Raw genomic sequence first — 288,358 nt, forward strand, 5'->3', positions numbered from 1 at the left:
GGTCATCTCAAGCTCAAAGCAGGCCTTCCGGGGTCCACGCGGATGGAAAGCCTCTTTCCTGGTCGGCTCCGAGGCTGAAGCTGACTGCAGCCAGCCCCCTGGGCATAGTAACAGCCCTGTCAGCCACGGCCGATCTGCCCGCCTCAGAGTCCCAAATTAGCACCTGGCCCTTGATAGGGCCACCTTTGGTTGAGAGTTTAAGTGAAACCTTGACAGTCCCAGGGACTTGAGGGGACGCCCCGGGCGGCGCTCACAGGATGCTCTTTCTTCAGAGGAATGCGATGGTGTGTACAGTGTGGTGTCTGCAGTCAAATCCTGCAACTGCAATTAGGGCCTTTCAATGGAGGTGTCAGCCACATTCAGAGTCTGAACGGGCTCACCCATGAAATTCATAATGGGATAAAAGTTCCATTCCGGGACTGACAACTTCAAATGGAACTGGGTGTAATCTTTTATTTATTTACAGGGTTGTGGGAGTGGGGGTTGTAAAAATCTCACCTCACACTGCACTCCCACTGTCCCCCCCCCCTCACCCCCCCCCCCCCCCCAGCTTCCAAGGATAAAAAAACGAGGCTTGGGATTACATTCGGAGGGAAGCAAGGCTATATTTAAAGATGCTTTGGAAAGTGTGGCTCCACGTCTGAGGCAGGCAGTTCTGAGCGACAGCTTCATGCCGCCTGGCCGGGGACATTCCAGAGAATCTTATGGGGAGACCTGTGCTAATGGGTTGCAATTGATCAGTTCCAATTTCTCACATACCGGGGCCAGGTCAGAATGCCCGTGGCTCTCAGAGAGAAGCAGTGCCCTGGATGGACTCCAGCAGGCAGAGAAACCTTCCACACTCAGCCTGGTTTTCACCCAGGAGGAGGGCTGTTTAATTCATTCTCCAGCGCCCCTTCTTTTTCATCTAAGTTTAAGCAAGTCAGGATTCCATCAGCTGCCTCTTGGTAGATCTTTCAGTAAGTTCAGTTCATCTTATTTACACAAAAGCCTCTGCCTACCCCCCCCCCCCCCCCCCCCCCACACACCGCGGTATGAAGGGAGCCAGGAGAGCCAGGGGTGGCGGTGGGAGCGGGGACGGATTTATTTGTAATTACAGTAGTGTTCTCACTCCCAACCCGTCCCACCGTTCTATCCATTCACAGGCTCCGGCCAGGGCTGGCGCCAAGATCTCCAAGTTGCCCTGTGTTTATGTCATTGAGACGAGGACAATATTTCAGTGTGGAGCCAAGCCACAGGGATCCACTCTATAAAACCCTCACTAAAAATAGACGCTCCAACCCCTGCCCAGCCCCCTCCCCGCCTCCGCGACTCCCCCACGCCTGCCCCCAGCGCTCCAGCACCCAGCTTCAATTCGCAGGGAGACAGGCGTGCCAAATCGGCCAAATCTCGCAGCTCTGGGGGCCTGGCGAGCTCCTTTCTTCCCCCGGAGTTTTAAAGTAGAATAAAAGGCGTCAATTAGCAGCCTTTAGAGCTGACAGGGCAATTAAAGCTAAATTGCAAGACAGAGGGAGAGCTAGATAAAGGAGAGAGAGAGAGAGAGAGAGAGAGAGAGAGAGAGAGAGAGAGAGAGAGAGAAGAAAGAGATTTCGAATGTATTTTTGGTGACAGCTGCATTTTTGAGGAGGGTGAACCCCTCTAGCTACAACTGGCCGTTTGGATATACTTTCACTTGTGACATGATAGTTGCAGTGAACGCTGATATGCTCAGTTTATTGCACTTTTCATGTTAGATCTGAGTTGCTTGGGAAAATTCAGACAAATACAAAACCAAAAAGATCATGTCTTTGCAAACTCTCTCACTGGCCTGGGTCCCAACACACCCGTTTTTTTTTTTTTTGCAAGGTGCTCTTAAGTTGCAACAGGAAATTGTGAGGGTGGATGCATGGGGGATGGGTGGGTGGGTGGGGCCACTGCAGCAGTCAAGGATGCATCCCCTCTGGGGGCCGCCTCCCAGAGCTTAGAGCTGGTGACTTGGTCATAACACCTTTGCATACTTTCTGTTGTCAGCCCAGGAGTCCAAAGTTATAAAACTTTGGGGAAGGAGTCTTTTTTTTTTTTTTTTCCTACTCCCCAGAGACCTTCCTTCACAGTCAAGCTTTTTTTGGGATCTGGGAAGGCCTGAAGCTGTCTTATGCGGATGGGACTTGTGACAAGGCCAGCATTGATTTTGATTCACTGTTGCAACACACCAGTTAGGGGAATAGATTCAAGAGGTGCTGTGCACCCGGGATGGGCACAAGAGAGAACTACAACACAATCAGAGAAGTCAGCCTGGGGAAGCTAAGAGCTTCACTGACACCTTCTCAGGCATCTCCCCCACCCACTCCCCCAACCCATGGAGGAAATAGTAAATACAGTTCCTGAGAGAATGCCTTGCCTTGCTGAACCTCAAATTTCAGTCTCCCATCCTATCACTATCATCCTTTTCTCTGTCTCCACCCTTACTCATTAAAGAGAGCAACTGTTTCTACAACACTGGGTTCCTGGCATTGTGTTAAGGTGTTAAGGACTTCCCACGCACCCAGTGTGAGGCAGGTGCTGTCACTGTGCCCATTTCATGTAAGAGGAAACCGAGGCCGAGAGAACTTCAGTAACTTGTTCAAGGTCATCCAGTTGTTGAGTGGCGAAGCTGGGATTGGAACCTGTTCTGAGTCTAAAGACAAAGCTCTTAATCCTTAAGATACAGAACTTCTGTGCAGGGCTCCCATGAATCTTTGGGAAAACTTGTTAACTTGGGATCAGGGCTCATTTGAATGGGGCTAAGCTTTGAAGCCCAGAGTAATGGGGACTTGTTCTTAGGGGACTGGTGATACTGTCAGGACCAAGTTCAACATGCTTGGATTAGCAGTTTTCAGCCGAAGTGAACTGAGAGTGGCATTTAGTGGGGGGTATCTCAAGCTGGGGACTCCTGGATTTGTGAGAGACTGTTCTCAGGAGCATATCAACATTATGTATTTGAGACAGAATCTAGCTCAAGTCAAGCCCCACCATTTATATTGAGCAAGGTGAGAGGCCAGGGAGGGTCACACAATTAGTTACAGCAGGTGAAGTGAGACCAGAATTACATCTCTGCCCAGGACTGTTTCTGCTAACCAGTAGCCTTTTCTAACTGGATTTATAGGTCCACTTGCACGGCTTGATTGAAGCCCCTTAGGGCAAGGTCTGATTCCTAGGGGCTTTATTAAATATTTGATGAGTGAAGATGTAAAACCAATTAAGGAGTGGTTACAGGTAAATAAACCCTTGATATGCTAATTACAGACCAGTGTTACCTTCACTCAGGAGTATTAATATTTGGCCACAGTTCAGTCTCCTAATCTCAATTGCTTAAATCAAATAAAATTGCCTTTCTGTGAGTATCCCGAGTTCTTCTCTATTCATTCCACATTCAGTAATTTTTTTTATAGTGTATGGGCTAGGCACAGTTCCAGATTGGAAACAAAACAGACCCATTCCCCATTCCCCACCCTATGAACCTGCTCTGTTTGGATGCTACATTGCTCTGTAATTGGGATTTGGTTTGGGGACATTTGGATGATGAGAGGCCCAGTTTAGTTTCTCCAATTTGGAGGCAATTACTGCATCTAATTTTTTTGGTCTTTTTCTTATTTTTTTCTATTAAGCCTAAAGAAATGTTTGCACCTTAACATTTTTTAAATTTAAAATTTGTAAGATAATACATTGTAAGAAATAAAATAATGCAGAAGTATAGAAAGTAAAAGCATGAAAGTCTCCCCATCTATCTCCAGTGTTAATGATTTGATGGTTTATATTCTTCCCCCGTGGTGAGGATTTGTTCTTCTTAGGAATATATCTATCATCTATCTATCTATATGATAGTCATATAATATGTAAATATACTCATATACACACTTGGAGGATACAGGGCTGGGGCAATTCAGTCAGGGGGCACGATAACCATGTAATTTTGTGATCTGCACAGTCATCATCTTTTATGGGCCCTGTCAGATGTCATTATGTATAAATATTTCAAAATAGAATTTTAATAACCTTCAGAAAAGAAGAGTCAAGGGTAGCACCTCTCAGCCCTCTCTCCTTGCCTCTCACCTCCCCTGAACTCTCAGGCCCAGAACAGCCTTGGCCTCTATTTGAAGACTTCCATTGGAGTTCTTTTTTTTCCCTTCTATTCTTTTCCTTTTTCTGTTTTTCTTTCTTTCTTTTTTTTTTTTAAACAAAAGTGTTTGACCCTATTATTCATGTTATTTTGCAACTTTATTTAACAACATGGATTATGTGTCCATGGCAGTGCAAATGGAACAGCTTATTCTTTTTAATGGCTGCATGCTGTTTCATAGCATGAAGATATCATGGTGTTTTTTTTGTTGTTGTTTTTTTTAACAGTTTTACTAATGAGGAGCATTTTGTTTTTCTCCACTTTTTTATTATTATAGACAGAGCTGCAATGGAACAGCTTTGATACATGCCATCTGCTCACTCATGTGGATACTTCTTTAAGAGAGATTCCTAGAAATGAATTGTTGGATCTAAGGGTTTGTTCACTTATAACTGTGATGCTGCCAATTTCCCTGGAAAAGTATTCCAATTTGCACACCAACTGGAAGGGTGCTGTTTGCCTATGTTACAGCGGACATGTGTGGCAGGAATTAACCAGTGCAATAGGATCAATGACAGAACCATTAGTCAAGTAGGAAAGACAAAGCAAGACATCCTAAGGATTCAGCCTCTATTAGGCCTCCCTGAACAATCATTCCCAGCAAAAGTAGAGCTGAGCTCATAATGTTACACATGGTGGTTTATCAACCTCTATGGAGATGCTCCAAAGAAGGTGTCCGTGGCCCTTGACAGGTAGCCTACTTCAGGAGAAAGGGCACTGGGCTGAGAAGGAGGGACCAGAGGACTAGATCCCACCTGGTCTTGCTACTTACCGGCTGTATCACCTGGAGCAGGTCACTACCTAGAAGTTCACGAACCCCCGTTCCCTAAACTGCCACGCAGCATCACATCACATACACTTCAAACCTCACAGAGTTGCTGTGAAGATCACATGCCACCGCCATCCCCCCGCCCCCAATGTAATATGGGAAAGTGTTTTGTAAAAGGTGTGACGTTTTGATAATTGAAGACTCAATGGATCTCTGTAGGGAAGACCACTGATTCCATACAGAGGCAGAGAGCAGCTTGGATAGTATTTAACTCTATGCATGGATATGAAATGGTAATAGAAAGAGACTCTGCTTTGGAAGAGACGGTCTTGGGTTGAATATCTAAATCATGCTTCTTCAGGCTTCAGAGAAACTTTTGAGGACTGTGATGAGTAGTGAGGAGCTTCTGGGGCTGCTTTGTAAAAGGGCGAGGCGGGTGGGACAGGATGACAGAATGGTGTGTAATCACCCAAGACTATTAGCTTTTCTATCTGCTGGGCTTGGTACATAGTAGGAGCTTTATACACACGGAGTGAACGCATGAATAGTGCTCACACTTACAACCCAACAGCTTGAGTGTCCTCTTTGACACATGGCAGCCCCTTACATATTGCTCTCTGATTTAATGGCATGATGCATGCTAATACCTACCACTGAGTGCCTGACTTATGGTTGGGTGCCGTTAATGCTTCCATTTGGCTCCATCCACCCTCTGTGTCCTGACCTTCCCTTTGTGACACAGTTCATCTCCCATCTTCCCCCCTACCTTAAAAAAATGTTTGCGTAAGGGAGGATTATGTATCATCTTTGCAGCCAGGCACAATTATGTCCTGATTGCAATTTCGCCATGTACTCGTTGTATGATATTGGGCAAAGTCCTTAACCTAGCTCAGCCTCAGTTTCCCCATCTGCAGAACAGAGATGCTAGTAACAGTCTAGAACTCCTGTGAGGCTTAGATGAAAGGATGCAGAGTGCTATTCCAGTGTTCATGGCCCAACAGAAAGAGGCGCTTTAGATCCGTAGCCTTTACATTATGTTAGTTGAGCATCAATGACAATAACAAGTAATGTTCTGGTGCCTTGTTGCTTCCAAACTCCTGTAACTTCTTCCTCAAATTCCATTCTTACAAGGTGTCATGAAACTCTCAGAGAGGGGAGGTAGCTTCTCCAACATCCCACCCTGGGAGTAGTGGACCTACACCAGGCTGCATCCCTCAGGCTAATTCCATCCTGCTTCTCTGGCTTGGCTTCTGTTCCGGCTGCAGAGGCCCACGGGCATTTGTCAGGTTCTGAAGTAAATGGTACCCCCTCACCTGGGTTAGTACAAGAAGACCTGTCCTCCTTGCTGGCCCTATTCCTGCTGAGTTCTGCCTGGATTCTCTCCTTGGAGCCCCTGGGAAAACCGGGGAGTGGGAAGGGTGTGAAGCCCTTAAGTTAATAAAGAGGAGTGAGCCTACTTTTTTGAAGTCTGTGCTGGGAGATGATCTCATGGGGGACAGGTCCCTGGGGAAGAGTGAGGTTAAAGAAAGCCAGACTTGGAGTGACCTCCGGACACTGGCCTCTCCCTTCTGGCCTCCATCCATCACAGCTCCTCTCTCCCAGCGTCTCCAGTCTCCTGGGGGATGGCTGTCTCCTTCTTTCTTTTTTTCTTAGCATCAGAGAAGATGACTCAAACACTGCCTTAGGGCACCAAGGCGTCCACAAATTGGTCCCAACCCCAGCTAATGAGGAAGGCAAGAGAGGAGACTGGCAGGCTGTGTCCTGTGGCTTTGGGCTGTGAGAGGGTGGGAGAAGGCGGCAGCTGGGCCCTCCTCTGACCCCACACAGCTCTGAGGCCCAAGGCCTCCTGCCCTGGGCTTGTGGATCGGCTTTCTAAAATCTCTTCTGTTCCAAGCCAGTAAATAAACAGCGCTCTCTCCAACCTCCCTCCCTCTTTTCCATACACACACTTTCCCACATTAGATCAAGCAGTGTAGTGGAGAGGTTAGGAGCACGGACTCCAGGGCCTCAAAGATATTAGTTTCCATCCCAGCTTGTCCACATAGAGCTGTGGGACCTGGGACAAACCACTGGATGACTCTAAGCTTCAGTTTTCCCATCTGTGAAATGGACAAACTTCCGCTCATTTTGGAGAGCTGTGACCAGGAGGTGAGTGAGTTCAGACATGTGAATTGCCTGGAACCCAATCCTTTAGGAAGTAGAGTCTTTTATTATTTTTAAAACCTTCTTCTCCTGACTCCCTTCCCCCCACAACCTCCCACCCTCGACACATACACAGCACGGATGTAAACCCAAGACCCTTTCTTTTAAAATTGATCCTTATATGACTTCTCGCAGTGTGGGAGTCCTGCCCAAATTGCAACATTAGCATCTCTCACTGATTAAATGCTTACTGTCAGATTGGCTCAACCATTCCCGCCAATTACATGAGTGTGGGGGAGGGGAAATAGAAGCCAAATAATGGCCAAGAGCCTTGTGAAGCCTTCTAAGTTAACCCTTTTCCCCATCGCCACACAATCTCTTCTAATTTAAGGTGGTTTCCTCGGTTGATAAACTCAGCTGACTTCCTTGTTTTTCACGCCCGGCTTGAAGTCGGAAATTATATTGGTAAGACTCGTGATGGTGGATGTTATTAATGTGCTTAATGGGCACTCAAGGCAGTTTAAAGATCCTAGCCTTTGCACTGCGCCTTTATCCCACCCTGGGGGTAAATAATGGAGATGCTAACACAGTCTGTAAAGGGGAGAGAGCAGAGGTGGCCCTCCTGCTTCACAGGCTGGGATGCTTTGATGGCCTGTCTGCAGGCAGGGTGATGAAATCAGCTTTCCTCGTTTTTACACCCCTTTCAAAAGGCCAATTCTCCCAACACAATGCACATTTCCAAGTCATTTTTAATTTGGCATGAAAATGTCTCCTTTACCCTAGACCACAGCCAGCAGAGTTAATGGGAAACACACATCTGGGCAGCTGTGCTCTCCCAAGTGGGGAGGTGAGCAGTGGGGGCAGGCGTGTGGAGGAGATTAAAGATAGCGCCTCTCAGCCCCCAGCAGCCCATGGGGATTTAACCCATCACACTAGAATTGTACATTTTCACCCCTATCTGTGGCTGCTATGAGTGGCCATAGGGTTCCCTTCTTTTCCCCTCTGGGGTAGTGGGGGTGTCAGTTCACCTTTCGGTAGTTCTTAGTTTCTGGTCCTAGGTGAGCAGGGGGCGGGGTGGCAGGGACATTCGCTTTGTGTTCTTTACTAAGTGAGTCTAAACTATTTCTGGCTGGTCCCTCTTCTGCTGCAGACATTCTTCATGCCTGACCCTCTCTGCATGAGTGCAGAGGACGGGGCATTTGGCGGAGGATAATGGCATAGGCTTTGAGCACATTGATGCCAAGCTTTCAGGATTCTTTGTGGCTTGTTCCCTCTCCTGTCCAGATTCTTGGTGTGTGAATTCAATTAGAATGAATCTGTACCTAAGACCAGGACACAAAGGTCCTGCTATATGTCAACAGTGACTTTGTCTATGAATGTCTAGAGTCCCAGAGAAGGGTTCCCTTACTTCAGCTCATCCCATCTTTACTTTGGCCTCAAGTTTTAGGCACATATTCATATGTTTTTTACCATATTGTAGTTTGCATATTCTTCTTCTTCGTTACTCTTTCAGGGATTATGTGTAACCTGAGGAGCCACGAAGTCTGTGAATTCCTTGAGATTTTCTGCAAAAAAATGTGTATGCTCATGGCTTTCATCTGATTCTCAAAGGGGACGGTCTCCAACACTAAAATTAGGGTGATTATATAGCCTAATTTTCCTGGGACAGTTCCAGCTCATACCAGTTGTCCTGGTGTAATTGTTAAAAGCAACTCTTTTCACTCATAAAAGTGTCTTGGTGTGGCTGCTAAAATATAGTGCATCCTCATTAAATGGAGATTCTATATTTGCAGTTCACCTACTTACTAACATTTCTTTGTAACACCCAAAGCAATACACACGTTACTTTTGCAGTCATTCGTGGCCATGCAGAGAGTGGGAAAAGATCGAGTCGCCTGGTGTGCCCATTTTAGCTGAGGTCCCAGAAGGTAATACTTGGCCTTTTTGTGTCAGCTCTCATATTGTGTTCTTTCTGGCATCTATTTAGGGCTAACCTTTTTGCATCTGCACCTTTCGTTGGAGATTTTACTGTTTAAAATGGCCCCTGAGCCCATTGCTGAGCTGCTGTCTAGTGCTCCTAAGTGCCAGAAGGCTGTGCTGTGCCTTACAGAAAAATCACATGTACTAGCTACGCCTCCTCCAGGTATGCGTTATATACAGAGTGCTGCTGGGTGTGAGTTCAATGTTACTGAGTCAACAACATATATTGAATAAGATGTCTTAAGCAGAAACACACACAAAACTGGGTTGTGGATTGATTGGTTGACAGAAAACAGGCTCACAGGAACCTACCCCTGTCTGTGTTTCCCCGAGGAGCAATGGTTCTGTCTTTGATAATTCAGGTTTCTTTACAAACCATAACTGCCGTGAATAATGAGAATCAATTGCACGTGGTCACCCTTGCTAAAATTCATTGTTTTATGATGATAACCAGACAAGCAGTGGGCAAGACTTGGTTCCAAAACCTTCCCGTGCTTCTTACCAGCTATGACACCTTGAGTAGTCACTGCCCCCCCCCCCCCCCCCCCCCCCCCGCCCCCCCCCCCGCCCCCCCCCCCCCCCCCCCCCCGCGCGGCAGGCATCAGTAGTTTCCTCTCAGTAGGATGAGAATGGCCACTTGGGGTGCCCTTCCCCCTTTGCCTTAAGTTGAGGAGCCTGTCACTTCCTTAGAGAAGCAGCCCTCTGTGGAAGGCAGTTCCAGATGACAGTGGCAGGTCCCTTCCTGTGTCTGAGACAGAGTCATCTCTCTGTTGAGACCCTTGTGACAATAACTGGAGGGAACCTCTCCTGGGGCCTCTTTGTTGGGGAAGGAGGTGGTCATTGCACACCACAGTGGAATCCATCCCCTTCTTCATGGCCGCCTCCTTGCAAGGACGATCCACCAATTTGAAGATGTTCTCAGTTGCAAGGAGCCAATAGTCCTTCTATCCTGGGAACATCCTGGTCTATGTTACAGGTACACGACCAAGCCAAGTGAGGAGCACCTAAATGAGCCAATAAAAACCAGGGGGACAAAGGGGTGGGAACTATTATGTGCTGAGAGCCCACAAAGAGTTGGCCATGGTACTGTATGCTTCAACCAAGGACCTATTTCCTATGACAATGTTCCTGGTTAGATATTATTATGTCTATTTGAAAACAGATGTGGAAACTGAAGCTAAGAGAGAGAAGGCATCTGCCCAAGGACCTCAGTAAGTCAGTGGCAGTGTGAGCAATTCAAACTCCAGTCTTTTAAACCTCATCATTTTCACGTCTCCACCATATTTTCCAGTAAAGCCTGTTCTTGGAGGGTAGGGACTAGCTTTCAAAATGGCAGGACCTCATTCTCCCAGGGAGCTTTCAGAAAGAAAGCAGATCATATTGTATAATGGAAATTCCAACAGTTGACCCTTGAACAACATGGTTTGAACTGCACTGTCCACTTACACATGGCCTTTTCAATGAATACTGTGACTCAATTTTCACTTCCTCATGATTTTCTTAATAACATCTTCTCTCTAGCTTAATTTACTGTAAGAAATAATACATATACATATAACAGACAAAGTATGTGTTAATTGACTTTATGTTATTGGTCAAGAGTAGGCTATTACTAGTTAAGTTGGGGGGAGTCAGAAGTTATACATGAATTTTTAAAAAAATATTTTTATTGATTTCAGAGAGAAAGGGAGAGGGAGAGAAAGATAGAAACATCAATGTGAGAGAGAATTATTGATCAACTGCCTCCTGCATGCCCCACACTGGAGATTGAGCCCACAGCCAGGGCATGTGCCCTTGACCAGAACTGAACCTGGGACCCTTCAATCTGTGGGCCGATGCTCTATCCACTGAGCCAAACCAGCCAGGGCAATTACACATGGATTCTTGATGTTATGGAGAGTTGCTGCCTGTAACTCCTGTGTTGTTCAAGAGTGAACTGCAATTTCTCAGGAACCCTGGTTTCCAGCTGCCCCTTTACAAACCCTCCTGAAGGAGCAATAGCGAACCTCCAAATTCGTCGTTTCCCTGCCTGGCACTAGGACCTGCTGTCTGCTGTCTGGTGAAGGTCATCCTCTTAGCCCTGCTTGCTTTTTTGCTGCTTTCGAGCACCCTTTTTCAGAACAGGAGTTCAGTTGCAACTCTCTCTTTTGCTTGGCCCCAGGACAACTTTTCCACTGTCACCACCCTGTAGCCTCAGCTGGCGCAGAAATTCCAAAATAAATGAACGTGTTGTAAATGGGGAGAAAATATTGTGTCCTTGCGGTGTTGATGTTGATTGCAGCTCGGCGGCTCAGGCAGTGATGACCGCAGCTCAAGCTGCATATTTCTTTACCCAAACACGCAGAGGGCCTGCCGAAGCCAGGAGCTCTGCAGACGACTCCATTCAGTATGCACTTTAGCTTCTAGAAGGTGTGCCTGTCGGGGCTGACAAAGTGCCATTGATCCGCAGCCCCCAGCCAGGCCAGCGACCCGGCCCGTCAAAGTCAGGCTGAGATCAGCCTTCCAGCCATGAAGCCTGATGATAACACTTTGGCAGGAGTCGGCCCCCTGGAGCAGTGTGGTGCTGGCCTTCAGAACGGTCCTCGAGCCTGGGTGTGATTGGGGCTGGCACAGCACAGGCTGTAGCTTACCGAAGCCCTGTGGTGAGAGGCTTCTTGGACCACGGGTGGGGCCTGAGCTTGCTTGTTCGGGTCTGGCTGCAGACTCCCAGGGGGGCTTGCAAGTTTGACCACCCAGTGTCAATTTGGTAAGGACACGAATAAGAGAAAAACAAAATCTCCTTTGAAGGGGACTATGGGTAGACAGAGGGAGAAAGTGATTTGTTACAAGGATTTAGTTTTTCCTCTTTGTCCAAAGATTGGGCTTGAATTTTCCAGGAAACTATGGAGATTTCTTGTGCAGGTCACATTCCAGAGAGTTTTGAAGAAGACATCTGTTCATTTTTTCTGTCTGTCCAGCACCCCCCACCCCCGTCCTTTAAGACATTGCTTCTGATTCCTAATCATGTGATTTGGTGGTCCAGCCAATCACAGTTTCTCCTGTCCCTGGATGTAGGGGCAGGACATAGTCTTGATCTGCCAATCACAGAACTCCATTTCCCCCAAAGGAATGGACTTTCAACCCAAGCTGGATCCATCAGAATCTTCTAGGACTTTTTCCTTTCTTTATCCCTAGGTCTTTGGATTTGGAGGAGAAACTAAAAGGATATGAATTGAGGCTGGCTGGTGGGCATCTTCTTTACAATTTGGGAACACCCATTTGTAGACTAGGAGAGAATGAGACAATACACAGGAAGTCAGTACCAAGTAGTGGGGAGGAGAGAGAGAGGGTCCTGAGGGTCATGTTTGAATTCCTGGATCTAGGTATGCTTGAAGCTTCTTAGATTTCTGGTTAAATGGGTCAATTTAGTCCTTCTTTTTAATCCCAAACTAGGACAAATAAAAATCCTTCTGCCGAACCGGTTTGGCTCAGTGGATAGAGTGTTGGCCTGCGCACTGAAGGGTCCCGGGTTCGATTCTGGTCAAGGGCATGTACCTTGGTTGCGGGCACATCCCCAGTGGGGGGCGTGCAGGAGGCAGCTGATCAATCTCTCTCATCGATGTTTCTAACTCTCTGTCCCTCTCCCTTCTTCTCTGTAAAAAATCAATAATATATATTATATATATATTAAATCCTTCTGAGGGGGCCTAGATGGGAACCAGGAAAGACATGATGAACAATCATTTTATGAAAATCATGCATGGCAATGGTCTACAGTCCTCTATGCCTTCCCATTGATTTGTTCAACATGCATTTATTGAATGGCCTCTATGTGCCAGTCTTGTGCAAGACTGAGACTATTAAAATGAACAAAGTAAAATCTCTTCCCTCAAGGAGCTTGCAGTCTAGTTGGAAAAACAATGATGGTACAATGTGAAATAATACAGTGCAAAGATTACAATACAATGCTAGGGTGGAAGATTGGTGCTCTGGGAATATAAAGGAAGCCAATTCACCCAGTAGGAAAGGGAGATCAGGACAGATTTCCCAGGAGAGTCAGCACCTAAGCTGCAATAGATGCGGGTGGGAGACAGATGAGCAGTAGCTAATCCTTGGCCTGGAGCTCTTATTCTGGGGTTGGGGCTGGAGGCACTGGGGATGAGACCAGCACAGACATTATAACAACACATGACTAGGTCATGAGGCCATGGGGGCCCTAATTGATTACTAATCGGGAGCTATAGACATTCATAGGAGGTTCAGATATTCTTATCAGGAGAATAATGATGAGCTTTTCAGGCTCATCATAGTTAATCTGCTTGCTTCTCAGTCCTCCACTACATTCTCTCCATTTCTTTTGGCCACTAAATTTGTTAAAATATTTAAAATATTTTAAATCATGTCCCTTATCAGTCAAATATTTTTGATGAGGTGCTCACAATATTTGTAAATAACCATAAATTATATATATAGCTGCTATGCAAATTATTAATCAATTATACTAGTAAAATATATTCAGGAATAGGAAATCTAAAAGAATAAACATCAAATGAACAGTGTATTAAATGTCTTGTTAACAGTACTAGCTAAATACACATTAGCCACTAAGCCTTTGGGGTGAGGGCGATGGTAAATGAAGGTGAATTTATAGACACCCATTTTGCAAATAGTCTTGTTAATTTGATTTTTAGATAATTTTCTTTTCATATTTGGTGGTGTAGCTGATGGAGAGCTCTGACTAGAAGTAGGAAAAGGGGAAATGTCATTACCCATGTTCTCATTGGTTGCTTTACTTGCTCCATCAGTGTTGTCCTTCACTAACACTTTCTTTGCAAGAATTATTTTAAGCCATTTGTCTATTTTGTGAAGATGAGTTTGGCTAAAATTAGGGAATTGTCTTAGTCCTTTTGGTCTGCTGTAACAAAATACCATGGGTGGCTTATATAAACAATAGAATTTCATTCTTTCTTTTTTAAAAATATTTTTTTTATTGATTTCAGAGAGGAAGGTAGAGGGAGAGAGAGATAGAAACACCAAAGATGAGAGAGAATCATCGATTGGCTGCCTCCTGAACGCCCCAAACTGGGGATTGAGCCCGAAACCTGGGCATGTGCCCTGACTGGGAATTGAATCATCCCCTCTTGGCTCATAGGTCAGTGCTCAAGCACTGAGCCATGCTGGCCGGGCAGAATATATTTCTAATAGTTCTGGAAGCTGGAAGTCTGAGATCAGAGTGCTAACATGGTCAGGTTCTGGGAAAGGCTCTCTTCCAGGTTGCAGACTGCTGACTTCCGGCTGCATTCTCACATGGTGCAAGGGAAGAGAGAGCTCTCTGAGGTCCCTTAACAAGGGCACTAATCCCATCTTCATGACCCCATCACCTCCCAAAGGTTCCACCTCCAAATGCCATCAAGCAGGTTGTTCTAACTTTAGCTGTACCACTGGGACCAAACTGAAAAATCTAACACATAATTCCAAATTCAAACATTTTGGTGAGCTATTTCGAAACTTAGCCACCATGTTCAGCATCCTGATCCGCCTCTCTCATTTCCTCCCTCCCTGTATTTGTTAGGTTCTCTGAGATGCAGATGCTAAGAAGGCTTAGATCAGCCATTTTTAACCTTTTTCACCTCATGGCACACATAAACTCATTACTAAAATATTGTGGCACACACACACAAAATATATTTTGCCTATCTGACCAAAAAATTGGTATAATTTTGATTCATTCACACTAGACAGCTATTGTTATGTTGGCTGTTGCCATTTTTAAAATTTGACAATTTAACGGAAAAGAGGTCAATGCCCCTGACTAAATAGTTAGGTTTTGCATGTTTTAAAAATTCTTGTGGCACGTTTGTTGAAAATTGCTGGTTTACATTTATGGGGAGAAATAGCCATGAAGAAAAAAGAAAGGTTGGAAGAGCTGTTAGACCATGAGGCAGTCTGACAACACCTGTGAAGAGGAAGGGAGGTTGGATAGGTAGAGTTTCAGACTGTGGTTTTAGTTCTAACAATGTTTAGGCTAGCTCAATGGGCAGTCCTTGAGCCAAAGTCCGCATCACAGAAGTCCTATGTTTTACAGGAACTATCTGCTTTGGTACCCCAGCCATGTGTACTCTTTGGCTGAGAACCCCTGTGGGATGCATGGCCTCAGTGCACACACAGGGATGCATTCAGAACTCAGCAGCTGGAGCCATCAGTCAATTATGCCCTGAGTAACAAAAGATCTGAGAGGCACGCTTCACGGTTTCTACCCTTCTTCCCTTCTTCTCTTTCTCCCTTCCTTTCTTCTTTTCTTCTTTCAGATACTATTTTTGGAGAGCTGTTCAGGTTCCAGGCTACGTGCCAGGTACTGGCGATATACAATGAATAAGACAGACGGTATCTCTACTCTTACGGCGCTTCATTAGTCATTCTTCTTTATGATTATTTGTATGGTTCTGTCGAGAATGAACTCAACTGAAAGCTCTTTTGAGTGGAGGGAGGGAGACTAATCTAGCTCTCCACCCTCTAACCCACAGAGCTTAGTCAATTGCCTGGCACATCATAAGATAACTATGTATTTCCTAAGCCCCAAACCAAGCCATTATTATTTGTGAATTTATTTACAAAGAAAGTCATAAAAACAACCTGCGAAAATTAAATCACATTTGCCCAGCTGGCATGGCTCAGTGGTTGAGCATCGACCTGTGAACCAAGAGGTCACAGTTCGATCCGGTCAGGGACACGTGCCTGGGTTGCAGGCTCAATCCCCAGCAGGGGGTGTACAGGAGGCAGCCAATCAATGCTTTTCATCATTGATGTTTCTATCTCTCTCCCTCTCCCTTCCTTTCTGAAATCAATAAAAACATATATATTTTTTTAAAAATCACATTTCTTTGTATTTTAATCAATCCCCTTTCAAGAACAAGGGAAAATTCATAAAGTTAGATGATCCCAGGAAAGCCAGGACATATGTTAAATATAGCAGGCAGGTTGAGTTAATCAGATTTGTTTGGGTGCAAAAACAAAGATTTATTCAAGTTATTCCTAGGTTTGTCATAAAATTACCTGTGTATGGGAACTCAGGAAAAGCTATTCAGTTGGCCTTGGGAAGGTCAAGAACTCCAGCAGAATTTGGGCCACACAGAGACTGAGAGTAGAATTGTAAGGTCATTTGGAATCCTGGGAGGTTCCAGGAATGTTGGACTCAGCAGAGCATGGATCATGACTCTGATGTTCCATCGTTTTCATGACTCATCTCTTCTTCATGGCATGTTCTCCTCTTCCTACAGACAGATTTCCTCAACCTCTGTCTTTTATATTGTCTTGACTTCCTAGTTTCTGGACTCTCATAACTTCATCTTGTTCATGCATTATGGTCCCTCTGGCTTATTTCTGTCTCATGATTTGTCTTCTGCTGCTAAAGACTCCACTCTCTTGCCATTTCTCAGTTCAGGTTCTAGAGAGAAAAATCTGGTTGGCCCAGGTCTTGTTTTATGACAGTGTGAGGTCATCAGTACTGAACTGGGGACCCTTGTTCAGAAGTCCACTTGTGGTCCAATCAATTGGGAAGGTTGGGTTGGGTTTCATGTGACTCCACATATGCTGCCCAAGGCTTTCTCTTCTCCCAGGGAATTGGCATTCCAGTTTCCCTTGGAAAAGAGCCATGACTTCATTGTAGAAGATATACCATTTTCAAAGTCTTGTATTGGTCTGCATGTAGTCACGATGAATGAAATAATGTTATTATATACTTGCCATATCCCAGTCCTTTTCATATAAACTAATCCACTCTTCCTATTTCCCAGACTGATGGAAGAGGGGTGGATGTAAGATTGATCAAGTCCACACCATATGCCTAACATTCATTATTTCTTTTTTTTTTAAAAATATATTTTATTGATTTTTTACAGAGAGGAAGGGAGAGAGATAGAGAGTTAGAAACATCGATCAGCTGCCTCCTGCACATCTCCTACTGGGGATATGCCCGCAACCCAGGTACATGCCCTTGACCGGAATCGAACCTGGGACCTTTCAGTCCGCAAGCCGACGCTCTATCCACTGAGCCAAACCGATTTCGGCCATTATTTCTTTTGATGATGACAATAACCCTAATAAGGTAAGTCTATCCACATTTTACAGGTGGCAAAACAGACTCAGAGAGTTTAAATAACTTGCCAGAATTAGCAAGTAGCTGGCCCAGGATTCAAACCCAAGAGTTGAATTCTATGTCTGTACTATTCTTTTTCAACAACCTACTTTCATGTCCTCCCATAGTTCAACTATGTCCAGCTTAGACAGCACTCAAAACACTACCTTTTCTGCCTTGGTTGGCCTGGAAACATGGGGTCCAAGAGCATGGGTGTGTGTGTACCCCTCTTTGTCCTTTACCTAGCTCAGAATCCCAGTGACTATTTTTCATGAAGATGGTGACTATATGCTACCTGCTCCCCTCTTCATGTTGTGTTGGCCTCTACTATACACCTCCCTCTGGGTGGTAGAAATAATTTTGGATCAGAGGCTGTCAGAGACCTGAGTTTAAGCCTTGGCTCTGCTACTAATGAGGTGGTTGATTTGGGGCCAGGTTTTTTTCAGGTGACAAGTAAGAAGGACAATTTTTTAAAATATATTTTTTATTGATTTTTTAAAAATTAAAATATATTTTATTGATTTTTCACAGAGAGGAAGGGAGAGAGATAGAGAGTTAGAAACATCAATGAGAGAGAAACATGAGAGAGAACCACCGATCAGCTGCCTCCTGCACATCTCCCACTGGGGATGTGCCCGCAACCCAGGTACATGCCCTTGACCAGAATCGAACCTGGGACCCCTCAGTCCACAGGCCGATGCTCTATCCACTGAGCCAAACCGGTTTCGGCTTTTTTATTGATTTTTTACAGAGAGGAAGGGAGAGGGATAGAGAGTTAGAAACATCGATGAGAGAGAAACATTGATCAGCTGCCTCCTGTACACTCCCCACTGGGGATGTGCCTGCAACCAAGGCATATGCCCTTGACCGGAATCGAACCTGGGACCCTTGAGTCCGCAGGCTGATGCTCTATCCACTGAGCCAAACCGGTTATGGCAAGAAGGACATTTAAGCTTCTTTCATTGTTGATAGTCCATGACCCAAAGGACATCTTCCAACTTCTGTCCACTTCTGAAAGCTCATTGACTTTGGCTCATGGACCTTCTGAAGACTCAGTCCTATAAGGTGGATCAAAGCTCTCTCCCTGCCTCTTGATGGTATGAACCCACCATATATGGTATTTGGAAACCTGGAGGATGCTGGCCTGGAGCTAAAAAGGACTTGAATTTTGAGTAAATGTTACTTTCCATCTGATTCAGGTCCTTTCAACGTGGGAGGAATGTGAAATATAACCGAGTGGGAGAGAATAATTCTCCATAGTCCGAATTCATTTTCTCCAGCTGTTTTCCAGGACCATGCTTTTGATTCACCAAAGCCCCACAGTTTCACGAATATCCTCTTAGCCTCATTTACATACCCCTAGTCCTGGGACACAGAAGTCTACTCAGTGGGGGAGTCCATCAACCATTGCTTTCATTCATTAAACATTGAGTGCCATATAGTTCTGGATGCTAGGTCTATAACAGTGAACAAAACAGATGTGGCTCCTTCTTGCCTATTGCTTGGTATCTGGAAGGAAAGATAATCAATAAACAAGTGGTACATAGATGATTCTAACTTCTCAGGCAGTTTGTCTTTAGAAATCTCATAGGGAGTAAATTACACGGTGGCAGTACCTTTTTAAAGAACTGCCTTTTAGTGCTACGCATTACAAATAAGATCTCATTGTGGAGAATTCCTGCACATATCCCAATGGATTTGTCACAGTCAAATTCGGTTACAGTGAGATCTAAAATATCTGGCATATAGTATGTGTTCATTAAATATCAATCCTTTCACTAAGGGTGAATAAATAAGTGACAATTTGGATCTTGAATGACACAATGGAAGAAGGAAAATGTTATCTAGACAGTTTTGAAATAAGCCTGTTGCTCCATTCAATTATTAGATTATTTTTGCATTATTCCAATTATTCATTAAATACTTAATTAAAGACTTACTATGTGCCAGGGCTGCTGGGTATGCTAGGTTATAAGGGTATATGGTAATCAGGAAAAACATAGTCCTTGCCCCTGTGGAGCTGTTTTTAAAATTTTTTTGTTCTTCCTTCCCTCCCTCCCTCCCTCCCTCCCTCCTTCCTTTCTCTCTCTCTCTCTCTCTCTCTCTCTCTCTCTCTCTCTCTCTCTCTCTCTTTCCCTCCCTCCCTCCCTCCCTCCCTCCCTCCCACCCTCCTTCCTTTCTCTCTCTCTCTCTCTCTCTCTCTCTCTCTCTCTCTCTCTCTCTCTCTCCCCCTCTCTCCACCAGTGGACTTTCCATGTGGAGTCATGCTTTATTAAGCATGATTACAATGATGTTTGCAATGGTGTGGGAAATAATAAACAGAGACAGAGAAAATCATGGCAAAATTAATGGAAGGGGGAGGGCTCAGTTTTCCTTTTCTTTCCCCCTTCCCCTTGTGTGATGAAGAGCCCATAATTCAAATACTATTGTTATAGTGACTCTTACATAGAAAGGATGGAGAGAGAGAGTACTTGTTGTATTGGAGCATTAATTACAGCCACGTCCTGTCATGGAAATAATTCTGTTATTTACGTAGCTCTTTGCAGCAGTGGATGTGCCATCCTGGACGCTGATCTGCTCTCCCTTGTGCAGGGATGGTGGCCAGGGACTATTTACAAGTCTCTATATCCTATGGCTGCTCTAAACAACTGGTAACCAAGGCGATGAAGGGGCCAGGGCTTTGCATAAATAGAAAAGCAAATGTATATTTGTCGGTATTGCTCTCCTCTCCTTTGTTTTATCCTCTTTCCAAAAATAAAGCGCATTGTTCCCAGGGAGTGGAATTTGAAGTGGCAGCTGTCTGCCTGGCTGACTCCTTCCCAAAGAGCCGAGCTCAAGGAAGTAACCAGGGTTAACTTGAGTTTGTTCTGTCCTCTACCGACACAGGGATCCAAGCTGCCAAAATAGCTGCATTCACAGGGTGTGTTGTGCACGGAGCCAAGCATGCCCATCGCTCACACACTTACAAGTGACGCACAAGCTGTGCGGGTACCTGTGTCCTTGGGCTCCACACAAGGGTTGTTCATTGGAAAGCTTCCCCCCGAATAGTACCATTTGTAAGGAATGGTCTAGCACACAGCTTCCGTCCGCCGCTCTCTCAGCATGGGCTGGAAATCACTTCACTGGGTCTGGGTCCACAACAGTTCCAATGAGGTTTGACTTTGATTTTGCTATTTGGGTGCCCGTGAACTTGGGGGAGAGGGGCATGCACACTGTGCTATGCTGGAGGGCTGGCTTTAAGCATAACTTACAATTCACTGGCTGACAGCTCATGGGTACTGATCTAAAGCTGTTTGTCCAGGAGAGGGGATATGTTATTCAGGGGAATTCTGTGGGCAAAATTCAGGTGCATAATCAAGGTTTCTGGTATTGAGTTAAATTGATATGACCCAATTCAACAAACGCTGAGTAAACCCTTTGGTATCGTTAGCATACCAAGAGATCTTTGTAAAATAATCTATCTTTTGTTCAAATGGCTGGTTCAGTGTTTTATATGAGCAGGGATGTGTTTGAGGGATAGTATGTCTGCAATCCAAGGAGCATCAGTCTTTGGTGGGGGGAGAAATATCCCCTAGAGATGGCATTACAGCGTGGGAGAAACCATTCCCAGCACACTCTGTAACAGGCACTGCCTAATGTGCTAGGGGTTGCGGATGTTGGGGTAAAATGGCAATGAGATATGTTTCTACCATAAAAAGGCACTTACTGGGTTGAATGGCAACCTCCCAAAAGAGATATATATATATCTCCTAATCCCAAGAACTGGTGAACATGACCTCATTTGGAGAAAGTGTCTTTGCCTATGTAGTTAAGGATCTCGCGATGAGATCATTCTGCATTATCTGAGTGGGCCCCAAATCCAATGACAGGTGTCCTTAGACGAGACACACAAGGGGGAGACACACAGAGAGGAGAAAAAGGCATATGAAGACAGAGGCAGAGGTTAGACCTATGCAGCCACAAACCAAGGAATGCCCAGAGCCAGCAGAAGCTGGAAGAGGCAAGGAGAAAGTCTCTTCTAGGGCCTTTGAAGGGAATGTGGCCCTGCCAACCCATTGATTTTAGACTCTGGGCCTCCAGAAGGGGGAAGGAATACATTTCTGTAGATCGAAGCCACCCAGTTTGTAATAATTTGTTAACACTAGTCTTAGAAAACTACTGCAGGGAATAAGCGAATAGCTTATTCTGGAAATGTGTACTTGGAAGCTAGTTCTTTCTGAAGGGTCAGAGGCCTAAGTCATTCATTCATTCCCTCCACTAACACACAGCTCAGGGCTACTAGATGCTGGGCTCTGTTCTTGGTGCTGAGTAAACAAAGACAAGTGAGGCTTAGCTTGGTCTTGCAGGGAGCTCAGGGAAGCCAGCAAGGACCCAACAGAGAGAAAGGCTCTCAGAGGTGTGCATGGTGGGAGCACAAAACAAGGTGGGTCTCCTCTGTGCTTTTGCTGGGAGATAGGTCATTTGCACAACAATGGCATGTGCCTAAGGTCTGGATGTGCTCAAAACCAGGGGAAATCTGCTCCAACAGAAAGCACTTCTGCAGCATGAGCTAAGATTTCTTTACACTATCCTTAGACTCAGTTAAAAAAAAAAAAAAAAAGGAAAGACAGTGGCTCATAATTTATGGGGCCCATGGGGAAGAAAACAAAAGGGTCCTTTTTTTGAGTAGACTGATGTGTGTGGAGTTTATGTACAAAGTTCCCGCTGAGGTTGCCAGCCTCGGTTTGGAGCCCTTTGAGCTGGAGATGGGAAGTGGTGGTGGTGGATGAGTGAGGAGCCGAGGGATGGTGAGTTCTGCTGGAGGAAAGACATCCCCATCAAGGACTGGGCCTGGGTTAGAGTGAAATTCCCCGCACATGCTGTTTGGTTTCTCAGACTTGCTTTGAATACAGTCACTCATCTATTCATTCATGGAACACCAATTTACTCTTGTGAGATTAACAAGGTAGTTCTGTGCGAGGGGTCAAGATGGGATGGTACTTACCTGGAAGGCAAGAAAATTCTGTCAGGAGCTGATTAGTCATATGGGGACAGAGACACAGACCTTGACACTGAGGACCAATGCAAGGCCAGGATTAGCCCCAAATGTAAACTGGGTAGACAGACATAGTAATGCTATAGACAGTAAAGGGAGGTTATTAAGGGGCAGCCTGACCAGGAAAGGCTTTCTGGAGAATGAGTGGCTCAAGGTGGGTGTTGAAATATGGGTAGGATTTAGCCAGAAGGGAGCAGGTGGGGTTGGACACATCTTCCTTTCTCCCTCATCCTCTCCCGTCCTTCTTCCTTCTCTCCCTCAAGCCCGGGGTAGGAAGAGGATAGCATACCCAAATGTCTATCATCACAAAGGATTGTCATCTGGTGTGAGGGCAAAACTTGTGCTAGTTGGGATATCAAATTCTGGTTATAATAAATCTTGGGAAACAAAAATTTTATATAATTTTATTAAAAGTAGAAGATGTAATTTGTGGCCAGATAGTAGAAGCCTGCTAAGGTGTGTGTGATCCTAAAAGCAGTTGAGTCATTGTTGTTGATTTTTTTCCTTTTTCAGGAGATAAAAATCTGTTTCCATCCTAAACGTAATAACGCTCATTACCGGAAGTAGAAAAATTATGGAAAAGAAGAGAAATAAATCACCAGTAATCCTCCCTTAAAGAAATAATTACTGTCAGTATTTTTCCTGCATGTAATTTTTAAAATAGTTGTGGAAATCACATATAGATTTTTTTTTTAATATCCTGCTTTTTAATCTCACCATTACAACCCAAGCATTTCCGGATGTTATTTTAGTTCTTCAAGAACACGGTTCTTAATGCCCGCATCCAGAAGATGTACGTTAATTTACTTAATCTTTCCCCTATGGTTGAATATTTGATTTACTAGCATTTTTTCATTATTGTAAATCATACTGGGATGAGCTTCTTTGTGTAATAATCTCCTCCCATATTTATGATTATTTCCTTTGGCTGGAGCCCTGGATGGGGAATCACGGAATCAAAGGGCACGAACATCTTTCAGGTTCTTTGAACATTCTGCCAAATTGCTTCCTTGGGGGCTGTTGAGCTTTGGAAGTACATGATGAAAGATGAGTCTCATAGCGGAGGACAGGCAGGGCCAGGCCAGAGAGAAAGAGCATTCCAAACATTCTCGCAGGAAGAGACATTCCGGAGTCACCCAAGCCGCAGCCCTGGTGATATGCTGCCCTGATATGAAAGCATTGCTGGTGGCCCTGCCATTTTTAGAAAGCCACTTTTCAGTTCTTCCCTACAAGGGCAGTTGTGCTTAGGACACAGGGGCCTTTCTTCTGTTCCTAGAGCATGCCCAACTCACGTCCACCACAGGGCTCTTGCATTCGCTGTGCTCCTCCCCGGGAAAGCTCTTCCCTCAGAACTTGTCATGACGGGTCCCTTCTGGTCCTTTATGTCGCAGTTCCAAGGTTGAATGCTCGGAGAGGCCACCTCTGATGACCTGCTCGAAAGAAGCAACATCCTCTGCCTCTAGTCACTTCTATTGAGTGGACTTCATTCATAGCATTTACTCTCCCGCCCTGTGTCAATCAATGTTCAATAGCTATTTGTAGAATGACTGGATCAAGGTCATTCACTTATTCATTTCATCTACAGATATTTTCTGAGGGCCACTTTAAAGTATTCCCATTAGCCCAGCCAGGGTGGCTCAGTCGTTGAGTATTGACCTATGAACCAGGAGGTCACGGATAGATTCCCGGTGTGGGCACATGATTGGGTTGCGGGCTCCATCCCCAGGAGGGGGCGTGCAGGAGGCAGCTGATCAATGATTCTCATCGTTGATGTTTCTATCTCTCTCTCCATCTCCCTTCCTCTCTGAAATCAATGCAAATATATTTAAAAAAATGTTTGTGTTAAGCCATTGAGTTTTGGAGTTGTTACACAGAAATGGACAACTGAACTGCACGTATGGCATTGTATACCTTGGAGCATGTCTTCCCCTCCTTCACTGTCCTCATCACAGCTGAGATTGTTTCTCACTTGGTTATTTATTAATGATTCTCCTTCTTAGTTGTCTGTAAGCTTTATGAGGATTAAGGCCACATTGGCCATGTCTTTTCTGTTCGTCTTTTTGACTCACCATGTATAGTGGACAGTTGCCACTTCAGGGCCATCAAAAAATGTTTGGGGAGCCTGCCAGGGTGTGAGTTTCAGAAGGGGTAGGGTTTTGCCTCCCAGCAAGTGGAAAGTCAGATACTCCCTGTTTGCTCTCTGACAGCCAGGGTATAGTACATGCCCTTGGCCCAGCCGATTGGATGCTCCTGCTGGGTCTTTGGATCTAGTGACTCAGACAGAGAAGCAGGAGGGGGTAGGATTCATTCTAGTGGTTCTGATAGTAGCATCTAGTGTCCAGTGGCAGAAGCCTTGAGACCCTAACCGCTTCTGAGTTAGAATTGACTGTGTTTGGGCTGCCTGGCTTCCCTTAGTCCCCGCCCAATCATTTTACAAGTTGGTTCTCTAAACTTTCTGGTGATCTCCTAGGCTACTTGCTAGACCTCCAGAAATGTCATTTCTGGGTGAGCTAGAGTTGCTTTTTGTTGTGCGCTTGGAGGATGCTGAGTGGTTACTTAGTACTCAGCATTGTAATGAAGGTACGAAAGGTATTTAATATATATTGTTAAAGGAATGAATGGGTATGTGTCAGGGACCCAGGTGGACATCAGGGATTTCAGGATAAATAAAGCTCTCATTCAGAGAAGCTTACATTTTACTAAGTTATACCTAAGCAAAAACAGTAATTGCAGGTATGTGCTGCAAGAGTGATAGGCACAAAATTATGAGAACAAACTGTATCTAGAATGGGGAGGGGTAGGGGACTCTCCATGACTTATATCAGTGACTATGATTAAAATGAACAGGACATGTTTATTTATTGATGAATGGATGAATAAATAAATGTAATATTGAAGTAATGTGTATGAAAAAGCGTTGCCAATTATAAAGTGCTACATACATGGAAATTGCTATTCTTAGACTAATGCTTAATATCTGTATTAATTAGGACTATTTATATTGCAAATGTCAGAAATCTCAACTCAAACTGTCTTAAGTAAAAAGACAATTGATTGGCCCATATAACAGAAAAGGCCAGGGAGTATGATAACTTCAGGGGTTTAAGTGCTGTTATTAAGACCTCTTGCGCCTCTTTGATCTTACCTGCATTGGCTTCATTCTTAGGTTCTCCCTACCTGGTGGTTCCTAGACATTTAAGGCCTCCCTATCTCAGGTTCATGGTCAGAAGAAACAAACAAACAAGAAACAATTTCTGGTTGTTTAAGCATAACTCCTTGGATTGGCATTGATTGAACAAGATTGGCCTACCTTAACTGATAGGCCCCTTTCTAAATCGATCACTATGGAGAGGGATATATAAAATGCGTGCATTGGCCAGACCCAGTTCATGAGTTCATGTTCCTATTCCTGGAATTGGGGTGGAGGTCAACCCTGCTGCCGCCTCTAGTGGTTAAGACCATGGCATTGGACCCAAACGACTTGATTTTGTAAATTTTGCTTCTACCACTTCAGAGCAAAGTACGTATTTGCTTCTATTTTGGCTGACACATTTTTTTTTTTAAATGGAGATAATAATACTACTGACATCACAGAGTTGGTATAAGGAGTAAATGAGTTAACATATGCAAGATGCCTAGACCAGTGCCTGGCACATAGTGAGAGCTTACTGCACGTTAGTCACCATTCCTAGCAATTACTGCATGGGCCAAGAATAGGGAAGGAATGGCTCTCAAAGGAAATTCATGGAACCGTTACCAGAAGAGAGTATGAATGAATGCTCGAAAGGCAAAAACAACAAACGTCTACTACGCTTCATCCCCAAGTTCTAACCGACAAGCCACTGGAGGTGAGCAGCCAGTTAGCTCTTGGTGCCTGTCCTGTCCCCACCAGGAGAAGTTACAAAGCACAGCCTTGCTACCTGATCAGCACCCCCGCAGCGCTGAGTGTCTCCCTGGCAACAGTCCTTGTTTTCTCCCACAGGCTTTACCTTTGGGGCCGTTGTAGAAAATCCATGCCCAGGCCAGCCCAAGTGCATATTAAACCATTTCAAAATGTTGGAAGAGGAAGTCTGCTTGCTTAATGTGTAATTTAGCTGAAAGAACTGGAACAACTTGCATTTTGGTATGTTCCTCATTTTGCAAATGAATGTTATTTTCGTAATGGACCATAATGGCTCCCTCAGAGTTATTCTGGTCTATCATATTAATGTGGATGGCGGTGCTCTAATAAGAGTTGACTTTTGACTCTTTGGGCATGCAGGATGGTTGCTTGGCTCCTCATATGCCAAAGCATCAGCCATTCTCCTTCTTGTGAGTTGATGTTTCTTATTTCACTACTTTCATGGGATGAGCAAGAACATGAATAACACAAGCCCAGAGCTATGTCCATGGCTTGAAGTGACGAAGAAATTGTTTTTAAGTCCTTACAAAATTCCAGTTGAGGGAGCATAGTGTCCATCTTGTCTAATTTTGTGTGAGGTCTCTATGTCTCCATCATTCTTCACGTCTCTCTGGAGACAGACAGGAGGGATGGTCCAATTTCCCCAATTCAATTGGTTTCAAGATGGAGGTGTTCACACCATGAGATAACTGGGTAAGAAGGACATTCACAGGCAAGAATTCCTGGAGAGCACTTTTGGCAGAGAAGTGGTTTTGAGCTAGGTTCTTGGAAAGAAAACATAAATCCTTTTCAAAAATTTCTTATAGGAGTGCTAGAAAATCTATAGACCTGTCTGTGCTCAGAGTCCAATACCTCTGCTTGGGGACACCTGGGTGGTGGTTGTGATAATCTATAGCTAGAAACCTCCTGTGTCACAGCCTTGCTTCTGCCCAGAACATAGCAAGACTCAAGGCTTCCTTTGATCTCTGTGTGCTGAGTTCCATGAGTTCTAGGCTCACTTCTGGAGGGTAACCCTAGTTCCCTGGTCTCCCAGTGCCCAGTCCTTTTCTCTCACAGTGGGTCATACTTCCCCAATAGTGCTCATCTCTTGCCTGTGCTGTACCGCCTACCTCAGCCTTACTCTCCTATAGGATAACCACTTGTTGTGCAGATTTCTAAGGAAGACCCCATGTAAGATGTTACATGGCTGTGTTATAATATGTATTAAGCTCCGTATTTGTTCTTGGTTTGGAACATATGGTCACATCATCCTCCCCTCATTAACCTTGCTATTGAACAGGCCTCCCGTGCTGCTCCATGTTTCCCATCTAAGCTCGACAATCGCACTAGCTGTGCGTTTTGAGGCAGGTTACTGTACCTCTCTGAGCCTCGTTGTTTCCGTCTGTAAAGTGGGCACAAACATATGTACTCTAGAGGACTTTTTAAGAAAATTAAATGAGATTGTGTCAGTGACACACCTAGCGCAGTGTTTGGCTCAGCACTCTCAATAAATGGTTGTCCTAGTTATGGTAGAGAGCATTCCGTGGAGGACACTGTTGCCCATTCTCTTCTCCTTTTCTAAGCTCCCTTGGTCCCTTCTCCTCCCCCCACACTCCCCTTTCTTTTTTCTTAGCCTCTGGTTCTCCTCCACATTTTTCAATCCCACCCACAACTCTGAGAGGATGGAAGAGGATAGAATTGTTTATTTTGAGACTAAATTCAACATTGACCCTCAGAAAAAACAACCCCTGCAATACGCTCTATTACCACATAAGCGCTACATTTAAACAAAGCCTTTGGGCCTGAACTGAAAATTACCGTCCCGCTGGGAGGCATAAACCAGAGGGGCTGCCGGCGTGAAAGAGGGACTCGCAGCAGCTGGCGGGGGCGGGCTGGGCTGCAGGAAGAAGCCCAGCTCCTGGCTGTATGCATTGATTTCACATGGAAAATTGGGCCCCCTTCTCCTTGCACAGACAGGGAAAACAATAGCAATCTGTGAAAGTGTGGGAGGGCAGGAAAGCAATGACTGTTATAGATTGAAATCAATAAGAGCTCCATTCAGCGACCGGCTAGAGACTTCTACTGGGGCGCACTCAGATGAGATAGCCTGAAAATGGCGTGTGGCTATGACTGCAACCATTAAAACCAACCAAACAAGTCCTTCGGTTGATCTCTTACCCCCTCAGCCACTGCCTTCCCTCCTAAGTTGTACAGTCTGTTCAATGCTTCTATGTCTCTAGCTCTATTTTTGTTCATCAGTTTAGTAGTATGTACTTGCGGGAGAGGGTGGCAGGGGAGAGGTTAATGCGGGGGGGGGGGGGGGTGGGATGGGGTGGGGGAAGGAGACTCATGTAATACTTTAAACAATAAAGAATTTAAAAAACCCCAACCAAACAAAAAACCAACCAACAGTGAGCTTAGGACTCTCCCTTTGACTGGGTAATGATAATCTGAGTACCAAGAAAAGCAGACATTTATCGAGCACTTATTACCTACTAGGCACAGAGCTCAGTGGGAGCTTTCCATATATGAATTCGTTTAATCCTCATGACCGGCCTATGTGGTAGGTACTGTATTGACTTATTTGTGACTTTTTAAAGGAGTAGTTTTAGGTTCACAGAAAAATTAAGAGGAAAGTACTGTACAGAGATATCCTATATACCCCCTGCTCCCATACATGCACAGCCTCTCCCATTAGGAATGCCCTCCACTAGAGTGGGCAGGTACTATTTTTACCTTTATTTTTACAGATGAGAAAATTGAGGCACCGAGAGGTTCAGTAACTTCTCTAAAGTCACACAGTTTGTGGATTGAACCCTGGGATTCTGGCTCCCAAGTCCACATGCCTAATCCCCATGTTGATTTGCCTGGTTCTGTGTAAGATGCACTTAGCTGATGGCATTGAACAAACAGAGGTGAAACGGGGTGGCTCTTTCCAACGGACCAGCCACTATGTTGCCTCGGATCCGTTAGAGTTATTGGCACGCCTGTCTTGTCATCCCCTGAGGAACTGTAGGATCCTTCAGGATCTTTTCATTTCAGTTTCCCCTTTGGGCCTGCACATTGTGCCTGGCACATAGAAGGGGCTCAGTAAATGCTTGCTGTGCTCTGAGCAGGTAGATGTTAAATGAGGTGATACTAACGGTAAGTGTGAACTAGACATTCAGTAAAGATGGAGATCAGAGAGGGATGGAGAGACCGGAGAAAGGTCCACGGAAGAGAAAGGTAATGAGATAGGGCTTGAAAATTTGAATAGAGCAATGGTTGGAGAAAGGGAGCTCAAGGTAGGGAGACCACACGGGCAAAGTGCACAAGTGGGAAGGAGGATGGCATGGCAGATGCTAATAGGGAGATCTGGTCAGCCAGAGTGGGCACTTGAACTTGGTACAGTTGGCCATCACCTGAGTTGGCAGAGGTTTTGAGTTGGGGGGAGCATGAACAAGGCAGTGCTTTCAGAACCATGGGGGCCAGTATTGCCCAGTGGTTAAGCACTTGGAGTCTTGAGGTCAAAGCCAAACTCAGCCTTTGCTCAGTTGTGGGACCTTGTGCATGTCTCCAGGCATATATACCTCTCAGGGTGCTGAGATTTAAAGACATAATGTGTGGACAGTGTCTAATGTTGTCCCATAGTCAATGTTGTCAACTGCCATTATCTATCAGAAGTCTCAAGACAGAGGATGAACTGGAGAGAGACTGAGCAAGGTGAGGGTTCAAAGGCCATTGCTGTCACAATAAACACAGTAATAAATTCTGATACTTATGGAACTTTACACTCACATAATAACCCAGGGAGGTGAGTAATGACCATGTGATTGCATAGGCATGATCACTTGATTTGGGTTCACATGCATTCCGGGCCGATGGACTACCCATCACCATCTCCCATCGATTTCAATCAAGATGTGAAGGAGAGGATTTTACTGGCAGAAACATCCTTGGGCTGCAAATTGGCAGCATCAGGGAAGTGCCCTGAGTTTCTGGAGGCCTCACGTAATTCCTTCTGCCTTTTGAGAAACACACATGCCTCTCTCAGCCCCCACCTCCAGGAGAGTCTGCCAAGGTCACCCACCCTTTTGTCTTCCTAGAACAGAGTGGGAATGTCCGACCCAATGGCCGTATAAGCCCCTGAAATCATTTGGTCTGGCCCTGCCAAGGCATTCGGCGTGAGTTGATTAAATGTTTGACCAAATATAGCTGGCTAATTTTCAAGTTGATCATTTTGTATGGCCCACGAATGATGTTATAAATATCCAAATGGCCCTTGGCAGAAAAAAGATTTCCCACCCCTGCTCTAGAATCACATCTTTACCTCCATTAACTGAGAAGCATTGTGTCAGGTTAACTTTCTGTAGCTTGTTTTATATTTCACTGCCATTTCCAAGTGGATTTATAGCATGGAGTGTTTCTTAATCTCTAAGACTAGACATTAAGCTCCATGAGGCTAGGGGCTTTGTCTTGTTTACCATTTATCCTCTTTACCTAGAATAGTGCCTGGCACATAGTAGGGGCTCAAGGAACATTTGTTGAATGAATGGATACACTTCTTCAAACTACACATGTCCCCGGGCATTCTGTCTCCCTGGCACACAGCCAGAACCTGGGAGCTAGTGTTGTTATCGCAGTGAGCTTGCTTGTTTTCTCAACCCCACTTCCCAAAGTCTCCATTCCACCGCGAGCCTGTCCATCCTTTACACGCAGTGTCCTGGGCTCTTTAGGCACCTTTATGTCTCCTTTCTGAGTTTGTAAGGAGCGTTGCTTGGAGTAGGTGTTCATCAATGCTGAGAGATTGATTTGTGGGTGTGGCGTGCGTGTGTTTGTGTGTCTGTGTATGTAGGTGGACACAGGCGTGGTTTCCGTGCCAGCCCTCCTACCATGGAACTGGAGGATGTTTGCTGAAGTTAGTCAGAGTGGCTGGGACTTGGGACTCTTGGGTTCTCTTCCTATGATTCATGGGCATTCTGGGGAAGTCTGCGAAGCCCTTACGCTGCGGTGAAAACTGGTACTTAAAAAAGAGGATGACTTGGTTCCTCGTTCCCTTTTGTACATTTTTCCACTAGCACACAGGCTCCTCCAGGAAATTTTGGATTTTTAACCATCTTTAGAGCAAGTCATTATTAGTATTTATTTTGCCTATTTTTTTTTTTTGCATAAGCCGACTACTAACTAGGCATTTGTTCATATCATTTCATTCATTCATTCATTCATTCATTCATTCATTCATTGTTTTAACTGTTACTTACTCTGTCCCTACTATGTGCCAGACACTGGCTGGCACTACAGAGATGAGACACATCTGTGTCTTTGAGTAGCTCCTTGGGCGAGGAGATAGACAAGTGCCTGAGAGCAGAGATGTGGTGGAGAGGTGTGTGAGGTTGGGGGAGGGAGAAGGTCAGGGGTTCACGGAAGATTTCCAGAGGCGGGAGCATTTTCTGAAAGGGGGCCTACAGGGTGCCAAGAATCATGCTAAACATGTTGCAGACATTATTTCATTCATCCCTCACTGATCTATGAGGTAAGTGCTGCTATTCCTGTTTTCCTGTGATCTTGGGTAAATTACTTAATGTCTCTAAGTCTCAGTTTCCTCATCTGTACAATGGAATCTGTAAAGCCTCAGAGAGTTGTGGTGAGGAATACGTATTTACAAACATATATAAGGTACTTGGCAACATGCTAAGTTGGAGTTACTCGGTGGACTCATAGGTGTTGCCATAATAACAAAGAGGAGATGAGGCCTGGAGGGGATGAATGACTTGCCCAAGTTCCCAGAGAGAGTATTAGAAGTAGAATTTGGATCCTGTGCTCTTAAGGACAGGCCATACTGCCTTGCATGTCTGCTTGGGCGTCCGCAATAGGTTTAGAGAGTTTTTCCTGGATGGAAAGCTATATTATTGAAAGGTTTTCAGCAGGGGTGGGGGGCACAACATATTTCTACTTTGTAATCCCATTCATAGTAAATATGCCAGTTATCTGGTCAACCTCTGAAACAGACATGGTCACCACCTTCCTTTGTTTCCAAACATTCTAGCTCTTGCTGTAAAGTCTCCCCTTTCTTTTGAATTACCAGGGAATTACCTAGAGTGGAAACCATGAAGCCAGTAGAGGACCAAGGATTCTCACTGCAGAGCTCCTGGGTGGCAAAAAACAAAGAAGTCATTCCTAGGGGAGGAGTAGGGGAGGGAAAGAAAAGAGGAGAAAAGAAAAATAAAAAGCAGGCCATTTCTGGCTCTGATGTTGTTCACTGAAATAATTTTTTATCCTCTGTACGGAGTCACCACCCAGCTCTTCTTGGAGCCACCTCCCGGGGCAGTTGTAAGAAGCCCTGATAAAGATTTATGTGGTTTGTTTTCTTTCCCCAAGCCTTTGAAGATCAACAGAGGAGGCAATGTTTATGGTTGGTTGGTTAACCCTATGGCTCTCTAGGGTCTCCTTCTGCGACCCCCAGGCTGACTCTCAAGGCAGGAGGCGGCAGGCCATGGCTGCCCCATCTGGGGAGCTGGCTGTCTACAGGCCAGGGTTGGAGAGAATTTCAGACCCAGTAGTCCTGGAGGCTTTGCTCACCACAACGGGCGTCATCACAGCAGAACGCCCCCACTGTCTTCGGAATAGAACCAATTCATCCCACAGGGGAGTGAATTCGAGAAAATCAGCGTCAACAGGAAAAAAAAAAAGAGGTTGAGGGTGACGCTCATAAGGTTGGGTGAAGTGAGACATGAATAGATTTGGCTCTGAAATTGTTAACCCTGGTCAGGTGAAGGCAGAATTGTCCAGGGTTCTCTGGTGTGAGGGATGTTATAGGCAGATATGTAGATATTTAAAAAAAAATAAATGGATCTCTGCTTTGTTTTTTCAAACTCTAATATTTTCCTGGCACTGCTGGTTAGAATTACTTGCTGGGTGTCTTGAACTCCATTTCTGAGACACAGCTGAAAACCGTGGACAGCTGGCGGCAAGTAGACACCTTGGAGATTCGAAATATTTGGTATGCCTTTCCGACCTTATTAAAAAATGAATCCATTTGTTTTTCTTCACATGTTCCTCCACATCCTAGGATAGCTACTGGAGGAACATTGGAAAAACATGTCTTGTTGGAGTTATGTTGGTCAACAGTTCAGGGGAGGAGAGGGCTTTGGTTCTTTGTCTCAGGCAGGAGACTCTGTGGATTTTGGCTCCAAATCTGCCATTCTTGTTCAGGAACCAAGGAACGAGCAGTGGACTCTTAGATTCCTCTGAGTAACAGTGGGACTTATTTGAGAAATTAAGCTGGAAAGAGATGTTGATCCATATATCGATTCATTGGTTTCCTTTCGGTCAACAAACTGGCCACAAGTTACTCAATAAATTTGAAAGTCATCACTAAAATCTCAGCTGTCTATATTAAGGGTGTTCATCTCCCACTTTTTATGGCTGAGAAAACTGAGGCATGGTGAGCTTGAATAATTGGACCACACAGCATTTCTGAGTCTTTTCGCTTCTCTAGGTTGCTTTCCCCAGAATTGTTGATTGAATAATCTGAAAAGTGGGAGCCCAAAAGTCCTGAGTTCAAATCCTGTGTCTTCTACTTTTTTCAGGAAAGGCCTTGGACAAGTTACTTAATTTCATGGAGCCTCAGTTTGTTCATCTGTATAATGGAGATAAAAAAAAAACAATAACAACTTCACCAGGGTTGTAGCAAGAGTAAAAACAGACAAGGTATTCAGAGCCCTGTATGAATAGGTTCTCCATATGTAGCATGGATTTTGGCATTATTAGGTTAAAGCCGTGATCCTTTACTCTGGTCCTAGGGTCTGAAAGGAGTGCTTCAAGTTCACCAAGGAGCCTAATTGGCCTTTCAAAGGTTAAGATCCTGCCTTGGGTGCCGTGCTCTCTGTGCTGGGCAGAGGTGGTCTTGAGAGCAGTCAGCTTTGGTTTCTCTACCAGGAGGTAGAAATATTTAACATAACAAGGTGACCTCATCAGGGGCATACCAGATGCTATCATCCATAAACAGCCATTTATTCAAGCCGAGCAGGCCCCACATGCCACAGGTAAGCTGGGGAAAGAGAGATTGAATTGTTCAGTTCTGCAGGAGTGGAGGTCGAACAGAAAAGCAACACAAACCTTACTCATAACTTCCAAATGCTGCAAGTGTTTTTTTTTTTTTTTTTTTTTTTTTTTTTTTTTAAAGCAGGTTAAACAGGTTTTCCATGGAAAGGTGCTGAACAGACCCAAAGCAGGACAATGACAAAATTTTCTTTTGCATAGAACCCTCCTCCTCCTTTCTGTCCCCAAACTCTCTCCTCATCTCAATCCACCCTGCCCCCTACCCCACATTTCAGCAACTGTCATTGCTCTTGCTTCCCATCCCTGAAAAAAAAAAATGAAACGTGTAAGGCACAAATTAGGCAGACTCAACCGCATAAAGGCACACTCTTCCCAAATGAGCAAAAATATTCCCACTTAAAAATGTATATAAAATGTTTATGAAATGAGGGAGATTTAGAAGTTATTGTAGGGGCTGCCAAACGTATGTTGGAGCACCTCTGATGGTTTCCTTTGCGATTGCCATTTAAAATATGGAGACATGTTCTTGCTCCCTCCCTGGAAGGCCCCCCACTCCCCACCCCAGGCCCAGCTGCACACGCACACAAGAACCCACATATATATGCACGCACGCTCTGACCAAGGAATCCAGCAAAACACGGGCTGTTCTTTATAGGCTGGGGAGCTTGTTGTTTTAGTCTGTTGTTTTCATTTCGTTGCACCTGCACCCCTTGCCTAAGCCCCCGCCACACTGCCCCTGCCTCGGCCAACAACACGGGGATGTGTGTTTCTGAATAAGCCATACATTATTCAATTTGGTTTCCTCAGGAATTTGGTAGGAAAACTCTGGATCCCAGTGAATTGAGCTTAATTGGATCCTTCAGGTCCTGAGCATGTTCCACCTGCCTTGGGTTTGTTCTCTGGGACTACCCAGTCCCCATCAGTCCCTTCCTCCCCACGCCCCACCCAGGAGCTGTGTGCGTCTCTACTCTTAGCAGGAGCAGGTCAATGAGCTGGGTATGTGGGTGGTAAGAACAGTCTGGGCTGCCCGACATTCTGGTGGCTAAAAAGTGGGCGGAGAGGGTGGGTTCCAAGCTCCAGATTGATGAAGACCTACTCCATGTTTTTGATGTCCAGCCACTACAGAATCCTATTTGCAAATGCCAAGTGACCTTGTCAATATGGTACAAATTATCAGTAGCAGCAGGGGGAATGTTGACTACTGCAATTTGGGCTTTGAAGGGATTACTGTGCTCTTGGTGCAATCCAGGGCCATTGGTGTCTTAAATTCAGTTTCCATTTGGTGGGTCTCTGAGTCATGGCAGAGAGAGCATTGCAAAAACAAAACAATGGCTTCTTCCTGGTGGGGGGACAAGCCACTCGAGAGTCAAAAGATTCAGGAGAAAATCATCCATGGTTGTCTTGCCTTAGTATGAAGGTAACTTTCCTTTCTTAGCCAGAGAACAGAGTGAAGGTCAAGCGATCAACATGGCTGGTTGAGCACGGAGGACTCACTGCTTTAGCTTCAGGTGGCATCATTCATTCCATTATTAGATAACTGTAATGATCTGAAATATTTTCTGTTATGATTATATTGGATTCCTTGCCAGACCCATTTTTTTGGTAATTATATTAGTTATTTGTGCATAACATATTATTCAAAAATTTAGTAGCTTAAATACAGCAAACATTTATAATCCCAAGGAGTTCCTGAGGGTCAGGAATTCAGGAGCAGCTCAGCTGGTTGGTTCTGGCTCAGAGTATTTCATGAAGTTATAGTCAAGACTGTAGTTAGGGCTGCATCCTCTAAGTTTTTTTATTTTTTAAAAATGTGTTTATTGATTTCAGAGAGAGTAAAGAAGAGAGAGAGAGAGAGAGAGAGAGAAAGAGAAAGAGAGAGAGAGAGAGAGAATATCATAGATCGACTGCCTCTTGCAGCCTCCTACTGGGAATTGAGCCCAAAACCTGGGCATGTGCACTGACTGGGAATAGAATTGTGACCTCCTGGTTCATGGGTCAATGCTCAACCACTGAGCCACACCAGATGGACACATCTGAGTTTTGACCAAGTGTTGGGAGGTCTGCATGCAAGATGGATCAGCCATGTGGTTGTTGGGAGAAGGCTTCAGTTCATCATTGGTTGTTGGCAGGAGTCCTCAGTTCCTTACCAGGCAGACCTCTCCATAGGACTGCTTGAGTGTTCTCATGGCATGGCAGCTGGCTTCCTCCAGAGCAAGTGATCCAAGAGAGAGGGCAAGGTGGCATCCATAGTGCCTTTTATGACTCAGTCTTGGAAGTCACACATTGTCACTTCTGCCACAGTCTCTTACTAAGAGACTAAGTCCAGCCAACATTCAAGGTGAGAGAAAATAGCCTCAACCTTTTGAAGGGAAGATTATAGAAGATTTTGTAGATGTATTTTAAAACTTCTACAGACATAATTCTCCTAAATGATACTACAGAAAATAAATATTTAATTATTGCAGTCATCCTCCAGATATTTGATTGCAGCTATCATATCTAACACCTCTGGCTAAATATCCTCAATTCCTTTGACTATTCCATGCATGACTTGGTATATATCCATTTACCATCCTTGTACAGTGTGCCAATGAAGCTAAAATAATGTACCTTGGATTGAGCATAAGAGTCAAAATATGAATGCAAAAGACTATGTAATTTTTAGAGCTTATTAACCCATGCTTAGTACAGTGCCTGGAGCATAGTAGGTATTCCATTAATCATTGCTATTGACAGAATGAACAAATGAATGATTAGATAGATAGACTTATTTCTAGTAAAATACCTGGAGACTGCATTAGTTTACTATTTCCATCTTTTTTTTTTTTTAGCAGCTTTTTACACCTTTGCTTAATTGTAGTTTATTAAATTAAATGCCTAAATCAACTTTATTTATTTATGTTTTTACAATCCTTTGCTCAGCTAAGATTCCCCCATTTTGTTCTTGGATTTTTTTAACCTAAATATGGAACTTCAATCTCTACCAAATGACATCTGCTGTTCGAGATCATCCTGCATCCTGAGTTATCATCTAAACTCTCTCTTCTACATTAACATTGTCCAAAAATCTAATCTAGGAGTTGTACATAGTAATTGATTAACTATTGCTTCTTCAGACTACCTATTTATTTCATCTGTATATATTTTTTCTCTGCCACCAGGGCTCCTGACTTCCTGTCTCTCCCTCTCACTGGGCTCTGCATGCAATCAGCTCTCCCTGAAACAGCAAACCGCCCATAACTAGCTTTTCCTAACTGCACTTAAATCTAAGCCATCCTCCACAGATGTGGCTCTCGCTCCTGGTAAAGACCTTTAGAAAGGGAGATTCCACTCCCTCCCACAGGCACCCATTTCCAGAGTCCACCCTCGGGAGGGCAGGGAGAAGAGTGGGAGAATGATGTATTGGCAGAATAACTGGGGTGGAAAGGATTTATTCTAGGCCTTTTTAGCGGGGACCAAAGTCTTTTTTGGGGATGAGTGGGTGGAGGGAGAAGTGGGAATGGGGAGGATGAGTCTCAACTAAAGTCTTACCATCCAGCAGAGAGGGCCATTTTGAAAACCAATGTGGAGAGTGGAGTTTTCTCACAGATGTCAGTGTCTGGGGCGAATTAAGATTGAGTGCATTTGGTTGAACTCAAAGACATAATGGGAGGAATCTGAGTTTTCTGTGCTCAAGTCAGACTTGGTAAAATTCTGGTCTCAGTTTATTTTTATCTTGGTCTACTTTATTATTGTTTAGAAAGATAATATGTGCTTTTTTTGACATTGATCATCTTCTCCTAGTCCAAACTCTGAAGTTATAGCTTATGTTTCTTTCCATATTTATTTCTATGTGTGTATACACAACATACTTATACATTCACATACATTTTTTAAAAATACATTTTGTATTGATTTCAGAGAGGAAGGGAGAGGAAGAGAGGGAATAGAAACATCAATGATGAGAGAGAATCATTGATTGGTTGCCTCCTGCAGGCCCCACACTGGGGATTGAGCCCATAACCAATACATGTGCCCTGACCAGGAATAGAACCATGACCTTCTGGTTCATAGGTCGACACTCAATCACCAAGCCATGTGGCTGGGCCATTCACAGAATTTTTAAAAATTACTTATAGCAGGCTGGATCATAAAATACATTTTACTGTCTCACTCTCCTTCCCCTTCTTTCCCTCCTTCTTCTTTTCTTCTCAACCCACATGGATCTTTCCAGGTCAATATAAATGGCCTTTATTCTTTTTTTATTTTTTATTGATTTCAGAGAGGAAGGGAGAGGGAGAGAGAGAGATAGAAACATCAATGATGAGAGAGAATCATTGATCGGCTGACTCCTGCTTGTCCCGTATTGGGGATCGACCCCACAACCCCGACATGTGCCCTGACCGGAAATCAAAAACAGGACCTTTCAGTCTGCAGGCCAACGCTCTATCCACTGAGCAAAACCAGCCAGGTGCTCTTATTCTATAATTGTACTGAGGTGCAGGATAATTTGTCCAACTCTTCCACTATTTATGGACACTCAGCTTGTTTCCAGTTAGTTTTACCACAACCAGCAAAGCTGCAATAAGCTTCTTGAACAAATCTTCTTATCTACTGGGGCTTTTCTCTCTATTGGATAAATTTCCCAAAGTGGGAAATCTTTGGTTTTACCTGGTAGCATGTTTTACATTATTTTATGCTGGTTAAATGTGTAATAAACAATGTACTGCCCTCTCTTGCTTAAACCAACTCTCTAAGCTATTATTCTATTTGGTTCAGGCAGTAGCTGATTTTCCATAGTGGCCATGTGGCTGAAGTAAAACCCAGGAAAATGCATCTATTCACTGTTTGGGTGGGGGTGTAAAGTAGGCTGATTTCTATGGGCCGAGTTTGAATATTAGTCTATATGTGTTGGTGAGTATGTGTGTGTGTGTGTCTATATGTTTTTTAAATGACTGAGCTTACATGCAGGAGTAACCATGTCTCAATATCACTCCATGTTAAATAAAATAAATGAATGGCAATACTAGGTGTGATTTAGTAGAGATAGCATGGGATTGAAAGTCAGAAGACCTGGGTCTGAAGGATTTAGTTCTCTACCTACTAGCTATATTCTCTAAGAGTTGAAACCTTCAGAAGAGAAATGGGCACCATCGCTATGCCAACTTTACAGGTTGTGAGAATGAAGAGAGAGGACACATTGTAAGCCCTGCAACTCTCTCTATGTGGCTTAAATGTACTTAGTGCAAGCAAAACATTCCAGGGAAGATGTTGTTCATTTTAACAAACTAATAAACAGATAAAGTCTCCAGAGGCCACCAGGACCTTATGCTAGAGGGTCGACCAGAAACACAGGAGGCCAGATCCTAACGATACCCAAAGACTAGAGAAGGGCTGGCTGGGTTGAGTGGAAGATAACAGAGTCTTGTACTCAAGAGTGTATTTTAAAACAGCCACACACACAAAGCTGCTCAATCATTGTCTGCACTAGAGGACCCAGATGCCACCTGTCTGACCAGGAGTACTTTCTTCCGGAGAGCTGGTTTTGGTATTGGGTGTAAAGGTTCTTTTTGATGGACCGAAGCTGTTGGCTGCAGGTCTTTGCTGAGGAACCCATGGATGCTTCTCAAGTATTTTCTTCTTTCACGAAGGCCATCAGCTCAACGGTGTGCCTGGGACTGTCCTGGTTTAAAATGGAAAGTCCATGTCCCCAATCTTGGGCTCACTGGATGGCCTGCTCTCTCTCTTGGATGACTTGCTCTGCGGGAAGCCATCTGCCATACCGTGAGGACACTCAGCAGCCCTATGGAGCTATATGCCTGGTGAGGGACTGAGGCCTCCTATGTCTCGATCTTTATCCCTGGATGGCTACAACAGTTTAAAAAAAAACATAGGTCATGGTCATGAATGTTGCCCTCCATCCCTCACTCCCTGGGGCTGATTCTTGATTCTTTAAGGCTGCACTTCTCAAACTTTGGTTTTATGGAATAAAACCATATTCTGTGAACTGAAAGGAGGGTATTTTTTTCTAGTGAAATTGAATTGAAAACCGAATAAAATTTTTCCCATTGGCAGAAAAGAAGAAATTAAGATGGCAGTAGAATTATATATCAATTTCCAGTCCTTCATCAAAATATGACTTCTCACTTACCTCTTGTCACATAAAAAAAATCCTTACCCAAGGATATGTTTATTGATTTTAGAGGGAAAGGAAGGGAGAAAGAGAGAGAAACATTGATGTGAGAAACATTGATCAGTTGCCTCCCATATGCGCCCCAACTGGGGATCAAACCCACAACTTGGGTATGTGCCCTAATGAGGAATCCAACCCAGAACCTTTGTGGTGTACAGGATGGTGCTCCCACCAACTGAGCCACCTGACCGGGGCATGATTTTTAAGTATATAATAAAATGATATTTTAATTAAAAATTTATGCATGAATATCTTGGTATATCATAAAAAGCTGTGACTTCCAATGGGCTTCATGGTGTAGAGTAAACCTTAGGGACATTGTAAAAAGGATGCTCTTGATGGCATGTTAGATAGGGACCCTTCAGAAAGTTATAGAAAGGGGGACTCATGTGTCTCAGTTTCCGAGGGACCCTGGTAAGCCAGTGTCCCAGGGTCTGTCCAGTGAGTGCCCACTCTTACTATCAAAAGTCTTTTAGTTTGAATGATAAATTATATTTTCATTATGGTTATGGGGAATCTGGTAAGAGAGATTTTTTTTTTTTTTTTGCTAAAATTTGCTAGATCGTGCGAGGCATTGATTTGACCAATTTTCTCCTTTAACCTTATGACCATCAGTAGTTGCTATTAGAGATAAAGAACCCAAGTCCCAGAAAGATTCAATAAAATTTCCCACATTCCGAAAGCTACTAAGTGGCAGAGTCAGGATTAGAACCTGTGTCTGGCAAACGCCAGAGTCCGTGCGCTTGGCCGACACGTAACTCGTCTTCATCCTTCTGTGTTAGCAAGTGGTCTGAGAGGTTGAACTTGAGTCCCAGCTGCCTAAAATCCTCAAGAATTCCAAGGAAGCAGACGTAGCCTCAAGTGGCCAGCAGGGCTTCCTTCTGGGGAAGCTGTGTTGCTTGGTAGGAAAAATGAGGTGTCTGTACTCATCTGAGTATTTCAGGTAACCCCAAGGGAGGCCCTGTCTGTCCCTCATTAGTAGAGCTGCCTGTTTACAGGCTTGCTGAGATTTCTTTCCAATTAAAGTATAACGAATTCACTAAGCCTTCGTCCCACATCACCCTGCCAGTTGGGTGTTTGGGGGTAGATAGACTGAAGTGTGAGTCCAGCAGCCTGCCCTGGGGTGAGAAGAGAAAAGAGCAGATCTGTGTGCGTCCTAGCAGCCGGCAGCTCTCCCTCTGCTGTGGCCTGTTCTGGGACTGTGGGCCAAAGGAGCCTTGGAATTGCTTAGACCTGCCTCTGTGCCTCTAGCTGTCCGGGTAAAAACATCACCTCTCTGGAGGCCTGTGCTGGAGCACAAACCCACGTATTGTCTGGCCCCTGGCAGGCTGGTCTGTGGAGGGGACACTCTAAGAGCTCTATTTTAATCTTTTGGAGCTGGGCCAGGGTAGGAATTCAGCTGCCAGCACCAGGCTCCCCACCCCCATGCTTTCACCCCAGCTCCCGTACCGCTACCCCCCCTCCTGGCTTCATTCGCTCTGACCTCCCATCATGAGAGGTGCTGGTGTTCTTTTTTTCTCCCTTTCTCTTTTTTAAACTACCAGGGCTCTTTCATTGATTTGACCTCCCAAAGTGAGGCAGACCAGGGCTCCTCAGTGGGCTACTTGGGGCTCAGAGCTGGCATGAGGCCAACCCTTGAATCCCTGAGTTTTACCTCCAGATGTGTGTGCCTCTGTGCTTGTGTGGATGGGTGTGTTTGTGGTGTGTGTGTGTGTGTGTGTGTGTGTGTGTGTGTGTGTGTGTGGTGGGGGGAGAACTGAGCGTTGGTGCATGTATGTGTGTTTTTTGTATCTCTATGACTTTCCTCTCCCATGTGAAGAAAATGATAGGGTCGGAAAATTGAAGGGATAGAAGCGAAAGGAAAGGGTGGCTGGAGTCCACACACTTCCTCTGTTCCCTCTGCCAACAATACTCTCCAGCCCCAGTCAGATCATTTCTGTTGTCTCCCCTAATGGGTCTTCCTATGCGTGCCCTGAGTCACGGGTTTGTTTCTCTGGGTAAGGATGAGTCTTATGGAAGGACCACATGGTAGAGTGGGCGTGGGACTCCTTGAATTCCAATCCTAGCTCTGCCACTAGCTGTATGATATTGGACATGTGATTTCCCTTCCTTTGAGCCTCAGTTTCCCAGCTTGCAAAAGGTGGATGATAATGCTACCAACTTGCACAGAAAGTAGAAAGTAGAAGATTAAATGGCACTCAAAAATGACTCACAATGTTACCTCCTTTCCCGCTTACCTATCCTTTCCTGGGAACAAGCCCCAAGGCAGCTGGCGGGCTTGGTCCCTGAAGAAGAAGCCCCCACTGGGAAGGAGGGGTCATGTTCTTCCTGAAGGAGGGGGGAGGGGACAGAGGGCGTGGAGCTCTGTCTCCCACCCGGAACCTCCCATCTTCTCTCACCCCCATCCTCCTGGCCTCTGCCAATGATGTGCATTTTCCTCTCTGCACCAGCCTCCCAAACTGACTCATTACCTCGACAGGGTAGCAACTTCCAAAACAAAACTTTTTCAACCAAGGAAAATATAACTATGGGGAGGAAAACATTTCAATATCAGGCCTCCTGGGACCCGAGGAAATGTGCTGAATGTTTGTCAGAGAATGATGCTGTCCTGACTTCAGGGACTTCGCTGAGGGCAGAAGGAGAACAATGACTGGCTCTTGGCTCCAGCCAAGCCAAAATGGCCCAAGTGAGGTCCAAGCTGGTGCTCAAGTTGCCCCAGACTTGGAAGAATCAAAGTGTGTCCAACATTGTGCTTCAAAGTAGGTCCCCCATACATAGGGGAGGGGTGTGCTCTGTCCCATGCCAACCTCTCATCTTCTCTTCCACAACAGAGGAGATGCCCATTGCAGGCTTGCTGTCTGGCAAAGAGCCTGCTTGCTTCCCTCCTGGGTTCTTGGAAATGGACAATGCAGCACATTCCACACTTAATTATAGTGCCCCCCAGAGTTGTGCAGTGCTTTGACCTTTTGCAGGACAGTCCAGGGAAGGGATCTTAAGGTAGTAATTGGGCAGGATCTAAGAGCACAGCTGGTGGGTGCCTGTTCTGTCAATCATTGCACTAAGTTATAGGCCACTGGTATTAGATACAGGCTAGAGGAAGTCAGGCACCAGGTGTACACTCAGCTAGATCAGATGTTCTGAATCAAAAGCAACTGCCTATTTTCCCCTCCATCATCTTCCCAATATATTTCACAACTCCTGGCACAAATACTTGTTAAGTAGTGCCCCCTAGAGTTGTGCAATGCTTCGACCCTTTCCAGGACACTCCAGGGAGGGGATCTTAGGATAGTGATTGGGCAGGATCTAAGAGAACAGCTGGTGGGAGATGCCAATAGCAAGTCAGGAAAGGTCCAAGGGATAGTTCAGATCTCATTCATTCACTGTGATTCCACCATGGCCTGGATACCCATGGACTAGGGAACTGAAATAAATGGAACTGTTTTCTGAGAGAAACTGGTGGAGGATGAAGCAGAAGGAGGGATTTTTTTTGGGGGGGAGGGGGGGTACAGAATATTGGGAAGGGATGCTGAACATGGATTGGTCAGTTACTTTTCTTCTCCATTCTCCTGTAGCTGCTATGGGCTCAATGTCATCTCCTACTTATCTTCCACCACCTACCTTCTCCAATGAGAGCAATGACAGCACAAAACATCTCCATAACACAGAAACGCTTAGAAGAATCCTGCCTCCTCCAATAGGTACTCAGTGTCTGAGTATTTTAGATTCGTGGAATTTCAAAGCTGAAAAAGATCCTACACATTTGATGAAGTGTCTTTATCTGGAAGCTCAGAGAGGAAAAATGTCTCTTTTGCAGATTTAGAGTGCCTGTCCCTACGCTAGAACACCGGCCTCATGGGAAAGTGTCCATGTGCTTTGTTGTCTTGTTTGGCTTCATTTATGGGCATTAGCTGTGGGGTATAAATGTCCCTTCATGTCTGTCTATGCAGGTGTCTGTTCCAGAGAAAGAGCTGTCAGTGGCCAATTCAGGCAATGCTTTTTCGCTCTCATAGGACCTAAGTCAATGGCACAAGACACCCTGGAAAGTCAGGAGTCCTGGGCCCTAGAACTCACTTTCCTAAGCCTCTAACTCCTTATTTTTAAAACAGAGATAGAACTTCTTGTTCTGAGAAAAGTGCTGTTCATCAAGTTTAAATAGGGTGGTGCTTGTGAAAGGGTTTTATAAACATACTAGTAGCCCGGTGCACGAATCTGTGCACGAGTAGCTAGCTGCCGCTTGCCTCAGCTGGCCACCCCGCCCACCCCCGCTGGTAGCTCTCTGCCACTCATAGCTTGCTGCCCCGCCTTCCTGTAGCTCTCTGCCACTTTTAGATCAGCTGTGACATTATGGCGTCCTGGCTAATTTGCATATTCCTCTATTATTATATTAGATAGGAAATTGCAGTTACCAAAAGCATGGTGAACATGATGTATACAAAAGTGGCCTTCTTGGGCATTGGGGCCAGATGTTGGTAGGTTCCATACTCAGAGGATGTAGCAGGGATAGATGATCTGCATATCAATCTCCATGGTGCCCAACCAGGGGGTATGGTTTTAGGACTCTCAGATAACTGTTGGCTGTCTGGAAGTGCATCCTGCACCATAAGAAACAGCAGATTTCTCCATAGGCCCTTTGCTTCCTTCTGGGGGTGGATCTTAATCAACACATTCTGGAGATGGTGTGTGGGGTGGGTGGGGGAACTTTTCAGGAAGTCCTAAAAGAAGTACTTCCAGGCACATAGAAGGGACAAACTGAGCTCCATCTGAGCTATTTAGAGACCCTTGTGCTGGCAGGCGTTTGGAAAGGCCTTTGAGTCCATTTCTTTATGGAGAAGGTAAGCAATTTATGGGAGTTAATCTGACTTTAAGTGATCTCTTCATCAGTTTATCACTCACTTAACAGTTATCTGTGCCAGGAGCTATGGAATGTGTTGGGAAGATGATGGCCAAATAAACCTAGGGGGTTGCTTTTGACTTAGAGCAGCAGTTCTCAACCTGTGGGTCGCGACCCCTTTGGGAGTCGAACACCCCTTTCACAGGGGTCGCCTAAGACCATCGGAAAATACATATATAATTACATATTGTTTTTGTGATTAATCACTATGCTTTAATTAGGTTCAATTTGTAACAATGAAAATACATCCTGCATATCAGATATTTACATTATGACTCATAACAGTAGCAAAATTACAGTTATGAAGTAGCAACGAAAATAATTTTATGGTTGGGGGTTCACCACAACATGAGGAACTGTATTAAAGGGTCGCGGCATTAGGAAGGTTGAGAATCACTGACTTAGAGCATCTGATCTAGTTTAGTGCACACCTGACTTCCTAGCCCCTGGTGGGCAAACTGCGGCTCGCGAGCCACATTCGGCTCTTTGGTCCACAAAATACCACGTGTGGGCGTGCACGTACAGTGCGATTGAAACTTTGTGGCCCATGCGCAGAAGTCGGTATTTTGTGGAAGAGCCGGTATTTTGTGGAAGAGCCACACTGAAGGAGCCAAAGGGCCGCATGTGGCTCGCAAGCCGCGGTTTGCTGACCACTGCTCTAGCCTGATATCTAATACTAGTCCCTTCTGTGGCCTATAGCTTAATACAATGATTGACAAAATGGGCATTATGACAGAACAAGCATTATTATTATTGACAGGACAAGGCACATTATGCAGATTTGAGAATACCACATGCTACCTGGAGAGAAAATATGTATTCACATTCAAGAAATCATTGCAAAGATCTAACTTACTTGGTGGATAATATTGGGCAAGAGAATTTCTTTGAGATTTTTTTCCCCCCTGCCTGATACCATAAATTGGTAAGAAATTCCTGGTTTAAACTTGCTTAATTCCCTAACATCATCATCATCATTATTATTATTATAAAGAAGAAATTAGTTTTCATTGGCATATTGAAATACTGGGTATTTGCTCAGCATAACTTGTCAAGGGCCAAGCATTCAATACAGGCATACTTTTTATTTAGCAGTTTGAATTTGAAAGGCCTCCTCTTGCTCTATACCCCACTCTGTCCCTCCCCCAAAACCTCCCCAGGAGTTTTCATAGAGGAAAGGGGATATTAAAGAGCAATGCCATCTGTTTGGTTTGAAAAAGAAGGTAAACTTTTATTTGAAGACAGAGTTAGGAAAAGAAAGTAATGGTTTACTTAGAAAGATGACAATTTACGTAAGGAAAACAGCACATTGGGCCAGGACAACAAAACAGCCCTCAGAGGCTGTCAGGAAAACTGACCACAAACATGCCAATACAGAGTTGGATTGTGTACGTGTGTGTATTTAAAAGAATTCTGTAAAACAGCATAAGACAAATACATGGTCTAGAGCAGCATATTTCCTGTCCTTGGGAATTCAGGAGAACCTTTGTGCAGGTTCTTGGGATTGAAGTCATTGCTTTGTAGTGGTCTCAAACACAGAAGAAATCTCAGTTCTCAGCCAGAGGGAGCAAGGGTCAGGGGGAGCTTTGTGGGTGTGGAGATAAAGGGATAAATAGAGATAGGACGGCACATGCAGAAATGCACTGAAGACATTTAAACATGCACGCAGTGGAGGAAGGAGCAAGGTGGAGAGGGCCAAGCTCCCTCTGAGTGCAACTTGGTGAGAGTGTTTGCCATTGCAGCCTGCTGCTATATTTTCAATACTTGGTAATAACCAATTATGCAAGAGAAATAACCCAAATGCTGTTGACCAATCAAGGGCCAACCAGACAGACTTTTCCGATAGTTGTTAAAACAATGCCCCAAATAATAACTCTTCCAAAGTATCAGTGAGAAGATTTTAAAAGCTTAGGCTAAAAAAATGTTTGTCTTATTGAGACTTGGAAAAACAATCAGTTAAGCCAAGTACTGACAATTCTATTAGTTTATTATTTAATTGACATTTCTCCACACTGAAGACAAAGGGCTTGGAAATTGTCCTTTAAGCAGCAAAAGATTCTATGAAGAATCAAAATATTTTTGACTTCTTCACCCTTGAATTAGATTTCAACAACATCAGGTTAGACGTAAAGTACATTAGTATTACTTAATGCTTAGGAAACAAAGTCATCCCCTCTTAATAGCTAAGATTTCTTCTGCTGACAATTTTTCTTTCAAATACAATTAGGCAGGTAAGAAATTATCAAAAATACTTGCCATTAGAAAAATTATCTTAATTCTTGTTAACCTCTGACCTCTTGTTATAAATTGGTATGTTGGAGAGGCATGCATTTTTCCAGTATTGTTTTTCATTGAGGTTACTGGCCATTTACAATATCCTTTTAAAATTTCCAAATAGTTTGTAAAAGTACATACTATAAAATATTATTGTTTCAAGATCAAAAGTCACATTTAACACATAGTACATCATGATTCATCTGTACATTTACAGAGGTTTAAAGCACACAAAATTGTGCAGATAACATACTGAAGTCTAAACTTTTACATACACTTCGTTGCATTCATAGCAACAAGATACAATAGATTCTGAATACCAATAATCAGCCAAATTACTATGTACACATTAGGCAGGAAGCAATTAAACACTGCCTAATAGAATGCCACTTAAATTACTTTTTCTATGAAACACCCCTTCCCCACTACACACACACACACACACACACACACACACACACACACACACACATACACACACACAGACTTCTTTAATTCTTTTTCCATCACAAACATTACACTGATGCTTGTGACCACATACAGAGGAAACCCTCAAACATCTGGTTTGTTACAGGGCAAGAAGTAACACAGCAACTCAGAGTGACTTAACACAATAATTTTCCAAACTTGGTTTTTCTAAATCAGCTGCTGGATGGTGGTTGCTGTGGAAGCATATTTAGACTTTCATGTCATGGACTGAAGGAAGAGGAGCAAAGAGCATTAACTAATAGCTTTATAACATTTGTCACTAAGTTAAATATTGGCTTTTGCTAAAATGAAAAAATGTATATATCTGGAGGGGGAAAACCCTAAGGTAATATTTAAAACAACAACAAGCCTCCTACTTCCTTTATCAAAACAGCATATTTTCACAGTCTACTTTATATGACTGTTAAATAAAACCAACTATCCTTTTGATTAACCATTTTAAAAATTCATTATTAATGGAAATAAAAGAAATAATTGAAAAAACTCCCAAATATAACTACTGTGTGCAGATGTAGTGGAAAAACCAGAGACCTGAAATATGGCAAAATCAGTGCTTCATAAACAGTCAATGGATTTTTCTAAAAATACTTTTTGCTAATGGCAAAGTTCAACACCTCAGAAAAACTCTGAATTAAGATCTCAGAATAAGTTTCCAAACTGTACAACATAGTTTCAAATACACTACCCTTGTTGTTTGTAAGGCCGCACTGAAGTTTAGCTTAACAGTCATGAGCCATGTGTTTGAACATCTTAGGAGAGGTGACCCACAAAGAAACAAGTTTTTTCCTTGTTCACCCTGCTACCTGCGAAGAGGTATCACTGCTTTCTGGATAGCTCCCTTAAAGGTATCACCAGGAAAAATAATTCAGATTTGCTTTATTGAATCATCTGAAAAAATATCTAGATTTTATAAAGTGAAAAGGTTGCATTTTCAATTCTCTGAGAGTGTTCTCTTGTTAATCTATAACTACCCTCTCTAATGAGTATATTATCCTGTATAATAAAAGATTAATATGCAAAATGACTGAAGGGTGGAACGACTGCTCGCTATGACACACACTGACCACAGGAGCTGCCCCCTGCTGGTCAGTGTGCTCCCACAGGGGGAGCGCTGCTCAGCCAGAAGCCAGGCTCATGGCTGGCGAGTGCAGCGGCGGTGGCAGGAGCCTCTCCCACCTCCATGGCAGTCGGACATCCCCCAAGGGCTCCCAGACTGTGAGAGGGTGCAGGCTAGGCTGAGGAAGCCCCCCTGAGTGCACAAATTTCGTGCACTGGGCCTCTAGTATTTCAATAAACAAATATACCAAGAGATGCATACTCCCTGTTGTAGCTCTGCTATATAAAGTTGAGAGAGCTGTAGAATCATAGCATCATCTTTCTAACAAGTGTCAATTTTAAGAAGCCAGTGAATGCTGTATGTTGTTGACATAACTAGGGAAATTAAATGCACTACAGATCTTGAGTTGATAGTTATCCAAGAGAAAGTGAGTATATCTTGGGTGGAGTATGAAGAACAAGAGGAGGCCAAGGAATAGGGATTTTCCGGTATGCCTCTTTGTCTAAAACTGTCTTCAAATGAAGAGTTCAACCCTTACCGGGGCGCACATTCATGAGGCAGGATAACAATGAATGAGAGGCCAGTCCTCTTTCCACTTGCCTGGCATGATCTCCTGGCAAGGATGGGGTAGGTGTTTGCCAGGTGGCTCCCAGACAAGGTCTTTTTAGGGGAGTACAACAAGGCTTCAGTCATTGCTTTCCATAAAGTGCTTTGGGATCCTTTAGGAATGGGGGCTGGAGGAATATTATTACTAATTGGCTTCAACTTTCAAACCAACTGGAGCCATTTTCTCCAGAGTAATTATGGCTTTGAGCATCAGTGAATGTTCTTAAAACGAAATGGGTCTCTTCTTTAAGTACCCACTTCTTAAAATACTCATTCCCTAGAGTGAACATTTTAAATTACTGTCTCCCAGATATCCTCACCAATTAAGAGGATGTGATAGCCTTTTAAATGGTTGCAAACATACTTTCATTTTCCAGGCTGTTATCCTTATGATTAGACAGTGAGAGTGGAATCAAAGATGTCTGGCCCAACATGTGCTATTTCAGCGAGGCTGAGGGGACAGGTTCTTGCCTTTTCTAAGATATTGGTGAGATGTTTGGTGATGATGGCTACACTCATATCAGACTGTGAGCTCCTTGTAGCCTGGGAATGCATTTTATACTTGATTCTTTTGTTCTCGGTAGGACTTAGAATAGAGAGCGATGTGTGGGAGGGGCTCGGTCAGTGATTTTTGAGGATTTTCACAAATGATGAGAGCTGACTAATACTGGTGAGAATTAAGCAAGTTAGAAAAACCATGGAAAAAGAAGACCTGGGAAAGGAAAGTTTCCTCCATAGGCTCCCAGGTTGGACTTAAAAAGAATGAACATCCATCATATCCCAAATCAAATCAAACCAAAACAAACCAAAACAAACAAGCAAACAAAAAATCCTCATACATTGTAAAGTTTCCATAATAAGACTGGCCAAGTGAATAAAGGACTGTGAATTAGAGAACACAATTTTCACTCACAAGAATGAATTAAGTTAAACTAAGCTCACAAGGTACGGGTGGAGGGAAGCTATTGGAACAAATAGCTAATTACTGAGGATACACAACCCACTTTTACATAGGAATAGTGCTAGAAAAATGCATTTTCAAGTTGATTAAGCAAGCCCATTTAAACCTAATGTGCATTATTCATTTCACGGGTGTGCATTTATTTTTCTCATAGAAGTTGAAGAAATAACCCCGTGTCCTCACTATAAATTAGTGCATTTGGATTTAATGCAATTTCACTTCATGAGTCATGATTTGTTCCAGTATGCCAGAGCTTGCTGACCAATAGAGGGGCCCACGGAGGGGTCAGTCTCTGCTCTTGCTGCCTGTCAAATGCCTTCCTTCTAATTCACAGTCACAAACTTCATTCCATGCCACCAGACAGGTCATGATCAGAGAATCATTTGGTTTCTTAGTTCTTGACAATTCCAGCATCTCATCTCACCCTTGTTGAACATATATAATCTATCTTATAATTAGGAATAAATAATGATGCAGGTGACTGTCATTTTTTGTTATTAAATAGGAATCAAATGGTATGTAATTTTAAATGATATTTCTCCTAAATTTGCATTTTAATTAATTAGCTTAGATGTTTATTATATGAAATTTGAATTTCCTGGCGACAAGGAGCTCTGTGATATTGAAAATCTATTAGATAACAGGTTGAGAAAAAACATTGAATTTGGAATTAGAAGTAGATAGATATTTGGAAAACCAGATAAATAGCCTATAGACAAGAGTTGGCCTGTGCCAATTCCCAATGGGAGAGCCTGCTATAAAGAGGATGGTTCTGGGTTCTGAACCTAACTCTGAGGCTAAACTAGCTCTTCGACTTTGAATAAGTCACTTAACCACTCTGGGCCTTAATTGCATCATCTGTAAATGCAAGGACTTAAGACTAATTTTATGATTCCTTTTAGCTTTAACACTCCATACACATAGAATTCACTCACAAAGAAGAAAACTGCCCTTTAAAATTCTCCCAGGCATGGAAAAGGAGTTGCAATGATTCCGATCAGATTCTTTGGGAGGGTGATTGAGTATACAATCTCTTAAAAAAAATAAAGACTGAGCTCTGGGCTTTAGTTTTCTAATGACCATAGGCCATGGGCCAAATCTGTACCTTTGCACCAGGGTAATTATTTATGTTTAAATCAAATGTTTCAAAAATGGAAGGGACCGGAATAACATTGTGAACAGGGGACTTTGTATGACTTCCCATGAGGACAGATGGTAGAACTGTGAGGAGTAGGGCCATAAAGAGCAATATTCAACCAAAATGCCTATGAACCTGAAAAGGACCATTTAGAATACCAGTGAACTGAATGGGTCTTGACTCCAGGACATGAGGGAAGGCTCCTCATGCCTTTTTGAACATGCAGTGTGATTCCTTTTTGATTTGGGCTTCTCATTCGTGAGAAACGCAGGTGGGAGGCAATGAGACCAAACCAGGATTTTCAGGCGTCTTTGAGCACAGCCTTGGAGCCACTGGCGGGGTCTTCCAAGGAAAGCTTTTCCCTGAGGCCAATGGACCAGCTGATGTCAGGGTAAAACTGACTTTGGAAAGGGTGGATTAAAAAGAGGAGGCAGCAACCCAAGCCCTGGACAATCTGTCCTGTGACTTGTGACGTGGGGGTGAGTAGATGTGTCTGTGTGACTGTAAGGACTGCATCATTGCCTGGCTATAAATGCAGGGCACTTTCTCGTTCTATGACAATTCCATCACCTAAGAAATCTGGAGCAGATCCATGATCATTTTCAGGAACACAGCCCCCATGGACATAATTTTTTTAGGTTTGTAAAGAAAATACATTTTGCTCATGTCTTTCTCCCGTCTCTTATCTTGACTATAATCCAGGCTTTCACTTAACTCAGCCTTCTTCTTGTCCCCGGGAATAATATGCAGCTCCTTTTCATGCTTGAATGGGAGCTGAGTGTGCAGGAAGGGCTTCTTTCTGTCTTACTCCATCTTTGCAAGACAAAGCTAGAAGAGAACCATCCTCTACTTTTGTTTCTGGTGGTTTCCACACAGCACTAAGTGAAGAAAAGGCCTGTCCAAGGCTTCCCTACGCAGATCAGTGCTGACAGGGAACCCAGGACAAGTCCACTTGACCCTGTGCCCTAGAGGTACCACCTGGGCTCCTTTCCCCCAAACTCTTTTAAAGGTTTGGAATGGAGAAAAAAACAATGCCCATCTTATTTTCATCTACAGAACTCCTCCTACCAATCACAAATTCGGGAAAGAGCCCTAAACCCGGCAGTCAGATGACAAAGCCAGCTGCAGAACTGGGGGTGGCTCCTTGGGCTGCCCTACCTTAGTCGCACGTGCCACCAAAAAGCAGGCATGTTTGAACTGTTACATCCAGGACTCTATCTTCACACAAAAGCTCCTCTATGCCTTTTGTAGGCTGCACTGGGAATGACACTGGCAACTCTTGCCTTTACCCCAACTCTTACTCTTAAATAAAAAAAAAGGGGGGGAGGGCTTGAACCTGTAACCTTTGGATTTTTTTTTTTTTTAACATTCGAACCGTTTGAAAATGGGTGGGGACATGGTGGGGGCAGGCTGGGCCGTGGTAAATGCAGGGACTTGCTGTGGAATGATGCACAGCCGATGGCGGCCTCCCTAAAGCATGCTGCTGAGTATTTCTGACACCTGGGAGGTGGTCGGAGCCTCGGGGCTCCTCTGTGGGCGGGTGGGGCTGGGCAGGCGGGAGTGGCCCCCAGGAGGTGGCCTCAAGCTGGCCCAGGACTTTGCGTCCATGTCCACCAGGGCCTCGGGGTAGGGCTCCACGTAGATGCGGTGCAGGGAAGGCCCCGAGTCCTGGAGGAGGCTCTGCCGCCCCTCAGGGAGGCTCGCGGCGTGGGTCAGAGCCAGGCCCCGCGGCCCATCGGCGGTCGGTCCGAGCCGCTCAGCCTCCCCGGACTGCTGGGCCAGGTCGCAGGCCCGGGACAGGTGCGGCGTGTACACGCCCTCCGAGAGCGAGAGCGACTGCGTCTCACTGCGCATGCGCAGCCAGCGGTGGTGCCGGCTGAAGCCGCCGTAGTTCTGGTGCTTGGCCGGCTTCCGCTTTCCCAGAAAGCCCAGCGGCGGCGGTCGCACGCCGGCCGCCATCTTGGCGTGGTTCTTGGGCCCGAAGCCCGTGAGGGTCAGGCCGTGGAGGAACTCGGCACACGCGTGGTCGGGGTCCGGGCCCGGACCCTGGACCTGGGGGTCCTGGCCCGACCCCGTTGAAGACTTCACGTCGTGCACCTGCAGGACGTCGGGGGCACTGCCGCTCAGGCCGCTGAGCGCCTGCTGCGCGATGTCGTGCGAGGACAGGTACACCAGGTCCAGGTCTCGGGGGCTCAGGGCGTCGCTGGAGTCGTAGTCACTGTCGGTGGGGAGGAAGACTTCCGAGCAGCCTTCTTCGTCCGAGCAGGGCTGGGAATCTGCTGAGGTTAGGAGAGAGAACAGTTCTTGGCGTGGGGTGCTTCGGGGCATGGCGTACATGGACAGCAGCTGACAACACCCCTCCCCTCACCCTCCTCTCCCCAATTCTCTCCCCTCTCCCTCCCGTGCCTAGAAGGGCCGGCCCTGTGCTTCCTTTAATGGTTTGCTCTCACCTCTTGAAACTATTAAGCAATTTTCATTTGGCGGCGGGCTCTCTGTAAGAGGTGTAGTGGGTCCTGTACTTAGCGCGCAGCGGTTCTCAACCTGTGGGTCGCGACCCCTTTGGCGGTGGAACGACCCTTTCACAGGGGTCGCCTAAGACCATCCTGCATATCAGGTATTTACATTACGATTCATAACAGTAGCAACATTACAGTTATGAAGTAGCAACGAAAATAATTTTATGGTTGGGTCACAACATGAGGAACTGTATTTAAAGGGCCAGAAGCTTAAAAACCACTGGGCCTCAAGGGGAAGGAAGGGGAGGAATTCCAACAGGTTCACCTGGACCGCGTCAGGGGGAGAACGCGTCCTCATTCCCCACAGACGATTTTATTACTCCTTGAGCCCTTGGGCATGTGTAGAGAGGAGGACACAGATGGATGTTACTCCTTTGTCATTACCTATCTTTCAGATATAAGGTGGTTTTTTTTGTTGTTGTTGTTTTTTCCCCAAGAGCTTAAAAGGGGGAAAGGAAGACAAAGGAGGCAGTACAGTGGCTGAAGTCCGGAAAACCTGGTTTCAAATCCTAGCCTTCCTCCTCCACCTGTGATCTTGGGGCAGTTACTTAGCTTCTTTGAGCGTCAGTTTTCTTATCTATAACATGGGGATGATAATAGAACTTACTAAGGGTGACTGTAAAAAGTAAATTGATTATGTGTGTTAACACCACGTTGTAAGGTGTTTGAAAGGGGGAAAAAAGTAAGGCCAAAACAAAACAAAAAACAAGTGAAATCAGAGACAAAAACAAACCTTGAAGTGCATGCTATGATGACCATAAGGGAGCCACAAGTTTAATTCTATAGGCAATTGTCATTGAATGCACCAGTTATTTATATGCTTTCCCCCAATCAGATTGTATATTTCTGTAGGGCAAGGACTGTCTTAACATCCTTTGAATTTCCCACAGAACTCAGCCCATAATAGGTACTTGATAAATATATGCTAATTTTGAAAACATGCAAGTGCTCTTAAAAGGAAGAACTCTCTAATCTACAAATCTGAGACAATCCCATAAGATTTAAAAATGGACTTTAGTAAATTTTTAAAAAATATTTTTTTTATTGATTTCAGAGAGGAAGGGAGAGAGAGATAGAATCATCAATGATAAGAATCATTGATCTGCTGCCTCTGATCCAGGCAATCCATGCAAATAAGATCCATGCAAAGAACTGGTAATTGACTTTAGTTGAACGTCTCTATTTATCTGATCACTGTGTCTGTTCAGCTGTCCCCAGGTATTCTTTTGTGTCTATAACAGTAATAACAAGAACTGTGAGCCAGTCATTACGCTAACTGTTCTAGGCACTTTATCTTACTTAATGCTTACAACTATTCCTATTTCACAGGTAAGAATACTAAGCCTTAGGCTTATTAAATTTTCTAATTCATATAGTTGATTAAATGACAGAATAGGAACCACATACAGATTTGTCTCCCTCCAAAGAGCTGCTATACTGCCATTTGCCTTAGCATTTGCAGGGCTTTCCATGGAAGCTTCCTGAGGACTTGGATTTAGCTCATCTAACCCACTTTGTTCAGTTATATTAAGTTCGTAGTAAATGCGTCTTGACACTGCTGCTGCTAATGAATCATTAGGTCTTGTATTAGTTTCCTGTGGCTGCTGTAACAAATAATCACACACCAGGTGGCTTAAGACCATAGAAATTTATTCCCCCACAGCTCTGGAAGCCAGAAGGCTGAAATCACGGGCCCGCAGCGCTATACCTTGGAAGCTGTAGGGGAGAACTTTCTTGCCTCCTCCAGGTTCTGGTGGCATTCCTTGTGGCTGCATCACTCCAATCTCTGCATCTATCTTCCTGTAGACTCTCTTCTTTTTCTTATGAGGACACTCATCATTGGATTTAGGGTCTACCTGGATAATCCAGGTTGATCTCATTTTAAGATTCTTAATTACACCTTCAAAGACTGTTTTTCCAAATAAGGTCACATTCTCAGGTTCTGAGGGTTAGGACAGGAACATAGCTTTTGGGGGCCTACCATTCAACCCACTAGAAGTCTGTTAAGAAAAATGACTATAACTAGGAGCAAATGCTGAGGAGTTTGTGACACATTTTTCCTATTTCCAGCCCACACTCAGGTTAAACACTCTGAAAGGAGTTTGCACTTTGACCCCTCAACCTACAAATAGTGAACATTATTGTTTGCAGGAGACTAAGGAGTATATGAAGGTGTGCTTTAAAGGGCTGACATTCTAATATTGCAACAGATCATCATGTTTTAAGACTTAGTCTCTCAGGAAGATCCTGTGCTGATTTCTCCAGGTGGAGTTGATTGCTCATTTCTCTTGGCTTTTATAGCATTTTATTTATATCTCTGTTACTGCATTTATCAAGGTTTATTATAAATTATTCATTAGCGTATTTATCTACCTCAGTGAATTATGAACTCTAGAGAGCATGCCTGTGTCTTATTCATCTCTGCTTAGCAAATGTTAAAGAAGTCAGTCAGTGAAGGAATAGACTAAAGAAGGAGTCAAGCCAAGGGAAATGTAGGATCTTCTGTATTTCCCAGATCAGTGGTCGGCAAACTGCGGCTCGCAAGCCACATGCATCTCTTTGGCCCCTTGAGTGTGGCTCTTCCACAAAATACCGACTTCTGCGCATGGGCCACAAAGTTTCAATCGCACTGTACATGCGTGCTCGCACGTGGTATTTTGTGGAAGAGCCACACTCAAGGGGCCAAAGAGCTGCATGTGGCTCGCGAGCCACAGTTTTCCGACCACAGTCCCAGATCATCTAATCTGAACTTGGACATGTGAGCAGGCTGTGAGGACCTCTTAAAACTAGACGGACTGAATCATCATTGTATTATTAGCTTCTTGTGCTGTACTTGGTACATTCAAAGCTCTCAGTAAAATATGTTGTGTTGAATTGAAACTGAAACCAATATTGAAATCTGGGAGCATAAAGAGTGGTAAAATTTGACTGCCTCTTAAAAAAAATACTGTAAGCGGCCAAAAAGACCTAAGTTACTTAATTTGCCATAGAAATTCCTGAAAACAGTCACCCAAATCATTTTGTTTTATATTTGACTTGGTGAGTCAGCCCAGTTATAGCAGAAAGAACAATTGTCTTAAAATTAGATAAACCTGGGCCAAAGTCCTGTCTTACACTTTGCTGTGTATATAATCTTGAGCAAATCACTTAGCCCCTCTGAACCTTTCTTCATCTGTAGCCTGTAGGTAATTATGTTGCCTACCTTCCATAGGTGCTATGAGGATTAAATTAGTTTGTTAAAAATACTTTAAGTGCTTTACAAACAGAAGGTATCAATATTATTGAGATCCTTTCCAACCTTAAATAGAGAAAACTAGAAAATATATCAAGAGGTGGCTCATTAAAATACGAATCAGTAATCTGATAAACTTCAAGATTTTGCTGTGAGAATGCTATCCTATATAATAAAAGGGTAATATGCAAATTGACCCTAACAGCAGAACAACTGGGAAAGACTGGTCACTATGACACACACTGACCACCAGGGGGCAGATGCTCAATGCAGGAGCTGTCCCCTGGTGATCAGTGCACTTCCACAGGGGGAGGTCTGCTCAGCCATAAGTCAGGCTGATGGCTGCCAGTACAGCGGTGGTGGCGGGAGCCTCTCCCGCCTCCTCAGCAGCGCTAAGGATGTCCGACTGCAGCTTAGGTCTGCTCCCTGCTGGTAAGTGGACATCCCCTGAGGGCTGCTGGGCTTCCAGAGGGATGTCTGACTGCCAGCTTGGGCCCAACCCCCCAGGGAGTGGGCCTAAGCCAGCAGGTGGGCATCCTCTGAGAGGTCCCAGACTGCAAGAGGGCATAGGCTGGGCTGAGGGACCCCCCCGAGTGCACAAATGTTTGTGCACCAGGCCTCTACTTAATAATAAAAGAGAACAATCTCTTGTATGGTGTTTTGTGTTGGCGATGACCTAGTCTGGTACTGTATTTCTCAACCTAGATTTGGCAGTGCCTTAGTAAATGATGTAACTTCTTTACTGTAGCTTCGAGGAGCAAGGGAGATAGGAATAAATCAAGAGAAGAGCTAGTTGTAACTGTAGTAACCCAGGAAGGAGATGAAAAAGGGCCTGGGTATGGAGTGGTAAATATTATCTTACACGTTCATGGACCCACATTTGGGAAACACTGCTCCAGTGGGAATCTAAATATTTGACTTCCATGGTGGTTGTATTGTTTATTATAAGACTTAGTGGAACCTATTGCTTAGAGTGGATACCCCTCCCAAAACAATCTCCAGGATGCCAGCCAGGGCACTGAGGAGTTTCCAAGGACTTACGCCACTGCACTCCCTCCCTTCCTGGAAAAGAATGCAAAGTGCAGCTTCCATTCCCAGATCCAGCCATATGCTCCATTAAGCATTGGAGGTGCCTTGCCCACTTGTTATTTTAATAAAACTGGTTGTGCTCCTCAATTTCCTTTAGAGGGCCCACTGGGCAGGCTAGCACTGGTAGAACCTTGGTTTCCCTCGGGTTGACCCAGGAGCTGTTTGATGAAAGTTCTGCCCATAGTATTAGTGCTGGCATAGGAAGCTTAGCTTTCTTGCCATTGTAATGGGTGTTGCAACTCCTGGGCTCTGTGGATCAGGCCAACAACAGCAGGGTAGAGTTGGTGTGGATTTTGAGGGCGTTATGGAGAGATGACATTTCAGGAAAGAATAATTGATTTAAAAGCTATTGCTTTTCTCTTAAAAGCAGGGGGCATGGCAAGACAAAAAGAAAGGAACAATAAGCAGCATTTGTTCTAAAAATATATCTTCACATTTTTAATGTATCTCTGTCCAAATTTTTATTTCTTTTGTGCTTCATTGAATCTATTTCCACTGTATTTAAGTAGAATTTAAACAATTTGTACGTAAAGAATTTTAATAAATCTCTCAACAGGCCTTGGGTAGAATCTCCAGGGTTTGTTCACCTTGTAATTTTCCAAGAGAAATAGCATCTTCAGATTTCTGTTGAATTTTTAAGCTGTTTAGTTTATGCCATAGTATTTTTAACGTCATCTGGGAAAAGGCTACCAGGAAGCTCAGGATAATCTTCAAATGCATCGGAAGGAAACAACGCTCCACTCCCCTCTGTTGCCTCACCCATGCGTCAGTAGGAGAAATAGCAGTATCGGAAAAAAAAATTACTGCTGCCTGTGACCACTATACCCACAGAAAAGGAGTGGAAGAGAAAATACCCATGTGATGGACCAAATCATTCCAACCCCTGCCTTGCACTGCCTTTTCTAGGAGCCAACTTTCCCCCTTGGGTCCTTGGGAGATGCTTAATTTTAATAGACTCAGAGGAGTTCTACTTCATGTTTGAAAACCACACAGAAAAGAGAAGTAAGTTAAAGAGTTCCACTACCATTCCCCCCTCCATCCCCCAATTAGCCACTACAGATATACACAGACAAATCCAAGGTATTCAACAGCCTTAAAACAGAATCTTGGCCTGGCACCAGAGGCCAGGCTTGTGATAAGCTCTGTAATTCCAGCAGGTTCCTCAGAAGTTAAGTGAACCCTACCCATACAGAATGGAATTGTGTTGCAAACGTTACCCTGTAAGCAAACCAGTGGGGATGCTCTTCTAAATTGGACTTTTTTTCTTCCTAAATGGTTTCCAAACAAAAGTCATCACCTTAGTGGAGATGATAGAGTGTGCAGGAATAGATTTCATTGCTCAGAAATGCTTTTGATTTTGTGAGAGGATAGGATACTAAATATTTCTCTCAGCTCTCAACAGTTTCCCTGTCACTGGGTTCCATTTTTCATTTGCTGCCTTCCATATCTTTGTATTTCACAGCCCATGGAATCTTGGCTTCAGAGAAATAAATGGGCCCAAGAGAGAGTTATATTTTAAGAAACAGAATGATGATCGCTCACATTTTAAGCTAATAATAAAATCTGAATGTAATTGGCCAGATCCTCCCAGCAAGGAGTGTGTGTAACCCATCATCTGGCCAACGTGAAAGTTTGGCACTCCTGTGGCATAGGATAGGCCACCCTCATACAGCCAGGGGGGAACCACTTAAGACCCTGGGGCCAAGAGAAGATTAAACATTGGGAAAATTCTGTGAGCAGATGGCAGACAAGGAAAGGTGGAAGGAGAATTGAAGAGTTATTTGTAGAACTATGTGAATTGTGGAATGGCAGAGGGCATATCTAGCCTGCCTTTAAAAAATGCCCTTTCAACCCAATACCTCTCTAGCTACTGCCCTTTCTTCCTCTTTTTCATAGCCAAGATTTTGAAGAGTGTACCCTTACTGGTCCCCCTTCTTCACCTTCCACTTGCTCCCGATCTACTTCTTTTTCATTTCCAGCTCCTTCCCTTCATAAACTGCTATCATCAAGATTACTGATGACTTTCTTGTTCAAAACAAAACAATAGAAACTTTTCAGTTTTATTTAACCTTTAACCATCATTTGACATGCTTTAATTTCTGTGACACTTCTCTCTCTCTCGTCAGTCCTTCTTGGTCCAAGATGTCTTGCTGTTCCTTCTATAGTCTCCTCTTCTTACTACATCTACTCTCTGTAGGGAATCCCAAGTATTTTTGTAGCTACATTATTCATATATTAATAATTCTTAAATATACATTAGTCCAGTTCTCCTTCCTGAACTCCAGACTCCGTACGTCCCGTTTTCTCCTGAATGTTTCCTGTTATGTGGAATGTCCCAAAACTCTCAAATTCAGTGTGCCCAGTCACTCAAGCTTGCTTCTTCTCCTGTCTAACTCCCCCCATTTTTTTTTTGCAAATGGCATCATGATATCCTTAGGCAGTCAAGCCAGAAAACTTGGTATTTCCTCTGTTAATAGCTTCCTTATTGACCTCCATGTTTCCAGTATTGTTCTTCTATACAAATAACAGCCAACTTTGGTTTTAAAGAGTAATTCAGATTATATCAATCCTTGCTTAAAAGTTTTCAATGGCTTTTCATGGCAAGTAAAATCCAAACCTCTTCCCATGGCCCTTCCTGATTTGGCTCCTGCCTTTCTCTCATTGCTACCCTTTTGTTAACTCTTCCCCAGTGACTTTGGCCTTCTTTCCATCCCTCACCCATTTCAGAGCCTTTTGTTGTTTTGTTTCTTAGAATATTCCAATTCCAGATTTTTGCCTTACTGGTTCCTTTTTCTGTGGTTGGTTTGAATGTAACTTTTCACAGACAAGTCTCTGCTGATCATCCCAGGGAATTCAGTGCTCTCCCTGCCCACCTGGATTGCTGTTTTGTATTATACATTGGAATTTTCACTATCTGAAATTATCTTGTTCGTTTATGTTTTCATTGTTTGTCACTCTGCTTAGAACAGAAACTTTGCTTTGTTTATTACTATATCTCTGTTACTTCAGAGAGTGCCTGGAACATGGTGAGTAACCAAAAAATATTTTTTAAGTGAAAAAAAAAAAAAAGAACAGTATACTTGGATCCTGACTGCTTACAGTTCTCTGAACTACAACATAGTTGCCCATTCTGCTTTCTCTACTTCTTTGCTCTCCTCTTTTCCCTTTTTCTTGGTTCAACTCCTGCTATCCTTCAGTACGTGACTTTGTTACCTCCTCCAGGAAGCTCTCTTTGATCTTATGAGTTAACACCTCCAGTAGATTCTATAGCACCCTATACATTATCCTTTTCAGAGTACATATGCACTTATCAGAAAAATTTTTGTTAGTCCATTAGACTTCTGCTAGGGATGGTGTTTTAGCTCTGTGGGAACCTGTTAAAATACACTTGAGAAACTGTACTTAAAGAATTCTTTTGTGGAATTATTTGCTAAATCATAGAACCCTTTGGTAATGTAAATTAGCAGTCTCTCAAGTTCTTCCACTTGCCCAGTGTTGATTTTTAGACAGTGCGTTTTTTTTTAAAGCATAGGAGCATACACAAACTTACTTATAGAAAAAACTCATATCCTCACTAAAGTTTTCTATAAGAATACTAATAACATTAAATATGGTACCTACCATTTATTGTCTATTATATACCATGCATCTCTGACATAGATTGTCTTATTCACAAGTAGCTATATTATTCTCATTTTACATCTGCGGAAAGTGAGACTCATGTAGTAATCTGTAGCTAGTAAAATAAAGCTGGGATTTGAATCCAGGTCTCTGATTTCTAAGTCCAAGCTCTTTCTACTACACCATGCTGCCCCCTATGGGACAAGCCCACGTTTCAGTGCTGTTTATTAAAAATATCAATTATTATGGTAAGGCTTACAAAATGGGAACTCTTATAAGCTATAGCAGCGATTTTCAACCAGTAATAGTCAGGTATTGAATGTTTTACAAATTCTTGTGATACACTGGTTGAAATTGCTGAACTATAAAATTAAGAAAGATGCTTTGAGTGCCGTTATTTTAATTGACTAAAAAAAAAAGGTACTAATTTCAACATGTCACTAGGCAAAAACATTATATTGCTTTTGACTAGTATGCTTTCTCTCTGTTTATAAGCATAAAGGTTGTTTTTGTAGAGATTTGTGGTTAGCATTTGCCATGTAAATTGAAACTTGATTCCCAAGAGTAGAGGTGACTTGTTAGATATCTCTTCCCGCTTGTTTTAAGTTGTCTCCTGCTTGCTGTATTCATGGTGGTGCCAATCTACTTATTTGGTCTTAGTCTCTGGATTCTAGTTTATCCAGGGTTTCTCTATTTTCCACCTTCCACCCCAGGACACTGGTGCCATGTGGATAAGAAGTTTACCATGAACTCTTAGTCAGATGGACCTGCTTCCTATCTCATTCTTGTCAGACCTATTTCCTAGAGCAGTGGTTCTCAACCTTCTGGCCCTTTAAATACAGTTCCTCATGTTGTGACCCAACCATAAAATTATTTTCGTTGCTACCTCATAACTGTAATGTTGCTACTGTTATGAATCGTCATGTAAATGTGTGATATGCAGGATGGTCTTAGGCGACCCCTGTGAAAGGGTTGTTCGACCGCCAAAGGGGTCGCGATGCACAGGTTGAGAACTGCTGTCCTAGAGACTGGGCCTGTTCTCCTTCCTTACCTGGTTTTGATCAGATTCCCTCACTGACTTGGCCTGCACATGGTACTGCAGCCCTCTCCATTCCACACTTCTGAGGCCTCATCCCTGCTCTGTGTCCTTTTGTATCTCAGAAACTTGGGATAGAACTGGGCTGAATCTTTTCTACTCTAAATGGTGTTGACCTCAGGTTACTGCCTTGGTTTCCTATCCCTCTGTTGCTCCAATTTTGTTCCCTCTATGCTTTTAGACTCTTAAACTGAGCAGTGTTTTCTAGTGCTTGATGGGACCAATGCCTCAGCACAAAAGAACGTGATCAGTGGAGATAGGATTGAGAATATGCTGGACTGAAATAGGTAACTTTAGATCATATTACTTACCACTCACTGCCTTTCTTCTGTGCATCTCTGGGGATGGGGATGGTGATGGAAGACAGTCTATATGTGATGATGTAGAGCTCATCTTCTTTAGATTCTGCTCATCTGAGGGGTCTATAAGCTTAGTAATGGACAAACCCGACATTGATTGTTTGTATCTTGCATACTGTAGAGCATCCATGATCCATCTCATTTCACGCCAAACTTCATCTATTTGCTTTGAAGTAAAATGGTAAAGGACATTGTTATCAAACCAGTATGAAAAAGAAGTAAGTTTCCCCGAGGGTCCAGGATGATACATTTTGCACTGTATTGGTTTTGATCAAGAGTAAAATATTTTTAACATAGGTTTGCTAAGTTAAAAAAATACTTCTTTATAATCATGTCTTGCATACTTATCTGAGATGCTATATCATTTAGTTCAGTGATGGCGAACCTATGACACACGTGTCAGAGGTGACACGTGATCTCATTTTTTTGGTTGATTTTTCTTTGTTAAATGGCATTTAAATATACAAAATAAATGTCAGAAATATAAGTCTTTGCTTTACTATGGTTGCAAATATCAAAAAATTTCTATATGTGTCATGGCACCAGAGTTAAGTTAGGGTTTTTCAAAATGCTGACACGCCGAGCTCAAAAGGTTCGCCATCACTGATTTAGTTCAGATAGCAAAAGACCTGGATTCCAGCTGGGATCCACCACTTATTAGCTCTCTAACAATCTTTGCTAAGTCACTTCACCTCTTTGAGCCTTCGTTGCCTTATTTGTGAAATGTGATAAAACATCTCCCCTTTTATACCTCACAATTGCTAAGATGATTGGGTGAAATGATGAATCTGAAAGTGCTTTGTAAAAACTACATATGAAGTGTTATTAATTTTCAGCATATAATGAAATATTCCTTATAGAGCCTTCATCTATACTTAAAGAATATCCTTTAAAGAATATCCCTAAACCTGGTGCTCCCAACAGAGTAGAGTCTGAAACTGTGACAGTCAGCCATGCTCAGAGTGACTAGTTGTGAACTAGTGAATGGCACTGTGTGGTTGATAGCCATTTCCCCTTGCTTTCTAGTTCTCTTCTGCCCTAGAGTGACGGGACTTGGCAGAGTATTCAGGGCTGGTACTGAGAGCATAAGTTTGAGCTTCAGGCTTTGTTACACAGTGAGTTGGGCAGGAGGTTCAGCAGTGGGCAGGCCCATGAGGAGGCACTAAGCATTAAAAAGGGGAAGTCTGAATGAAGTCCAGCCAGAGTGGGAATCCCAGACAAGACTCAGACCAATTTTCTTGATGGAATTGTTGCTCTCTCATCTGGCTCTAATTGCTCCTACCTTATGTAACATACTCTTGTCTCAGTGTTGTTTTAAAGGCACTACGTGACTGTGGACAGTTTTAGAGTGCCAGCTAAGGCAGGGACTGTGCTTCTGTATCTGTTACTCTTGGCTGTGCAGAATAAAATAGGTGGGTACTCAATAAATGATTGCTCAGGGAATGAATAAGTGAATGAATGAATGAATGAATGAATGAATTAGTGGTTACCTAAAGATCTCTACCATCAAACAGAGTTATTATGAGGATTAAGTAAGATGATGTGGATGAGTGCACTTTATAAACTGTACATTATAAAATTATCAGTTGTTGCAATGATAATTGTAATTATTGTAATGGGCTGAATTTGGCCTCTCAAGTGATATGTCCATGTTCTAATCCCTGGAATTTGTGAATATGACATACTAGAAGCCCGATGCACGAATTCGTGCACGGGTTGGGTCCCCAGGCTTGGCCGGTGATCAGTGCCAATCAGGGCCATCTCATCCAGTCCTGATCAGGGCTGGGCTGATCGGGGCCTGCCGGCCAGGGGGAGGGATGGGGAGAGGGACCGCGGGAGGTTGGCCTGGCCTGCTGGGGGCAGGAGGGGCCGTGTGAGGTTGTCCAGCCAGCCCTGATCAAGGTCAGTCAGGGCTGGCTGGCCGGGGGGAGGAACTGGCTGGAGGTAGGGACTGGGGGAGGTTGGCCAGCCATGGGAGGTTGGCTGTGGGAGCACACTGACCACCAAGGGACAGCTCCTGTGTTGAACGTCTGCCCCTGGTGGTCAGTGCACATCATAGTGACTGGTCAATTGGTCATTCTGGTTGTTCGGTTATAATGGTTGCTTAGGCTTTTTTATATATATATAAGGCCCGGTGCATGAAAATTCATGCACTGAAGGGGGGGGGGTGTCCCTCAGCCTTGCCTGCTCCCTCTCACAGTCCAGGAGCCCTCAGGGGCGGTAGGCAACCTGGTGATCAGGGCAAGGCGACGCCGCATCACACCTCTGCTGCTGCCACTGCCAGCAATGCAAGCCTCAGCCAGCCCTGGTTACCTGAGCCTCGGGCGGCCCTGGGTGGGTGGGCAGTTGCCATCCAAGGCTTGCCTGTGCCTTGGGCCAGCCCTGGGCGGTTGGGGGGCTAAGGTGACTGGGGGACTCTGGAGGCAGGTGTGTGGCAAGGCCGGGCCCGCCTCCAGGCAGGCCCGGCCTTGCCGTGTGCCTGCCGCCCTGGTGGGGCTGAGGGGACTGGGTGCTACCATCTTGTGGCTGTGGGCACCGCCATCTTTGAGAGTGTGGCAGTCAATAGCATATTCCCTCCTTATTGGCTGTGGGCACCACCATCTTTGAGGGCAGGCCAGTCAATTAGCAATTCCCTCCTTATTGGCTGTGGGCGCTGCCATCTTTGATGATGTGAGGGTCAATTAGCATATTCCCTCTTTATTAGATAGGCTATAGACTAGAGACCTGGTGCATGAAATTCGTGTACTCAGGGGAGTCCCTCAGCCTGGCCTGTACCCTCTCACAGTCCAGGAGCCCTCGGGGGATGTCCGACTGATGGCTTAGGCCCATTCCTCATGGGGAGTGGGCCTAAGCTTTCAGTCAGACATCCTCCTGCCACTGCTGCTGCACTAGCCAGCCATGTGCCCGGCTTCTGGCTGAGCGGTGCTCCCCTGTGGGAGTGCAGTGATCACCAGGGGGCAGCTCCTGCACTGAGCGTCTGCCCCCTAGTGGTCAGTGTGCATCATAGCGGACAGTTGTTCTGCTGTTCGGTCAATTTGCGTATTAGCCTTTTATTATATAGGATGCTAATAGAGTAAAAATTACCTTATATGGCAAAAGATGTGATTGATTCAGTTAAGGATTTTGAGAGGAGGAGTTTATCCTGGGTTATCTGGGTGGGACCTAATTCCAATGATAAACGTCCTCATAAAGACATTCCTATATAAGTGAGGCAGAGGGAGATTTGGCAGACAGAAGAGGAGGAGGCAATGTGGCTGCGCAAGCAGAGATTGAAGTGATGTGGCCACAAGTCAAGAAGCTGGGAGAAGCAGAGAGCAGATTGTCCTGTAGAGCCTACCTAGGACGTGTGGCCCTATCAACACCTTAATTTCAGATTTCTGGCCTCCAGAATGGTGACAATAAGTTTCTCTCATTTTAAGCCACCCTGTTTTTGGGAATTTGTTACAGCAGCCACAGGGAACTAATTACAATTATTAATAGTAACTACTTGTTTTCTTTGGATAAAATTGTTTTTGCCTATTGCTGAGGATGGATAGTGAGATTTAGTGTAGAAAAAATTTTAAAATTATGTGTAGAAACAATGTTTATTTTTTAAATTTTCTCAGTGATGAAGTGAAGAGGTATTAACTGAAGAAAAATTAAAAGCATAGGTACAGAGAAACCTGTGGACTGAATTTTACAGACTTAGCTAAGTAGCTTTAAAAGAAGTACAATTTTCACCCATTTTACCTTATACTGTTGATCTAAAAATAACTGACAACATAATCCCCCTGATTTTAAGGTCCAAATTCAGCTTCTAAAGACTTGCTGACATGTTTTTAAAAAGAAAGACCATGAACTCCCTAGGTCTATTGGTTAAAAGTTCTGCATCCATTTCTCACCCTGCCTTTTAAAAATTTTGGTTTTCATCCCATGAATTACACCCCTTTCTCTGTACTCAGGCAAGATAATATTTTTATTAAAATGTAAAGGTGATTGGTTTTCTCAGAGCACAGTTACAAGGTGCTTGAGGGGATGATAGATTGGCTATATTTAATGAGCTGTGTTTCTATTACAGCTTAGGAGCATTTGAAGCATTACAGTATATAAATTATAGCCTAATTGCCCTTTAGGCTTTAGCAGCTCAAACTATGCTGAACTCCAAGTCTCTGCACTTTGACATTTCTGCTGCATGTGCTGTCTATAAAGCCTGTCTACCTTATCTATGATTTTCTGCACCTCCCTGGTCTAGCCCTCCCCCTTTCTGGCCACAATCCTTGGCTTCTTTTCCTCACTGTATTTACATAGACTCCCTTGCTCTTTACAATGTTTGGTTTGTGTAGTAACTTCAACACTGTCTTAGATCTGGAATCATACAAATGCTCTTGTGGCTGGCGGTTGCCTCTGCAAGTTATCGTGTGTGGTGGGCTGAGCTGTTAATGCCAATGGGTGAGTGGCTACAGCTGGTTTTCATTCTGAGCAAGAGACTGAGAAGCCCCAAATAGATAAGGGGATAGGTAATATCACATTGTCTTCCGCCAGTTAAGGTATCCATGCTATATGGAACAAGGCATCGCATGGAAGGCTAAGGGTACAGAGAGGTGGTCTGGTTTTATCCTGGCCAAGAAGTGGTTTTTTGAACCCTTTGGAAATTGACTTTTATCCACGTCTATGTGTACCTGGCTGGGTGGAAGGAGTATGTAGAGGGGCTCTCAGGTTACCTGCTTTGGGAGACCAGAGCAGGCTAGAACTTTGAAGAATTCCTGGCCTGGCCTGCCTTTATCCATCCCACTTAATGGTGCAGTGAAAGGGAAGGAGAAAAAGGCAGTGGAGCCCAAATCTGGGTGACAAAGAAAGGAGCAAGCGTGGTAGCATCAGGGAGTGAGACTGTGGTGGGGAACTCCTGGAGGGGTTTGAGAATGTGACAGCCTGGAAAAATTCAGCCTTCTTGTTGGATGAACTGACTGAATTCAGGGAGGCTTAACGTGGAATAAAGCAGAAACCGAACCTAAGGCATGGTTAAAATATGCTTCTCTAAAAATATCTATGGTGGTTAAAGAAGCTATGAAATGTTAGAGCCAACCAGGCTCTTAGTAGTCATCTAGTCCAGCAGTTGCCAACCTTTTTGACCTCACGACCACCAGTGGTCTGCGGACCACGGGTAGGCGACTGCTGATCTGGTCCAATCCTTTCATTTTACATGTGAGGAAATTGAAGACCCTGGAGATCAAATGAATTGTTCCATACTCCAAGGTTTATCAGAAGATTCCAGACTAAAAATGTATGTTGATTGACTTCTGGTCATTATTCTTACTCTGTTCTACTGTCTCTTATATTAGGTTCAAAAAATAAGCCAGTCTTTCATATTGTCCTTATGCTTCATTCTTCCTTTTCTCCCTCACCCTCACCCCCACTCCTGTCGGTGTTCCACTTTTACTGGAAAAAATAAATATGTAAATGTTTTGATTTTTTAAATGGTACATTCCCAGGTCAAGAGAACAAGTAACTTCCTAAAAGGTTGATTTCTTTAGTTTGAGAGGTCACCTGAGATATCTCATTTACAGGATGAGAGAACTTGGATAGGATTTGCCTGCTTACCACTTTGCAAGTATATTACAATATCTTCTTCCTGAGTACTTAATAAATTCCAGGTCTTGCATATTCATATTTCAAAGCATTTTCCCTTCTTATTAATGAATGAAAAATGAATATATAAGTTATTACATACTTATGTGCAGGCATTTTGCTGAGTGCTTTACATGATTATCTTGTTGAATTCTCTCAGTAACATTATGAGCTAGTGTTGTTATTATCATCCCTGTTTTACAGATGAGGTTGGGAGTTAGAAAAATTTATTTGCTCCGTTCATAGTATTTTCTCATCTTAGGTAGCCATTATTTCTCGCTGGATGGTTCTAATAGCTTTGTATGTGGTTTTCCTGCACTTAGTCTTCTCCTTAAATCCAGGAATGATATGCAAATTATGTAGTGTGCATGGCTTTTGAGAATGGGTGCTTACTATAAACAGCCAGTATGGCCACACCCCTGCGCACAGGAGGACTATCCTGCCCTGCTTAAATCTATACTAAACATCTATGAGAACCTATAATTTACCTTCTCCAAAACTTTGGCCAGGTCCCTACTGTCTGCAGAATAAAGTGCAAATTTCTTACCCTGGCTTTTATTAAAACCCTTGTAATCTGATCTCATTGCTACTTTTATTCTTTCCCAGTTTCTTACTACCACCCTTCACTCAATTTATGCCCCAACTTATCTTGACTACTCATCATTCCCAAGTACTATTTTTTCTATACTTTCTGCCTTGTTTGTTTGTAATTTTTCTTTGGATTCCCCCATCCGCCAAAGTCTGTTTCTCCTCATGATAGTTTAGCCTATCTCCCTAGGCCCAGTTCAGATCTCAGATATCAGTTACATGCTCTATGGTAACCTCTCTTATACCCACAAGAGTAAGTTCATTTTTACCTTTTTGTGTTGATACAGTTTTTAAAAAATTTCTCTTTTGGCACCTAATTCATTTTATAATTGTATTTATACACATTTCTTGTCTCCCCTAATGAATTTTAAACTCTCAAAGGTTAGGGACCATGCCTAATTCAACTTTATATATGCTTACAGTGCCTGACAACTGGATGCTCAATAAATATTTATCATAGTGATATTTATCACAGAGCTATTGCTATTGTACTCATTTTGTGTATTGGGTAACTAAAGGGAGAAAGATCATAAGATTTGTCCAAGGGATTTAGAGGCAATGTCAGACCAGATTCACATTTTCTTGATGACTAGTTAGTACCTCTACCACAAGACCCTGAGGTGGTTACTGTAAGGCCTTCCCAGACAAGACCATGGACAGGGAATACATTTTTCTAACCTCTGTAGCTACACATTAAAGTGTCAAAGAAAGTGTCAAAATGCTGTGAGAAAGAAGTTCAAAGCACAAGGAATCTTAAGTCCAATGTGATTTGGGTTAACATAAACTAGCGGATCATTTTCTTCCCTTTTTCTGTGGGGTAAGTCAATTAATACAATGTTTCGGTTGGATTTGTCAGTGGGCTACTAGATAAGAATAATATTCTGATCACTACTTCTTGTGGCAGTGATTTTTCTCTCTCTATGGGAAACCACTGCTACCCGCCACAGTGGCTGATACAGCTCTTAGTAACACTGTGATTTAACTCTAGGGTTTTTTTTAAGCCTTTGTTTAAAAATGCACATTTTCTATGAATAACTCTACTCCAACACACTACACAACCTGGAGGAAATGGACATATTCCTAGAAAAATACAACCTTCCAAAACTTAATCAGGAAGAATCTAAAAATCTCAACAGGCCAATAACTATGGAGGAAATCGAAGCAGTAATCAGAAAGCTTCCAGCAAACAAAAGCCCGGGGCCAGATGGCTTCACAGGGGAGTTTTACCAAACATTCAAGGAAGACCTAAAACCTATCCTCCTCAGACTATGTCAAAAGATCCAAGAGGAAGGAATACTTCCCAGCTCATTCTATGAAGCCAACATCACCCTAATCCCAAAACCAGATAAAGACAATACAATGAAAGAGAATTATAGGCCAATATCCCTCATGAACATAGATGTCAAAATCCTCAACAAAATCCTAGCAAATCGGATCCAGCAGTACATCAAAAAGATCATACACCATGACCAAGTAGGATTTATCCCAGGGATGCAAGGATGGTACAATATCCGCAAATCAATAAATGTGATACATCACATAAACAAATTGAGAGAAAAAAACCACATAGTCATATCAATTGATGCAGAAAAAGCATTTGACAAAATCCAACACCCTTTCTTGATAAAAACTCTCAGCAAGATAGGAATTGAGGGATCATACCTCAACATAATAAAAGCCATATATGACAAACCCACAGCCAACATCATAATCAGTGGGCAAAAACTAAAACCATTCCCCCTAAAAACAGGAACAAGACAGGGATGCCCCCTCTCACCACTCTTGTTCAACATAGTACTGGAAGTACTAGCCGTTGCGATCAGACAAGAAGAAGAAATAAAAGGCATCCAGATTGGAAAAGTAGAAGTAAAACTGTCCTTATTTGCAGATGACATGATACTGTACATAGAGAACCCTAAAGACTCCATCAAAAAATTATTAGACTTAATAAATGAATTCGGCAATGTAGCAGGATACAAAATTAATGCTAAGAAATCCATGGCATTTCTTTACACCAATAGTGAACTTACAGAAAGTGAAACTACAGAAGCAATCCCATTTACCATTGCACCAAAAAAATTAAAATACCTAGGAATAAACTTAACTAAGGAGGTAAAAGACTTATATGCCAAAAACTACAGGACACTGAAAAAAGAGATAGAGGAAGACATAAACAGATGGAAGAACATGCCGTGTTCATGGATTGGTAGAATCAACATCATCAAAATGTCCATACTACCCAAAGCAATCTATAGATTCAATGCAATCCCCATTAAATTACCAACGGCATATTTCACAAATCTAGAACAAACGTTCCAAAAATTCATCTGGAATAAAAAAAGACCCCAAATAGCTGCAGCAATCCTGAGAATGAAGAACAAAGTAGGTGGGATCTCAATACCAGATATCAAACTGTATTACAAAGCCACTGTTCTTAAAACAGCTTGGTACTGGCACAAGAACAGACATATAGATCAATGGAATAGAATAGAGACCCCAGAAATCGACCCAAACCACTATGCCCAATTAATATTCGACAAAGGAGGCAAGAGCATACAATGGAGTCAAGACAGTCTCTTCAATAAATGGTGTTGGGAAAATTGGACAGATACATGCAAAAAGATGAAACTAGACCACCAACTCACACCATACACAAAAATAAACTCAAAATGGATAAAAGACTTAAACGTAAGACGGGAAACCATAAAAATACTAGAGGAATCCACAGGCAGCGAAATTGCAAACATATGCCGAAGGAATTTCTTCTCTGATAATGCTCCTAGGGCAATGGAAACTAAAGAGAAAATAAACAAATGGGACTACATCAAAATAAAAAGCTTTTGCACAGCAAAGGAAACCATCAACAAAACAACAAGAAGACCCACTACATGGGAGAACATATTTGCCAATGATACCACCGATAAGGGTTTAATTTTCAACATTTACAGGGATCTCATGAAACGTAACAAAAGGAAGATAAACAATCCAATAAAAAAAACGGGCAACGGACCTAGATAGACACTTTTCAAAAGAGGACATACAGAAGGCCGAAAGACATACGAAAACATGCTCAAAGTCACTAATTATACGAGAAATGCAAATCAAAACGACAATGCATTATCATCTCACACCTGTCAGAATGGCTATCATCAACAAATCAACAAACAACAAGTGTTGGGGAGGATGTGGAGAAAAAGGAACCCTTCTGCACTGCTGGTGGGAATGCAGACTGGTGCAGCCACTGTGGAGAACAGTATGGAGCTACCTCAGAAGACTAAAAATGGAACTCCCATTTGACCCAGTGATCCCACTACTAGGAATATATCCCAAGAAACCAGAAACGCCAATCAGAAAGGATATATGCACCCCTATGTTCATAGCAGCACAATTCACCATAGCTAAGATTTGGAAACAGCCTAAGTGCCCATCAGCAGATGAGTGGATTAGAAAACTGTGGTACATCTACACAATGGAATACTATGCTGCAGTAAAAAAAAAAGGAACTCTTGCCTTTTGCAACAGCGTGGATGGAAATGGAGAGCATTATGCTAAGTGAAATAAGCCAGTCAGAGGAAGATAAATACCACATGATCTCACTCATTTGTGGATTATAGAGAACAACATAGACTGATGAAAAGGGACAGATCCAAAGACTGAGAAACAGCGATCAGGATATCAATCCCCAGAAGGAAAGTAGGGGAGGGCCGGGGTAAGGGGAAGAGATCAACCGAAGGACTTGTATACATGTATATAAGCCAAACCAATGGACATGGACAACAGGGGGATGGGATCGTGAGTGTGCGGGGCGGGGGGTGGGGGGAGGTTGGGGGCTAATGGGGGGGATGAAGACACATTTGTAATACCTTAACTAATAAAAAAATAAATAAATAAAAAAAATGCACATTTTCCTGAGTTCTGGATTTTCACCAAATCAACAGGCTCCTTGCACACTGTGGTCTTTAAATTAGCCCAGCTGGCTGTTCTTTCTCATGAGTGTTTCTCATCCCCTCCACCCTGCCTTTTCTTCCTTTCTTTCACCTCAGAAGAAACAAACTATTACCTGAATGAAATCTAAAACTTGCTGGTGTCTTTGTTTGGCAGCTGCAACCTCGCTGTCTGAGATCGCTTCCCTCAGGGACTGTTGGGTATTCAGAGAATCCAGTTCCACAACAGCAGAAAGGCGGCAATACAGACTAATAAATTTCTCTCTGTAGCTGCAAAAATGAACTGGAAAATGGACAAGCAAAATAAAACATGTTAAGATCTGGTATCAAAATAGAGAAATTCATACCTCAGAGAAAATAAGTTGAATGAAAACATGATTTATTAATCCTATCAGTGGAAAATATTAAGCCATAAATAAATTATAAATGTGCTCTTAAGGAGCCAGTTGTCTGGTTTTAGTCAGACAGTATTCCTTTTTAAGGTTTACCAAGTCCTGGAAAGGTATGGGGAAATGGGGTTGGCTCAAGCTGCAGTTTATGATGTTCAGCCCCTAAAGTTGGGGCTGAAATATATACACATATATATGTATATATCATATATAAATTATTTATATATTGGGGAAATGAGTTTGCTTATCACTTTAAAGAAAAAAGCCAGATAACAATTGGAAATTTAGTTTTGAATCCCATGTCTGATTTCCAGTATGTATTTTGTACTGGTATGCTTCTTTCCAAGGCCAGAAGTCCCAGAAGATAGGAGAAATGTTTATCTCAGGGTATCTTTTGCCTGGCTGGTAAAGTTCCCTAAGGATCTAGTATGATAAATTTAATCCTCTTCTTGCCCCTCTGCTCCTCAGCTCCTCTGGAAGGATGATAAGAGTGGATGCCTTAACAGACCATATTTTTGTTTTCAGCAGATTTGGCCTTCCTCCCTCAAAAGACAGCGGGCCAGAGGCCAGGGTCAACAGTCTAACTTTCATCTCCATCATGGAGGAGGGAGACAGGAGTGTGGGACTCAGCCTGGTGCAGACGGCCTGAGATGGTCAGATTCTCCATACTTCTCTGACTGGCTATGATCACGTAACCATTTTAGATGGCAGTGGGATGAGGAACGCATCCTGATTCAGATAGTGTAGTACCAGTGTCTTCCTGACCATTGTTGAATTTGGAGACTCACTCTCTAGAAACCTCACTCTGTACTTCTGACCTATATCAATATGTTCCATGCTTTGGAAATAGGGTTGTTACAATGCAACAAGTAGGTGGAAACATTTTCATTCTGGCTTTCGGTGAGGAAGTTTAGGAGGAAGATCTAATTACTTCCTTTGGGCCTCTTCACTGTTGATTCACGAGACCTAGTAAGGAAGCTAAAAATCACAGGACCTTAAAATGGGGCATCTGGTCATCTCTGCACCTCACTGAGGAAGCCCTACTTCTCTGCTTGTTGAGAAATCTCTAGGACCTTACATTTCCCTTCTTACAGTTGCCTGCTTCCTTGCTTGATTTCCTCATAGAGTGAATCTCAGGTAGGTGTGAGGGTAGCCTGCTCTGTTTGTATTTCCTCTGGGGGAAGTGGAGGAGAATGGGGTGAGGGCTTCAGTGGCCCATTTTAACTCCAGCTGTGCACATTTCAAGGAGGTATTTCTTACTCAGGTAGTCTCAGTTTTGGGGGGTTGATTTTTTTCTCTAGTGTCAGATCCTTCCTTCCTACTTCCTTGCCTTACACACAGAAGAACTGATTTCATATAGCCTCTTAGTAAATAACCAACTATTGAGCTCTTCCCAAATGATCTACTTTTCCCAGCTTAATGGCCATAGAGCTCTCTCTTGACTTCAGGATCAAATCTAAACATCTAATTGCCATAAGGAAAGTTCCTTTCGATCTAGGATTTGAATTTATCTTCAACCTTTCATTTTGCACCACTCTCCATCTTCCACTTCCACTCATATTGACCCAAGCTGAACTTATGTAAGTCCTTTTGTACTTATATGGTTTTAAACATGCCTTTTCCTTGTCCTCAAATACCCTACTTTAAGTACCTTCGGGTCAGCTTTTCATCTGATACTTGAATGTCTTCTCAGTGAAATCTTCACTGACACCTCTTCCCCTCCAAACACAATTAGTTTTTCTCTTTTGTGCTCCTAGGGCACTAGTTTCCAAATGTATCAGGACACTTATCCTGCTTTATTGTAATTCTGTGTTTACTTGACTGCCTTGGTATTAAATTGCTTTGAGGGCAAGAACCATGCCTCCTATTAATTTTTATTTCCTCAAAACCTGGAACATTATAGCTTCTCAATTAATGATTATTGACTGAACAATAACAAAAAATGTACTGATCTGAAGAGGGCAGACCTTTCCTCTTTCCCTCTGTTCTCTTTTCTCACTGTGCTCTTGATTTTCCTGTTTTTAAAGATGTATTCCAGGAGTCACCGTTATTTTGTAGCTTACTCTTGACACTTGTAGCTCCCTGAATGTCTCTTCATACCTTTCAAGGAGGGATTACATCTTGTTAGTACTTGACAGATGCCCTCTCATTGGCTGCAGAGTGAAGAAAGTGAGGTGTCTCACAGGCTGCCTTTTCAAACCAAGTTGTTAAAAAAAAATCTCTTTTCCCTTCTTTCTAAAATGTGACTTGGAAGATAGGGTGAGGGACTGAAGAATTACTTTAAAAGAAGCACTATCAGTTTCATCTAAATTCTAAAACACTAGGGTGTCCACAATTTTCTCTTGTGTCTCCTTGTGGTAGGAGTCTTGGATCAATGGGTGGTCTCAGAGTGCCCACACCACCCGTGCCACTCACCACAGTGACCTATGAGGACATTTCAACTACAACGCTGCACTTTCCTGCTCTAGTGGTTTTTATCCAGAGCCTTTAATGTTACTTTAACAAATATTACTTTAACATAGTCTTTTGTGGTTTAGCAATGATACATTTGGTAGCCATCACTGAGGAGGGGAAGATAGACTGGAAGCTTCTAATTCTTTTCTAATGTGAATCACATGCATTTTACAGACAAAATGGTATAAGGGTAAATAATGCATTATCTGGGCCACATTACTAATTTGTTAGTAATTTACAAAGTAAGACTCATTTTCTGTAGTGTTGTCTTTGTCTTTTCTCGATATAAGATAGTGACAGACTATAAAATGCAGTTGGCACCAATACTGGAAGCCAGATTGGAGTATAGTAGAGTGGAAAGTACTCAAGCTTAGGTATCAGACAGAACTGGGTTTGAATCATTGTTCTGCCACTTACTACCTGCATGATCATGGGCAGGTAACTTCTGGGAGCCTCTGTTTTCTCATATCTAAGTCAGGGATAATAATGCCTCCCTAGGATTAAATATATATATAGTGCCCAGCACAACATGTGGCACATATAAGATACGAAATAAATGTTTATTCACACCCCTATCCCATCCTTCCAGGAAGAATGAGACATTGAGTAGTCAGAGTATTAGAACAGGATTGAGATGAGAATATTCTCCCTAAAGATCTCTAACTCAGTAAAGTTCTAATCAGTCTGGGTCATACAGCCTAGTTTGGAGGCTAAGGAATCAGCAAGATTACCTCCTGGGGTCACTTTTAGTTCCATGATTCTTTGCCAAGATGTCAGAAAGAACTTGGGCACAAAATGACCCTCTAACGATTCCTGGTAGTAAATGAGTTGACAGTTGAAATTCAGGAATGGTATCCTAAATCATGAAAAATGGGCATCAGGAATGAGGGTTGAGGCTGTGCCATTTCTTGTAAGCCTGTGGCCTGGATTCCATTAGGCTCAATGCCTGGATATCCCACAGGCACCTCAAAACTCATCATTTGTCAAATTGAACTCATCATCTTTCCCTTCCCCCAAACCTGTTCCTCCCCTCATAATTCCTATTTTGGTAGATGGCAACATTATCCATCTCAGCACCCTATTCAGACTCTCTGGCTCCTCCATCTTGCTCTTCAACCACATTAAATCAATCACAAAGTCCTATTGATTTTAACTCCTAAAATCCTCTTGCCTCTGCTTTCTCTTCTACACCCCTATTGGTGGCAACCTTGGTGTGGGTTCTTATTGTCCACATGGACAACTCCACTCTCTTAACTGTCTCATTGCCTCTAGTCTCAGCTCTTTGTGTGTGTATGTTTTGGTTCTTTTGCAATCCATCCTTCACAGAACTGCTAAAAACCAATAAAATCATATTATTCCTTTTGTTAAATCTTTTAATGACTTCCCATTGCCTATTGGATAAAGTCTAACATCTTTAGGATGGCATAAGTAGCTCTTGGTGATTTGGACCTTTTAAATTTTTAGTTTCATCTCCTGTCACTCTTCAGATGCCTTAAGCATCTGTCACAATGAGCTACTAAAATATACTTATTTGGGCTCCATTTTCCCAGGTCTCCAAGCCTTTGTGCATGCTGTTCCTTCTGCTTTAAGTGACTTTCTTTTTCTGCTCTGCCTTTTATTTCATTTTCTGGATATTTGTTTATCTTTCAAGGCCTAGTTCATATGTTACCTCTCTAAGAAAAGGATTAGGTGTCTTTCCTCTGAAATTCAACAGCCTATCTGTTACAACAGTGCTTTTGTTGTATTGGGACTGTTGGTATAGATGTCTGTAGCCTCTACTGGACTCTAGGCTTCTGATAGGCAGATTGGTCCTACTAATGTCCTTACGTCCAGCCCTGGCATAGGACTTGGCATAGTGGAAACGCAGTAAATATTTATTGAATGAAGGAAGTAGCCAAGCACTGAAGTACAAAATACATACCAGGCTTCAAATTAAAAAAAAGAAATCCCCCAGTTTTTTAATCTTGTTGGTCCAATCAGTATGAATCATAGACCCAAGGAAATCAATAAAAATTAGCTTTCCTCATCATAGGGCTGCTGTCAATGTTGACTGCTCACAGGGTCAAGGCAGGGCAACCTCCTTAGTGCAGGCAAGGCAAATTCTCAAGAGGCCACATCCCTGGACAGAGTTTCTAAGGGCTCATGATACTCCTTTTCCTTTTGTTTCTGGAACAGTATAAATAGTGACCTTTGTCAGCCCCCAGCACATGCTTTATTACTGCAGAGGAGTGCTATCCTGCTTTTATCCAAAGGATGGGGGAGTGTCAGCCCTCAGGCTGTGGAGGGGGAGTAGGTCTGAACTGTGTACTTGGTTGCCTCAGCTCAGCCCTGCTCACAGAGATCTCACAACATCCTATGTAACAGTCTCTTTCCCCCACAATTAACTGTGGAGAAACACCTTATGGGTCTGCCCTAGCCTAGTCTTTACTCCAGGACGCAGAGGGCTAAGCTCTTTATTGTTTTGTCCTTGCTAGATCTATTTAGTGCAGAGGGCTAAGCTCTTTATTGTTTTGTCCTTGCTAGATCTATTTAGTGCTGGAATAGGCCCAGATGCAGTTTTCCATAGCTGGTTAGCAAGTTATTTATGATTCACTAAGGCCACTGGCAGAAACATGGTCAGTCTGCCAAATCTCAAATACTTCCATCGGGGCAGGGATGGCTTACACTAGTCAAACTGAGATATAGTGTAATGCTTTATTCTGTTATAATTTACATATGCCTATAATTTTCACCTTTTCAGGCTTTGTTTGAATTTCCCATGTTGTCAATACAGTTTTCTGAGTTCTGGTTGAATTTCCAACAACCTTCTCTTTCTCAGAAATTCTTAGTGTATGTGTTGACCTTTTACTTTGGACCTATCTAGGGAAGAAAGGAGTTCCTACTTCTAAGAAACAAGTAAAAATTGCTTAGCATTTTTTTTAGCAGGGCTTAGGCCCACTATAGCAAGTTCTTAGCAGTTGCTATAGAAGATGATATTAATGCTTAGTGGGCTAAGGTAATCTATCTCTGGGGAAGCTCTGATTACTTGGGGATAAGATTCTTACTAAGGCCCAGCAATATTTTAAAAATTGTTGCTGGTGGTGCTGAAGTACAGTAAACATTGTACTAGGGTGCATTAATTTCCTGCGACTGCCAACATTTCCTCCTGATCCGTAGAAAAGACTAATAGAATAGTGTATGCCAATGGAACCAAGCCCGACCAAGTGGTCTTTCCTGGAAGCTTACGTGGTGCTCATTAATCAGCTGGATCACCAATGATATGATAATAAAGGAGGACCAGGAGGGCAAGAAGGTACGTTTTACTATAGGAAGAAACATATTAAAGTTAGGAACTATTGAGACTCAGGCTTTGATTGGGGACCTGGTTTTCATAGGTGAAAAATAGTATTTGATGGTCTTACATTGCTTTTACTATTAAGTAAGACAGGTCAAAGAGATAAGAACTGTTGGATTCTGTTACTATGCTAACCACATCCCTAGTTCTGTAAATTCCTAAAATGTCTTTCCCTCTGTGTTCTAGGCAGCAGTACTTCAAGTGTGGTGCATGGACTGGCAGCATCAGTGTCAGCTGAGAGCTTGTTAGAAATGCACATTGTCCCGTCCCTTTCCCAGACCTTCCGACTCAGCATCTCTGGAGTGGGGCTCCAGGAATCTGTTTTATTAGCAGGCTCTCCAAGTGAGTCTCATGCACATTAAAGTTTGAAAAGCATTGTTCTAGAGTATCATATCCTAAAGTATGTTTTCTGTGGGTTTTTAGTAAGTGCCATGCCCCAAATAGTCCCAGTCATTGTCAAATGAATTTGGAAAATGCAGAGTTAAACAAAGTTAAGCTTTTAAATTTTATTTTTGTGTGTGTGGGGGGGTGGACTACCAGATTTTGCAGAGCTTTTTAATATGTTACTCTACTGTTCACAATTCTCCATTGGGTTCTCAGCACACATAAAGTGAAATCTAACATTCTCATCATGGACTGTGATGTACTGCATGGTCTGGCCCCTATTGACTCTAATCTCATTTTCTATCTCTGTTGCTTTTGCTCACTACACTCCGCCTACAATGCTCTCCTAGCCAGACACACTCTTACTTTAAGGCCTTTGCACTTGCTGTTCTCATTGCATGAAAATCTCAGATCTCTGTTCAAATGTATCTTTTGCAAAGAGGCCTTCCCAGGTCATCCTGTACAAAATTGTATCTCCTGTCACTTCACTCCAGTCCCGCACCCTGATTTATTTTTCTCTATAGCCCTCCCTACTGTCTGACATTTACAATATTATTTTTTTATTGATTGATTTACTATTTGTCTACTTCACTAGAAGGTAAACTCCCTGAAGAGTTTGTTCATTGCTGATTCTTCACTACCTAGAATAGTGCTTGGCACATAGCAAGTTACTTAAGTATTTATTAATGAACAAATGAATGAAGAGAGTGAATCATAGCATAGAGAGAAACAATAGTGAGACAAAATGTGGCTGCCCTACAGCAGTGCATGCACCTCCCAGAAAGCAGAATAGAGAGGAAAACTTCCAGGGCTTGGTCATGCAGTGTCTTGGGAGTCATATGCCATTATGATTGATACCAAATCATTGATTGTTCCCACCAAAGCCATTGAGGCATGGGGAAATGAATTTCATGTATTTTTCCCCTGTAATTATGGAACAATAATGATCATTCCACACAGAATGGACTCCTGGTTATCTCTCTAATGAAGTATTTTTCTTAGTTCATTTCCCTGTTAATTATTCATTATCTATCCCTGGGAAATCATTCACTTTCATGGCTTCAGATGCTATCAATAGATATTGGTTAATTTCTGTGGTTAGTACCCAACTTCCTCTCCTGTGTTGCTACTGCCAACTGGACATGTCCATTCAGATATTGAGCTGAAAACATCACTTTTTTTCTTCTCTGACTTCCATACTTCCTGTAATGGCAGCAATAATCTTGCAGTCTTTGAGGCTAAAACCATGAGGATACTCTAGAAGTCTCTAGAGTTCACCTTTTCTCATTCAAATAGTTGCCCAGTCTTCCTGATTACTCCCAGTGTTATATCCTATATAATAAAAGACTAATATTGCAAATTGACCAAATGGCAGAACAACTGGTTGCTATGATGTGCATTGACCACCAGGGGATAGACGCTCAATACAGGAGCTGCCTCCCCCCCCCCCCCCCCGGTGGTCAGTGCGCTCCCACAGTGGGGGCACCACTCAACCAGAAGCTGGGCTCACAGCTGGCGAGTGCAGCAGCCATGGTGGGAGCTTCTCCTGCCTCCGTGGCAGTTGGACATCCCCTGAGGGCTCCCAGATTATGAGAGGGCATAGGCCGGGCTGAGGGACCCCCCTAAATGCACACATTTTGTGCACCGGGCCTCGTGTGTGTGTATGTATATGTATGTGTATATATATGGTTTTGTTTCTACCCTAACACTGGACTATTATAGTAATGACTGAACTATTTCCCCTCAACCCTGCTTTCAGTCTATCTTAAACAGATTCTTTAGCCTGACTCTTAAGATACTGGCCTGTATAATATCCATATAGCTTTATGTCCATGATTTCCTCACATCTCTTTTCTGATCTAGCCAAACTAGACCACTTGATCTTTTCCTGACTCTTTCTGAGTTCTTATATTCTCATGTATTTGCTCATTCTGCTCCACCTAATAAGAAAGCTTTTTCTTATTATCCATGTTTATTGACATCCTGTCCATTCTTTAACACCCACATCAAATATCCTCTCCAAGAAAGCTTTCTGATATATTCTTTGAGAAAATGTGCATTCTTTTCTTATTTTAATATCATTTAATGCTGGTGATTTTGGCACATTTTACCTCATTCAATAATAATTTGTATTCTTATTTTATTCCTGCCACCGTATTAAAAGCCCAGTGAGGGCAGAGCTTTTGTCTTACTAATCTCTGCATCTCCACATTAGGCCCCAGTATATATACTCAGTAACTTGAATTAAAATACCTTGATTCAAATTATATTTCATAACAGCAATACAGTTATATCATGGTCTGATGTTCTTTGGGTGGGGAATTTACTAAATAGTTATATTTACATCCAGGTCTCTTGGGAGTGACATAGCCAATCATTTGACACAGAAAGGTACAGAAAGGTTAAGTGATTGTCTCTGCCATACCTCAGATGACCCAGGACTCTCAAGCCCCAGTTTGCAAGTCTGATTTAGGCTTCTCTTAAAAACTTTTCCTCTTCTGGAAAAATAACAATTGCTTTCATCAGCTTTTGAGCCTTTGAACTACTTGGATCAAGGGAAATTGAGAGGCTTAATCCACTCATCCTCAAAGGATAAATTCAGATTCAGATGCCCAAGTCTCAGAACGAGGCATCGGGCAGTTGCCTGGTCTGCTTCTAAATCTGGTGGCTGGGGAGCAATCCAAAAAGAGTCTGCCTCCATTCTACCCACTAGTCACTCACTCTTCCATAAATCTTACAATTTGAACCCACAAAACTCTTGCTAATTGCCTCTTATTGGCCTGTTACAAGATGCAGCATAGGGAAGAGACAAAGCCTCCCTATTCACATTCTCAGTGGGCAGCAGGGGTCTCTGCAAAAATAAGGAAACTGGGGCCCAAGCTGTTCATTTCTGAAAGTCAGGACAAGATCTTCCACTATTCAGAATCTCACATAATTACAATATTGCCTCCTGGGAGACCCTGTCAGTTTATCAAATGGTCTATTAGAATTTTAGAGTGTATTTAATATTAGAGTCTGTTTAATAAATCAGCACTATTTAAAGTTATAGACTTTTTTCTTCAAAGTGATAGACACTCTACATTTTAATTTCAGTATTTTTTCCCAGTTGGAGGGAGGGAGGGAGAAAGGGAAGGAGAGAGAGAGAAGTGCTTTTCATGAAAACATCAGTTCTTGTATTTATGTTTTAAGAAAGCAAAGGGGAGGCAAGAACTGCAGCCTGATAACTGAACTTTCTGTTTAGAATTCCCTCCTTTCCATTGGGCCTTAGCTGGGTTTCAATAATTATTGCTCAGGCACATAGTCTTGGAGCTTTGCTTTCTCTCAGACTTGTACACAGTTCTAGGAAGGGTTGTTGCCAAAGCCATCATGTGATTTATTGACCCTCCACTGGGACAAGGGGGAACAGATATAACTTTGTGATTTTATTATAAGGAGGTTGGGTTAATATTTCTAGGTGAAACAAGCTACTATACCAAGTTCAAACATCTGAAGAGGGAGGTTAAGAAATCCTGAGTGTGGGGTGTAAGGATTATTCTGTCCTGGGGCTGTACAGACGTCGTCTGAGGCAGGGAGCAGGAGAAGAAAGGACACATTGTGACCCATTTCCAACACCTCCTGTGTGTAGAGGCGGAAGTTCCTTGCCTGCAGAGGGACACGCGCGGAGGAAAAATAGGAGAGTTACAACATGGCACTTACATAAACAACACCAAACTGGCATAAAACATCTAACAAAATTACACGACTTCAAGCTTGGAATTTTTATACAACATAAATATTAGGGTTCAGCCCATTTAATAATGCTATATAAAATCAAGATTTAAGGCAGTAATGTTCCACATAAACTCTGAAAACAACATTTATGCTTCTTATAAAAGTAGAAAATGATTGCATTCTGTGGGCTTTTCAAAATGATGAATATAATTACATGAAGCAACAAAAATGGATTGAATTAAAAATCCACTAGTTTCAATTTAAGTTGGTTAAGGGGGAAAAATGTAGTTTCTGGCCAAGGACTGAGGAAATTTTACAAGAATCAAAAAAAAATTGTTGTATGCACTCTTAGGCAGTTAAGCAGCCTTCTCCCAACATGTATATGTAGCCCAACAGTCACCAATGAAATATGAGCTGCTTCAAACCTGCTAAGCCTAAGAAACCCTTTAATAGTATCTACTGTCACAAGTAGACCTGGCAGTTTTTTTTCTCCACGAGAGTACATGGCCACCCCTAGAATATTCTTTTGCTCCCGTAGAGTTTTTATGGCATCTTGTGCAATTTATTCTTTGTCAGTGTTGGCTGTTAGGACTAGCCTTGCAGTATTAACTTAGAATCGGAGTAATAACCCAATGTAAGAACACTCTTGGAGTTTGTACTCTATACTCGCCTCTATGGTTCAGAGGCCAATACATGGTTGTCTCTCTGTTATTTAAAAAGAGACAGTTACTGCTGTAATAGTCTTCCTGATTACAGGGTAAACTTTGTTCATTGTGTGTGTGTGTGTGTGTTTTGGGTGGGAGTAGAAGGTGAAGGTAGGCCAAAAAGTCCTATCTAATAAAGTGGTAATATGCAAATTGACCATCACTCTAACACATAAGATGGCTGCCCCCATGTGGACACAAGATGGCCACCACAAGATGGCTGTCAGGGGAGGGCAGTTGTGGGCAATCAGGCCAGCAGGGAGGGCAGTTGGGAGGGACTAAGCCTGAAAGGGGGGGCAGTTTGGGGGGACCAGGCCTACAGTGGAGGGCAGTTAGGGGCAACCAGGCCTGCAGGGGAGGGCTGTTGGGAGCGACCAGGCCTGCAGGGGAGGGCAGTTGGGAGGGACAAGGCCTGCAGGGGAGGGCAGTTGGGGGGGGACCAGGCTTGCAGGGGAGGGCATTTGGGGGGGACCAGGCCTGCAGGGGAGGGCATTTGGGAGGAACCAGGCCTGCAGGGGAGGGCAGTTGGGGGGAACCAGGCCTGCAGGGGAGGGCAGTTAGGGGTGACCAGGCCGGCAAGGGAGGGCAGTTAGGGGTGACCGGGCCAGCAGGGGAGGGCAGTTGAGAGCGACCAGGCCTGCAGGGGAGGGCAGTTGGGAGGACACTTAGGGGTGACCAGGCTGGCAAGGAGGGAAGTTAGGGCGACCAGGCCTGCAGAGGAGGATATGGGCGACCAATCCTGCAGGGGAGGGCAGTTAGGGGTGACCAGGGCAGCAGGAGAGGACAGTTGGGGCAATTGGACAGTTAGGGGAGCAGTTAGGCATCGATCAGGCTGGCAGGGTAGTGGTTAGGGGGTGATCAAGCTGGTAGGCAGAAGCGGTTAGGGGATCAGGCCTAAAAGGGCAGTCAGACATCCCTCTAGGGGTCCCAGATTGGAGAGGGTGCAGGGTGGGCTGAGGGACAACCCCTCCTCCCTCCCCCCATGCACGAATTTCATGCACCAGGCCTCTAGTAAATAAATAAATAAAAGAATAATTCAGTGCTATATCTTGTTAACTTATTGGACAGAGCTAATTAAACTTTTACTGTTCTCTTCTATGCCAACAGCTTTTATTGAAATTGCTTGTTAGCAGAGGTTAGAATTAAAGACAATAATTTTGACAGTAAATTCTCTGTGGAAAGTTAACAGCATAACCTTGGCCATTGCTATAAATTGTACTACCACGTGTCTTCTTAGATACATCATTTGTACATCTAACTATAGATTTATTTATGTATTTCTTTTCCTTGCTTTATGCTATCCTGAAGTTGAGACTTGGTGCCCTTCAAGGTGGGCTAGCCAACGATTTTTCCTTGCTTGACCAGACCCTGTAAAATGGGGTCTAGGAACCTTGGAAGAAATCAACATGGAGAAGCTAGAGAAAAGGGGCAGAAGTACAGTCTGTGTCTACTTGTAGGCATCAAGTTCAAAGAGCTTATATGTGCAAAGTGGTGTTAAACCCAATGAAAAATGAAATACATACATACATATATATATCCTAATATATAAAAACCCGGGTTCGTCACGACCAAGCTCGACCAACCAGAAGCCAGTCCTGCAGTCAGTGCTGGGTTGCCGTGGTGACCCAGCACTGACTGCTGCAGCTGCAGGTGCGGTGACCCAGCACTGACTGCTGAGGTGGCTGCGAATCAGGCCCAGAGAGAGGCTTGAAGAGAGAAGCAGGGTCTGATCCGTAGCCTGTGTGGCAGCTATTGATCAGCACTTGCCTCTCTCTTTCTCTCCCTGCCAGGCCAGCAGCCGCACCTCCATTTCTCTCCAGGCCTCCACCCGGGCTGCTGATCAGCCCTGCTTTTCTGATCAGGCCATGTTGATAGGCCCAGAGATGTTGACTGGCATAGAAACCGATTAGTCAGAAGCAAATTGGGTGAAGCGTGAGGAGCCAATGGCTGTCTAGGAGGCGGAGCTTTTGATGCTGACTGGCATAGAAACTGACCAATCAGAACCAAATCTGGGTCCACTGTGAGGAGCCAATGGCTGCCTAGGAGGCGGAGCTTTTGATGCTGACTGGCATAGAAACTGACCAATCAGAACCAAATCTGGGTCCACTGTGAGGAGCCAATGGCTGCCTAGGAGGTGGATTTTTTGACGCTGACTGGCATAGAAACCAACCAATCAGAATGAAATCTGGGTGAACTGTGAGGAGCCAATGGCTGCCTAGGAGGAGGAAGTTTTGATGCTGACTGGCATAGAAACCGACCAATCAGAACCAAATGGGCCGGCAGAGGAGGGGAGTTGGGGGCGACCAGGCCTGCAGGGGAGGGCAGTCAGGGGTGACCAGGCTGGCAGGGGAGGGCAGTTGGGGGCGATCGGGTCAGCAGGGGAATAGTTAGGCATCGATCAGTTGGCAGGGGAGTGGTTAGGGGGTGGTCAGGCAGGCAGGCAGAAGCGGTTAGGGGCAATCAGGCAGGCAGGCAGGTGAGCGGTTGGGAGCCAGCAGTCCTGGATTGTGAGAGGGATGTCCGACTGCCAATTTAGGCTCGATTCCACAGGGGTCCCAAATTGGAGAGGGTTCAGGCTGGGCTGAGGGGCATCCTCCCCCCCGCCCCCGTGCACAAATTTCGTGCACTGGGCCGAGAGAGAGAGAGAGAGAGAGAGAGAGAGAGAGAGAGAGAGAGAGAGAGAATATAAAACCTCCTCTTGTGTTTTATGCCACAGTGCAGTTTCCATTTGCCACAAAAAGAAGATAGAATGGTAAAGACTAGTACCTGGTGTAGAGGTATATTGATCTGCTTAAGGAGAGCTTTCACTGCCATCTGGAGCTCGTAGAAGAACAATTGCATAGGGCAGTCAGAAGTATGATCCACACTTTCCATAGATTCAGAGCCAGAAAGCTTTTGGACCCATTCCCACTCCTCTCTGTATGTTGAGTCAAGTTAAAATTAGAAATATAACAAAAGTTCAGAACACAGCTCAGAACATTTTTAGTGTGTATGTCCAGAACCTGGGTAACCAATTTTTGGTGGTTAAAACTCAATGCAATTTATGCTATTTGAACTTTTAGACACCCAAATGTAGTTTAAAATGAGCTTTTTCTAATTTCAGCTTAGTTCACCTACCAAACCACGTCTACCTCAGGACAGCAGGTCTAATTTGTATCAGTTTTTAATTTTTGAGATTGGAGCTTTTAGATATTTTGTCTTTATTTTCCTTCCCCTGAAAATCCTATGTAAATTCTAAGACCTGCATTTTGCCACAGGGCCATCTGCAGGTTAATTCAGCAATTGAGTAACCACAGGACTCTGGTCCAACTCAGGCAACAAACCATGTGGCACATTTCAAACCTGGCCTGTGGTAATCGTGGGGATATTTTGGTTTCTTTCCCCTTCCCAAAAGCTGGAGGAGAATCACAAACAGGAACACCAGACAATTCTAATAAAAGGAACCAGGGGACACACATCACTGCTTCCATCCCCCTTTCAAACAGTCATATGTGTCTTTATTCTGCATGCTCTAGAATCCTTCCTAATGAACTTTCCCAAATGTCATGCAGAAGGGAAGAGAAAGAATGGTGGTGGGAGGAAAGCACATCTGGTTTATTCCCCAAAGGCTCCTCTTCAAAAGGAGCTTGAAAAGATCAAGGTAAATGCCTCTTGGGTAACATTGTTTCCACAGGTATTTTAGTACAAGTCTCTAAACATATTCAGTTGGCTGGGTTTCTTCTTCTAACTCTTCAGGGAACAGTAATATGCTCTCAGGAGCAGGCTAGAGAGGAAAGGAAAGCCCTCCTCTCTGGGGATGGAAAGAGAGGAGGTGCTAACATATGTTCCCACTCTCATGAAACTCTCTGAGGGCTCTCCCCAATGGATTATACCAGCCTGGGCTCCAATCTGTGGGTCAGAAAATGAAATTGATTGTGACATAAGCTTTTCATCAGAAAACACTCTCTTTCAACCAACTACCCTCTTAGAAAAGTTTCTGTTTTTAAGATATCTGTTTCCTTTCAATTCCCACACTGGAAAAGACTATGGAAAATTTACCCTTTGTCCCAATAAAAGAAAAAAACTCAAAATTAAATCCCACTTCAGTCTGGGCATACTGTTGGCTTCATAAATAATTGAAATCTCTGAGAACCTGTTTGGGAACTGTTTCTTTCTCTCATAGCTGATATTGAAAACTAACTGAGGGGGTCTGACTAGCACAAGTATACACAAAACCTGAAGGAGAACATTGCTAAAATATCACCTGTAATCAAATTAGAAAATAAATTACTGTTAGGAATACCATAAAATATCTAACTGTTAATCAGCTTAATTGCTAAGGACGAGGGAGATGGAACTGGCAGAGTGAAGGATACTGGAATCTCCCATAAAAACGAAACTTGGAGTCTTGGCAAGGGGAAAGTAGATGGTATAACCACTAAAAGATAGAGTCTAAACCTTTAAGACACAAATCTAGAAAATGGATGAGAGTATTTGTTGCTGAGTCAACCTACAAATGAATGTTATAACCTCTTGGGAAAGGCTGAGATCACTAATGCTGATTGTAGAAGTGACCACCAGATGGCAGACTTAAAGTCTCGGTGTAGTTGATAAGTGAAAGAGAATATGGCAGCTACTGAGTTCTTTGAAGAGACCATCATCATCATCTTCATTGTGACCAAGTAGTATTTAATAAACATTGTGAGACACTAGAGTTAATCAACTTGCCAAAACTTTAAACGACCACATTAGAGTCACCTTTGGTTAAATAAATCCATAGGTATAACTAGAGTTTGGGTATCTAACTTGTACTCTGAAGTCTGAAAATCTCTGGAGAGTTCTTTTTCTTATTTGTTCGTTCCTTTCCCTTTAAACAATTTTTTTTTCATGTTAAGCACAATTCAGTAGACTTTCAGAGACCTGCTGGAGGGCTAGTTGTAAAGCTGAGCCAGATTACCAAGATTGGGCAACCTTCCCAAAACGAACAGGGCAGTTCACCCTGATGCCAAACCATAGAGGAGTTTCCAGAAGCTCAGGCCTTGTTACATCTTTTCTACCCTAGAGAATCATAAAGAGTATAGAAAACTTACAAAGTCCCCAGGCTAGAGGGTTAGGGGTGGGGAGAATGATGGTGGAGGGGCAGCCCTTTATGATTGGGGAAATCAGTGGTTTACTAGAACCCATTTCCATAGTCATATTAAAAAAATAATGACTTATTAGGGTGTGAAGAAAAGATATTGGAAATAGCAATGTTGAAAGTAAAGGACACCTACACATTAACCAGTTGTGCATCAGTGGCTGTACCATGAATAATATAGAGAGAAAAGTGAAAGGATAGTGCCCCTTAGATGGGCTCACTTCTTTCACCAACACCACCAGCCCTCCTATCCTGATGTTAATATGCAGCTTGGTGTCTGCCCCCGTGTACTGGCTCCTGAGGATATCTCACTATAGAAACAGTACTGGGAAGTTCAACACTTCATTTTCCTTCTGACACATCACACCATCACTCAAGCCATTGTTTCACCAGGAGGAAAATCCAATGCCTCATAACTTACTTGGAAATGTTATGGTTTTCACGGATCTTAACATGGCAGAGAATGTTGGGCAACTTTTGAGTAACAAGAACTTTGATCTGGTCCACAGAGCTACACAGCTTTAGATAACCCAGATATAATCCAGGAGAGAGACGTTGATGACTCCTTTTGTGATAGGAGAGAATATCCTGTAAGGTGAAAAAAACAAGCAGAAACAAAAAACTCCTTGAAAGGCGATCTCAAAACCTTTTTCTTTCTTAGGTGCAACATGTCATGAATTAAAGGTGCTGGAGCTAAGAAATTAGGCGAAACACCTCAGATAACACCATGAAGGTTGGGGACAGACCATCTTACCTTCAGGAGACTTGTCCTCCAAGTCAGGTAACCAGTTATTAATATATTCTACATGCTTATTTTCCTCAGATTTCTGAACAGGGGGAGGTGTGTCGGCTGTGATTAGCTATGGACAGATGGTAGTGGAGGCAAGTACTAAAGAAAACTAGAATTTATAATCTCTGTCCTTGGAGGGCTTATTGTATAGCTGGGGAAACAGAAATTTACAAGTGTAAATGCTGATAAAGCTGTACAGGAAGCCTCATTATTTCAGGATAATTGGTATCAGGAAAAGTCTATTTTAAATGACACCACTTAAAATAGGATAAAAATTTTATAGTAGTAGTAGAAAAGATTTAATTGATTCTTTATCTTGAGAAATGAAACAATGTAACACAATAGATTTATTTATCTTATTAAAATTTAAATTGTAGTTATATGTATTGACTAATTCTGAAAATGAAGAGAGAATCAAGTATTGGTTCTTTTTTTGGCATAACTTTTTTTAGACTAAATTGTATAATATGCTGTTTGAAATTGTATGAAATGCTGTTTCTTACATTGACTTTCACAATGAAGAGGATAGTTTTTTCAAGAGTTTGTGAAAGTTTCATATTTTTTTCCTCTGGCATTTAAAAAATATTTGATATTTATGTCATTCTCTTATAAAATACTTGTTCCTTTTATGTTCTTCAGTTGTTAATTGGTCTATTGCTGAATTGTAACTGGCTTTGCATGTGATTTGGTTAGTTTTCCACATCATCTTCATCAGCTTCACAAAATTCTGTATTTTTACAAAATTTAAAATTTACCTTATAATAGATTTGCATTGTATTGTCACAACACAATATTCCACAGGCAGCAGAGACTGAATGAAGTTGTTGGTTTAACAGGAAGTGCCAGCCTGTTATAGCACAGAGGGACGTTTGAGTCAAGTCTTGTTTTATATGTTGTACGTTCTCTAGTGAACTATTTAGGGTGTGACTTTAACTTCCCTATATTACTGCAATAACTCAGATAACGAATAATTGGAAATACAGATTCCCCCTCCCCCATTTCAGTAGGTATGACTCTTTAAACATTTGGGCAGCATGGGAGTTAAACAGTGTTAACAGTGATGAGTCAGGTAACTGATTATGAAGATTCCTATAGGCCAGAGTTTAGTCTGATTTTCAAAGTGAGTAAAAAAAGAGGGAATCATCGCTACCACTAAATGTAGGGAAGGTGAAAAGGAAAAGGAAAACAAACATTATACTTGCACAAAATTTTATATGGAACAGAGAGGTATTGAAGTCTCTCTTGGCCACTAAGAAGGAGTAATCTCTCCTCTGTAGAATTAATGATTTGCAACACCTAATACATGCTATTGTGTATTGTCTCCTTTGTTCCATCCTCTACCAAACATACTGAATTCCAGGCTCTACAGGAAACATTGGGGTTTCAGGTAACTTGCTATGAGCACTACTTTTGAAGAGGTCAAGAAGATGAGTAAACAAATTATCACTATATACTGAAATCAATTTTATAATAGAGACAGTGTTGGTATACAGATGAAGGAGTACTTAGCTTATATTTTTCTTCTTTTATGCTCTTTTTTTGAACTAGACTATGAAATTAATGGTGTTGCTGTGTTTTTTATTGCTTTGTTTCCTTGGTACCCAATGCTAATTCTATATATAATAGATACTCAACATGTGGAAATCAGGACAGTTTCCTAAAACAGAACAGAGAATAGCAGAAGAGGAACAAAATAAGAATGGCCACAGCTGGGGTCATAAATGGTCACATAACTAGCGAGTACAGAAAAGGAAAAAGCTAAGTAATTTTTAAGATATTTGATGAAAAAGACTAGAAAGAAATTTGATTTCATGATCAAGAAGGAAGGCATTCTTATTAATATTAGGAGTTCCATACAGCTTGACTTTTTAATGTCTTTTATCCTGTCTCAGAACAGATCACAGGTGAGTAGTTGACTAGAGGAGCTTCAGTCAAGGTGAAATTTTAAGAAATGAATAGGTAATCAAAGAGAGAAATGGTTAATGAGAGGAGGAAGAATGGAAGTGTTCAGATGGACAGAATTTGATGATATGCACCCTAGGGGAGTACTTGCTGAACAAGCAGATGTGGCCACAAACTCACAGGTCAATATTTTTGAGAAGTGATGGACAACTAGAAAGTCCCTCAAGACTAGAAAAGGGCAAATATGCCTATCTTTGAAACAGGAAGGGGAGAAGCACAGGATGACCCTAGTAATTAAAGACTGCCAACTTATTGATCTTTGGGAGAAATTAAAAAGAACCATCTAACAATCAATTTGCAGCCAGTCAGGAAATCCTGAGACACTGGATCAGGGAGAAGTCTCCAGTGGAATCTGTTTCACTAGATAATCTGTGAAAAGAAGAGTCTTTACTGTATTACTTTAATAAGCTAAATGTCTGAGGTGAAGATTTGTGAATGATAGAAATGGTGTGGGAATAGTAGACATTTTGAGTGATGGACCAATAAAGACTGGCCCTGAGGGCCACTCTTCCCAGCTTATTTATTGACATTCCAGATAAAGAAATAAAAAATGTGTATCAAATTTGTGGGTCCCAAGTTTAGTGTGGTTTGGATTTTCTGGAAAATAGTAATAAAGTTCTGAATGACCCTGTGCATTGGAAAAATAAGCTTATCATAATTAGGGTTTAAACTTAATAAGAAAATGTGCTTGTAGAGACCCAAACCCCAGTACAAGTATAGGATGGGTATGAGTATAAGAGAAAAAACATGTGGGGGTCAGACCACAGATAGAATGTGAGCTGGGAACATACTGTGGTTATGTAAAAGCCAACACCATTCTGGGATGGAGTAATTTACTCTTTCATTCCATTTTTTTTAAAAGACTGTTATTGAGCATCTACTATGTGTATTCCTGTCTTTACATTGTCATTTTATCCTTCATTAGAATGTTTTGGGCCTAAGAAATGCATAGGAAGAGAAAGAAGCTATCCCATTCACATAATGTGAGGTACACTAGAAAGACCCCCTAAACCAAATCAAATGCCTTTGGGTTTACACATTGCTTCATTTGACCACTAAACCACATTTCTAGCCTCTACTTCCACTACAGCCCTTTTTCATCTCTTATCTCCAGCCAAGATGGATCCCTTTTTCATTCCCCGTGCATGCCCTAATCTCTTTTTTGATTTTTTTTCTTGTTGGTTCATGAATTCACTCATTCTACCAACTTGTATTGAGCACTTACTACATATAAGGCATTGTGCTAGGGCAGTGGTCGACAAACTGCGGCTCAGCAAACCGTGGCTCGCGAGCCACATGCGACTCTTTGGCCCTTGAATATGGCTCTTCCACAAAATACCGGCTCTTCCACAAAATACCGACTTCTGTGCATGAGCCACGAAGTTTCAATTGCACTGTATGTGCGCACCCACACGTGGCATTTTGTGGAAGAGCCACACTCAAGGGGCCAAAGAGCCGCATGTGGCTCGCAAGCTGTGGTTTGCCGACCACAGTTAGGGTATTAATGACATCAAGATGAATAAGACATGATCCTTTCATGGAACTCACATTTCAGTATGTGAGAACTAAATGTAAGCAAGTTTTTCTAACCCAGTGTGATAAGGGCCATAAGAAAAATGTGTAAGAGTCCTTGTGGACCCAAGGGAGGGTGAAAATTGACTTTTCTAGCTTCTGCCTCATTTCTTTTACCATGCTCTGTATTTAATTTTATTTATCTCCTTCCTTTCTCCCTCCTACCTTTCCTCTCCTCTACCTTTTTCATTCCCCCTCTCCCTCTATCTTTCCCTCCCCCATCTCTTTCTCTTTTTTTCTCCACCTGGTGAACTTAACTTACCCTTCATGGCTCAGCCAACTGTCACCTCTTCTACAACGCCTTCCCTGATATTTCCAGGTAGAATTAATAGCTGCTTTGTCTGTGTTTCCATAGTACGCTGTTTGTGCTGCTATCAGGCTCTGGTTTAATTCTGCCTTGTATTACCTTGATTTGTTTACAGGTCTGTCTGTCTCCCCTGACTGAACTCCTTGAGACCAGGGACCTTGACTTATTCATTTGTTTTTTCTATAGCACCTAGAAGAGTTCCTGGCACCTACTTGGTGCTGAAAAAATGTTTATTAAATATGAAGTGAGAGGCCAAGAGGGAGTGGGGTCTGGGGCAGGGCCTCTGGGAGAGAATATGCTGTGCTGGTGCAGTAACTACGAAGAGTTATATATCCAACTGCTCTTCATTGATCAGATAGCCTAAGAACTTGTTAGAAGAATGATATATAGTTACTTTTCCAGTAACCACAAGGTTTTTGTTTAGTTGGATAGGGGATGGAAGCAGAATTGTCCAGGGATAGCAGAACTCATAAAATGGTGGCTTGTGGTCTTTGTAGGCCAGCCCATGATCATTGGACTACAAAGAATTTAAATTTTCTGGATTATTTTTTTAACTTTTAAAAATAAAGAGATTTTATTGAAAACTCTGAACTTTCAGCTTTTCTTTAAAAATTGGAAAACATTTCAGCATTGGGACTACTTTCCTCCACTGCAATTAGCTGAGGCTGAATAAGGCTGTTCTTTAAATGATCTCAAGAATACTATAATCTCTGTTACTTCTATACTATTTTTTTCATTGAGATATAATTCACATACCATAAAATTCAACATTCTAATGTGTGAAATTCAGTGGTATTACTATATTCACAAGTTTGTGCAGCTATCACCACTATATAATTTTAGACCATTTTCATCACTTAAAAAATACACAACAACTTTGCTGTCATTACAATCCTGTCACTCCTTCACCTGTCCCTGGAACCACAGATACACTTTTATGAATTTGTCTATTCTGGACATCTTATATAAATGGAATCATGCAGTATGTGGCATTTCATGTTGGCTTCTTTCACTTAGCGTAATGCTTTTAGGCTTCATTCCTGTCATAGCATGGGTCAGTACTTCATTAATTTTTATGGCTGAGTAATATTCCATTCGATGGATATGCTGCTTTATTTATTCATTCATTAGTTGTTGGGCATTTGGCTACTGTGAATAATTCTGTTGTAGACATCAGTGAACAAGTATATGTGTGAAGTCAATTGTTTCTTATATCCAGCCCACCTGGCTCATTTCCATTAGTTTCCCAATTCCAGCAGTTTTTGATCCCCATGTTAGAGGCTTGGGACAGGAATGAGCTAGAAAAAAAGCAAAAAAGGCAGACAAGATAGTGGGTCCTGGGCATCTCAGGTATAAGAAGATGTTGAGTCCCTGGAGTTAAAAAGGAATGCCTAAGAGAAGGAAAGAAGAGATGGGAGGAGATAGAAGACAAGTTTCATTGTAGCTTTTCTAGGATCAAACTTTTTAAAAAGGATCCAGAGAAAGGGAGGGTGAGGGTGTGTAAAGCAGCATGGTAGCATGGGAACACCAGCCTAGGAGTCAGAATACGTCAGTCTTAGTCCCTTCTATGCTGTTTTTTGGCTGATATGACTCTGGCCAGTTATTTTTCTGAATCCATAGCTTGATTTATGAATTGGCCACAATAAAATTACCCATTCAACCTCATTGGGTTTTTGTGAGGATTAAATGATATCATAGATGTGACAAAGTGTTATAAACTGAAAGTATAGTACAAATGAGAGATTAATATTCAGAGAAAACTTCACCTGTGAGGCTTTCAGTTATTGAAGTGGCTCCTGAAGACCATGGTCAGAGTAACTCAGCACCTGAGAGGGACCTCCCTATTGGAAATGCTCTCATTGTCAGTTTGTTCAGAGGGACACTAGCTTGTTTGTAATGACTCTCTTCCTTTCCAGGCAAGTATGGGAAGGATTTCTCTCTCTCTCCCAAATATATGAGAGAGGCCTGTTATAAAGTCTGGGACTTGAGAAGGTTGGGCATTTGAGAGGGGTGGACCTGAAGTTTCCCTGGGGCACTAGGAATTAGTAGATTAGTTATGGGCCCAGATTTTGTTGAAGCCTGTATCTGTTTTTGAAATCCCCACTGTGGATCATACAGCCTTTACACAACTCTTCCTTAGTTCTTATGAAAAGGTAGAGGAAGGGAGAAAATGCTCGAGGGATGATTGAACCAGTGCTTGGGGTCCCCTGGGACAGTAAGGATGAGGAGATCGACTAGGTGTGCCCTAAGGAGAGCCTAGCATTACTTGGATTTTTCTGAGTAGAGAAATAATAAAAATCACTAACATTTATTGAGTAGTCACTTTGTGCTACCCTTCTAATGTTTCATATGTTAACTCATTTACTTTTCATTAGAACCCTATGAAGTAGGTTGTTGTTCCCCCCCCCCCCCAAAGGAGGAACTACAAGAGTTGAGAAATAAGTAACTTGCCCTAGTCATCCTATCTAATAATAGACAAACATGGTAATTGACCGTACCTTCGCTACGCCTCCCATTGGCTAATCAGCACGTTATGCAAATTAACCTCCAACAAAGATGGCGGTTAATTTGAATACTGCAGGCAGGGCGGGACAGCACAGCCGCCAGCATGAGCTGCCATCCCGGGCCGCAGGCTGGCCCCAGAAGCTGCCCAGAAACCGGTGATTGGGGGGAGATGGGAGTCCCCTGCCCAGGCCTGACACCTCTCGCCGAGGCGTAAGGCCTGGGCAGGGGGCGGAGCTGGCAATCGGAGGGGTCTGGGGGTCCCCTGCCCAGGCCTGACGCCTCTGGCAGAGGCATCAGGCCTTGCCAAGACGCCGATCCAGCGATCGGAGGATGATGGGGGTCGATGCCTCTGGCCAAGGTGTCAGGCCTGGGTAAGGGGCCCATCTGGCGATCGGAGGGAGATGGGGGTCCCTTGCCCAGGCCTGACGCCTCTGGCGATCAGAGGGTGATGGGGGTTGACGCCTCTGGTTGAGGCGTCAGGCCTGCGTGAGGGCGGAGCCAGTGATGGGGGGAGATGGGGGTCCCCTGCCCAGGCCTGAAGCCTGGGCCAGAGGCATCAGGCCTGGGGCAGAGGGGGCGGGGGATGGGGGGCCAAGCCGGCGATTGGTGTGAACTACAGGGGAAACACCTTTTCTGACGGCTCACTGGTTAAGCTCCCTGTATGCCACTGGTAATATTCTTAGTAACTTGGGAAATAATCCAAAAAGGTGATCGAGGGTTTTTCACCACACTCCTGGCGAAAAAAAACGAAGGTCCGCTGCTGGAGGGCTAAGAAATGTCATATCCTGCCCTAGCTGGTTTGGCTCAGTGGATAATGCCTTGGCCTGCCAATGGCAGGGTCTGAGTTCAATTCTGACCAAGGGCATGTACCTAGGTTGCAGGCTCCTCCCTGGCCAGGGCCCAGGTCAGGACTCATGCAGGAGGCAACCAATCAAAGTGTTCCTCTCATTTTGATGTTTCTCTCTGTCTTTCCCTTTCTCTTCCACATTCTCTAAAAATCAATGGAAACATATCCTCAGGTGAGGCTAAAAAAAATAATAAAGAAATTATTATTATATGAAAGACACATCTTGAAAATGCCTAAAGAAAGTTGTCATTTTTTCATGGTGAAGGGATGGGAGTCTGTGTTGATGAAAACACCTTGGTGGCTGCGGTGACTGGCAGTGGCTGCAGCAACGGGGTGATGGGGCTGGTGTCTTCCCCTGATCAGCCCAGTCACCTCCCACCAAGGGAGGCCAGACTGCAGCTTAGGCCCTATCCCCAAGGGGAGCAGGGAGTGGGCCTAAGCTGTCACTAGGACATCCCCTGAGGGCTCCCAGTATGTGAGAGGGGGCTGGCTGGGCTGAGGGACATTCCCCCCCCACCCCAGTGCATGAATTTTGTGCACCGGGCCCCTAGTCTATACTAATAAAAGGGTAATATGTTAATTAGGTTGGACGTCTTTCGGACGTCCATCCAGACAAAGCCACAGCAGCTGCAAGGCCCAGGGCTCAGGCAGCCATGGGCTCAGGAAGCCTTGAGCCCTGGTGGCTGTGATGCCCAGGGCTCATGGCAGCCATGAGCCTTGCCTGTGAGGCCCAAGGCTCAATGGCAGCCATGGGTTAAGGCAGCTGTGGGCTCAGGCAGCTGCGATCCCTGGTGGCTGCGAGACCTGGGGCTCAGCAGCCGTGGGCTCAGGCAGCTGTGAGCCCTGGCAGCTGCGAGGCCTGGGGCTCAGGCAGCTGCCGCAGCTGGCAGTGGCAGCAGCAGCAGGGTGATGGGGATGGTGCCTTCCCCTGACCAACCTGGTTGCCTCCCTCAGTGGGAGCGGGCCTAAGCCATCAGTAGGACATCCCCTGAGGGCTCCTGGACTGTGAGAGGGGGCAAGCCAGGCTGAGGGAACCCTGGCCTCTAGTCTATATAATAAAGCTTAAGCGACCATTATGGCAAAATGACCGGAACGACTGGTCACTGTGATGCGCACTGACCACCAGGGGGCAGACTCTCAAAGCAGGAGCTGCCCCCTGGTGGTCAGTATGCTCCCACAGGGAGAGTGCCGCTCAGCCAGAAGCTGGGCTCATGGCTGGCGAGGGCAGCGGGAGCCTCTCCCGCCTCCAAAGCAGTGCTAAGGAACTGAGCAGGTGGGTGGTAAGGAGCGAGGGGTCCGGACTGCAAGAGGGATGTCTGACTGCCAACAGGTGGACATACCCCGAGGGGTCCCGGACTGCGAGAGGGCACAGGCTGGCCTAAGAGACCCCCCCCCCCCCCAGTGCATGAATTTCATGCACCGGTCCTCTAGTATAACTAGAAAAGGAGTCAGGAATCATACCCAGTCTGTCTGATTCCAAAATTGTGTCTCAGAATGTTATGTGATGTAGCAGAAAGAGGCCCAGGCTTCCTATCAGAAGGCTTGGTGGTCATCAGTCTACTGACCCTGAAAAAAGACTGGTTTGTGGCCCAGAATTGTGGGAATTACCTAGTCAGTTTTGGGCAACCACCACAACCTATCTCTACTTTCATGTTGAATTGGTGGGGCCACCTCCTGACATATTTAATCTTAAATCTGGGAGTGATTGAATACCAGCCCTACTAGTTTTATCCCCCATTTCCTCTCCAGTGTAAGACCTATTTGGGAAAGGGGTGAAAGAGAAAAATAGAAGAGGAGAAAGGAGGGGGTGGGGTGGGCGGGAATGACATCAAGCAGGAATGTGCCAGTCAGCGGGGGTAAATTTTCCACTTGGATCTGGGTGGAAACCTGATCTTGCCTCTATTTTTGGTCTCCTTCTCTAACAACCTTTCGCCAGATTGGAATTTTTCTGCACCTGTAACACATTTTTAATGTAATAAGTCTAGGAGAAACCAGGTATTATATCACGCTGGGGTCTGTGCTGTTTCTAAGAGGGAAGGTAGCCCAGACCCCAGTTTATCCCTATAGGGGATTAGTGTATTAGTCACCCTGTAAAAGCTCAATTTATTATGATTTTTAAAATGTTTCTTTTAGCACTTGCTTATAAAAGGTGAAGAGGGGAGCCACGAATGTGTCTGTGTTCCCTGCCTCCACCTTTTCACACATACCCACCCTCTATCAATTTCATATGAACTCAGATTCCATAAAATCAAATCCAGAGGCTTTGACCAATTAGCTTACCTTTGCTTCTTTGGATTTTGTTCTTGTTTGGGCTGGTGCAACTAATGGAAAGGTGACCTTACTGTCGTAGCCACCCCTCAGTGGGGAATGGAAATAAGTGGTCTTAGCTGTTTAGGGTGATCATAGGGCGCTAGTGGACCAAGGCTTGGATTTGGCTTGTTAGTGTGGGATTGAGCCCTTTATTTCTCCATTACTACAGATTGGCTTTCTTGTGAATATACTAGTATGTCATGGGTTGCATAGATCTCAAGGTGGATGTTTCTGCCAGCTTTGCCACCTAACTGGACAGTTCTATAGAACTCGTCCCCATCACTAAATTTAAATAAAGAAAGCAAGAAAAAGACAGCTTGAAACCCAAATTCACATAAAAACATGTGAGGCAGTTTGGTGGCATGCATGGAGCATGATGTGGGAACGTATCCTGGTTCTGCCATCCTCGTTAAGAGTCTGATCTAAGCTGCTTGAATTTGAATTTTGGTGGTATACAGTTCTCAGGCAAGTCCCTCATCTTTCATTTTATCTCCCATTCCCCACTCACTGAAATCCTACCTCCTGCCCTGGAATATGATATAATGTAGTGGAGAGAAGAGAAGCCTGCTTACAATCAGAAGATCTAAGTTCAAGTATTGGCTCTGTCCTTTTCTAGCTGTGTGCTCAGTGGCAAATCCAAGTTTGGTGGTGCTTGAACCTAATGCAACCTTGGATTCTTTCCTTAAGGTAGAGAATACACAATTATGAATGTGAAATTGTTAGGATTTCTGCCAGGGCCTTGAAGGGGCTTGTGCAGGTGAAGAGCTGAATGATGCAAAATCTTCATTAGCTTCACTAAATCTGCCTCTGTCACATCATATCATCGAGCCTCAGTTATTTCATGCCTAAAATGGATTTAAACATGGCTGACTGTCTGTCTTGAGGGAGTAGTTTAAGGAACAAGCAAGAGTAAGTATTATGAGTGTTTTTGTCCTAAGTGATACATACATGCACACACACACAAATACATATATAGTTTAGAAATGTATTATTATTGTAGTACATTCAGTTATTGGTTTAATGTTTTGATTATACTATCTGTAGATCCCTGCTCAAATATTTGTCTCATTGTTTCTCATTGGTTAATTGGGTCAGGGGCATCCTCAAGGTGCCAATACTTGAATTCCGGATTGGGAAAGTTAAATAAAATGAAAACAAGCTTCTGAATCTTTCCAATGTGTGGAATATAAACCATGACATGTCTCTGGACCTCTCCACTTCATCATTGCATATGTAAATGGATTTTGGTGTATTTCATTAGAGCCTCAATAAGTGTGTTTGGAACTTTAAATATATTAGGAAATTGAAAAGACTACATACCTGGATGGTTATCAGTAAAATGTCTAAAGCTGTTGGCTCCTCAGGTGTTGACAGAGACTTCCTCTGGCTTTGCAGCTTTGAGATCTGCATCCATTTGCCATTAAAAAATGAATAGAGCATCTCCACCTCTCTGATGGTGACTATCAGGATGTTTCCATGCCGGTCTTTAATGGGCTCATAGTAAACTCTTCCCAAATTGTGTGTTCCAAGTAAATTCTAGAAGCAAATAAATTTCTGGTAGCTTATGTGATGTACAAACAAAGCAACATAACTGCAACAAAAGACACTAAATAATTATCTGATGTTTCTGAGAAGCTGTGTGTTGTTGTTTTTTTAGCAGACTTAATCCTAGAAAATGTGGCATCATAGAAATGTACTTAACAGAAGCTCAAAGAAAATGTCTTCACCCATAAGCCTGCAAAGATTATAGCAAGAGACACAAAAATTACGTTTTTTAAGCAAATTCAATATCTGTAAATATCTCTTACCCACATAGACACACCAGCACATAAACCTCAGTCACTGGCACTTGAAGAGAAACCCAGATGTTTTAAAGAAAAATGCCTGATATTTCAAGTATGCTGCTTGTGGAGTTTTCAAGCGATCTACAGTACACTGGTGAGAAGTGGGGTTGTTTAAAATGAAGAAGTGAATTGACAATGTAGCACATTGTACAGGTCCCAAATGACTGCACATTCCCTTCAAGATACTTTAATTGGGAGATTGGCCTGGTTTAAACTTACCTGCATTTCAGGGAGTTCTATTTATTTAAAACTTTGTTAAAATTGTTCATGAGCTAGGTCAACTGTGGCAGACAATGCTTTCAGAAAGGTAGGAAGGGAAGGATGCTGCATTAAACGTGGAAGGGCCCAGGTAGATGTTATTAAAATAAACTGTCACACATAATGAGGGTTTGAAGAGCACTGAGAGGAATAGAATAAAATATCCTTTTACTTTGAATATCTATGGTTTTTAAAAATTATAAACCATCTTAGAACTCCTAGCTGTTATTTTTGTGAGCTTACATAAACACTGATGAGATAACCTGTTAGCCAGAGAGCAGAAGTAGAACTGGAATTTGTAAAAGTAACAAGGATGACCTAAAAATAAAAATGAATGAGCCAACTAACTACTCAGTATCCACATCTACCAAAATATTGGAATATTCCCTAATAGGTAGGGACTGCGTCTTAATTTTTTTTTTTTTTTTAATTCACAAGGACAGGACACATAAGGAAGAAATTTCACAAATAATTATTGACATTTGAAAATTGAGTTGGCAGGATTACTATTTTTTAACAATGGCCTAATCACTTAGATTATTCTTGTTCAATAATTGACTTCCAGATCACAGAGAAGTAACTGGGTAAGGCAGTGGTTCTCAACCTGTGGGTTGCGACCCCTTTGGTGGTCAAACGACCCTTTTACAGGGGTCGCCTAAGACCATCCTGCATATCAGATATTTACTTTACGATTCATAACAGTAGCAACAGTACAATTATGAGGTAGCAACGAAAATAATTTTATGCTTGGGTCACAACATGAGGAACTGTATTTAAAGGGCCAGAAGGTTGAGAACCACTGGGGTAAGGCCTTTTAAGCCTGTCCTATGTAGTAGTTTGCTGCAAAGTAATACTGGCCAACAGCAGTGGTATGCTGGTAAACTGTCTATATAAAAAATAACTGATTTATAGGATATGCCAATTTCTGTGGTGTAAATACTCCCACCATAAGCTGGTTTCAAGCTTCTAGGGTTTGATAACAGGCTTTCAAAATTTCTGAATATTTAACAGTTGGCTTTCCTAAGCCAGTGCAGGTTGGCTCCAGCACACCACTGCTATTAAGCCTTTAGTTATACTGGTGTTGAATTTCAGGGCTGGCTGCTGTTCATTAACTCTTAGACTTCTGAAAAATTGTTACTCTCTTAAGCCCTGATTTTCATCATCTAATGTTAAGGATCCTTACAGTTCAAATATCCCTTATCCTAATCCTTACTTTATAGAGTTTTGGGGGGATTACATGAGAAAATATTTTGTATACTCTCAAGTTTGTAAATGTTCTTTACTGCTCTAATTGGAATCCCACCCTGGCTTACATTTAATCATTTTCAAGGCTCAGTCCATGTTTCACCATCTCTGAAAGGACTTTCCCAACTCTCTCAAGTAGAATTTACCATCTCCTCTTTTGTCCCCTATTGTTTCCTGTACAAACTTGTGTCTTAGCCTGACTGTGGTCTCCTTGCATATTGATATACTAGTGGCCTGGTGCACGAAACTCATGCACATTAAAAGGGAATTAGAGGAAATATTTTAATATTGCTATTTGCCCTTTCTCTATAATAGAAGTGTCAGAGATGAAACAAAATTAGTAAAATGTATATGAAAATCTCCCTCCTGTCAGAGTCTGGGGCACGCTGCGGGACCCAGAGTCAAGTCCCCACCCTCCCGCGTGCACCTTGAAATCATGTGAGACCCAGACCCGGCCGGCCCCAACCCAATCAAGCTATTTAATAACAGCCTCAGGTCCCCCAGCCCGGTGCTGGGCAGGGGGTACTGCCTCAGGTCCCCCGTCAAGCCCCACCAGGCAGGGGGCGCAGCCTCAGTTCTCCTGTCAAGCCATGCTGGGCAGGGGGGGCACAGCCTCAGGTCTCCTATCAAGCCCTGCTGGGCAGGGGGTGTGGCCTTAGGTCACCTGGTGCAGCTTCAGGTCCCCCAGCCCAGCGCCAGGGCGAGGAGCACGGCCTCAGGTCTCCCTGCCCCGGCGCCGGGGTGGGGGGCACAGCCTCAGGTCCCCCGTCAAGCCCTGCCAGGTGCGGGGCACAGCCTCAGGTCCCCCGGCCTGGCTTCAGGACCCTGGCCCCAGGTCCCCCGGCACAAGGACCATTTGCATATTAGCTCTTTATTATATAGGATATGTCATGAGATCTTGGTTGTTTTGTCTCTGTGTCTCGGGGTTCTTGGCACATAGTAAGAGCTCAATAACTTTTTGTTGACTGAATTAACATATTATTGTTAGGACACTGGAAAATACAATTTACTTTAAACCAAAGCTGCTGTGTAGACATTGAATGAGATGGTCATTTTTAAAGCAGTTATTATCAGTGGTTTACTATAAGAAAGCACTTTAAAAGTCTTCCTGAAATTCTTTATTGATATCAGATTGGGTTAGATAGCCAGCTCTAGGGAGCAACCAACTTAAAAGCAGAATATCCTTGTGAAAATAAATTGCAACTATGTTCCAAGGGGGCAAATTTTAGTTTCTTTAGGACCTAAAGGATAAAAAGACCACCTTAGTACCTGTCATGCAATAAACATTAGGAGATTTGGGAACCCTGATGATCCTAAAAGATAAAGAGGAATAAAAGTCACTTGATGGCTCATAGGAATGCATCTTGGTTATAACCAGAATAAATCACAAGCCTGTCAATAGCCCTAGACAGAGACACAATATTTAGAGACCTTTAGTCAGACCTTCAACGGGAAGTTGAAGGAAGTCCAGAGTGGCAATATGAAGTCCTAAAAAAAAAAAAGAGTAAAATTTTGGGCAAACTTTCCTCCAGCTTGAAAAATGAAAAAGACATAGTTTGAATAAATTGTTACCTGACTTTTACTCACTAACACTCATTTCTAAAAGTGGTGAAGGAGAACAGTTTAATGTAATCCAATCTACAGTGTCAGATTATTACTATATTTTGAGGATAAGTAGTCTGGACACCTCTTAATGTAAGAGCAATGTACACTTCTGCCTCTTGGGGCCTCTGTCATTTTCCTAAGAGTAGGAAAAACAATGTGGGGTCATAGCCACTTACAAGCTTTCTCTTTTATTTTTTAAGTCCAAATACTGGAAGATACTTGTCTCTCCTCTTGCCTAGGTAATATTAATCAAATTAAAGTCACTTCTAAATAGGTTCCAAATGATGCAGAATAGAATTTTACTTTTTAAAGAAAAATTATAATGTGGATTAATATCTTCTATTTGAAATTTTTGTCTGCTTTTGTAAATGAACACATAATAAGATGATGAAGTATTAGAAAGAATGCAGACTTTGGAGTTATGTAGATTTGTATTTGTTTCCAGACTCTGCTACTTCCTATTTGTGTGATGTTAGGCAAGTTATTTAACCTTCCCAGCCCACAGTTTTATCATCTGTTAAACTAATATCAATAATAGTACTTTCTCATCAGGGTGTGATGAAGATTAAATGAGATACAGTCTATAAAACTCTTAGCACAGTGCCTGTCATCTGTCCTATTAAATAAACGAAAGCTGTTGTTTCACGATTATTATTTATTACTAGAGGCCCAGTGGACGAAGTCGTGCATGGGTGGGGTCTCTCGGCCTGGCCGGCGATTGGGGCCTATCAAGGCAGAGGGAGATTGGCCGGGGGGAAGGGCCATGGGAGGTTGGCCAGCTGGCCAAGGGGAGGGGCTGAGGGAGGTTGGCTGGCCACCTTGATCAGGGCTGATGGGGTTGGCCAGTTTGGAGGAGGGACTGCGAGAGGTTGGCCAGCCATGGGAGGTTGGCCGGCCGCGGAAGGTTGGCTGTGGGAACGCACTGACCACCAGGGGTCAGCTCCTGCATTAAGCGTCTGCCCTTGGTTGTCAGTGCGTGTCATAGTGAATGGTCATTCAGTCGTTTGGTCGTTTGGTATCTTAGGCTTTTATTTATATGTGTGTGTGTGTGTGTGTGTGTGTGTGTGTGTGTGTGTGTGTGTATTATGTAGTAAAGGATCTCACTATAGAGCAGAAATTGGAAAACAAGGCAAGAGGCAAGAATGCATAGTGGTGGATGGGAAGAAAGATGGTGATGAAGACCTTTGTGTGCCTTGATAAACTGGGCCATTCTTTTTTTTTTTTTTAATTTTGTTTTATTGCTTAAAGCAGGGGTCCTCAAACTTTTTAAACAGGGGGCCGGTTCAATGTCCCTCAGACCGTTGGAGGGCTGGACTATAGTTTAAAAAAAAACTATGAACAAATTCCTATGCACACTGCACATATCTTATTTTGAAGTAAAAAAACAAAAACGGGAACAAATACAATATTTGTATTTGCATGTGGCCTGTGGGCCGTAGTTTGAGGATCCCTGGCTTAAAGTATTACAAAGAGTATTACATATGTCTCCTTCCCCCCGCCCCCCTTGACATTCCCCCAGCCTCCCCTACCCCCCAGTGTCTTATGTCCATTGGTTATGCCTATATGCATGCATACAAGTCCTTCGGTTGATCTCTTACTCCCCCTCCCACCCCCCAACGCTCCCCGGCCTTCCCGCTGTAGTTTGAGTGTCTGTTCAATGCTGCTCTGCCTCTGTCTATTTTCATTCATCAGTTTATAATGGTCTTTATTATCCATAAGTGAGTGAGATCATGTGGTATTTTTCTTTCATTGACTGGCTTATTTCACTTAGCATAATGCTCTCCAGTTCCATCCATGCTGTTGCAAATGGTAAGAATTCCTTCTTTTTTACAGCAGCATAGTATTCCATTGTGTAGATGTACCACAGTTTTCTAATTCATTCATCTGCTGATGGCCACTTAGGCTGTTTCCAGATCTTAGCTATGGTAAATTGTGCTGCTATGAACATAGGGATGCATATATCCTTTCTGATTGGTGTGTCTGATTTCTTGGGATATATTCCTAGAAGTGGGATCACTGGGTCAAATGGGAGTTCCATTTTTAGTTTTTTGAGGAAACTCCATACTGTCTTCCATAGTGGCTGCACCAGTCTGCATTCCCACCAGCAGTGCACGAGTGTTCCCTTTTCTCTGCATCCTCTCCAGCACTTGTCATTTGTTGATTTGTTGATGATAGCCATTCTGACAGGTGTGAGATGATACCTCATTGTTGTTTTGATGTGCATCTCTCAGATGATTAGTGACTTTGAGCATGTTTACATATGTCTCTTGGCTTTCTGAATGTCCTCTTTTGAAAAGTGTCTATTTAGGTCCTTTGCCCATTTTTTGATTGGATTGTTTATCTTCCTTTTGTTAAGTTGTATGAGTTCCCTATAAATGTTGGAGATTGAACCCTTATCGGTGATAACATTGGCAAATATGTTCTCCCATGCAGTGGGCTTTCTTGTTGTTTTGTTGATGGTTTCTTTTGCTGTGCAAAAACTTATTTTGATGTAGTCCCACTTGTTTATTTTCTCTTTAGTTTCCAATGCCCGAGGAGCAGTATCAGTGAAGAAATTGCTTTGGCATATGTCCGAGATTTTTGTTGCCTTTGGATTCTTCTAGTATTTTTATGGTTTCCCGTCTTACGTTCAAGTCCTTTATCCATTTTGAGTTTATTTTTGTGTATGGTGTAAGTTGGTGGTCTAGTTTCATTTTTTTGCATGTATCCGTCCAATTTTCCCAACACCATTTATTGAAGAGACTGTCTTGACTCCATTGTACGTTCTTGACTCCTTTGTCAAATATTAATTGAGCATATTGGTTCGGGTTGATTTCTGGGTTCTCTATCCTATTCCATTGACCTATATGTCTGTTCTTGTGCCAGTACCAGGCAGTTTTGAGAACAGTGGCTTTGTAATACAGCTTGATATCTGGTATTGAGATCCCACCTACTTTGTTCTTCTTTCTCAGGCTCGCTGCAACTATTCAGGGTCCTTTTTTATTCCAGATGAATTTTTGGAGCGTTCGTTCTAGGTCTGTGAAATATGCCGTTGGTATTTTAATGGGAAGTGCGTTGAATTTATAGATTGCTTTGGGTAGTATGGACATTTTAATGATGTTGATTCTACCAATCCACGAACATGGTATGTTCTTCCATCTGTTTATGTCTTCCTCTATCTCTTTTTTCAATGTCCTGTAGCTTTCTGAGTAGAGGTCTTTTGCCTCTTTAGTTAAGTTTATTCCTAGGTATCTTAATTTTTTTGGTGTGATGATAAATGGTATTAAAATAGGCCATTCTTGGAAGAGTGTGAGTAAGGGAATGGCATGGTCAGAATCTTTTGTCTGTGGCTTATGCCAACCAAGCTATTTAATAATGTATTTTTACTTTCCTCAGAGCATTATAAAAAAATGTTAGGTTAGTAAAGAGACATAAAATATTAAGTGAGCATCAGTTTCCCCCAATTTAGTTTTCTTTCTCTTTTGAAAAGTTTTTCTATGCTTGTAACTGCCCCCTTTGTCCCCCACCCCCTAAACAACAACAACAACAACAAATCAAGTGGCTTCAATATAGGTTGGAACAAAAGTAGTTTTATAGTTGTTCATATGGAATATAATACAATAATTAATAAACAATAGTACTAAATGGGAAGTGAGGAAGTAAGTGGAGAAGGAGTTTCAAGAACTTTGGATCTAAGGAAGAGAAGAGAGTTTGGTAGTTGAAGGAGTATGTGGGGTTGAGGAAGGGATTTGAGGTGAGGTTAAACTGGAGAGACTTGATTTATCCTATATAATAAAGATGCAATATGCACATGGTCGTTACGCTGTGAAGTGTAATGACCGACTGCTTAATGACCAGATCACGGATCAGGAGGAGGGTGGGGCAGCGAGCTACAAGTGGGCGGCGGAGAGCTACAGGAGGGGCAGGGCTGCAAGTTATGGGGGGGGGGGGCGGCGGGAGGGAGGTAGGGGGGCGGGGAGAGCTGCAGGAGGGCAGGGTAGTGGATGGAGAGCTACTGGAGGGCGGCAGCAAGCTACTGGTGAGCTACTGGTGCACGGATTCATGTGCAGGGCTACTAGTGTTTAAATAAGAAGTCAGAGCACATTTGAGGGAGAAGCCTTTGGTAGGAGGAGTGAGACTATTTATTGGAATAGGAAGGAAGAGAAAGTAGGGTCAGTGGAAGGAAGCTTTTAAATTTGATGATGGAAAATAATTAATTCCTATTTATTAATGAATTATACAGTGAAGTCATCAGCTGATCTGTAATGAGTGTGGGGAAGGTGAAGGGATGTGGGATAATGGAGACAGTTTTAAATAGTTGTTTTATAGTTTGGGAAAGTGAATTTGGTAGAGAAATGGAATGTGATCACTAGGTAACATTATATGTGGGAATTGTAGTAGTGAATTTAACATAAAGCCAGTCAACTGCCCCTCCCCCCCCACCTTTTTGGTGATTTTTTTCTATAGCAGTATACAACTATACTTCAGTATAGACATGTTGGATTCATCCAGACTTGGGATTTTTCCAAATAAATAATATGGAAGGAGACAGTGGCCAGAAATTTAGAATATTTTCAAGGGAGTGATTATGATGGGCCAAGGAATATAAGCTAGACAAAGAGGGAAATTCCTCAGAAGGCGGCTGATGCATTACGAAAAGTTGTGGGGCCAAGGAAATCCAAGAGCTATTGCAATGGGAGTAGTTGAGTAGGGAACACTGACCATCACAGCTTCCCTTTAGTTCCTCAGCATCTAACTGCACTGGCTTGTGACGGTCTGATTCTTCCAGTGTTACTGATATCAGATGAAAGTGTTTTAGGAAGCCTTCAATAAACATAAGAATCAAAGAGCTCCATTTGAAATCCTAAGGTTATTCAGTCTGTGATCCAAGCATGTGTGGGCTGTATGGTGGGCTAATGAGAGAGTCCATCCAATAAGGGCTCTGAGCCTCCTGGGAAAGAACTTTATCCTAATGAAGGAGCAGTTTGAGGTACAGTGAATTGGTCTAATTTAAGCTGATCAGTGATGAAAGGAAAGGAGTGCTTCACACTGAGCATAGTCACCATGGCCAAGCTCCAAGAACTTTTTCTTGAGTTGAAGGGGAAGATTCTGCAATCAAGAGAGTTGAAATGGAGAGCACTGTTTACTAAAATATCTGAGGCCAGTGAGGACACAAGGCAGTAAACCACTTATGTAATGGAACATAGCACGGAGCATTCTTAAAGGTAAGAGTTACTTTGCAGAATTACTTATAATAGCAACACAATAATTATTATTGCAGGAAGTTGAATTATTGCGTGGGTCAAGAAATGAAGTTCCTGTAATTGCAGGTGGTGGTGGAGCTGTAGAATTTTTTTTTTTTTGTTATGACCCTATTTTTATGCCTTGGCTAGGAGAGCCTGGCTAAATACAGCATACATAGATTCCTGTTATGCATATTTCTGGGGTTGATGTAACTGATAGCTTTGTAGGTAGATGCCCATTACTGTTAAAGGCTCAGAGATCTCTTAAAGACCCCAGTTCCATGTAGCAGATGTTTTTCTGTTAGGAACCACAAATTCAGGGAATGTCAGAAAACAATGAGAGGAAAATCCAGAAGAGCTTGGTTAGAACACAAACTCTAGGAGGGACTCTGTAATCTATAAATATTCTTGTAGGGATTGGAGACCTGATCTGATTAGGTTAGTACCATGGTTGGCAAACTGCGGCTCTCGAGCTACATGCGGCTCTTTGGCCCCTTGAGGGTGGCTCTTCCTAAGCCTTAGGAGTGCCCTAATTAAGTTAATACCAATGTGCTTACCTATATAGTTTAAATTAAAAAAAATTTGGCTCTCAAAAGAAATTTCAGTCGTTGTACTGTTGATATTTGGCTCTGTTGACTAATGAGTTTGCCGACCACTGGGTTGGTAGTACAGACAGATGAATACATTCATGGTTATAAGTAAGCTTTTGTTTTGCTTTAAGTAAGCAAAAACGTATGCAAATACCTTTGTTTTACAAAAAGCATCAAGCCAAGAAACACCTCAAAATATCTCCTTGGTCTACTTCTCCATCTCCATACACTCATAAAGGCACGGGATAGGATGCCAGAGCAGCAAGGGCTCTTCAGGTTATTTACTCAGACTCCTTTTATTTTGCAAGTGATAAAACTGAGACCTAGCAAGGAGAAATGAGTTGGCTTATTAATATCAAATCCAGAACTCAAGTCTTCTTACTTCTTGTTTGGGGGTCACTCTTAGACTCTTTAAGAGAGACCCCTGCTTTTCTTCCAAGAGACTGCTAAAGGCACAGGTTCCCTACATGAGCAGGTGTGCAGCAGCTCAAACTGAGAGTCCTTCATATGCTTCATGGGCTCTGAAAGAGAGAGGATCTCACCATTTCCTTTCCGGGTCAGATTGGAATGGAATTGACCAAGTTTTTCTCAGATTTCTGTCGAGGTCTGGGTTGAAACCTGGCCCCTCACCTGTAGCTGGGCTGTTGCTGCGAGCATCTTCTGCCGAGTTTGCAGTACTGTGGATGAGGACATGGAGATAGGCAAACTTTGCCTTAACCACCTTATATCTTCCCACATACAAGACAGCTGCAAAAGAAGTCACAAGGTCATATCATCATCCAAGCCAGTACATGATTTAGGTTGTGGCATCAAAGCACAGCAGGGAGAAGGAAACCTGACCCCTGATGTTTGTTCTCTAGTCCATTTGCAGATATGGGTGAAACAACTTTTTGATCTCTGTCCAATTGGAAAAAGATCTGAATGTTAATGAAACAGTCAGATCCACAGTTTAGTCTTTGCCAAACGATCCCATAACTCAGAATAGTAGAGACACAATCTGACAGGATGCAAGCTTCTTTGCTTTGAAAATGTAGCGTAGACACTGTTTTGGCATTTTGTATGACATAGGGCATATCAGAACTGAAAGACCTTTTAGGAAATTTACTCCCACCCCAATACTTTGATCACTGGAGACCCCTTAACTAAGGTTTCAGAGATTTGTGTGCAGTAACATTGGTGCAAAGTGGGAGTAAATAAAATCAAACTCAATATACCTTCGTGAACCATAGAAAATCTTGTGTGATGGAACTGGTGTGAGAGTCATCTATTTCAACGATTGGTATTTGATCTTCATTGGTGACTAACATATTATCTTTGTAATAAAATATAACGGCTATGTAGAGTCCCCTAAAAAGAAAAGGCAAAATAAAAATTGTCCTCCACCATTTTCCTCTACCAAGCCTCAATCATGGTAAAATTTTTTTGGACATGAAAAGGATAATTTAAAATATATCTATGAGCGTATTCTTGCTAAGAATCACAAGTTCACTGTTCAAAACTCAGAGAAATTACTATCTTGTTCAAATTCTCAGAAGAAAAATGAACTTCATATTCTTTTTAAAAAATGTGATAGATCTATTAAAAATTAAAATATGGTAAACATACAATATTATGAGTTTCTGGTATATAAAATAATTATTCAATATTTACATACTTATGAAGTGATCACCATGATTAAAAAAAAAAGAAAAACAAACCTTGTCATTTGCAACAACATGGATGGACCTAGAGCAGCCGTGGGCAAACTACGGCCCGTGGGCCGGATCCGGCCTGTTTGAAATGAATAAAACTTAAAAAAAAAAAGACCATACCCTTTTATGTAATGATGTTTACTTTGAATTTATATTAGTTCACACAAACACTGCATCCATGCTTTTGTTCCAGCCCTCCGGTCCAGTTAAGAACCCATTGTGGCCCTCGAGTCAAAAAGTTTGCCCACCCCTGACCTAGAGGGTTATATGCTAAGTGAAATAAGTTAGACAGAGAAGGACAAATACCGAATGATTTCACTTATATGTGGAATCTAATAAAGAAAAATGAACAAAACAAAACAGCAACAGACTCATAGAGATCACACTGATAGTTGCCAGAGGAGTGGCGGTAGGGTGGAAGGATGGCTGAAAAGGTGGAGGGAAATAAGAGGTATGAACTTCATATTCTTTTAATAACAAAAAGTAATTTCAACTTAGTTTCTACTCAGAACCAAAACCAGCTGATTCCTGAGAAGTTAAAACTTTCTGAAAAAACAAACTATAGGACCCACCGTTTCAAGGTCTTCACAAACTTGTTTGAGGAATGGAATAGGTGTTTTAGGCTCCTTGAGACTGACTGCTTGCGGCCTGTGGCTTGTAATTTTGAAGTTTCTGGAACACAGAAAAAAATACAGTGTAAATTCCATTGGCAGGAAACACTCCCAGTACCTTCTTCCCTCCTTCCTGCCTTCTACTCCCCTGTCTCCTCAGTGTTATCCTCAGTCTCATGTAGGGATTCAGCTCATTCATTCCTACAAGAAACTTTTGTATCTTGAGATGCCAGTGGTTAATTCAATGAACAGATCCTCAAAAATGTTGGCCATGAGTAACATAACTCCAGGGGAAACCACTGCGGTGTTTTGTTTATCCTCTCTGTATCAGCGGTTTATTATAAGGTGGGATAGTCCACTAAATTTTTTTTCATTATACTAGTAAAATTAATATAGGTATATTACAGAAAATGTGGAGAATAGAAAATAAAAAACAAAATCCCACCCATATCATCCTGCCACTTTATTATAATCACTGCTAGCATTCTAGGAAGGTTTTTTTTCCAGCATATGTGAGGGCTACAAACATAGTTTAGGTATGATTATTATCCTTATTCAGGAGAAAAATTGAGACAGAAAGGTTAAGTGAGTTGTCCAAGATAAAAAAAACAGCAGTACCCAGAAAAACGGAGACATTCATTCACTGAATAAGTATTTGTTGAGACACTACTGTGTGCAAGGTTTTGTGGCTACCGTGGTGAGCAAATCACCCATTGCATCTGTTGAGCTCTTCTGTTTACAACCTGGAGCTCTCCCTGACAAAAGCAGTAGACTTCTTTGCAAACAGGGCTCTATGGAGCTGAATGAGATGATCACTGATTCTAATTCTTATCTTCAATGTAATGAAGGGAAGCTGAGGTTGGGCCATCATCAAACTTTTGACACATCTGTCAGTGGGGATGAGAATATGGTCCATATTGGTGCTGTTAGACATGGACTCCTGGGTGATGGCCCATGGTGGAGGCCCAGTGTGATTCTGCCCATGATCCTATAGGAGCAGTTGGGAGTGAGCTGACACAAGCATTCATGCCAGCTTCAAGCTTGAGCTGGTAACAGTTATTCCTGGCAGAACAAAGCAAAAGCATTTTTTTCTGACTTGAACATGAATTCAGCTGGTCATATCCTGCTTGAAAATGATGCTGCTTCCGGTTAAAGCAGCATATTGAACGCATTCATTACATACCGCTCTCTCCTTAAACCTCACAAAATGCAGAGCAAAAAGATTTTAAAAATCTATAAAGACAAAGACATAAATCTATAAAGACAATGAGATGGGACAGGAGACAAAAGCAAGTGAATTTTGGTAGCTGGAAAGCAGATGAACAGATGGATTTAGCAGACTTGAGAAAGATGAATCCTAAGCCAGCAGTGGAGTAACCTGACTCACCCTGTGGGCACCATATACTGCTGGAAGTTGCGGGTGAACATGAAGCTAAAATCAGGGGGATGTGTTTAAGTCTGTTTAGAAAGTAGTTAGACTTCTAGATATCCTCTGCTACTCTGTTTAGGTAGACAGATACCCTTTCCCCTCTCTAGAAAAAAGAGTCATATTCTCTGGAAAGCACAAAAACAGGTCTTTAGAGTGGGAAACACAGGGTACAGTTAATGGGGGGAGGAGGTGTTTCGTACTCAAAAACAGGTGGATTAAATGAAAGTTTCCATACAGAATATTTCCCCACTGGGCTCTTAGAACATTGGTACTCAAACTTATTTCCTCCAGGCAGGATACTGGAAAGAAACTTCTGTGGCCAAAGAGAAGGTACCTAAAGATTCTGACATTGACTTCACTGCTTTCCTAAAGATAAGGCCATGCTAGATCACCTTACAATGAAGCCTGTAAGTAAAGAGCCTTAGTGCTCAGAACTTCCCAATAGCTATTGAGTTCCCGTCTGTTAAATCTGAGCACATGTATAAGGATCACCAGGGAGTTGCAAAGAACAGGTTAACAGGAAAGACAGATGCCAAACCCAAAGAAATAAAAGAGCATTTTAGAGGAGAGACTATGCTGAGAAAAGAAAATATAAAATGAAACAATGCCTATCATTAATAGCCTTAGAAATAAGAAAAGACATTGCCTCATAAAAACGATAGGAATCTGGAAGAGAAATAGAGAATAAAACAGAGCATTGGAAATTAAAAATATTTTATCAAATCCCTGGCTGGATAGCCCAGTTGGTTAGAGTGTTGTCCTGATACACCAAGGTTGCAGGTTTGATCCCTGGTCAAGGCACATACAAGACTTAACAGCACCATTAACCTCTCTCCCTTCCCCTCTCTCTCTTCCTTCCTCTCTCTCTCTAAAAAAATACATGTTATCAAAGTCTGAAAGACATAATAGAAAGCTTAGAAAATAAAGTTGGGGAAATTTAAAAGGACACGGGATGGAAAGGAGTAGAGGGAGGGGGAAAAAGGAAAAATAAAGGGCTGGTCTCTGAGGTTCAACATCTGAATAAGAGCTCTTGTAGGGAGAATGGAGAAAAGGGAACAAATAATTTAAGAAAATATCCCCTAATTGAAGGTGCCTTCCATATTGAAAGGGCTTGCCAAGTGTGCAACACAACGGACAACAATAGAGCCACGCAAAGGCACATAATAGTGAAATTTTAGAATACCGAATTTAAAAAGAAAACTTAAAACCTTAGCAGAAAAAATAGGTTTTATACAAAACTGCAATCAGACCAAAAGCTAGAAGACAGTGAGGTCTGAAGGAAAATTATTTCAATGGTGAATTCCATACTTATCCAAATCCTTAAATAAATGTTAAGTAGAATAACTAGAACAAATCTTTAGACATTCATTGTATCCAAAAGTTAGCTCCCAAGTTATCCTCTCAGGAAGCTGCCAGAGAAAAGGCTTCCCCAAATGAGAGACTAACCCAAGAAAAAGAAAGATATGGGATTAAAAAAAAGAAGAAATCTAATATTGGAGAGTGGCATGAAGAGTCCTCAACATAGTGGTGAAAGGAGATCTTAGGGTGACAGCTGCTCACCAGACACAGAGGCAGCCAGTAACCAGTCTAGATTGGAGGAGGTAAAAGGGCTCCATGAGAAGTGTCTTTAAGAAGGTGCAGTTGAAACAATAGTAATGTTATCTGATTGTATTGAGAGAAAATTGATACAACTGGAGAATAGCTGAGCATCCTATAGGACCACTGTTCTTTGGAATGCACTTGGGTACTGTTTAAGTATCCAGAGCATATTTCAATATAAAAAATAATCCTCCTTTTTGGGAAGTTCTACCGTATGCCTTAATCAGTCTTTCCGATAGTCCACATATATTTACATCCATGTGAGGAAATGCATGCACATGATAAAAGTTGATGGAAACCATAGAAATAATTGGGCTGTCTAGACAATCATTTCTTGACCACTGAATAGTAATCCAATAGTAATGGGGAGAGCATCTAAATCCTTAGGTAATACAAATAATATTCCCTTATCCTCATGAGTAGTTTTATCTTTCCCCCTCTGATAAAGATCAAATAAAATGTGGCTTATGAATCGCAAATAATTACCTTTCCATTGCTTTATTACCTTTGCCTGCCATACAGGAACCAATGGGCAGGAGAATGATGAAGAAGCAGGAAAGGAGAAAGTGAAGTAAGAAATCTATGGTTGAAACTAAGAGATGCTAGCTGAGTTTTAAGTAGGTGTTAAGATGGTCATACTTAGCATTAGCAAAAAGTTGTTCTCAGTTACTGTTTAACTATGACAGTAAAGCCCTTTGGAAATTTTGACTATAGCTAGAACTGAGTATTAATATTTGCAAGAAAATAATGTTCTTCTAGGTAATGCCTCATCTGGTTAAATGGACCCTAGATAACTGAGAATTGAGTGCACCTTGCGTAGTGTGGAATGTTGAAGGCTCTGATCTGGATAAAGTTTTCCTAAAGTTCTGGGAATGAAATCCCTCTGGGGTTTCCTTCTCAAGCTTCTTCCATGCATATTTAACTTTCCTAATGAACCATTCATTAGGACAATATTTTCTTGCAAATGTGTGTCCTCATTTCTAGTTATAGCCAACATTTCTACAGTTATCATAGTTCTACAGTAATTGGGAATAACATTTTGTTTACACTTCATCAGAACTCAACTAGCATCTCTTCATCTCAACCATCGATTTCTTACCTCCCAGGTCCAGCAGTGCCCTGAATCTAGGGAGTGCAATATGGTTGGCGATCTGGTGGGTGAAGGAGCATGGAAAATGAAAACTTTATGGAGGCTTTAATTCTCCAAATAAAACTAAGTGCCTGTTCCACGAATCATTACACAGATCAGAAACCCGACCCTGTCCCATTGGAACAGTCCAAGTAGAAGAGAAGCTTTCAAAAGCTCCTTGAGAGATTTTCTGGGTGTAGTTGGCAGGTCTGTGGAAGGTATGCTCTACTTGGTCTTGAGCAATAGTACAGGGGAAGATTAAAATTCAGGGTGAGGTTAAAGTCCAAGGCCCAGTCCTGTTGTAAGTAAGGATGGGAGACCAAAAAATGAGGTGTGACAATGAGGCTGGGCTTGGAGACAGAAAACCTCAGTTGCTATGTTGATTCTGTCTTTTCCTAGCATTGTGACCTTGGTCAAGTAACTTAGCCTCAGTGGTAATTGCCAAAATGAGGATGGAAAAGAGATATTGGATGTGAAATTGCATGTAAACTTTATTGGAAGTATACACAAAGGTTTATTATTTTTGTTGCTGCTATAAATGGTTGTGCTTCCTCAAGGATGCTCACAGAGTTTGCTTCAGAGGTGAAACTTTTTAGGGTGAATATACTCAAGACCCAGCACACTGAGGAGGTTTGCAAAGGGGCAGTTCAAAGGGAAGGGAACTAATGGCAGCTGCTGTTTTTCTTGTGCTTGTTTTCAAACTATTCTTATAAAGAGAGGGTGAGAGAGAAAGGGAGGAAGGAGAGGGAACTCTTTTCTGAAGGGTTAAAGCAAGATAGTGCTGTAAAGTGATTCCAGATGTACAAATATTAATATCTCTTTCTCCCTGATGAATGAGAAGGTATGACCCAGTTAGGAAACTGCTAAAATTACCGGCGCCACCGAGACCTCAGTCGATGGCCCAGTGCAGATTTTTATCCTTACCTCGGCAACTATAATGCTGATGAAGGGCTCGGACCTGCTGCAGCAGACCTTCCAAAACTTCACTCTGTCCCTTGTGTCTGGGCTCTCTGTCGTCATAGTCTTTCCAGTCTATTGAACAAAAGAAACAAACAGAGTGAAATTTTAAAGCAGGGGAGGCCTCTCCCCAGCCCTGCCTTGGGAGCCGAGTTTTGCTCATGCTGCCCACAGACTCTGTGGATAAGCACCCAGCATTTGCACAGCTAGCAAGCAGTGCCAAGGGTTTGGAGGCTGCCATTGTTCAGGGCCCTGTGCAAAACAGTAATTGTGGTTGGTTTCTCATGTTGGGCAGTTTTAGGGCACAAGAAAATGGTAATGGAAAGCCAAAAGAAAATGGGGAATTTGGGAGTCCAATTTCCCCTCCCCCAGCTCCTTATTCTCCTTTCAGCACCCAGTGTCCTAATCAGTTCCCCTGCCATCTCTCCACTTAGCACCCCAGGTCTCAACTGGATTTCCACAGTAGGAAAGAAGGGGGTGTGGGAATGTGCAGACTAGATGAAATCTACAGTCCCAATGCTTTTATTGTAGGTTTCACACTTTTGGCCAAATTGACATTTCTTTCCAAGGAAAGAGCCCATGTCAGATGCCAAGAAATGGAAATCTACATTTTGCTCTAATGAATGTCTGCTTTGGTTAGCTGGCACGGCAACTCCTGCACATACTCTGAGCCACCAACCACCCTGTCTGCTCAGTCTCTAAATATACAGTATTAGCTTACATGGCAAATTTAAATTGCAATACCCACTGAGATTTTTCTCCCCCTTCTATTTTCATTCCATTTGGCAATAATGATATCAAGAGTAATAACCCGTATGGGACTAATGTCAAGTCTGTAATTCTGCTGTCTCCAACTCTGGATTTTTTTTTTTTTTTTAGCAGGTCAGTCAGTCATTTCATAGTCCATCCCTTCTTCTCTCTGTTTTCCTTCCCCCAGTTTTACTTTCTGAACCTTTCAGAAGCAAACAATTGAAGGCGCTTCTTAGTTAAAATGCTTTTTCTAAAAACGCTAGACTTTTTTTTTTTCTCCTAGAAAAGTCAGTTTGTTCATAAGTATATTGGAGGCTTAAATTCTAGTGGAATGATTTTCAAATTCCCTCCCCCTAGTTTTATTTTAAAATATGGAATCTCCCTTGTTTAGGTGCCATGACAGTTAAAGTTAGGTAAAAGTCTTCTACACTGGTCCATCCAAGGCCAAGTAGTACAGCACATTTAGAAAGACACAGGTCCTGGAGACAGGTAAACTTGGGTGTGAATCCTGGCCCTTCTGATTCCTAGCTTAGTGACTATAACTGAAGTAAGTTACTTACACTCACAGGGTCTCTACTCTATAACGTGAGAAAGGAGCATAGTGTCTACCTTGAATTATTTTGTGAGGATTAAATGAGAGGTCTAAGAGGTATCTAGCACGATGTTACATAGAAGGCATTGTGTAAGTAATAACTTAAAAAGAAGGGTATTTATTGGTGGGGAGTTAACTCCCTGAGTAGCAAGTATGTAAACATTCTTACCGTATCAGATGATCCCCTATGAAGAAGGAGGCCCCAGATATATCCTAATCCTTCCTCTTTCCCACCCTCTCCCATGTACCCTTCTCCATTTTAGCTTTCACAAGACCGAGGCCAACAGAAACCCATTCTAGTTCTACATTACTCAACTGGTTGGTGGCATGGCCAGGACTGTCACATAGTCTTATGACCCTCCCTGATATGCTCATTTCCTTATACCATGGACATGTTTGTTTTTTCTTTTGGGAAGGAGGGTCAGAGCTTGGTTGGCATCTGTGTGGTGTGGGTTAGTTGTGGTCAACTCTGGAGACAGGGAATTGGCGTAGGTGCCTTCTGTAGACTCTGTTCCTTGTGGGCAGGAACTGTGACTTAATTTCTCTTTGTCTCAGGTTTCTCCTCTGTAAAGTGAATTTCTGAGTGTCTTTTTAGGTTATCTGAGATTTCAAAGAAGTAATGAAAGAGATTGTTTCCCTTATTATCTTTGAGCACATAGGAGACACTCATTAAATCTTGGTGAGGCATTGTGAGTAGTTGTGTGAAGGTGTTCAGGTAGGATGGACTAGGAAAGGGCTGTTATTGGGAAATTTGGAAATGTTTTAGGACATTAACTCCAAGTACTTTTTGTAGTGTCCCTGTTGTCTGGGCACAGTGAGAATAAATGTTATTTTCATGGATTTCCAAAGGTCATTATGAGTTTGTTCCCCTAGCTGGATAAATGTATCTGAAATCCTTATGATAGGATGAGCAACATAGTTTGCTTCAGTAGGACTCCTGGGTGGCTGAATTACTGCCTGGCCCTGAACATGCTAATACATTCTAATGAGTGTTAATACTGCTGTCAATGCAAGGGGAGATGAAATGGACCTGGCTCTTTCAGCCGAGTCCTATTACATCAGAGGCGAGCTTGAGCTGATGACTTTATGATACATTAGAAAATTGCTAATGCTAAATTGCAGCCTGAGTGAATGCCGGACATGATGCCAAGGTTTTTGGAAAGAATGAGTTTTTCTCATAGATGTTTGGAAGGTTCTGACGACTACATAAAATAGGAGACTTTAGGGATGAGGGAGAAAATTGAAAATATATTAAGAAATCAGGAACCTGACAGGAATAAACTTGGTGTGGTAAGAAAAGAGCAGATTGTGCCACATAATACAGTTCACTGTTCTGGTAATGAGACACTTCAATTGCAACACAATGCAGAGCTTACATTCGCTGGCGATATCAGGGCTTTCCTGATCGTAACTCAGACAAGCCTGTCTGGGTCCTTTTCTCTTATTATGTACCCTACCATATAACATAAGTCTATAAAAACACATTAAGGCCTTTTGTAAAAATATAAAAAAAGTTTTATAGCTTACTGGAACATATTACCCAATTTCCAATTACTCTGTCATGTTAGAATACATTGTCTTCTGGTAAATATTTGAATAATGATACATGTTACATCACAATGTCATACTCTGTTTGTAAATAGAACCAGAGTGTTTTTATATTGTTCTTTCCAAGTGATATGGCATGTCTGCAGCAACTGTAATGACATGTTTGCATTTTAGCTCTTTGCCAGATACCCCTCCTAATTCATTGTGCTGTTTTTGAAAGCACTGCCATTTTGCTATGTTAATTAGCAAGAAGTAAGTGAATCTTCCAGTCTTGGACAACTGTTCTTGTCATTTTGGAGAGAGCTCTTCACATGAGCTGTAAGGAAGAGTGTCTGAATAAAATTTGTTTATAGAACCAGACATGTGATGTGTATATGTAAACGCATCCACATGCAGATCCGAATTTGCATGGGGTGTGCATTTGGAGTGGGTTTCCCACTGCCCTACCTTCAAGTGAGCTGAGGCTAGCTTTTTTTTTTTTCTTTTCTGTTTCTTCTATCCCTCCATTTCCAATAATATATACCCATTTCCTTTTCTTCTTGGAAAGAGATTGGTTCCCTTATTATCTTAATCTTTCAGTATTCCCAGTTTGTATTTCTGACAAGTCTTGAATAAGAAAGATGTCTAAATAAGACTGGAATACTTAAATCATTAAGTGCTAGGGGATTCAGGAGCCTTATAGAGTCTCTCGTATCAGTGATCTAAGGCTCTGTATGATCTGGGTTAGCTGTCTGAATCCACCAGAGATGGGAGTCAGGAATGGTTGGCTCGTTCTTAGTTGGCTTGTCTGCCTGATAGTGGGGCACTAGTTACTCCTGGTTTAGGTAGCGGGTCTTGAGCTGTTTGGGCTTGGATCCTGGCTTAGCCACATACCAGAGTTGTAAGCTTGAGTAAGGCAACATCCTCTCTGAATCCCTATTTCCTTATTATTAGAGGAGATGGAGGAGTTGGACCTGACTTCAGTGGTTGCTAGTTTGGTGATGTGGGGCTCTGTGTGTGTATGTGCCTCTCTATGTTAATAGTTCTCTCATCAGTAAAATGGGTCTAAGAATAAAATTCACCTCAGTAGGTTTGTTATAAAGATTAAAAGAGTTAACCCATGATAAATTCCTAGATTAACACACAGCATATAATGAGTCTTATAGATGTTAGCTCTGATGCTGCTTATCCACAAGACGGAACAGTGATGACTGATAGTTGTGAGGATTAAGTGAGATACTGAATGGGAAACCCCATAGTATACCACCGATTTGTGATTGGTCCTGGGTAAAGAGTTATCATAATACTCAAAAAGTATATAAATATAAAAAATAAAACTCATAACTCAGATATCCACTATTAAATTTGGAGAGTTCTATTTAGACACACCTATCTAATTACAGTCAAACTCACAGTTTAAATGTTGTATAAAAATCTTGCATTTTTTTACACAAAGCTTATACTGTAAGAATTTCTTCAACACAATGAATGTTTTGTAAAACACCATTTTGTTCTGTAGTATAGATACTATATGATACTTTATTTAACCATTAAGTTAATATAGAATACTTGTTCTCTCACCACACATGATACTTCACTATAGCAATATGTTGCTGCACTGCACATCTTTGTCCATAATTGTTTGTCTGCCTCTGTTTTCTTAGGTTAAATTCCTAGATGTGTAATTATGGGTTAGAAAGAAATGAATGTTCTTATGGTAGTTGATATAGATGGCAAATTGTGTTCCAAAAAGGAAGTAGCAGTTTGTACTCACAGGAAGCATATTATACCATTTTTAACTATCACATTCGTGAAGATCCAAAAAACTGCAACACCAGCAATAGGCTCATTATGCAGAAAAATACATTATATGATATGTTTGGAGATTGTTTTTTTCTGGTTAACAAAGAGTTACCAGATATACCAGGGCATAAATTATTAAACTTCAAATAATTAGAGGAGGCTTTGCTGGGTTTTTCAGCCACCACAACAGATATTATTAGTTATATTTGTGGCAGAGTGCCTGTTTGTAAGAAAGTTTTTCTTCTGACGGAATGTAAGATTTGCTAGGTTCCTGTCACAAAAGGGGTGATAAGAGCTAAAATGGACTCTCTGTATTTTGGGCCAGCCAGTGCCACGGAGCCGTTTCACTATATCCCCACAAAAGACCTGGGTAAGGCTGTGATCAGACCCATTCTGTAGATGTTGAGTTGAGACTCTTGAGAGTTTCAGTAACCTTTGAAGGCTATACAGTTAATGGGCACCAAATTTAGTCTTGCTGGTTACATATCTCCTTTCATTCCACTGAGTTGCTTCCCAGGGGAGCATTTCTGCAGATAAATCATTCATTATGTGGCCCAGATGCTGCCCTGAGTTAGTCTCCTGCAGTGGAGAGAGGGAATGAATGGCAATGACATCCTGAGGATAGAGTGGGAGTTGGAGCCTGTTGCCAGGCTTGAGGGAGTTCACAACCACCACCTACTAGAAGGAGAGGCACATGTTGGCGTCGTGGTCTGAGCAGGTCCCCATCCTTTCATATTATAAGCTGAGACTTGAACAAAGTACTGTTGGCCCTGCAAAGCGTCAAAATAGAAGAATGCATCAGGAATTTTATTTAGTCACTGTTACCCTAGAAGTAGATTTTCTTGTCTGCTGAACTCCTTTATCCCTTGAGAGTAAACTACTCCACCACCCATACTTTAGCTTTCTAGCTTTTCTTGACTATTATGTTTATGTATGATAATACATATTTTGGGGGTGTCCTTTTGCTTTCTTTATGCTATCTTCTGTCCCAAGAAATACAATATCATAAATTACTTTTTCTGGCCCCTCCAAAACACATAAACACCAATTTTTAAAATACACAGTTTTATAAGGTTTACCAAAAAAGAGTACTTTTTTACCCTCACCTTTCTCATCTTCCCCTCCCCCAGAGACAACCACCATCACCATTTTAGCTGATCAACTTGCTTTATAAAAGTAACAAGTTTTAATGAATATCTTTTCAGATTAGTCATTAAAGTTCTGCTTCATTCTTTTAGTGGCTGCATCGTACTTCTCTGTGGGACAAATACAGCCATTTATTTAACTAATCCCTCACTGGTGCAAGTTTGGGTTATTTCCACAAGTTACACCACAATAAACAATGCTACAATAAACATTCTCAACTCACCTATCAAAACTTCAAAAAAGTTAATTATTTGATATTACTTCCACTTTAAAACTGTTATTAAAACAATGATATATTCTTTAATGTCTTCTGGTATTATGAGTTAAGGAGTTATTTTTGTTTGCTTATAATCTTTTAAAATGTTTTGTATGGCTTTATGTTTTTGCTTTGAGGAGTTTGTTTTTTTTCCCGGCGAACTCAAAGGGGCATTTTAGAAGCCAGCATTTGATAAACCATTGATTGCAAAAATTGTAAAATGGTGTTTGTAGTTAAAAAAAGAAAAAAAAAGAAAAAGCAATCTCTGAAGAGCCTTTGCTAGGGGTTTAATAATATTGGGCTTACTCTAATGTAAAGTTAAAAATTTTTTAACATTAAAAATGGGTTTCTATAAAAATGGGTTTCTCTGTACCTCAAGGTTATGGAGACTATAGAAGTGTAAATCTACTTATACTCTTTTATGTGATTAGGATACTGTCTGCATTGTTCACATTGGATGACCAAGTGGGAAAACTTAATTCCTATAAAAATTAGTTCAAATATTAGAGAAATTCTCCGTGGAGAGCTTTCCATTTTTATCACCATAACACTTTTTCTTTTCAAGCAATGGAAATTCTCTAGGGTTCTCTATGGCCCTCTTCCATCATGTGAGCTATAGGGTTGGGAATCATTCGTCTGCCGTCTGCCGGTAGCATCTCTGGGGGCCACCCACTCGTGTTTGTTTTTTCTGGTAATCCACAGTTTTGGCCTCTGGTGTAGACGTGTGATTAGAACTAAAAGTCAGGATTCTGTGGTGGTGACCCAACCACCAAGCATTCTGTTAGAATGAGCTGGTTCATATTCAAAGAGATGTACCCTGGTGCACCTTCTTAATGCTGGGTTTTAGGATTGTACTTTACATAGAACTGTTTTAATTGACTAACTTTTTAGAAAAACAACAATAATAACAAAATTCTCCCTCTACCTCGTGAAAGTCCTAAGGTATTATTTAAATTGTGCCGCTCTCCCCCCGTCAAAAAAATTTACAGGTTGGATTTAAGTTTACTTAAAAATGTTTTTTTTCCCATTATAAAAAAAGATTTTGGTGATCCAGTTTTGTTGCATTTTAATTATTAGAGGAAATACAGGGTTTGTTTCTGTCTGAACTGATTTGCTAGGTGTTTTTATATTTTGCATTTTGTATGCTTATATGGTTTATAGTTCTATAAATAATTAACATTTAAGTTTAGATTGGTTGAACAAATAAGCACAGTTTGTTCCAGTTTTTCATTCACAGTTTAAATTGGTTCAGGTTACTGAGAAATGTAGCGCCACCATATATAGCTTCTTTTTTGAGAGAGCAGATTTAGACAGATTTTTTTTTTTTTAAATCAAGGGAAAAGGATTTTTCTCAGGAAATTGTGTGACTCCAATTGATGACTGATCTCAACCAGGCTGTGGGGGTGAGGGATAGATGAGGCTGTTATTTTTACCATCAGACAGGGAGTCAAAATTGGATCTCTCGGAGCCTTTGATCCCCCCAAAAGATTAGACTGAGATCCAGAAAGCAGCAGCTTTCAAGGCTTGTGTGAGGCCAGTCTTTTTCTGATCTCCGTAGAACATGGCAGCTTACAAAGTGGTTCATGCTGTCTGCTTACTCCATTGTGGGGTTCAGATTATGGATAACAGACATATCACGCTTAACGAATGGCAGTTGTTGCCAGAGGACTGGGTGTTGCCTGTTGCTTCCAGAGTAAGGCATTTGCTACCAAAATCCCCGCACAAACATCAGGGGCAGGGGAATGGGAAGTTTAAGGGGGAAGATTTGGCATTTACCGTTGTAAGCCCTGTAATTGTGCATCTCAGGGTCTGTAGGTCCTCCATGATGATTTCTCCAGCCAAAGGACAGAAGTCTTTAGACATACTCCATTCCACTGGGAGGGAGAGAAGGAGGGAGAGGGAGGCAGAAAGAGGCAGAGGGAGAGGAAAAGAGAATGGATGAAATTGTCATTAAGAAATAAAGACACTCTAGCACAGAATCTCTCTCAAAAATAGTAAGTTTACCCTCTTTTTCCTATATTGACACATCTAACATTCTCCTCAACATAAGTCAGTTTCCAAGTTCACAATTATATTTTTTAAAACATGAGCAAAAGAAGTAATTATTCAACAATGACTAATATACCTTAAATACTTGTGTGTGTGCGTGTGTATAGACACACATTTTCTCAGGCACATTACATGTACAAGTTCACTGTATATAGAAGATGACATATTTTATTATATGTGAGAAGGCTTCATTATGACACTGCATTCTATTTATTCCCAAGTCTGGTTTCTGCCTCACTGTTCTTCTGAAAATGCTATTTCAGGGTCCCAGTGACATTCTCATATTCGAAATAAAGAAGCCTCCTTTCATTTCCTCCCATAAAACCTGACACCTTCCCCTGGAATCATTCTCTTTCCTGAGTGTCTCATACGCCATGCCATTCCCTGCTTTCCTTCTACTTCCTGACGTTATCTCCCAGGATTTGGGATTTGTGGCTGACCTCTGCAGTGCTCCCCTCACACCTGGCATCCTCAAAGTGGGTGTTCATTCAAGGTTACATCTAACACCCAAATTCTAATAGTCCATTTTCCTGTGAGACCACTGGTTGAAAAACCATGATCAGGAAAGATAAATTTTGTATCATTGGTAAAAAGTGTCTTAAGGGACAGTTTGCATATGGCAGGATTTAAGGCAATCCTAAATGAAGCAGGCGATTGAGTCACATGGGAGACAAGGCCTGCGTGTTTCTAAACCTCATGATGACAAGCTGTAGACTTTAAGATTTAAATTACATTCTCTGTGACACTTAAATACTTCAAAATTAAGCCAACCTATTCCTAAATTCTGTTGCTTCCCCAGAGTCACAGATCTCTCTGCTTTAGTTACAGCCCCTCTACCTCTTTTCATTATTCTCCTGGGAGTCTGCCTTGCTTTCTCCACTCTCTCAAAATTGCTCTCCTAAAATTACTAGTGTTCTGACCATCCACAAAACCTCTTCTTAGGAAATTTTGCCACAATGGCCTCCCTTATTTTTTTACAACCTTCTTTCCCATTGGTTTTAGTTGCACACTCTCTTCTGCTTCTCCCTCCTGATTTCCACATTCCAGGCTCTCCCAGGGTTCCCCTTTTCTTCTTCCTTTGATGTGCTATTCCTTGGGGGTTTGGCTCTTCTATTTACTCCTCATACTTGCCACAGGTAATGACCTTAGTCACTGTTATGGCTCCAGCTGTGCCTCTTGAAACTGTAATTCTAGGTAGTATAACCTCTTTCTGGAGCTTTAATTTTCTCCTGTAAGTCTTCACTCCACTTGAGTATCTCTTAAGTACTTGCCAAGATATGTTTCTTCTCTTGTTTCCTCAATTTTAGCTCATGGTACTGACACATACCCAGTCTCCCAATCTCAAATCTCAGAGCGTCCTTACCTCCTCTTTTCCCCCTTATTCCTTACAATGAGTAAATTACTAAACCCAGTAGGTTCTACGTTTTCCCTCTTCCCCTCACACTGAAATTACTGTGGAACAGGCCTTTATAATCATGATCATCAGCTCTGCAGTTGATTTTTTTATAAGCCTGATAGATCAACTGATTAGCTCTCCTAATTTATTTTTCTGTTCATCTTTTCATCCTCATATACAGTCCTCTTACTATATAACCTGAATTATAGTTTTGAAATGCAGACCTATTTATTTCATTCCTCCACTTAAAATCTTTCATAGTGCTTTCAAAATAAAATGAATTTTTACCAAGGCATTCAAGGACTTTCATAATCTGGTTCCAACCTTACTCTCCTGTCTTCATCTTCTTCCATTTCCCAAAGCAAATTCCTGGTTATGTAAGTCCTGTTATCTGATTATTGTGTGTATTTTTCTGCCTCTGTTTCTTTTGCTCATCTTCCAACTTTGGCTTTGTGAAACCCAACTAATCATTTAAGACCTGGCAAAGCCAACTCTTAATTCCTGTGCAATAATTAATTAAACACCTGTTTTTGTGCTCGTAGAGTTCTTTATTCATATAAAAACAAGGTTTATTAAACACATTATGCTTTATTGTGTCTCTTTTTCTTATTAGATCGTGAGAAACTTGAGAATAGGAAGTGTCACTTCTTTTCCTCTCTGGTATGTGGATCTGTGTATGCAGTACATAGATGGTGCCTACTAAATATTTTACACACACACACACACACACCTGGAATAGACTGCTTTTTTCCAACATGGAGATATCTTCTTCTTCTCTAGTCTCTTGCCCTTTGAAGCTTTCAGGCATATTGTAAAACCCACTTAAAATCAAATGATTACAGTTATGTTAACTTTCAAATTGAGAGTTATAACTCTCTACCTCCTTATAAATATGTATTCTAAAACACACATATATATGTTTTTATATATGTTATATATATGTGTATAATTGTTTTCAAAATGTTTTATTCTGCTTATTAGGAGCTACTAGCTCTTGAAGAAGTTGTCTCTGAAAGTCAAATTGGAGTGGGTTTGTAATTAGAGAATAATCTTGAATAATATTTTAACTAAAGGAAAAAAAGAAATCATTGAAGGAGTTATCACAAACAAAACAGAATGAAAATTAGTAGCAAATGTATAAAGACATCTAGAAAGAACAAAGAAAATTCTAGAAACAAAAATATCCTTGATTGCCATTGAACATGCTTGATTAACTGATGTGGTGGAGCTCCAAGTTCAAGGCTGATAATTAAGAGCTTCTGATTCCAAGCTAAGGATTCAGGGTAGCATCCCAAAGAAGAGTTAGGGATTAGGGGGAATGATACCAGATTATTTGGCAAGTGATTAATGAGAAGTTGCTCAAAGATACAATCTTTAAAATTTCTGAAGAAACACAATTTATTTTTGAATAAGAACTGTTTATGTGCTATTGAATATGTTTTACAGAGCATGTTACAGGTGGAAAAGAGGGCCTGGCTTCTTGAAAATCAGAATAAAAACATAGAAGCCGGTTTGTCAGAATGTGCGTGTGGTCCTGCTTTTACAGTTAATAGAATGTTTTAAGCATTTAAGTCTAATTAGATCTTATAACACATATAGGTGTCAAAGGGGGAAGGGACTAGGAAAAGAGAAGATTCACTTGGAAGGAAAAAAATTATCCATGTTGGAATGGCCAACCTATTCTGGGATGACCAATAGTCATTTTCTTCTATGTACTTTCCTGGGTTTGTGGACTCTTCTGACATGTAAAAAGGAGCTCCTGATAATTTAAGAAGGAAGAGGGAACAGAGTAAGCAGGAGCCACTTTGAGAGCCAACTAGGAATTCTAGGAAGGCAAGTTAGCATGGTCTCTCTGGAAAGTTATGTGTAGGTCATTTAAAGACTTAATATTAAGGCCATGAGAAAATCACATATAAGCCTGCTCTAAATCCCTGAAGGGCTGGAGCCATGTATATGAAGTTTAAAGCTATATAAGACTTATAATTTTAAGATAAAGATCAGGCAACTGTTACTATTTAGGTCTGGGAAATAGAAGCAGGGTTTAATCATGCAATGGCTCATAGCAGTTGAACATGAGCAAGAAAGGTACAGACAAAACCTAGGTGTTAGTATTTCTTAAAATTTGGCTCTGGCTCAAACTGTGATGTACTATATTTAAATCAAATAACTGGATATTTTAAATGTGACACTGTTATTTTAACAAATACTTCATTTTTATCTAAGCTTTAGAAATGTAGAATCATTTGGGCAGGAGAGTTCTAGCTGAACATGACCATTTTCCTGATGGCAGCTATGTAAATCAAAGTTAACGCATTAAGCACCAAGCCTGTTTTGTCTTCCTTTCCATTTAGCCTGTGATACTCGATTTCACCGATATGTTGGTGGCCAGAGACTGATGAGGTCCAAACAGAAAGTATAGTGTCAGTCACCGGTGACTGACATGGTGCTTAACGTGTTAAAAAGCATAAGATGAAAAAGAACTGAAGATCTGGGCTTGTCACCTAAAGCCTATAATGTGAGGGGAAATGCCACAGACTCAATGAGAAAGGCAGAGAACTCAGAACTAGAAGTGTTAGGATGTACAAGCTGAGAACTTAGTCTAACGCACAGGTAAATAATAAGTCTCCTGTTGTAGACTGTGTGATTAATACACCCTGCTCTCTCTGGAACACTTTTAAGTTTCAGGCCAGTTTTTTGAGATGTGATAACTATGTATCCTAAAGGTGTAAAGAAATAACATTGCAACAATGTCCAGTTAATTTCATCTGATTAAAAAATAAACCCCAAACCTGTGATTGTCCAGGTTCTCCCTAAAGTCTCCAATGCCTCAAAGCCCAGAGTTGTTTTATCCTGTTTGCACACTGGGAAGAGTACACAGTAAAAGTTATCCTCTCTCCTTTTGCCTAGGCCCCACCCACACCCCCCACTCCAGCCTCACCAGTCACTGGACCTCAGACCCATTGCTTATGCCGTTTTCTTTTTTTGTACGCTATCCTCTGTCCCCAAATCATCTTCCTCTTCATTCAAACAGACCTGGTTCAAGGACATTTCCATTCAATAGCTTCTCCTGGGCTTCCAAGGGAAGCTCCTTTGCCAATTTTTCTGTCTTATATTTTCTGTCTTAGCAATTTTAATGTCTTATATTGCACTTGCGTTATTGTTTTTTATTTAATTTTTAAGACATCTGTCTCCTGTGTAGTCTGTATACTCTTTGAGGGCAAGACCATGTCAAATTAATACCAGTATCCAAAGCACTTATTATAGCACCACAGGTGACTCAGTAAATGCTGGGTAAATTGAATGCTTGATTCTGGACTTTCAAATATTTAAAGTCTAAAGTAGACAGAACTGTGATGCTGGTACATAAAGAGTAAGAAAACAGTGTCAGAAAAAACGTAGTCAAAAGAGAGTAGAAGTTGCTTGAGCTGCCCAGTAAGTGGTTGAGATGGAGATTAACTACTGGCCTCCAGATTCCCAGCATCCCAGACTCTTCACTTGCCCAAACTGTCTCTCAGGAACCCCCAAAATAAAAGTTTATTTCCTATTTCCTATCAACATTTCTATGGAACCAAAACAGCATTCTTACTGGCCACACTCAGCCTGGCGCCTTAGCTAATGAACGGAATTTGGCTAGACTGTCTAGCCCAGCACCAGAGCATTATGAAATCTTCCCCTGATCCATCTAATTGTGCAGTTTCTAACCTTCCAGGCCAACCATAGCACAAGAGGAAGAAAGAGGAAGAGAGGGACGTGCCCAGAAACCCAAATACAGTCATTTCTAGAGATGAGAAGATGTGCCTTGCTGAAGCATGAGCCCGCTCAACACTTGTGGGTTTTAAATTGGGAACTGACGTGAAAACTCTGGATCTGAGAATTCTGTTTAGCTCTGGCAAAATAGGAGGTCAGAGCTGCTTGCATATTTTATTTTAAATTCCCTTGGTAGTCCTAGGATCAGGGGCATGCATTACATTCAAACAAAAATCTTTATTGTTTGCATAGCACATGGTCTTCTAGTTAATTAGAAAAACATTCCCCCCCCCCCCCCAAATTAAATTTCTCTAGAAAAACAATGATTTAAATTAAGGGCAAACGGCTTTTTTTTTTTTTTGGACCCTAGTAAAGCCTTCTTGACCCACGACTCCTAGAAGATTAAAAGCAAAGTTGGAATTGGAAGGTTGTATTCAATTACTTATTGTCAGATTCTGCCACCCCACAAATAATAAGTGCCCATCTGTATATACTGTATACTGTTTTAGTTTTGCCTGCCATATGCTAGAGTGACATACAGATACAGACAGGAAGCAGGGATGTCTAAATATTCAGGTTTTGAGAAGTACATAAAGCACTACAAGTAACCACAGAAAAAGCTCCACAGTCGGATCCATTTACTTCTTTATGTCCTTCCTAATAGTTCATCCTATATGTCTCTTACCTAAAAGTATTCTTTCTTGTGATCCCATTGGTTTTTTAAATGAAAGGCATTATCATTTATATGGTTCATACTATTACTAGTGGGGCTTTCTCTCTTTCCAAGCCTAGCATAAATGTTTGTTGAATGCATACCAGTCTTCAGAGGCCCAGTTGCTGCCAGCCTCATGTCTCCAATGAGATCCATGGTGCTTTACCTCTCATTACTTATCTGGTCACTTAGCTAGGAGAACTAGGAATGTCTTCAAACAAAATTCCCTCAGTAATGTTGACAGTTTGGGGATGAGAAAGTCTGAAAATCTGCACTAGTTGAGTTATTGGGAGCATAAATAATCCACAAACTGAGGTCATATAGAGGTCACTATTTTCTTATATTTATAGGATATCTGTCCTTAGTAGACACATTCACTGGTTTGGGGAAGGTGTCTGTCAAATTTATCACAAAGTAGTGTACAAAATCCACTTTTTGTGTCACATCTGAGACCAAGTGGTATGATAGGGTGGCTTTCAGAGGAAGCACAAATAGGGAAAGGGAGGAAGTCAGAGCTTTGCCTTGCTCCATATTTATATGTGATAAATGCAACAGGGTGCTGAAGTTGACCCATATAGCTCACAAGAGCTGAATGTTAAAATTTCAGAATTTTGTGAACTGGTGGTTAATACAGCCACCATGAAAAATTAAATTGTATAAACTTAAAGTTAAAGAAATTATATTAAAGACAAATGCAGTAAGTACCTAAAACTCATCTCTATTTTTACAGCATTTTTTTTATTAAACTAGAAGCCCGTTGCACGAAGATTTGTGCAATAGGCCTTCCTTCCCCTGGCTGCCGGCACCGGGTTTCCTCTGGCACCCAGGACCCAGGCCTTTGGTCTGGCCACAGCGGAGAAGCCATGCCTCTTCAGTTCGGCCAGAGCCTTCCATCCTCATGGAGACATGAGGCTGCGTATGCAAATTAACCACCATCTTTCTTGGGTTACTTTGCATACTCATCTGATTGGCAGGTGGGCGTAGCAGAGTGACACCAATTTGCATGTTTCTCTTTTATTAGTGTAGATACTAGTGGCCTGGTGCACAAAATTCATGTGTGTGGGGGGGTGTCCCTCAGCCCGGCCTGCACCCTCTCCAATCTGGGACCTCTCAGGGGATATCCGACTGCCGGTTTAGGCCCGATCCCCACCGGCAGTTGGATATCCCTCTCGCAATTCGGGACCGCTGGCTCCTAACTGCTCACCTACCTGCCTGCCAGATCGCCCCTAACCACTCTGCCTGCTGGCCTGATCATCCCCAACTGCCCCCCCCTTCCGGTCTGATCACCGCTAACTGTCCACCCCCCCACCAGCCTGCTCGCCCCCCAACTGTCCTCCCCTCCCCGCTGCCTGTTTGCCCCCACTGCCCACCCTGCCGACCTGCTTGCCCCCAACTGCCTCCCCTGCCAGCCTGCTCACCCCCAACTGCCCCCCCGCCAGCCTGCTCGCCCCCAACTGCCCCTACCCCCCCCCGCCAGCCTGCTCGCCCCTAACCGCCTCTGCCCCACCACCATGGCTTTGCCAGCAGGACGTCTGGTCTCCTAGAAGGATCTCCCAGTCTAATTAGCATACTATCCTTTTATTAGTATAGAAGTATAGATGCCCTTGGGTTTATTGATACCTATTGTATCTGTATGGTATAAATAGCATATAATGGTGTACTACTGAATATCTCTTCCCAATGTATTTAGTGACATCACGTTGGTAGCTTGAAATTGGCCATGGTGGGAATATTTACACCATAGAAATCAGCAAATACTATAAACCAGGGCTTGATTTTTCATTTTGTGGATTGTCTAGACCAGGTATCAGCAAACTACAGTTCCATGAGCCAAATTTGGCCTGAGATTTTGTATGGCCCAGGAGCTAAGAATGGTTTTGGTTTTTACATTTTTGAAGGACTGTAAAAAAAAGAAATACACACACACACAATGAAAAATATGACAGAGACTATATATAGCTCATGAAGCCTAATGTATTTACTCTCTGGCCCTTTATAGGAGAAATTTGCTGACCACTGGTCTAGACTTAAGAAAGTGATGGAGAAAATGTTGATAAAGCAGATTAAAGTTAAAAGTTTCTGTGGCTATTAAATAATGAGTAGCACAAAAAAATTGAAGAAAAATTTGTCTAGTGCTTGAAAACTATTATTTGATTCAACAAAGAATGTCATTGACAAATGAGTGAAGTTCCAACATAAGTTTTTGTTGTTTCATTTTTGTTTTGCATCCTTAAAGTAAATGAAAATACCAAGCAACATTTACATTAGGACTACACTCATTGTTACTTGCAGCTATAGGTTGACTATGGATTCAAGAGTTTGATAAAAATAAATATTTTGGGAGAATCAATAGGCTACAAGGAATTTACAAAAAAAGTATATATATTTTCTTATTATTTGTAAATTGTGTGCTGCATATCTTTTCTGTCAGTGAAATTTATAAAAGTGTATGTATATGTATGCATATATACATATAGACCCCCCCCCCTCACATACACAAAGCCAATTGTTAAATAGTTACCACTAGATAAACGCTTGATGACTGCTCAGATGGACTGTAAGGGTGGGTGTATCCTGACCAGCTGGGTATAAGGCTTAAGGAGTGTAGATTTCTTGGGCATAATCTAGGTAGCATCCTGTTACCAGGACACAAGAATGAGGTATGTGCCACTCATTTAGGAGGCAGGAGTGGCACAGTGAAGGAATCTGGGCGCAGAATTTCAGTTACCAAGCAAGCACTTAGTACAGGTGCCCAGGCTCCCAGCATAAGTCAGTTCTTTTTACCTAAGCCACACTGGCAGAGCACACAGCCTGCAGGGTGGGAATCCATAAACATGACTGCAACAAAAGGATGGCAGAGTCAGGGGCCAACCAACAGGAACCTGAGTGTTGATTGCATGGATGGCAGGAGATACCCCTGTTGCCGTGAAAGAGCGCTGCACCTAACCAGGATTATCTGTACCTCATCATTATATGCTTTATTATACATTATTATTATAATTTACTAGAGGCCCGGTGCACAAAAATGTGTGCACTCGGGGGTGGGGGGGGTCCCTCAGCCTAGCCTGTGCCCTCTCGCAGTCTGGGACCCCTCGGGAGATAACGACCTGCTGGCTTAGGCCTGCTCCCGGGTGGCAGAGGGCAGGCCCAATCCCTAGGTGCAGCCCCTGGTCGGGCTCAGAGCAGGGCCGATTGGGGAGTTGGGGCGCCGCCCCCTGTCATGCACAGAGCAGGGCGGATTGGGAGGTTGTGATGCCACCCTCAGTCACACTCAGGGTAGGGCCAATTGGGGGGTTGGGGCACCGTCCCCTGTCACACTCAAGGCAGGGTCGATGGGGAGGTTGCGGCGCCACCCCCTGTCATGCACAGAGCAGGGCCAATCAGGGGGTTGGGGCTCCATACCCTGTCACGCACAGAGCAGGGTCGATCAGGGAGTTGGGGAGCTCCCCCATGTCACGCACAGAGCAGGGCCGATCAGGGGGTTGAGGAGCTCCCCCCTGTCACGCACAGAGCAGGGCCCATCAGGGGGTTGGGGAGCTCCCCCCTGTCTCTCACAGAGCAGGGCCGATAAGGGGGTTGAGGAGCTACCCCCCTGTCACTCACAGAGTAGGGCGGATAGGGGAGTTGGGGCACCGCCCCGTCACACACAGAGCAGGGCCCATCAGGGGGTTGGGGCGCCGCCCTCTATCACCCACAGAGCAGGGCCGATCAGGGGGTTGGGGCGCTGCCACTGTCACACTCAGGGCAGGGCCGATGGGGAGGTTATGGCTCTACCCCATCACACACAGAGCAGGGCCCGTGTGGGGGGGGGGGGGGTTGGGGCGCCGCACCCTGTCACACACAGAGCAGGACCGATCAGGGGGTTGGGGTGCCACACCCTGTCACACACAGAGCCGCAGGGCGATCAGGGGGTTGGGGAGCCCCCCCCTATCAGGCACAGAGCAGGGCTGATCAGGGGCTGGGGGCGCCTTCCCCTGTCATGAACAGAGCAGGGCAGATAGGGAGGTTGTGGCCCTGCCCCCTGTCACACACAGAGCTGCAGGGCGATCAGGGGGTTTGGGCGCTGCCCCCTGTCATGCTGATCCCGGTGCCGGGAGGCCTCTCGGCTCCGCTGATCCCGGTGCTGGGAGGCCTCGCGGCTCCGCTGATCCCGGTGCTGGGAGGCATATTACCCTTTTACTATATAGGATAGAGGCCTGGTGCATGGGTGGGGGCTGGCTGGTTTGCCCTGAAGGGTGTCCTGGATCAGGGTGGGGGTCCCCACTGGGGAGCCTGGCCAGCCTGGGTGAGGGAATGATGGCTGTTTGCAGCTGGTCACACACCCTTCAGGGTGGGGGTCCCCACAGGGGTGCCTGGCCAGTCTGGGTGAGGGGCTGAGGGCTGTTTTCAGGCTGGGACTGAAGTTCCCAACTGCTTTTTTTCTTTTCTTTTTTTTTTTATTCTGGGCCAGCTTTAGCTCTGAGGCTCCAGCTCTTAGGCCTCCGCTCCTGAAAGCAGGTATCTGGTTTGTTTTGGTTCTATAATCGAAACTCTGTATCAACTCCAACTCTGAGATCCCAGCTGGCTGAAAGCTGGTTTCTGGGGTTTTGTTTAGCGTTTATATTTGTTACAATGTTTGAAACTGCAGGCTCAGAGGCCGGCAAGGCAGGCGGGGAACGTTGCAGTCCTCCATCACTGAAGCAAGCAAGCCTCATGTTAGTTTCAAGCTGCCTGGCTGCCAGCCGCCATCTTGGCTGCCAGTTAATTTGCATATCTCGCTGATTAGCCAATGGGAAGGGTAGTGGTTGTACGCCAATTACCATGTTTCTCTTTTATTAGATAGGACTAGGGGCCCGGTGCACGAAATTCGTGCACTGGGGGGGGGGGAGTGTCCCTCAGCCCAGCCTGCCCCCGCTCACATACTGGGAGCCCTCAGGGGATGTCTTGTTGACAGCTTAGGCCTGCTCCCTGCTCCCCTTGGGGAGTGGGCCTAAGCCGCAGTCTGGCCTCCCTTTGTGGGAGGTGACCGGGCTGATCAGGGGAAGGAACCAGCCCCATAACCCCACTGCTGCAGCTACTGCCAGTCACCGCAGCCAGCAAGGTTTTTTCATCAACACGGACTCCAGTCCTGTCACCATGAAAAAATGACAACTTTTTTAGGCATTTTCAAGATGTGTCTTTCATATAATAATAATTTCTTTATTATTTTTTTATCCTTACCTGAGGCTATATTTCCATTGATTTTTAGAGAATGTGAAAGAGAAAGGGAAAGACAGAGAGAAACATCAAAATGAGAGGAACACTTTGGTTGCCACCTGCATGAGCCCTGACCTGGGCCCCGGCCGGGGAGGAGCCTGCAACCTAGGTACATGCCCTTGGTCAGAATTGAACCCAGACCCTGCCATCGGCAGGCCAAGGCATTATCCACTGAGCCAAAGTGGCTAGGGCAGGATCTGACATTTCTTAGCCCTCCAGCAGTGGACCTTCGTTTTTTTCACCAGGAGTGTGGTGAAAAACCCTAGATCACTGTTTTGGATTTCTATTACCCAAGTTACTAAGAATATTACCAGTGGCATACAGGGAGCTTAACCAATGAGCGGTCAGAAAAGGTGCTTCCTCTGTAGTTCACACCAATCTGCGGCTTGGCACCCCACCCACACCCACCCCAGGCTTGATGCCTCTGGCCCAGGCTTCAGGCCTGGGCAGGGGAACCCCATCTCTCTGGATCACGGGCTCCACCCTTGCCCAGGTCTGATGCCTTGGCCAGAGGTGTCGACCCCCATCACCCTCCGATTGCCAGATTGGCCCCTTGCCCAGGCCTGATGCCTCCGCCAGAGGTGTAAGGCCTGGGCCGGGGACCCCCATCTCCCTCCCATAGCTGGCTCCGCCCCCTTCCCAGGCCTGACGCCTCTGGCCGAGGCATTAGGCCTGGGCAGGGGACCCCCAGCTCCCCGGGTGCAGGCTCCGCCCCTGCCCAGGCCTAATGTCTCTGGCCAAGGCATTAGGCTTGGGCAGGGGACCCCCAGCTCCCCGCGGTTACAGGCTCCGCCCCTGCCCAGGCCTAATGCCTCTGGCCAAGGCGTTAGGCCTGGGCAGGGGACCCCCAGCTGCTCACGATTGGTGACTCCGCCCCTGCCCAGGCCTAACGCCTCTGGCCCAGGCCTTAGGCCTGGGCAGGGGATCCCCAGCTCCCCACGGTTGCAGGCTCCACCCTTGCCTAGACCTAATGCCTCTGACGGAGGCCTTAGGCCTGGGCAGGGGATCCCCAGCTGCCCAGGATCGCTGCCTCCGCCCCTGCTCCCTGCGATGGCTGGTTCCGCCCCTGCCCAGGCCTAACGCCTTTGGCCAAGGCGTTAGGTCTGTGCAGGGGACCCCCAGCTCCCCGCGATTACAGGCTCCACCCCTGCCCAGGCCTAAGGTCTTTGTCCAAGGCTTTAGGCCTGGTCAAGGGGCCCCTAGCTCCCCGGACTGCCCAGCTCCCATTGCCGGCTCCACCCCTGCTTCCCGCTATCACTGGCTGGGCGGCAAAGGCACTGGGTTCTCTGATCATGGCTAGGGGGCAGGGCTCTTAGCTCCCCCCTGGGTTTCCAATCACTGTCAGTGGCAGGGGGCTTCTTCCGTCCTTTCCCTTTTGCCTCCCAGCATTGTGCCTACATATGCAAATTAACCGCCATCTTTGTTGGCAGTTAATTTGCATATCACCCAGATTAGCCAATGGGAAGGGTAGCAGATGTATGGCTAATTACCATGTTTCTCTTTTATTAGATAGGATGATTATCTGGGCTTTATGAATGGCCACCTTTAGGACACTGTGGACTGAAAATAGAGACTTTAGTCATTAGTTTAGAAAAACTTCTTAATTTTCCTTGGAACATTGCCATATCCTTGGACTACTAGTATAAGTTGTCCAGACAAATTTTCATTTGCTTTAGACTACTTTTTAAGAGAAAGTGTCCAGATAATATTATTTGTTTATTATAGATGTACAATCTTTTTAAAAGCTGCAATGGATAAAGTTGAACAATAGCAGGGACTCAAACCAAGTGACAGAGATCTGAAGGCTGGGACTCCCACCCACCACTCCTCTGAGACTACAGAGGATCTGACATCTTTTCAGTGGGATAAGAGCTCTTCTCCTGGCAAAGCTTCCTGGGATGCTGAGATTTTTGTTTTGTTTTGTTTTGTTTCCAGCAGACTGATGCCCTTCTTGTCTGCCGGGGGAGAGCTCCAGCAAGCAATTTTACATTTCTAAAGAATACCAGGCAGGGGATCACAGGATCAGCTATTTGATTTATATACACAAGGTCAAAGATATGTGGCCAATTTACAGTTTTCTGAATCCTGTTGGGCCCTCATGGAATTAAAATAACCAGCCACGGGGGCAAAAACAAAAACATTCCAACTTTCCTGCCAGATGAGAAGCCTTCACTCAGAGAAAGCACTCGCTTTGGCTTTTCTTTCGTTCTCTTCCTGTACCCATTATTAACACACCATTTTCCTCATTACAATTTTAACAGATTAAACTCCTTAAGGACAGGACCCATGCCATGTTGATCTTTGGAGACCCACCCCACCCTCTTGGAGAGTATGGAGGAGAGGCTCAGATAGAGTGGGTTTGATTTGTGTTTGGGTCCTGATGGTGGTGGGCGGGGGGACAATCCTCAGCCATTTTGCTCACTGTGATCTACAAATTAAGGACTCCTTAGCTGGCCATTTAACCTAATTTCTGAGCCTTATTTCCCACTACTGTCAGCATTTAACCTGTGCTCCAAGGAAGGAAATTTGACATTTAATGGAAACCAACTAGGTTCTTTTACAGATAACTTCCTCATTTATTTCTCACAATATTCATACAAGATAGGCTCAGTCATTTATTCAATAATTCCACCAGTTTAACAAGTGGATAAACTGGGAATTAAAGCCAAGTCTGCGTGGACCCAAAGCTCACCTATAACTTCTTATTGAGTTTGAGGTAAAACCCTCAATCCTTATCCTGGCCCATGAGGCTTGAGATCAGTGGTTCTCAACCTTCCTAATGCCGCGACCCTTTAATACAGTTCCTCATGTTGTGGTGACCCCCAATTTCATTGTTACAAATTGAACATAATTAAAGCATAGTGATTAATCACCAAAACAATATGTAATTATATATGTGTTTTTCGACCGTCTTAGGCGAAAGGGGTCACGACCAACAGGTTGAGAACCGCTGCTCTAGATCATCTGGCCTTCTCTACCGCTTGCTTCAGTTTCAGAGTGCCCACTGTTCTCTTTCTCCAGTTTTTAGGCCCTTGAACATGTCAGGCTCCTTCCTTTCTCACACATAGTGTTCATTTTGCCAGGAATGTTATTCCTCCTCCTTTCTCATTTTCATTTCATTAATTATCCCTTCCTTTTCCCTTCTGCACATAATCCTTCTCTGATCCCAGTGTAACATCAGGTCCCTGTTATATCTCTTGGAACACCAAATATTGTTCCTTTGTAGCACAGTCATCTATTAGTGAATTACCTCTTCAATCGTGAAAGCTCTATAAGTACAGTGAATATGTATATAGATTCCCCAACACCACATGCCATAGCATATAGTAGGTTAGTAAATACTCATTGAGTTGGTGTCATATTATTGATCAGCTAGGTTCTGGGATATGGAGAGGCAAGTGATGTGGTCCCTGGTCTCAAGAAGCTTGCAGTTTACTATTATGGTCCATTTTTATAGATGAGAGATGAGGACAGGAGATTTAGAGAGGCCAAGTCTATCTCAGACCAAAGTTCTTTCCCCATCACCATGCAGACTTTCAAGAAATAAGTCATCTTTCCAGCCTAATGCCTCAACTGTCTCTTCTTGTCAAAAACTCAGAGGGGGGGGGGAAACCCCCAAAAACATACCTACTCAGGTGAAAGGCTTAGTGTCCAACTCCAGGTCATTCTCTGATTTCCCAGAATAATTAAATCTGTCATTTTTTTCTGGCATTGATGCTCTGTATTTTGTAGTATAATGATTCATGCACATGTATTTTCAGCTTCACTTGCACAATATATTGCAAATTGGTCTCCTTTTAATTATTTAAAAGCACCATTACTCTCACCCTTGTCCAAGCTGCCGTTGTTTCACATTGGTATTCCTACAATAGTTTCAGAGCTAAGCTAGTCTCTGTGACTCTGTTCATACCCGCACAGGTCCACTGAAGCCAGAACAATCTCGTCAAAGCATCACAATACTTTCCTTCATGGAAACCTCATAAGTGCACTTGGAATAAAATTCACACTCCTTACCTTACTATAGTGTACAGAAGGGGCTGGCAAACAGACCTGTTGCCCAAATCTAGCCTACTTTCTGTTTTTATACAGCCTGTGAGCTAAGAATGATTTTTACACTGAAGAAAGAAAATCAAAATATTTGGTGATGTCAACATTACATGAAATTCAAATTTCAGTGTCCACAAATAAACTTTATTGGAACATTACCTACTTATCCTTTACATATTGTCTCAATGGCAGAACAGAATAGTTGCAACAGAGACCATATGGCCCAGAAAGCCAAAGATATTTATTATCTGACCCTTTATAGAAAGAGTTTGCAGATTCCTAGTCTATGAGGAGTCATGATCTGGCTCCTGCCTACTTCTTTGTAACCCCTGTCCTATTCAACACATTTTGCTTTATCTCCATTTTCTGTTTCTCTAACATAGCAAGTTATTTGTACCAAACTCATCCTTTTTCACAGTTATTCTATTACTTTAATTTTAGCATTTATTATCTATAATTATTTATTTGTTTACTTGTTTATCCAAGAAAATGTAAGTTCCATGAGTTTATTTATCTCTCTCTCCCCCCCCCCCATCATATTCTCAGGGCCTAGAAAAGTATCTGCACATTGTAGACATTTAAAGAAAATCTGTGTTAATTGAGCATTTTGTCTTCCCTGTAATATTTATTGGGCTCTGTGCTTTACTTCCAAATATTTTATTATTCATCCTCATAACAGTCCCATAGGGTAGGTAGTATTTTTCTCATTTTTCAGATGAGGAAACTGAGACTCAAAACTTTTAAATAACTAACTCAAGGCAACACAGCTTATTAATGCAGAATATGGACTTGAACCCATGGGTGTTTTGTCTGCCTCTGGAGCACATGTGGGGATAAAGTGATAAATGGACTAGTAGCCATGTTGAAGTCTTTTAAGTTTGAGAGAGCTCCAACTGTGAAAAGCTTGCAGAAAGTATTTTTAACATTTGAGTTGTACTGAGGGAACCTAAGGCCAGGCTCCTGGTTGGCACCTCTGTCCCTTTTCCCCTAGGACCAGAGTTGTCTCCCATACTGTGATTTCCTTGTTGTGGTTTCAAAAGGGAGAGAGGGCTGGGGATAGTGACCACTGAGCAGAACAGAGGATTGTACTGATGCTGGGGGCCTGGGAGTCTCATGAAGGTGTTCTGTATTTTGATGTTAGCGACATGGGCTCTGGTGGCCAAGATAAGTACTGATGTAAAAAAACCCGAAAAAACAGCAATGTGAACAGTCACAGAAGACTTGTGTAAACTGCTGGCGTATAATTTGAGCCTGGTTCATGTTCTGTAAATAACCTCACTGGTGCTGTCTTCCTCTTCTCCCTCCAAAAGCCTACTCCCAGGCCTGAATAAGACCTATCTTTTTTCCCCACCTGTTTCTCTCTCCTCTGGTTAGAGACACTTAAGCGGAGGTGAGAGATAGGATGGATGACCTGGGAACAAACCAACTCCAAAGCAAGAGTGGTTCCCCAGGATCCATCGGAATTTCTGAGAGAAAGGAAAGAGAGAAAGAGAGCAAGCGAGCAAGCAGGAAGGAGACCACCTTGGGAGCAGCCAGCCACAGTCCTCTCTTTGTGCCTTACCAAGGGGAATGTTCTGTTTGGGGTGTGTCCCTTCTGTATTTGCTTTCACATTCTACTGTAAATTACTCAACAAGGGTGCCTTATTGATCCTGAAAAATCCAATCTAGATTTTCCCATCAAGGCAAGAAGAAGCCTTCCAGAGATTCCCAGGGACACAAAGAGCCCTATCTTCTCCCAGGCTCAGCTTCTGCTTCTGTGTGGATGATCAGACTGGCTGATACAGAGAGCACAAACCTCAACATGTTCATGCAATATGTTCTCTGCCTGGGGTCCAGGAATCCCAAATGAACTTCTGGGGATCAGGAAAAACCCTTCATATTGTAAGCAACATACATGTATGCTTTTTGAGATCCCAATAAAAATTACACATCATAGTGTACAATGTATATCCTAGCTGGAGCTATTTGAAGGGTCTAATTACTTTTCTTAGGATAGTGCTATAGTTAACTGTATTTTGTTTGTTGCCTTTGGTATATACTTACATATGATGTCTCTATATTTGCAACTTTTACCAAAGACATTTTAATCAGTAGCTTGGATCTAAAATGTATAATGTTGAGCATTTTTCAGCTCATCTGTTCAAACTAGCAGAATACCCCATGCCCTTTATCTTGGTCCATGGGAACAACTGGCACATATTAGGTGTCAATAAAGATGTCTTAAGTGAATGAATGTAGCAATTCATTTAATAAAGAAGACTTTGTCAATTCACAGTTAAAAAGAAAGAACCAGGTGCGCGCGCGCACACACATATGTATTTTAATTTTAAGAGTTTATTTGAACCAAATCGATGACATTTGCTGGGAAGCAAGGTCTCGAATGCTCCCACCAGACTGATGTTTTATAAATATTCTAGAAAGGTCACCCAGTGTGAGGGGGATGGGGGAAAGGAGCTCTTAAGCTTTTGAAAAGTCTTTTATCTGTTCTAAGGTAACAAGGTAGAGCAAGAAAGTAATTGGCAATATTTAAATCTTGGGAGTAAGGTACTTGGTCCATAGACTGTAAGAAAAAGAATTATGTGGGTTTATTGGAGGGGAATACCTACAATAGGTTCTCAATCAGTAAAGATAGTTGAATTTATTGAATTTTGTATCTGTTGGTCCAGTATCCAATACAAACTAGTTGCTGGTATATTTGGGATAAGAAATCAAATCCAACTTTAAATCTAGCACTGTTTGGCTGATTGATTTATTAGACTTTTCACTTACATCTTACCAGAGACCCAATGCTGTAAAGTGCTAGGATGCAAATATGAATAAAGCCTAAACCTAGCCCTCTAGACAAATAAGTCTTATGGAAGAGACAGACAAATCATTACAAGGTTATAATGCAATATTAGTGCTATGATAGAAGCAGGCTAAGTCTGGGGAGAAGGTGGTCAGTGATAGCTTTCTGGACAAGCTGGCTCTTGGCAGAGTCCTAAAGAATGTGTAGGTCTGCCATGTGGAGAGAGTGGCCAAAGGCATTCCAGACAGAGATTGCTGCTTGTGCAAAGGGATTCCTGGTGTGGTCAGGGAACTGCAAGGGGCAAGAAGATTATGGGGACAGGAGAACAGATGAGGTGAGATGGGAAAGTGACTTTAATCACAGATGAAATTCAATAGGGAAGCAGGAGTTCAGTGTCAAGCTAATAAGGGCCAACAGTTTGAAGTCATTTTGTTGTTGCTCAATGATCAGGCCATTAAGTGATCAGATTTGCATTTTAGAAAGATCAGTACCTTGGAGAAAAACTAGAGAGGGCAAGGCTGTAGTCAGGGAGACCAGAAAAATACTAGTGCCATGACCCATGGGAGATAGGATACCAGATTAGGGTTGGCACTATTATCTTCACCCTTTGTGAGTAGGAGGAAATGGCCTGACCTCTTATTACCCACCAAGAGACAGCTTTTCCTATTCATTGAGGCATTTGTGAGCCAAATTTTTATGTAAACCCAAATATTTGGCATCTCAAGCTCTCATAGGAACTGGTGAATACTGGAGTTCAACTACATTTTTTTTTTTAACTAAGAGCTATTAGCAACACTGTATACTTAAAAATTTCCAAATCAAATATCGTGGTCATATCAAAAACCATGCTCTCTTTCCAGGTGTATGTAACTGGTCTCAGCTTTACTCCAAGTTCAATTGCAAACAGTAATGAAAACATTGACATCTCATTGCTCATTTAATATTTATGTAGCTGTCACCATCTCAGTTTTACACATGCAAAACCTCAGAGTTGGTTGGATTTGAGGTGAGCTAAAATCCCCTTTGACAGTAAGTTTTTTTGGGGATGCTTTCATCCTTAAGTAACTCTCAAAACAACACTCAGATAGTGGCAAGAGATCAAAGAAATGCTCTGTTAGCACAGGGGCTGCTGAAACTGTTATTTCCCCCACAAAAGTTCTCCCTTTATGGAGGAAAAGTAGATCAGCCTTATTAGGGATTAGAGCAAACCTCTATGCAAAAGCAGACCCAAGCCCAGTCAGATGTACATTTGTACTGTGGTCCTTCTGCAAGGGAATCCAGGAGAAAGAAATGGGGAAAGGAGTAAGTAATAAAGGAAGGCATGACTGTGGCTGGTACTTGTCTACTTCTCATCATGGGAATAACATCTTACAGTTTTATAACATTTTTAGTTTGCAGTACCTTCTTCCACATTTTCTTACTTGCTTTTCACAACAACCCTGTTATGCATTTTTCTTATTTTTAGAGGTGAGGTCACTGGCTCTGTAAGACTGAGTGCGCTGTCCAAGGCCACACACTGGGAATGAATGAGAGGGTCATATTTCAAACCCATGTCTGTCTGGGCTCAAAGTCTAGTGCCTCTTTCCCTCATAGTTAAGTGACACTGCAGCTTGTACTAAAAGGCGAGGAAAACAGTAGCTGTAGACAAGGAATCATAGTTGTACACAGATTTATAAGTTTTGATTTTGAGAAAGTCTGAGAGATGATCTTTCTGAATCTTCAATAGCCATCAGGTGAAGGTATAGTTCCATGGACTAGCTCTGTCCCATAATGAAGGGTAAGGTGTTATGCCTTGTAACGCCAGGGGGCCCACCCCCTGGTATACCCACCAGTTCCCCTGCAGGGCCCTGGGAAAAAAATGTAGTATCTAGATTTTAAAAGCTTGTGAGATTCATTCCTTTAAATATATAATTCTTATTGCTCAGGTTCTTCACCTTCAATGATAATAATTACTACATTTTAGTGAGGCTTCTGGTTTACTAGTAAAAACACCTTCATGTAGTTCCATTTCCATGTATGAAGCAGTACTTTTTTGAGCATCTTTAAGATTGGAAGGCACAGTGCTGGATGATGGGGATGTAAACATGAATAAGACATCTTTGCCCTAGGACTCACAGACCAGCAGGCAGGTGAGCAAAGTGTTGTTGAAGTTCCAAAGGCCAACAAAATTAGGAGGGGTACAGGATAAGGAAAGGGTCTGATTTAGAAGACTGAGTAGGATTTTACAACAGAGCAGGACTTTCCATGGAGAGAGACTGAGGGTTGAAAACACTGGGCATAACAAAGTAAAGATGGGATGCTTTCAATAGAGGAAGCAGGATGTGAAGGCTGAGGAATGACTGATACGTGAAAGTTCTTGAATGCAATGCTAAAGGGTTTTATCTTGTGGGAGCCAGTGAAGGTTTATGAACAGAATAACATGATCAGTTCATGTTTTAATTTGATGACCAGCGTTGGTATAAGGAGGATCATGGGAGACATTTAAATCTCACTAGCTGTGCTAGGTTAGTTCTTACTCTTATATTTCTGGTAAGGGTGCTGTGTCCTGGAGTGTTTAGTGACTTCCCAACAGCTAGTAGGTGCAGGTATCATAATTCAGCTGTATATTTTCTGACTTCAACCACCTGCTTTGGTGACACATGGTGCAAAACCTTTGTTTTCTGTAGATCCTATGACTTATAATATTTGGAGTGGTCTGCCTAGCTCATTCACCACCAACATTGTGCACAGACAACTTAGATTTCCCATGAAGGTCTGGCATATCTGAAAACAGTGACCTTTCTACACTTTCTTTCTTTCTTTTTTTTTTTAATCTTACTTTAACCCAGTCACCAAGATAAATGTCCTGAGAGTAATTGCTGGATGGTATTGACAAATGCTTGAATCACATCATCTGATTGCTATCAGCAGACCCCAGGGAGCTCTGCTTCATGGACCCACTGTTGTTTTAACTCTCCTAGAACAAGGCCAGGACTCTGGGAACCTGGGCAACTCCAGTTCTAGATCTGGAATGTGGTCTCTTTCATTGCAGAAAACCTAGAGGATTCTCCTTGAAGTTCACCTGTCATTGAGCTCCAGCAGTGAATGAAAGCAAAAGCTAGAGTCCAGGCAGAAGCTGTCCTCTTTACGGAATAGTCTTCTATTTTTGATAGAAACTAAAAAACCTACTAGAGTTGGGTCATGACTGAAATTGAGCATTTCCAGCCTCTTAATGGTCACCACTCAATAATTTTTAAAAAATTGTTTTGAAAGGGAAGGTCTCAAATCAATGTGTTCATCGTGCTCATTGTTTATAAATGTCCTTACTATTCTTTATTTCTTTGAGCCTCAAAATAGAAAAGTAATGAACATCTCAGTCTTCAGGGTTTTGATTTTTAAAAAGCATGTACAAACAATAGTGATAAGTTAACTAAAAATTTTAGTAGCATACAAAGAGAAGAAATATTTGAAAATGTGTGTGTATATGGAGGTAAGGAGGTGCGGCTAAATGCTCTCTGGGACTGGAGAATGAAAAAGTAAAAGTTTATTTATTTTAGTTTTTACTGTGACAAAGAATATGGCCTAAAACTGGAAAGTCCAATAATTCTGCTGAAAACAAATTTGCAAATAAAAAACCTAGGAGACCCAATAAACCATTTAATTGTTACAAATATAAATACCATATATTAGCAAGATGTAGTCTCATTATGCTACAAAGAAATTTACTTTTAAAATTTGGCCATAAATTATCTGACTAGTATTACGAGACTAAAGATTTTTAAATTGTATGTGAACTTGTATACAAAGGTTTCATTTATCAGAAGACATTGGAAATACCTGAATTTTCTAATTGCACCCATTATTTCATCCATTGAAAGGGATAAAATTCAGGTTTAAAAGTAGCAGATCTGATGTCTTTCTTTTAAAAAAAGCGACATCACATATGGAAAATACATGAACACTACAAAAGGTTATTTCCCCTTAGCTTGCTTCCCAGAGGCAACTGCTGATACCAGTTTTTGAATCTTCTTCCAGATATTTTCCATTGAGATAAAAATAGAGAATATACTCTGACAGACCAGGCTGACATTGTTTCCTCATGAGGAAGATATGAGAGGTACCTGGCTAATTAGGTTGTTAAATGACATAATGGCCTGAAAAATACTTGACAAACTTTAGACGGATCAGCAAATACTAATTGATCACAGGGTCCTTAGCCTAGAATTCATGGACTTCTATGAAATCTAAGGCTTGGCTTCAGAGTGTCTATAAAAGTCCTGCAGTTGTAGATAATATATGCTTGGTAGGTGCATAAATGCATTTTTTTGGTTTGTTATGTATTTTTCCTGGTCAAGCAGAGCCATTGTGGCCATGAGCTATTCAAAGAGAGAACAATACCAAAGTGGTTTAGAACCAATGTTCAGAATTCCATTTTCTTGGGGTTGTGCCTTATTCATTGAATGTGCACCACATGAATAAGTGGAGGAAGATTGTGAAGCAGTTAAGAGTTATTTGTGGGACTTTCTAACTCCTGTTATCTGTGTCTCTCTCTCCTGCTCTGGCCTTCACCCAGAACAGGGTCTATATGTTCCTCACTGAGTTACCCCATTCCTCTGAATACTAGTAAGCCTACCTTTTTACACCAATTTGCCAAGTTTCCAAATTATCTCCCTGCCTTCTTTTATTATCAAAACCCTGAACCCAGCTGTCACAGAAGAAAGTTAAACTTCTAATTAAAAACTAAAGACATATCTTATGGTAAGTGATGTCCAAGTATGAATGATGGCTAATTGCATAATGACATGCCCTAAGACTATCTATACTAATAAAAGGGTAATATGCTAATTAGACTGGGTCAACCGGACATCTTTCGGTTGTCCAGTCCTCCTTTTGGACAAAGCCACGGTGGCGGCGGCCAAGGCAGAGGCAATTAGGGGTGATCAGGCCGGTAGGGGAGGGCAGTTAGGGGCATTCAGGCCGGCAGGCAGAGGCAATTAGGGGTGATCAGGCAGGCAGACAGTTGAATGGTTAGGAGCCAGCAGTCCTGGATTGCAAGAGGGATGTCCGACTGGCATCCCGCAGGGATCGGGCCTAAACTGGCAGTCGGACATCCCCCGAGGGGTCCCAGATTGGAGAGGGTGCAGGCCGGGCTGGGGACATCCCCCCCTCCCCATGCACAAATTTCATGCACCAGACCTCTGTTTATATTTATGTATTTAATTTAGTTGTTTTTCCCCCTAAGGCATTTTAATTTAAGAAGTCAGAAGATGCAACATTGGATATTACTTTCTACTATAGTGTTCCCAAGCTTGTTTCCTTTACTGCAAACATCTATAATAATAAAAGCATAATATGCTAATTAGACATCCTTCTGGACATCCTTCTTGACGAAGCTGGGGCTGTGAGGGAAGCCTGGGTCCCAGGGGCCTGCCAGTGGCCAGAGGGAAGCCCAGGTCCCAGGTGCCTGCTGGTGGCTGGAGGGAAGCCCGGGTCCCGGGTGCCAGAGGGAAGCCAGTGGCGGCAGCCGGGGGAAGGAAGGCCTACTCTTTTTTTTTTTTTAATATATATTTTATTGATTTTTTACAGAGAGGAAGGGAGAGAGATAGAGTTAGAAACATCGATGAGAGAGAAACATCAATCAGCTGCCTCCTGCACATCTCCTACTGGGGATGTGCCCGCAACCCAGGTACATGCCCTTGACCAGAATCGAACCCGGGACCTTTCAGTCCGCAGGCTGATGCTCTATCCACTGAGCCAAAGAAGGCCTACTCTTGCACGAATTTTGTGCATCAGACCTTTAGGAGGTGATAAATTCCCATATATGATGCACATTGATGAATCCAGGGTCATGCACAATTACCTGAACCCTAGGTATAATTTCACTTATTTTGTACTCAAAATTTATCAAAATACAAGTGAGAGAGATTAATAGTAGTATATGGATGACTTTGAGCTCCCCATAACATTAAAAAAAAGGAATTTTCTGACAACTTCACTACTCCAACTTCAGTATCATAATCATTATTTAGACTTTGCTGCATACCTGGTAGCAGATCATCACAACACTGGTGTCCAACAAGAAGATGAGACTACTTAAAGAGGAGAGGCTAAATTTTAATTCTTTGGATGGGAGCTGGAGCTGCTTTAGGATAGTACTCTTCAAATTATAGTGTATTTATTCATTCCCTCATTCATTTTTCATCCATCCATTAATCCAGCCAGCTATTTATTTGTCCAGCCTAGGTATTGGGAGAAAGTGGTGGAATAGCCTGTCATACAGAGGGAACAACATGTACATGGGCATGAAGGCATGAAATTATATGATAAGTCCAAAGTATGAGATTATTTGATAAGTCCAAGGTTTTAGCCCTAGAATGCAAGATAGAAATTGGTGATAGATAAAGTTGGAAGGGTATGTTGGGGCCAGTATGTGAAAGATTTTCTGCATGTTAAGGAGTATGGAGCCTTGTAGTCATTACCACATAAATCTGGTTATGCCTAAAGGGAATCCACATAAAGAGTAAAATCAGATTCTTGAATTTATGTCTTAAAATCATGACCAGAGTCCTGGAGAAGGAGGGACAATGGGCTACTCCCACACTCTGATTGTTGGTTCCCATGATCCATCTCAGTTAGAAATGCAGGGATCTGAGACTGAGGTGTGAACCTCTGATGTCATCAGAAGTAGCAAGGGTCTAAATGCCCTCAGCATGTTACGTACTCTAATCCCAGGGAGATCAGAGTTGAACAAGCTCCTCTTGTTGAGAATTCTCAACTTCTGCAAACTCAAGAAATCTCACCTCAGTTCTACAACTTGCTCAGATTATGGGCTAGTCAGCCGTGGGCAAACTACGGCCCTCTCCGGCCCGTTTGAAATGAATAAAACTAAAAAAAAAAAAAGACCGTACCCTTTTATGTAATGATGTTTACTTTGAATTTATATTAGTTCACACAAACACTCCATCCATGCTTTTGTTCCGGCCCTCCGGTCCAGTTTAAGAGCCCATTGTGGCCCTCGAGTCAAAAAGTTTGCCCACCCTGGGCTAGGTGCATTAACCCCTGAGGTTCCTAGCCTAGGCTTTAGGTCTCTGTGGTTTCTAGTGATTTTTTCTTGGAAAGTAGTGTGCTTTTGTGGAGATAATAGTGAATTGGGAGCAGGCATATATGTTTTTTGTTGGCTCTGTCAAATAGTTTTGTGACATTGAGCAAGTTCCTTCACCTGTTTTGGTCTTGGTTTCCTGAGTTTTAAAAGAAAAGGTTGAACCAGATGATCTTTGCTTTTCTGGTTGTTAACTTACAGAATCCTGGGGTTTTCTTTGATTAATTATACATATATTATATGACTCTTACTGTTTTATGATTTCCGTTCTTGCTTTTTAGATCTCACCACATCACCATTTTAAATAAAACTCTTTTCTAAAATTGATTTTTATATAGGGTGTCCCCTCAAAATATATACACACACTTTGAATTATTATAAATGCAGTGTTTAGCCCTATCCGGTTTGGCTCGGTGGATAGAGCGTCAGCCTGCGGACTGAGGGGTCCTGGGTTCGATTCTGGTCAAGGGCATGTACCTTGGTGGCGGGCACATCCCCAGTAGGGGGTGTGCAGGAGGCGGCCGATTGATGCTTCTCTCTCATCGATGTTTCTAACCCTCTATCCCTCTCCCTTCCTCTCTGTAAAAAATCAATAAAATATATTAAAAAAAATAAATGCAGTGTTTAGTAAAATACATTTTATTTTCAAAATTGGGCTATCAGCTGTTACAGTGTGTATAAATTTTTTTGTATTTTAAAAAATATAATTTCTCCTTAAGCAATAAATAAAAATAAATAAATAAAAGGAAACAGAAGAAAAAAATATATAATTTCTTAAAAAGGTCTAACCTTTTTATTTTTTATTTCACCCTTTTTTAGTACCCTTTTTTACTCTTAACATTTTTAAAACAAAGGGCCATTTCTTAAGACCATTTTAAAAATCCCAATTCCTTTGTTAATTTTTACTGGGTTTTGATTTTCCAGAATTAGATTAGACAATATGAACAAAAGATCCAGAAGGCCAAATCTTTATCCTTTGATCTCAAAGTACATCAAACCAACACAAACACATTCTTTAGCTTTGTTAATTCATTACCAAATAACAAGAATTTACCACCTCAGTGTGAAATAAATCTGACTTTAAACATGAAAGAATAAAATGATCAGAAAAGGAAGGCAGCTATCATTTAAAATGATACTTCGAGAAACCATTTAGTAATGATCAACTAAATGGAAATTGTGGGGAAGTTATGGCAAACTATTTCTATTGGATAGTTAGAACTATCCAATTGAAAACCACATAAACATAATTTACAAGAAATTGGATTCCCTCCCTTTGATTAACAAAGCAAACAGAATACAGGGTTATATTTTGATTCATTGAAATAGCCATGATAAAGCCTCTAGGAAGTGCATGGCTGAAACTATCTTAAACCCTACTCCTTGGAGAAAGAAAATAACATGGGCTTGGGAGAATTCTAGTAGGTTCCTAGTTATAGCAAGATGTCTCAGGACAAAGGAAAAGGAAAGTCTTTTGTTTGGGGCTTTAATTCTCAAAACTGGCCCAGCTTTTCCCATGCTTAATGGTTATTATACTCTCAGTTATTTTAAATTACGTATTATTGAAGTAACCGTGGATCCATTATAATGATTCTGAAAACAGCAGAGACTTTGTCTTCTTATTTTAGGAAGCAACTGAGTTCTGAGGGGTTAAGTACTTGCTCAAGGTCAGGCAGCTGATAAGTAGAGGAACTGGGAACAAATTGAAATGAATGAGGAAGGGAATTGTGATTGCTTGTGTTTAAAAAACAGTACTTCTTCTTCCTTTATTAAATTCATGTTTTAGAAGAAAATTAGACATAATAAGAGTATTAAGGTTATCATTCAGTGATTTGGGGATAACTTGGCTTAATGAATTAGAACAAAGGTCATAAAGGCTATTGGAGTCTCATTTAAAGAGCTGCTGCTAAACTTCTGTAGGCTCTCCTCATCATGGATCAGGTTTTTTTCAGATGGCACTAGGAACAGGCTTTTAAGTAAATGAGACTTTAAAATAAATTCTTCTTCCCATGGGCACCTCTAAAATTATAGGCATTCCCTGAATAATTTTATAATCATTATGTATGGAAATCATTCCATTCACAGGCTTTTTATTTGAAGAAAAAATTTATTTTTAAAATGAGAAACACAACATTAACAGAGACAAAAATAAAATGAAAAATTTGCTAGTAATCAGTGGTCCCAACACATTTAATAGGTTTACATTTTATATTCTCTCTTCCACATTTAAGTCCATGATCTACTTTGCATGAATTTTTTGTACAAGGTTTGAAACTTAGGGTAAAGGTCCTTTTTTTGCCTCTGGATATCCAATTGCTCCTGCACCATTTGTTGAAGAGTTTATCTGTCCTCAGTTGAATTGCTTTTGCATCTTTTTCCAAAATCAGTTGGCATATTTGTGTTACTCTAATTCTGGGACTTCTTCTGTTCCACTGATCTGTAATATCTAACTTTTCACCAATACTACACAATCTTTAGTACAGTAGCTATAGAGTAAGTCTTAAAATTGGGTAGACTAATTCCCCCCACTTTATTCTGCTTTTTTAGAATTATTGTAGCTATTTTAGTTTCTTTGCCTTTCAATATAAATTTTAAAAAGCCTGCCTATATCTACAAAAAATCTTGCTTGAACTTTGATAGGTAATTTTGCTGGGCATAGGATTCCAGGTTGGGTTGACAATTATTTTCTTTTAGCACTTGGAAAATATTGTTCCACTTCTGTCTGCGCGCCAGATTTTCTGATGAGAAATGCACTATCATTTGAATTGTTTTTCTCCTGTAGGTCAGATGTTGTTTTTTCCTTGTTGCATTAAAAGATTTTTTTCCTTTAGTTTTCAGCAATTTGACTATGTTGTGTTTTGGTGTGGGTTTCTTTTGTTTGATCCTGTTAGTGGTTTGCTCAGCTATTTGAATCTGTAGGTTTATGTCTCTTGCGAATATCGGGAAGTTTTCAGTCATTATTTTTTTAGTTACCTTTTCAGCACTGCCCTCTTTCTCCTCTCTTTTGGGTACTCTAATGACATGAATATTAGATCTTTTGTTATCATCTCACTGGTCCCTGAGGCTCTATTTATTTTCTTAGTCTATGTTCTCTCTGTTTTTCAAATTGGGTAATTCCTATTGTTCTATCTTTTAGTTCACCATTTTTTTTTCTTCCATCCCTTCATTTTGCTCTTAAACACTTCCACTGAGCTTTGTATTTTGGTTATTGCATTTTTCAGTTGTACAGTTTGCATTTAGTTTTTCTTTATACTTCTGTTTCTTTGCTGAGGTGTTCTATTACTTTGCTTAGGCTTTTCATTTTTTCATTTCTTCCAAGCAGGTTTGTAATTGCCTGTTGAACATTTTTATCACAGCTGCTATAAACTTTTTGTTGGAAAGTTCTACCATCTCTGTTATCCTAATGTTGATATCTATTGTTTGTCTTCTTTCATTCAGTTTGGAGTCATCCTCGTTTTAAATGGAAAGCTGGACATTTTCATATTATTTTATGAGACTCGGGATATTTTTTAAACCTTCTGTGTGAGCTGGCTTTCTCTGACACCACTCCAGTGTTTTCAGTTGTATTTAGCAGGGGGAATAGGAAAAAGTATGTCTACTCCATCTTCCTATAAATTTAAGTTGTCTTTTGGTGAGATTTTAAGATTATTTAAGTCTCATAGGATGGAGAAACAAATTATAAGATGCAGATTTAAAAAACAATTCTTAAGAACATTTACCTTTTTGTATTTTTAAGCAACATGATCTTATGACATCCTCCTATCTCCCTCTTAGTCAATTTTTGAAAAAATATATTTTTATTGATTTCAGAGAGGAAGGGAGAGGGAGAGAGAGAGAAACATCCATGATGAGAGGGAATCACGGATCAGCTGCCTCCTGCACGCCCCCTACTGGGAATTGAGCCACAACCAGGGCATGTGCCCTGACGGGGAATTGAACCGTGACCTCCTCGTTCATAGGTCGATGCTCAACCACTGAGCCATGCTGGCTGGGCCCTATTAGTCATTTTTTATTCCTATAGTGAAACCCAGTCTGAAGAGGGAGGAGAAGCTTTTGTTTTTGTGTCAATTTAACCATTTCCACAGAATCAGCTACACTGACTTTTCAGGAGCTGGTTTACCTCTGTAACCAAGAAGGGTACTAATACTATAGGCTGCATCATAGTTTAGTTCTCTGTTTTTTTACCTGGCATAAGTGTTTGTGAAATACATAACAGAAATGAAAGCTCTCACTAATCCTGTAGTCTAACCTTAATACCTGTGATCTCTTCTTCTGTTTCTTTTTTACAAAGTCTGAGTTGAATGTAGTTTTTGAAAATAAAGAATCTGATTGGTCTTTTTCTCCACCACAAAGATAATACAAGAGAATGTCCCTGCTGGGTCCACATAAAAGCTCCCATCATTTTCACAGGTATCTTCATCCTAATCCACTAGCAATTTATACCTCTATTAATTCAAAATAGGAATTCAGGTTTAACTATAATGTCTCAAAGAAAACAAATGGAGGAAATTTGGTTGACAAAAATACATAGGAAGATAAAACTCCTTTAACATCTATGCTAATTTTCATAAAGAGACCCAGAATATTATGATGGGCCAACTAATGGACCAATATAAGGAACTTAAATGTGTAGCTATTTATGCTTACTAAAATAGTCTTCTAGAGGGTTCATATTATAATTAAAGAGAAAAGCATTGAAGAAAGCATCTAGACATTTTGTTGAAATCTGGCTCTGAGATTATTCCAGTCTAACTTATTTCTGATATAGACTTATGGAGCTAAAATGATCTATAGTAAATATAGCTTAAAATCTTTGTAAAATTGTTCTAAATTACTTTCCATCTTGCTTTTAGTCCTCTGATAATTCAGCAGTTATGAGCTGGGAGTGATTGGATTCCCTTAATTCAAGCTTATGTTTTAGAAGCCATAACCAAATCCAAAGAACCTATTGATCATAAGTGAGCTCTGACCCACCACTGTAGAATAATAAAAGCCTGAATATGTTTTAACATAAGTGGAGGTCTAATATGATGTCCTGAGTATGTGCTTTGAAGGAATATGTATCCTGGCTTTATCACTTACTAGCTGTATAACTTGGGCAACTTTTTAATTTCCATTCTCTAAAAAATGAAGAGAAGAATAGATCCTATCTTGTAAGATTGTAGAAAGAATTAAATGAGATTAAAATGCACAAAACATTTAGCTTGGCACATACTGAGAGCTCAGAAATACTTGCTACCAATCCTGCTACCGCTAATACATAGTACATTTGTCTCATAAACCAATATAAGGGATACTACTTTGTTCAAAATACCTTGTTTGGCAGACTGTTTTTATAAGACACAAATTTTCTTTAATAGAATAATCAAACCCTTTCCAGATTTCATGCCCATGTCCAGGTTTGAGGGCAGATACTATGAGAAACCTTTAGCCCATCAAATGTTTATTTTTGGAACCCTTGAGCTACAGAATCATCCACCTTTTCTCCCTTTTTTTTTTTCTTGCCATATTTATTTGGTTCCATGCCAGAAACTCTTGGGGGTAATTCAAATTAGCATCCATTCCAGATCAATCTAGAAAAGGTTGGTTATTTATTGTCAGGCAGATATATGAACCTTGGCAGTTTCAGAAACCAGAGCTAAAGTGATATTATAAAGTTCCAGTTAAATCAACACAGTGATGTGCTAGTCTTATGATGACTTTCATGAAATTACCTCTGAAATGCTAAGTATTTTCCCACTCAGGACCTCATTTTAACTCTATAACTTACACCAAAGATCACACTGTAGCTGCTCTTAGCCTTATAAGTCTTACAAAAGCCGTTGGCCAAAAGCAATAAAATTTGACCTGACCTAATCCTAGAGTTGCAATGGATAATGTGTGTATTTTTCGTTCAATAATTTAATGTGCAAATTAACTGCATGTGTCAAATATTCCCCATCTCAACGAGAGAGCTTTTATGGTTCTAGTGTTACACAAAAATTAAATATGTAAACACTCTTGTCATTTAAGACTCTTCAGTTTGCTGATAGCTTAAATAAGCACCACAAAAGGCTCCTTTAGAGAAATGTGTTATTTCATATAGTATGGGAGTCTGCCCCATGAAATTCACCCTCTATGGTCACAGAAATGATAGCAAACAGATACTTTTTTCTTTCACACTGAAAGATTTGAAATAATTTGCCCACTTTAGCTTATTGTATTATTCTCTCCTGTCAATACAGGGAAAACAGTGGCAATGTACCGAAAATTTTTGTTCTTTCAGATGTACTCTTCTTAGGCATTTTCTACTCCTGGGCATGGGATGAAAAGTGTCTCTCTACATGTCCTTACTTCTTCTGCTATTCCTTCATAATAGTCTTCTGTCTGATATGCCTCCTTCCATTGCGTTTTCTTCTCTTGACTCATTCTATTTCCTCTGTATCCCATGAACTTTACTTTTCCTTTTGATCCTTTTATTAAATTTAATGTTTTGAATAGATCCACATGGTTCATAAACCAAGAGGTAATAAAAACGAGACTGCTATAAGTCTCCCTCAATTCCTTGTCTGCCACCTTCCCAGTTCCTAGCTTGGCTCTCTAACCACAGGTACCCACTGTTCTTAGTGTCTTATGTATCTGTCCAGGATTTCTTTATTAGACTCAAGCAAATATATAGATTCCCCCATTTTGCACAAAAGGTAACATATTATATGTACTCTTTCAAACTTTTTTGAAAACATAATTTATCTTGGTGATTGCTCTATATGAGATTTCACATTCTTATTGCTGCTGTGTATAGATGTGTGTGAACAATTTATTTAACTAGTTTGCCACTAATAAATATTCTACTCTTACCAACTGCATGTGATGCACTTTACTCTTAAAAACCATGCTGATATGAATAGTCTTGTGTATATTTTATTTTATACAGCTGTAAGTATATCTGTACGGTAAATATCCATCATAAAGATTGTCAGGTTATCTGCATTTGTAATTTTTTACTAAAATTTGTAATTGATTTCGGGGAGAGGAAAGGAGATAGGAATAGAAACATCATTGATGAGAGAGAATCATTGATTGGCTGCCTCCTGCACACCCCCTACTGGGGGTTGAGCCCACAACCTGGGCCATGTGCCCTGACTGGGAATTGAACTGTGATCTCCTGGTTCATGGGTCAACACTGAACATTGAGCCACACCAGCTGGGCTGCATTTTTAGTTTTGATACATATTGCCAAACTGCCCTCCTAATGGTCATAAAAATTTATTCTTCTGTCAGCATTACATGAGAAGGGACTGTTTCCTAGAGACTAATCTCTTGAGTGTATGTTAAAACTTGGGTTTTCACCATTTTGAAAGGTGAAAAGTGATATCTCAGGTTAGTTTTAAATTGTATTTGCTTATAATGAGAGAAGTTGAACTTCTTTTATATGCTGTGTTTCTTTCTCTATGAATAATCATTTCCTCACTTTTCTTATAGATTTCAAAAGCTATTATATATTAGAAAGAGGAACCTATGACTATTGTATGAAATTTATATCTTCTAAATTGCTTATACAGTTGTTTTTACTGAAGATATATATTTTTTAAATGAGGCTGAATTATTCTAGGTATTTTTAGAAAATAGTTCATCTTATTTTCCTTGAATGGTTCATTAATTACTGTACTGAAGGGTGGGATGAACTTCCCAAAACCGTGTGCACAATTTTAGAATTTAAAGTACTTTGTAGAATACCCTAAATCCTTCATCAATGGGCAGCTTTTCTTTGGCAAGTGAACAGTTTGATCTAAGTTGTCCTGATGAATTGTTTGTATTCATCAGTGTAGTCCTGAGCACACACTTCATTAGAAGTGGAAGTAATTGATTAGGAGAGATACAGCCCCATCCATTTATTTAGATTTGGTTCATGTGTAGTAGCCCTTCAGTGTGCACTGTGTTCATCGTTCATGGCTGTGTTCCCATTGAACATGTAGGGCAAGGAATGATGAATCTTCAACCTCTTTAGATGCCATTTCTCATTAAACTTAGAGCTCCTTGACCCAGTATACTTCCCCCACTTTTCTTAATTTAATTTTTCTTTTTTTGGGGGGGTGGAATGATAGAATTGGAGAATTTTAATATTACTTCCCATGTCCACATTTATCTGTTTACAACTTTGTGACTTGAAATGATAGAAAAACCAAGATTGATTTTAAAATGGGAAGAAAATCTAGAACTGTCATTTGAAGAAATATTGTAAAATGCAGGAAAACTCTTAAATACTGAGATGCTCATGGCAGCAGCTTTTATAATAGTAAAAAATTAAAAGCAACTTGAATAGCCAATAATCAAGAAAGAGTAAAATGCATATAATATATTCCATGTAATATTATGTATGGATTGAAACTGCTTCAAAGTAAAAGTCAAAACATGGGGTTGTAAAGTGGAAAAGAAGGTAGTACAGCATACTCATTAAGAATAGAGGCTCTGGGATCAGTAACTGGTTGTCATGCCCATAGTAAGCTCCTCTTTTGCCTTAGAGTCCTCATTCATGATAAGAGGATAACAATCTACCTATTCCATAGGGCAGCTTGAGATTTTGAAGAAACAGTGCTTGTAATGCCTTGACCCAGTGCCTGGAATGGTATGGCCTTGATAAGTGTTAGCCATTGTTACTAAATACTAGAGGCCTGGTGCACGGATCTGTGCACCAGGGGGGGTCCCATGGCCTGGCCTGCTTGGATCAGGCCGAAACTGGCTGTCCGACATCCCCCAAAGGGTCCCAGATTGCAAGAGGGTGCAGGCTAGGCCGAGGGACCCCACCAGTACGTGAATCCATGCAATGGGCCTCCGACATCCCCCTAGGGGTCCCAGATTGCAAGAGGGAACAGGCCAGGCTGAGGGACCCCACCGGTGCATGAATTTGTGCACCAGGCCTCCAACATCCCCTGTTGGGTCCAAGGTGCAGGTGAAGCAGAATCGGGGCCAACAGTGCCCCAGCAGCAACCTAACCCACAGCTGATTCTGTGAAGGATTGGGCTCCCTCCTCTACTGGTTGGAGTGTCTGCACCCTGGTGGTCATTGTGCGTCATAGCTACTGGGTGAATGGTTGAATAGTCAGATGGTCGCTTAGGCTTTTATATATATACTAGAGGCCCGGTGCACAAAAATTTGTGCACTCGGGGGGGAGGGGTGGTCCCTCAGCCCGGCCTGTGCCCTCTTGAAGTCTGGGACCCCTCGGGAGATAACGACCTGCTGGCTTAGGCCTGCTCCCGGGTGGCAGAGGGCAGGCCCAATCCCTAGGTGCAGCCCCTGGTCGGGCTCAGAGCAGGGCCGATTGGGGAGTTGGGGCGCCGCCCCCTGTCATGCACAGAGCAGGGCGGATTGGGAGGTTGTGATGCCACCCTCAGTCATGCTCAGGGTAGGGCCAATTGGGGGGTTGGGGCACTGCCCCCATTCACATTCAAGGCAGGGTCAATGGGGAGGTTGTGGTGCCACCCCCTGTCACGCACAGAGCAGGGCCAATCGGGATTGGGGCGCTGCCCCCTGTCACGCACAGAGCAGGGTCAATCAGGGGGTTGGGGAGCTCCCCCCTATCACTCACAGAGTAGGGCCGATAGGGGAGTTGGGGCACCGCCTCCTGTCACACACAGAGCAGGGCCCATCAGAGGGTTGGGGCGCTGCCCTCTATCACCCACAGAGCAGGGCCGATCAGGGGGTTGGGGCGCTGCCACTGTCACACTCAGGGCAGGGCCGATGGGGAGGTTATGGCTCTACCCCGTCACACACAGAGCAGGGCCCGTGGGGGGAGGGGGTGTTGGGACGCCGCACGCTGTCACACACAGAGCCGTAGGGCAATCAGGGCGTTGGGGAGCTCCCCCCTATCAGGCACAGAGCAGGGCTGATCAGGGGGTTGGGGCGCCTTCCCCTGTCACGAACAGAGCAGGGCGGATAGGGAGGTTGTGGCCCCCAACCCCTGTAACACATAGAGCCGCAGGGCGATTAGGGGGTTGGGGAGCTCCCCCCTATCACGCACAGAGCAGGGCCAATCAGGGGGCTGGGGCACCGCCCACTGTCACACACAGAGCAGGGCGGATAGGGAGGTTGTGGCCCCGCCCCCTGTCATACACAGAGCCGCAGGGCGATCAGGGGGTTTGGCGCTGCCCCCTGTCACGCTGTTCCCGGTGCCAGGAGGCCTCGTGGCTCCGCTGATCCTGGTGCTGGGAGGCATATTACCCTTTTACTATATAGGATAGAGGCCTGGTGCATGGGTGGGGGCCGGCTGGTTTGCCCTGAAGGGTGTCCTGGATCAGGGTGGGGGTCCCCACTGGGGTGCCTGGCCAGCCTGGGTGAGGGGATGATGGCTGTTTGCAGCTGGTCACACACCCTTCAGGGTGAGGGTCCCCAGTGGGGTGCCTGCCAGTCTGGGTGAGGGGCTGAGGGCTGTTTTCAGGCTGGCAGGTGACTGAAGCTTCCAACCGCTCCTTTTTTTCTTTTTTTTTATTCTGGGCCAGCTTTAGCTTTGAGGCTTGGCTCCAGCTCTTAGGCCTCTGCTGCTGAAAGCAGGTTTCTGGCCTTTGTTTACCTTCTGTATTTGAAACAATGTTGCGATCCTGCTGGCTGAAGCCCGGCGGACTAAAGCAGGTTTCTGGGGTTTTGTTTAACTTCTATATTTGTAACTATGTTTCAAACTGCAAGCTCAGAGGCCGGCAAGGCAGGCGGGGAACGTTAGTTTCAAGCTGTCTGGCTGCCGGCCTCCATCTTGGCTGGCAGTTAATTTGCATATCTCGCTGATTAGCCAATGGGAAGGGTAGCGGTTGTACGCCAATTACCATGTTTCTCTTTTATTAGATAGGACTAGAGGCCCGGTGCATGACATTTGTACCTGGCCTGTACCCTTTAGCAGTCCAGGAGCCCTCGAGGGATGTCCGACTGATGGTTTAGCCCCGCTCCCCATGGGGAGCGGGCCTAAGCTGCAGTCAGACATCCTTAGCGCTGCTGCGGAGGTGGGAGAGGCTCCTGCCACCACCGTTGCGCTTGCCAGCCGTCAGCCTGGCTTGTGTCTGAGCGGTGTTACCCCTGTGGGAGTGCACTGACCACCAGGGGGCAGCTCCTGCATTGAGCATCTGCCCCCTGGTGGTCAGTGCGCGTCATAGTGACCAGTCATTGTGCCATTTGGTCGATTTGCATATTACCCTTTTATTATATAGGATAGATGTGATCTCTACTATGGATATGTCAAAATCTACCTTCTTGCGGTAGATTTCTTTGGATGTAAGACTGAAGGTGAATCATTTGTTTCTGTTTAAAAATTCTATTCTTTGCAATGTTCTATAATTGTTATACTAGTTTTTTGTTGTTTTTGTTCCTCTATCCTTTTTCACCTCCAGAAAAGTTATTGTCCTTTGCTATCCTGCTCTGTGTCTCTAGGACACCCTTATGGACTGCATCATTTAAGGCCCCTTGCCCTTGGGCTTCTAGTTGAATTTAGACAGTGCCTCTGTATGGTGGTGGGTATGTTATTTCACATAGCAACTCCTGACTGGTGCCCCTGCCCCAGCCTTTACCCCTCTTCCTTTCCAACATAGGGATAATGACAGCCTCCCAAAGTTACCAGTCCTGTATGCCTTGCTATCCCTCACACAATCTGTAAATAAGCCTTTCATTAAGTTTTCTTAACAATTCAAGCTGAGTGTGCTTCTCTTTTCTGCTGGGACCCTGGCTGATACAAGGGGTGTATATTATTTTTATAATTGGAAAAATTTTATTTAAGAATCACAAAGGACCACCATAGCCTCCCACCTCCCAAAAGAAAGCACTCTTCACAGTGTGGAGAGGCCCCTCAGCTTCCAGACTTGAGGGTGATTATTTTTGTTTCATTTTTGAGCCCTCACATGAAATTAGGCTTCAGGCTAGAACACCTATTTCTTAGAAAAACACACTTTCTCCTGGAGAGAAATTCTAGAAAGCAGTCGCGGACTATTGACAAACTATAATGCTGCAAAGGGTTCTGGCCAAAAAGGAATCGAGAAAATCTCTGAGGGGAGAAGGTGGCCCAGAAAATGGTGCATCATCTGCAGTCCCAGCCTTGTGCCCAGTCAGGCAGCCACAGACAGAGCTGCGCCTTGAGCGGAGACCTGCCTCTGTGGCCACTGGAAACTCACCAGCCCCTGTGGCGTCTGGGCTCAGTAACTGCCAGTCTCCCAGGGGGTAAGTGATACAGTTTGTTCAGTCTGGGGGTGGGATGCTGCTGTGAGGTGGTGATGGGGATGGTTGTGGGGGGCTTGGCACGTCACCATGTACTGCTCCACTGTTAAATCTCGATTGGCAGGCTGACTTTTCCCCAGGAGGAAGTGTAGGGAGGAATCTCACAGTTGCATGGCAATAAAGAGCTGCCTGGTGGGCCTCCCTCTCCGCCAAGAGGCTTCATGGCTCCACAGTTCCGGAGGGGTGTGTGAGGGGGAGGAGGAAGAAATAAGCTGCTCTACTCAGCACTGATGTGATCACCTTTGCAGAAACTTTCCAGTGGCAAGTGTGTTAAAGACAGCAGGCTTTGGGGAGCCAGCAGGATGAAACTGAAAGCAAGAGGCGGGGGTCCGGGAAGAGAACTAGAGACTACTTATAAAGGAAAGGGATGAGAGGTGAGATTCAATAAAAGAGGATGTTGGACAAAGCCTGTGAAAAACTCCAGCCTCAACACTTGGAGTCAATGACAGGCCTTATTTTCCTCATGCTGTGAAGTGAATTTTATGTTGGTGAGCTTTGATTTCCCCATTAACCTCTAAGTCCCATAAACAAGGGGACTGTTTATTATGAATCACAATGAAATAATTGAGTACTTACTATGTATATGTTGAGCCCTGTGCCAAGTACTAGGAATACAGAGATGAACTAAAAGTCCCTGCTCACCTGAGACTTACAGTCTGATGGAAGGGACAGATACTAGAACCACGACAGCACATTCACAGCCTAGTTGAGTATTAGAGTCACTGAGTAGTTTTTGAAAAACTATCTCTGCTTGGGTCCCCACCCTGCAGAGACTCAGATTTGATTGGAATGGATTCTAAGGTGATTCTAACATGCAGCTTAGTTTGAGAATTCCTGTTTTAAAATATTCTCAGGATTCTATGAAACATTATTCCCGTGAAACATCCAGTGATAGTCAAATAATTAAATTTGAGAAATAACTTATTGGATATATTAGGTATTAAAGACTAAGAAGTTCTATAATAAATCTATTTCAACCTAAAGAAATAGATGTTTGCAGGTTGCGAACATTACTTTGAAGAAAATGTGAAAAGCACAATGAAACTTATAACAGACTTGATTGGTATATAATACTTAGAAAATGCTTCTTTGAAGCGTTTACTAGAAACCTGAACAATCTGTGGGCAGGGAATGGGAGAGGCAGTGCTCCTGGCAGAGGGATCATTGTGTGCAAGGATCCTGCGATAGGGAAAATGTTTTCAGAAGAGAAAGAAAGCCTGTGCTCCTGGAACGAAGGTGGTGAGGTGAAAAAATGTAAAAGGCAAGATTTCTGCCTTCAAGGAACTCATACCATAGGGAAAAACCTCACACATTCTAAATAGTCCTTATTACTTTACTAAAGGCCCGATGCACGAAATTTGTGCAAGGGGCTTGGCCCTCACAGCCCCGTCTCTGTCCGGAAGGTTGTCTGGACCATCGTTCCGCTGTCTGGTCTAATTAGCATATTAGCTCTTTATTATATAGGATGGGTCTGTGATTTTTCCAAATATAACAGGAAGAAAAAGAAATCAGTGTCAGGAATAATCTTTCACCAGCTGATACAAAAACCCAGTTTCATGTTTGTCCCTAGGTAACTTACATAATTTTTTTAAGCAGCAGATATGCTTTCATAAGTATGTTGGCTTAGGCTAATATTAGCATGAGGTCATGTTTACTGAGCATACAGTCTGGGAAAAAAAGGAGAAGTGACTTGGAGATTGGATCAAGATGCTAAACTGACACACATGTTTGCCACCCTTTTTCTCTCCAAATCCTTCAAAAAGTAAAGTATTTTAAAATACATCCATTAGCTAGAAAACAAAAAAATGAGTCCTAAATACCCATTTCCCTCCTCATTTCTTTCTTAAACCCTAATAACCACTAATCTGTTCTCTATTTCCATATAATTTTGTTAATTTAAGAGTGTGTATGTGGAATAAAACCCTATGTAGTCTTTTCGGATTGGCTTTTTCACTCCATGTAATTCTCTGGAGATTTATCCAGGTTGTTATGTGTATCAGTAATTTGTTCCTTTTTATTGCTGTGTAGTATTCCAAGGTGAGAATTTACCCAGTTTGTTTAATTATTTACCATTTCAAGGACATCTAAATTATTTCCAGACTTTGGTCATTACAAATAAGGCTGCTATTAACATTTGTTTTCATTTTGTTGAGATACTCAGTAGTGTAATTGGTAGGATATATGGTAACTGCATGTTTAGTGTTTAAAGAAATTGTCATACTTTTTCTGAGAACCTGTATTATTTTGCATTTTCACTAGCAGTGTATGAGTGACATCATATTCATTAGTAAAATATTAGATGCATGTTGACAAAAGAAGGTAAGAGAGAAGGATACCTACTATCCCAGTTACTATTCACAATGTAGTAGGAACTAGAATTCACAATGATTTTAGTTAAAGTGAAATACAAAAAAGAAAAATATTAGAAAGGAAGGGACAAAATGACACTTAACTTTAAGATAATAAGGGGAAGAGATTCATGAGTTATAAGATATTCTACTGGGGGAAAAAAGCTACTACTAAGAGAGTAAACAAGCAACCCACTAAAGATTTTTTTAAAAAGTATTAATAGACCCATAGGCCAGTAGTAGAATATCTTAAAAAGAAAGTTCACTCATGATAGTCACAAAAACTGTAAAAATATATCTGCCATGAAACTTAACGGGAAATGTAGAAGACCCATGTAAAGAAAATTATTAAATTTTCTTGAATATGTAAAATTCAGCTTGGTTAGGAAGATGTGATGAATGGGGAGCTTCACCAAATTAATTTAGGAATATGATAGTAGCCCAATAAAATTTTAAAAATTAAGCTTGACAAGCCAATTCTAAAATTCATTTAGAAAAGAACGTATGCAAATAACAGACATTTTGGACCAGATTACTATGGGGAGGGACTTGCCCTACCAGATGTTAAAATATAAAGTTATTATATGGGATTATCACAGGTGTAGACAGATTAGTAAAACAGAGTATGTGAATGCACAAATCTTTCCAATTCTAGTTAATAATCCTAGAAAAAAAAAACATATTCTGGGATTGTTAACTAGAAGTGGAAAGATTTGTGCATTCACATAGAGTCACATATAGGCATACCTTGTTTTATTGCACTTTGCTTTATTGCACTTCTGAGATACTGCGTTTTTTTTTTGTTTTTTTTTTTTTTTTTTACAAATTGAAGGTTTGTAGCATCCCTACACTGAGTAAGCTTATTGATGCCAGTTTTCCAACGGCATTTACTTGCTTCATGTCTCTGTGTCACATTTTGGTAATTCTCCCAGTACTTTGAACTTTTACCATTATTATATTTGTTGTGGCGATCTGTGGTGAGTGATTTTTGATATTATTGTTGTGATTGTTTTGGGGCACCATGAACTGCAGGCCCAAATAAGACCATGAATTTAAAATATGTGCACTATGACTGATCCATGGACTTGCCATTCCTCCATCTCTCTCCCTCTCCTTGGGCCTCCCTATTCTCTAAGACACAATATTGAAATTAGGCCAGTTAACAACCCTACAGTGGCCTCTACTAAAAGTGTTCAACTAAATGGAAGAGTCACAAAAACTGTAAAAATATATCTGCCATGTAACTTAACAGGAAGTGTTGAAGACCCATGTAAAGAAAATTATTGAATTTTCTTGAATCAAAAGGTAGGAATAATTAAGTTTGTGAGGAAGAGATGTTGAAAGCTGAGTTAAGGCCAAAAGCTAGGCCTATTGCACAAAACAGTTAAACAAGTTGTGAATGCAAAGGAAAAGTTCTTGAAGGAAATTAAAAGTACTATTCTAGTGAACACACGAATGATAAGAAAGCAGAACAGCCTATTGCTGATCTGGAGAAAGTTTTAGTTGTCTGGATACAAGATCAGACATTCCCTTAAACCAAAGCCTAATCCAGAATAAGGGCCTATCTCTCAATTCTGTGAAGGCTGAGAGAGGCGAGGAAGCAGCAGATGAAAAGTTTGAAGGTAGCAGAGGTTGTCTCATAAGATTTAAGGCAGCAGTTCTCAACCTGTGGGTCGAGACCCCTTTGGGGGTCGAACGACCCTTTCACAGGGGTCACCTAAGACCATCGGAAAACATATATAATTACATATGTTTTTGTGATTAATCACTATGCTTTAATTATGTTCAATTTGTAACAATGAAATTGGGGGTCACCACAACATGAGGAACTGTATTAAAGGGTCGCGGCATTAGGAAGGTTGAGAACCACTGATTTAAGGAAATAAATCATCTTCATAATATAAAAGTGCAAGGTGAGGCAGCAAAGTGCAGATGTAGAAGCAAATTATTCAGGCGATCTAGCTAAAATAATGAAGTTGGCTACACTAAACAACAGATTTTCAATGTAGACAAAACCACCTTACGTTGGAAGAAGATGCCATCCAGAACTTAAATAGCTAGAGAGGAGAAATCAATGCCTGGCATCAAAGCATTGAAGGACAAGCTGACTTTCTTGTTAGGGGCTAATTCAGCTATTATTTTTAAGTTGAACCCAATGCTTATTTACCATTCTAAAAATCCTAAGGCCCTTAAGAATTAATGCTAAATCTACTCTGCCTGTGCTCTATAAATGGAACAATGCCTGGATCATAGCAAATCTGTTTATAACATGGCTTACTGAATATTTTAAACTCACTGTTAGGACCTACTGTTCAGAATAAAAGATTGTATGCAAAATATTACTGCTCATTGACAATGTGCCAGGTCACTCAAAAGCTCTAATAGAGATGTACACTAAGATTAAAGTTTTCATGCCTTGTGATGAGCACAACATCTATTCTGCAGCCTATGGATCAAGGAATAATTCTGATTTTCAAGTCTTATTGTTTAAGAAATACATAAAGCTATAGATAGTGATTCCTCTGATGGATCTGGGCAAATAAAATGAAAACCTCTGGAAAGGATTTATCATTCTAGAGGCCATTAAGAGCATTTATGTTTCATGGAAATGGGTCAAAATATCAACATTGTAAGGAGTTTGGAAGAAGTTGATTCCAACCCTCCTGGATGATTTTGATGGGTTCAAAACTTCAGTGGAGGAAGTAACTGCTTATGTGGTGGAAACAGCAAAAGAACTACAATTAGAAGTAGAGGCTGAAGATGTGACTGAATTGCTGCAGTATCATGCTAGAACTTTAACTGATCAAGAGTTGCTTCTTATGGATGAGCAAAGAATGTGTTCTGGAGATGGAAGCTACTTCCAGTGAAGATGCTGTGAAGATTATTGAAATGACAAAAACAGATTTAGAAAATACATAAACTTAGTTGATAAAGCAATGGCAGGGTTTGAGAGGATTGACTCCAATTTCAAAAGAAGTTCTATGATAGCTAAAATGCTATCAAACAGTGTTGTATGTTTACTATAGAGAAATCGTTTATGAAAGGGTCAGTTGATGTGGCAGACTTCATTGCTGTCTTATTTTAAGAAATTGCCACAGCCACCCCATCCTTTAGCAGCCATCATCAGTGAGGCAAGACCCTCCACCAACAAAGGGATTCTTAGAAAACTCAGACGATGGTTAGCCTTTTTTTTTCTTTAGCAATATAGTATTTTTAAATTAGGATATGTACATTGTCTTTTTAGACATAATGCTATTTATTGCACACTTAATAGACTCTAGCATAGTGTAAACTTAACTTTTATATGTACTGGGAGACCAAAAAATTTGGGTGACTTGGGTGACTTGCTTTATTGTGATAGTATTTCCTTTATTGCAGTGGTCTAGTACTGAATCTGTAATATCTCCAAGGTATGACTCTACAAGGGTTGAAACATCATTTAATAAGGAAAAAAAGTGAGAAAACTGCCCTAGCTGGTGTGCTCACTGGTTAGAGCATTGGCTTGCACACTAGAGGGTCTTGAGTTTGTTTTGGGTCAAGGGCACATACCTGGGTTGCAGGTTCAATCCTTGGCCCCAGTTTGGGTGTGCTGGAGGCAACCAATGGATGTGTCTCTCTCACATCAATGTTTCTTTATCTCCTCTCTCATTCTCCCTCCCCCCTCCGCCTTCCACTCTCTTTTTAAAAATATCAATGGAAAAAATATCCTTGGGTGAGGATTAACCACACCAAAAAAGTAAAACAATCTATGCTCATGAGAAGAAAAATCTATATATATAAAAGCCTAAGCAACCATTAAGACTGGTCAACCAGTCACTATGATGCGCACTGACCACCAGGGGGCAGACACTCAATGTACTCCCACAGCCAATCTCCCATGGTCCCTCCCCGAAGCTAGTGGTCCCAGATTGTCCCGATCAGAACCTCCTGTGGCCCCTTCCCCCCAGCTGGCTGGCCAACCTCCCAAGGCCCTTCCCTCCTGCTGGCCGGCACCCCCACTGGTCCCAACAGCCAACCTTCCACTGTCTCTCTTCTCTGCTGACCAGCTCCCCCTATAGGCCCCGATCGGGGGACTGGCCCGCCAACCTCCCAGGGTCCCTCCCCCTGCCGGCTGGCCCCCTGATAGGCCTCGATCACCAGCCAGACTGAGGGACCCCATGCATGCACGAATTTGTACACCAGGCCTCTAGTGATTAAATAATTATGACACCTCTATCTAGGGAGTAAGAATACTATGCAACTATTAAAAAGAGTGAAGATTAAACACTGTACATGGTATTATTGAGTTGAAAAAAATCTAGTCATAGGATTAGATAAACAGTGTGATAATATTCATATTAGAGTTCACACAAACAAAGCTGTACTTTCATATGCATATACATATATGTGTACATGCATCAAGAAAGGATTGTAAGGAAAGACATAAACTCATAACAGAAATGAACTTGGTGGTTAGGAATGTGACATTGCAGAAAGGGTAAATCTTGACCTTTTCTTTTATATAACCCTATACTGTATTGTTTGGGGGTTAAATTTTTTCTCTAAATGAAGAATATGCAAAAAAAGCTGTGTTTTACAACATATCTTATTGGTGAAAGGTTTTAAGGTGGTTCACAAGATGGGAAGAGAGGTGGGGAAGGGCACCATTCAACCAAGGTACTCAGATTCACTGGAGCACTTAATTGAAGCATATCAAAATTGGCAAACCCCAAAATGGGACTACTTAAGGGCACACTCTTAAAAACTAGAAAATCATTTATCCTATGGATAGAAAACAGATGCTGTACTGCACCTGTTGTAGGATACTGTTCTACCCACCCTGCAAAGAGCAGCAACATCACTTTTGAAAGTGTTTTCTACTTTGGGCCTGCAGAGGAAAGACATATCCTCAGCCAATGAGAGCATCAGGCAGGTTACCCAAGGCAGTGAGGAGAAAATACGGAACAAAGTTCTGGCAATTGTCCAAAGCATCTGAAGTAGCTCTAGCTGTACTCTGCAAACTATGAAAATTGGTAAGATGGGACCAAAGAATGCAAGGGCTCTTTGATTCTAAGAAGAAACATCCAGAAAACAGACAGTAGTCCTCTTGGCCCTGTTTCCCTGCATCCAGAGGAGCTGCAGGCAGAAAAATCCTGTGGGTTTCACTCAAAATTGTTTCCTGGGTTATAAGCTGAAATTGACAGCTCTCATGTCCAAGTAGTGATGGCAATGGGCCTGGCCCCCAGGATTTGAAAGAGGTTTATAAAGAGATGCTCTTAAAAAGATTTCTAGATATCAGCAAACTTAAAAAAAACCAGCATGTTGATGTGTTGAGTGTCAACAAGTGAGAAACAAAAGCATCAGATCTTCTTTCAAACACCGGCTTAAGCACGAAGGGGGAAAACATCCAGTTATCAAAATAGGCTGGAGGTTTTTTGCTGAGACCAGAAATTCTAGGGAGCAGTGTGAGATGTTTTTGCCAAACCTTAAATACTGCAGGGGAAAGCCTTCCCTCTAACCAGTTAGATCAGCGGTTCTCAACCTGTGGGTCGCGACCCCTTTGGTGGTCGAATGACCCTTTCACAGGGGTCGCCTAAGACCATCCTGCATATCAGATATTTACATTACGATTCATAACAGTAGCAACGAAAATAATTTTATGGTTGGGTCACAACATGAGGAACTGTATATAAAGGGCCAGAAGGTTGAGAACCACTGAATTAGATAATTACCTTTTCATTCTGTGGATTTCTCATTGTTTCTTCTTCTTCTTTTTCTTTTTAAAGCAAACAAAATAATTAGCCTTGTCTCAGGATAATTTTGCTGATATTTCCATAATGAAATAATTACTTCAGCCCTGAATTAAACACTGTCCTTCTCTGGATACAGTAGGCCACCAGCTGTTTTAAATAACCCTTGAGAGGGTCAGGTTAAGGACTCAGTTTATGACCTTATAAATTAACATAAGGGAACCTACTCCATAATGCAACAGACAATCTATTTATAATGCTTAATTAATCTCCTGCAGTCACTAACAGAGCCCACTTGTGACCTTTCGTTTCAACCTCACCAAATGTAAGTCTCCTGAGATGAGAGGTGTTAATATGTGAATGCTGATAGAATTTGCTGGCATCGTGGCCAAGTATTAAAGAGCTGACAGTCTGGATAAATTAGCTCCTGATAGCTTACTAATCAAGTGGAAGAAGCAAATGTCAAGTTGGGCAGCACTGATGAAACCCTTCATCAAACCCTGAGTGGGAGAAATACAGAAAGAAGAAAATGGCCATGTCTGACACTGCTGGCCAAACTTCAGATTTCATGCAGACTTGGCAGATGAGACAACCAAGAGAAAATGTCAGACTTGTTTCAAAAGATGGCTGTGGGAGGTCATTCTGGGTGGCTGCCTTTAGCTGTTGTTGCTTGTACTCCCAGGCTGCGATTTTCAAACTGTGTGCCCAAACAGTGTGCCGCAACCATTTTTCAAACTTGCAATACCTGACTAATCAGAGTCACTGACCTTTTACCTTACATTGAAAAAAAAAAAAAGACAACAGTCAACACAATAGCTGTCTGGTGTGAATGGATCAAAATTATGCCTTTTTTTTTTTTGTCAGATCTGCAAAAGATATATTTTTTGGTGTGCCGCAGCCTTTTAGTAATTAGTTTATGTGTGCCATGAGCTAAGAAAGGTTGAAAATCACTGTCTTAGAATGATACAAAAAATCCAAAGTGAACCAATTCAATGCTGTCTTAAGGAAGGTTCTACAGACAGAGTGGAGTTATCTGGAAGTGCCTCAGAAGCTATAGGGCAGGGGTCCTCAAACTACGGCCCGCGGGCCACATGCAAATACAAATATTGTATTTGTTCCCGTTTTGTTTTTTTTTACTTCAAAATAAGATATGTGCATAGGAATTTGTTCATAGTTGTTTTTTTTTTTAAACTATAGTCCGGCCCTCCAACGGTCTGAGGGGGACAGTGAACTGGCCCCTTGTTTGAAAAGTTTGAGGACCCCTGCTATAGGGTGTGGGGAGAGCAATGTTTTTAGACATGGGAACAGGGCCTGGGAAGAAGAAAGGAAATACATATGCCACTTGGACATTTCTGTGGCCCAAAGGGAACAACAGTGACCTGACCACAGAAATTCTGCCTTGTGGCCTGGCATCTTGGAGAACGCGTGGAAGGCTTTGTCAGATTTTAGAACTGTCCAGGGTGTTTCTGTGTGTCTTCATCATTCAGGGAACTAGATTTCTTTATGTCTACCACATTCAAGCGTCAATGTAAGAGATACATCTGGCACTGCTGTGAGCCTTAGGCGGGTTCCTTAACCTCATTGCCTCCGTTTTCTCATCTGCAAAGTGAGAATCTTAACAGTACCTACCTCATAGGGTTGGTGTGAAGATTAAATAGAGTTAATACATATATAGGCTTTAAACAGTGCCTCACATATAGTAGGCACTATGTAAGCCTGGACTGTTTTCATGGTAGCATCTCTGTAGTATCTTTCTCCTCTGGGCTCTCCTTTCCTGGTGCTGCCGTAGCAGTCAGCTCAGACTGTTATGACCTCTTTCTAATACTTCATACATTGTATTGCCACTGAAATCGTTCAGTCTCTGATCTGATCTTTATCTTATTCAGTGATCTGCAGAGTTCATTAAATAAAGTCCAAATGCCTTCATCTTGCTTTCTAGCCTCATCCCACTCTTACCTCCTGACCCTAGTTTCACACTCTAATCTCACATTTCACTGCACCTTGTCAGGAACCCTCCCCTCCCCTGGAACCACGCTATTTTCTATGCCTTATTCTCCTTCACTTGTCCTGGCATGTTTTCACTTTTGTACCTGTGCTCACTGTTCTCTCCACTTGGAGTTTATCTTCTGGTTCAAATCCTAGCCATCCTTGAAAGCCAGGCCCAAATGCCACCTGCCACCTGCACCCTGGGGCCTTTCTGAGCTTCAATGATCTTTATTTATTACTAGAGGCCCAGTGCACGAAATTCGTGTACTGGTAGGGTCCTTAGCAGCTGCCAGCTGCCCACCGGGTACTCGCTCCCTTCCCCCCCGCCAGCCCTGCCCCCTGGTCGAACTCTTGGACAACTTCCAGTTGAGGGGACAATTTGCATACTATGCTTTTATTACATAGGATTGTTTTGTTTTAGTCCTCAACCCTAGTTACCTGTCTTTACAGCTATCAATTTATATGTCCCCTATTTAGTATGTTCCACATCCCAGCCTCTAAGTGCCTTGGAGCCAGGCTCATTCTTTAGTACAGTGTTTCTCAACCTGTGGGTCGCCACCTCTTTGGCGGTCGAATGACCCTTTCACAGGGGTCGCCTAAGACCATCCTGCATATCACATATTTACATTACGATTCATAACAGTAGCAACATTACAGTTATGAAGTAGCAACAAAAATAATTTTATGGTTGGGTCACAATATGAGGAACTGTATTTAAAGGGCCAGAAGGTTTTGAACCACTGCTTTAGTATGTCCTCCTCAGTCCTGTCCCCAACCCTATGCTATGCACAGAGCAGATCCTCTGCAAACAGAATTGGAATATTAATTGAGAATCCTGGAATGACAGCTCGGTCTTTCTGTGACGTATTCTCAGTTACCTTATTGTTCTGTATGTGGGACTATTTCAACTCTACGTGGAATGAATAAAATAGCCCATCAGCAGGAAAACAAACACAAAATGCACAACTGATCCTCAAACAATGGATTGTTTTTTTAAGAAGAAGTAATGAAAAACTATCTGAGTTCAATACCTTTATATCTGGTCACTACAGCTGCATTGACACTAAGAGGCTCTTGGAAGCTGACGGTGAGTGATGTGCTGCTGGTTACCATGAGGCAGACATTGGTTGGCACCTCGGGGGCTCCTGGGACAGAAGGAAAAACACAAGGATCTTAACATAACAAATACTTTTCAATGTTCTCACCTCTTCAAAGGATACCCAGAAACACACACTATGGAAACATTTGTTTTGTAGAGCCTAATAGCTTTTGCTTTTGAACATTTTCATTAGAAGTCTCAATGGCCTTTATTTGTTGCCATCTTGGTCTTATTTGATCATTAAAACATCATTTGAAGGGGTAAATAATACCAGTTAAGCCTTCCCAAAGTATCCTGGAAACATAATAGGAGGTTAGCTGGACCAGCGAAGAGGAGGCTAGAAAGTGTTAGCAGGAACTATTATATTTCATTAAGTACTTTTGTGTAAATCATCTCAGGGGAGACTTTTTGCAACCCTGTTGGTAGAAAGGGCAAGTAACAGCATTCCATTCTTTTTGGGTGAGGAAGCTGCAGCCCAAAGAGGCCAAATGACTTGTTTAAGGACATACGGCTTTGGATGACCAATTCTGGACTCTTCCCAACATGGGATGTTAACTCACCTTGCTCTCATTGTGCCTGCTATTCCACAGTAGTATTTTACTAGGAAAGAATTCACATGCAAATGTCATGTCTACTAATAGATTTCTTATGGTGTTAGGTATTTCTTCTAGGTGTTTTGTGATTTAGAAAATTAAAAATTGGTATCAAGTCTAAAAATATGATTTCTTCTAATATTAATTTGTCCTGAATGAAGCACAATAGCAAGTGCATTTATTAAAACAATGGCTGGATTTTTTTTTTTTAAAGAGCAAACATATCAGCATTGCTTAAAAGATTGTTAATAATAAGAGCAACCTTTCATTCATGTCAGTTATTTGCTTCAAGAGAAAGGAGTAGGCCTAGTTTGGGGCTTAGTATTGAGTACTACTACAGAAAACAAGAGTTTTACTGCTTTGGTTTTTATCACAGCTAAGGTTACTGGAGCAGAGGCAGATAATTCCCACACTAATGAACTGACCTTTTCCTTATATTTAAATTTTCAATATAATTCTAATGTTTTGCTGTTTGAATAAGATTTTCTTTTGGAATTAAAGTTTAATATTTCACAAGTTTGAGTTTGAATTACATACATATTCTTTTATATCAGAGGCTGCAGTAAGCAGTACCTTCCAGTGCTAGTATTATCCAGAAACAAGACTTGTTTAAACTAACAAAAAGGACTGGTAATAGAGAATGGACGTGCAGACAAAAGCATAATTCATGGGTTGATTGCCTGTCCTCTGCAGCCTGTATTCACTGAAGGTCAGTTTACATAAGCTCTATATAAAAAATGCAGTAGAGAGTCGAAAACAACTTACATTTGAGCCTGAAGCAGAAACTGGACAAATAGGCAAACAAATATTTTTCCACCTCTGCATCCCAAAATATAGTCACTTAGGGCATCAGACCATCCAGGTCATTAGGCATTAGGGCGTAACGGGTGGAAAGTGCTAGATGAGTGTGACATGGTGGAGGGAGGCCAGCAGCACTGAAGCCTCATGGCTGTGGCCAGAGAACCTATCAGGAGCCAGAAAATCAAGACAAAAGATCCTTTTACAGTCTCCCAGAACCCTTGCTCCAAACAGGCCGACAGCGGTCATCCATGACCTGTAGTGTTACAGAAAAATCAGTAAAGGAAGGCCTGGCTGTCTCAAACCAAGGTTTGGTCCAGTTAAACGTAGAGGGCCTCTGCTTATACTCACTGGCATGTTCGAAGCCTGTTTTCATGCGTCTGTAGAGCCGGTACCTCCACTCCCAAGCTTTCAGCTGTTTCTCTTTCTCTGTGTTGTCCAGACTGAATCCTTCATTCTCCACCTGAATGGACAGTTCACTCACCCTCTCCTGGGCTTCCTGCACCAGTGTGTTGAGGTGCATGGCTCGACTTTCCAGGCTGACAACTAAACAGAAAGAAATAGGTGATTCCCTTTTCTTGCTGGGAAAACGCTGCTTCACTGGCAAGAGATCTGAGAGTCCACTATAGGTTTTAAAAAATGCCCAGCGGAAGTGGGATCCATATTCGTTACTAATGTTTTGTTATGATAAGGTCTAATTAGTGACATTTACAACTAGATTAAATGGTAAATCCATCCATTTAAGATATTCGCATTGCCCTCTGGCCCTCTTGTGACACACACCCCATACAGCTGCTTAGCAGTTAATTAGAATTCCACTGTCAAGTGCCCACGAGGACGCTTCTCATCCAGATTGCACACGTTTCCATGCTCTTCAGAGGACAAACACTTAGGAGCTAAAGCTCTGCAGGGCCAGGACGGCCCTAGGAAAAGTCACTGATGAGGGAAGCTACATTCTGCCAGAGTTGTTTGTTCTTTATATTTTTAGAACTTGATTCAGATTTTTTGCTCTTATCACTTTCTGCCCAGCTCATAGACATTTTTGTATGTGTATCCTAGTGGCATAATTCTGTTAGTATTAGTCAATTTATTTATTGCTAACAAAGTGTTCTGCTGCTGCCACAATAGGTCTAGTGCAGCGGTTCTCAACCTGTGGTTCACGACCCCTTTGGGGGTCAAACGACCCTTTCACAGGGGTCGCCTAAGACCATCGGAAAGCACATATATAATTACATATTGTTTTTGTGATTAATCACTATGCTTTAATGATGTTTAATTTGTAACAATGAAATTGGGGGTCACCACAACATGAGGAACTGTATTAAAGGGTCACGGGATTAGGAAGGTTGAGAACCACTGCTCTAGTGAATTCTGATAGCTGACTTGAGTGTGATCAAACATTGATCTTTGATTGTGGTCTGATTGTAGGTATGGTCTCTGGAGATGCCCATGCCCAAGAGAGAAAGCTGTCCTAGCTCTTCTTGCTGAGAGAACCTCAGCTTGATATTTCTGTTTTACTCAATGCATGATAGTCTTTGTTTGATTCATATCATGTTGTTGACCCAGTCTGCTCCCGTGTGAGTGAATGTTCATGTCCATGATGTTTCACATTCTATGTCAGGCTAGGAGGCTGCTTCTTATGGTGGCTCTCCAGCATGTGAGGGTCTGCCTAGTTGGTCACTTCTGATCTGGGCATGTGGTAGGGGATCAGATCATGAAACATCAGAATCAAGTTTGGCAGTTCTGTTACCCACCCATTGAACACTCTCTGTGACCAAAACAATATTTTCCCCCAGGTGGGTGGGGAAGAAATCCAACTATATCATTCTTCTAATAAAGGGGGAAAATATGATGAAGATAACTCAAGTGAAAATTTGTTAGGTGTATTTTGAAATGGAAATTAGGCGGTTATATATTCATATTCTCTGTGTTCATAGGCATGTTTGCATTAATTACAGGAAATGAATACTAATTTATTATTGCCCCTGCTCACTATCAGTCTAAATTTATTTACCGATGAGGTCAATGAAAAATGAGTTGAGTCTTTTTTTCCTTTTTCTTTCTTCTTTCTTTTTAACATTACTATTTAGAACACTTGGGACTGTGTTTTGCTGTAGATTTGTCATGGTTAATGAATGTTGCTGTAGCAGTCAATCATGTACTCTAAATACTGTCACGCTTTTTTTTTTAAAGCCTCAGTCATGAGCCATGACAGAAAAATAAACAAATAAATATAAAGCTAAAAAACTCTTTCACTGAGCAGCTACCCTACGCAGAATCCCCCGGGAAGGCTAAAGGAGGCCAGAATAAATGATAATATAAGTGCTGTGGACCTAGGGAAGCAAGGATGGGGTATGAACAGGAGGTTCTGGAGAAAAAAAATACACATATACACATGCGGGCGCATACTCCAGTGGAAAAATTGGCAATATTAGTGGCCTCAAGGTGCAATTTCCTGGAGCAGTGAGATTGACAAGTCAGTACTAAATGCTGTTAATTTAACTAACTTCAGATTAATGGTAGAGTCTGCTATGACTGAAGCCCTCAAACACAGTCTCATTATAGCCTTGCTGGGAAGGTCCTAAATATAGGCATTGACAGTTTAAAACAAATTCGTATACATTTGTGTATTTTTAGACATAGGTTAGGCGTCAGAGTTTGTGTCACAGTTTTCAGGTTGATTAATTGACCCAGTAACTGCACCCTCTACCCAATCCCCCCTCCTTCTTTCACTCCAAATTATAGAGAAAATGGGGGAATTGTCCTTGCTAAGTCATTCAGTGAGCTTTTTATTGTAAGCCTGATGTTTGAATTGCATGCATGCGTCAACACTTGGGTGATAGACACATGATTTATAAAAATAAATTTTTCTAATACTATAAAATCCCCCCTATTAATTTTTATATTCACAACAGTTATTACGGGTGTGAATTCCAGGTGGCATTTCAGATGGACAGCTTCTCTTAAGCTGTGCTTGGCTCCCCTGACATTTTTCCTGCTTTCCCTAGTACAACACGCTTTGTTTCCAGACTTTCCCTCTCCTCCCAGGTTGTAGACATGATGTTGTTTTACTTATAGGGGTAAAGGGATTCTATATCTTTAAGATAAAGCACTTTGCCTTTTCATAGACTAACAAGGGTGATGCATATAATTTGATGACTAAGTTTTCCAAGCTCATATAGATCCCCGTGCTTCTTTCTCAAACGGGTACCTAAACCGCAGCCTGATGCCCCAGAATGAGTAGGCGCATCTTCCTGGGTCACCAAATTTCCTGTGTAGATTTTGGTGAAAACACATTATTTATAAATTAAAATGAACACTTTTGTTATGGAGAAGAGGAAAAATTTCCCCCAAAATTGAAGATTTTTTTTTTAAGGGAAACTTTATAGAAGCTCCCCCGCCCCAGGCTAAATCTCCAGGTGCCCCTGAAAATATTTGCCTCTGTTAGAGGTAATCCCATGCATGAGTGGGAGAGGCAGTGACTGAGCCAGTGGTTTCACCAAGCAAACCTTCCCTCCCCCCCAAACCCCCATGGACTTTTTAATGGCTTAATAAAACACTCTCTTTTGAAAGATTTTCTTTATTGACTACCAAATCAGCTGACTCATAAATTAATCATTTTCTCCCTATTATTAATGAGCTATATAACTGCCAATAGAAGCATCTCTTCAGTAGGAGATAACCAATCTAACAAACTGGGTTAATACATTTTAAGCAAAAGTAAGTAAAAGTGATAATTATCTTAGATTGTGTAGTTTTATCTTTACTAAGTAATGATTTGGTAGGTTAGGCATTTGATCCTGCTGGGAATCGAATTCCTGTTTCTGCCTCCTCAGGATGAGAACCTTTGCAACCCCCTTATTTTAAGGTGAAGAAACTTAGACCCAGGGAGGTGGAATGATTATCCAAGATTTTCTTAAAAACCTTAAAAACTCCAGTGAACTTCCTCTAAACCAAATGGAATGCAAATTAATCTATTATTTATGTATTGCCATTTTCTAACAGCTACCTGTTTGTCATGAGATTGGTGAATTCATTTTGGTTGGTTGGTTGACACAGAAACTAGAAAGGCTGTGTCTATTTTATGATTGATTTTCCTGCCCATCCACTTCTCTTATTCTTGGATCCATTCTCCCTTTGCTTCCACCCTCTGAATATTTCCCCCTTGAGTCTGGAGCTCCTGGATCTGTTTGCAAGCTTGGGCCTTTTCTCTCTTACTGCTGTAGATCCCTTCTCCAGCCAAGCAGCTACCCCTCTGCACTGCCATAGCCAGCACAATAGAGGGTCTGTGAGTGTGCCGGGAGCAGTCCGGCTGGGGCAGGACCACTTGGCGGCTCCTGAAATAGGCTCCTTGCTATTGTGGTGTTTAATTATCAACAGCATTTCTACCACCCAGTGTTTCTGAGTATTTGTTATAAGACCTGCTCAGCTAATTAACTATCGGGTAGGAGTAGGGGGAGGGGCAGGCACTTGGTGTTCAAAGAATACAATTACGGTTACTGTTTAAACCCTGAGATAAATAGTGATCAGACACCATCAGAATCTAAACTACAGATTACTAACTACTTCTTTGCCTTGCTAGTTCTTAATTTCGCCCTTGCCCTGCAATTCGTAAATTTGGTCCTGATTGATAATTGCTTAAAAGCTTGAAAATATAACGAGGGTAAAATCTAATTTTTCTTTTTAGGTATGAAAGTGAATATATTTGAAAAAAATTTTTTTTCAATTAGTTTACATTCAATATTATTCTGTATTAGTTCCAGGTGCACAGCATAGTGGTTAGATAATCATGTATCTTACAAAGTGGTTCCCCAATATTTCTAGAACCCACCTGCCACCATATATAATTATTACAATACTAGAGGTCCGGTGCATGAAATTTGTGCACTGGGGGGGGGGGGGGTGTGGCGCGCGGGTCCCTCATCCTGGCCTGCGCCCTCTCACAGTCCAGGAGCCCTCGGGGGCTGTCCGACTGATGGCTTAATTCCCACTCCGCCTGAGGCATCAGTCGAACATCCTTAGTGCTGCTGCAGAGGCGGGAGAGGCTCCCGCCATTGCCGTTGAGCTCGCCAGTGGTGAGCCCGGCTTCTGGGAGCACACTGACCACCAGGAGGCAGCTCCTGTGTTGAGCGTCTGCCCCCTGGTGGTTAGTGCACATCATAGCGACAGGTCTTTCTGCCATTCAGTCGATTTGCATGTTAGCCTTTTATTAAATAGGATTATTGACTATATTCTCTATGCAGTACTTTACATCCCCAAGACTATTTTGTGACTACCAATTTGTACTACTTAATCCCTTCATCTCTTTCACCTATCATCCCTAATCCCCCTCCCATCTGGCAACCATTAGTGTGTTCTCTGTATTTGAGTCTGTTTCTGTTTTGTTTATTTTTTTCTTTAGATTTCACATATAAGTGAAATCATATGGGATTTGTCTTTCTCTGTCTGACTTAGCATAACAATCCTCTAGGTCCATCCATGTTTCACAAATGGTAAGATTTCATTCTCTTTTTTTGGCCAAATAATATTCCATTGTATATATGTACCACATCTTCTTTACCCAATCTTCTATCATTCACTGTAATGTTATTTACAATAACCAAGATATGGAGACAACCTAATTACTCACTAATTTTTATTTTTTTAATTGAGACTTTTAGGGAACAATTCATTTGGCTTGCTTAAAAAAAAAAAGAATACATTTGCCCATTACTAATGATATGCCATCTTTCAATTTAGCACTAACTTTTCTATTGTTATTAGCATTTTCCTTGTTTTTATTGTTCTAAGACAAGCATTTGGTCTAGTGCTCAAAGGATCCTTATAACCAGCTTTAGGTGCCTTTTCCTGTAGTCCCTTGGCCCTATATGATTTCCTTTGTGAGGAGACGTCATCAAGGTAGCCCAGTCCTTTTCACTTTTAATATTAACTTAAAGAGTTTAGTTTAAAGAGTTTCCTTATCCTGAGCTGGTTATAAAAGGCTATAGGGTCCCTATATCACTGCTCCTTATGAATGTATGACCCTAACCAGTTATGCCGACATCTGGAGCCCATGTCTTATCACTAAAAGTGGCATAATAATGGTACCCCTCTCATAAATTGTGATGTTAGTGATAATTTACAGAGAAGACTCAATTAGTAGAGGCTTGTATTGTTATTATACCCATTGGTATATGTTATGCTTTTTTAGAGGCACACAAAAATAAATACTTGTTTTTATAAAATAGCTTTATGTTCTTACATTAAAAAGAACCCCCTCTTTATCCAGATAAAAATTTTCTGTTCCAGTTACCATTCAGAAATATGTTATGTACTAAGTGGTATCAGTTTCAACCCTATCTGTTGTTTCAAAGGATAAAACAAGGTTACTTAGGTATAAATCTTGCATTGTAAGCCAGTATCCTCTGGGCAAACAAGAATAGACAGTTAATAAAATTTATCTTTGCTAATCATAAGTGACAACCTTCTAACAACCTCACAGCTGACTTATTTTCAGGTAGGAACATCAAAAGAAAGACTATAGAGGTAATCCAATAATTGAACATCTTTAAATTCAAACATTCTCATACCATAAGTTTTAGTTTACCCATTTTGCTAAGGTTCAGGACTCAAAATTCATTTTGGCTTTACTTATTTTCAGGTTTTCCCAAGGACTTTGAGAGTGGTTCCAAAAATGTTTTATAGATTTGAAGGTTAAAATTTTCATTTTAATTACCATAGAACTTTCTTCTCTTAGAACTCATTATACTCTGGACATAAGGTCTGGAGTGTTTTTCTCTGCTACTTTCCATCAGAATGTATATTCACAAAGTCCATATTATATAGTTTAGGTTGCAATTGTAGTTCTTTAAGAAGCCAGGGCCAATGACACAGAGAGGGACTCCTGCCAGGTATCCCAAGAGGCAAATGGACATTTTCTCTAAAACAAACACAGAAAACACTTAAAGAACTTATTTAGGAAATACAAAGCATATTACTCAATAATGTTTATAGGGAGCTTAAGTATGAAAGACGATAATTATATGTTCTAATTTTTATGTGCTACCTGATAGAAATATAATGTGAGCCATATCCCTTTAAATTTCCTAATAGTGACATTAAAAAACAAAAAGAAATAGATGAAATTATTCTTACTATGTTTTAGTTAACTCAGTAGAGCAAAAGTATTAATTTAACATGGAATCAATATAAAATTATTAATGAGATATATTCAGTGTAAAATTTACATTTAGAACACATTTTGGACTAGATACATTTCAAGTACTCAGTAGTTATAGTGGCTAGTAGCTCTTGTGTTGGCCAGTGTAGTTTTGGAACATAAAATTCTATAAACTTTAAAAAGTGCTTTTTTATTGAGCAATGTTTTCACAGCACAAACTATACAACAGATAGATAAAATATTTAAATACTAGAAAGTCTAGTGTTTGTTGTTTTTGTTTTTTTGAGAGTTATACTGGATTCCAATGTTTTGGACCATTTATAATGTGCTAGGGAAATGTTTTAAAGCTATTATTACATTTAATTCTCAACAATCCTAGATAGGTAGTGGGGTATCCAGTTTCCAAGAGGGCCTCAAAAATCTTTGTCTCCTGGTGTTCACATGCTCCTACACTGTACCAGGGTTGGTCTGTGTGGTCAACAAGATTAAGGAGAAATGAAAATTGATCATTTTTGAGGTTAAGTTATAAAAGACACTGTTGCTTCCATTTTGGTGTCTCTCTCTCCAATCATTTGCTCTGTGGGAAGCCAGCTGCCATGTCAGAGAGCAGCTTTATGGAAAGGGAGAGGCCCATGTACAAAGTAACACAAGTCTCTGGTCAACAGTCACTCTGAGTAAACTTGGAAATGGGTCCTCTAGATCAGCAGTCGCCAACCGGTGGTCCTAAAGGTTAGCGACCGCTGCTTTAGATCAATCAAGCCTCTAGAGCAGTGGTTCTCAACCTTCCTAATCCGTGACCCTTTAATACAGTTCCTCATGTTGTGGTGACCCCCAACCATAAAATTGTTTTTGTTGCTACTTCATAACTGTAATTTTGCTACTGTTATGAATCGTAATGTAAATATCTGATAATGCAGGATGTATTTTCATTGTTGCAAACTGAACATAATTAAAGCATAGTGATTAATCACAAAAACAATATGTAATTATATATGTGTTTTCCGATGGTCTTAGGCGACCCCTGTGAAAGGGTCGTTCGACCCCCAAAGGCGTCGCGACCCACAGGTTGAGAACCGCTGCTCTAGAGGCTAGGAATGATTATTTTGCAGGAATTTAAGGATGGGAACCTAGACTGTGAGTGTGTGCATACACACACACATATGGTCAAAGATATTTTCTAACTTTATATTTTACTTTGTGACGAGAATATATTCTGTATATATTTAAAAGTGAAAAGCAAAAGCATGAAAAGACAATTTAAGAGCAGGTAACTATAGCTCAAGCTGTGGCCACCTGATGTCTAAATAATTATTTGGAAATATAAAGATCAATTCACTTCATATTCAGTGAAATCATTGCCTTAAATATAAATAATATATTCACACCCTTAACTAGAAGTAGCCTTGGGATTCATTCAATTAAACACATTTATTGAGTGCCTACTGTTTGCTAGGGATATTGTGATGAATGAGATAATTTCTGCTCATGTGGAATTTATATTTTAATGAAGGAGAGAGAAAATATCAAATAAAAACATAGACATAAGTGCTATGCAGAAAATTAAAATGTGATTAAATAAAAATGAAAATAAAATGACTTTAGCCTTTAGACTTGGTGGTCAGAGAAAGCTTCTCTTGAAGATGTTATGTTTAAACTGGAATGTTAAGAAGGAGTTGACCATGTGGTGATAAAATTTAAAGCCTTCCAAACATAGGAAATAGCAAATCTGAAGGCCCTCCGGTATGATAGTATGGCACATTGAAGGGATGGAATGGAGTCTCGTGGGTGTATCATGGGAGAGGAGTGAGCAGTATGAGATGAGGTTCAAGGAGCAGGTTTGTATGTCAAGGTGAGGATTTAGCCACCTATTTCATTTTATTATTTTTGCCTGGGGTGACCAGTTCTGAAGACATGTTGTAATCATTTTTAACTCACTGACAAAGATTTCTGTGATACCTAACATTTGCAACTGGGTTTCTCTTTATTAAATCATACTAGAGGACTGGTGCATGAAGTTTGTGCACTCAGGGAGGGTCCCTCAGCCTGGCCTGTGCCCTCTTGTAGTCCAGGAGTCCTCAGGGGATGTCTGACTGATGGCTTAGGCCAGCTCCCTGTCTAAGCTGGCAGTTGGACATCCTTAGCACTGATGCGGAGGCGGGAGAGGCTCCCACCACTACGTTGCACTCGCCAGTCGTGAGACAAGCTTCTGGCTAAGCAGTGCTCCCCCTGTGGGAGCACATTGACCACCAGGGGGCAGCTCCTGCATTGAGCGGGATTGGGCCGAAACAGGCTCTCCGACATCCCCCGCCGAGGGACCCCACCGGTGCACGATTGGGGCTGGGAAGGGTCCGCAGGAGGGCTCCAGGACATGTCTGGTCCTTCTCACTCAATCCTGATCCTCCAGACCCAGCAGCAAGCTAACCTACCGGTCAGAATGTCTGCCCCCTGGTGGTCAGTGCATGTCAAAGCGAGCAGTTGAGCGGCTTAGCATATCAATAGCATATTACACTTTGGTTGAACAGACAACTGGACACTTAGCATATTATATAGGATATTTAGCCATGGAGTCCATACCAAGAGATTATATGCTGTGTTCTATTTGATCCTATCAAATTTACTGTCCACATATTTTAATGAAGCAGGTGAAAATATCTTAGGACTCATTCTAGAGATGTGCCTAAGGCTAGTTCTTTACATATTCTTAATGGTTGCAAATCTTTGTCCTTTGAGGGTGGACTTGATTTCAGGAAAACTCTAAATCAAGTCTGGTGAACATGGAGGGTGATGACGTTGGGCAGTGCTGTTTTGGAACAAAAATCAGGTGTGACTCTAAGCAACGAGTCAGATTTTCTCATAAACTGGCTCTAAGGACAAATCCAAACGTGTTCAGAGCAATGGCAGCACTGTTGGAGCAAGTGTGGGGTTTCCCATGAGGACCATGTTAAAGGATAACATTCGTTTGGGTTGTAGACTTTCTGGTGTGTTTGTTTACATAAAGCTGGCCTCATTAGTTTATAGTCACACCTCTTAGACGTGCCCTGAACCAGTCCCAGCACCAGCACGAACCCCCAACTACTGCAGAAACGAGGGGTGCATCCTGACAAGTCTGCCAAAATTGTAACACCGGTGTCTGTGTCCTACTCAAATGACAGTTACTATGCAGTTGCATTTTATGAAGTAACTGAACATAACTCATTCTGGGAGACATTTCCTAGTCCCATTTACAGTATCCAAGAGAAAGCAAGAGAGAGGAGTTCACAAAGAAATGCAGAGAGGGGGGAGATGGTTTGAATGGTTTGAAGAGGAGGGAGAATGCTACCCTAGGAAAGGACAGAAAGACTATCAGGCTACATCTACAACCAAATTCTACAACAGGTACCCCAAATATAAATTACTGGAAAACTTAAAGGTATTTTCCATACATTTCTGAATATCACACACACACGATGTATTAGTGTGTATGTGCGAAAATTCGATACCTGTATTTCCCAGCAGCATAAGAAAGGGCTTAAAATTACAACTGAAAATTACAATTGAAAATTTCTAAGTACCTACTATGTGCCAGATACTGGGATTAAAAGACGAGACAAAATCCATGTGAGTGATGGGATTTGCACATGGTAGATATGCAAAAACAACAACACCTGGCTTCGTTATGATTACTTATTTACAGAGCCTAAATGATGCCAAATAAATAGCAGCCTCAGAAAGGCTAGGACCTCATTGATGATTCAGTAAATTCCTCTGGAGACTGTTGGACTGTGATTTGATGGTATGAGTTAGGATAAGGGAGGGTTTATGACTAGGGACTTGGCCATGCAGAGACAAGTCTTTCCCAGATACCGCTGTTCAGTTGAACATGAGTAGTCATGGACACTGGAACACTGAATGGATGAACTATCAAAGGCACAGCCTCCAGGTATCCTGAAGTATTTCTGTACATCAGCTTTCCTAACTTCAGTCCTTTCAGATTCTGTTTCCTGAACTCGGCACACCAGTCTCAGAGGAAGTACTTGAGATGCTATTATAATAGTGACTGAAGTTTTCTTCTAGAAGGTATAAGTATTACTTTGTGCTGCTTGCCTAAAGGTGAGAGGAACAGAAAAAAGTCACTAAGATAGTAGAGTCATCTAATGAGCAGGTGGTAGTTCTGAATACATTTAACCTTTGCAGTGTACAAGTTTGGGTGGCCACTCTGGGACTTGCCCTGTGAATAAGAAAATGTACATGGTTGAGTTTCAAGCTGTGTTTATAGTTCTATGATTGAGGAACTAAAGACTGGAAGACAGGGCCACACCAATGGTTAGGAGTTAAGTCCCTAAACTCCTCTGTGTCCTTGTGATTCCTGTTACAAAATGGGAGAATTACAGAGGACTTTCTTCTGAGTTGTGCTGGATTCTAGATTGGCATAGTAGAAAGAGTACCGGGCTAGTTTTCAGAAGGGAGCACATAGGGGTAGAAGACAGAAAAATTAACCCTATTAGAAACCCTGCATTCTGCTTTGAAATACTTGACAAGCATTAGTAGAGGAACAGATGGAGAATCAGGGAAGGAAGGAATTGAGCATCTGTGGTGTGATAGAAAGAGTGCTAATGCTTTTCCACAAATACCAAAGAATTGAATACTAAAGACCTGGGTTCAAATCATGCCTTCACCACCTATTAGTTTTGTAGCATTGGGTGAATTATTTGACTTATTCTGATTTTCTCATTGAAATGGGAGTTAGTTTCCTCATTTTAGCTCATTGAGCTAAATGAGCTCATTTAGCCTAATGAGCTAAAATGAGGAAACTACCATCTCACAAGCCAGCAAAAACATGGTTGAAATATGTAAAACACTCTAGGAACTTAAGACTTCATTGTTATTGTTCTTCTCTTATACCCTGTCTCTGAAGTTACTGGGGAACAATTTGTAGCAGGTATTTGCTTATTTGGTTCTGGCTGGCAAACTAGTTTTTCTGGTGGGCTCTCTCATGCTCATGCACAATAGCACGTTTTTTTGTATTTGGTATATGAAATGAATTAGAAATACCTGAAAACAGACTGTGTTCTTTTGTCCTGCCTCTCTCCTACAGGAATGGCACCTTAGTGCATAGAACAGGATTTTAGCACACACAGAAAGAAGCAGGGTCCAATGGCCATAGCTTTCTGTTATTGGTTGTTTGGAAAGGCAGTAAATTTGCATAAAGGGACCTCAGGCACTGGTGTCCCACAGACTTGGAGTTGAGTTTCTGGTATGCTTGGGTCAGTCATTTAGCCTTTCAGCATGAAACTTTCCTCTTTGAAATGAGTTAACAACACCATCCTGAAGGGCTAGAGTGAAAAATGGAGATAAGTATGTGGAGACTTCATAGATAGATACTCAGTCAAGATTCCTTTGCCGTTTTTACACCTGTGGGAGTCCATACCACTAAGTCTTTGACTTGTTGGATGGCCAAGATGACTTAGGTGTCATATTTCCCAGAGGCTAAAACCTGGGTTGATCTCTCACTGTCCTTTCCAACTTTGTGATGATAATTGTGGTTATCATTCTTGAGGGAGTGAGTAAAACCAGGGATCTTTGAACACATTTTCTTTTGGTTTAACAAGATATTTAGTACTTGGATTCTTTTATAGGGATTTAATTATGCACAAAGAGGCTTGGGGAGAGTTGGGAGTCTTACTAGTTTAATGGAGAATTCTTTGTAGCGTCTTAGGTAAGTAGGACTAATGTTTCATCCAGCCCAGTGCAAGCAACATCTGAATGAATGGTCTCCTTGTTTTTACAGAATGGGGCTCAGTCTGCATTCTCTATGTTCAGACCCTCTGATTCTTCCTCCACTGCTCTCTCACTGGATCTTCGGGTCAGACATTATTGCAACATAAACTGGAAGGTAGCAAATAAGCCCTTTTGATTTCTTTGATCCTTCTTTGCCCATCCCTGCAAATCCTCCAGTCTACTAAAAGGAAGCAGCACTTTGATGATGATGCTCTTACTGAAGATGAAGAGCCCCAATCCTGTGGAACCGAAACCCTCACACTCTTTGACATGGATGTGGTGAGCTTAGCATTTTTAAAATAAAGAGTTTTCTGATACAAGGATCTGTCTCTGGACCTAGTCTTTGGGTGGCAGGGGTTTATGAAATTTAGAGCCAGAGACGTGACCTCTAATTACATATTTGCTTGCTTCTCTTTCAGCCTCTGGGTCTCACCACTTGGAAGTAAGTGAATCAGTATTAGTGAAACTAACAGTTTGATGAGTTTACTTTTTTTCTTTTAGGAAACATAAAAACTGTGGCTCAGAGCCATTGTGGTCACTGGGTCAGAGAGTTTGCACCAAGGGGAATGTGAGTGCCTACCTCAGAATGTTGCTGCGAGGATTAAAGGAGTGAATACATGTAAAGTGCTCAGAATAGTGCCTGGCCAGGGGTAGGGTTGTATGATTTTACCCCATCCACTCCTGGGTAGGGTCTGCCGTTGGCCCCAGAGTAGCTCCCTTTGGCTAGTATCCTCAGCTCAACTCCAGAAAGAAGCCATTCACAAAAGACCACATATTATATGATTCCATTGATATAAAAGTGCCCAGAATAGGCAAATCTATGGAAACAGAAAGTAGATTGGTTGCCCGGGGCTGGGAGCAATGAGAGGTTAAGGTGATAACTAATGGGTTTGTTTGTTTGAATGGTCTAAAATTGTGATGATAAGTTTCACAATTCTGTGCATATACTAAAAACCGGTGAATTGTATGGCATGTGAATTATATCTGAATAAAGCTGTTAAGAAATACATCCAGAATTCCACCCCTGCTTGCCATCAGGGTCATTAGCATGCTAGTCCAAACAACTGGCATCTGTCTTTTGGACCACTAAAACTAGACTCCTAACTGCTCTTCATAATTGCCTCACCACTGTCTATTCTCCACAGAGCACTGTATCATCCACCTGCTGCAACTGCTCCTCTGTCTCCTCATCACACAATCAAAGTGAAGTATCTCACCATGGCCTGAATGATCTGATTCTGGTGACTTCTTCCTCAGCGACCCACCTCTCCTGTGTTCATTTTGCTTTAGCCACATTAGCCTTCTTGTTCTTCAAATACGGCAATCTCATTTCTGCCTGCCTCTGCAATTTGACGTTCAGTCTGCCTAGAATTTGACCCCCACCTCATTTTTTGATGTCCAGGACTAGGCTCAAATGTCCTTCCATCAGAGAGGCTTTTCTTGACCAACCCTATTTAAAATAGTTCCCACTCCATCAACCTTTAGCCACTCATTCATTTTATTTTCTTCATAGTATTTATCACTGTTTGAGTTTATATTTTAATTTAGCTATTTACTTGCTTATTAGAAGTCCCCTGTACTATTATGTAAGTTCTATGAGAATAGAGAGTTTTGTCTTGCTCACCACTGCATTCTTAGTACCTAGAACAGTGCCCTGTCCTCAGTTTTTGTTGAATGAATCAGTGAAGCCAGCATACAGATTATGAACATAAAGACAACATCTCACACATACTTACTCTTTTTCTATGCATTTCCTGTTCTATAGCCTCACTTGGAGTATTTCACATTTAGTTATATTCTTAGGAGGATGTTCCCTTGAGGTTCTATTTCAATACCATTTAGTGTATTCTATTTAGAATGTAACCTGATGCCTAGACTGATCAATAGTTGCATGAAAGTCCATAAAAACATGGAAAATATTTCACAACCTATGCTTAGTCAATCATTCATACTCCAAGGGTCAGCAATGGCTATTTCAGTGGGGTCTAGTCTTAAAAGAACATACTTTAATTCTCAGGTTTACTTACAGTGTGGACTTTCTCTAGCCCCCGTCCTCAGGAGAATCCTAGCAATGGGCACATTGTTGGTCATGATGGCAATATCGAGAGGCGTCAACCCCTCACTGTTAGGAGTATTGAGATCTAGTTCTTCTGCTGTGTACTGATACAGAAGGATCTGCACAGCATCCATGTCCTGCTGTTCGACTGCTTCAAACATGGCTTCGTTGCCCTGGAAGTTCTGGAGAAGAACAAAAGCAGGTTAGTACAATTTCATAGACTAGTGTATCTTAGCTGTCTTGAATTTTGGGACTGCTTCAGTGACTGCATTCTCACTTGTAAGTTATAATTTATGCCAAGGTCTCCAACGTAAACACTGTGTTGGATCTTCCTTCCATCATTTCTAAGGGACATTGAACAGATATGTACATTTAGATGCACTGACGCAATACAATAGAGCATAGATAGTCTACAGCTTTCTCAACTCAGTCTTCAGTGGAATACTTGTTTGATAGACGCTTAAAAAGTGTTCTATGAAGAAGGGAGCATGTGGTCAAATAAATTTGGTAAATATTGGATTAAGCCAAGTTACCCCATTATTTTACTCTAAGACTCTCAGGGCCTTTAATAATTTTAACATACAGTTATGACTTCAGTAGGTGGGAAATATGACCTCTTTCAAGTATTTGTTTATAGAATGTATTTTTAATTGCATTTGTTTGAACTGCCCCTGGAATAATGTTATTACAGAATCCAGTTTGGGTGGCAAATTGGTCCCAAAGAGAACCAAAAGTTTAATACAATACCCATAAAGACAACATGGTTCCTTTGAAAAGTTCTTTCAGATACATATTTCTATAGCTCATGGGAGAAGAGCAATCCATTTACACATCTGTCTGGTATCTTCTCCAAGAGTAGCTCAGTCTTTAAAATATTGAAATATCATTGGTCTTGACCTAGCATAGGAGTCATGTAATTAAAATGTGTAAGGTCTTCAGTGACCAAGTATTTAGATTGGCAGGTTTTATTTTTAGTCTTATCAAAAAATGATTCTCCCTATCAAAGGCTGCAGGTCTGCTTAGCTGAGTACATAACACATGACTGAAGAAAATACAAAGCGATTATGCAAATGCTCATTTTGACAGTGGGTACCCAGGGAATAGAGTTATTTTGGCATGCAGCTCTCAGGACAATCTGCTGAATGGAAAAGGGTTTTGTCAACAATCTGCCAAACTGAAGAGCCTCTGAGACTTAGGCCATAACTCAGCCACAACCAAGCCCTCCCAGAAGATGAGTTTGAAATGGGAAAGCAAATGAGTGCAAAGTTAAAATGCTGTCCTGTCCAGAGTTGTGTATTTGTGATTCTTAGTATGTCTCATTTCTCATGTGCCATATTTGCTCTCACTCTTAAGTCATTTCCTCCCCCATGCTTTTGCTGGCAAACTCTAGTATGCTTCTATCTGGAAAGGCTAGGGCTCGTTTCTGTTTTAAACTCAAACAAATGGTGCCATTACCCCCTGCAGAAATACCCTTGCTGAGCATGTTAATGTTATGCCCTCAGCTTTTACTGAGGGCCAATATAAGAAACTACTACATGAGAATCTTTGTAACATCACCAGTACTATTTTTTATTCTCCATTACATAATTCACCATGACAGCTTATAAAGGCCAGAGGATTTAGCAACAGAAAATATTAATGTCTCCTTCTAGACCGATATACTTTCAGCTATCAGCTAATGGGATGCTATAACTGTATAGGGATTCAAAGATAAATGTAATTATAAAATTTAGGTACTATATTTGCCTAGGTTTTTGGTATATCTCTTTCTCTTCCCATCCTCACCAGTTTCTTTTTTATCCTTCCTTCCGCTTTCTTTCTCACTCACTGTTTCCCTCTATCTCGTTCTGTCTTGTTATTTCCCATTATATAATGCATATGCATTTTTTTTTTTTGCTTGAATTCTGTCTTGAATGCCTTTGGAAAGCATATGGAATATACATTATAAATAAGTAAAATATTGTTTATTGATCATTCAGTATTTAAATGAGCAATGAAGCTCTCAGAAAGCTATTTAATTTCATACTCCCTATTTGCTGCTTTTGGTTTCTTTGGTCTATTAGAGAATGAAAAATGAGGGTGAAAGGGGGAAAATTAAGAAAGAGAAAGGGGAAATCTCACAATCATACTTCAGCTAACAACATAGATATGTGCAGCTCCTGTCTTAACTGACTCCCAGCATTTCTAACATTGCAAACATGAAGTTTTGAGGTAAATGTGGATCATATTAGCATTCCCTTAAATCCAAACACAACTGCATAAATCAAGCCGAGGCAAGAATATAAAGAGTTTTCTTACCACAGAGGTCTTCCTGAGACTCAGCCGGTCAGTCCTTGCTCTAAAGTAGGCCTCATCAAATGAAGAGTGGCTCCCCTTCAGTTTCTCAGAGAGGTTTCTGTACAGGCGTTTGGCAGCATTGGGAGATGATGGGGCGCTATGTTTTTTTGACTGAGAAAGATGTAAACTCTGCATTTGTTGGGTCATTTTCACACGACAGTTCCTAAGAGGAGGAAAAGATAATGTATCATTTACACAACATAACTGTAAATTGACACAGAATTTTATCTTCTCTAGTCACCATCTGGAATCCTAATAAAACCATTATAGCTGGAAGAGACCTTCAGAGTCATCAAGCCAGCCTTCATGTTCTAGGTGAGAAAGCTGAAACTCGGGGAAAGGAAGAAGCTTGTTTATGGACACAAACCTAATTACTGACAGAAAGGAAATTACCTTCATTTAGTATATGAACATACACATCTACATACAAACATATATATGACATGAGCCTCTACTTCACATCTTTTTGTCTCTATCTCACTTGGAGGAAGCATCTCAATTCTATAACCCAAGGAGTCTGTTCAGTTTTTCTTGGGTATATGTAATTGGTTTCATTCTGTTTACCTCCTAGATCAATGGTTCTCAACCTGTGGGTCGCGACCCCTTTGGGGGTCGAATGACCCTTTCACAAGGGTCGCCTAAGACCATCGGAAAACACATATATATATAATTACATATTGTTTTTGTGATTAATCACTATGCTTTAATTATGTTCCATTTTGTAACAATGAAAATACATCCTGCATATCAGATATTTACATTACAATTCATAACTAGCAAAATTACAGTTATGAAGTAGCAACAAAAATAATTTTATGGTTGGGGGTCACCACAACATGAGGAACTGTATTAAAGAGTCACAGCATTAGGAAGGTTGAGAACCACTGATCTAGAGCATGCTGCTGTCTTCCCACCATCTCCCTTCAAATCTCCAGTCCTTGAATTTTTATAGCCTTATGGATCCCAAGATATAATAACATGTAGAACCTCTTTTATTGAACTGTTCACAGGACTGACTTTAATGATTCCCCAATTCCTACAGGATGAAATCTAAATTCTTTAGCCTCACATACACTGCTTCTCTCTCAAGCATCATCTCCTACTATACCTCTACATTTTATGTTTCAGTCTTTCTGACTTCTTAGGGTTTCCTAAGTAGTTTAAACTTTTTCCTACTTCTGGGTCTTTGTATGCACTATTTTGTACGTATTGGAATTCCGTCTGTGCTCAAATGGTCTCTCACATCCCCAGGCAAAACTATGTAATTCTTTACTCATTCACTTAGTATATACTTGTTATAACAAATATTTTCTTGTATTGCAACTTTTTTTGGCTTTCTGTCTCCTGACTAGTCTATATGCATCTCAAGAATAAGGATTGCCAAATATATTTTTTGATATCCCTAGCACCTAAAATGTGCCTTCCTCAGGGTAAAAGAAACATAATACATATTAGGATATGAATTGTTACTCTTCCACCTACTATGTGGACTTGGGCAAGTTACTTAACATGTCTGAATCTCATTTTTATCATTTATAAAATAGGAATAATAATAACATCCACATATTATAGTTGTAAGGATTTGATGAAACAGAATTTCTGGAGGATGAGGCCCAGAAATCAGGATTTTAAAAAAGATTCCCAGGTGATTGTAATGTGCAGGCACATATGAGACTGTTACATATAATGTACAAAGGGGATACCCAGAAAGCTAATTTCCTCCTCATGCCTCTGAATTGGGTTCCATGTCTACTAGCACCAACTAACCTTGATTAACTTACACTTTCACAAATGGAGGCCCATCTTCACTACATTGTTGAATGTTTTTAGGCACTTTTTATGTCTTGCTTGCGATTTCCTCCAACACAAAAAGACATTCTAGTGCCTTCTAAGTTCTAAGGTGGTTAAACCTATTCAGAATTAGTCATACCCAGGCTTATCTAATAGTCTTATTTAAATTTGGGAGGATAATATAAAGCACTGTCTGTAGTGTATATGTATGTGTGAATGTGTTTTCATAAATCTTTAATCTTTTAATTTACACAAAAGCAAAAATGGAAAGAGTAGGCGATTTGACATCTTTCTTTTTCCATCTACAAGTCCTTTACTTTTGATTTAATAGCAACTATAGTGATACTTCTATATCTTTTTAGTCCTACAAAAATTCCAGATTGATATGCAAGCTGGCTCACAAGGGGATTGCCTTAAACTCTTTCTTTCTGCCCTCTGTCTGTAGTCTTTCCCTTCAAAATTAATGCCCCAGTTAGTGCCATCTGTCTTGTCTACATCGTTATCATTCCCAAAATAACACTACATTTTTTGTATCTGACACAGTGCCCAGGAGTCCAGTAAATAAGTTCTTTTCAATTGATCAGATTCCAGTTACTTGCTCTACAACTGATGACACCTACCCACTGGCCCCTTTTGTCTTTGCTCATGTCCCATCTGTTCTTTTTAGTCAAAATAGATTTACTTTCTCTGTCTCTTTGACTTCCTTATCATACTCCCCAGCTGTCCCTTCCAGGCTATCCTTCAGCATATTTTTATTCTAGATGTTATCTGTTATTATGTATTTTTCTTCCTCTATATTTAAAATTTTGTCTGATTAGAAATACTGAGAAAGACAATTTCCTATTATCTGTTCTCATCAACATGCATGCCCCTTTCAGCTAACTGTGCTCTTAAATTTTTACCTTCATGGTAAAAGGAACAAGGAACAAGCATTTGAGAAGCATTATAGCTTTGGTTCTGGTATTTGGCAGATCCAAGCGTGAATCCTGATATTATTATCTATAATGTATGTTACTTTGGACAGTCACATAAAAATGTAAATTATCTGAGTTTGTTTAATCATAGTAGACACTCAATAAATAACAGCAATTATTAAAGTTATCTCAAATCTTTTTCCCAAACCAGAGATACCAAAGTATATTGCAACAATCTAAATAGCTTTCTTGTTTTAAACATTGTTTTGAAATTTGACTTTATGTATTATACTATTTAGTTTTTATTTTGATAAAAACTATAAGTTTAAATATTTTAATACATGTGTTTTTAGTAACTTATAGTAAAATAGGAAGAGCAAGTAGAACTTCAAACTATTAAAGGGAAGAGAGGATTAAAGATAAAAATTGTAAAACAAAGGGATATAATAAGAAAACATAAATACACATGTAAAGTAGTAGGGTTAAGATTAAATATATCTGTGAGCACAATACATTCACTTGGTTTACTTTTTCTAATAAAACTGTCAATTGAGATTTTTAAAAAACCATTTACAAGTCATACACCTAAATAAACATGTCACAGAAAGATGATAAATAGAATAATAGTATGACAGTGGAAACAGCAAACTCCACAAAAGCAATGAGAACACTACCAAAATTGGTCAGAATTAACTTTTTCAGAACCATATAAATTAATAAAAATTTTGCAGCAGTCCAGGAAGTGTTTATTCAAGGAAAGTGGATAAATTCAGTAAGAACAGCAAGCTTAATGGCATTTTTACCTTGCTTAATTTCTATATTCCCCATCTCTGTGGTGGCCTTGAAGACCAACAGCCTATATTCATGGTAAAACAAAATTAAAAAAAAGAAAAAAAAAGCCTGGCAGCCATTGGTGGTGCAGAATGGTGATGGAGTTCCTTCAAAACTCCATTTTCAGAGAATTGTCATTATTTGACCTGTTTGGTGATTTCTTGGAGGACCACACTCTCAAGGCTTTTCTTTATTTGCCCTAACTTTGAGCTTACCCAAGTGCAAATAATCTTTTCCTCTGGATATCTGTCAAAAAACAAACATCAGCAACTGTTTAACATCACAGCTGCCCGAGGTGATGGATAAGAGTGGGGCAAACAATAGACTAACCAAAAAGCTTAAAGGAGAAGCTTAAATGTAATGTACATGAAAGACTTTGAAAAGCTCTGACACATTCCTGGGGCTCTATCAGACCTCATGCATGCCCAGGGTTGGGAGCATTCTCATGAAACACCTGAGAAGGTCCTAAGCTCTCATCTCTATCTGACTTTGAGGCTCTGTGCAAGCAGGAAGTGAAGGCTAAGGCAGAGATGTCAACTGCCTAATAAGTATTGAAGGTATGCCCACAAATGCACACAGAGCCCCTCTGCAATTACTGGGAGACTTATTAGTTCCAGGCACTTAAGAATATTTTTGTTCAATCATCAGCTGACCACTAAACCAAGAAGAGACTTAGTAGCCACATACGACAATAAATACAGACTTTACAGATACAGTTCTAAGAAAACATCACTAAACAATAAACCTTGAGGAAGGGGGATAATCTGATTTCTAGAGTTCCTGCATTATGTTATTTAAGATGTGTTTTCAACAGTAACAACAAAGTAAGGCATGTGAGGAAACAAAACTATTTTCCATTCACAGAAAGTAAAGCAGTCAATAAGCAAGGCCAGATGCTGGATTTATTAGACAAAGACTAAGTTTCATATTTTAAATATTTTCAAGGAACTAAAGGAACCGTGTCTAAAGAAACTAAGGAAATTATGAGAATGATATCTCACAAAATGTTCTAAAGAAAGATGTTTCTTTTTTTTTCTTCTAAAGAGACGGGGACAGATCTGTTGAATGAAAGTGGGCTGGTCTCTGCAACATGACTATAGGATCAGACTTTAGGATATAGTTAGCCAGGGAAAGATATTCTATGGAGAAGTTACTTCTAGTTTTATATATTCTTTTTTTGCATCCTAATACTTTTTTTAATTCCCAGATCTTTAACTGAAGTCATGTTAAATGTTACGGCCTGCCAAACATTAAGGAAGAAATAATACCAATTCTACACAAAACTCTTCCAAAAATTTGGCTTCATTTTGAGGCTACCATTGCCCTGATAGCAAAGTTAAAAAAAAAAAAAAAAAAAAAAAGACATTTCAAGAAAAAGCTATCACCCAATGTCTCTCATGAACAGAGGAAAAAATATCTCAACAAAACGTTAGCAAATTTTATATTCAGCAATACACAAAAAGGATAATATGTCATGATCAAGCATGGTTTACTCCAGGAAAGCAAGGTTGGTTTAATATTCAAACATCCATTGATGTAATTCACTACATTAACATAGTAAAGGAAAAAAAATATGGATATCTTAATAGATACAGAAAAGCAGCATTTGACAGTATTCAACATCCAATCATGATTTTTAAAAAAACTTTCAGAAATAGAAGGGATCTCCTCCACCTGATAAAGGAAATCTGCAGAAAGTTATAGTCAACACTGTATTTAATGATTAAAGACCAAATGCTTCCTTTTGGGTCAGATTCAAGGCCAAAATGCCCACTCCTACCTTTTCTATTTTACTGGGCATTTAGCCAGTGAAATAAGGAAGCAAAATAAAGGAGTATAGATTGGAAAGAAAGAAGCAAGACGGTCTTTATTTGCAGGTACCAGGAAAGTTTCGTAGAATAATTTAAATCTTCTTAGGAATAAATACAAAATATATGTAAACCACATATACTTAAAATTACATGACATTAATGAGTGAATTTAAATAATACCTAAATAAATAGATATACCTTGTTCATGCATTGGATAAAAAGAATTAGTATTAACATTCAAAAAAGAATTAAAACCTATCCTCCTCAGACTATTCCAAAAAAATTCAAGAGGAAGGCACACTTCCAAGCTCTTTCTATGAAGCCAGCATCACCCTAATCCCAAAACCAGGTAAAGACACCACAAAGAAAGAATTACAGGCCAATATCCCTGATGAACATAGATGCTAAAATCCTCAACAACATTCTAGCAAATCAGATCCAGCATTACATTAGAAAGATCATACACCATGACCAAGTGGGATTTATTCCGGGGATGCAAGGATGGTGGTATAATATCCACAAATAATAAATGTGATACATCACATAAACAAATTGAGACAAAAATCACATCAATTGATGCAGAAAAATCATTTGACAAAACCCAACACCCATTCCTGATAAAACCCCTCAGCAAAATGGGAATAGAGGGATAATACCAAGGAGGAAACTGGTCCTGCAAGGTGTGTCAGGCCATAGAAACTGTGAACAATGAACTGCCCTGGTCGGGGGAGGGTTGTTATACTGGTGCCAGGACAGACCATCTGATGTGGCCTGATGCCTGGGGGCCTTCCTGCAGGGCTGAAGGGGGTAGGGGGCAAGTCTGCAAAACAAAGACCCCAGCGGGATATATATAGACAGGCTTTTGGCATGTTTCTTCACTCTGATTTGGAAATGATTCCCTGAATCCACTAGTGTTAATAAATGGGGTCCCTCCCTTACTCTAGGAAGCCTGCTTGGTATTTCTTGGTCTTCTGTAACAATACTTCAACATAATAACATGACATTAGTGAGTGAATTTAAAGCCTTATATGACAAACCTACAGCCAACATCATACTCAATGGGCAAAAACTAAAACCATTTCCCCTAAGAACAGGAACAAAACAGGAATGCCCATTTTCACCACTCCTGTTCGACATAGTACTGGAAGTGCTAGCCAGAGTGATCAGACCAGAAGAAGAAATGAAAAGGCATCCAAACTGGAAAAGAAGAAGTAAAACTGTCATTATTTGCAGGTGACATGATGTTGTACATAGAAAATACTAAAGACTCCATCAAAGAACCCCCAAGACTTAATAATTGAATTGGCAATGTAGCAGGATACAAAATCAACACCCAGAAATCTATGGCTTTTTTATATACCATAATGAACTCACAGAAAGAGAAACTTAAAATAAAAATCTCATTTACCATTGCAACAAAAAACTTAAGATAACTAGGAATAAACTTAACTAAGGAGGTTAAAAAAAAAAACCCCTGTACTTGGAAAACTACAGGGCGTGGAAAAAAAGAGAGGAAGACATAAACAAATGAAAGAATATACTGTGTTCATGGCTTGGTAGAATCAACATCATTAAAATGTCCATACTACCCAAAGCAATTTATAGATTCAATGTAATCCCCATTAAAATACCAACGGCATATTTCACAGACCTACTAGTACACTGATGGCGAACCTATGACATGCGTGTCAGAGGTGACACGCGAACTCATTTTTTTGGTTGATTTTTCTTTGTTAAATGGCATTTAAATATATAAAATATCAAAAATATAAGTCTTTGTTTTACTGTGGTTGCAAATATCAAAAAATTTCTGTATGTGACATGGCACCAGAGTTAAGTTAGGGTTTTTCAAAATGCTGACACGCCGAGCTCAAAAGGTTTGCCATCACTGTACTGGTAGAACAAACTCTCCAAAAATTCATATGTAATAAATAAAAGACCCAGAGTAGCAGCAGCAATACTGAGAAGAACAAAATTGGAGGGATCACAATACCAGATGTCAAGCTATATTACAAAGCAACTGTTCTCAAAATTGCCTGGTACTGGCACAAAAACAGACATATAGACCAATGGAACAGAACAGAGAACCCAGAAATCGACCCAAGCCATTATGCTCAATTAATATTTGACAAAGGAGGCAAGAACATACAATGGAGTCAAGACGGTCTCTTCAATAAATGGTGTTGGGAAAATTGGACAGATACATGCAAAAAAATGAAACTAGACCACCAACTTACACCATACACAAAAATAAACTAAAAATAGATAAAGTACTTAAACATAAGACGGGAAACCATAAACATCTTAGAAGAATCCATAGGCAGCAAAATATCTGACAAATGTCATAGCAATATCTTTACCAAGTCAGCTCCTAGGACAGTGGAAACTAAGGACAAAATAAACAAATGGGACTACATCAAAATAAAAAGCTTCTGCACAGCAAAAAAACACACATCAAAACAACAACAAGAAAGCCCACTGCATGGGGGGAACATATTTGCCAATGTTATATCTGACAAGAGTTTAATCTCCAAAATTTTTTTTTTTTTTTTAATATATTTTATTGATTTTTCACAGAGAGGAAGGGAGAGAGATAGAGAGTCAGAAACATCGATGAGAGAGAAACATCGATCAGCCGCCTTCTGCACATCTCCCAGTGGGGATGTGCCCGCAACCCACGTACATGCCCTTGACCGGAATCGAACCTGGGACCTTTCAGTCCGCAGGCCGACGCTCTATCCACTGAGCCAAACCGGTTTCGGCATCTCCAAAATTTATAGGGAACTCATACAACTTAACAAAAGGAAGATAAACAATCCAATCAAAAAATGGCAAAGGACCTAAATAGATACTTCGGAAAGTGGACATACAGAAGGCCAAGAGACATATGAAAACATGCTCAAAGTTGTTAATTATCCGAGAGATGCAAATCAAACTGACAATGAGGTACCATCTCTCACCTGTCATAATGGCTATCATCAACAAAGGACAAGTGCTGGAGAAGATGTGGAGAAAGAGGAACCCTCATGCACTGCTGGTGAGAATGCAGACTGGTACAGCTACTGTGGAGAACAGTATGGAGTTTCCTCAAAAAATTAAAAATGTAACTCCCATTTGACCCAGTAATCCCACTTCTAGGAGTATATCCCAAGGAATCAGAAACCAATCATATAGGATATATGTACCCCTATGTTCATAGCAGCATAATTTACAATAGCTAAGATTTAGAAACAGCCTAAGTGCCCATCAGCAGATGAGTGGATTAAAAAACGGTGGTACATCTATGAAATGGAATACTATGCTGCTGTAAAAAAGAAGGAACTCTTGCCATTTGCAACAGCATGGTTGGACCTGGAGAGCATTATGCTAAGTGAAAGAAGCCAATTGGAGAAAGATAAATATCACGTGATCTCACTCATTTGTGGAATATAATGAACAAAATAAACTGATGAACAAAAATAGATCCAGAGACACAGAAGCATCAAACAGACCGTCCAACCTCAGAGGGAAGGTGGGATGGGGGGAGCAGTAAGAGAGCAACCAACAGACTTGTATGCATGCATATAAGCATAACCCATGGACAGACATAGTGGGGCAGGGGGTGAGGGCATGTTCTGGGGGGTGGGAGTGGCCTGGGAGAGGTCAATGGGGGAAAAAAGACATGTAATGCTTTAAACAATAAAGAATTAAAAAAAAACTAGTATTGTTAAGTTGTTAATTCTTCCAAATTGAACTATAGAGTCAATGCAATTTCAATAGAAATTCTAGCAGGATTTTTAAAAATAAGCTGATTCTAAAATTTTTATAAAAATAGTAAGGATCTGCCCTAACCGGTTTGGCTCAGTGGATAGAGCATTGGCCTGCAGACTGAAAGGGCCCAGGGTTCGATTCCGGTGAAGGGCATGTACCTTGGTTGCTGCCACATCTCCAATAGGAGGTGTGCAGGAGGCAGGTGATCGATTTTTGATGTTTCTAACTCTCTATCCCTCTCCCTTCCTCTCTGTAAAAAAACCAATAAAATATATTTTTTAAAAAATAGGAAGGATTTAAAATTTTTAGTCAAAACAACTTTGGAAAAAAAGAACAAAGTTGGAAGACTTACATTACCTAATAATTTCAAGAGCAGCTTTAAAGTTATAGAGATCAAGATGTGCTATATTGGTGTACAGGTAGCAATAGAGATAAAGACAGTGACATAAAGTTAGATGAATGAAACAGACAAGAGCCCAGAGATAGCCTGCACATAGATAATCAATTGTTGACAGGTGTCAAGGTAATTCAATAGGGAAAAATAAATATTTCAACAAGTAGTGCTGGAACATTAGGCTATTTATATGCACCCCCCCCCCCCTGCAAAAAAAAACAAAAACCCTCTACCACTACTTTACATCATTTATAAAAATTTCAAATAAAAATAACTGAAAAAGCTAAAACTATACAACTTCTAGAAAAAACATAGCAGAATATCTTTGTGAACTTGAATAAGAATGATTTCTTAGAGGAGGCACAAAAAGCATAAACTATAAAATAAATAGATAAATAAGACTTTATGAAAATTAAATAGTTTCTTCTTTGATTACCCTGTTGGAGAACCTTGAATACACCTGGAGCCAACCTGTAAGGAAAGAGTGATAGTATCCTGGAGCAGCGGTCGCCAACCTTTCGGACCTCACGGACCACCAGAGGTCCACAGACACGGACCACTGGTTGGCGACCGCTGTCCTGGAGAATCCAGGTCCAAAATGGCAACATAACCTGTGGAGAGTGGAGCCTCCTCAGGTTTACTTCAAAACCACCTGGTTCCCCAGGCCTTGACTGCTTTCTCAGGTAGAAAGAAAGCCTTGGTTGCTGCCCTCATCCTTTCTCCTAATACCATCAGCTGTTCAAGTGAGGGGAGTGTTCTGGCATGGCCTCCATCATGATTGTGGTGACAGTAGCTCTGACCCAGCCAGACCCATGGAGGGAGGCTCCCCTTCACTGATGGCTACCCTGAGGGACTGGGTAACATGATCTAGAAATGGTAAAAACTGGACCAACAAGAGACAGGAGACTGGAAGTAGCCAAGAGGTCATTCTTCATTCCTCTCCTGTGGACTATTTTGAGGGCTTCTTGGAAGCAATCACATACGGACAACCGGATGTGTTTGCTTGTGAAGCCTTGCTAATTCATTGCACTTCAGCCTATACTTATTTTTTCTCCTTCCTTGACTCTTTTCCCCTTTTCCTTAACTCCTGATGCCCTGAAGTTGTATCTCCCTATATATAACCAATAGAACATTCGCAATCAGCTTTGCCTCTGGCTTTGTTTTAACAGGCTAAGATAAATCTATTTTACAAAGAAGGAAACTGAGGTCCAGGGGGATTAGGTAACTTGTCCAAGATCCTATAGGTGGTAAATAGATGAGGCAGGATTTGAACTCTGACTTCAAAGCCCATGCTCTCAGCAACTCTGTTATTCTGCCTGAGGGTCTGACTGCCTGTCAGTTTCTTCTAGACCTTGATTCTGAAGACAAGATCTTGCCCTCATGAGTTCCGGCATGTCCAAGGTCCTGTTTCATAGAGATTACTTGGGGAACGTTCTCGTTGCATTTGTACTGTGGATAACGATCTGAGCCAGTTTTGAGGAGGAGGAGCCATTGTAAGAAAAGCATATTAGAAACAGGAGTTCTAGGCACTTCTGACAGCTGGGTAGACAGATACATTCAGCGAAGGGGACATTCTGAGTGGGACAAGATTGCTCTTCAGGCTGTGGTGCGAACTAGGCACCTTCAGACTTTAACCTGCCTGTGACTACACAGAAAAGAAAGCATGACTCCTCCCTGTAACTCCCCACCTGCTGTTAATATGACAAATATGTCTTTGATTGCTAGAGGGTGGCCAATGCTATTACACTGATGATATACAACAGGTGGAAGCATCCTTTCAGGTTCCTGTGCATTTAAAAATATTATGTATTCAGTTATTCAGTTACAATTTTTGAAAAGTCATTGTGACTTCATAGCAAGAAGACTGGATTTTGAAGTTTCAAAGCATTTTTATGAGGAAGAAAGTAGAAAGACAATATCGACTTTATAGCTCAATAAACTCTTTGTAACTTAAGTATCTTATTATAGACCCTGGGGATTCAAAGGTGAATGAGATAGGATTTCTCATAGTATGACCAACTGTCTTAGTTTGCCAGGACTGAGGGGTCTCCCAGAATGCAGAACTTACAGTGCGAAAACTGGAAAGTGCTGAGCAAATTGAAACAAATTGATTACCCAACCTTGCCCCAAGGAGCTCATAGGATAAAAGGGACTAGAGGCAGGCTTGCCTGCTCCTCGGGCTGGCCCTGTGGGTGGCTGGGCAGCCACCATCTGAGACTTGCCTGCGCCTTGGGCTGGCCCTTGGGGACTGAGGGGAGTGGGGGACTCTGGAAGGAGGTGGGTCCGGCCTTGCTGCATGCCTGCCGCCCCGGTGGGGCTGAGGGGACTGGGCGCCGCCATCTTTGAAGGCATGACAGTCAATTGGCATATTCGCTCCTTATTGGCTGTGGGCGCCACCATCGTTGCCATGGTGTGAGGTTCCATTAGCATATTCCCTCTTTATTAGATAGGATAATAATATAGACTTCTGCCAGTTCATAAAAGGGAAGCACCAGCGAACTTTAAGTAAAATCTGAGATACTCATTTTCAGATAATTACTCTGATAGCACCTGGCGGGTTATTTGAAGGGGAGGTGGTATAGTGGAACCAGTGATGTTTCAACCAAGTATGAAGCTCTTGAAAAAGTCCCTGTGACTTCAAATGCAGCATATGACAATGGGGATAGAGAGGGAGGAACAGATTTTTAAAAATGAAAGAAGCAAAAAGGACCACATTTGGCTAGTGATTGGATGGAGGGGCTAAAGGAGTCAGGAAACCCGAAAATAACTTCTGTGAGCTTTGCTTGGTTGACAAAAGCAAATATAATGCTCCACCAATAATTGAAAGGTATAAAAAAAGAAGAAATATAGGAGGAAGAGAGGATTTAAAAGGGGAAAGATAGTGAGTTCAGTTTTCCCTAGTGTGACTCTCAAGGGTCTAGAGGAAATTTAGATGGTATGGTCTAATACAAGCATTTCATAAAAAGAAGGAATTTGCTTGTTCTAAAAGCTACTTAGTTTTCTGATTAAGAGTGAAACAATTATGAGGGTAGTTCTTGGAGAAAGTTATGAAATAAATAGGAAGCAATAGAATTCATATAATATTAATGCAACATCCTTTGGGGTTTCCGCTGAGATGGAAACATTTTAATACATTCATTTATGGTAAGGCATAAGTGGCTTAATTATTCTTTCTCCTAAGAATATTTGTATTTTATAAAAGACAGCAGTACTTAACTGAATTCCTGATAAAAGAATTTTGGGTACCTTAATCCTAGAGGTGGGGCAATTTCTTCCTCTCTCTCTCAAATGAGCTGTTTAGAACTCTTCAAATCATAGTGCATTTATATCCGTAATTCCATGTATTAGGGTATGGGGGTAATTTGAACAACTGAAAGTAGTCATAAGTTCTATACATGAATTCTACTTATTCATGAACTAACCCCTCAGATATTTGCATGCTTGTTTCAAAACATTTAAGATCTTTTGGATCTTGGCATCATGAGGACAGAAAATCAGTTATTATTGATCAATATTGAAAAATTATTTACATGACTTATTTATTTGAATTTGAAGCTATTTTAATGCTATTTCCCAGCTCTGTTCTCCCCTTCTAATCCCATAAGTGTGATCATGCTCCCTTCAGTGTGCTGTATATCCCTTACATGGGGAAGGGGCATACCTCTCCTCTTCCCCACATACCCACTCAGCTGTGGGTTTCTGATGCATGGTCTCAGTGTATATACAATGGTCTTGGTTATCTGTTGCACCCTTTAACAAGAAAGCTTTTAAGAAACATCTCATGGACACATTAATTGAGCTTAGCATGTCTTCTCTGAAACTATTAGGAATGGGAGGAATGGAGGTCTAGGGAGGGTAAAACCATTTTCCAAAGACATAGGCTGCTATCCTGACATCTCTAGCCACTAGAAAACTCTATCTCCTTCCTGTTAGAATGTCAAAGCATGGGAGAATTATCCTGCTCTTGTGATGGAGTGGTCTGAGGATACTTTCTACTAGGCAAAACGTCACCCATCTCTCAGATTTCCTAACTTTGGTTTTTATTTAGAGAAGCATGCTGCTCACTGTTCCAACATCATCCATCTTTGTCAACACCCAAGACCACAACTTCATCCTAATGGCCAGTGATATATTGCAAATAGAGTGCACCAAAGACATTAAACCATGTATGACATTTATATGGACTCTGAGCCCACCAGAGATGGATTGATGCTGCAATAAAGTCTTGTAGTAGCCAAGCAAACAAAAGACTAAGGAGACGTGGTGGTGGTGGTGGTGGTAGGAAAGCAATAGCTTTCTCCATTCAGTCTCCCCTCTATAGAGGTTGGCTTACATCTGACTTAGGAAATGAAGAGGATCAAGTGAAAATAGAGGTTTGGGGGGCCCCAAATAGGAAAAAACAACCTTGATTATCAGTGGTACTTCTAACAGCCCTGGCTGGGCTAATGACCAACACAGGTAACGGGACACTTGGAACAACCCACTTCGAACCTAGTGCACACTAGCTACCATATATCTTCATGGAACGAAGGAAGGATTTAAGGAACATGGGTGCAGAAGTGCAGTGGGTCAAGGGAGGGTTGGCATGCAGCATGTGCACTGTGTCCCTTTGGCAGGTATCCTCAACATCACAATCATTATGTCATATATGGGCACGCTGGCCCAGAATGGACAGAAGGCTGCCTTCTACTCTGTCCAGGCTGCAAGCTGCATTAAAGATGGCAATATATCAGGATTTGTACCCACGATTACCAGCATGATAGGATCCGTCTTTACCTGATCTAACAGGTATTTTGTAGGTACTCGGGCACCCACTTAGAAAATGATCTTATGCAATGAAAGAGTAATTTATTTTTCATAGCTAATGCTAATCAGTTATGCAAGCACATAATGTCTTTAAGCTTGCTGCAAACAAAATGCTCGGTGATCAGAAGTGGGGGCTTTCCCACCCCCACCCTTGCCTCTCCACATGGACATGTGCACAGTGTTATGGACCACTCTGTATGTGCTCGTGTGCATTCTTCACGGACCACCTGCAGCTAAGTTCAGAAGGTGCAATTTTTTATATCAGGAAACCGCAGCAACACATACACATTAAAAATTAACCAGTGACTAAGAAAGCCCCACATTCACACAGAGAAAGACAACAATAAATTTCACTTACCAGTTTAGGTTGTTCAAGGCAGCAGAGGAGCAAGTTGCTGGTGATTGTCCAGTGCTTTCATTCAATAAATCACATTGACTTTGCCTTCTCCTGTGGCTCAGCCTCTGCACAAAGCAAGCGAACCTCCTTCCTATTCTGTGTAAGGAATAAAATGTGAACAGGATTACTACAGGCAAGAGCTGAAGTCCATGATCACTAAGCTACTCTCAATGCGAAATGAAAGAGCAAACGATGCACAGAGAGGAGGGGAGAGGGAGACAGCTTGGCTCAGAAACTAAATGTATTTCGTGACTGCAGCCTCGGGAAGGCTTGATTTCTCAAGCTCTTGTGCATGTAGTAAAAGGATGCCATGCCTTCAGTGTGTCTTAGCCTATTGTATCTGGGAGGTCCTTTAGGAACAGAACACAGGGACAACAAGCTTCATGGCAAATAAGACTGAGTAGGAACCGGCTGTCACTCAAGGATGAGCTGTGGGGCAGCAAGGCAGCCAGTTAGCTTTGCACTACATCAATTGCAGGGAAAGAAATACCGGCTGGCTTTCAAGAGCCTGTCCAGCAATCAGACTGCAAGTGATCTGCAGCTCTCCGGGGCCAGTCACCCCTGTACTCCCACAGCTGTCGGACTAGAAGCACCCAAGTGGCAGCCACACCCCACCTCAAAGCCCCTGTGCAATCCTTGACCAGTTTCCACAGAAGCAAGGGACAACTTAAGAAAGCTCCCAATCCAGTCGGGGCTACTCAACCAAGCTCAACCTTTTGTTGGAGGAGGTTCTGAGAAAGTAGTCTGCAGACAGGGGGCAGAGGACATGGAGAGTCTCAGTCTTAGGAGGAAGATTCCAGTGCTTCCTACAGGCGAGCCACCTATGGGTGCACCTGGCTCCTTTCACAGCAGCATGCTTTACATGACTAAAAAGACACAGAATGAATTTCCTAGAAAGCCGCTAATGTAGACATTTTTTAATGTTTCTCTCTGAAGTAAAATGGCAAGAGACCTTCACAGGCTGCTCATTGTGTTAGGGAGACATTGCAGATTGAGAGCACATATGAATACTCCTTCCGCCTCCCCCCCCCCCCCCCCCATCCTTAGCAACAGCTTTAAGACTCTTTCTAAAGCTCTGTTCAGATCGTCTCTCTCTGCCAAATGAAAGCTTAGCTGCTGGGATGACTTCGGAAATAATTTTGGGCCCTTCTACTAGGTAGTGACTCTGGGCTGTTACTTATACCTGGAGCGGAATCAACTCCCCAACTTTGAATGTGACTCTGTGCTGTGGGTAATCAGTCTCTTGGTTATAAACAGGAGGGTGGAGTATTCATCTTTGCCCTGGTTAACTAATTAGAATCCTGGAAATGGCATGCTGTATTCCTGAACATCTCCCCTTTTCTAGGGATAGCAGCTCACCTGGCAGCCCACTGGTCCCCGCCAGGTGCTGTTCTGGAATCTGAGCAAGACTGAGTGACTCCTAAAATCTCATGTTCAAAGGAAGAGCTCAGTTTAGCTTTTCACAAGGGCCTTACTTTTCTTTCCCATTAACATCTCCTGGAACATTTTGTTTTCTCTCTTTCTCTCCTTGGACTTATTTGTTCAGCATTGCTACAAATAATCAAATTTGGGACTATTCATTCCCTTGAGTTTCAGAAGGCTGTTTTTTTCCCCTCCATCAAGGGTTAAGGAGGAGTCAGGCTACACTTGCTCAGCTTAGCCTAAATGATCACCAGGTAACACTTTATCCTTATCTGTAAAAAACCTTTGACTTTAATGCTGATTTACTTAGAAGCCATCTGCTGGGGTTAGGCAGGTGACTGAGTAATTCTTCTAAGGTAAGGGGCAGCCTGACAGGGGTCAGGAGTTCATTATGCTCTGCAAACCTAAGGGGACGATGCTCCCTGTAATTGCTTGTTGGAGCAAATGCTGAAGTCTGAGTCATTATATAAGCCCTCATCCCTTGCAAAGGAGATCCATCCATTCATGCATCCATCCATTTATTCATCCACTCTTCAGCAGACATTAAGTACTAGTATTTACTAGGTTAGATACACTGAGCCAAATATTTTAATGTTACCAAAAGCCTATTGATGAAATATAAACTCTATGATATATTCTAGCAAAATTCTTTATAACCTGGTTCTGCTTACCTCTTGCCTAATTTCTTGCCGCCCCTTTTACTTAACCTTCATGCTGTCTCTTTGAATGACTTTCAGTTCCTTGGATACACCATACTCTCCTAACTCTAGATTTCCGCATATGAGATTCTTCTTCCTGAATGCTCTGTCCCTTTTGTCTAACTAACTCATGTGCAGCCTTGGAGTCTTGGCTTACACATCACCGCTCAGGGATATTTTCCTAGACCTTGGGCTGTAATGTTCCCCGCTTTGTGGCCCTACAGCACCTTATACCCGCCCATCATTATTTTGTTGCAACAAAATACTGTAAGAGTTTTTTGACACTGTAAGAGTTCAAGTGCAAAGTCCCTCATTCACAGCTGTTTCCAGTGCCTCTCAGAGTTCCTGGCACACAGAACGCATTCAATAAATATTTAATGACTGTTTTGTTGAAGTGCTTAGCATGTATTTGCTGAATGAACCAACCATCTCAAAGAATAAATGGGGTCTGAGAATTGAAAGGAACCCTAAAGTTCACCGAGTACATCTAATTTCTCTTGCCAAGTGGCCATCCATTGGAGGCTTGCCTGGTCTGATAATTCCTCCTTGATTAACCACACTGATTACACACTTGCTTGTCTCCTACCTCCCAGCACTTTTACAGCATGTTCTTGCTTTTTGTTCTCCAGCTGTTTCCTGGAGTCTGTCTCATTTCTTACTAACTGATTTTCTCCACAATTCCTAGCATAAGCCTGCAATTATTTGATGCTTGATTCATTCGACAGCAAACATTTGAACAGGGAGTTAAGTGATCAGAGACTTGCTTTAGGAAGATTACACTGGTATTAGGGAAAGATGGGTTCATTGGCCAGACAGAGACAGGACTCTAATAACGACCAGAGCAGAGATATGATTTAAAAGCAGCCTTGCCTTTTCTTCCCCTCTACTCCTCCCCCATCACCCCACCCTCCATATCATATCACCAGTGTTCTCCTTTGGAACACTGAGAATGTTTGTTCCATACTCAGCACTTCCCCTCCACCCAGTTCCACCCCCACAATCAGTTTACTTGCTTTGGTTCTTCCTGAATATGTCTCACTGATTAAAGCTCCCCCGAAGAGAGGGCTTGCATTTTAATTATTTTGTATCTTCTTCCTCCAGCCCTTAAGAGTTTGTATCGTGCAGATAGTAAGTGCTCAGTAAATATCAAGAAAGAAAAGCACTTGGTGAAACACTATGGTGAGGAGTGGGTACACAGAGGAATGAGGCACCTTTTCAAAGGTAAAAGAGATCCATTTCATGAGAGAGATGCAACTTATAGTACAGGACAGAATCACGTGAGTGCCACAAAAAAGTCTAAGCAGTGTGCTGAGGTAGCACAAAAGAAGTCTTCCTTCCTTCTGGGATGGTTAGGGGAGATGTGCAGAGGTGGTGGCATCTGACTGAATGTGGAGGAATGAAGACTTCCAGGGGTTGGAAAGAAGGAATGGAGTCAATGCAGAGTTCCAGGAATATTTGGGAAAGCACAGTGGTCCAGTTGAGATGGAGTAAATGGTGATGGGGAGGGTGGGGCTACTGGAATCTAGATTCCAAAAGTGGGCAGGGGCTAGGCTGGGGAGTGCTCAGATGCTCTGCTAAAGAGTTTGGACTGTATCCTTTATCAGTGGTTCTCAACCTTCCTAAGGCCGCGACCCTTTAAAACAGTTCCTCATGTTGTGGTGACCCCCAACCATAACATTTTTTTCGCTGCTACTTCAAAACTATAATTTTGCTACTGTTATGAATCATAATGTAAATATCTGATATGCTATATGTGTTTTCCGATGGTCGCGACCCACAGGTTGAGGGATGTGAGCAGGAGAAGTCACTGTAGCTAATTAGATCTCTCTGTCCTAGCCACTGTGGACCATAATTGAAGTGGTGAGAACCTGGAAGCAGGAAGACCTTGATGGTGAGGGCATGTGGAAATGTAAATTAGGAGGTGAACATGGGAGGTGGTCTATAGTGCCGGTGAGAGCAGGGGAGGAAATGAGAGAAGGAAGCTGACCTATAAAGTTTTAACCTGCGTGATGGCAGATGATGGTGACATCGATAGGTCCCAGTAAACAGAGATCATTTAGGCAGCTATGTCATGGTCTGTACACCTTTTGAAGACAGAGAAAAGAGCAGGAGGCTGAGCCCTGGGAGACACGTGCATGTGCCTAATCTGCTTTGAAGAAGCCATTTAGTAGCGGCTGAAGAAGTCATTTCAGGCTGTGACAGGTGAACTACCACAGGCAACACGCAGGGCCATTGGCAGGGGGGCGGGTGTGGTTTCCTTAGAAAGGGGACTTATGGATTAGATGTGAGGATTTGCAGTTTCTCACCTTGGAACTGTTTAGCTCAGGGGAAAGAAGCCTAGTTTGAGATGGGGGCTTGAGCTTGAGTCCTCAAGCTGCCCCTCACCAGCTATGTGACCTTGGGCAAATGACTGTCTATCCTGAGGTCTCAGTTTTCCCACTTGTAAGATGAGGGAGTTGGGCCAGTGAAATTCAAAGGTTCCTTTTATTTTACTGTCCTCTGATTTGTGAAGTGCAACATTTAGAATTTCAGAAGACCTGTGATATTAGGCCAAAGCCCACTAACGACTAATGTTCGCCCTCTCCTGCAAAGTCATGCCCATATGTTGAGACTGTCCATATATCATTGCAAATGCATGTCTGCCCTGCGGTTAGTTCCATGTGGTTTGTTTGTAAGACATAAATTTAAATTGATCACTTTTTGATGACCATTTTCTAACAATTTTTCACTTTTTTTTTTCAGGAAAGACTTTTTTTGGGCGGGGGCGGGGGGTTACCTTTTCATTGGAGTCTCAAAATTAAATTATGGGAGGAAAGCGGCAGTCCCTTACTGTGGTCAGCAGTCTGGCCAGCCTACTTCCGCTCCCTAATCTCCTGACCTTCCTTAGGGCGCGGCTGCTCCGTAAGGGCTCTGACTCTTTTTTCAAAAATAAAATGTGCTACTTATTGAAAGCTGCTGAAAAGGAGACAAAAATAGGAAAAGAAAACTATAACACCCCAGGGTGCATCTGAATATGCTTATTATGTGTGAAGTTGTTAGTAATGAATGTGAAACTCTTCCTCCTCCTCCCTCTCCATTTCTAAGCCCCAAAGAAAAAAGAAAAAGGGGTTGGGGAGGGAATGGGCTATTCAGTGCCAAAGCAGACCTTTTCAAAAGGTGCAGTCTGTTCAGGCAGGGTATTTCTTGATTATTTTGTTTAAAGCACCAGTTGACCTTTCAAACTAAAAGTAAAGGTCCCAAAATATCCGGAGAAACCCTCTAAGTCTTGGAGACTAGACTCATGACATTCACAAAGACTCTTCGAAAAGAGATGGTTTGCACGACTTCTGGCGTGATTTGATGACAGAGTGTTTACGAACCATGTGAGATTTTCCAGCGGTGCATTTTTGAGAAATGGAATTCTCTTAAGGAGCTTACAAACACTTCACTGACGGCTTTCCAAGAACGGCCTCACACCGCCTCTCGGCAGCCTCTCGCTGCAGCACCAATGTGATAATCAGGGTCCCTGTTTCTGAAAAGTCTTCTTGTTCTGCCTGCCACCCTCCTTTCAGTCATCATTAGAATTCTCAAGCTATGAATCCCCTATTGTCTGTGTGAGCCTGGGATCCCCCACACCATGCCGAGGGAGGAATGTGAACCTCCTAGGTCTGGCTCTAAGTCTCAACCTTCTCCAGCAGGTCACAAAGCCCCATTTATACACAGCTCCAGAGTTTTATCATAATTCTTTATCTGCTCAGCCCCATATATCCTCTAGGGCAGTCAGGAGACATTTGGTAATGAAGCCCATTTATCCTCATTTTCTCAATTGGCACACTTAAAGTTCTAATATTTATGTTCACACTGTCCTAATTTTGTACGTCAAAGCTACTACACAAGACAAGTAGCATTGCTGAAGGGTAACTGAACAGCGCAGAACAGTCCACCAGAGTCTGATCCCTGGTGTGGTTTGTCATATTATCTACCAATCATGACATCACAAATCGTTACTTGTAATGGCCCTGTGGAAAAATAATCGCAAATGTTGCCACTTATCAAACACCTCCTGTGTGCTGTGAAGCCATATCACTGAACTCTCACACCCTACACAGAAGATTATCAACTTTTTATTGATGAGGGAGCTAAGGTTCAGAGAGATTAATTAACTTGTTTATGTGCAGTAAGGGCCCGAGCTGAGACTCAAACCCAGATCTCTGTCTGCAAAACTCCAGACATTTGTGCCTCGATCCTTTGCCTCTTACCAGAAATGCAATTTGTGAATTGTTCTAAATTACTATAAAATGTATATTTTTCATTACAAGCATAGAAAGAACTATGAATTTAGGGCTGTTAAAATGTTTTGACCAACACAGAGATCTGCTCTGATAAGCATTAATCTCAGGGCAGAGTAAGAATTTGTGGCATATATTTCACTTATCAATAGGTGGCAGTATTCACTTAAATCTCTCCAGGAGGAATTAGCACAGGTCACTTCTCCTTACAGCCATCCCCAAGGCCATCTACATTCTTTGATGCACTGGATTTTATCATAAAGAATAGCATTTACTATAAATGGGTTGCTAACGGATCTTGATTGTGCCTCTGTGTAGTGAGAATTGGGCTGAGGGAGTGTGGGGGAGGATGATGAGCCATTAAAGAGATGTTGGGATGACATTCATTTTGGCCATTTTCCTGGGGAGGATTTTTATTTGTAGTTCAAAGCCCAAGATGATTTTTGCATCTTCACTTAAAGAAAGTCAGATTTCTCAAATAACTTAAGATGAAATTATTAATACTTAGGATTTGAACATTCATACATTCATAATTCAGAGGAAAAGTCTACTCAGATCAGAACAATAAAGCAATCAGCAAGACTGCATGGTTTCAACGCAGTGTCAAAACCCTCTGTACAAGTAACCATCAAACCATGTGAATGAATCTTTACCAGGAAGTATGAAAATTGAAGTCAAAGTGGTCAAACTGATGAATTGAAATACTGAAGGATAAATGACTGCTGAATTTTCAGCAGATTCTTCCTTCTCTGCCTCCTATTTCTATGTATTCTCTTCCTCCCTTTTTTGTGGAAAAAAATTTAATATAAAAAAATTTGTTAGATATATTAGCACAGACTCCAATAAGAGTCTGTCTAGGAAGATATACTTTCATAAAGTCAAGAAAGCAGATGCAGTGGTAGATACAAGAATAAGCTGAAAGATTCGTAGACCTATCTTAATGTTGACCTTCCCATTTTTATTTGTAATACTTGGAACTGATCCTTACCAATGATGACCAAGAAGCACTTAGAAATCAGATCAGATGGGGAGTCCTAACTCTCAGAACTAAGAAGTGGACTCAAGATATTTAGGAGACCAGTTTCTCTAAAAAGAATCTAGATGGGTGAAGATAGAAGTCTTTGGAGATTGCATATTAACATTCTCTTTTATGCTCCCAATAGAAGGAGCATCTTCTCTTCTCTCATTGTAGAATTTGTAACTTCCTTTAGAATTATGTGGGGCTCTAATTTCCTTACTGGATTGAGATCTCCATGAGGGCAGGACTCAGGTCTTGCCAACCTTTGACTTTGCCTCTCAGCTCAAGGATTGGGGTCTGTGCCTAGTAGATGATGTTCAATAAGTGTATGCTTTAAATTAGTACAACATAATTACTTGTCATACTCATATGAATTAAAGAGAACTCAGAAGGATGTATTTTATACTTTTGTTCCTAGGTTTAAAGAAAAATTGCAGCATAGATATTGGATACTACACACAGGTCACATTTCTTGGTTCTCATCTAGTTCTTCCACTTCAGGACAGCATTGCCAAAGACCACCCCACCCCTGGGACCATTAATTAACTGGTTTTACATCAGCCATGGGCAAACTACGCCCGAGGGCCGGATCTGGCCCATTTGAAATGAATAAAACTAAAAAAAAAAAAAAAAAAGACCGTACCCTTTTATGTAATGATGTTTACTTTGAATTTATATTAGTTCACACAAACACTCCATCCATGCTTTTGTTCCGGCCCTCCGGTCCAGTTTAAGAACCCATTGTGGCCCTCGAGTCAAAAAGTTTGCCCACCCCTGTTTTACATCCTTGGAAAGGCCACCTTGTTTTGTAGGATGCCTTGGCCATATGAAGGTTAAATGCAGAGGCAGGCAAAAAAGCTGTTACAAGGGACATTCAGTGACCCACATCTAGTGTATCATTCCAATCACTCAGGTTTCCTGCCTGTGTGGTTCGGAGACTTAACCTGCACTAAGGCTGAACAGTACAATGCTGTTTCCTAATGGTAGCTATCATTGTTTCCCATATTTGGGCAAAGGTAAGCACATTCATCTTCAAAAGCTTGCAAAATTACATTCAACCCATTAGGCATATCAGGAGATATTGCCATGCTCAGGAAATGAATTACCCCAGCTGAATATTATAGGCATAATGAAGCTGTCAGCAGCAACAGTGCAAGTGTAGATTGTCTGATTATGTGCTGACTGTGCTGGCTATTCAGGGACACACCAGGAAGGAAATTGTTGTCATATTGTCCACCACATTCTCTGTCCCATCCTCAGCCATGGTGATAAACCTGGTATTCCTAGAAGCACACAGAAAACAACAATAACAACAAACCAGAAAGAGCATCCTCTTATTCCTACCATGCCTGGCGTCTCTTCCCTCCTGTGGTTCAAATCTGTCATATTCTTTTTTTTTTTTTCAAATGACCATGACAACAAGGAGGGTAAATTGAGATTATAGTCCTTCAAACATTTCACAATGGGCTTTCTTGGCCTTTATTAACTTCAAAATAAGCAGCTGTCCAGCAAGCAAGCTTTAACTACGTGGGTGGATTTTACACCTTCCCTATGAGTCAGAGAAAAAAAACAGCTGAGCCAATCCTTTTGGCAGAATAATCTGAGTAAGTGATATGTAGTGTCTCTTGACATCAACTAGAATCTTCTCAAAATTCTCCTGGCTTTAAAACAATACTTTTAGCTTTCTTGTCTTTAATTGAGGGGGTCAAACTGGATCTTGAAGGCCACTTCCAGCTCTAACATGCTGGCATGAAAAGGCTACAAGAACACGTAGTTCAGAGAAGAGTATCTCTGTCACAAAGACAAGATGCTCTATTTCCCCCAGCTAATTGGCTTGTTTTGGAAATTTCTGATACTTCAGAACCAGTATGTGTGACTTTTCTTTCCTTAGAGTGCATGGAAATCTACTTGAAACATGTGCTATTTATCAGGAATGTTTGCTTAAAAAAAAAAAAAAACTAACGTAGACGTGCCTTTCTCATTAACAGACTTCAGATAAAGCCAACAAGATTTTTCCTGTAGTGGGACTGGTTTTTTGTTTCTTTTTTTACACGCCTACCATAGTGCACGGAAGCATTGGTTCTTTGATTACCCAAGAAGCCCCACTGGGTGGGTAGTGATTTGCATGAGTAATCTGGGTAGTGTTGACGGTCAGTCAAGCCATAGAGAAAATTCTCCTCTTTTCACTCTCATTTTTTTTTTCCTCCTGAGTACCAGCCAAACTGAATTTTCATAAACTCTTCGAGGGGTTTGAGTCCAAGTAGAAGTTAAATTCTAGGCCCTAAGACTAAATTTCAGAAAAGGTGCTGTCATCATCAGTTAACTGATGAGTAAATAAATCTCTAAAGAGGCCTTCTATCTTTCCCAGGTTTTCTTTTTCTGTTACCTTTGCAGCCAAGAGTCCCTTAGATGACATTTGTGTGGTGGGCTTGGGATCCAGCCTCCTGCCAAATGCTCACTTCCCTACCCCCACAAGAAATACCTCCCCAATTGGACCAATGGTTTAATCTCCTTAACTTCATGACATCAAATCTTAGTATGGAAGAGAGAATTCTTTATAATTAATCACAGTGAGAATTCAGCATGCCAAGGTAAAGGGCACGTGAGGAAGCTACTTGCATTGGCACCCTCAGACATAATCATGGAGACCTGTGCCTGTGTGATAGGACCCGGCAATTATAAAGGCAGTCTACCCTGTCACTTAAACACTGAACTGCAAATGCCACTTTACCCATTAAAAGTACTCTCAGCTGCAAGAAAAAGCTTCTTTCCCTTTCTCCTAAAAATGCCAGATCAAGACTGCTGTACAAATGTCAGGAGCATCTGACCAAAAGCAAACAGCAGCAAAAGGCATTGAGTGAATTGGAGAAGAAAGAAAAAACAGAGGGAGAAATAAGTTAAAGAAGCTATACTAATACTTTTCTTTAAAAAATATATATATATTTTATTGATTTTTCACAGAGGGGAAGGGAGAGAGATAGAGAGAAACATCGATGAGAGGGAAACATCGATCAGCTACCTCCTGCACACCCCCTACTGGGGATGTGCCCACAACCAAGGTACATGCCCTTGACCAGAATTGAACCGGGACCTTTCAGTCAGCAGGCCGATGCTCTATCCACTGAGCCAAATCGGCTACGGCTATACTAATACTTTTCAAGAAGGCTTTGGAGATTCATCTGGTTGAATCTGAGTCTCACCTCTGCTATTCTATTCTTACTCGGGTAGACACCTGTCATGGCCCTCTTACTTCTGGCCCAGCTCTTCTGTTCAGACTTCTGTCCCACTTCCCTTTCTTCACTCTGCCCCAGACTCTGAACTCCCCTGAAAGCAGGCCCAGGACAGGCTGAATGGGGTGCTCTGGCCACTTTGTCAGAGTGCTCAGCAGAGCTTTTTCAAGAACTGCATATGCCAAGTACTCAGTGTAATTCTTCTATGGCATTGTCTGACCTACCGGATGCACCTCGCAGGAGAGCAGAGGCATTGAATGGAATTAGAGGCTCAATGGCTTATTCACTTCATTCATTATTGGGGGGGTGGGATGGGGGGGGGGGATCCAAGACTTTGCTCAGAGGGGATTAAAAGGACTGCAATAGGCGCCTTCCGTGGTCTGGGCCGCCAGTCCAAGGAGGTTAGGCTCCTCTTGGTTTGCAAAGGAGGTCACACAGTTTCACTTGGTTCTTAGATCCTCAACACTCAAACTCAGTGTTTCAAACACAGCCAGAGCTAGTTATTCATTCTCACTGCTCCTCCAGTAATTTACCTTCAGCATCAAGGAAAAGGAGGGATTTTTCCATGACAGTCCAACTCCAAAATACATTTACTTCTCAAACTTTTTGAAAAAAATCACCAAACACACACTATATATTCATCGTCTCCTCCAGAAAAATGAGAGAAAATCCAGCACTTAGGAGCATTTACACTTCATCAACCAAATATTAATTTAGTGCAATGTGGCATATGGACAGGAGAAATTGTGGTTATTTTAACTGATTGAATTAAGACCAAATAGGCTGAAGGCAGTTCCACGTTGCCCAGTGAAACACATTTGCCCTTGAACAAGAAGAGTTTATTTTGAACTTGGCAGTGTTGAGTAGCTGAGAGTGAGAATAGATTCCTGTCTGAGATGGCATCAGGCATCACATAAAGACCCCAGAGTTAGAGTGAAATGGTTTGGAGTTCTGCTTGAAAAAAAGAATCACTGATGTTTTCAGTTAACCCAAATCCATTACCCATCCTCTTTCTCCACATCTATTCATTTCCATCACATAAAAATTCCTCCCTGTTGCCTTTTTATAACCACGCCCACTTCCCTGCCACTCCCACTCCTCCCTTAACCCCTGACAACCACTAATCTCTAATCCATTTCTATAAATTTGCATTTCAAAAATGTTATATAAAAGGGAATAATATAGTATGTGTCCTTTTAAAATTGGCTTTTTTACTCAGTATAATTCTCTCAGAATTCATCAGGATTATTGTGCGTATCAAAAGTCTGTTCCTAGAGAACCAAGATGGCAGCATAGGTAAATGCCTGTACTCGCTGCCTCCCACAACCACATCAAAATTACAATTAATATGTAGAACAACCATCATTCAGAACTGCCTGAAAGCTGGCTGAGTGGAAGTCCTACAACTAGAGAAGTAATGAAGATAGCACAGTGAGACTGGTAAGAGGAGAGCCCACGATGAGAGGGCTGGTCCGACATCCATGTGTTTGGCTTTTTAATGAGGGGGAGGATCATCTCTGTGGAGGACATCAGAGAGGAGAAAGGGGCCCCAGACCCATATCCCAGGGTTCCAGAGCTGGGAAGAGAAGTCCCCATAATGCAGCCTATAAAAACCAGCAGGAATAGTGGCTGAGAGACATGGAGGCTGCTAAAATCCCAGGTGTTTCTTTTAAAGGGCCTGTGCATTAAGTTACTTGGACTTGATACCTCTGAGATTCAGCACCAGGTGGCTCTGGTGGACCAAGACACATATGGGGAGGAACTGAACTGTCTGGCATCAGGGCAGGAGCTCAAGGGCAGCTTTCTCCCAGACAGGAGTGCTCTCAATGGTCATTGTTCCTGGACTGGGACCTCCTCTGTCACAGAGCTGACTGGCAGCCAGATCAGCATGGCCCACACTGTTTGCTTCACCCTGGTGATTTCCTGAGGCCCCACCCCATCAAATTTGCAGTTTAAATGAAGCAGTTTGCAGCAGCTTTTCCAAAGGAATGGCCTGTCCTGGCTTATGCTTCACTAAACTCTCTCAAACAAGCTGCAGCTGGTGACAACATGCTCCAAACCTATTAACACATTGCGTACCGCATAGAAATCTCTAAGACATATGCCAGGGACCACATGTTTTTGGGCAAACTGCACGTTATTTAAATCATCATAATGCACTTTAGGTGTTGTTTTTCAATAATTATAACATTTTTATTTACAAAAACAATTGAACAATTAAAGTTCCTAGTATTTTTTTAATGTATGGTACTGCGTAAAACATTTTCCTCTATGAAGAGGGACCAACCAAAATTTGCATAAGTATCTAGACTCGCTCCTTTTTCCATGGGCATTCGCTCCTTTTTCCATGGGCGTGAAAAATGAGAACACTTGTGAGCGGTCCTTAACAGATGGCGCACAAAACACGAGAAAACTCCTGAGTGGTACGAAATGTGTTAATAAAAGACCCAAGATCTGGCACTAGAACAAGCCTGCCTTGCTTCACAGTTGGGCCTGGAATTCTGCACAGGAACTCTTGCACTATAGTCACAGCTGGTCATTATAGTCAGCTAGACTGGAGGTCAACTCTTCCCATAGACACCAACAGCAAACAAGGCTCAACCATAAGACTGTGCACACAGCCCACACAGGGGTGCACCTAGAGTGCCCAGCTCAGGTGACTGGGGAGGTTGAGCCATTGGGCACTACAGGACACCTACTACACAAGGCCACTCTACCAATTCCAGGAGACATTGCAGCTCTACCTAATACATACAGTTTTACTCTACCCAGAAAAACTCTCATTCAGAATTGAGGGTCAGATAAAGAGCTTCACAAACAAGGGAAGCAGCCCAAATGTGGAGACAAAGAAACATGTCACAAATGAAAGAAATGGAAGCAAGCAAACTACTGGATACAGAGATCAAAACCATGGCTATAAGGTTACTCAAGGATCTTGATGAGGCTTTCAAGGATCTTAGTGAGAATGTCAAAGACATGAAAAAGGACCAGTCAGAAATTAAGCATATGGCAACTGAAATAAAGAATAATTTACAGGGATTCAACAGTGGAGCAGAGGAGTCAGAGTCAAATCAATAACTTGGAATATGAAGAGCCAAAAACACCCAATCAGAAGAGCAAAAATAAAGATTTTTTAAAAATGAAGAAAGGGTAAAGAGCCTCTGGGACAACTTCAAGCATACCAACAGTTGCATTATGGGGGTACCAGAAGGAGAAGAAAAAGAGCAAGGTATTCAAAACCTATTTGAAGAAATCATGACAGAAACTTCCCCTACCTGGTGAAAGAAATAGACCTACAAGTTCAGGAAGCACAGAGTCTTAAATACCAGGAACCCAAAGAGGCCCACACTAAGACACATAATTAAAATGCCAAGGGTTAAAGCAAAGAGAGAATCTTAAACGCAGCAAGAGAAAAGCAGTTAATACAAGGGAGTGCCCATATAACTGTCAGCTGATTTCTCAACAGAAACTGCCTACCAGAAGGGAGTGGCAAGAAATATTCAAAGTGATGAATAGTAAGGACCTACAACCAAGATTACTCTACCCAGCAAAGCTCTCATTTAGAATTGAGGGTCAGATAAAGAGCTTCACAAATAAGAAGCTAAAGGGAGTTCATCACCACCAAACCAGTATTATATGAATTGTTGGAGGGTATTTGTTAATAAAAGGAAGGAGGAGAAGAAGAAATATGAATACTACAAAGGCAACAATTACATATCAACAATTGAATCTAAAAATCAATAAACGAACAAGAAATCTAATGAACAAGATAAATGGGTGAATAAAATGGAATCAGAGGCATGGAAGCATGGAACAGACTGATGAATCTCAGAGGAAAGGGGGGTGGGGGAACGGGAAGAAATTAACCATAAGATTAATTTATGGACACAAGGTGGTGAAGGCCTGAAGTGGGGCAGGAACCGGGTGAAGGGGCACAATGAGGGGGAAAAAGGGAGATATCTGTAATACTCTCAACAATAGAGATTTTTTAAAAAAATCTGTTCCTTATTATTAATGAGTAGTATTCCATGGTACAGGTGTACCATGGTTTCTTTAACCATTACTCTATTGAAAGATGTCTGGGTGGTTTCCAGTTGGGGCTATTATGACTAAAGCTCCTATAAACAAATGTTTGTGCCCAAACTAGTCTTCATTTCTCTGACATAAATGTCTAGTAGTGCAATTGCTGGAACATATGTTAGTTGCATGTAGAGTTTAAGAAACTCACAAACTTTTATCCAGAGTGACTATAACATTTACATTCCCACCATCCTGGGCTTTAGAATTTGACAGAATGGTGTCTGAATTCTAGCACTTCCATTAACTATGCAAGCTTGGACAAGTTGCTTAATCTCCCCAGTAAGTAATGTTAGGAGCACCAGCCAGTTTTTGCATCTGTAAAATGGGGATAGTGATACTCAGCTTATTATAAAATTATCATCTGAATTCAGTAAGGTGATATAAACATTTGATCCAGGGCCTGGCTGAAAGCAGGTAAAATAGAGTATATTTTGTACCTTTTGCACTGCCTAGTCTGTTGAAGAGTAGTAGATTTCTGACTAGTGCACCTGCTTTATGACTTACCAATCCTGTAAATCCTTGATGTCCACCAGGTCCCGTGGACTCAATGGATTTCCAAGACTGGCCACTTTCTATCACTTGTTTTCTGTTATCATCTGAGATCCAAAATAAAAGCGATATGCCATCTCACTATCATGGTTTGGTGTTCATGGTCTATAGAAATGGATATCTGAGAAGGATGTGAATCCTTCCAAAGACAGCCAACTCACTAAGCCTGGAGGCATGCCATCTTTACAAAGCATTGTGGGAACACTTCTGTGGCAGTTGGCATGGGCCTGCTGACTCTGACTTTCTTCTCCAGGGATGATGTGGAAAACGAGATTAGAAAACAGTTACTGTATTTTAGAATTAGTGGTCTCAATTCTTTTAAACTTAATGTGTGCATGAACTTCTGGGGCTGAATGTCAGGACTTGACTATGGTGGGGGGCCCCACTTCTAAGGAGCAGGTCTCCCAATATAGAAGCTCAGAGGCGAGAGAGGCTCTTGGCCTGGTGGGCGCACAAATATTTGAGGACTCTATCCCAACACATTGCCATGTGACATCACCCTTTCTCCCACCCCCTGAGCCTGCAGGATCAGCAGTGGGAGATGCCGCTGTCGCCAATGCACAGCTCCTTGAGCTTGTGTGTCTGACCCACCGATACTGACCGTAAGGCTTTTGGTTTGATTCATTTTCTTTTTAAAAAAACACAATTTCCTGTGTTTAAGGGAGGGGAGGAAGGTTAAAAAATATCATTATAAAGGCTCCAGAGATTTTTTTGGGACATCAAATTGCTCTGACAAACCATTTTTATGAGTTAAGTGTAAAGGAAACAGAAACATACGGATTAAATTTCCCTTAAAATACACATGGGCTTAAAAATTAAGGGGGAGAGAAGGACTTGGCAATGTGGGCTTCAGGCTTTGCCAAACCCCAGCTCCTGAGGAATAACTTGAGATGCTTGACAAACCCAAAAAGCAGCTGGTTTTGCCCTATGCCCTCATTGAGCGACATCTAGAGTACCGCGTGATTGGAGGCTCTGTAAGTGAAATATGCTAATCTGCAAACTCATGCTCTGATTCTTCAGGTTACCCCATACAGACCCTGTTTATAAACTTCTCCCTGAAGGCCTAGTCCTCCTGGAGTTCTTGCATCCAGGCAAAATCACAGTTCAGCGTTGTAATTCCCACATCGAAAACATGGAGCTTGATGAAGTATGAAACTAGATGGTCCATGGCAGCTTCCTTGAGACAGAAAATTTACCCATATACACCCAACACCTGCCTTGAGAATAAAACAGAATCATTGGCTCATTAAGTTCTGTAATAGATTAACAGACAGATGGCAAGTATACACTCCCCATGGAGCACTGAGAATTCAGAGGGGTGTGTATGAACTTAGCTATAGTATTTATTCATTCATGCATTCAATAAACAAATGCTTATAGAGCATAAATGTACTATTGGAACTGCAATGGAGAATAAAAATGAAAGGACTAACATTTATTGGGATTTACTATATGCTGGATTTTGTGCTAGCCCCCTACCATGCGGTATCTCATTTAATGCTCACTTGAATCCTAAGAGGTTGGTACTATAACTATCCCCATTTTACAGAGGAGGCGGGAGGCACAGACAGACTTAGAATTTATCTAGCATTGGCTGGAAAGGGCAGATCTAGGATTCAAAGCCAAGACTGATGTTAAAGACACTGCTGCCTTCAAGAACCCTCGAGTCTTCTGAATAAAGAATGATCAATGTCCCAGAGACATTCAGAGCACGGGGGGGGGATTACTTCCTACTGAGATTAGAAAGGCTTTGTGTAGGAGGCAGCTTTTGCATAAGATTTTAAAGGATGAGTAAGATCTGAATACCAGGGGAGAGGTCAGTCATCTCTTACTGGAGAACATTCCAGAGAGGCCCTGAGAGAAGGAAGCCTAGGGAATAGCAGAAGATACTGTTGGAGGTACAGGGAAATCATACCAAATGCACTTTGAATCAGGCAGAGGCAATTATGTGCCACCAACCAAAGCAAAAACAAACCAACCCTCCAAAATAGTTTCAATAGTTCAGGCAATTTCATCTGCATTGCCTAGAAAATGAGTGTAAGCTAGGCGGAGTCTGTTATTTTCTCAGTTGGTTCTGACTCAGAAACTCTCACAGATCTAAGTGATTCTAGAGACGCCAGGTGTACCTTTGTGCATAACACGGCCCCTAACTGTGTGAGGCTGTATTCAGGCAAAGCCTGTTCCACAGCTGGAGCAAGAAGCAGACTATGCTGGTGTTGCTGAGATGTACTAATTTTGACCTACATGATTGTTACCCTATTTGCTGACTTTAGAACTTAAACCTCCTATCTACATGCAAATCCACTATATCTGCTTATTTTGTAAATGAACCCTTAAAATTAGAAGGGTCACGTTATTTAAAATGCTTTGAGTCGATGTAGTAAAAAGGAAATTCCAACAAATTGTAGCCCGGCTGGTCTGCCTCAGTGGTTGAGCGTTGACCTGTGAACCAGGAGATCATGGTTCCATTCCTGGTCAGGGCACATGCCTGAGTTGTGGGCTCAATCCCCAGTGTAGGGCATGCAGGAGACAGCCGATCAGTGATTCTCTCTCATCATTGATGTTTCTCTCTCTCCCTTCCTCTATAAAATCAATAAAAATATTTTTTAAAATGGAAATTGTGCATGGAAATATAATGTAGAAGTTAAAATTGTTACCAATGCATGAAAATATGTATCTTTTGTATGCATATAATTTACATATTCACATTAAATATATCCAAAAGGAAATAGCATGCCTTAAAAAACAACAACTATTTATTCACTTACTACAAACCAAGCATAGAGACTTGACAGTTTCTAAAATTCTATTATTAATAGCAGGGGCTTCCAGACACAAGGGAGGGCAAGTCAATCCTCAAGCAGTGAGGCTGAGAAGATTTATCACAAAAGATGTAGGGAGGTTGACTTGTAAGAATAAAGAACTGAAGAACACTGAAGGGGCACGCATAATTAAATCTTCAAGAAAGTGTTAATGGGGTACGTATTGACACGATACACGTGTGTCAGAAATATCGGATAATACTAAATACCATGCAAGATATGCTCATTTTGGAAAAAGTAGATGATATAAAAAACACAAAAGATAAACAAGGAAGAGCAAACATCATCCATAATCCTATCACAGGGAGAATCCCTTTATCTTTTTGTGTATTCTTTCTGTATGCATATAAATTACATATTTACATTGATTTATGTCCTATACCCATTACGCTCAAGCTTTAACATACATAAGGTTCACTGGGCTATCAAAACACACACTGCTGTGGGCTTACTTCCGAGTCTCTGATTCAGTGGGTCTAGTGGGGCCATAGGGCTGGGTGGGGCCTGGGATTGACATTTCTATCACATTTACAGATGCTGCTGCTGGTCCAGGGACTGCCCTCTGAGACCCACACTGCTTTATGTAAGGTTTTGATTCTTGCCATTTTCACTTCACATTGGATCAGAAACATCAAAGTTATTTGAAAATACCTCTTTTCACTGCTGCAAAATATTTTAGTACATGATTTGTTGAGCACGCCTTTACTGTCGGACAGGTTTCCCATACCCGTGAATTGGAGGATGTATTTCTTTTAGAAAACACTGCTAAGATGAGTACAATGTACCTCTAGCCTTGAGACAAATCAGGCACACCCAAGGCTGTGCCATAAAAGGGGAAGTTTACATGCTTATGGTTACTTTGGGCTCTAGAAGGTCTCAGTGCTCACGCCACCAATAGGCATAGTACTGCCTAAATCATTTCAGGTGGGCAATGAGGACCCAGTAAGCCACACCAGCTGTTGCTCACGCGAGGCAGTTCTTACCGCCTTCTGAAACGGGCCAAATGGTTCTTTTGAAATCTAGGAGAGAACCAAGTCAAGAGTCTAGGCAACTGATATTTTGATATGCACCCAGCTAAAAATCTCATTTCAGAAGCCGCTTGATAAGTTTATGGTTCCAAAGAAACCTTTGACGCTCTTGGTGAGCAGGCTCTTACCACAAACAGAATCGCAGTGTGGAATGTCCTGGCCCTCCTGCCTTTTTCTCAGCCTCGGCAATGAGCAACAGAAACAGTTAAACTGCCAGCGGCTCCAAACAGTGGTTTCCGCCCTCAGCGACTGCCAGCCCCTCAGGCTCACCACACGCAGCCTCAGAGGTCTGGCTCCCGAGCTCCTCTCTGCCCAGACGCCATAACAATGAGCAAGGAAAACTGCGGCCACCACAGGGCTTCGGAGGCCAACCAGGCCCGGCAGCCTCCACCCTACAGCGGCTCCCCACCCCCACACCTGTGCCTCGCTCCTCATCCCTTCCCTTGCCCGAAACATGCGCAAAAATCTAGGATCCTCTTTCTCCTTCGTTGTCTCACACTGTCCCTGCAGGAGAATTCCAAAGAGATGCTATGACGCTACAGGTCGTGGTGAGAAACCTCGGGCCACTTTGGTGCTGTTCCCTGTGGGTGAACCCAGTGAAAGAATAGTAACTATGAGACCACATGTTGCTTGAGCACTTGCTATAGGTGTGTATTATCTAATTTAATCCTCACATTGGCCTGAGGAGCTCAGTACTAGCACCCTTCCTGTGTTGCCAGTGAAGACATGAATGGAGGGCCAGTGGTTAAACCACCTGCCCAGTGTCACTCAGCTGGCAAGTGGCGGAGGCAGACTTCCACCCAAATCTGACTCCAAAGCCCATGTGCCTCACCACCATTCTGATCAGTTTCCTTTAAGACAGCGGTTCTCAACCTGTGGGTCGCGACCCCTTTGGGGGTCGAATGACCCTTTCACAGGGGTCGCTTAAGACCATCAGAAAACACATATTGAATATATAATTACATATTGTTTTTGTGATTGATCACTATGCTTTAATTATGTTCAGTTTGTAACAATGAAAATACATCCTGCATATCAGATACTTACATTCCAATTCATAACGGTAGCAAAATTACAGTTATGAAGTAGCAACGAAAATAATTTTATGGTTGGGGGTCACAACATGAGGAACTGTATTAAAGGGTCGCGGCATTAGGAAGGTTGAGAACCACTGCTTTAAGAAGACACCTACTGTTTGTTAACACCGTTCATCAGACTCATCTCACTGCCAAAGAAAGCATTACTAAAGATATGTATATATATTTAGTAACTAAGAAGACTGTTTTGGTAATCAAATCTCAGAGTACAAAGAGACTCTAAATCCGGGTCAAAGTATATATCTAAGAGAACTAAGATGGCGACGTAGGTAAACACCTATACTCGCCGCCTCCCACAACCACATCAGAATTACAACTAAAATACAGAACAACCTCATTCAGCCTGAAAGCTGACTGAGTGAAAATCTAGCAACTAGAGAAGTAAAGAAGAAAGCACACTGAGACCGGTAGGGAGGTGGAGGCGCTGAGCGGGCTGCTCCGGCACCCACGTGCACCAGTTTTTAAATTGGGAGGGAGATTGTCTCCGCAGGGGCAGCCTGAGAGGAGAAAGGGGTCCTGGCCCCACACCAGACCCCTCGCCCAGGGTCCCAGAGCTGGGCAGAGAAGTCCCCATAACTATGGGCTGTAAAAACCAGCAGGAATTGTGTCTGAGAGACAAAGGCTGCTGGAGCCCCGCTGCTCCTTTTAGAACGGGCCCGCACACAAACTTACATGGTCCAGCTACTTCTGAGCTCCCGCGCCGGGGGACCCAGACACATAAAAGGAGGAACTGGGCTGTCTGGCACCGGGTTGGAACTCGGGGGCAGCTTTCTCCCAGACAGAGGGTGCTCACAGTGGTCACTGTTCCTGGGCTGGGGCCTCCCTTGTTGCAGAGCTGACTGGTAGCCATGTCTGTTTCCATCAGCGTGGCCCACACTGTTTGCTCCGCCCTGGTGATTCCCTGAGACCCTGCCCCATCCAATTTGTAGCCTCAGACAAGCTGCAGGTGGGGCAGCATGCCTCAAACCTACCAATAAGAGGCCCAAGACTCAGCACTAGCACCAGCCTGCCTTGCTTCACAGCTGGGCCCCATCTGGGCCCCTCCAAGCCCAATACAAATAGTTCCTGCTGGGTGGCTCAGGCAGTGGCTGACTTTGCACCTCCCTGGAGGCCCTAGAGCCAGTGCACCTGGTGGACAGCTTCAGACCATAGCAGATTACAACTCTACACATCCACGAGCAACACACTCAAGAGGCAGACTCAGTGAGCACCCAAGCCCCACTGAAGCAAGTCCTCCATAGGGGTGTCTCCTGCACAGCAGCTCTCCCACTGTAGCTGCAGCTGATCCTCATGGCCAATTGGCCTGGAGGTCAACTCCTCCCAGAGATGCCAACAGCAATCAAGTCTCAACTACAAGACTGTGCACACAGCCCATACAAGGGCACACCTAGGGTGTCCAGCTCAGGTGGCTGGGGAGGCTAAGCCACTGGGCCCTAGAGGACACCTACTACAAAGGCCACTCTACCAATCGCAGGAAACATAGCAGTCTACCTAATACATAGAAACAAACACAGGGAAGCAGCCAAAATGTGAAGACAAACATGTCACAAATGAAAGAAATGGAAACAAGCAAACTATTGATAGAGTTCAAAACCATGGTTATAAGGTTACTCAAGGATCTTGATGAGACTTTCAAGTATCTTAGTGAGAATGTCAAAGAATGTCAAATGAAAAAGGGCCAGTCAGAAATTAAGCATATGCTAACTGAAAAAAAAAAAAAAAGAATAATTTATAGGGATTCAGCAGTAGAGGATTCCAAAAATCAAATCAATGGTTTGGAATATGAGGAAGCAAAACACACCCAAGCAGAAGAGCAAAAAATAAAAAGAATCCAAAAATATGAAGATAGTGTAAGGAGCCTCTGGGACAACTTCAAGCGTACCAACATTTGCATTCTGGGGGTGCCAGAAGGAGAAGAGAGAGAGCAAAATATTGAAAACCTATTTGAGGAAATAATGACAACCTGGTGAAAGAAATAGACTTACAAGTCCAGGAAGCACAGAGAGTCTCAAATAAGAGGAACCCAAAGAGGCCCACACCAAATTGATATGATGGGAGATTTATAATAAAAAAGTAACAAATATAGAGGTCACAAAATTCTCCTATCAGACACTCTGAAAAAGTTCAACATTCTATAAAAAAGATAGTAATGCCAAATGACATTATCTATTGTAGCTACCATTTTTAAAGTGACACACCAATAAAAAAACAACCCATAACTATATATATAATAATATTTTTTTTTGACAAGGAGGGTGCCGTGTCTTCAGTACAGGCCTATTTCACAACCATGTGTAGAAGAAGGTGTATTTTTGACTTCCCCAAACCCATGTAAACTTTGCTTTGAGATTCTGGAGATGTCTGAACTGTCTCCTGAAAGGCAAGAAATAGTTTCTTCCCTCCTTCTCTGGACAAATACTTAGTGAGCATCTACTAAATGCCAGGCACTATTCTTTTAGTCTCTAGGGGCCTGGGGTGAACAGGACAGAGCAGCTCTGCTCTTGTTGACCTTATATTCCAGTGGTGATGCATTCAATAAACAATAAGGCCAATTCAGATAATGGTAAATCCTTTGACAAAAATAATACAGTTTGATTGGATAGTGTTCAGACTATCGAAACTCAGAGGGTGACGCTGATACTGCTGGTCTGGGGAGCACCTCAGAACAGGGAGGAGAGAACCTGCCCGGGCCTCACCCTACAGAGAGAGAAGCCTTTGCCATGGTATTTTAAGGATACTGCCTTTCTTCCTTGAACTCCTGCCAACTTGCCTTTCTGCTGAAGTGCTGGAGCCATGACATGACCAGAGAGAATGGCCACCTGGAGAACTGGGTTCACTTCACACCGGGCCCGCCTCACACCGAGCCCACTTTGCACATATGGTGACACGGGGGTTTCCCAGTGAATGGCTAGACACTTGAAGTCCCAGGGGAGGTCATTAACAGCTAAAAGCTGGAGGAAGTGGATATTTTCCAATAGTCTCCTCACCATCAATAATGGGAAAAGATATTGGCTTCTTGGTTCCTTGGTGTATTTCAGAGATGGTGCAAACAAGCTCAGTCATTTTCTGTAGCCACCCCAGGAACTGGGCTTCCTCCGCTGCTGGGAAGATCAGGCTCCCTTGCTAAAGCTGTGGCTGTTTTCTCAGATTCTCCCGCCAAAGTGCCTTGTGATCTGCTCCCCAGCCCCCTGGTGGCTCCGGCTTGTCCTGTGTGCATGGCTTCCGGAAGTTCCTCCGCAAATCAGAGTAGGGGGAGCTTAGAACCAGTGTTCACCTAGTAATATTTTCATCTAAATGAATGGGTTGAGTTCTGTGGCAGAAAACTGCTTCCGTTTCTGCCAGACTTGGGCTGTCCCTGGATGACACGGCCGTGAACAAGGAGGTCAGGCCCTTGCTCCCATTTGAAATTCTGTCTTGAGCTGTTTTGCTGACTAACGTGAGACAGTGTGCACTGTGCCGTACGAGGCCGCACTGTCTGTACTGCCACAGAATCAAATTCTCAAACGTCTGCGCTCTCTCCGCAGGATGGAGGAAGCCAGGCTCATTCCAGCCTCGCATTCTCAGAGCAGACCGGAGGCCCATAAAACGCCAGTCTGCTCTCTTCTTTGATAAGCTTCCTTGGCAAAGTGTGAGGACCTGAACGACCGTCTGGCCCCTGAGAATCTTGACGTGGGCTCTGCCTCCCCTGCTTCCAGCCCCTCTTCAGGCAGTGGAGTCTGGGCCTCGGGGCTGTGATGGATCACTCGTTTCCAGGGGTGATCATGTATTCTCTCTCTGATTATGGGTGCGACTGGGGGAGGGAAACAGCCACAGATAACCCCAAACAAAGCTCACCCAGAAGTCCGTTCTACTGTTTGCTTTGGGAAAGCATCTTTTTTTTTTTCTTTTTTGTATAGCTATTTTGCCTTTATAGATGAGAATGAAATGAATTTTTGTCCCCTGAGTACATAAGGCCTCAGGGTGGAAGAGGTGGACAGCAATTTGCTAATGAGGGAAGAGAACAAAGCCCAGAGTTTAAAGAAAAGACTACCGAATGGGCCTTTAGGGGATGCTCCCCTTGCCCAGAGACCCTGCCAGGCGGTTAAACCACAGGGATGAGCTGTTTCTGCCGAGAAGGTTGAGAAGGGAGCTTGGCGAGCCTCCTGCACAAAGGCCTTCAGACAGCTCCTGGAGCCCTGGAACGGGGTGGAGCTCTGGGACAACAGGGGGTAAGGCCCAGCTCTTCCCCTCCAGGAGCCCAAGTTTCTACAAGTGGCCTGATGCACATTCAGTCATTCATTTGACCAGTATTTCTTTTTTTAAAAAAAAATATATTTTATTGATTTTTTACAGAGAGGAAGGGAGAGGGAAAGAGAGTTAGAAACATCGATCAGAGAGAAGCACTGATCAGCTGCCTCCTGCACACCCCGTACCGGGGATGTGCCTGCAACCAAGGTACATGCCCTTGACTGGAATCGAACCCGGGACCCTTAAGTCCGCAGGCCGACGCTCTATCCACTGAGCCAAACCAGTCAGGGCAGTATCTTTTTTTTTTTTAAATACTTTTATTGATTTCAGAGAGGAAGGGAGAGTGAGAGTGAGATAGAAACATCAACGATGAAAGAGAATCATTGATCAGCTGCCTCCTGCATGTCCCCTGCTGGAGATTGAGCCAGCAACCTGGGCATGTGCCCCTGACCAGAATTGAACCCGGGACCCTTTAGTCCACAGATTGACGCTCTATCCACTGAGCCAAATCAGCTAGGGCAATTTGACAAGTATTTCTTGAACACGTAGAATGTGCAGGGAGATTGTTTTGGTAAATCTCAGAGTAGAAAGAGTCTCCAGATATGGGACCAGAAGTCTCTCCTGTGCCATCCTTGGCACATCCTTTCCCGACCTCTGACCACATCGAGACAGGAAGCTAAACACTGTGCAGCTTATCCCACTGCTCCACACAGTCATGGCTCAGAAGTTCACTTTCTGCTGCACTGAGTCTGTTATCTGTGGCCTTATATCTCACCCTGAGTGAAGCCACTAATTCAACAAGCCTGCCCACCCAGCTGAGGCTCACTCTCCTTTCCCCCTAAAATAATCACAGAAATGCACACATGCAAAACCCCGACAGTTGTTGGATTTGTTTTTGGTTCTGTTCTTGGCAGTGGTGGTGGTATATGTGTGATACGCCGAGTTAAGAAGGTAGAGAAGATGGGATGAATGTTTGACCCAATGCCCAACACACAGCCCCTGGCATACAGCAGGGCTTCAGAAAATATTTGTTAAAGGAATGAGTGACAGGTGAGTGACTAGATGAGTGACCACAGTATGAATTACTAACCGGACTATACATTTTTCATGTAATGGATTATGTCTCTTCCACCTAGTACCAAAGACGGTACTCGACCCATAGTAGGGATTCAAAAAGAGTGAGCTTCTTGCCCAGTTGGCGTGGCTCAATGGTTGAGTGTCGACCTATGTACCAAGAAGTCACGGCTCAATTCCAGGTCAGAGCACATGCCTGGGTTGTGGGCTCAACCTCCAGTGTGGGATGTGCAGGAGGCAGCCAATCAATGATTCTCTCTCATCATTGATGTTTCTGTCTCTCTCTCCCTCTCCCTTCCTCTCTGAAATCAACAAAGAATCATTTAAAAAAAATAAAAGAACTTCTGAATAAATGGGTAGATGCGTGAAATTAAAAACCACTGAAATATGAGTGGGTACTAAATAAATGTTTGTGTCAGAGCAAATGAAGGAAGGAAGGAAGGAAAGAAGGAAGGAAGGAAGGAAGGAAGGAAGGAAGGAAGGAAGGAAGGAAGGAAGGAAGGAAGGAAGGTGGAAGCCCAGGAGCCATGCTTCATGAGGGACAATTATTCTGTTTCAGCCGGAGGGACATCACAGTTGCAGTGGAGGTGAGAAAAGCATGCCTCTTTACTAGGGCTGCTGGTTGCCTTTTCAGCATGAGAGGCTCTTTCCTACTGTTGACTCAGCAGCCCAGGCAGTGTGCCGTGATCCTGCGGTCTTTTCTGACACGCAGGGGTGAGCTAGGTGAGATGGCAGTGTTTTGTTTGCTTTTTAATTACACTCCGCTTTCACTAGAGATTCGACATTTATTTGATTTGCTTTCCAGTTGCTTAAGGGAATATGGATGTTCAACTAGAAATAGTTATAGATGCTAACAGAGAAGCAGTTTAATCTGGTAACAGAGAAAAGAAACGTCTGGAGACAATGAACAACACATACTGATGTCTGGGCCCTGGGCCTCCTAGAACTGTCCGGAGACCCATCGCAGACACAGAAGAAGAGTAGATGCTCCATTTCCCCCGAGAGGTCTCCTCTGGGACCCAGCACACGCCAGTAGAGCAAGTCTATCTCCCCCAGGCACAGGCCTTCGCTTTTCACAGCCAACTCCATGAAGATGAGACCTCTTATTGCTTTTGATCGCATCACCTCTGTTCCCTGGAAGGCAGCCCTAAGATGATACAGGACTGAGAGAACTGAACTCTGGTTTGTTTTCCCTCCTGCAACTGTTAGATCCTCAGCCTCTGAGTCACTCCAGTTGTACTGCCCAGAAAACCAAGTTTTACTTTGTCCTTGCAGGGATCTGACTCAGCCTCTGCCTCTTTGGAAGGCACAGTGGTTTTCATGCCAGCGATGAAAAGGAAAAGGAGGTACAGGGATGCCCACTACTTAGCAATGTGCGTTCCCAGCCACATGCTCCAAGATGCCACCTGAAGAACGAAACCCGGGCAGCGGCTCTAAAGGAGAAAGAATTTGCCATAAGCTGCGGGAGAATTCCAGGGAGCTACATGCCTTCTCGAGCTAATTAGCTCCTGGTTCTTTGTTAAATCGGGGTCATTTGTCAATAATTTTTAAGGCAAGTATTTGGCACTAAGAAGAGATTTAAAGAAATAGGTGAATAGAACTAGAGAAGTTCAGCAGAGGCCTCTGGACCAAGTGTCAGAAGTCACAGCCCTTCCTTGCTTCAAAGGAACACAGACGAGTTTCTGAATCGCCCCAGGGAAAGGCCAGTAGCATGCTGGGTGGCCACACCATCCTGCCCCTCTATTTAAGCTCCAAGCCCTCCAGCAAAGGACTCTAGGCCAAGTTGGGCAAGAAGTGAAGGCTACCCAAGGCCACTATAACAGGCAGCTGTCCAGTGTTCAGGTCAGCCCAGTTAGATGAAGCCAAGGTGCAAGTAGCTGGAATAAAATCAGGAACAGTACGATTAGGCCCTTCAGTGTGCTTTGGGCTATTACGTATCTAGGCAGCAGAAGGTCAGTTCTATCCAGTAGGAGAGCCCATGTCCATTGACATGGTCTTGATGTGCCCTACTTGGACCTTATTGGTCACTTCAAGCAGGCACTTCCCAATCATCTGAGTTTCCTGAGAGTGAGTCCCCTCAAAACAGAAAATCCTATATATTCACTCAGTTAATAAAGTAAAACACCAAACACTACAGAGGGTAAATCAGACGAGCAATTTAGGGAGACCTAGAGCAGATTCTGAAGAAATATGGGAATGGGACCAAAATATACAGAGACCCTCAAATCATCCAGGGACATTCTCCTACAAACATGTGCCCTAAGGAATTATTGGCAGTCTCATCAGGGTTCTATGGTTCTGGTCCTTTCTCAGGATGGAATGTGCTGAAATGATCCCAACTCTTGTTTACAAATTGGATCAACAGCTTTTAAGAGTGGAAGGGTATGGTTTTGAGATATTACCTTTCTATGTTTCTCTACAGTAGGTTGGAGGTATTTAAATCCTCATATTGAGTCAAGGTTCTCTAAGCATTACAGCCCTCAGAGCCTGGAGACAGGCAGTGGTAAAGCTTGTCTCCTTGTCATTCATTTTCACAGGAGGGGAGGAAATGAGATCAGCCATTGTTCAGAGAGCAATTTCGATAGTTAGATATTCCTGCAAACATCTGCCAATCAATAGAAATTGAGGGAGAGGAGCTATTAGAAGGCGTGGTGCAGTGACTAATGAGACTAGTTACCATCTGCCTCCGCTGGGCTGTGAGGGCAAAATAGAACGGCTTTGCTTTGAATTGCTAAGATGCAGAGGCCAGACAGCCTCAGCTCTTTACTGGACCTTTTGACTATTTCGTTTGTGTGTCTCCCCAAGTAGGAAGGATGGTGTGGGGAGAAAGCTCCGGGTTAGGCTGCAACTCAAATGCTCCAAGAGAACGTAGTTCCAAATTCTAAAAAGAGAAAGTAAAAATTGCTACATCCAGGCACATATAAATATGTTTTCAATTCTCACTCGAATATATGTTTATTGATTTTTAGAGAGCTAGGAAAGGAACAAGAGAGAGAAACATCAATGTGAGAGAGAAACATCAATCGGTTGCCTCCCATATGCACCCTGATTGGAATCAAACCTGCAACCTTTTGGTGTACTGGACAATGGTCCAGCCAACTGAGCCACCTGGCCAGCGTCAGGCATACATCAATTTGATCTAAAGAGATACAGGTTGTATGTAGCTCCTAAATCAATGTCATGGACGCCACTGGCCTTTAAGAATCCTTTCACACTAATCTTGTAGTTATCCACATGGCACCCTTATTTCATAGTTGCAGAAGAGGAGCTGTCCTGAAAGCTGTTTAAGTTCCTGTTTAAATTGCTGGGTTAATGGTGAAGCTGGTGCTATAATCCTACAGTGTTCAAAGACTGGCCAAGTCTCAGTCTTCTCATCTGTGAAATGGGACTAGCTCCATCTGCCCTGCCTTTCTCACAGGGTTCACCAGACCACAGGAGACCAGGTGTGTGAAGGCGCTTTGGAAAAGAGAGCACTGATCCACGTGAATACAGGACGACGCAGGAAGTCAGTTTCTCTGTCAGGGCTTTGCTTACCCGGAGGGTGACTTCACAGCTGGGAACTCCCCATTGCTTATGGAGTGAGGAGAACCACACGCTACAACGGGGCCCATGTGGGCTTGGTTCGTAAACAGCGAGGATCCAAAGCAATGCCGAAGGGGGTAAGGGGAGCTGCCCCACTGCGGGGCTCCAGGCGCCAGAAGAAATGGAGCTGTCTCCCTGCTTTCTGATGCCAAGACATGAACACTTAACGCAGCCTCAGTGCAAGTTCAATGGGGAACCAGCGAAGCAGGGAAAGACCTCAACCGAGATGCCCCGCCCTGTAGGCAGGCTTCCTGCCGCCCTGCTGCCCTGAATGAGAAGCACACTGGTGAGGAGTAGAAACCAGTTGTAAACGTTCAGTACCCCTGGGGCTTTCTTATGAGAGAATCTGCTGTCCTATGGGCCCTGGAAGCAGAGGCGAGGCTGCAAAGGCAGGCACACGTGATGCAGCAGAAGAAACAGGAACATTATTCCTGAACTCCAGCAAAATGCCTTTTCTCGAGATCTTCAGTGAGCCTTTCCCGTCCCCACAGCAGAATCTCAGATCCTGTAAACACCGCACAGCTTAGCTCTTCACTTGTCTCTCATGAATGACAAATGTCCTACCCAGCGGCCTTCGCAGCAGAACACTGTGTTCTCTTGAAACAATGAGAACAAAATGCAGGGCCGTTCCTCGAGTCCGGTCCACCTTCACAGAAACAGACAATACAGTAACTCGCCGCAAACCTCCATTGTGTGAACCTTGCGCTCTGCCCAGCCACAGGAGGTTGGCCAACTCCAAGGTCATCTCCCAGCAACGCCGAGCCTGCTCCACAGAGCAAAGCAAATCCTGCATCCCTAGCAGCCTTTTGAGCTGGAGCTTCATGATTGGCCTGTATACCATTCAATGTTTGCGAGGAGGCGTTTGAGAACTGCCCGCCCTTTGTAAGGTTTCTTCTTCAAGCTGGTGAACAGCATTTCTCTGTGAGAAGAGGTCTAAGATGAGTGGCTGTAGGTGTGATTATAGGATGGAAAGCATCTATACCTGATGGAAAGCATCTACTGCTTGTGGTGGCCAGGTGCAGCAGTTACTTCTTAAAGGGCAGGCTCTAAACAAGTGTGTCACCTGCTAGATCACACGTCAGCGTTCAAATGAACTTCTTAGCTTCTGCTTGGGTACCAAAGACGTGTCAGGCACTGCTCTAGGCACGTTACAAACACTATTTAATTCCACACAGGAACTAAACATGAGGTAGGTCTTAATGCTTTTATTCTAGGGGTGAGAAATAGAAAGAAACTCAGGAAGGGTAAGCTCTTTGCCCAAAGCCATCAAGCTGAAGAGCCAAGACTTGAATTCAGATTTGTCTGGTGCAAAGATAGGGCTCGTGCTGACGGGCTTTGCTGTTAGCAGAAGGTACTTGGCAATGGAAAGAAAACTGAGGCCGCATCAGTCTGCCTGTGCTGAGAGCCGGCTCTGTGACTTGGGGAAATGATTTATCTGCTGTGCATCCTTTCTCTTTTGTGGAAAGGGGAGAGGGAGGCCTGCGTCATCTGCTGTCAGGGTTTGAGGATCACATGCGGACATTTGTTGAAGGTCACAGGCCTTACAACCATCAGGGATTATAGAAGCACTGCTGATGAAAAAGTTACCACCCCAGAGAAAAGGGAACCCTCGTGCTTTGGTGGGATGGCAAAATGGCGCAGTCACTATGGAAAACAGTAGGAGACTTCCTCAAAAAATTAAAAATAGAACTACCTTTTGACCCAGCCACCCCACTTCTGGGTATTTATCCAAAGAAATCCAAAACAGTAATTTGAAAAGGTATATGCGTTCCTATGTTCACTGAAGCATTAATTACAATAGCCAAGATATGGAAGCAACCCAACTACCCATCAATAGATGAGTAGATAAAGATTATACACACACACACACAATGGCATATTACTTGGCCATAAAAAAGGTAAAATCTCACCATTTGTGACAACATGGATGGACCCAGAGGGTATTGTGCTAGGTGAAAAAAGTCAGAGAGAGACAAATACCATATGATTTCACTTATATGTGGAATCTAAAGAACAATATAAATGAACAAACAAAACAGAAACAGACTCATAGATACAGAGAACTGACTGATGGTTGCCAGATGGGAGGGGGTTGGGGAGCTGGGTGAAAAGGTGCAGGAATTAAGAAGTACAAATTTGTAGTTACAGAATAGTCACAGGGATGCAAAGTACAGCATAGAGAATATAGCTTATAACATTGTAATAACTATATATGGTGCCTGGTGGGTGTTAGACTTACCAGGGCGAACACTTTGTAAATTATATAAATATCTAACCACTATGCTGCCTGAAACAAATATGAAATATTAAATGTCAACTGTAATTGTAAAAATACAATAAAACAGAGAGAGAAAATGATCAACCCATGTCATGATATCAAGGGGCTTATCCTTGGAAAATTTTGATAGAAAGAGGTAGCAAGGATGATGACATCTTGCCTGTGGTTGGTGGGGTGCTTGGAGGAGGTGGCCGGTTCTACTACATATAGGTCTCTATCTCCCCCATCCCACAGGATCGTGCCCTGTGACTACATTTCTCCCACCTAGGGGTGGGGATCTAAAGATCTTTGCACTTGAATCTTGGCAGTGGCTTGAAAGTCCTTGATCAATGGAATAGAGTGGGGGTAGGGGATGCTATGTGACTCGATGTTAAATGAGCCTAGATCTTAAAAAGGATCGGCTTCCACCTGGCTTGGTACTTGTCCTTGGACTCCCGCCACCATGTGGGGAGGAAGCCCCGGTCACAGGGGAGGCCCTGTGTGAGTGTTCCAGGCCTCAACTGACAGCCAGCATCCATCTCCAGATGTGTGAGCAAATGTGCCTTCAGATAACGCCAGCCCTCAACCTTTCCATCTTCCAGCTGAGGCCCCAGACATCACGGAGCAGTGACAAGCTGCCCCCAATATGTCCCATCTGAATGCCTGAACCACAGAAACTATGCTGGAGAATGAATGATTATCATTCTTTCAAATCGCTGGGTTTTCAAGATGATGCTGGGAGGCAGGAGATGTTGAATCTGGGCCAACCTGGGACTGCAGACCTAAGGGATGGACCTGCTGCAGGCCACAGGCACAGAGCTTGCCAAGCAGGCTGTGCGGGTGTTGGTGTTGGATAGGTGCCTTTCCACACTGGAATGCTTCTGACAGGGAAAGGGGGTGTTACTAAGAGTTACTCTGGGACAACCGGTGTAGATGTGGGCGTCCTGGGTAAACTGAGACTTGGAGACTAGGTTGACACTGGGGAGATCAGTAAGAGCTGGTGAGGATTCCGATGGGCAGGCTGAACCCAGCAGGGGGACTTTAGGAAGGATAGTCTGGAGATCTGGGCAGGGAGGCTGCTGTTTGTAGCGGTGACACATGGAGTCGGGAGGCCAGGTGCTGAGGCCGGCTTCACATCCTGGGTCGGGAGAGGGAGGCTCAGTCAGGAAAGCTACAAAGGAAAACATTATACTGCTCCCATCTGAGACCTCTGTGAACCAAGAAGGTGAATTTCAACTAACCATTTTGTTTTAAGAAACTCCTGAACTAGACGTGGAAGATGGAGAGAGGCATTTGGGGGGTGTGTGTGTGAAGGGAGGAGGAGGAAGTTCTGGAGGGAGCATGTTTTGGAGCAGACCTGAGCTGGGGTGCTGCTAGCTCCTGACCTCAAGACCCCAAAGATCGCGTGGAAGGTGGGATGCCACCTCCCGCTCAGCAGCTCAAAGGAGTAAGCCTTGAGCAGCCTGTCCAGTCTCTGCTTCGGACTCATTAAAGAATAGCAATTTGTCTGCAAGGGAAAGACCACACACAGTCCCCAACCACACCCCTGCTGTCACCCTAACTGACATTGGCATGGCTCAATTAAAATTTTGTGAGAAGGGAACAGATTATAAGGACGGTGTAGTTGCAGATTTCTCCAGGAGATGACTTAGTCGAGTAGTCAAAGATTCCTTTCTATCAGAAAATAGTGCAATATTTACATAGTTGCAGAATAAATAGAATCCTGACTTGGGCTTTATATGTTACACAGCTCCTTCCAGGTCACTGGGGCTCTTTCTGACATGCTTCTGACAATCACGGCCATTGTTCCCCTCTGGGCAGCCGAGGGGAACGTGCCTGCCCCTCTCCCTCATCCCACTGAGCTTGTCTCAGTGAACTGAATGAAGTCTCTCTCTGGGCTGCCTGGGAATTAATCCCCTGTTTGTTTCTGAACCTTTCTCACTTCTATACACATCGACGCGCCGAAGGCCCTGTCCTGTGACCAGATTTTGGCTCTCTCGCCTCCGTTGTTGCCTGGGCCTTTGGTGCCGTTGCCCACTAATATCTTCGACCACAGCTTATATTAGGGACCACTTTTGACGTGGTGGCCCAGTGAACGCACACATCACATACATAGGGCTGGCACCCACATCTCACAGGATGTTGCTAATACGATTCACCGTGCTTTGTACTCGAATGGCTTCCATCCCATTCTATTCTAGGCTGTGCTTTCCTGGGCTGGGCTGTTTTATTAGATTAAGCAAAATCCAATCAAGATAAACTGAAAATCATTAGTGCTGATTGGATGCATTAAACTTGAGAAGGTTGTGTGTTTATTTGTGAAGGAGAAGAGGGGAGAATGAAAGCTCTTTCAGTATTTTTGACATTGGACCTTCTAAGACAACTTTAAAAGTCGAGTTCTAACGGGAAAGTTTAGAATGCTTTTTAGTGTTCTAGGAAAGGAATTTAAGTCCATTGCTGGAATTTTACAAATCAGTCTCTCTCTTTCGTGCACAAACATGACACACACAGACACAATTTCCAGATCTCTCTGGGAACTCTTACCAATGACCGGATATCAGTTCCCTCATAAGGAGACGGGCAAGCGGAAGCTCTGAGGGCCTGGGCGTTCGACTGCTAGAGCTAACAAGGGCATCGGAACAATGCAAGTTTTCTGCAGTGGCTCTTTAACATAGCCGGCTGCTGCAATCTCCCGGGGATCTTTAAACAACAAAAATGCGGCTTCCACCCTGAGATATTCTGATTTAACTGGTCTGGTGTGCAACGTGGACACCAAGGCTTTTTAAAAGCTCTCCTGGTGCTTCTAACGCCCAGTCAACTTTGGGAACCACTGGTTTAGTGCTCGGATTTATAGAGGTGGAAATTGAGGCCCAGAAATTAGAAGTGCGTTGCCTAAGTTTACCAAACTTACAAATTGCCTCACTCTAAACCCACCACTCCTCGCACAATGTCCTATGGATGTTCACAAAAAGTTTATGTAAACCTTACAAAACAACCGCCGCCGCAGCTCCCGACCAAAGCTAATCAGCTGCCGCGTCCCTGCCAGCAGAGAACACGTCACCCAGCTCTTTGTGTCTTGTCGAACGGAGCTCTAAATATGAATTTCCCCGGGGAAGTAGCAACGAGCAAGAATAAAGCGGGGGGTGGGGGCGGATTAAGAGAAATGCCACAGCCCCGAGGACCAGGTATATGCTGCCTTACCCCCGGATGCCAAGGCAATGGCTGCCTTTGTGCTGTCTATTTCCAAGCTCTAAAAACAAAAGACTGTTTGGAGAAACACTGTGATTGATGCCTGAAGTCCTTATGCTTCTCAGGGAAAAAATACAGAACATCCAATAATATTGCTAATTTCAATATTAGCACTTTCTATTTCAATTTCTTGGAACGAAAATTGCTTTTAAATCGCCACAGGAAAAAGAGAACATTGCCCAGCATGCATAGTTATTGTTCGCTCTCCATGAGGTTCAACGTCCTTTCGTTGGGAAAGTAGAAATTATGGGACAATAGGTAGAAAAATGGATGTGATGCATGGTCAGTTCTTTAAAGTGAGAATATTAGGATTTGCAGTGTGCCCGCCCGCCCCCCCCTCCCCCCAATGTAAGATTTTTAAAGCTCCTTAAGGACAGAAACCACATTTCCCTTGCTCATGTTAGCACGTGGCCCGCAGGGAGCTGCCAATCACTGTGAAATTGAACTATTTCACTGAAGAAGAAAATCTAAGGGCCGTGTCACCATGTCTTTAACAAAAGTCCCATAGCTTTCACTTTAACAATCAGACACTGTTCATTTCCAAGCTTTTACAAATCCACACTAAATAGAACTTTCACCTTTAAGCTTCTTGTTAAACATATTTCAAAATAAATGTAGAGCCCTAGCCTGTTTGACTCAGTGGATAGAGCATTGGCCTGTGGACTACAGGGTCCCGGGTTCAATTCTGGTCAAGGGCACATGCCTGGGTTGTGGGCTCAATCCCCAGTGGGTGGGGGGTGGGGTGGGGAGGGATGCAGGAGGCAGCCAATCGATGATTCTCTCTCATCATTGATGGCTCTCTCTCTCTTTCCCTCTCCCTCCCTCTCTGAAATCAATAAAGATATATTTAAAAAATAAAATAAATGTAGAATTTCACATTATTTTCTTATTTAAGGCAGTTCAAAACACAAGAAGACTGTTCAAGGTGCCTATTGGGTTAGGAGATTGGGGCTTTTGTAAATTATTTTTGCTTATTTGTGTTTTGTCACAAAGCACCTTTCAAGCTTTCTATTGGTCATTAACTCAGAAATACCATTGCTAATAAATCGCCCATCCTCTAGATTTTGAACTAGGACCAGTTTTAAAAGGATGGTGGTGTTCCAGAAGCATATGGAGAGTCACTCTGCATATTCAACGCAGCAAAGACTTCTCTGTCCGGGAGCTGTATGTGGGGTCCACCCCGAGAGCTGTCCTGTTTGGACGGGGCCCGATGAAGAAAGAGGAGGATGAGCTCAGCGACATGCCAAAGTTTACTTTGGGGACGATAGAGGATAAAATGAGACGACAGACATTGCTTTCTGCTATTTTTATCTCTCAGATTAGAAGAGAAAGCCATGATGAAATAAACATGTACTTAATACCTAATTTGGGGATTTTGGAAAACTGAGATGCAAGGAGGAAGAGGGTGCCTGGAGGAGGGGGGTGGGGCAGCAGGGAAGGAAAGTTCCTTGGGAGCCATCTGGCCAGACTTGGATTGTGCTGCACTGTGGCTATCTGAAGAGCGCTGGAGAGGCTGGCAAAGAAGCATGCAGACGGGACAAGGCTTCCCCATGAGATATAAGCTGCTGTCACACATTCTGATATGTTTTTACTGATTTGAGAGAGAGAGGAACGAGAGGGGTGGAGAGCTAGAAACATTGACCGGCTGCCTCCTGCACGCCCCCTACTGGGGATCGAGCCCACATCCCGGGTGTGCGCTCTGACCTGGAATGGAACCATGACCTCCTGGTTCATAGGTGGATGCTCAACCACTGAGCCACACTGGCTGAGTGACATTGTTTTTGAAATTTACTTCTTACACTGTCGCTCATGAAAACTACATAAAATTCAGGCAAAGGTTTATGTATTATTAATACTAGTGAAAAATTGGAAAGAAAAGCCAGAGTATTGAGCGACAGGGGCATGGCTAAGAAAATGGCGAGCCAGCCATAGAACTGAATGTTACACACCCATTCACGAAAGACACTTATAGAGAGTTGTTTACCACAAGGAAAATGAACATGCATAACAGTAAATGAAAAGGGGGACACATATTTATAACTTAGTCATGCGGAATATTTGATGTAGACTGTATCCTATAAATGCAGAAACACTGGAGGAAAACACCAAAGCATCTGTCAGAGGCGGAGTGCCAGGCATGTGTCCTGTAGGAGTTAGAATTCGCTGTCTTTTGTGTCAGAGCGATGACTCAGGCTGTTCAGATGCATTAACAGCTATATCTAGAAAAAATATTTGGGCTGTTGCACCAGGGCCCCGATCCAGGCATCATCTATCAGTTTTCCCTGGCAGGGAATGAAAGGAAACAAACTGAAGAACATTTTCCCAGACAGGCGGGGCGAAGTGTGGAATTAATATCCCTTCTCCGCGGTATTCCACTCAGCCCTTGCATTGCCCTCCTTCAGCCTCTATTTAAGAATGTAACTGTTGGCTGGCTGGGTGGAGACAGGTCCCAGGGCACTCCGGTCTGGAGAAGGACCTGTCCTAATATTGTAACAAAGCCACGTTTCTCTGGCTCATCATCAGAATTCTGGTACCTCGACTCTTCCCAAGAACAACAGTAGCTCCCATTTACTGAAAACCCTTTTTATGTCAGCTCCCGTGTTTGGTATCTTATACATTTTATAGAATTCAACACTCTCTGAGTTAGATATTATCATGCACATTTTATAAGAGGGGACACAGGCTTGGGGAGGGTAAATGACTTGCCCACAGGCACTTGGGCCATGGATGTCAGAGGGGGAATGTGGGTGCAGACACGCCCTGGCTGTGGGTGCTTCCCAGATCCCATGAGCTGCTCTCTCTTGCAGGTCCCCGGTCCCAACTTGTCTCTATAGCATCAAGCCTTCCAACACTCCAGCGGTTTGGGCCAGACGTTGCTCGTATAGCCACGTGCTGGACACTCCCTGCCTTTCCTGGTCACTGCCACACATGTACCCCAAGGGACAGAGGCCTGAGAACACGGGGTTGATAGCATCTTATCCCAGACAGAGGCAAGGATCCTCTGGGCCTCCCTGCTCCTACTGCTCAGGAACTGGAAGGCATCCCTAGCTTCTTGAGGTTATGTGTGACTCTAGGTTGAAATAGCTGTCAAGGGCATTTATTTATTTATTTATTTATTCATTCATTCACTCAACAGATATTTATTGAGATATACCCTGTATCGAGTACTGTTCTGGCCACTGGAGATTCAGAGGCGAGTAAGGAAAAATGGTCCCTGACCTTCTGAAACGTTTGCTCTCACAGGAAGTCAAAAGAAATGATCATATGAACAAAGACAATTTTAGGAGATGGTAAGTGCTAAGAAAAAAATTAAACAGAGAGCAGGTTAAGGTGGAAGTGTACTGTAGCAGGAATAATAAGGAAAGACATGTTCAAAAGAAGAAAGAGATAATGAGTTAGAGTCAGCTGTATGACTGTGTGAAGGAAGAATCGTCCAGGAGGTGAGGGAGCAGCCAGTGCAAAGATCCTGGGGTTGAAAGGAACTGCAGCTCAAGTCAGAGAACAGCAGCTGTCTGGCTGGCCCAGAGCGAATGAGGACAGACTCTAGGGGCTGAGGTTGGAGGGACAGGTGAGGCTTGGTCACTATGAATATTCTGCTCATGGCAAGAAATTTGAATTTTACTCAAAGTATTTCAGGAAAGCATCGGCAGTTTCTAAGCCAAGGAGGGGCGAGCTCTGATTTCTATTTTAAATGGCTACTCTGGTTTCTGAAGAGTGAAATCTGGGCTGTAAGGGGGTCAAGAGTAGAAGCAGAGTCACCAGCCGGGGGCGCTGTTGCTGGGGGTCCAGGAAGGTATGACGGTGGCGAGAACTGCCTGCCTGGTGAACAGGACTCTTTTCTCCTGGGATGGCCATCTCCTTCTGAGCAACAATACCATAGTTTTTCTCTCCTTCTTGTACCTCTGGAGACTGGGCAGGCCTCAGAAAACCCTCTACCTCAATCCTACAACCCTGTCCGCTTCTTGCTGGTCCTCAGGGCAACTCCAGGGGCATGGGCCTGAGCAAACTGCCCTGTCTTGAGTTTCTCTGGGGTCCCCTGGTGGAGCCCCACTGCCATGGAGCCCAGGAGACTCTGCTAAGCCAAGATGACCCTCTCAGTCTCTACGCAGACTGGGGCCTGCATGTCCACTAGGCTCTTTGGGTGCCTTAGTATGTTTACATGCGTTCAACTCAAGCATGGGCATGCCGGGAAAACAAAGTTCAATGGCTATTAAGGGGGAGGACGACTCCAAAAGATTTCTGGACATCAAACAGCTCCTCCTAAACAGAGCTTGATGAGTTAAGTGTAAATGAATCAGAAACATGTGCATCGGATTTCTCTTCGCAGGCCCCTTGGTTTAGAAATGAAAGGCAGGGGTGAGGGGATGAGGGAAAGCATGGCTGAGCTCTGCAAAGACCTGAATGAGAGCTTCACAGAACGGAGGGCCCCAAACGTGGTGAGATCTTTTCTCCCTGCTCTAATTTCTTTCATCCCCGGGCCGTGAGAGCTGCTTGATATATGTGGCATTCGGCTCCATTTTCCTTGCAGACACTGCGTTCCTGCTATTCCTTGTTTCCCTGCCAAAGGCCTCATTATGCTGTGGGTTAAAACTATGTTCACCAAAGGCCTTTGGACTTAAACATCCCAGGAAGCTCACATGTTCTCACAGGATCCAGGCTTTTGATGGCGAGGACTGACTCCATCTTTTTTATTGTGCTGCAGGCTCAAAGAGTTGAGAGAAAACACTGTATTGGCACCATTCAGAAACCCATACCAGGCTCTGTGACCTTGTGCCAGTATTTACATCTCAACCTTAATGGTCTCTTATGTAAAATGGGGATAATTTATCCTGTTTCCTACAGTTGTCTGGGAGGCTGTGTAAATCACAGAATACATTTAAATAAAATGGTTGCTTATAATGAATGTGTCAGCTTTAAAATGCAACATCCAGCCCCGGCTGGTTTAGCTCAGTGGATAGAGCGTCAGCCTGTGGACTGAGGGGCCCCAGGTTTGATTCTGGTCAAGGGCACAGGCCTAGGTTGCAGGCTCCATCCCCAGTGGGGGGTGTGCAGGAGGCAGCCCATCAATGATTCTCTCTCATCATTGATGTTTCTATCTTCCCCTCCTCTCTGAAATCAATAAAAATATATATTTCTTTTTTTTCTTTTTTTTGTTTTTGTTTTGTTTTTATTTTTTTTTAATCTTTTTTTCTTTCCTTTTTTGAAATCAATAAAAATATATTTTAAAAAATAAAATAAAATGGAACATCCAGCGCTGGTCGGTGTGGCTCAGTTACTTGGGCGTTGTCCTGTACATCCAAAGGTCACTGGTTGGATTCTGGTGAGGGCACATACCCAGGCTGCAGGTTGGATCCCTGGTCGGGGTGTGTACAGGAGGCAACCCATTGATGTTTCTCTCTCACATCGATGTTTTTCTCTCTCTCCCTCTCCCTTCTACTCTCTCTAAAATCAATAAAAAAAACAGGCTAAAATGGTATGTCCAGCTTATCTGGAAGTGATATGGGGTAGAGGGGGCAGAAAAATAAAATTGTTATCTTCTTCTCTCTGATGCTGAGAGGGGTGAGGATGTCAGCTAAGTGGAGTGAGATAATTAGGGGCCATTGGGCTGCCCATGACTTAGAGCCCTAGAATTTTAGAGCTCAGGGAGCTTCTTGTTAATCTATTTCACATTCGAGAAACCGGAGGCCCAGGAGGGAACTGACAGTCCCCGGGTCACATGGTTACCTCACGAAAACTGCCCTGATGCCTGTGGCTGAGAGAACACGCTCCGTTCCTAGCAGCTGAAACATCACAAGGAAGGGGGTTCAGCTGTTTGTAAAGCATTTTCTGAGCATCTTGTATTTTTAGTTTTAAAAGCTCTGCAGGGCTTAGCACAATTCCTGATATGCAACAAATACTCAACAAAATGTTGCAGAATGAGTAAATGAGTGGAGAGTATGATGCGGGAGAGGCAGAAATGGGAGAATCAAAAGAAAGCATGGTTTCTGCCCTGCAAGAGCTTACAGCCCGGCTGTGGAGACAAGATGTACAGGAAAGAAACTCAAAACTCTGCACATGCGAGCAAAGACATTCAATGTACGTAATTCTAAGTAGAATAAAATAAAAGCTTTTCTTTTTCTTAAGAAAGATGGGTTTTTTGGCTGAGCAGGAAAATCCATAGCTCCAAACAAGCAAGACAAATGTTGGTATTCATGGGGTAAACCTGCAATTTCTCTGTCATTAACCCTCCGGAGTAAGTGGCCCACACCTCAGGCCAAACAAGCACTCTGACTCCAGCTCTTGGTGCAGGATGCACAGGTGGCTTTGTAAACAGGGTCAGCCCCGGCGCTTCCGTGTTACTTGGTATATGAACACTAGAGAGAGGCGGTCTTTCTTCCTGCTGGATTGGGTTTGCAGCATGTCCGTGTGGAGTAGTCAGTGGCCTTCTTCTCAACACACAGAGAGATACTAAGGGTGATGTCAATGGACAGTCGGAAGTGGAGCCAAGAGGAAGAGAAGGGAGTAGGTGTGATGAGTCATTGTCAGTCTCTGGATTAATCCATGCCTTCAGGCCACGCTTAGACTGACCTCCAGTTACATGAGCCAATACATTCTTTTTTCTTCAAAAGGATTTCTGTCACTTTAATTTTTAAAAGCTGAATACAATGGGTGAGCAGCTCTGTGGGCTTGTTAAAATGGGGTGGGGAAGTTGAGCTGATGAAGGTGAATGGATCATTTGTGGAAGCCAGTGATATATGGAAGATTTCAACAGTATGGAGGAGGAGTTCAGGGTTGAGGGCTAAGTCAAGCAGGAGAGTGGGCAGTTACTGCTGGTCTTACCTGGGAAGTAGGAGATACTGATCCTATGTCACCTCTACTTGCTGACCGTCTGTACTGATCCTATGTCACCTCTACTTGCTGACCCTCTGTACTGATCCTATATCACCTCTACTTGCTGACCCTCTGTACTGATCCTATGTCACCTCTACTTGCTGACCCTCTGTACTGATCCTATGTCACCTCTACTTGCTGACCCTCTGTACTGATCCTATGTCACCTCTACTTGCTGACCCTCTGTACTGATCCTATATCACCTCTACTTGCTGTCCTCAGTGCTCAAAAGATCCACCACTGAAATCCACTAATGGACTAAATACAAGTTCACAAAGTGTGTCCTTCTGAATACCACGTGTAAAAAGACTATTTAAATACATTTACTTTCTTTACTTCTGGACCTTTTAGAGATCCTAATATTCTTAGAGATTCCCCAAGAGGAAGCTGGAGTACATAATATTTCCTAATCATTTTTGTTCAAAGAACTTTTTATTTTGTTTTCCTTTGCTTGGAGGAGCCTCTCATAAAACATACTTCCTTCGGGCTTGGGTTAAAGCCATTTCCCCAGAATGTAGCAGATTATTGTAACCTCTCTTCCTTCCATAAAGTATTGGAGATTCAGAGCTGGGAAGAATGGGAACGCATGGCTAAGAGGCCAGGGAGAACAGAGTAGTGGAAAGAGGAGACGGAAAGAGGAGTGCTGGGCCAGTTCAGAAAGTAGGATAAGGGAGGTGCTGACAACGGAGTGGAAGACTAGGGCCAGAACGATCCTGATGAGTCTCTTTCCTAAATCAAGGAGTTATTCCTCTAATGCTCTTGAGCCCAGTGAGTTCTGTGGCTCTAATTACCTCTTAAATGCAAGCAAAATAATTAATTGAAGCGTCAAAGAATATTTTTCCTTTTAGCGCTCAACCCTAAGAAAAAAATTGATGATGTTTAAGAGGTATTGATGCAGCTGTAAAAAAGAAGGATCTCTGACCCTTTGAGACAGCATGGAGGGACCTGGAGAGTCTTGTGAGAAGTGAAGTAAGCCACTTGGAGAAAGACAAGTATCACATGATCTCACTTATATGTGGAATTTAATTAACAAAATGAACTGATGAGCAAATAGATCCAGAGACATGGAAACATGGAACAGATTGATGAATCTCAGAGGGAAGGTAGGGGAGGGAGGGCGTAAAGAGATTGACCAAAGAATTTATATGCATATATGCTTAACCCAGAGACACAGACAACAGAGCAGTAAAGGCCTGGGTTGGGGGCAGGAGCAGGGTGGAGAGGGTCATTGGGGGGGGGGGGATATAGGGGGACAACTGTAATACTTTCAACAAACAGATAAATAAAAAAAAGAAGTATTGAATAACATAATGGATGGTCTTCAAAAGCAAATTTACAAAAGACACAGAAACTTCCTTCATATGGCTGTTTCATCTATTAACGTTCATCAAACCAAGGACAGAATAAAACACCGCTCTTTGTAGGAATATCTTCAGTGAACTTAGGCCGTGTAGGCTCACACTACACTGAGGTGATCTTAACTCATCGGGATAGAGAGGGCAGCTAAGTTCACCCAGTAGAAACCACCAATATGCGCAGAGTGGACGATCACCTTGTGTAACTGTTAGTGAAGGAGCTGAGACTAGGGTCCTGAGGGAAAGGTATGTAGGGCAGGGTCATCTTGAAAGTAGAAGGAGAAAATAGTAGGGAGAGGGAGCTAAGGGGAAGTCAGGACTGAAGGGCTCAGGTGAAACCAGCATTCAGACTATTCCGACTCATGTTTCAGCAGGGATGTGTTTGGAAGCCAGAGAATTAGATCCAAAAGAGGGTTGCATTCTCACAGAGTAGACGCCTGAGAGAGGCTGGTACAATGACGCCTAGCTCTGAGGCCCCAAATCAGAAACTGAAGAAATAGCCTACGGCTCAAAATGATTGTATTTCCAAATGGAAAAGAAACCCTCTTGATGCTCTAATCAACTGTTATTTATGAATGACTTAAGCACAATTAAAAAATGTCAAGAAAACCAAACTTCAATGTTTTACCAATTTAAAAAGTTCCGAACTCTGGCTGCTCTAGAGAAAGGCCAATAACTCAACACTCGTCATGGCAACACCTATGTTTGTGTGTGCCTGCCCCATCAGACACTGCGCCCTTTGATTGGTCACATTGTATGGGCAATGCTGCACTTGGCATCCAGGTTGTGATGGTCCCAAATCCCTAGGCACAGCCATCAAACTCAGATTTTATTGGACATTACACCATTTGCTCAAATCTTGGGTCTCTTCTCAGAATATCAGGGACTCTTCCATTCCCATAAAACCAATGAGCTATGTCAACAGTAAAAAACAACCACATGCAACGGGCATGAAAAGGGAGACGTGGAGCAGAGGAGGAGGCAACAGAAGCTGCCCGGGGTGGCTCTGGCTTAATGGGCTATCGGAGGAAAATGCCCAGAGTGTGTGATGACGGGCCCTGGAGCTCCGGGCCTAGGGGGATAGCTTTGGGAGAATAATGCTGTTTACGCCCTAAAACGAGGTCTTGGGAAAGGGGAGAGGAGAGTGCCAGTAGTTTTATGGGTCCCCAGCGAGAGGAGCCATAGAAGACAGACTATGAGTCACGGAGGGAGTTTTGAGGCCATCTCGTTAACTGCCCAGCACAATGACTTACAAATGAGAAAACGAAGGCCGCGTGGACTACCATCCCTCTAAGATCAGACAGTGGCAGCCCTAAGCTTGGAGTCTAAACCTCTAGACTCCCAGTCGGTGCTCTATCTGCCCCCCTGGGCTGCAGGGCTGCAAGCATGAGAGAGCTGGCTTTCTGCCCTGAAAAGTGGGTTGACTTTGAGGGGCTGAAGAGCCCAGGGGACAGGTGCTTGGGAAACTCCCCCCATCAACACAAAGAGAAGGGAGGAGTAGACAGTAAACACTTTGACATTTGCTCCCAGCAACCAGAGTGGCAGGAAAATCCCCAGAATCCTCTGCTCGGGAGGCTCAAGATGCATGCAAAGTGCCCGCGCTGGGCCCGGCAGGCACGCAGCCTGCGGCCTGGCTGTGCACGTGTCAGGCAAAGGGCAATGATATGGAGGGAATCCCTCTGCGGAGGACGGGGCTCCTTCCTGAGTAAGTTCCCCCACGCCGCTTCCTTGCAGACAACGCAGGCCTGCTGTGGTCCCTTGAGCTCGCGCTGTGGCTTTCTCCTTGCGGATATGACCCGCGTGTGCCCACCCTCGCGCGGAGAAGATGCTCTTTCCCGAGAACGCCCCGCACCTGTCCATCACCCCCCGCTGTGGACGGCCCCCAGGGGAGCCGGGGTCCCTACCACCACCTCTAACGAGATTCCAGAGATGTCGGCCAGAGGGGAAAACGTCCCCCGCCGAACACGTTCCCTCCGCGTTTCCTGCCTCTCTTTGATCTTTTCCAAAATGCAGTGTCACACAGCGGCCGCCTCGAGGTCAGACTTCACGGAGGGTCCCTCCGAGGCGTCTGTACGTGGAGAGGCGATGGAGGCCCCTCCGGACGGTGGCGAAGGTACAAGGGCAGGTATGGGAGGGACGGTGACGAATGAGCGTGGTGTCGAGAGAGCCTGTGCAAATAAACGGCGAGATGCCTGGAAGCACGGCCCGGAGACCTCAGATCTTTCCCCTCGGTTTTTCCCCCCTTTTCCCTCCCAAAACAGAAGATTAAGTTTGCTGTGAACATGAGCTGATGAAAAGAATTCAAATAGAGCTTTGACGAGGACCCGGGTCAGACCCACAGGAGAGCTACAAATTGCTGGTGGAGACACCCGTCTCCTTTATAGAAAGTTAGCATAGAGCCCACATATCTTCCTTCTATAAGGTACTAACTTGTAAATTAACCTTTAATGGTGTATAAATGATGTTCTGAAAGAACTGCTTATGCAGCTATATTTATGATCTAGAAAATGGCAAATATTTACAAGATTATAGGTGTTAATGGTCTGTCAAAAATGTTTGTATATTGTACATACATTAAACCCCGGTTTCAGACCACCCTGGTATGAAAGACCACCACTCTCTCGTCCCATATAGGGTTTCACTTTGATTCCATATATGCCAATCCCTATAATTAGCCTGTTCCCTAATATAGATCAAGTCCACTTTATAGGGAATTCTCCCGATAGTTTCCATTTAGTTGAAATCCAGGACCCAGGCCACCTATGTAAACTGTTTGCTAAATGGCCCAGGATGGCCAATCGATCTTATGTCAGCTCTTCCGAGGCTCCCGGGCAATGGCCTGTGAACTTGGCCGCCTTATTCCTGAGCAGGCCCCACCATAGCGCCTAAGTGTCCCTGGTTTGATTGCTTTCCTGAAATAAAATGAAGCAGACATGCGTGCTCCCATGACTCGGCCTCTCTGCTGAGGTCCGGTCACCCCAGCACTAAATGTACCTAAGCCACAGACATAGCTCATTTCAAAGGGCAGCTTGTTGTTACAACGGCACCTTAACTCTGGTGTTGACAACGGGAACACCGGCCCAAGGGGACAATCTCCTCTGTCCTGTAATAGTTCATCCCATGGTGGCCCCTTCCTCGGAGAGATCTGTGTACTGTGTCCACAGGGAGTGCGGCAGGAGGAAGTTAGAAACGGTCGCAGGTTGTTTAGAGACGGTTCTTCCACTCTGGTTTATTATCTCACTTGCACATTTTCATTAACGTCCAACTGTTTCCACAGCTGTCTCAAGGGGCCCGTCTCCCGAGGCATTTGCCGGAGTCTGTCTGCCTCGTGGGAATTTAGAGAGTCAGCTTAGGCTCACATGTTCCCAACCGAACCACCTCCCCACCTCCTCCCACAGAAACACACAGGAATATGTTTGCTGAAGTCCTGACATGAAAAGATTCACTTTTGGATTTTTAGAGAGATTTTCAAATAACCACTCCCTCCTACTCTACTCCCCACCCCACCCTCAGAAACAGAGCAGGGAAATCATAAAACCAATTTTCTCATAAGCCCTTTATCGAGGCCTGACGACACACACCTCATTTTCTTCAAAATAAAATAGGTGTCTGTGTGGCTGCGGGATTGAAACCATTGAAGTCTCAGCAGAGGTCTGAAAGGGAGCCGGGGGATGGCTTCGGGCCCCCAGTGAGGAGCAGGATGGTGATTGAGGAGTCGGAAACTCCATGTTGGGAGAAAATGGAGCCATTGGCCCTCTTTAGCCTCCCCCTGAGATAATTCTCAGAGCTACCAAGTCTTGGACCTGCTTTGCTTTGTATTTGACAAAGATTTGGTTAAACTATACAGGGATCTTTTACCCTATGAGACAGCCTGGAGGGACCTGCAGAGTATTATGCTAAGTGAAATAAGTCACCAGAGAAAGACAAGTATCACATGATCTCACTCATATGTGGAATCTAAGGAACAAAATAAACTGACAAACAAAATAGATCTAGAGATACTGAAGCATGGAACAGACTGAGGATTCTCAGAGGGAAGGAGGGGTGGGGGGGCGGGGAAGAGATTAACCAAAGAATTTATATGCATACTAGAGGCCTGGTGCACAGATTTGTGCACCGGTAGGGTCCCTTGGCCTGGCCTGCGGGGATCGGGCCAAAACTGGCTCTCTGACATCCCCTGAAGGGTCCTGGATTGTGAGAGGGTGGTTCTTGGGTGATGTACCCTGGAATTGGGCTCCCTCCTCTCTGGTTTCGGGTGCATCACCTGAGAACCACCAGAGCCAAGTCACTGCAGCTAGGCAGCTCCTGTGTTGATCATTTGCTCCCTGGTGGTCATTGTGCATCATAGCTACCGGGCGAACGGTCAGATGATCACTTAGGCTTTTATATATAGATTAGAGGCCCGGTGCACAAAAACTTTTGCACTCGGGGGGAGAGAGGGTCCCTCAGCCTGGCCTGTGCCCTCTCGCAGTCTGGGACCCCTCGGGAGATAATGACCTGCTGGCTTAGGCCTGCTCCCGGGTGGCAGAGGGCAGGCCCAATCCCTAGGTGCAGCCCCTGGTCGGGCTCAGAGCAGGGCTGATTGGGGAGTTGGGGCACCGCCCGCTGTCATGCACAGAGCAGGGCGGATTGGGAGGTTGCGATGCCACCCTCAGTCACGCTCAGGGTAGGGCCGATTGGGGGGTTGGGGCACCGCCCCCTGACACACTCAAGGCAGGGTCGATGGGGAGGTTGTGGCGCCACCCCCTGTCACCCACAGAGCAGGGCCGATCAGGGGGTTGGGGCGCTGCCCCCTGTCACGCACAGAGCAGGGCCGATCAGGGGGTGAGGAGCTCCCCCCTGTCACGCACAGAGTAGGGCTGATAGGGGAGTTGGGGCACTGCCCCCTGTCACACACAGAGCAGGGCGGATCAGGGGATTGAGGCACCGCCCTCTATCACCCACAGAGCAGGGCCGATCAGGGGGTTGGGGCACCGCCACTGTCATACTCAGGGCAGGGCCGATGGGGAGGTTATGGCTCTACCCCGTCACACACAGAGCAGGGCCGATCAGGGGGTTGGGGCGCCTTCCCCTGTCATGAACAGAGCAGGGTGGATAGGGAGGTTGTGGCCCCGGCCCCTGTCACACACAGAGCTGCAGGGCGATCAGGGGGTTTGGGAGCTGCCCCCTATCACACTGATCCCAGTGCCGGGAGGCCTCTCGGCTCCGCTGATCCCGGTGCTGGGAGGCATATTACCCTTTTACTATATAGGATAGAGGCCTGGTGCACAGGTGGGGCCGGCTGGTTTGCCCTGAAGGGTGTCCTGGATCAGGGTGGGGGTCCCCACTGGGGTGCCTGGCCAGTCTGGGTGAGGGGATGATGGCTGTTTGCAGCTGGTCACATACCCTTCAGGGTGGGGGTCCCCACTGGGGTGCCTGGCCAGTCTGGGTGAGGGGCTGAGGGCTGTTTTCAGGCTGGCAGGTGACTGAAGCTCCCAACTGCTCCTTTTTTTCTTTTTTTTTTATTCTGGGCCAGCTTTAGCTTTGAGGCTTGGCTCCAGCTCTTAGGCCTCTGCTGCTGAAAGCAGGTTTCTGGCCTTTGTTTACCTTCTATATTTGAGACAATGTTGCGATCCTGCTGGCTGAAGCCCGTCAGACTAAAGCAGGTTTCTGGGGTTTTGTTTAGCTTCTATATTTTTAACATAGTTGCTTAGAGTTGCAGCTCAGAGGCCAGCAGCGGCAGGCGGGGAACATTGGAGTCCTCCGTCACTGAAGCAAGTAAGCCTCATGTTCGCTTTAAGCTGCCTGGCTGCCAGCCGCCATCTTGGCTGGCAGTTAATTTGCATATCGCCCTGATTAGCCAATGGGAAGGGTAGCAGTCGTACGCTAATTACCATGTTTCTCTTTTATTAGATAGGATATGCATAGCCCATGGACACAGATGATAGTGTGGTGAAGGCCTGGGGAGAATCATCAGGGTACAGGGGGTAAATTGGGGAAAAGGGGACATCTGTAATACTTACAACAATAAAGATAAAAGAAAACACCATACAAAATAAATAAATGGTATTAGTATTGACTCTTGGAGAGCTCAGACCTATAGTTTCCATTGAGGTTGTTCTGGAAATCTCTCTACCTTGAGACGCCTGTCAGACCCGTGAGGCTAAGGATTCCCTATCTGGGATCCTGGCCCTCTGGGGCCCGTGCAGGAGCAATGGGCTTGAGATGTTCTCGATACTTTGTGACACTCATGAGTCATAGAACTAGCTGGGCTCTGACTGCAGAGGACAGATGGCAAAAATACAACTCTTTTAACTCAGATGCTATCCACTCAGTATGCTGATGTTGGTTTGCTTGCAACGGCATTTTCTGCTTAATAACAAAATGAGGAAATTACCCTATATAATAAAAGGCTAATATGTAAATTGACTGAACGGCAGAACAACTGATTGCTATGACACTCACTGACCACCAGGGGGCAGAAACTCAATGCAGGAGCTGCCCCCTGGTGGTCAGGAACTCCCACAGGGGGAGCGGTGCTTAGCCAGAAGCTGGCCTCATGGCTGCAGAGGACAGCCTCAGCGGCAGCACTAAGGACCCCTTAGCAGATGTCTGCTGAGCAGGCCTAAGCCGGCAGTTGGACATTCCCCAAGGGGTCCCGGACTGCAAGAGGGTGCAGGCTGGGGAAAGGGACAATTCCCCTTTCCCCCACAGTGCATGAATGTCGTGCATTGGGCCTCTAGTTCTTAATAATTGCATCTGGTGTATATATCATATCTTCCAAACATGTAATCTGAGAGGAGAGCAAGAAAACAAGGTCCATGGAGGTGAAAAGTGGGGAACCACTGGTTTAGGGGGCTATGGAGCACCAAGTCACTGCTTGTGTTATTCAGGTGCCCAATGAGAAAACCAGAAATAAACACAGAATGCAGATCCCAGTTAGATTCTGATCTCCATTCAGCTGCCTTTATGTTTATCTAGAAAAACCAATGGCTGAATGGCCAACTGCACCCTATTTACATGCTCGCAGAACAGGGGATAAGTTAGTGTCCTCTCTTTCTCAGGAAGTGATCCTTTTAAAGTGGGGAGCTTCGCATAAGGAAGCCCCCTGGGCACCTGGCAGGTGAGGCTGGGCTCTGGGCACTCTGCAGGGTGAAGGGGCGGGGCCTGGCACAGCCGCCCCATCTGCCCTGTGTTTGCTCCCCCTGGCAAGGCTGGCAGGGCCTGAGAGGGATTCATCAATTGTTTCAACCCCTCCCCCCCCTTTTTTTTTTTAATGTTATGGGTTTGGCAAAACCCCAGACATACTTTACCAAGTGCTTTTTCCCTTCATTTTTTAATCCCATGTGTATTCCAAATGCAATCCGTATGTTACTGATTCATTTACACTTAACTCATCAAAAATGCTGGTTGGGATGAATTAGTCGATGCCCAAGGAGAAGTATGGTCCCCTTTTAAAGAAGATGTTAGGAACCTTTTCCCTGCTCCACCCCCGTTTGCTAAATGTAGTTCAAAGTGAATCAGCGCCTCCGCCAACCTCTCTCCCCGCCACAGCCAATTTTTAATAACATGAGAAAAGGCAATTCCAAGGAGCACTAAATTTGGGGAAATTCTTCATTCCACCCTCCCTCCTTTAAAAATCCTTGTGTATTTTAAGGGAAATCTAATCCATATGCCTCTGATTCATTTACACTTAAATCATTAAAATGTTGTTTGGAACAAGCCACTTGGTGAACAGAAATGAGTCTGAGTCTTCTTTTATTATTATGTCTTCAAGTTCTTTTCTGCAAAACAGGAAGTCACATTGGGAAAGCTGAATACCCAAAAGTTTAAATTTGGTATGATCATTCTTAGGCCACCATGGTGTAGAGAAATCTATTTTTGGCTACTCTCGAATGAAACTCGGTGCAGGGCTCTGCTCAGAGGGCAGATGCATGCTCCTAATTGCATGTAATCAGCTAAATTGCATTTGTGAATAAGTTACTTCCTTTAAGTAATTTGAACGGAGCGTGTGTGCGTGCATGAGGCTAAATCTTCTGGACCGTACACGTACCTGGGAAGATGGGTCTGCAAGAGGAACTGCATGCTGAGAAATAGGAGAGGACCGGCATGAAATGGTTTATGTGTTTGCCACAATTAATGGGAAACACATGGAAGGTAGTCTTCTTCAACTAGTCCTGGTTAAAGACTAGTTAAGATCACTGAACCAGTGTCCTCAAGCCCACTGACAAGCGAGGAGCCAGTCGTTACCATTTCCTTTATTTCTCTTCTCTGTGGGAATTGATGCTAGTGGACTTTTATTTTTAAAATCCTTTTTGTCATGCCGTAACCGGTTTGGCTCAGTGGATAGAGCGTCCGCCTGCGGACTGAAAGGTCCCGGGTTTGATTCCGGTCAAGGGCATGTACCTTGGTTTCGGGACATCTCCAGTAGGGCGTGTGCAGGAGGCAGCTGATCGATGTTTCTCTCTCATCGATGTTTCTAACTCTCTATCTCTCTCCCTTCCTCTCTGTAAAAAAATCAATAAAATATATTAAAAAAAAAAGAAAAAAGAAAAAGAAAATCCTTTTTGTCTCTTCCCTGCATCTCATGGTAAACGTTATTCTGGAAACACCTACTCCAACCTTTTCATTGTACAGAGGAGAAAACAGAAGTTCAAGACTCACAGATAGACAGCAGGCTGACAGCTGTCTGGGGGAGGGGGACTGGGGTAGTGGAGAGATTGAGCGAAACAGACAAAAAAGAGACAGAACTCATGGACATAGACAACAGTGTGGTGATTGTGGGGGGAGAGGAAGGTGGGAGAGGCTAGAATGGGTTTAAGTCCGTGATGGCAAACCTATGACACGCGTGTCAGAGGTGACATGCGAGCTCATTTTTTTTGGTTGATTTTTTCTTTGTTAAATGGCTTTTAAATATACAAAATAAATACCAAAAATATAAGTCTTTGTTTTACTATGGTTGCAAATATCAAAAAATGTCTATATGTGACACGGCACCAGAGTTAAGTTAGGGTTTTTCAAAATGCTGACACGCCGAGCTCAAAAGGTTCGCCATCACTGGTCTAAGTGGTGATGGGGAAAAAATTAAGTAAAAAAAAAAAAAAAACACACAAAAAAAGAGTTTGTGACAAAACTCCAACCAGAAAATTTGACTCCCGAAGTCAAATTGCACATGGGGTTTAACATGAGGACATGTGGTCGAACACTCACTCCACCATTCGCTGGTTGGTGATAGGCCTGGTACTTAGCCTTGCGGTGTCTCTGTGCGCTCACCCTGGGGATAGCAGTAGTCCCCACTCTACACAGCTGCTGTGCCGAGAACATGAGACACTCCAGCTAACAGGGCAGACACAGGAGGCACCCCGCCATCAGAACTGAGCCGCTGCGCTCAGGGCAGAGGGATGTGCAGACCAGTGGGCGCTGCAGTCCCCTCTCTCTTCCAGCCCTTTATTCCGAGTCCTGCCCAGCACTGGACAGGCTCCACGAGCGCCCAGCTCTGTGGGGAAAGCACGTGAGGCCAGCGCCTTCCCCACATGGGAGTCGGAACAAAACCCTCCCATCCTGTGGGAATGTGAAAGCAAAATGGAGACAACTTAGAGGGGAACATGGGCCGCTAGAGTAATCATTTATGAATGCTATGATTTTCACACCTCCAGGCTGGTGTTGTCCTTAAACTATGATTGTTAAGGCATAGCGGGGCATGACTGTTTCTAGGTTGGGCTTCGGGTGGTGAAAATTCCTAAAAGTTCACCTCTCAGGTAAAGCCATCTGAATCCCGTTAGAACTGTGAGTCGGCGATTCCACGGCAAATAAAAACACTGTATCCTTTCAACAAAATCATCATGTGCAAGTGCACACAGAGGCAAGGGAAGAGTTAATTTTGTGAGCCCTCACCCGAGCTCACCTCACTCTGGCTAAAACTCTAAACTTCCAGAAGGGACCTTCACTAGCAACGCCTCAATCTGCTAGAGAAGCTGTGGCCGTGTGTGGCTTTTTTCCTCTCTCAGGTGAGGCGTGGTAGTGAGGTTCCCAGGGCAAGCACTGGCAAAGTGCTCTTGGAAGGAGGGTTGGTGAGGAGCAGGGAGAAGACAGGTGACATAACCCGTGCGTTTCCCCTTCGATTCCCAGAGCCTCTCCTGGAGCTCCAAGTGCTGCCCAAGAAAGCCTATGGCGACCTGTTTCCTAGGTCCAGGGTGACACACCGTTTCATATTAATTTCTTAAATTGTCCAAAGGAAATTGTGGCTATGCCTGTTTCCCCAGTGCCAGACATCTGGATGGAGGGTGGGGGGAAGGAGTCCCCTGAATAGTCCCGTGTCCTCATTTGCTTGTGGCCTGGAGGGTCGGCAGCTGTGAGTAAACTGGCAAGGTTTCTGAGGAGGCCGTCATCCTGGGAGAGAGGCTGCGGGTCCACGTGGAGGGTTTCACACACTGTTGGAAAATGCTACCACCGTGTCATCTGGGTGTCTGCAGGCCCTGTGCTTCTGAGACTGACCCTCTTTTTCCAGAGTCATGAGCAAGAGAGAGACTTAATGTTTAAGGGCCAGTGGATAAATCAGTCATGTAGCACATCGCGTTAATGGAGCCCTGTTGTTTGCTGCTCCATTGGTAGCCAGAGGCCAGCAACAGATGAATCCTGAAGGTCCTTATGGGCTCCAGATTCCAAGGGTCTCTGACCATTACCATAGCCTTCCAGTGCCAGCGATGCCTAGTGAAGAAGTGACATCTCTGCCCCACGACTACTGCATCATCATCACCACCACCACTACCATCCACATAAAGCTATGGCTTTCTTACTATATCCAGGCACCAAACCAAGGACGTTAAGCTATCATTTCATTATATATATATATATATATATATATATATATATATATATATATATATATATAAAAGGCTAATATGCTAAGTGTCCCTCCTACCATCCGACCAGTCTCTATGACACGCACTGACCACCAGGGTGCAGACACTCAACGCAGGAGCTGCCAAGCTGCAGTAATTTGGCAGCGGCGGTTCTCAGATGACACACCCCGAAACCAGAGAGGAGGGAGCCCAATTTTGGGGGGGTCGTGCGATTCCACCTTTGGCCATGGGTATGTTGCTGCTGGGGCACTGTCGGCCCTGAATCTGGTTTATTGCACACTTGCGTTTGCGTTCCACACCCTGTACAACAGCAACTTTGCAGAGTGCCCTCTCACACTCCAGGACTTCTTAGGGGATGTCAGAGAACTGGTTTCGGCCTGATCCCTGCAGGCCAGGCCAAGGGACCCCACCTGCCGGAGGGACCCCACTCACTCCACAGACGCTGGAGAGGGCCATGGGAGGTTGGTTGGCTCCAGGGCGTGTCTGGCCTATCTTGCCCAGTCCCACCCTGCCAGCCACCTTCTAATTAATTTCCTTTCAATGTGCACGAATCCGTGCACCGGGTGACTAGTTCTATAATAACCCTTTGAAGTCAGTACCATCACAATCTCAGAGAGAGGGAGAAAGAGAGTGACAGAGAGAGAATCATCAATTTGGTGTTTCACCCATCCATGCACTCAAAACCCACAACCTTGGCACATTGACACGACACTCTAACCAACTGAGCTACCTGGCCAGGGCTCTGGAATTTTCCATTAAATATTTTAGAACCACAGTTGCCAGCAGGTAACAAACCATGGAAAGTGAAACTGCAGATAAGGTTTTATTCTTGGTGTGTACATTCTATGGGTTTGGATAAAAGACACTACAAGATCATACAGAGTATTTTCATTCCACTAAAAATCCTCTGTGCTTCAGGTACGCATCCCTTCTTCCCTCCTAATTCCTCGCAATCACTGATCTTTTGACTGTCTCCATAGTTTCGTCTTTTTTAGCCTGTCATATAGTTGGGATCACACAGTATGGAGCCTTTTCAGGTGCTAGACTATTTTCATCTGATGCCCATCATGATTTTGTTTTCGTTCCTACTCGGCTGTTGAGAAGCACAGCATTACGTGGTGACCCGTTTTTAGCAACCATGTAGAACCTTAAGAGGTGCATTTAGTTAGGTTACCAAAGTAACCTCTTGTTTCATGTAATTTTCCTCACCTCCTCTTTCTCACTCCAGATGGTCGCAATCATTATTTTTATCTTACTACACTGCATGTATTTCAAATTCATAAAAAAAAACAACCTCTGAAGAAGCGGGAGGAAAGTAATCACGCAAACAAGCATCGGCAGCTGGCCTGGGAACACAGTGAAAGAATTCCTTTGCAGATTGACTGCCCTCGTTTTTCTTCAGTGAAAGAGCATAATAACAAGAGTTCTAGTCTTGGTTGCATCAATGCTTAGCTGTGTAACTTTAGGGAAGCCACCTTATCTCACAGGCCTTCGGTTTCTCTGTCCGGGAAGAAGTGAATATATAAAGGAGTTTGCATTCTCTAAGCATCTATCAGCAACCCATGAAGACGCTCAATGCCAGATGGAAGCCAGCGTGGGAGCCTGTGCTCCGTGACTATGCCGCAGAGCGTGCAATTCACAATGAAACACCTGACAGCTAATTGCCTTGAGCCAACTTGGTACCTTTCTCCTCCCCCAAGGAGTCAACTTGGCAGGTTCCCCCAATCTAATGGGAATTTCTGAAATTCATTCTCGATATCCCAAAGAGTGGGCATGTATAAGCATTCAACACATATTTGCTGAGTAAACAAATGAAAGGATGAATCCAAATTTTGGATATTTTTCCTTTTAAATACACTTTATTTATCAAAACAGCATTTATATGCATAAACAATGCTATATATCTATAAGAGTGACTACTGATTCAGTATACCAATAATTCCTGAGGTCACTGGGATTCCCAGTCTTCTTTTTAGCATCTCCCTCTAACTTCCCAACTCCAGAACTAGGGAAATACTTCTAAATATTTATGATGGTACTTTGGAAGTAATATTTCCAGTTATTTCTATTAGCACCTAAACACCTATCTATTCATGTTATTAAAATTAAATTGTTAGGAAATTTTTATGGTGTAAAAATTCTGTTATTTTTATTGATAGCAATTTATTGATAAATATTTTTGTTTGTTTCTAAGGGAATGCTTCAGATCTTTTCAGATCTTTAAAAGGCTCATAAATCAATACAAAGCTATAGGCCACGGATTAGAGACAGATTTAGCTTCTCAATAGGACTTCTTGGAATTCGTTTCATAAGCTATCCTCACCCTTTGCTCCCTTTTTCTATTTTTAGTTTCTTTCTTCTTCTTCTTTTAAAATCCTCACCCGAGTATATTTTTCCCATTGATTTTCAGAGAGAGTGGAAGAGAGAGGGAGAGAAACATTGATGTGAGAAGGATACATTGATTGGTCGCCTCGTGCGTGCATGCTGACCAGGGCCAGGGATCGGGCCTGCAACAGAGGTGCATGTCCTTGACCAGAATCAAACCCAAGTCCTCAACCCTTCTGTTGGTGGGCCATGCTCTAACCACTGAGTCAAACTGGATAGGGCTATTTTTAGTTTATTAATGTTCATGTTCCAGGAATCCTTTGTCGAGACCCACAAGATCTCTTCCTGCAGAAGTTAAGAGTACCGGTTACTTTAAAAAATATTTTTTAATTACCCTTTTTGTCTTTTATTAGATAGGATTAGTTAAGGTAGTACAAATGTGTCCTCATCCCCTCCATTAAACCCCCATCCTGCCCTCCCCCCACCCCGCCCGCCCTACTCATGCTCCCATCCCCCTGTTGTCCCTGTCCACTGGTTTGGCTTATATGCGTGCATACAAGTCCTTTGGTTGATCTCTTCCCCTTACCCCCTCCCTCCCCTACTTTCCCTCTGAGGATTGATAGTCTGATCACTGTTTCTCTGTCTTTGGATCTGTCCCTGTTCATCATTCTATGTTGTTCTCTATAATCCACAAATGAGTGAGATCATGTGGTATTTATCTTTCTCTGACTAATTCTGATAGAACATGTTAGCTTTCAAGCTTCACCCCTGATGGGAGTTACAAAAAATGAGGTCAAGTGGTTGATGTTTATCATCAAAGTAATAAGTGGAAATGAAAACTGTGCAGTTCTGACATGGATGTCTAATCTGAAAATGGGGACTTTGGAGAGAAACCTTTTGGGCAGCAAGAGATTTATATTCTCTGCTAATTGCACAACAAAAGTCTTCGTTGATATCAATGCAAGGAAGTTAAATGTTAGCCTAACTATAATGAAAACTGCCCTAGAAACAGAGCTTTCAATTTTTAAAAACCACCTACATACACTTTCATAGAATTTCCTTTATTGCACTGCACTCCTTGAGTAACAGATGATGCTTTTAGGAGCTCCTCTTATAAGCTACAGTTGAAACATTATTTCACACCATTGCAAAGCAATGCAAAGCTCCCTTATGAAAGGAGACCAATTAATGAAATACCAAGTAAACAAATTTGGCCTTATTTGGAAAAAATGACTTAATATTTTATTAACAAGACTATCCTTTTTTATACATCAGATTGTATATGGCTCTTGTAAGCAGCTCCGTTTTATTTTGACAGAGATGTAGTATAACTACATTCACTGAATAAAATAATGTGTCAGGTTTAGTTTGCCTTCCAACTTTCCTGAATGAGAAAAATTGTTCATATTGCTCAAGAGTGATAAACTTTTAAGTGATAATCAAAGATGGCGCTATTATTTTAGATACACGATCACACATAATTGTCTATTGTATTTAGAAAGGAAACCCTAGGCTGCATATCCTATTTCCTAATCAACTGTTGGCTTGCTGAAGCCAAATAACTTAACCCTTGAGGGTCTGCTGTCCCCTTTGACTTGAGAAGAGCTGTAACATGATGCATGGCCCAGTCTGTGGGTCTCCTCCATCCAGACGCTTTACAAAAAAAAGGCACTGTGGGCAGAACTGGTATTGAGCAACTGTTCCTGAATAATAATAATACCAAGCTCTCTAGATTAATGACATAAAAATTTATATTTCTGGACAAAAACATGGCAAATTTAAGAGTGATGAATTCTGCCTGGGCTGCGTGGCTCAGTGGTTGAGCATTGACTTGTGAATCAGGAAGTCACGGTTTGATTCCTGGTCAGGGCACATGCCCGGGTTGTGGGCTCGATACCCAGTGTGGGGCATGCAGGAGGCAGCCAATCAATGACTCTCTCTCATCACTGACTTTTCTATCTCTCTCTCCCCGTCTTCTTTCCTCTCTGAATTCATTTAAAAAAAGAATGATGAATTCTTGGCAAGCATGCTCTCACTTTCGCTTACTGTGCCCATGGCACACATTACTCATTCATTCTGCCTTTCTGTGTCAGGAGCTGCCACCTGACTTGATGAGTTTTTGAACTACAGTTTCAATAGATTGTAGGTCACATGTAAGATGAAACTTATTCCCCATGTATTGTGAAGCAGGCAAAATCTAGCAAGAGGGTTCCGTGGGATGTTGTAAGTAGGCATGTCTCAACAATGCCTGGATTTTAAGTGAAGGGTAAAACTAGGTTTTTTTGAATCCTACATTTTCAAAGAAAATAGAGAATGGAGAAGGCCTGGGTTATGTTGTCTTTTTAGCTCCAGGTTTATGAGTAAATGGGCCTTTTGTTCCTATGGAGATGCTGGGCGGGGAGGGGAGCCAAGTAAATGGGGCTTCGATGTCCTAACCAGCGGTTCTCAACCTTCCTAATGCCGCGACCCTCTAATACAGTTCCTCATGTTGTGGTGGCCCCCAACCATAACATTATTTTTGTTGCTACTTCATAACTGTAATCTTGCTACTGTTATGAATCGTAATGTAAATATCTGATATGCAGGATGTATTTTCATTGTTCGCGACCCACAGGTTGAGAACCACTGTCTAACCTGTGTATCAATCTCTGTGTAAATATATACAGTAAACTATTTCACAGAATTTTCTTATTTTCTTCCTTGAAAAATGCTAACATGGCGTCAGCAGAGGATCCAGAAACACTGGAAGCAGCCCCGGTGATTGATTTCAATAAGGGCTGTGGGACTATTGGCTTCCTTATGGAAAAGCAAATCTCCTCTTCTCCTTTATCTCCATATGCAGAGCCACCAGACTCACAGCTCTTGGTGATCAACCCACATTCCCCACCCGCCCTCTTACCCACCAGGGCCCCCGTGGGTCCCTCTCTGGAATCTCTGCCCCATCCCAGTGTCTCTTTGTCTACCCCTGTGTTAAGCATGCTATCCTACTGACTGCAACTTTATAAGCCTATCTGTTCATGGCAAGTTCGTCCAACCTTTGCCCTCTTCAGAACTGTCATGGCTGTTTGGGGGCTTTGTGCTTCCATACAAACTTTAGAATCAGTTTGTCGAGTTCTGTTATGAATCCTGTTGGTATTTGGATTGGATTTCCTTTGAACATACAGACTTGGAGGTCATTTACATTTTATAATGTTGAGACTTTCTGTGCATGAACATGACATATCTGGCCACTCATCACATCTCCTACTATGTCTTTCAAAAACCTTTCCTTGTGAAAATCTCAAAGGTTAGGATGACCTTAGCTATAGGTGAATTATTTGCTTGATGATACTCAGAGCTGCTCTAGCCAGACAGTATGTGACTTGGGAATTTTCAGCTCCAGTCCATGCTGTTCCCACCTGGGGGTGCTCTCCTCGCTGTCTCTCCAGCGGGATGAAGTCCCACGGTCCACAGTGTTAACCTGCTTGGGGCTCTCTTTCTCACTCTCTTACTCATCTTTCCTGTGATCGCATCCTTATAAACCATGTGTACTTTCATCCTTGCCTCAGGGTCTGCTTCTGGAAAATCTTTGACTAGTATTAAATCTGCTTCCATGCCAAATGCAATAAAATCGAATTCTCAGAATCTGAAAGCAAAAACTAAACGAAACAAAAAACCTCCCTCTGTCTTAACATCCAGTCGGGGTCATTTGGGGGAAGGGCATGGGCTTTGGGGCCTGATAGATGCTTGAAGTCTAGCTTCCTAAGTGTTTCACTGTATGGCCTCTATACACCTGTCTTTCACCTACGTGAAAATAGTAATTTAAGCCTCATCACATTGTTCTGATCACTAAATGATGTGCTAACTCTTGCATTCATTCCACAGATATTTATTTTTCCAGACTTAACTCATGTAAGGGACATAATGAAGTAACTGGCACCAACTGGTGTACGATAAATGGAAACTATGGTTAACTGCGGTACCCGGATGAATCAGAGGCAGAACAAATCTTGGCAGCCTCAGGACAAACAGTGACCTTTGGTAGTAGGGACATGCATCTGTCATAGGTGTACAACTGGGCTGTTCATGCTCTTTGTCTTGGGGTGAACCTTTGCAGGCAGACTGATCTGGGTTCAAAAACCCTGTGTATCAGCTGAATGACCTTGTAAACTTCCCTGGGGCTATCTGTGCATGGGGATCATGACGCCTAAAGGACTGGTGAGGAGCCAACGAGAGGATGGACATGCAGGCCGGGCCTTCAGCAATGTTCCTTTAAAAATCTTCCTTCCTGAGGAGCTCCTGGTTGCTGCCTACTGAGTACATGGCATCACTTTCTCCTGACAAGACAACATGTCCCATCCAAGGGTATTTAGAAAACTCTGATCAGTAGACACCGTTCTGTCCAATTCTCCAGAATTCACAGAATACTGCTTTTTACACATTTAATTTAGGATCTTGCTATCCATCGTCTAGGAAAATTTCCAGAATGTAGCTTTAGGAAAAAACCTACTGAGGCCAAGTTTGAGGGCTGGGGGATGGGTCAATTCTTTCAGTCTTAAGCAATCTTAAGAAGACAACTGGCCCTAGCCAGTTTGGCTTAGTGGATAGAGCGTTGGCCTGCAGACCGAAGCGTTCTGGGTTTGATTCTGGTCAAGGGCACATGCCTGGGTTGTGGGCTCCCCAGTGGCGGGGTGTGCAGGAGGCAGCTAATCAATGATTCTCATCATTGATGTTTCTCTCTCCCTCTCTGAAATCAATATAAATAAATAAATAAATAAATGAATGAATGAATGAATGAATGAATAAATAAATAAATAAATAAATAAATAAATAAATAAATAAAAAGACAACTGCCTGGCCAGCATGGCTCAGTGGATGAGCACTGACCTATGAACCAAGGAGGTCAGGGTTTGATTCCTGGTCAGGTCACATGCCCAGGTTGCAGGCTCGATTCCCCAGTAGGGGGCCTGCAGGAGGCAGCTGATCAATGATTCTCATCATTGATGTTTCTCTCTCTCTCTCTCTCTCTCTCTCTCTCTCTCTCTCTCTCTCTCTCTCTCTCTCCTCCCCCCATCACCCTTCCTCTCTGAACTCAATAAAATATATTTTTTTAAAAAACAATTAAGTGTGGAAGAAATAAGATGGGTTTTAGGGTCAGATGGCCTTGATTTTAATTTCAGTTCTGTCATTTTCTAGTTACATGTGATCTTGCGCAGAATGCTTAATAACTGACCTTCAGTTGTTGGTTTTTTTTCCGGTAAAATGCTGAAATAATCCCCGTTTGCAGTATTAGTAAGATTAAATCAGGTAATTCAGAAAACATGTGTATAAAATGCCCAGTTTAGTGCCTAGCACATAATCAATACTAATAGACAATGACAGTAAATGGTAATAACTACTATTATGCAGCTAGTGTATAACTTTGAAATATTTACTTTAGCCTTTCCTTACCTAAGGCTTGCTAGTCTAAGGTATGGAGTATCTGTGGGAAATCTGTTTTACTTCCAATACTGTGGTGCTCAACTTTTAGAAGTTTAATGTTCAAGCAACCTGCATTTTTATATATTTTATATATCTATTAAAATCCATAAACTTTCTTTCCTGTACCAAATCAGACTTGTACCAAAGAGCCATATCGTTTTTTTTTTAAATATGGTGCTGCTTGCCCATGGGTTTCAGCAGCAATAACATCGCTGTCTGCAAAGCAGCATATAGTTATCAATGCCCTGAGCAGCTTAATGTATTTTCTCTCCACATTTTATAAATAGGAACAGAAAGTGGAAAAAATATATGGTTCTCGTGATAAGCACAGATTTAAGAAGAAAAATCATTCTACACGCTGAAAGCAGCAGATCTTTAACCTTGGCTTGGCGTTGTATTGACTTAAGCTGGTTAACTACGGTGAGAATGAAATAGAACTCAAATGAGTAATTGACACTTGGCTCTTGGGCCTTAAAGGCAAGGGGTACCGGGGGCTTTTATAATATTCTTTAAATTCTTGAAATGAAAGCTCCCGTATAATATGTATGACTACTACTCAACATTCACGTGTTAGGCTTTCACATCACTTTTGGCGATGTACTGTATTTACCAATAAGAAACTGCCTACGCCCTAGCCGGTTTGGCTAAGTGGATAGAGTGTCTGCCTGCAGACTCAAGGGTCCCAGGTTCAATTCCGGTCAAGGGCATGTACCTTGGTTGCGGGCATATAATCAGGAGGGGGTGTGCAGGAGGCGGCTGATCAGTGTTTCTCTCTCATTGATGTTTCTGACTCTCTATCCCTCTCCCTTCCTCTCTGTAAAAAAAAATCAATAAAATAAATTAAAAAAAAAAAAAAGAAACTGCCTACATTTCTCAAAAGCCTAATTAAAACTGGGAAGTTTCTTGGTTTTCTTATGGAATTATAACAACTCCCGTGGTAACACGGATCATGTCAGCTAAGTCAAAGTTCTGATGGCCAATTTCCCCATTTTGATTCATAAAATCTGTAGCATTCCTCATTAATTAACCATTTATGTAGCAGACTAAGTTATTCAAAGCATGAGTTCCAACGTGGGTGGGAGGGGAGAGAGGGGGGGATACAAAAGGAGTTTGTGTGTAAAGAAAATAATCAGAAAAGATTGGAAACCAATTGGGCACAGCAACAAACCTAGCTGGGCAACTTTGTAAATCGATCCTCCGCTATTAACTTGAGCTACAGTGATGGGTCAGGGCCGACTGGTGCAATTATGTCTCTATAGGAATTTGATCTCTTTGAGATAAAAGGTCTCAGTTCGGTCTTCACTGAGGCCTGTGCCCATGATGCTCCTGTGAATGAAGTAGGTTTGCTCTAAGCAGACCCCTGTCTGGGTAGCCTATACCCCAAGTTATGTTTCCTATATAGTTTGGCATCACCTTGCAGGTACTACGGCCTTTCCCCCCTCATTTGATTAGAGGTGGTGGTGGGGAATATAGAAAGGATCAGCATTGATTTCAGATGCCTCTTTTTGGATCAATAATGTATTCTTCCACAGAGTGATGCTATCTTGACAGGCAGGACCATTTTCACCTGATTCAGGGGAAGAGGCCCATCTGCTTTTTTTCCTCTCTGACCTTTAGTGGGTTGATGCTGCCTGTCTTTTCTTTTAATAAATTGCAACACAGCTCTTCTATTCAAAGAATCCATTAAGCATGACTTAGTGCTGTAGCAAAACGACAAAAACCAGTTAACTGGCACAGCTCTTGCAGGTTTGTGAAAACTTTAGAATAAAAGGAGGATTCTCCAGTTTCCTGAGAGGCGCTTTTCTCTTGATACTGTCTCTCAGCCCCCACTTCTATTTAGTCTTCATTTTAATGACATCATTAAAAGGGCCTTGGAGGTCTTCTCCTTTAAAACAGTGTAAATAGAATGATGGATCTTGATAACAGATAAAACAGGAGTACTTTAAGCGTTTGCTATCAGCTTTAAAACGTTACTGACAAAATTTAAGAATCACAGGGAGTCATAGTCCACACGGGATTTAGTTTTCAAAGTTGACGTGTAAAATGTACCAGTTGTCAAAGTTACCAGTGCACATTCATGATGCACTATGGGATCATCTTATCATAAGTCCAGAATAACCATGGTGGCAGGAAAGATCCCCGTGACCACCAAGTAACGCAGTTATTTTGTGTTTAGGTGCCATGGTGTTAGAAAAACACGAGCATCTTTAACTACTGGGATCACTCCAGTTGGTGAGACCGTCACCCAAGAGAGTCTTACAGAGGGTGAAATGAACGCCCGAGGGACCAGTAGCTCAGGCCTCCCAGTGACCCTGGGGCCTGCCAAAGGATGATGGACTGGGATGGTGGCCACCATTGCTCACACAGTTTAACTGTTGGTTTTATTTTGCATTTTGCAGAATAGTGTACCATTAAATTTACAGATTACAAAAACAATGAACCATGGACTATTAGAATTTAAAAACAAATGTGATTTTTTTTTTCTGGAGCTATACCCAGCAAATTTCAAGAGGCTACAGACAAGTAAACAATGAGCAACTGTTTGCTAATTCAGAGATTTGGGAATCCTAGGGAGCTTGATCTCTTTACCCTCTATTCCCTACTAGTACTCTTTAAAAAAAAAAATGTTTTTGTTGATTTTTTTTTTAGATTTTTTTTTTTAGAGAGAGAGGAAGGGAGAGGGATAGAGAGAAATATCAATGAGAGAGAAACATCAACTGCCTCCTGCATGACCCCTATTGGGGATTGAGCCCGAAATATGGGCATGTGCCCTGACTAGGAATCAAACCTGTGACCTCTTGGTTCATGGACTGATGCTCAACCATTGAGCAACACTGACTGGGCGCTGCTAGTACTCTTGGTAGAACCATGGATCTAGCAATTCTACTGAGGTTCCTTGGATCCAGTGATGTTCAGCCCTTCCCTGATGGGCTGCATTTATGAAATGACTCAGCATCTAATTCCATGTATCAAGATCCAAGAAACATAACGGTGAGTGGTAGTATCACTCACTCATTCAGCTCTCTCAGGACCCCAGGCTGTGGGACCCTACATGCGAAGGCCTGGGAACTGTCATAATGCAATCACATTGAGTCACGGAGAGAGATTACTCCGGGCGGGAGACTTTGGGGAGGAGGCTGAGAAATCTTGAAAAAGATACCAACCCAGGAAAAATGACTAAAGGCAGTCTCTCCTCATTTGAGGGCAAATGTTGTGGAAGAAGGTATTCCCTTAGTTATTCTCTATCTTCACCTTGTCGCCTCCACTGGAATATGAGCTCCTTAAGTGCACAGGTGTTGCCTGTTTTGATTCAGGTATTGTATCTCCACCTCGCATACCTCGCTCAGTGTCTGACCAATGGTACATGCTTGCTGCACATTTTAAAAGTATGTTGAAGGGTACAGGTTATGAGCAGAGAAGGAAAGACAATAACTTCACAGTAGTTTAAGTTACCACTCGCTTCCTGCCACACTGTATGTGTGCCACTCAGAACCTCCCTCCAATCGGCATCTCCCTGCTTTCTTTGCTAGTGCCCCACCTCATCTCTGATAGTCCAGGGCCATGGTCGGCAAACTGCGGCTCGCGAGCCACATGCGGCTCTTTGGCCCCTTGAGTGTGGCTCTTCCACAAAATACCACGTGTGGGCGCGCATGTACAGTGCGATTGAAACTTCGTGGCCCATGCGCAGAAGTCAGTATTTTGTGGAAGAGCCACACTCAAGGGGCCAAAGAGCCGCATGTGGCTCGTGAGCCACAGTTTGCCGACCACTGGTCTAGGGCTAAACTCTGGGGCCCACTGACTTCACCACAGTACAATGAAGTTTCATTGCACTGAAAATGTATTCAAAGGCACTGAATTACAGAATGTGATAGTTGCAAAGGTTTTACGTTTTAATAAAAAAAAAAAATAACATTCTTTAAATACCTCTGTATGCAATTGGAGGTTAAAACTGTAATTCCAGAGTTAAGATGGATATGTATGGATAATTTCACAAAATAAGCCCTTTAAACATTAGTTCTCATGGTGAGACAGTGGCTCACAACCATCTTAATCTCTTAGTATAATTAGTCAGTCAATCTACCTGAGAGCCTCTTGGAGCTGTGGAGTTTTAGTAAGCTGGTCCCATATTTCTGGCTTCCAACTCACACCATACCTTCTAATCTTTGTCCAACTATAACCTTGGCCTCAGATCAAGATGTGCTCCTAGTTTTCCACTGTTGCGGTCCTTCTCTCAGCATCAGATCCTGTAATTTACTGTCTTTGGGTGGCTGAGTACCCAATGGTGACATCAACTCACTAGGACCCCTTCTAATTGATTTGGATTTGGCTCTTGACCCTCAGCCTCCTCCTTCAAGCTTTGCTTCTTATATGCCTCATTCCCATTGTCATAAAGTATCTGGCTGAGAAGTTGACATCATGCACTGAAGATGCATTCAATGTTCTACCCTTGCTCACTGGCCTCTTAGCTATGCATCTTTGATATCTTTTCAATCCCTTGGATCTGGAAGATGGTCATTTGAATCTGTTCCATCTGATGCTGACATGATAGCATTTAGGGGGAAAAGATACAATGGAAAAGGTTCAACTGGTTACCATCCACCAAATTTGGATTAGGTCTAGTTATAAAACTCTCAAGGTGAGTTCATAATGATCCCAGTTACATTAGCACTTTCCATTGTTTGGCTTCTTTCATTCAACATTGTTTAAGGTTTATTCGTGTGGTTGCAGGTAGTTGTAGACTCTACATTCTCATGGCTGTCTACTATTTCACTGTGTATATACCACATGCATTTCTGTTGGGTGTCTACATCAGAATAGAATTGCTAAGTTATAGGGTATCCATATGTTCATTTTTTAGGAGATAATGACAGTTTTCCACAGTGACTGGACCAAATGTCTCATCTACCAGCAGTGTGTGAGAACGCAACTGTGCTACATCCTCACTAGCACTTGCATTTTCTGTCTCTTGCTCTAGCCATTTGGTGGATATCATTTCATTATCTTTTATTTTGATCCAAATATTTGGGGTAGATGATAGAAATTCCTTGGAGGTACTTTAAACTGGTATCTTTTCATGATCTGGGCAGTGAGCTTTTACAGTGTCTTTTAAGTAGCATTGAGTCTCTCCCGTCTACTTCTTCTCTCCTTTTAAAAGACAAGATGCTTCATAAATCAGGAATAAAGTTACTTGAGCCACTTTAAAGTTACTTTATTTCAGCCTTAAAATTAACATAAAGACACAATAACCTGGTGCTTCTTATTTAAATTAACTCTAAAATAGTAAATAGTCTTATTCTAAACCATACTCCAACTTGGAGACATTAAAGATCTCACTGTACCAACAAATTGTCCTATAACTTCTATAATGGCCATTGACAAAAAGCAGTAATAGCTGACCTTAAAGCTACCTCTTTGTGTGTTGTGGTGGCTTGAAACCCACTTTAACCCCACTGGGGGATGAACAGCGATCCCTGCCTCTGTGTGTGAAATCATGGACATCAGTAAGAGAAACATAGGCTATACATTCACTGTCTTCAAAACTGGGAAAACATGATCAATCCACATGTGAAAATTAGAGAAAAATAAAAATGAGTACGTGATCAATCGTTAAATAGATGCTCTATTTTTTTTTATTGCTTAAAGTATTACAAAAAGTGATGCTCTAATTATAATTGCTAGAGTCATTGATAATATTTTATTATGCTATATTGTAAATTTTTGTTTGTTTCCACACTAGACATAAGGTCAATGAAGGCAGAGACCACACCTATCTCCTTGATGACTGTATTCTCAGTGCTAGTATAGTGCTCAAAAATATTGATTTATGAGATTACATTGCAGGAAGATAAAATATGAGTTAGAATATGTAGCCAGGGAATAATGTTAAGATTTAAGTAGGCACAAAAGAGAAGGAGGGTTTTCTGGCTGAGAGCATGTACCTTTACACCAGTGTTTCCTTTTGTTGCTATAATCCTTTGTGTGTTTTTAATTCACATCATTATCTCAATTAATTCCCCCAGAAGACCATATACGTTTATGGGACTCAGTGAAATCAATCAAGTATTCAAAAGATTTAGCCTTGTTCACAAACAAAATCATTAACTCCAGAGACTACAAGTAGAACATTAAAAACAAAGAGGTAAGTGGAGGGGTGAGCCCTCCAGGGGAGCGTCCATCTGGAACAGGAACAAGGAAGGACAAGGATCAGAGAGGGCGAGGAGTTCAGCACCTGTGGTTTACTGGGGATGACAATCTGAAGGTGGGCTCCCTGCTTGAACCCAGGAGGGAATGTGAGTCTTCTCAGCTTGTCAAAGGAGAAACAAAAAGGTTGTGTCACCCATTGCCTGGGACTACAGTTATGGCCCAGGGAGAACACACACTCAGCTTATAAACAGTAACTGAGCCCAACATCACTGCGTGGGGGCTAGGATCTTGGCTGTTCCCAATATCACCATGGAGCAGGAGCATAAGCCCCTATTAAAGATTTGGTTGGACTGGGAGTCCTAGGTGGGGTGGAGGGCTGAGCAGAAGCACCACAGGAATCTTTAGATAAGGAGGAGAGAAGCGAGTGGTATGGAAGGAGGGAAAGAAAGAGAGGAAAGTCTGAAGAAAAGTAAGTATACATTAAATGTTTAAAGTACAAGGACACCTAATCCTAGGTAAATGTAAAAAAGAATATAATGAACCAAAAAAAGAGAAAACTATAGTTCATTCTCATAACTGAAGATAAAAAATTTAAATAGAATAGGTACAAATTGTATTACTAATGTATTTGCAAAGACCACTAGGAATGCAATGATCGTTCAGTATCAGAAAATCTGTGAGTATAATCTATCAGACAAATAGATTAAAGGAACGAAACTAAACTATTATCTCAATAGATGCAGAATACTTGATAAATTTCAACACACAGTCTTGATTTTTAAAAAGATCTGTTACACTTATTGTATCTACATGGTGGAAGTATCATGTAAAGGTACTGACCATCCCTTCCTATTCCCATGTCCAGTGATGTCATGTTGGTTACTGGGAACTGGCCATGGCAGGAGTATTTACACCAAATAAATCAATAAATACTACAAATCAAGGTTTGATTTAATGTCTTGTTGGTTGTTTAGAATTTAACAAAAGATGTAGAAAACATTAATAATACGTATTAAGCAAAAAGGAGTGTTGTGTCTATGGCTGTTATGCTGTGACTAGCATAGACACTCGAGGAAGTATTCCATAGAATTAAACATTGTTACCCAACTTAGCAAAGAAGTCGCTCAAATTACAGATGAGCAAGTGGATCTGTAACATGCATCTTGGTTGTTTCACTTTGTCCCACTTATTAACATAAATAAAAATATCCACCACATCTATGTGTAAACTACACTTACTCATCCGCTGCACCCATAGGTTGGCTACGGATACAGGAGTTCAGCAAAACTCAAGGAAAGCATTTTGTGAGAATCAGTTGGCCAAATGGAATTTACAAGAAAGGGTATTTCATTCTTCTTAATTACATATTTTATTTTTATTATTATATTATTTGTAAGTTGTATGCCACACAGCCATTAATCAATAAACTTTATAAGTATATTACGTATGTAATTATTTTTCCAGAAGAAACCTGGAAGGGCCACATTGAAATTACATAGGAAATGAAACTGTTGGAGACAGAAAATAGTAGTCTAGTAATTTATTAATCCTGGAGAATTGGGCATTGCTAGGAGAGAAGAGGTAAGTGATGAAAAAGGCAACACAAACTAGGATTTTTTTAATAGAGAGCAGTGGTGGGAGAGAGGCAAGGTTTTTGTGCAGTTACCAGGAAGGATTTGGGTAAAGAAATCTTTGTATATTTTGCTGTGAAATGTACTCTAATTCCCCTTTGAGGGACTTTAATAAAAATTTACATTGTTTTCATCTGTTTAGATGTTTGTGTTTCTTTCGAATAAATACCTAAACTTAGATGGGCCATGAAGTCGTTGAATTATGTTTACATTACACAAGGTAATTTGATAATGAAATTATGTGGAGTTAATCTGGGTTCCCTGTAAACAAATTACGCCCAACTCACCTTAGGATAGGGTAGTCACACCAATATACCTTGAAATAACAACAAAAGAAACAGTAATACAACTGTTTCTACGATTAAATATTGTTTTTATATTATTGGTGCTCTTTTCATGGATTAATGAACTTAATCATAACAACACCCTTATGAGGCAGACAGGAATAATATATCTTCATCTTACACATCAGCAAACCTGGAGAAGTAACCTGCTCCAAAGCACATAGCCAGCAAAGTCTAGTAAGATCAGAAGCCGGGCACTCAGGGTCCGAAGGTGGCCCTGTTAGCGTGTTAACAGCGCTAAGCTACAAAATCACCAAGCAGTAGCAATACAGCATAGTACTCATCTTGTTCTTCATTTCTAAGAATTGATTTCACTGCTATCACAGACAGTACTCTAAAGATAGCTCTCTGTCAGGCGGCGGGAACGCTGCCTGTATCTGATTTCGTTGTCTAATTCCATAAAAGCATTTATTGAGCATCTGGTTGTTCAACGGAATGTCACAGCCATTTCAGGAGAGACGGAGATGAATAAAACATGACTCGACCGCCGAGGAGCTTGAAATACAGATACTCACTGTTTTTATCACTCTTTTAAATGAAGTCAGGAGACAAGTCAAATATGTCATAAAACTGGGACAGGATTTAAAATAATGCAAATTAAAAAAGCTCCTAACAGTTTTCACCAAGATTTTGAAACTGAGAAGCATCGCCGAGACAAATGCAAAGGTTTGCGTTACATTCAAAACCAAGTGCATAAACACGCGACCGGGAAAAAAAAAATCTGCTTTTATGGCAGCTTTTATATAACATATCTAGAGGTTTTAAGGTTAACCTCGGGACTCAAGCGCTATTCAAACCTGTGAGGTGCTCGTGGGTTAGAGTGATAGAAATAACAGGACCGGAATGATGGGAGAGCTTTTTGTTCTGGGCGCTGTGGTAGTCAGCCATCGGGGCAGCCGTCTCTTAGGTTCAGGCTGTGACATTAAGAGGGACATTGAAGAAAGTGACTGGGACAAATGAAAAAGGACAACTCAACCCAGTCACAGGAAGAATGTCTGAGGGAATGGGGATGCTAAGCCTTGACAAGGACGACTCAGAGAGCATAGGGAATCAGATTCCAAAGGACTTGGAGGATTGTCATATCAACTTCGGAGCTGCCTCAGAGGCAAACCAACCAGTCCCCTTGAAGGTTATCTCAGGTCAGCAGGAGAAAGTTTGAAGGTTGAGCTATAAACAAGTGGATTTGGCTTCCCTGGGCTCCAGAAAGAACTCCCAGAGAGGGTGTCGTGAGGAGGATGGTATGTGTGGGTAGGGGGCGGGCTTTGGAACTGCCCCAGGTTGAAAGCATCTTCCAACATTCAATCCCATGACTTCCAAAGGCACAAACAGTTCCCGAAAGCTTTAAAACACACACACACACACACAGGAAGAAGGTCATAGTTTCCCCAATATGCAAAAACTATCCAATTAACATGAGTAGTACTTTTCTTTCTATTTCTCTAAGAGGCAAACGTAACAGTGACATTTAGGTCATGAAAGGAGAAGAAAGAAGTGGCCTGGATGCATAGAAAGCCATGAACTATGGGCCTGAGTCCCGGATTCCACTCCAGGGAGAACAGGGGGCTGTGTTGATATAAAGAAGTGAACAGAGAAGGAATACAAGATTGATGCTGGATGCAACTTTAATCCTCACCTGAGGATATTTTCCTATTGATTTTTAGAGAGAGTGGAAGGAAGGGGGAGAGACAGAGAGAGAGAAACATCAGTGTGAAAGAGACACGTGGATTGCTTATCTCCTGCATGGACCCCGGCCAGGGCTGGGGATCGAGCCTGCAACCGAGGTACCTGCCCTTGACTAGAATCAAACCCAAGACCCTTCAGTCCTAGGGCTGGTTGGTGCTCTATCCTCTGAGCCACACTGGCTTGGGCTGGGTGCAACTTTAAGTCCTTCAGCCCAATGCGCAGCGGTCATAAACTAAGCAAACACAGTGGGCAAGCCCTTTCCTGAGCTGATGACTAGAAATAGGACAAATGACTGTGGCCTAAACGCTGAGAGGGAGCCCTGCCTCTGGAGTGTGGGCCACGGACCTCGGACTTCGCTGCAGAGAGCATTCGGCCTTGAGGAAAACACGGTAATGCAGCCGGGACGAGCGCAAGCCGGGACAGGGATCTCCAGGTAATTTACAGAAACCAACTTGATGTCATTGGCAAGCGAACACCAAGAGGTGGAATATTTAGAGAGAATCCCACCAAGGCCAGAGGCAGCCACAGGGGCCAGGGGGAGCAGCTGGGATATTTAGCCTGGACAAGGCTCTATCTACCCTTGCTGACTGCAGGGGCAAGAGGAAGGGACTGAGACCCAATCCAAGCAGAGTTCAGTGGAGAGTCAAGAAGGCTTCAAGGGAACAGACCCTGGCCTAGCCGACCGCAGCCCCGATGGAATCCCTACCGCGCCACACAATTTATTAACAGTTGCTTCTTCCCCCGCTAACCAACCAGCGTCCACCAGTCTCAGGCATTCTGTCTGACTTATTTCATTAACATTTCCTTCTTTTGCTGGAGTGGTCGGAGCCCCAGAGAATTTCTCTCTGCTCCCTCCTCCAGCCCCTCCCCCACCAGTGGGGCATTGAATGAGAGCCAGAGTGTTGTCTGCGTCAAGAGAAATTGCAAAACCACAAATTGCAGAAAATCGTTACTGCCAAAACTCGAAAGGAACACACAATATCACCAGGCCTCTTAAAAAGCAATTGCGCATTTTACGGGCCTCGGGATAATTCAGGTTCGTTTGGCAACTTTCTCAACGCTACCACCCAGAAGACAATCCTCCTCCACCAGAGGCCGTGGCCCCAAAGACTATGTGTGGTTGAAAAGAAACAAAAAAATGTGGGCTCGAGTCTTCCCAGGGGCCCAATGTGGCCCAGTGCGGTTCTATTTTCTTCTATGATGCAGTATTAATGTTAAGGCCCAACGTTTGCCCTCAGAGTCCCAGGGACTCCCACTAAAACAGAGGGAGCCTCCGGTAATCTGATCAAAAATCCCTAAAAGATACAAACCATCGTTGGATGGGAACATCTTTCGGAAACATCATCTGATGTGATCATCACAGCAACCCTTCGATGGAAGCAGGAACAGCGTTTTCCTTTCCCCTCCTCCCACCCATAATGATTCTTAGAAACGAAGGGGTTAGTAACATTCCCCCAAAGCATCCAGTTTCTAAGGGGTTGATCAGGGACTCAGACAAGAGCCTTTTGTTGTTTGGTCATGAGTTTTCTTCCATCGCCTGCCCTCTTTCTCCCTGGAGGTACATCTATATCAGTGGTTCTCAACCTTCCAAATGCTGCGACCCTTTAATACAGTTCCTCATGTTGTTGTGATCCCCAACCATAAAATTATTTTCGTTGCTACTTCATAACTGTAATGTTGCTACTGTTATGAATCGTAATGTAAATATCTGATAAGCAGGATGTATTTTCATTGTTACAAACTGAACATAATTAAAGCGTAGTGATTAATCACAAAAACAATATGTAATTATATATTCAATATGTGTTTTCCGATGGTCTTAGGCGACCCCTGTGAAAGGGTTGTTCGACCCCCAAAGGGGTCTCGACCCACAGGTTGAGAACCGCTGCTCTATATCTATTCCTTCCTGACTTGGCTAAGATTATCCTCCCTCAGTGGCCTCGGGGTTTTATGGGGCCCATATACTTTTCCAGGGCCTTTACTTTGGTTTTTTGTGTGTTTTTGTTTTTGTTTTTTAATATATTTTATTGATTTTTTACAGAGAGGAAGGGAGAGGGATAGAGAGTTAGAAACATCGATCAGGTGCCTCCTGCACACTCCCCACTGGGGATGTGCCCGCAGCCAAGGAACATGCCCTTGACCGGAATCGAACCTGGGACCTTTGAGTCCGCAGGCTAAGGCTCTATCCACTGAGCCAAACCAGTTAGGGCAATTACTTTGAAAGCTTCCAGCCGTTCACCTAGATGAGGGCTCCTCTGAATGGGGCGCTGATGAGGCTGTTAACACTTGCATTGGTTGTCTAATGCAATCATCATTAGGAATGATGTCACCCCCAGAAGGGGCTGATCAGTCCGGTTGCCAAAACGAACCCAAGTCACAATTGCCTGGTGATTTGAATGTGTTTCCATGATGCCACGGCTCAGACCAAGTTTCTACCAGTTGTGCAGATGATGAGAAAGAGGTATGTTGACCCATTTTGTCTGGATAGTGTAAACTCCTAGCCCACATGTTCTTCTCAGAATATTCACTAGTATAAGAGGTCACCAACCACTTTGCATTTCCCTGAGAAAAAAACGTGAAAATAAAGCAATCACAAATTCACCCCTCTAAGGTGAAATGGCTGGCCTCCTCCCCTCCCCACCCCTCAAATCCGGGACAATAAAGGTGCTTTCGACTGAAATTGTGACAAAGAGATCTTGAGGTAATTGTCCTAAATGTGTTTCTAGTTGCGTATTTGCACAGAATGATTTAAAATGCTGCTTTAAATTGCCATCCACCTAATGTTCGCCGTGAACACATAGCAACTATTTTTTAGGATTTAAAATTAAATCCTTAAAAAGCAGTGGTAAACCTACATAAGCAGAAACTGTGTGATGAAAGAGCTACGAAATAAACAAAATAAACACAGACATTTTCTCCTGAACAGTTTCCACATTCAAAAGAGAAAATACGGTCAAAGGTTAACACTTGTACAAATAAAATACTCATGATAGTGCTACTCATAAAAGTCTAACATGACTCCATCCATGAAAGCCGCTTAAAATATTCATAACATGCAGGTGTCTTGACAATGCAATACAGACCACAGCAATATCATGCAGAGACTGACTTTCCAAAATATCCCTGTGAATGCTTAATACTTTGATGTAATATTTGAGTGGTTTTAAGGATGAATGTTTCTTGTGCTGATGTTTGAATATCTGTATGTAGCACTGGGATCAATTTATTCTAGAGAGAATATAAACTTTATTTTTATTAAAAAGAGGCAAGAAACATTCTCATACTCATTCCCAATTATTTCCAATCACGTAGACCAACCTCTAAAATACTCAAAACTCCCTGCTCAAACCCAGTGTCATTTTATTGGGTCTTTAGAATAGAGGGAGTTTGGAATTTGGGTACGGACACTGGCAATGCCAAGAGTAAAGCAACATAATAGTTTCGTTCTAGAAAGAACACTGGTTTACAGAGCAGCCTCAATGCAATACCCACGGGAAGGCATTATCAAGATACCGACAATGCTATTCAACCTGAAACAGCCTGTGACTGCGAGGAGCAGCTGGGCAGAGAGTAATAAATTCGGCAGCCATGGGAGAGAACCTGCATATTCAAATGTTTGCTGTCCGAGGGTCATAATGTCTAAAAGAATATTGCCTAATTTTTCCTCTGCACTTTAATCTAAAAAATATTTTTAAAATTATTTTTATTGATTTCAGAGAGAAAGGGAGAGGGAGAGATAGAAACATCAATGATGAGAGAAAATCATTGATTGGCTGCCTCCTGCACACCCCCTACTAGGGATCAAGCCCACAGCCCAGGCATGTGCCCTTGACCGAAATCGAACCTGTGACCCTTCAGTCCATAGGCCAACACTCTATCCACTGAGCCAAACTGGCTAGGGCTCCTCTGCACTTTTTACTAGCTTTTTAGATGCAGTATAGGCGCAGCCCTGATCAAGTGCAATTTGCTTCTCAAACAGTTTATAAAATGCTCTGCAGTGCTCTACAGATCAAGGGGAGGGAAGGTAGTTCCAATCGTGGCCGTGTTTGTGAAGCCGGACTTTAAAAGTGGAACAATGTGAGAGGGAGCCTTAATGATTGGGAGGTTTTCAGGATGATAGCGGAGAAGTAGACATTGCAAGGAGGAAATGTACTTACATTTTGCTGCAGGTGAAGTGTCTGTCTTTGAAGGGTAGCCTCTGAAACAGAGAGAGAAAAGTGCATTACAAAATTGTACAGTCACCACCTCAAAACGAAAAAGAGTGAATTGCCCTTGAAGGTCCAGCCACTGACTGAGAAAAATGAGAAATCCAGAGATGAAAACATATTTAATGGGAAACTTCTTAGAGGTACAAGAAGCTTTAGCCTATGGGAGTAACAATAGCATCTCATTTCATGCTCAGCTCCCCGCCCTGCACATCCTAGAGTTTCAAGATCACTCGAGGCTGATGTTGTGTCCCAGGTGTGATCCTGGCAAGAGGAAACCTGAGAGCCTAGGGCCCCATTCAATGGCTTAAAGCAGCGGTCGCCAACCTTTCGGACCTCACGGACCACCAGTTGTCGACCGCTGGCTTAGAATCATCCTTCTCTTGCTTCTGGTTCACACGGACATTGGACATGTTCTTGTAGGCCCAGTTCTAACACATTGTTCCGCTATATGAAACTCCTCCTAAAGGCTATGATTTTCTCAATTCATGCTTGTTGGGATAAGTGGACAAGTTTCTTTTCCAAGAAACAGAGAGTGTTTCTGGGGAGTGGTGTTTCCAGAAGGCAGTGAAAAGAGAGAAACAATTAGACTGTCTGTGCTTGAGAAGCACTTGCCAATTTTGTAGGCCAGTGGTCGGCAAACTCATTAGTCAATAGAGCCAAATATCAACAGTAAAACGATTGAAATTTCTTTTGAGAGCCAAATTTTTGAAACTTAAACTAGATAGGTAGGTACATTGTTATTAACTTAATTAGGGTACTCCTAAGCTGGCCTTTGCTAAAAATGTCCTCAATCTGAGGGGTCGATCTCAGCGAATGTACCCCCACTTCTTCTAATGCCACTTCTTCAAAATAGACTCGCCCAGGCCAAAAACCGACTTCTGCGCATGGGCCATGAAGTTTCAATCGCACTGTACCTGCACGCCTGCACGTGGTATTTTGTGGAAGAGCCACACTCAAGGGGCCAAAGAGCCACATGTAGCTCGCGAGCCACGGTTTGCCTACCACTGGTGTAGGCAATTATTCAGTGTGGCGTTATCCCACCACAACTCCACTTGCTTCCAAATCCATTATTTTTTTTAAATCTACCACAGTTATAGCCAAAGGAGTGCTTTTCAGGGGAGTAGGTCTAACGGGGGATGTCAGGTAAGTCCCCATGATTGGTGTGAACTCTTCGCACTCTGAGATTCAGACAATTTCAGGTCATCTCCAGGACTGAACACTCAGTCACAGGGTCCTCAGACCTAGAAAAAGTTCTTGTCATGCTACCCACATGGGTCTGGATAAGTCAGCTTGGTCACTTCGGCGGGCAATATTTTTCCAAACTCTGCCATTTGTAGTAATAGTGTGACCAGCAAATCGATAGAAATTATGTTGGTGGCTACTTCAAAGAATCACGGAAGGGTTAAAGAAGATAATATGTGTAAAGTAGTGGCATAAGTTGGCTCACAGTGGGGACTGGGTAAATGCTTCCTGGTGTTGCTACTGTTCTTGTTATTCTTACTATCAGAAGGCCAGTTTGGAAAAACCAAATAAGAAGATAAGTCTATGACACTGGAGCTAGGAAGGTGGCTATGGAGAGAGTCTTGCTTGGGTAAGGAATCTCCACTCTTGGCAGCCAAAGCCCTAATATTGTCCCACATTTCTCTCCCAGATTGCCTACCTCTCCTCTCCATGCCTCCCACTGCTGAGTATAATTGAGTCAGAGCATCATCCCACATGGGAAAAGTCCCTAAATGCTTTCGCAAGCCACGTGGTTCCTCATTTACTATCCACGGACACGGTTGGGGGTGAGGCTCCTAGACTTACCAACTGCTAAATTACAGAACTGCTGGGCCCAGGAAGAAAAGGGGTAATTTTTCTTTCACAGTGTTTTACACAAGTTCTTTACTCGGACACATTTCTATCGAGCTGACCTTTTTAGCTGAATCCTATGGTGTGGCTTAGCAAGGTGTTCTATGCGGCACTGACTGGAAGAAATTTGGACCATCGGTCTGACCTCCCCGCATGATATACACAGCCCTCCCACTCACCCCTCCAAACTCCTCTGAAATTGTGGACCCTTTGGCTCCCTGGAGGGACTTGTTGCTAGGAAACAAATGTAGAATGCTCTCACCTAAGGAAAGTTTTCACTACTGCCTCCGCTAGCCGGTTCTTCTGTAGCCATGAAAGTATTAACAAAGAAAACCGTCTGTTATCCATCCACAAATTCAATGGACAAGAGCTCTTCACTGGGGCAAGTTTCACCGCACTATCATTGATTACTTTGAACACTACTCAGCACTGCCCTTGAGACTGCATCATGTAGCTAAATGCGCTGGTACTGATTTTTCTTGGGTCACAAAATAAATAAAGCCATTACGGACAATGGGGTAGTGAGGTCTCACAGGCTATAGAGGGACAGAAAAACTCACCTTTGCTCTTCTAGGCTTCTTTCTACATTAGAAAAAGAAAAGCCTGAATTCTTAAAGGAGAAAGAGGGTCCTTAAACTTACTAACTCATTTGCTAAGTGTGTATTGAGTGCCTGGTATGCAGAGGACATTGAGCTAAACCCGAATAATACATTCATTCCCTGCCCTCATGATAATGTCTGTCTGGTTGGAGAGACCAGTAGACAATTTGGAGGGAGCATATGATTTACTTACTTATTTAAGATTTTTTTATTGACTTTTAGAGGGAAAGGAAGGAAGGTGAGAGAGAGAAAGGGAGGGAGGAAGAGAGAGAGAGAGAGAGAGAGAGAGAGAGAGAGAGAGAGAGAGAGAGAGAGAGAGAGTTGTGAGAGCATAACATCTGTTGGTGCCTCCTGCATGCCCTCTACCAAACTGAGCTTGCAACCCGGACATATGCCCTGAATGGGACTGGAACCAGTAACCTTTCAGTGCACAGGACAACACCCAACTGAACCACACTGGCCAGGGCAGAGCACATGATGATTTAATACAAAATTACAAGGTGGTCAGTGAGGAGGGAACGTGGTTTTTGATGTTCCAATCTAGAAAAAGAATTCTGGGAAGTCTAACTGGGGCAGTATTGGGATAATATGGGAAGAAAAATTCATGTTTAACAATAAAAACAGCTAACATTGCTGACTGCAACTGTTGTGTATGCTTATGAAAACACACATGCATGCATACACTTTTGTACATATTCATATATTAAAATTTTTTCAACAAAACAAGGTCATGCTATATGATTGTCTATGATATAGAAATTATTCTCTTGATATTTTCATGGCCATGCATTCTAAATTGTTATTTATGGATCACCTCTTTCTTTAGGGGCTAAGTAGAATCCATTCATGGACATGCCCTAATGTATTGAACCCAGCCATATTGATGAACATTTAAGTCGCTTGTGATTTTTTGCTATTCAACGAGTTTGCAGAAAGCATATTGAACATTTATTTTTGGACTCATGCTCTTACACTGTAGGGTATTTCTTAGAATGCTGAGAACTTTATAATAGGGTGTGTACAGCTTATTACTAGATGGAGAGTCCAAATTACTCTTCAAGAAGGTCAAACTCATTTATCCTCTAACAACAATAGGATGCATCTTCCACATCTATTTTTTGCTTTGCACTCATAATTTACATTGCTTTGAGATTTTCCTCTTTATGGCATAATTCTTCCATCTGAGCTTCAGGACACTCAATTCCATTTCCAACAATGTTTTTGAGTTCCAAGAACTCTTTCTTTTTCTCAGATTGCTCCCTTGTAATAAGTTCTCTGGTCTCCCTAGGAACTCACATTATTTTCTTTTAGCGTTCTTTTTATTTCTTCCCTTAAGGGTACTCACAAGAGTCATCTGTTCTGATTATGTTGCTGTTTCCTCCTTCAGTCTGCAGACTCTCCTATAATGCTTTGTACATTTTCTCTTCCCCACGGCTACTTGTCTGCACACACCCAGATCTTCTGACTCGTAAGAGAGGAGGGGTCCTCAGCTCATATGCAGGTAGGCTGTTGGGGTCTCCTAAGTAATAGTGGGTCTACAAGAGGTGAACAGTAAAGGGAGACTCTTTCCTTAGTGAATGGACTGATAGGCTAGGACAGTGGTCAGCAAACTGCGGCTCGTGAGCCACATGCGGCTCTTTGGCCCCTTGAGTGTGGCTCTTCCTAAGCCTTAGGAGTACCCTAATTAAGTTAATAACAATGTACCTACCTATATAGTTTAAGTTTAAAAAATTTGGCTCTTAAAAGAAATTTCAATCGTTGTACTGTTGATATTTGGCCCTGTTGACTAATGAGTTTGCCGACCACTGGCTAGGACCCTTCAACTGAGTGGAATGAGGGAGGCCTCCAAGTTCTCCGGATCCTCCTAGCAAATGCAGAGTGTAAGCTCTCTCTTCAACTTACAGACAATTGATGTATTCATTAGTTATGGCCTTCTCAAACGCCAAACACAAAGCAACAGCAGCGAGTCCAAAAAATGACTCCCAAATCAACAAAGAAATGTCCATACTGACCCCCAGTTGACACGCCAGAGCAAGCACAGACTCTAGTCTTTAGGACGAGGACACTAAGAAACCCCAAAAGCGTGGCTCCCCCAGAAAGCATTCCAGGAATCTTATGAATTGTATTCTGTCTTTCATATGGGGATATTTTGGCAAAATAATTTTACTGTGCACACTATTCAAATAATATGTTAATTATCAATAGCAAATAAAGTAGATGGTAGGTACTCTTTTGGC

General features: G+C 42.6%; 1 protein-coding gene across 1 annotated transcript; it reads right to left on the reverse strand.

The window, feature by feature from the left end:
• Window positions 1-53,155: 53,155 nt before the first annotated feature.
• Window positions 53,156-193,678, reverse strand: ANKFN1 (ankyrin repeat and fibronectin type III domain containing 1). Its single transcript, XM_036341840.1, has 17 exons — window positions 193,477-193,678; window positions 191,150-191,360; window positions 176,558-176,752; window positions 174,748-174,861; window positions 126,150-126,247; window positions 123,651-123,741; window positions 118,267-118,374; window positions 113,147-113,246; window positions 112,098-112,230; window positions 111,514-111,630; window positions 101,440-101,655; window positions 90,248-90,414; window positions 87,477-87,627; window positions 83,769-83,937; window positions 73,851-74,017; window positions 63,551-63,764; window positions 53,156-53,961 (listed from the first exon to the last, which is right to left on the reverse strand). The coding sequence occupies exons 1-17, from the start codon at window positions 193,660-193,662 to the stop codon at window positions 53,156-53,158; spliced, it is 3,243 nt and encodes a 1,080-aa protein (XP_036197733.1). The 5' UTR covers window positions 193,663-193,678.
• Window positions 193,679-288,358: the final 94,680 nt, after the last annotated feature.

This window comes from Myotis myotis, unplaced genomic scaffold, assembly GCF_014108235.1.
Source record: "Myotis myotis isolate mMyoMyo1 unplaced genomic scaffold, mMyoMyo1.p scaffold_m19_p_17, whole genome shotgun sequence".
NCBI classification, from domain to species: Eukaryota; Metazoa; Chordata; class Mammalia; order Chiroptera; family Vespertilionidae; genus Myotis; species Myotis myotis.

Coding starts and splice junctions, on each gene's coding strand:
- ANKFN1 (XM_036341840.1), bottom strand. CDS start 193,662: ATGACCCAACAAATGCAGAGTTTACATCTTTCTCAGTCAAAAAAACAT. Junction 191,361..193,476: donor GTCTCAGGAAGACCTCTGTG/GTAAGAAAACTC, acceptor GTTCTTCTCCAG/AACTTCCAGGGCAACGAAGC. Junction 53,962..63,550: donor CAGAAGAAAGGCAGTGAGTG/GTAAGTAATATG, acceptor TAACCTCAGCAG/ATTCCCAGCCCTGCTCGGAC.